Raw genomic sequence first — 262,108 nt, forward strand, 5'->3', positions numbered from 1 at the left:
CTGGACAGTGGGGAGGGAAGCCCCGCCCCCAGAGGATAGGGTTGCCAAGTCCAATTAAAGAAAAATCTGGGGACTTTGGGGGCGGAGCCAGGATACTTTGGGGTGGAGCCAGGAGACATTGGGGGTGGAGCCAGGAACAAGGGTGTGACAAGCATAATTGAACTCCAAGGGAGTTCTGGCCATCACATTTAAAGGGACAGCACACCTTTTTAAATGCCTTTCTTCCATAGGAAATAATGAAGGATAGGGGCACCATCTTTTGGGGCTCATAGAATTGGACCCTCTGGTCCAATTGTTTTGAAACTTGGGGGGTATTTTGGGGAGAGGCACTAGATGCTATACTAAAAATCTGGTGCCTCTATCTCAAAAAATAGGCCCCCAGAGCCCCCAATACCCATAGATCAATTCCCCATTATTCCCTATGGGAATCGTTCTCCATAGGGAATAATAGAGTGCCCAGTAGACATCCCCCCCATGCTTTCTAAAGGGGGGAGGGCCTCCAAACCAGGGAATCCCCTGCCCCCTCCCTCTCTCTCTCACACACAAATCCTTACTAGATCTTCTTCCTGCAGAACTCTACTTGCTGTGAAAACGAAAGCAAAAGAAAGGGAGGGGCCGTTCTCCATGGAAACTATTACTGACCCTTTCCAATGAAGCCCTTCCTGTTTCCTGCACAGCCTTAAAGGCACACATTTTACAAATGGATCAGGAGCTCTACAACTACGTACATGATGCCTACATGCATGTCCCCCCCCCTTCTAGATTTTTGGAGAGCGGGGGAGGAGGCTGCAAGTTTGGGGGTCCCCCGCCTGGGCGGGGTGTGTGGAAGCCTACCAGAGGACTATGTGCCTTTGGAGGCTTCAGTCTCTGATTGAAAGGCTTCCTCTTGGGATGGTGTGTCTGTGTTACTTTGAAGAAGTTGGCTGCAACTCGTGAGTAGAGACACCAGAAACAGGGGGGGGGGCGACATCTGCTGAGCACTTCATTATTCCCTATGTGGAGATCAATTCTCATAGGGTATAATGGGAAATTGATCTGGAGGTTTCGGGGGCTCTGGGGGAGCTGTTTTTTGAGGTAGAGGCACCAAAGTTTCAGTATAGTATCTAGTGCCTCTCCCCAAAGTAGCCTCCCAAGTTTCAAAACGATTGGACCAGGGGGTCCAATTCTAAGAGCCCCAAAAGAAGGTGCCCCTATCCTTCATTATTTCCTATGGAAGGAAGACATTTGAAAAGGTGTGCTGTCCCTTTAAATGTGATGGCCGGAACTCCTTTGGAGTTCAATTATGCTCGTCACACCCTTGTTCCTTTCTCCACCCCAATGTCTCCTAGTTCCACCCCCAAAATCTCCTGGCTCTACCCCCAAAGTCCCCAGATATTTCTTGAATTGGACTTGGCAACCCTACTTACATTCTCCTTTTCCTTCCCCTCCCCACAACAGACACCCTGTGAGATAGGTGGGGCTGAGAGAGCTTGGAGAGAACCGCTGTTGAGAGAACAACTCTGAGAGAATTGTGACTTCCCCAAGGATGCTGGTGTTGCAAGTCCGTGATGCCACTTGCCAATAAACCCCAAAGTGCTTTCATGTTGCTTTAGGGATGGCCAGAAATCTTGCAGTAAAACCATACAATTTTCAACAATTCCTACAGCAATGTGACACCGCTTCTGGGTTTTCTCCAGAAGTGACGTTAGGCTATGTGTTGTGCCAGCAAAACGACGACAACACCGATCTGAGCTGTGGCAGGCAATATCAGTTTCCAGAGGGAGGTCTCTCACCACAGTGAGGCCTGAAAATTTTAGTGCAGTCTTGGGTTGCCAGCTCCAGGCTGGGAAATACCTGGAGATTTTGGAGGTGCAGCCTGAAGAGGGTGGGGTTTGGGGAGGGGCTTCAGTGCCACAGAAGCCACCTTCCAAAGTGGCCATTTTCTCCAGGCACCTGGAGATCAGTTGTCATTCCAGGATGCCACTAGGGCTGCCAATCCCCAGACGGGGGCAGGGGATCCCCCGGTTTGGAGGTCTTCCCCCCCAGTTCAGGGTCATCAGAAAGTGGAGGAGGGGGAGGGAAATGTCTGCTGGCCACTCTATTATTCCCCATGGAGACCAATTCCCATAGGGTTTAATGAAGAATTGATCCCTGGGTATCCGGGGCTCTTGTGAGGGGGCTGTTTTTTTGAGATAGAAGCACCAAATTTGCAGCATAGCATCCAGAGCCTCTCCATAAGATACCCTCCAAGTTTCAGAAGTGTTGGACCAGTGGGTCCAATTCCATGAGCCCCAAAGTAAGGTGCCCCTATCCATTATTTCTAATGGCGGGAAGGCGTTTAAAAGGTGTGCAGTCCCTTTAAATGTGATGGCCAAAACTCTCTTTGAAGTTCAATGATGCTTGTTACACCCTTGCTCCTGGCTCTACCCCACCCCCCAATGTCTCCTGGCTCCACCCCCAAAGTCTCCTGGTTCCACCCCCAAATTCCCCAGATATTTCTTGAATTGGACCAGGCAACCCTAGATACCACCTGGAGGTTGGCAACCCTACCACACCAGGAACTCATCTCTGAATTTTGACCCACCTTTTGGGAAAGTATCCTGTTCCCAAGTGACCACGCAAGTGTCTTTTTCGTTTTCTTTGTGGAATTCATGCCCCGTGAGCTTTCTTTCATTAGTATCACAGTGCGTAAGTGGGTTGCTTTCAGTTTGCTCCAGCTGCCCTACAAAGACGTTACTGCAAAGCTTCCTAAATGTTTTTTTTTTCAGAACTACATCACCCAGAAGACCCTATGTGGACCATTTAATCCCCCTTTCTTAGTTTGCGCTGTTAGCATTTCCTTGATGTGAACTCAGCAGCGGACGTGCTACATGGCTGAGTTTAAATAGGCTGTATTTTATTACGCACTCTATCAAAGGGGCTCTATAAACTATCAAGTACAGTTTGCATGATGGCTTCATCTTTAATGGGATTTCCCTGAACCGAACGAGGAAATGCTGAAGACGTTAAAAAGAATTTTGCCAGACCCTGGAGTGGCCTTTTAACACTAGCGCAACTGTACCTAATTTACACATGTTTTATCCAGTTAGATGTAAAGGTGTTCAAGCATGAAAGTGGAACTGTGGTATTATTAATTTTTTTTTTTTTTGCTGCTGCTGCTGCTGCTGCTGCTGCTGGAAAGGAAGCATCGAGTTACGCCTTATGACTCTGCAGTGCATCCGCAGTGGTTTGCCCTGAACGGTTCTCAAATTGAAATCCTTAGAATCCCTACAATTGTGAAGCCATCTGTGCTTATTCTGAAGAAACACCTCCCCACTTCAGTGGGTCTCGCTCTCACATAAAGGGGTACAGGATTGTATCTCATAAGAACATAGGTTGTTCTTATGAGATACAAGCTTACACCCCTTTATGTGAGAATTCTTTGGAAGTAAATTACTCTGGAAGTAAATTACTTTAGAGGGGCTTTCTTTTTGGCAAGGAGTCTTATACCGTTTTCGCACACAGCTTACCACGCGGTCACGTTCTTGTTCTCTCCGCAGCATCCGTCGGATTTCTCACTATCTGCGCCGGAGTTACAGGAAGTGCCGCGGCTTTTGCGTAGCAAACGTAAACTGGGTTTTAGCGGTTTACGTTTGCTACGCAAAAGCCCGGCATTTCCTGTAACTTCGGCGCAGATAGTGGGAAATCTGACGGATGCTGCGGAGAGAACAGGAATGTGACCATGTGGTAAGCTGTGTGCGAAAACGGTCTTACACTTCCTTCTGCAGTTCTTGAAGGCAGATAAAACCCCTACTTTGAAAGGCTATGCTCATGTTCTTTAAAGGAGGTGGAGTCTCTGGAGCACACGTTTTTCAGTTGCACAGTTTATTACTCTCTTCTTGGACAAGATCCCTGGCCTCACAAGTAAAGTCAGGCTAGGCTACCTCCTATCTGATGTAAACCCTAAAATCACCTATCAAGTTGCCAGGTTTTGTATGTTCATTATGAGGCTGCGGGAGATGTACATTAACCAGGTTTGAATACTGGACTTGAATAACTGGTATATTTCGTATTTCCTCTCTGCTTGTATATAAGAATGCATACTTTTCAACTTTTAATTTTTAACTTTTGTTTGGTATTTTTGTATTTTTTTCCCCTTCTGTACATGGATGGTCTAATGACTATAATAAATATGACTGACTGACTGACATAAGAACATAAGAGAAGCCATGTTGGATCAGGCCAATGGCCCATCCAGTCCAACACCCTGTGTCACACAGTGGCCAAAAACCCAGGTGCCATCAGAAGGTCCATCAGTGGGGCCAGGAGACTAGAAGCCATCCCACTATGCCCCCCCAAGTACAAAGAATACAGAACATCACTGCCCCAGACAGAGAGTTCCATCAATATGCTGTGGCTAATAGCCACTGATGGACCTCCTGTCACAAGTCTGTTCTTGGGGCCAGGAGCTCAGTGTGTGTGGGTGAGACCAAGTGAGCCAGCAAACTGAGGAGAAGGCATCTGGCTCTTTAAATCCCTTCTCCAAGCTGGGGCTGGGGTGCTTGGAGAATGCATTTAAAGTTGCTTTCTTTCCACCATCCCTCTCTTTCTCTGCCCCCCCCAAACTGAAAATCTTGGCTGTGTGCCCCACTAAGTTAAAAATCTTGGCTATGGCCCTGAATCCTGTTAATCTCGGTCAGGCCTTTTTTCTGGGAAAAGAGGTGCCAGCAGGGCTCTCTTTGGAATAGGAATGCACAGGAACGCAGTTCCAGCAGACTTGGGGTCAGGGCATGTGGCCTCATATGCAAATGAGTTCCTGCTGGGCTTATTTCTAAAAAAAAGCGCTGTGTGAAACAATGGTGATGTCGGGTGGTGGTGGCCTAATATGCAAATGAGATCTAACCCAAACTGGTTGTTCTTTCAATTTGTTAATTGTATGATTTTGCTAATGGATTCTAACTTGGTACTATTTTGCATGCTTAGCCGCTCACTGCCCACCAGCTATATGTACGTCTGCTCACTGTACCCCATTTCATCGCCTGATGAAGTGTGCAAGCACACAAAAGCTTACATTCTGAATAAAGCGTAGCTGGTCTTAAAGGTGCCGCTGGACTCCAACTTTGTTCTATCACTTCAGACCAACACGGCTGCCCACCTGGATCTATGAAAATGTAATGTACATGAAAAATGCTAGTGAAGGGATGGAGGGGGAGAAGAACAAGAACATATGAAGCTGCTTTATACTGAATCAGACCCTTCGTCCATCAAAGTCAGTATTATCTACTCAGACTGGCAGCGGCTCTCCAGGGTCTCCAGCTGAGGTTTTTCACACCTACTTGCCTGGACACTTTTTAGTTGGTGATGCCGGGGATTGAACCTGGGACCTTCTGCTTACCAAACAGATGCTCTACCACTGAGCCACCATCACAGAGCATTCCAGGCAAGAGGCAAGCAAAAGTGGTTTGCGTTTGCCATTGCCTTTCTCTACATAGCAACCCTGTTTTGCTTGGGTTAATTGTTCTCTGCTGTATGCTGGGCTCATTTCAGACACACGGCACCGTCTGCATCCATCTCATCCTTTCTTTATTCTAGTTTACGATTTCTGGTCTAGACAGAAAAGACAGTTTTTTAATGGTTGTGAACTGTGCTGCCACCTTTTAATCACAAAAAAGCCCCCTTTGCCTTACTGCATGAAGAACTACCCTTCTGTGGAAAAGAGAACCACAACAAAGGCCTTGTCTCTGCTATAATGATGTTTCCTATGGCATGTGGTGCCAACCTCACAACCGACAGGGCTTTGTTTAATGAATGGCCTGCCGTGAAGAAAGGCCATCTTAACAAATGACATGCCTTTTCTTGTATGACATCTTCCTTCCTCACTCTCCCCCCCAACCTTTTTGGAAAGCAAAGCATTGTGGGCTACGGACATTCCATCCTGTCTTGCTCATCATCACGCTGGCAGTTTGTGACAGGAAAATTCATGACAAAAAAAAAAAATCTCTAGAAAATTACGCCTTCAAAGCACAAGCTTTTCAGAAAAGGTTTCCAAAATAAATCAAGCCCCACGTTTTGATTGAGGGTGGGACGATCTTTTTCTTTGAATTTTGAAGCAAGATCAGGGCTCTTTTTTGGGGGGGGGGGGTAGAAAAAGCCCAGCAGGAACTCATTTGTATATTAGGCCACACCTCAAAGTCACCATCTTTGTTCTTTAGCTTTTGTAACTTTTTTCTGATTTGTGCTGGTCATTGACCATATTAAAATCAAATAAATGAACGAACGAATGAGCACACATGGATTTTTTTTGGTAGAAAAAGCCCAGCAGGACCTCATTTGCACATTAGGCCACACCCCTGACACCAAGCCAGCCGCAACAGTGTTCCTGTGCATTTCTGCTAAAAAAACCTGAGCAACATTAATATGACCACCATTTTCTCACAGTCTTGGAAGAGCAAGACCTTTAAAAAATCCCACAACAACGGTATCTCCTAGTTCAGAACAAAGCAGAACACATTCTTTAAGAACATATCAAGGTGAGTCTTAGGAGAACCTATAGTAAGGATTGATTCCAGCACTTTGCCCCCCTCCCTTTCCACTCTAATGCATAAATTTATACAAATCAATGTTCCTATGCGTCTTTCCAAGCACTGTGCATATGGTTCTTCTGCATAATTGCTAACAGATATGGCAAACGCCAGCACAATCACTTGCTTGTACAACACAACACGTCCACTGGATGCTGGTTGGTTCTGCTGGAATATACAATGGAGACATCTGGTTTTATGGTGCTCGTGACAAATCAATGAGCCAATAACTAGCTTGGCCCAGAGACCAACGGGATGCTATTTGCAGGTCTGCCTTGGGCCCGTCATCTGGTGTCCTTGGCCCCAAAAGGTGGGTTCTGTTCACAGGGAAACATACATCAACCTTTGCAGTTGCCTGAATTAAGAAGTTTACTATCCTAAACAGTGTTATATCCTTGTAAGCCACTGGATTTCACTGTGTGATCTCTTAAGATTGCACTTAAGATCAAAATGGGTAGCTGTGTTAGTCTATCTGTAGAATAGAAAAGAGCAAGAATTTTTTAGGACTTTATAGTTCAGGGGTAGCCAAATCTGGTTTTATGGCTCTTGTGACAAATCAGAGGTGTATGGCCTAATAAGCAAAGGAGTTCCTGCTTCAAAAAAGCCCTGCGAGTCCTTCCCAACAGTGTAGTAAAGCACAATTAGTTTTTTGTGCATGTATGTCCCCCCCCCAATTGAGTTCTACTTCCATCCTCACACTCCTTGTTGTACCGCTGCACTGGTGGGCTATTGTCAGGGGTGGAATTCTAGCAGGAGCTCCTTTGCATATCAGGCCACACCCCCTGATGTAGCAATCCTCCAAGAGCTTACAAGGCTCTTTTTTGTCAGCTCTTGGAGGATTGGCTACATCAGGGGTGTGTGGCCTGATATGCAAAGAAGCTCGATCTACAATTCCACCCCTGGCTATTGTTTAAATCAACTGTGAAATTAGCCACAAATTATAGAAATAACTTGTAAACAGGCCCATCTTTGTAGTCCTTAGCGACATCAATGACTGCCGGTATGTTTGGATAAGCAGCGTTTTTGTACATCACGATCCTGAGAAAAGCCCCAATGCCAACCAGTTTGGAAGCATTTGAGTTGTTCAGTCCTGAATCAGCCAGACTTGGAGATTCACTCCCATCTGAACATCACGGCTGAATGCAGCACGTTCACGGGGTGAAATCTGCCACATTCTTAAGGCATTCTTTCTGCCCGAGTAGTCACCAGGCAGCCCATCTATCCTGACCCTGACTTGGCTCATCTTGAACAAGAAAGGAATCAACTGAACTATGGCAGAAGGACCAGGGATGATTCAAGACTACTCCATAGATCAGGGGTGGCCAACGGTAGCTCTCCAGATGTTTCTTGCCTACATTTCCCATCAGCCCCAGCCATCAGCCATGCTGGCTGAGGCTGATGGGAGTTGTAGGCAAAAAACATCTGGAGAGCTATCGTTGGTCACCCCTGCCAGAGCTTTTTTTTTTAGTGGCAGGGTGTGTGACCTAACACACGGGTTCCCGCAGAACAATGGTGACATCAAGGGGTGTTGCCTAATATGCAAATGAGTTCCTGCTGGGCTTTTTCTACAAAAAAGCCCCGTGGGGTCAGGCCTGGTTCCAGCTTTTGTAAGAGCCCCAGGCAGAGAGCTACCAGGATCCCCTGCCCACTTCTGTCCCCCAAGAGGTCCCACACATACCCTCCTGTTAGGGTTGCCAGGTCCCCCCCCCCAGCCACCAAGTAGGAGAGAAACAAGAAAGGTCCTATCAGGGGTGGAATTCTAGCAGGAGCTCCTTTGCATATTAGGCCACACCCCATGATGTAGCCAATCCTTCAAGAGCTTACAAAAAAGAGCCTTGCTAGCTCTTGGAGGATTGGCTAAATCAGGGGTGTGTGGCCTAATATGCAAAGGAGCTCCTGCTAGAATTCCACTGCTGGGTCCTATATATAAAATGAAACAGGAGGCAAGTAAGAGCAAAAGAGGCTCAACATCTAACCAATGAGAGGGTGGGGCCAACTGCTAAGTGTGCCCAAGAAATAGAGAGTTCTCTTAACCCTTTCCTCCCCAGATCCTCTTGCATGAAGAGTTACAATATCCATCACAGAGTCCCTCCAAAAGGGGGCTGTGGCTCAATGAAAGAGACTCTGCTTGGCACGCAGAAGATCCCAGGTTCAATCCCCATCATCTCCTCTTCAAAAGGATCCAGTTGTACTTGATGTGAAAGACCTCATCCTGAGACCCTGGAGAGCGGCTGCCACTCTCAGTAGACAATTCTGGCTTTGATGGACCGAAGATCTAATTCAGTATAAGGCAGAATCAAATGACATTGTAGGAGTTGTTCTGCTGTTTGAAAAAGGAGAGAACGCATTCGAAAAAGAGTGCCAATTTTGTGTTCTCTCTCTTTTTCTCAAAACAGCTCAAGACCTAACCAGTGTTCCCTCTAAGCTGAGTTAGCGTGAGCTAGCTCACAAATGTTTAGCCTCCAGCTCACACATTTTTGTTTTAGCACAGGAAAAATGGCCCCCAGAGCACAATAATTTATGCAGCAGCTCACAACTTTAATGCCAGTAGCTCACAAAAGAGAATTTTTGCTCACAAGACTGCAGCTTAGAGAAAGCATCTGCAGCTTAGATAGTCACCCGACTGTCCCTAGATCTCTGTGTGTTCTCTTTTTTGATTAGTATCTCTCAGGATCTGGTTTGAAGTCTGTGTTGAGGGGCAGTTATCCATCAAATAGAAACACAAGTCCCCTGAGGTACAAAAAGTGCTCTCTGAGGGGCAGAATCCAGAACCAAAGCAGGGGGGACCCTTTCACCTCTCCAACCAAAATGCCTTCTCTCTCTGAACCCATTTCTTCACCAGTGAAAGACTGAAATACACATCTGCATGGCTGTGCTCAGACAAAGCGGAACATGTAACTAGAGATCTCTCCTTTTTTTGGTCACACTGTTATTTAATTATCGACACTCCATTAACCAAGTATGACGGATAGTTCACCGTTTGGGGAGACGGTGTCCCAGGAAAGGTCAGCTCAAGGGGAATCTGTCTGAATGCTTTTCTTCGTTTTCTGGACGCCTCATGCGGGAGGCTTTCAAAAAGACACAAAACTACAAAATTTTGAACCTGACAAACTGACACTTTTAGAATCCCTGTGTGGGAGAGTGACCTTTCGTTCTCTGCACTGTCTTGCTTGTTAATTAAGGAGAGGGATGAGAAAGCAGGTCCCATGTACTGCTGACGCAGGGAGCTGCATTGTGCAATCCAGTTGGTTTGCATTGCATTGGGCAGGGTTGCCAAGTCCAGTTCAAGAAATATCTGGAGTCAGAAGACATTGGGGGTGGAGCCAGGAGCAAGGTTGTGACAAGCAGAATTGAACTCCAAAGGGAGTTCTGGCTATCACATTTAAAGGGACCGCACACCTTTTAAATGCCTTCCCTCCATTGGAAATAATGAAGGATAGGGGCACCTTCTTTGGGGGCTCATAAATTGGATCCCTTGATCCAATCTTTTTGAAACTTGGGGAGTGTTTTGAGGAGAGGCACCAGATGCCATGCTGACAATTTGGTGCCTCTACCTCCAAAAACAGCCCTCCCCCCGAGCCCCAGATAGGAATATATCAATTCTCCATTATACCCTATGAGAATTGGTCTCCATAGGGAATAATGGAGTGCCCAGCAGATATTCCCCCCCCCCCTTTCTGATGACCCTGAAACAGGGATTGACAACCTGGGAATTGACAACCCTAGCACTGGGGGAAAAGGTAGACCTCCCAGCATCTCCAGAGAACTGAATATTTAACCAATCAACATCAGTGATGGTTCATAGAGATTTGTTTCTCTTCTTAGCAGAAAGGAGGTCCATTGCTGTTGTGTATATGAACTAAGGTTGAGTATAAATAATGGTGTTTGGGGACTCAGGAACAATGGGCAGTAGGATTCAAATCCCTGCTGCCCTGCTCCAATCACGAGCCTCCTGCTGGTTTGAATGATCCAATGGCGTCCTTGCGCAGGAACCTTGATGTGCTAGCCCCATTGGCCCAGTTCTCCAGTCTTTGAGTTCAGCCGTTACCATGCTGTTCTTAATCAAAGAACTTTGATCACAGCAACCTCGTCTCTTCCATGCATTGAACCCACTATATTATAATTGCTAAGAATTCATTAAGGTGGTAGCGGTTTGTCTGCCGACAAGTCACGGTTGACGTAGGGTGACCCCGTACGGTTTTCAAGGGAAGAGATGATTGGAGGTGGTTTGCTGTTTCCTGCCTCCATATAATGACTAAGGTTGCCAGGTCTGTGTTGGAAAATGCCTGGAGAGTTTGGGGGTGGATCCAGGAGAGGGAGGGGTTTGGGGAGGGAAGGGGCCACAGCTATGGAGTCCACCCTTCTAAACAGCCATTTTTCCAGGGGAGCTGATCTTTGCCAGCTGGAAATCAGTTGTAAAAGGAGGAGATCTCCAGGCTCCACCTGGAGACTAGCTAGGCTTCCTAATCCCCAGGTCCCAGCGGGGGATCCCCGGGTTTTACAGGCTTCCCCCACCCCCAGCCAGCTGGTCGGTGGAGGGAAGCCCCGCCCCCACAGCCACCACTTACCTCTAGATCTCGGGCAGGTTTAGAAACCTGCAAACAGGTCCCCTTTCAAAATGCCTGTGTGTGTGCCTTTAAAGTTGAGCAGGAAGTACTTCATGGGGAAGGATCAATAGCAGAAGCTCTTCAAAGCACAGCCCCTCTGTTTGTTTTGCTTTCGTTTTAGAGCAAGTAAATGGTGGGTGTGAGTTTGTGTTTGTGTGAGCAGCGTAGCTAGGGCTGCCAATCCCCAGGCAGGGGCAGGGGATCCCTCAGTTTGGAGGCCCTCCTCCCCCTTCAGAGTCATCAGAAAGTGGGGGGAGGGGAGGGAAATGTCTGCTGGGAATTCTATTATTCCGTATGGAGTATTATTTCCATAGGAAATAATGGAGAATTGATCCGCGGGTATCTGGGGTTCTTGGGGAGGCTGTTTTTTGACATAGAGGCACCAAAATTTCAGTATAGCATTCAGTGCCTCTCCCCAAAATACCTCCCAAGTTTCAAAAAGATTTGACCAGGGGGTCCAATTCTATGAGCCCCAGAAAAGGTGCCCTTATCCTTCATTATTTCCTATAAAAGGAAGGCATTTTAAAAGGTGTGCTGTCCCTTTAAATGTGATTACTAGAACTCCCTTGCTCCTGGCTCCACCACCAATGTCTCCTGGCTCCGCCTCCAAAGTCTCCTGGCTCCACCCCCCAAAGTCCCCAGATATTTCTTGAATTGGACTTGGCAACCCTAAGGCTGGCAATCCTATTTGATTTGATTTAAAAATGCTGCTTTGGCAGTAGCTGCTACCACAGCACAAGGATTGTCACTCTGTGACTGAAAGCAAGCTGTGGCAGCCATTTTGTGGCAGCTCTGCTTCCTCTGGCTAGCAGCCATTGAATGGCAGCCATGTTGTGGCTGTACCCATCATGCTGTGCTACTATTCCAGAGGTGCTAGGGTTGCCAAGCCAATTAAAGAAAAATCTGGGGACTTTGGGGGTGGAGCCAGGAGACATTGGGGGTGGAGCCAAGAACAAGGATGTGACAAGCATAATTGAACTCCAAGGGAGTTCTTGCCATCACATTTAAAGAGACAGCACACCTTTTAAAATGCCTTTCTTCCATAGGAAATAATTAAGGATAGGGGCACCATATTTTGAGGCTCATAGAATTGGACCCTCTGGTCCAATCGTTTTGAAACTCGGGGGGTATTTTGGGGAGAGGCACTAGATGCTATACTAAAAATTTGGTGCCTCTACCTCAAAGAATAGGCCCCCCCAGAGCCCCCAATACCCACGGAGCAATTTCCTATTATTCCCTATGGGAATCGTTCTCCATAGGGAATAATAGAGTGCCTAGTAGACATTTCCCTCCCCCCCACGCTTTCTAAAGGGGGGGAGGGCCTCCAAACTAGGGAATCCCCTGCCCCCTCCCTTTCTCACACACACACACTTACCAGATCTTCCTCCGGACAACTCTACTTCCTGTGAAAACGAAAGCAAAAGAAAGGGAGGGGCCCTCAGAAGCCCTTTCTGCTTCCTGCCCAGCCTTAAAGGGGCAGACATTTTGCAAACGGCTCAGGAGCTCTACAACATGAAGCCTAAAGGTATGTTCTCCCCCCCTCCACCCCCCCACCCCCTCTTCCAGAGTTTTGAAGAGCGGGAGATGAGGCTGCGAACCCAGAAGTCTCCCGCCAGAGCGGGAGGTTTGGGAAGCCTAAGAGGTGCCCACAGGCTCAAAAAGGTTGGGGACCCCTGTTATAGAGATACTTGGATGGTAGACAGAATTGGATGGTAGACAGAATTGGTCTGGTCCAGCATGTTTGCTCCTACTTCCACGGAGAGACTTCTGTGGAATGTTCATACGGAGAGCTACTGGCCCAGCAGGAAGTATGTACTACTGAGTCATGAATATTACAGAGGCTGTAAGGCTCCAAAGATATGAAATATTAAAATAAATATTTTTGAAGTTGACACATGGTTTTGAGAGCCTCCAAGTAAAGGCTTAAGTTATTTATATGTGCATCTCTTGACAAAGATATTTATCGAAACGGGAAATATAACGATCAGAATTCCATTGAGACCCTACTTTATGCACATTTGGAGAATTTATATTCGTATCACTTTTGAGTGCTGAACAAGTCTTTACATATTCCTTGGAAGCCTGGAACTGTAATGGAACTTGGTGGTTTGGTTTATGTTATTCTGGCTATTGTATTTATTGGCAAAAGTGTGTGTGTGTTACAAGAGTTTGATTTTTTCTCATAAGTATTACTAGTGCTCTGTGTATTTTTTATGTGTTGGGGATATTAAGTACATTGTTTTCATTGTACAAGGGAGATATCTGGTGTTTTCTGGTTGTTTAGTCTTTCTCCCCGTCCCTGTTTTTTCGTTCTTTATTATTCCAGCATTTGTATGCTATCATTTGAACTACCTTACCCCTTTTCAGTCACTCAAGACCGCTTACAGTACATTAGTTATGCTTTATCACCTTTTTAATCACCTTGTGACAATTAAGAGCGACTAAAAGGTGATAGGAAAGTAAGTCCCCCCTTTCAATGCCTGCTTTTGGAAGTTGAGGGAGGGGGGAGGGAACACCTCAGCTATGTGAACCATTCTGAGCACTGCATTAGGAAGCTACTCCAAATTAATTTACACAGAGCACAAGGGTGTGATCTTGTATATGGCCTGTAAATGAGAAGCATCATCACCTCAAGGTGGAATGAGGCCCTGCCAGAACAGAGCATTACCTCACCACCACCAAGAAAGACAAGAGTTTCATTCATGGATGGAATTCTAGCAGGAGCTCCTTTGCATATTAGGCCACACACCCCTGATACAGCCAATCCTCCAAGAGCTTACAAAAAAGAGCCTTGTAAGCTCTTTGCTGGGTGAGTGGGCGTCAACGTGGCAGATGCGGTTCAATGTGGCCAAGTGCAAAGTAATGCACATTGGGGCCAAGAATACAAGTTGATGGGGTGTGAACTGGCAGAGACTGACCATGAGAGAGATCTTGGAGTCATGGTAGATAATTCACTGAATTCGTGGTAGATAATTCGTGGTAGATAATTCACTGAAAATGTCAGTGTGCGTTTGTAATAAAAAAGGCCAATGCCATGCTGGGAATTATTAGGAAGGGAATTGAAAACAAATCAGCCAGTATCATAATGCCCCTGTATAAATCGATGGTGCGGTCTCATTTGGAGTACTGTGTGCAGTTCTGGTCGCCGCACCTCAAAAAGGATATTATAGCATTGGAGAAAGTCCAGAAAAGGGCAACTAGAATGATTAAAGGGCTGGAACACTTTCCCTATGAAGAAAGGTTGAAACGCTTAGGGCTCTTTAGCTTGGAGAAACGTCGACTGCAGGGTGACATGATAGAGGTTTACAAAATAATGCATGGGATGGAGAAAGTATAGAAAGAAGTACTTTTCTCCCTTTCTCACAATACAAGAACTCGTGGGCATTCGATGAAATTGCTGAGCAGACAGGTTAAAACGGATAAAAGGAAGTACTTCTTCACCCAAAGGGTGATTAACATGTTGAATTCACTGCCACAGGAGGTGGTGGTGGCCACAAGCATAGCCACCTTCAAGAGGGGGTTAGATAAAAATATGGAGCAGAGGTCCATCAGTGGCTATTAGCCACAGTGTGTGTGTGTGTGTGTGTATATATATATATATATATATATATATATATATATATATATATATATATATATATATATATATATATATATATATATATATTTGGCCGCTGTGTGACACAGAATGTTGGACTGGATGGGCCATTGGCCTGATCTAACATGGCTTCTCTTATGTTCTTATTGGCTGCATTATGGGGGTGTGGCCTAATATGCAAAGGAGCTTCTGCTAGTATTTTACCTCTGGTTGGATTTCTACCTCACCCTTTACTCTGAGTCTCAGTGGCTTACAATCTCCTTCCCTTTCTGTCCCCACAACAGACAACCTGTGAGGTAGGTGGGGATGAGTGAGAGAATTGCTCTTGAGAGAACAGCTTTGCAAGAACTGTGGCGACCCAAGGTCACCCAGCCAACTACATGTGGAGGAGGAGTGGGGAAACAAACCTGGTTCTCCAGATTAGAGTCCACTGCTCTTAACTATAACACCCACTAACAACAGGAAGTTCTGAAGCCAAGGATTCTTCACATGCTGAACACAGCGCATGGTGTGCCTTGAGCCAGAAACGGATGAGACACAGTATGTGCAGCTACAAGCCAAAATCATGGGCCCTGTGTCCCCTCCCCTTGCCTGGGTTAGATCTCACAGATCTGTTCTGCTACTGGCAGCATAGTCCCCTGAGGCAAGAATAGGGTTGTCATGCAAGTCTGCGTTGGAAAATACCTGGAGACTTTGGAGGTGAATCTGGGAGAGGGCAGGGTTTGGAGAGGGGAGGGGCCTCTGCATGTTACAATGCCCAAGAGTCCACCCTTCAAAGCAGCCATTTCTTCCAGGGGAGCTGATCTCTGCCAGCTGGAGATCAGTTGCCAAAACAGGAGATCTCCAGGCTCCACCTGGAGGCTGGCAACCCTAGAAGAAGCTTGTCCATTGAAAATAGGTACCATTTAGGGCTGCCAAGTTCCTGGGAAACTCTATGGTTTTCATGGATGCTCTAGCAATTTGGGAGGGAAAACTCTATGGTACAATAGGTCCCCCATCAGAGGTTGCAGGGGACTTGGCAACACTAGTGCCATTGTTGGTGGGACATATCTATGAGAGCCAACCTGCTGTTTATCCTCATCATAACATCCTTCATGTTGTCTTTCCAAAGCTTTCCAAGCGGATTAAAAAGCTTTGAAGAACCCGAAAGGACCTCACATTAGTTTAATAAGTGTCTGTATTGCTGCTTTTAGTGTTATTTTTAGTAATGATATTTTTAGAAGTGTTTTATGTGATGCTTGTAGAAAGCCTGCCACTTTTAGTGCCTGTATCAGAGGCAGATAGGCAGCCCTTGAATATACCATGGGGAAAAAATATTACCAAGCATACAGTATGTGACATCTTGCATAATGAGATCTCCCTCCACTGAGACAGAGGGCAAAGAAACTAAATAGTCCTTTGAAAGTGCATAGAAATAGGATTTGGGGTGGGGAGAATCTATGGCATACTGCTTCAGGTTAAGGTTTTCTCTCAGCATGATTTCCCTCTGCCCGGCCTTTCATTGTTTCAGTCAAAATCTTTTTACATTTGGTCCATTTTTAAAATAATCCCTTTTGGGTGTCCCACCCTTCAGAGGGGAGGTAAGCATTGATCTAGGACACCGTCTTATCTATAGAGATGGGCAAAAAACAGCTCATGGATTAAAGTTCGTCACAAATTTTGGCCAGTTCATGGTTCATGAAGTGATGTTCATGAACGGAAGATCCACCATGAACTTCCACAAATTTTAAGGCAGTTCATGGCAGTTTGTGAAGAGCAGAAAGCAGGGGTTTAAAAGGCTCTGAGCCATTTAAACCCCTACTTCGTGCTCTTCACAAAAAACACCTGAGTGGCAGGGGATAGAGAACAGGGGTCACGAACCAGTTCAGTTCTAGAACCAACATAGGTTTTTGGTTCAGCCATGAACTGAACTGCAGAAATGTGGTTCATGCCCATCCATACTCGTCTATGATGGTGGCCCAGATGTGGAACACCCTGATTAGAGATACCTGTTTTTAGGGCTTTTTTTGTAGCAGGAACTTCTTTGAATATTAGGCCACACCCCTTGATGTAGCCAATCCTCCAAGAGCTTACAGCAGGCCCCATACTAAGAGCCCCCTAAACTTTTGGATTATTGGCTTCATCTGGGGGGTATAGCCTAATATTCAAAGGCGCTCCTGCTACAAAAAAGCCCTGCCTGTTTTCATTGAATCTTTTTTTGGAAACAAAAAGGCAGGTTATACGTATTTTAAATAAATAAATAAGAATTTTCTAACCTGGAGTTGCAAAAACAGACAAAAGACATCTGGATTGAACAACACAAGGGTGTAACAGCAACACATTATTATGGCAAAAATGTGTTGTATTCAAACTGTCAACATGATTTCTGTAACTGATTCTTCTCACCAGCCTGAGGACAAGAAACACAATATTTGAGATATTTCATTCTGTTTGAGGCAGATTTATATATCCTTTCTCTGTGACCGAATAGAACAAAGAAAGTAGCCTGCAATGGCTATGATATAACTCAATACATTCCTACTGTTAAAGATTGGTATAGTAATTGGTGTCCGATTAAGGTCTTTTGAGACCCGGGTTCAAATCCTACCTCTCACCTGGGAGCTTAGGCCAGTCAGACACTCTCAGCCTCTCTTACCTAGCGGGGTTGTTGTGAGAATAAAAGGCAACAGAGGATAATGCAAGTCACTTTATGGACACCACTGGGGAGAAAGGAAGGTGATAAATAAAGTTTAAAAATGAATACAATTTGTTTGTTTACTTCATTTGTAATCTGAAACGCAAGAAAGACGGCACAATCCAATAGGAACCGTATAGTACAAGTGGGAACTTGCAATGTGTGAGCAGTAGTGTTTGCATTCTCCTGCTGGGGGCAGGGTTTTCCCCATTTTGGAGGGCCCCAACCGGCCACCATGGAACTGGCTGGTGGGGGAAGCCCCACTCTGAAGAGGTTGGTGTGCCCAGAGGTTGGTGTGCCCAGCGCAATGACATCACCTGGAGATGATGTCATTGTACTGGGCACGTCACGCAGGTGATGCTCCAGCATTTTGGGGGGGGGGAAACGCTATGATAAGCATAGAGTCCCCCCAAATGATAGAGCTCCTGCTAGAATTCCACCCCAATTACATATATAGACATACAACAAACAATGAATAAAACTTGATTATAAAACCAGAGAAGTATGAACTCATAATGGTGTAATGCCAAGAAGGATTACAAAAATTAGAAAATAAAAATAGTCTATAAAACATACAATGAGCAACGTTTTGAGCCAGTTTGGTGTAGTGGGTAAGTGCATGGACACTTATCTGGGAGAACCGGGTTTGATTCCTCTGCTTGCAGCTGCTGGAATGGCCTAGGGGCAGCTGTAGCTCTTGCAGAGCTTGTCCTTGAAAAGGCAGCTGCTGTAAGAACTCTCTCAGACCCACTCACCTCACAGAGTGTCTGTTGTGTGTGTGTGTGGGGGGGAGGAAGGTAAAAGAGATTGTAACCACTCTGGGACTCTGAGATTCAGAGTATAGGGCGGGATATAAATCCAGTATCATCATCATCTTCTTCATACTGTAAATGACCTAAACATTTCACAGACATGAGCAGCGATCCTATTCTCTGTCTGAAATCCCCTCCTAAATAATTCTGCTTGACATACTCTTCATTAGAATTATATACCTTTGTGCTATTTGTGTGTGAGTGAGTGAGAGAGAGAGAGAGAGAACTCATATGCACGTAGAATACAGAGAGCGGGCTTTGCTACATGCTGAACATTTTAAGAGCCAGGCATGTGTTTCGCCCACATTTCCTTCACACCATCACATTATTCTGGTGCTTTTAAGGCTCCCCGCTGGTACCTGAAGCTTCATCTTCCTTTTATAGCTCAACTCAGCCCTGAGGCTTTCCTGAAACCTGCTGGCATGACACCGAAAGGTACAAACCGTAAAGAAGCCCTGCCACACAAGAGGATCTTCTATTGACTTAGCACATTTTCATAAAAAGGGATTTGATGCTATTAAAAACTCACCGCTTTGGATTCAGACTCCCAGATCCACTGTGCTAGCCCCAGCATTATGAGGCGGAGTGAACTGTTTCTTGGGGTTTTCTTCTTTTCCTTTTAATAAAATCAAACAAAGCCCCACACAGCAGGTGCTGTGAAAATGGGTTTTTTTTATGATTTTATAGGCTTGAGATCCCAATCCTGCGTCTCTGCTTTGTTCTGCAAACTGGAATTTGGTAGTGATGGTTCCTGTAAGCAGGGCTTCTTTGCAGCAGGAACTCCTTTGAATATTAGGCTATACACCCTCCTGATGTAGCCAGTCCTCCAAGAACTTACAGTAGGCCCTGAAAGCAGGGCTTTTTTTGAAGCAGGAACTCATTTGCATATCAGGCCACATCCCCTGGTGTAGCCAATCCTCCAAGAGCTTACAGTAGGCCCTGTACTAAGACCCCTGGCTACATCAAGGGTGGGTGCCCTACTATGCAAAGGAGTTTTTGCTACAAAAAAAAAGCCCTGCATGTGAGAAAATGCTACTGTCTTATTTTGCCTTACAGAGACATTCCCCGTGACAGAAGACAACCAAAACAGCCTGTCAAAAAATGCCTAATGAAAAGCAACTGTTTCCTTTTTTTTAAAAAAAATATAAATTGAACTTTATTGAGAAGTATGCAGTGATACAAAATACAACTCAATATTATTCAAAACACTCTGTGTCACTCAATAGCAAAAAAACCCCAAAACAGGTGCCATCAGGAGGTCCATCACTGGGGCCAGGACACTAGAGTCCTCCCACTGTGCCCCCCCCAAGCACCAAGAATACAGAGCATCACTGCCCCAGACAGAGAGTTTCAACAATACCCTGCAGCTAACAGCTACTGATGGACCTCTGCTCTATATGCTTATCCAATCTCCTCTTGAAGCTGTCTATGCTTGCAGTCACCATCACCTTCTGTGGCAGTGAATTCCACATGTTAATCACCCTTTGGGTGAAGAAGCACTTCCTTTTATCAGTTCTAACCCGACTGCTCAGTAATTTCATTGAATGCCCACGCATTCTCGTATTGTGAAAAAGGAAGAAAAGTACTTCTTTCTCTACCTTCTTTAACCCATCATGTCATCCCTCAGTTGACGCTTCTCCAAGCAAAAGAGCCTCAAGCACTTTAACCTTTCTTCATAGGGAAAGTGTTCCAACCCTTTAATCATTCTAGTTGCCCTTTTCTGGACTTTTTCCAATGCTATATCTTTTTTGAGTTATGGTGACCAGAATCTGAACTCTGCCCTAAACTAACTTGACAACTCCTCTCTCTTCCTCTTTCCTCTGGGAGTAAGCCCAGCTGACTTCAATGGGACTTCCTTCTGAGTAACTCTTTGTTCAAGGGGTCTGGGAAAACTAGGGACTTTTTCATCGCACAAAAGGAAAGAAGATTGCACACAAACTTCGTGTCTCAACTGGGAAATGAAAAATAGGTACGTTTCTACTGACTTCCTGGAATTTTTGGTAGAATTTTCCAAATAACCCATAGGAGCTGTGTGTTACCTTGCCACACACAAATAAAACTGAAATTGTGCATTCAAAATTTAACTGTTGACTCACCATTGAATCTTCCTTTTCTGGTCAATTTCCTGACTTGGTTTTCTGAATATTACACTGTCATGGTCTTATTTGGCTATGTATCATTTTTCTTTGTTCTGGTTTGTCGATTTTTCTATTTCTGTGGTTGTTTTTATGTTTGCAAAATAGCCTTCAGTTAGATATTAAATATTAATAGATATTATTCAGGTAGATATTAGGCATGCAGAAGGTCCCAAATTCAGGCCCCAGTACCCCAGTTAAAAGTATGAGGTGGCAGGTGATGGGAAAGACTTCTACCTGAGACCCTGGAGAGCTGCTGCCAGTCTGAGCAGACCCTGATGGACCGATGTTCTGATTCAGTATAAGGCAGCTGCATGTGTTGTGTGTCAGTCAAGGAACATGAAGATCAAACTGTGTATTGTGGAACTCCACAAATCAGTTTCCCAAACAGAACAATCTCCCCAAAGAGCGATCTAGAAGGCGAAAAAAGATCATTTTCTTCCACCCTTCCTTACAATACAAAGGCTGTCGTCTAAGCAATGCCACCCCACAGAAATGAGGAGAAATAAAATGGGACTCCTCACAGGAAATACTGTCCACCCACCTGACTGTTTTGCCTTGGACCTGCCTACTTACCAAAGGACTTCTGTACAAAGTGTGTTTGTGTGTGTGTTAGGGTTGCCAATCCCCAGGAGGGGACAGAGATCCCCTGGTATGTAGGTCCTCCCCCCACTTCAGGGTCATCAGAAAGTGGAGGGGGGGGGGAAGGGAAATGTCTGCTGGGCACTCCATTATTCCCTATGGGGACCAATTCCCATAGGATATAATGTGATCTGTGAGTATCTGGGGCTCTGGTGGGCTGCTTTTTGAGACAGAGGCACCAAATTTTCAGCTTAGCATCTGGTGCCTCTCCTCAAAACACCCCCCAAGTTTCAAAAGGAGAGGACCAGGGGGTCCAATTCTATGAACCCTAAAAGAAGGTGCCCCTATCCTTCATTATTTCCAATGGAGGAAGGCATTTAAAAGGTGTGCAGTCCCTTTAAATGCGATGTCCAGAACTCCCTTTGGAGTTCAATTATGCTTATCACAATCTTTCTCCTGGCTCCACCCCACAGTCTCCTGGCTCCACCCCCAAAGTCCCCAGATATTTTTTGAATTGGACTTGACAACCTTCGTCCCATCTATACTCAGATAAGTATTGCATAGACCCAGGACTGTTTTTTCTGGGGGAAAAAGGTGCCAGAATTCTCACGAGGGAAATGAAGGAGAAACACACAGGCTCCCCTCATGAACTTTTAAACATTTTTTGAGAATTCTGTTTCCAGGAAGAGGTTCCGAAACTCTGTTCTGCCATGTTCCCCAAGGGGGAAAAAAGCCCTCCACATATACATTAAAGTCTGAGCAAAATTCAGGATCCTGTCTGTGAGGACAAAAGGCTTGAGGAGACTGCCAAATAAAGCCAGTAAGAAAAGGGCATGATTAAGAAAAGAAAAATGGGCAGGTGAGGGTGAAATCAAAAAGAAAGAGAAAGACCTCCAAAGGGGGCCGAAGGAAGGGAGAGAAGATTAGTAACATATGGCAGGTATCAATTATTTACCATATATGTACAGTTAAAGAAGCTTCCCCACCCCCCACTGGGAACGGAACAGCATCTAACAAGCTGGACAGCGCTTTAAAAGCGTATGGAAATATAGCAAGTGGAAGACGTGCGCATCACTGGTAGACAATGTTCTCATTAGAACAGGCTATGTTAATAAAATAAATCTACCACAGAAATTAGCTGTGTGAAATTGCAGGACGTGCGTCCAAGAAACAATTCCAAAAAGAGGAAGGAAGGAAGAAAGGAAGGAAAGAAGAAAATTTAAAAGCAAAACACAAATGAAATTACTTCAGTAGTAAAATCCCAGTTTTTTGAACATTCATATTAAATATACACGCCTCTCCCCCCCCGGATTAATTGCATCTACCATCTTAATAGTTTTTCATGTATCCATTTTGCTTTCTTTCAGAACAACACAATTACCTCAGATGTTGTTACTCCTCACATACCCCTGTTAAATTGCACCTCTCCACACATTAGGGATTAACACATAGGTTGTGTCTAGATGCCCACTCTTTGCCAGATGAATACAGTTGCACGGTAAATTGTAGGTTCTTCTCAGTTCCTGTTTGTGCAGCACTTGATTGGGATCAGGAGTATGCTACATTGAGACAAGTGACTTTGGATTTCCCCTCATGCCATTTTTCCAGTCTGAAACAGCCCCAGGGGCTGTTATTTGGGGAAACCCACATTTCCCATGGGATACAAATAGGTTCCCTCCACAGGCTCACTAATGCCCCTTGAGTCTGACCCTAACCCTATAACTCACAGGTCATTGTGTTATGTCTGACAGAGGGTAGGAAGGAGAAAAGGGCTGGGACAAGAATGGTTGTATTGTGGCAATGGCACTGGTGCGACACTAGGATTCACTCACTGACCCTGTTCAGACGCACAGTATAATCAGATGTCACCGCTGTTTCCTTCCAGATTTAAAGTGGCTGATCAGACAGCAACATCTGCCTCCCGGTATTAACTCGTGGTAGCCCCCCTCCCACCCCCCAATCCTTCTCGGAACCAGATTATTTTGTTACCTGCTCCTTTGCGGTGTTTTTTGAGTTCTCCAGTTTCACCTCATGGTTTTCTCCGTCTGGATAGTTCTGCTATGATATTAACCAACTTCTGGATGTCTGAAGGCTGTCCCAGAGCAAAAGGAGTCTCAGGCATCCAGTTTACAGTCACCATTTTTTTTACTACTTAGCGATATTTGCATAACTGCATAATGTTTTAACCTATGCGCGTGTGCATAGTATGTGCATAGTGCACGCATGCGCATAATGTGCATAAGAGTGGAGAAAAAAAGAACTGCATGGTGCCGTCGTGTGGACGGCAGAAGATGGTTTCACTGTGGAGTGATTCGAATTGCAGTATGGCAGTCTGGTCAATAATACCCAGAACAAAGATATTCGGAACAGAACTGGGTCAGTTTAACACAGACTCAACACGCTGTGTGAACAGGGCCTATGTGTTTTACCTCAGAGTTTCAGGTGAATCCTAGAGTGAATCCTTCCTTCCTTCCTGCCTTCTTGCCTGCCTGCCTTCCTGTCTTGCAGCTCTCAACATCTGATGCTTATGTTTGTGGCTCTTAAATTAAGCAAGTTTGGCCACCCCGGCTATATATGATCTCTTGAATGCTCCAGTCACAGAGGTGTTTCTCCACGATGGTTTTCGCATGGGATCAACAGCATCAGGCACACAATCCCCATTGTGGGAAGGAGGAAGTTGTTCTTATTGGGTCTTCCAGCCCCTCCATCAAGCAAGCCCTGAAGCAGAGGTCAAAGGTCCCTCCATTATCCCCCCCGGGGATGGCCCCCAGCAAGTAGCAGCCTAAATGGCTTCTATTGATCTCACAGATTGATCGAGGCCCTGCTGTGATTAATTTTGGACCGAAAGCACCTGCGGCAATAGAGGGAGAGGTCAAGGCTCTCTGAGCTGGATCAGCGAGATTGCCGCAGCAGCGTTTTAAAGGGCGCGCGAGGCCTTTAAAAGGCGGGTAAAGGATTGTAGCTTGTTATAGCCACTGATACGAAGCTGCGGAACCGGCTGGACTCAGCTTCATGGCTTGCCCTAATAGCAGCTTAATAGCATGATAATGTGGACCGGCCAGAAGTTATTGGATTGATCGTCTGATTGATGAGGAACTCATGACCACTCTGGCCTCTCCGCTCGCTGTTCACTGGATCGTTTCGGAATTTATCATACATGCTGGCCACAGCACTTAGCTTCATAATTAATGTTTGGGACAAAGGAAGCCATTCATTAATCAGAGCTCATTTCCTCTGCATTTTTATTCCCAGCAGCCCCTTCTTTATCGGCACGTCACTGTAATGGCCTTTTGTCTTTAAAAAAAAAGAAAAGAAATCAAAACATTTATGAGCCGCTTTTGCATATGGCTTGAAGCTGGCTCTGCAAGACAATTGGTAAAACGACTGACGCCAGTCCCTAAAATACTCCCCCAAGTTTGACAGCTTCAGAAAACAGTCCTTGCCTAGCCAAACCCAGAAAGTCAACTGAAAGCTGGTGTGGTATAGGAATTAAGCCGGGGTGGTCAAACTGTAACTCAGGAACCACATGTGGTTCTTTCACACATATTGTGTGGCTCTCCAAGCCACACTGCCCTGTTGGAGAAGGCATTTGTCTCTTTAAATCACTTCTCCAAGCCAAGCCAGCCAATGGCTTGGAGAATGCATTTAAAGTTAAAGTTGCTTTCTTTCCACCTCTCCTTCCCCCCCATCTATTTCCTTCCTTCCTGTCTTGCAGTTCTCAAATATCAGGGATGCCCTAGCCAGGTCTGGGTTGCAAAATAGCCTGGAGACTTTGGGGGTGGATCCAGGATAGGGCAAGGTTTGGGGAGGGGAGGGGCCTGAGCAGGGTACAATACCATAGAGTCCACCCTTCAAAGCAGCCATTTTCTCCAGGGGAGCTGATCTCTGTCAGCTGGAGATCTCCAGGCCCCACCTAGAGGCTGGCAAGCCTAGGATCTTGCATTGATCAAGGGGTTGGATTAGATGGCCTGTATGTCCCCTTCCAACTCATTGATTCTATTCAAATTGTATTGTCCAATGCTTAACACTCTAGAACAGGGGTGGTCAAAGTGTGACTCAGGAGCCATGTGTGGCTTTCACACATATTGTGTGGCTCTCAAAGCCCTCACCACTCCATTGGCCAGCTTGGAAAAGGCATTTGTCTCTTTAAATCACTTCCTCAAGCCAGCTGGTGGCTTAGAAAATGCATTTAAAGTTAAAGTTGCTTTCCACCTCTTCCTCTCTCCCCCCCTCTATTTGCCTTCCTCCCTCCCTCCTTTGTGGCTCTCAAGCATCTGACGTTCATGTCTTGCAGCTCTCAAATATCTGACTTTTATTTTATGTGGCTCTTACATTAAGCAAGTTTGGCCACCCATGCTCTAGAAAGAGGCCTATTCTTCATGCTTCATAGCTTATACAGACCCTCTAACCGTCAAGGTTATTTTTCTCTTGCTGGTCTCTTGGCAGAGAATATTCTGTCTCCTGTTCCCATGGAATTCCAGGAAGTGATGGGGTGTTATTGATGGGGTTTGTTAAAATGAGAAGCGGGAGGGATTGGAGGAGTGTTCTGAAGCCACAACCACCAAAGATGTTTTCTAAATGGTCTTAACAGATTGGAGGTGACCAAAAGCTCCCTCTCCAACAAGCAAACAAGGAAACATGAACTTCCTTTCCTTCAGCTACAAGAGCTCTCTGATTACACTTTAATCGCTTTTGCAGTTGCCCTTTTGAAAGACAGTACCCGAGCTAAGTTCAGATCAATGCGGATGTGGGAAGCCGATGGAGAAAAAAAAGAGGAGGAATGAGTGGGGGAGGGAGTTATGTAACCGAGAAATCGTTACCATGTGAAAGCTGGAAAAATGGCCCTATGCAACGTAGGGTTGCCAGCCTCCAGGTGGGGCCTGGAGATCTCCCACTTTTACAACCCATCTCCAGCTGGCAGAGATCAGCTCCCCTGGAGAAAATGGCTGCTTTGAAGGGTGAGCTCTATGGCATTGTGCCATGCTGAGGCCCCTCCCCTCCCCAAACCCCACCCTCTCCCTGCTCCACCCCCAAAGTCTTCGGGTATTTTCCAGCACAGACCTGGCAACCCTAGCAAAATGGCTACCTTTTGAGCCATTTTAGTAACAAACAACAGTGTTATTGATAAGGCTGATCGCGGATTGATTCCAATCCCCTTTTGTTCTTTATATGGGAAAACATGCAGAAGATTATAAAGGGAAGAATGAAGTTGGAACACGAAACCCACATGGATTTTGGAAGTCTGAGGTCACCTGCCACCCCCCCCCCCCCCAGGAAAAACTCAAATGTCAAAATTTATTTAATATCTCAGATGACAAAAGCTTCCTACAGAAGCTTTCTTCACGTGATATAAAGCAGGTACCTCTTGTTAGATTAGATTCTCTCTGTGGGTATGGTAGTTGCAAAATGTGGGGCGCGATCAAAATGATGAAGGGGAAAGCTGACTTCAAAGGAAGGACAGCCTTGGTAAGGTTGCCAACCCTGGGCTGTGAAATTCTTGGAGATTGCGGGGGTGGAGCTTGGGGCGGGCAGGGTTTGGGGAGAGAAGGGAAGGGACCTCATTGGGGTACAATGCCACAGAGTCCATCCTCCAAAGTAGGGTTGCAAATCCCCAGTTAGGGGTAGGGGATCCCCCAGTTTGGAGGCCCTCCCCCCGCTTCAGGGTCATCAGAAAGTGGGGGGGGGCGAAATGTCTGCTGTGCACTCCATTATTCCCTAAGGTGACCGATTCCCATAGGGTATAATGGAGAATTGATCTGTGGGTATCTGGGGCTCTGGATGAGCTGTTTTTTTAGATAGAGGCACCAAATTTGCCACATAACATCTGATGCCTCACCTCAAAACACCCTCCAAGTTTCAAAAAGATTGGACCAGGGGGTCCAATGCTATGAGCCCTTAAAGAAGGTGCCCCTATCCTTCATTATTTCCTGTGAGGGGAAGGCATTTAAAAGGTGTGTGGTCCCTTTAACTGTGAAGGCCAGAACTCCCTTTGGAGTTCAATTATGCCTCTCCCAACCTTGCTCCTCATTCCACCCTTAATGCCTCCTGGCTCCACCCCCCAAAGTCTCCTGGCTCCACCCTCAAAATCCCCAGATATTTCTTGAATTGGACTTGGCAACCCTACTCCAAAGCAGCCATTTTTTTTCCCCAGGGGAACTGATCTCTGTAGACTGGAGATCAGTTGTAAACCCCAGAAGGCCCCACTTGGACGTTTTGTAACAAAAGTGAGAGTCACGGAGAGAGAGGGAGATAAGGAAGTCACAGCCCCCGTGAAAATCATCCTGTAACTCAACACTTCACACTCAGACTACTCAGAAGACAAACTTACTAATTATTCATTCATGTACAAACAGTATAATGATTAACTAACAACCCCAGAACCACCATAAGGTGGAACAAGTAAAGTGTCAGATGCAGTGGCGACGGCGTCACTAGGGCAGGGCCAAGGGGGCCATCGGCCCTCCCCCAGAGCATTCTCATTGGCCCCAGGCACTGACCCATGACCCCCCCCCCCAACAGGAAGGGGCTGGCCCTGGGACTAGAATGCTGCTGCTGTGTGTGGGCTGGCCGGGATTCTGAAACCGGGGCCGCGCTGCCGCCGGCTCAGCTAAAAGCGTGTGGGTGAGTGGAGGAAACTTAAATGCTGCAAAACTGGTATCTTGGATTACGGGGGCTGGTCATGTGACCAGAGGGTGGATGAGGGAGGGGCCATGAGAAGTTGGCAGGATTGTGTGCGGAGGGGGTGACGCAGCCCTCCAAAAGGGGTGATGCCCAATAGGGGGGGGGGGTGACTTGAATCAGTTACACCCCAGGGTGCAACCCACCCTAGTGATGCCTCTGGTCAGATGTATTATAATACAGTGGGTTCAATGCAAGGAAGAGGAGAGGTGGTAGTGATCACAGCTCTTTACTGCAGTACATCATAGTATAGGGCTGCACTCAAAGACTATGGAACTGGGCCAATGGGACCGACTATATACACATCAGGGTTCCCGCCATTGGATCATTCAAACCAGCAGGGGGCCTGTGATTGGAGCAGGGCAGCAGGGATTTGGATCCTACTGCCCATTATTCCTGAGTCCCCAAGCTCAGTTCTAAAGGCTCCAATGAGCCAGGCAAGAACACCATTACACATACACGTTGCAGTTCACAGACACGACACTGTAAAGTACCAGACTTGGAGACGAGCGTAGGGCAACATAGTTTATTCCATGGTACTATACAAGATGGAGAGAGGGAGCACGCGGGCCGGATCCCGCATATATACAGTTGCCGGACTATTCTCCCTGCTGGCCGGTCCAATGCCGGCCAGCCATATTTCCCACCACGAGCTGTGATTGGCGGATCGTTGCGACCAGCGCGGAGGCACCTGGATGTTTCTCAGTTGCCTCCGCGGCTGGGGTGGACTGATGTCATTCTGCTGTTGTGGCCATTATGAACTGGTTGCGTTCTGCGAACGCCATACACTACACTCCTCCCCCCTTAGTTAGTGACATAGTCCTGGAGGTAGGCGGGAGGTCGGCGCTCCCGTGTTGAACGCCTGGGAGTTGCTTGTGGTGCCGGGGCTACTTCCGCCTCTGGGGTTTCCCCGGGGGTTTGAGCGTTGTTGGGTTGTGGGTCAGGGTCCGAGGGTTGGTCCGCCTCTGCCGGTGTGTGTGGCCGTGGTGTCGGTGCAGGTGTCATTGGGTGCCCCTCGGACCCTGTCCCCTCCCTCGTTTCCGTGGGTACCTCTGGGAGAGTCCGGCGGCGTAACTGGTCGATGTGCCGGTGTAGGATCTGGCCCCCCTCGGTGGATACCTCATAGTGGCGGGAACCCACGACCCGTAGTACCCGCCCGGCTACCCACTCGGGGCCTGAAGCGTAGTTGCGGGCGAACACTGGGTCCCCCGCGAAGAACCCCCTAGCCGCATCTCTGACCTCCGGGGACCCTCGCACGTCGGGGGCTCTGTCGGGGTTTAGCCGATCTAGCCTTGTGGTGAGCTTGCGTCCCATGAGGAGCTCGGCTGGGCTGACCCCGGTGACTGGGTTTGGGATGACCCGGTTGTCGAAGAGGAACGCGGCTAGCCGGTGGTCCCAATCGCCTTGCACTATCCTTCCCAGGGCCTCTTTTGTTGTTCGGACCATCCGCTCGGCCTGGCCGTTGGTGGCCGGGTGGAAGGGGGCTGACCGGATGTGTCTAATGAGGTACCTCTGGAGGAACGCCTGGAAGTCCCCCGAGGTGAACGCTGCCCCGTTGTCCGAGACTAAGGTGTCCGGAATACCGTGGGTGCACAGGACCCTGCGTAATGCTCTAATGGCTGCTGCTGACGAGGTAGACCCTACGGGAACGACCTCTAACCATTTTGTGTATGCATCTACAATGATTAGGAAGATCTGTCCCTGGAACGGCCCGGCAAAATCAATGTGGAGCCGGGACCACGGTTTCCTTGTGGTCTCCCACCGTGTAGCCGGGGCGCTGGGTGGATCCGGCCGCGACTCCTGGCATGTGCTGCATCTCCGGACCCAGTTCTCTATCTCCCCGTCCATCCCCGGCCACCATACGTAGCTCCTGGCCAGGGCCTTCATTCTCACTATGCCTGGGTGTGTTTCGTGGAGTGATTCCAAGACCCGTTTCTGTAGAGGGGGGGGGACCACTACCCTGCTCCCCCACAGTAGGCACCCTTTGTGGGCTGTGAGTTCCTCCCTTCGCATTTTGTAGGGTTTGAACTCTTCCCCCATGTTCCCCTCTGGCCACCCCCTCACCACCCAGTCGAGCACCCGTGCTAGGGTTTTGTTTTTTCCGGTGGCTCTAGCCACCTCCGCCGCGTGGAGGGGCTGCTCCGGAAGCGACTCGATCGACATGACCTGGTGTGCTGGGGCTGGATCGGGGCCTGTGTCAGGGAGCGGCAACCGGCTGAGAGCGTCCGCGTGACCCATTGCCTTGCCCGCCCTGTGTACCAGCGTGTAGGTGTACGAGTTGAGGAATTGATTCCACCTCAACACCCTCTGGGACAGGATTTGGGGAGTTTGTCGGTCTGGGGCCAACAGACCCAAAAGCGGCTTATGGTCCGTCGCTATTGTGAACCGGCGCCCATACAAATAATCGTTGAATTTATGGACCCCCGCTACTATGGCCAGGGCCTCCTTGTCGATTTGTGCATAGTTCCGTTCTGCCGAAGTCAGGGTGCGTGAGTAGTATGCGACCGGAACCTCCCGGCCATCCGGTAACTGGTGCCCCAGGACTGCGCCCACCCCGTACGGCGATGCATCGCAAGCCAAGATGACCGGAAGGCGCTCGTCGAAGTGGTGCAGCACCCCGTTGGAAACCAGAACGTCTTTAACTGCCTGGAAGGCGGCGGCTTGCTTCTTCCCCCACACCCATGGAGCTTTTTTGTTCAGTAATCGGTGTAGGGGTTCGGCGAGAGCCGCCTTGTGGGGTATGAACGTGTGGTAGAAATTGAGGACCCCCAGGAAGCTCTGTAGCTCCGCTTTACACGTGGGGGCTGGGGCTTGAACAATGGCCCTGGTCTTTTCCTCGGTCGGGTGGATTCCCTCCGCGTCCACTGCGAAGCCCAGGAACTCCACCCGTGGCACCCCCAGCATACACTTCTCCCTCTTAACTTTTAGTCCAGCGGCTTGGAAACGGCGGAGCACCTCTCGCAGGCGGTTGCGGAATTCATCAGGGTCCGGGGCGGCGATTAAAACATCGTCGAAAAACGGCTGGACTCCGGGGATCCCTTTAAGGAGAGCATCCATTATACTCTGGAAGATCCCCGGAGCCACGCTGACCCCAAACTGCAACCGGTTAACCCTGAACGCCCCCCTGTGGGTAACTATCGTCTGTGCCTCGGCCGTTTTAGCGTCCACTGGGAGCTGCTGGTAGGCTTGTGCCAGGTCCAGCTTCCCAAAAATCTTTGACCCCGCCAGGGCTGCCAGGACGTGGCTGACTACTGGCACCGGGTATGGGTTGTCTTGGAGCGCTTTGTTAATTGTGCACTTGTAATCGGCACATATCCGCACGTCCCCATTTGGTTTGACCGGGGTCACTATGGGGGTCTCCCACATGGCGTAATCGACTGGCTCCAGGACCCCTTGGGCTACTAGGCGGTCCAACTCTGCCTCGAACTTGGGCTTCAAGGCGAAGGGGACCCTCCTTGCCTTGAGCCGGATCGGTCTGACCATCGGGTCAAGCGGTAGGGAGATGGCCGGGCCCTTGTAACTACCCAGCGACCCATCGAATACGTCGGGGAACTCTCCGCACACCTCCCCGAACCCTCCTGCTGTGGCTGTGCGCGCCACCTCTACTCGGATTCCCAAGGGGCCAAACCATGCAAGACCCAACAGGGTGGTAAGCGGCCGCTTGACCACCAGGATGTCTAGGGGCCCTCTGAAGGACCCCCGCTCCACCAGCACCCGTGCCCACCCCGCTATTTGGACCGGGTTTTGCTGGAAGTCCCGCAATATGAAATTTGCCGGTCGCAGCTGCAGCCCCTGGCCGGGGCGTAGCCTTCTCAGGGTCTCCTCCGCAATTATGGAGATGGAGGAGCCTGAGTCCACTTCCATGGTGCAGGGGGCCCCGTCTATGAGGACCGCCATCGTTATCTTGTTGGGGGTGGTCAGGGGCAAATTCAGTACCTGCAGTGAGGTGGAGGCTGTGGAGTGGGACTCGGCGGCCTCGTGGTGTGCGGTCGGCCGCGGGCGGTTGGGCTTGGCTCGGCAAGCTCGCGCGATGTGGCCGGTCTTCCCGCAGCTCCTGCAGTCCCAGGTCCGGTACTGGCAGTCCCGCCGATCGTGGGGGTCGCCGCAGCTGGCGCATTTAGCCCTTTCGCTGGTGCGCTGACTCGGCCGTTCGTGGGCTCGGGGGCGCTGTGGAGCTCGGGCGGTGGGTCCTGCGGCGCATCGCGTCTGGAAGGCTTCTCCCTCGTCCTGGTGCTCGGGGTCCAGCTCCTCGTGGTGAGCGGTCTCGGTCTTGGCCCGGGGAAACGTCCTGGCGGTCCTCTCCCACGCTACCGCCTCGCTGAAGGCGCCCTGGAGGGTGAGCTCTTCTTTGGCGAAGAGCTTCTGCTGGAGCTTTTCATCGCGGAGGCCCCACGTGAATCGGTCGGCCAGGGTTTCCTCCAGCTGGGGAAAGTTGCAGTTCCCGGCGAGTTTGCGGAGGGCCACCAAGTAGTCCGCTGCTGACTCTCCTGCGGTCTGGTCCCTTCTGTGGAACAGGAATCTGCGAGCCACCCGTGAGGGCTGCGGCAAGAAATGGCCAGTGAGGAGCCGGATGATCTCCTCGTAGGATTTCTCCGCCAGGCGGGCGGGCGCCGAGAGACCCTTCGCGATCTCGAACGTGGCTGGCCCGCAAACGCTCAGGAGAACATCCCTCTTTGCTCCGGCGTCGGTGATCTTGTTGGCCCGGAGGTAGAACTCGACCCGTTCCGAGTAGGACTCCCAGCCCTCTGGATTTGCAGGGTCGAAGGGCTCGAGGTAGCCGGTGATCCCGCCCTGGTTGGCCATGGTGGCGGCGGCGGTCGTGTCCGGTCGTTCGTTGCCCAAGATCTCCGTCGTAGCCGATGAGGCTAGGATCCCACCTTCGTCGCCACTGTAAAGTACCAGACTTGGAGATGAGCGTAGGGCAACATAGTTTATTCCATGGTACTATACAAGATGGAGAGAGGGAGCACGCGGGCCGGATCCCGCATATATACAGTTGCCGGACTATTCTCCCTGCTGGCCGGTCCAATGCCGGCCAGCCGTATTTCCCGCCACGAGCTGTGATTGGCGGATCGTTGCGCCCAGCGCGGAGGCACCTGGATGTTTCTCAGTTGCCTCCGCGGCTGGGGTGGACTGATGTCATTCTGCTGTTGTGGCCATTATGAACTGGTTGCGTTCTGCGAACGCCATACACTACAGACACGTATAACACAAAGTGGTAGTTAGCAAATACATCCATTCATGCTTTTTCCTCTGTTCATGCAAAACAGATCCACTGCAGAAGAGGATTCTGCTCCAGAGAAGATGAATACTTTAGGCAAACAGCCACACAGCGCACAGTGAACAAATATTTCTGGAATATCCCCATCTTCGCAAGAAGCTTTATGCAAGTTGTATTCCTTACAAAGAGATTCCTCATAGATCCTACACCTCTTCACATTTCAAAGTTCCAGACGTGTTCTTAGTTTTAAGAAGTGTTGAGTTACAGGTCGATTTTCACAGGGGCAGTGCTTTCCTTATCTCCCCCTCTAGGACGTTGGCAACCCTAGTCTCTGGTCCCAACTTCCCCCTTAGGAAATTAGGGGAGGGATGGTGGCTTGGTGGTAGAACATCTGCTTGGTATGCAGAAGGTCCCAGGTTCAATCCCCAGCATCTCCAACTAAAACGGGTCCAGGCAAATAGGTGTGAAAAACCTCAGCTTGAGACCCTGGAGAGCCACTGCCAGTCTGAGTAGACAATTTTGACTTTGATGGACCGAGGGTCTGATTCAGGTCTGATTCAGTATAAGGCAGCTTCATATGATCATATGTACTTGTTTCTGGGGAGGGATGGTGGCTCAGTGGTAGAGCATCTGCTTGGAAAGCAGAAGGTCCCAGGTTCAATCTCTGGCACCTCTAACTAAAAAGGGTCCAGGCAAGTAGGTGTGAAAAACCTCAGCTTGAGACCCTGGAAAGCCGCTGCCAGTCTGAGTAGACAATACTGACTTTGATGGACCAAGGGTCTGATTCAGTATTGGAAAGGATAGGAAAGGTCCCTTGTGCAAGCACAAGTCGTTTCCGACTCTGGGGTGACGTTGCTTTCACAACGTTTTCACGGCAGACTTTTTATGTGGTGGTTTGCCGTTGCCTTCCCCAGTCTTTTACACTTCCCTCCCAGCAAGCTGGGTACTCATTTTACCAACTTCAGAAGGATGGAAGGCTGAGTCAACCTTGGGCCGGCTACCTGAACCAGCTTCCACCGGAATCGAACTCAGGTCATGAGCAGAGTTCAGACCACAGTACTGCAGTTCTGCTGCTTTACCACTCTGTGCCACGGGGCAGTATTAGGCAGCCTTATATGTTCACATGTTCCCCTTCCCCTCAGAATCTTGTCATACGAGAAATCCTCTTTCACTAACAATCAGAGTCCTGTCAGCCGGTATATTCAGGGGACGGACAGGAAAGAGGAATGGAAGACTTCTGAGTTCCAGGATCACTTGGGACCTACACACAGCCTTCCCAGGTTGTCTGGTTTGACAATACTTTATGGTTGTGGAAGAGAAGTGAGCTATGATTGTTTCCCTTCAACCAAGCTCTCTCTCTCTCTCACTCTCTCACACTCACACACACACACACACACACACACAGAGCACTGTGATGTTCTCTTGCTATTTTCTGTTGCTAAGGATACTCATGTTCAACTGTCCCTGTTTACCACGGACAGTCCCTGTTCTCTGGTCCCGTCCCTGACTCCATTTTTACCTGGGAAGTCAGGATGCCTGATCAAGATTTCGTTAGTTATAAGAGAGAGAGAAAAGAAACCCATTTCATTCTTTTCAGCCTCTGTCCCCTATCTCTGGCAAAAGTCTCAGAGCAGAAAAGGATGGATCTTGTTCTGCTTTGAGAGGCAGCTAAATTTATGTGCATGAAAACATGTGCTGTTGACTGTCTGCCATTTCACACAGCAGTTACTGAGCTGGATTTTGCACTATGAATATCCTGTTCAGGCCAATTGTATTTTTCTCGTTTATCTTTAACCCAAAAGAATAAGTATCCTTTTCCAAGCTTTTAACTAAGTGGGGGAACGATATACTGTAAATTAAGAAAACAACCTGTGGATGGAAGAGACCGTGTGAGTGTGCCTAAAGTATTTTTGGGCTTCTTGCCTGTATGTAGAAGTGTCTAAAATGTTACAGAAAGAAAGGCTTTGTGTAGATTCCAATGGACTTTCCTTTTGTTTAATGGTTGACTCATTTGACCTAAGGTCTCAAGTCAGGCCACACTAAATTACTTCTATTTTTATCATTCTTTTCATAGTATACATTTTAAATTCTACTTTATTTCTAAATTTGGGATTAACCCTTTAAAGGATGGATCTTGTTCTGCTTTGAGAGGCAGCTAAATTTGTGTGTTTTCTTAATCCCATCATTTTAAAAAGTCATATTTTCCTTCCATGTAAGAGAACCAGCATTTGGTGCAGTGGTTAAGTTCAGCAGATTCTATTCTGGAGACCCGGGTTTGATTCCCTACTCCTCTTTGACATGAAGCCTGCTTGGTGACCTTGGGCCAGTCATGGTTCTCTCAGGACTCTCTCAGCACCACCTGCCTCTTAAAGTGCCTGTTGCGGAGAGAGGAAGGGAAGGAGATTGTAAGCTGCGGCCTCGTGGCGCAGAGTGGTAAAGCTGCAGTACTGCGGTCTGAACTCTCTGCTCACAACCTGAGTTATATTCCGGTGCAAGCTGGATTCAGGTAGCCAGCTCAGGGTTGACTTAGCCTTCCATCCATCCGAGGTCGGTAAAATGAGCACCCAGCTTGCTGGAGGGAAAGTGTAGATGACTGGGGAAGGCAATGGCAAACCACCCCATAAAAAAGTGTGCCGTGAAAACATCATGATGCGACGTCACCCCAGAGTTGAAAACAACTGGTGCTTGCACAGGGGACCTTTCCTTTCCTTGAGACTCTTTAAGGTAAAGTGAGGTATAAAAACCAACTCTTCTTCGTAATCATCACTGAGAGTATAGTTGACTTATGGAACATCACCATGAGATGTGAGGATGGACATCAATTTAGATAGATTTCAAAGGGAGACTGGGCAGATTTACAGAGAGTAGATCTACCACTGGCTACTAGAAGGCCTCAGATTCAGCAGGAGCTCATAGGAGCACAGCTCCTGAACATTTCTGATAGCTCCCCCTCTTCCTCCCCACCCACCTACCTTGTCCATTGAACAGCAGGTGCAGCTGCATAAGAATCCCTGGATTAGGAGAGTGGGCAGCCAGCCAGCCACCAGGGGCTTTGCCACGCCTCCCAGCAGCCCTCACCACCCTTTCTCCACTTCTTATGTGCTTTTTGGGTGGTGGGTGGCTTGCTGGCATTTTTGACTGGGAGGGTGGCCCAGAAAAGCCCCAGGTAAGTGAGGGTTGTTTGGGCTAGCTGGATCCCTAGCCAGCCCAAGCAGGCCTCACTCGCCTGGGGCTCTCCTTTCTTGCATCTGGTTGCTTTTGGCTGGGGGGGATATGCTAATGAGTTGTGCTAATAAGCTCCACCACCCATTTTCCCTCTCCTGTGAGCTCCTGCTGAATCTGAGGCCTGGCTGTTCCCATTTCTGCAGATTATGTTAATCGGCCCTCAGATGCATTATCAATGAGGCAGACGAGCACTCCACTTTCTTTGCCCCAGAATGCCCCTTCCCACACTGAGTCCTATCCCAGAATAATCACCAGCCAGTGACTGAACCCTGCAGAGCAGAGGGGAACAAGCACCTGCCCTCCCTGCCAGCCACGCCGCCTTCCCCAATTACGAATTGTTCCCAGTTGAAAGTCGATGACGTCAGGCCATTCCGGACCCTTTGGAGACCCACGGAGACAAAAATCCTCAAAAGCTTGAGTCAGGGACATGTCCCCGGAGACCCTGATTCATTTCCAGCTTGGATTGCATCATTTGCATGTGCGTTTCCCTAGGCACTGAGGGTGGGAAGGGCTGGAGGCCCAGACGATGACGCAGCCAGTCCCTGGGATAAGAAAGAAATCAAGTGGAAACAACAACAGGCCAGATTCCACGGTAGCCAAGCTCGACTACAGACTGGCTGACGTAATAGAACTCCACACCTGTAATTAACCGGATAGCAAACATGGATCTTGCTGTAGCACATGAATGTAGCACCTGAGAGCAGAAACAATTTTATCCATTGTGAAACTTGATAGCTTCCCCTTCTGCTGCTATGTTGATGGCCCCTCTGTTGAGGTAGGCCCTGGAGCTGAATACAGCTTATGAATAGGGTTGCCAAGTCAAATTCAAGAAATATCTGGGGACTTTGAGGGTGGAGCCAGGAGACTTTGGGGGTGGAGCCAGGAGCAAGGGTGTGACAAGCATAATTGAACTCCCAAGGGAGCACTGGCCATCACGTTTAAAGGAACTCCGTGCCTTCCCTCCATTAGAAATAATGAAGGATAGGGGCACCTTCTTCGGGGGCTCATAGAATTGGACCCCCTGGTTCAATCTTTTTGAAATGTGGGAATTTTTTTTAGGAGAGGCACCAGATGCTATGCTGAAAATTTGGTGCCTCTATCTTAAAAAAACAGCACCCCCCAGAGCCCCATATACCCAAAGATCAATTTTCCTTTATACTCTATGGGAATCAGTCTCCATAGGAAATAATAGAGTGCCCAGCAGACAGTTCCCTCCCCCTCCCACTTTCTGATGACCCTAAAGTGGGGGGAGGGCCTCCAAAGTGGGGGATCCCCTGCCCCCACCTGGGGATTGGCAACCCTACTTATGAAGCAAAACTCTGTTGATTTTGACCTCCCTGGAACCTTTTAAAAGAATCAGCCAGTGGTGTAGGGTTGCCAGGCCTGGCTTGAAAATATCTGGGGACTTTGGGGGTGGAGCCAGGAGAATTTGGGGGGTGGAGCCAGGAGCCAGGTTGTGACAAGCACAATTCAACTCCGAAGTGCAGCTAGGCCACATGCGAGGGGCAAAATAACTGATGTCCTCATAGCGAGGGGGGCACCGAAAGCAGTAACATTGGGCAGCTCTCGCAGGGCCGGATTAACAAATAGGCCAAGTAGGCACCAGCCTATGGGCTAGGGTTCCCAATCCCCCCGCTTTAGCGGGAGACTTCTGGGTTCCCAGCTTAATCTCCCGGTCTTCAAAAATTGAGAAGCGGGGGGCGGGGGGGTGGGGGGGTGGAGAACATACCTATAGAGCTCCTGTTGTAGAGCTCCTGAGCAGTTTGTAAAATCCCTGTCCCTTTAAGGCTGGGCAGGAAGGAGGAAACAGGAAGGGCTTCGGAGAACGGCCCCTCCCTTCTTTGCTTTCGTTTTCTCAGCAGGCACAGTTCTCCGGAAGAAGACCAAGTAAGTATTTGTGTGTGTGTGAGAGAGGGAGGGGGATTCCCTGGCTTGGAGGCCCTCCCCCCTTTAGAAAGCGTGGTGGGGGGAGGGAAATGTCTACTGGGCACTCTATTATTCCCTATGGAGAATGATTCCCATAGGGAATAATAGGGAATTGATCCGTGGGTATTGGGGGCCCTGGGGGGGCTATTTTTTGAGGTAGAGGCACCAGATTTTTAGTATAGCATCTAGTGCCTCTCCCCAAAATACCCCCCAAGTTTCAAAACGATTGGACCAGAGGGTCCAATTCTATGAGCCCCAAAAGATGGTGCCCCTATCCTTAATTATTTCCTATGGAAGAAAGGCATTTGAAAAGGTGTGCTGCCCCTTTAAATGTGATGGCCAGAACTCCCTTGGAGTTCAATTATGCTTGTCACACCCTTGTTCCTGGCTCCACCCCCAGTGTCTCCTGGCTCCACCCCCAAAGTCTCCTGGCTCCGCCCCCAAAGTCCCCAGATTTTTCTTTAATTGGACTTGGCAACCCTAAGAGGGAGGGGGTAGGGGATTCCCTGGTTTGGAGGCCCTCCCCCCCCACTTTGGAAAGCGTGGGGGGGAGAGGGAAATGTCTACTGGGCACACTACTATTCCCTATGGAGAACGATTCCCATAGGGAATAATGGGGAATTGATCCGCGGGCATTGGGGGCTCTGTGGGGGCTATTTTTTGAGGTAGAGGCACCAAATTTTTATTATAGCATCTAGTGCCTCTCCCCAAAATACTCTGAAGTTTCAAAACGATTAGACGAGGGGGTCCAATTATATGTGCCCCAAAAGATGGTGCCCCTATCCTTCATTATTTCCTATGGAAGAAAGGCATTTAAAAAGGTGTGCTGTCCCTTTAAATGTGATGGCCAGAACTCCCTTGGAGTTCAATCATGCTTGTCACACCCTTGTTCCTGGCTCCACCCCCAATGTCTCCTGGCTCCACCCCCAAAGTCCCCAGATATTTCTTGAATTGGACTTGGCAACCCTACTATGGGCCCCCACACCTCTAGGGGTCCGAGGTCAGTTTGCCTCTCTCTGCCTCTCCCCCACAGCTTTGTCAAAGGAGCTTTTGAGAAGGTGCCTGCAGGAATCATAGAATTAGAGAGTTGGAAGGGACCTGTAGGGTCATCTAGTCCAACCCCCTGTACAATGCAGGGAATTCACAAATGCCTCCCCCTAAATTCACAGAATCCTCATTGCTGTCAGATGGCCATCAAGTCCCTGTTTAAAAACCTCCAAGGAAGGAGAGCCCACCACCTCCCGAGGAAGCCTGAGGAACCACTCTAACGGTCAGGAAGTTCTTCCTAATGTTGAGCCGGAAACTCTTTTGATTTAATTTCAACCCATTGGTTCTGGTCCTACCTTTTGGGACACTGAAAACAATTCCACAACATTTTGTGAGAGGGGCCCTGAAATTTTGACTGCCTAGGTGCCTCCACAGGGCCTTGGCTCATCTCATGCCTATCTTCTGCACAAATCACAATTTGCCTGGAAGATACAACTGCAAATGAGAATGTGGTTTGTATTTCTGGTTTTTGGGTAAGCCATTTGTTTGACTGGGCTCAACATAATGGCAAAGAATGATTTGCCAACAACAAGGAAGTAAACACCAAAAAACAGGAGAAAAGGCACAATAATCCAGCCAGAGGCTTCGGCCCCAATGGCCAAAAGTGTGGATGGTCCATTGAGTGGATACTGGTAGGAGTGAGAAAACCCACCATGGAAAAGCCTTCACAGTTTGTGAAGGGTGGGATGTTATGGTGAGAGCCAGTTTGGTGTAGTGGTTAAGTGCGTTGGCTCTTATCTGGGAGTGCTTTATATTGCTTGACTCCCCACTCCTTCACTTGCAGCTACTGGCATGGCCTTGGGTCAGCCATAGCTCTCGTAGGAGTTGTCATTGAAAGGGCAGCTGCTGTAAGAGCTCTCTCAGCCCCACCCACCTCACAAGGTGTCTTTTGGGGGACGAAGGTAAAGGAGATTGTGACCACTCTGAGATTCAGAATTTAGGACACGATATAAATCCAATATCATCATCATTATCTTCTTTTTCTCCTTCTTCGTCTTCTTCATATAGATGGAAATGTTGTCATGACAGGAGCAAATAAAAAGTCTTCATGTCTTCAGGGAGAAATTGAAAAAGAAAGTTGTTGCCATAAGTTGTGCTTTATATTGCTTGAATTCAAAAACGAGGAACTTGTTATTCTCCTCGTTTATAAAATTTCCTGGGTTTAAAAAATAAATAAGTAAATAAATGGGAAATCCCGAAGGCTTCTTTCATTCATAGCTAAGTCCTGTCTTTACTTTCTGAACTGAGTAATTTCTGCTGTCCACAGGGTTTCTACCTTTTGGGATTTTGTTTTGGGAAAAGCCCAGAGAAACACTTTTTAAAAAAACCCCACCATTTTAAAAGCTGTCAGAGAAATTAGGGAAGCAAAACATTATGTAAAACAGGAATGTGTTTTCAGATATTAACCAATCCAATTCCAAACAATATCCCCTTTAAGCTTTTATATCTTCCTCTGCAACTTTTAAAGAAATGACGCTTATTCTGGGAACTTGTTATCTTTTTTTGCACAGTTGCCTGAGATGAAGGAAAAGAAGTGGAAAGAGCAACAAAGGGAGGCCATCTAACTGATAAGGGTGTCTCCTCTAAGCTGCAGCATCTCGTGAGCAAAACTTGAGCTCCTGGCATGAAAGCTGTGAGCTCCTGCACCAATGAGTGTGCTCTGGGGTCCTCCTTCCTGAGCTAAGACAAAAACGTGTGCGCTGGAGGCTAAAAATCTGTGAGCCAGCTCACGCTAACTCAGCTTAGAGGGAAGTGCACCTTTAAGACCAACTAAGTTTTATTCAGAATGTAAGCTTTTGTATGCTCTTAAGTCTGATGAAGTCTGCTTGAGAGCATACGAAAGCTTACATTCTGAATAAAACTTAGTTGGTCTTAAAGGTGCACTTGTCTACTGCTTTGTTCTATTGCTTCAAACCAACACGGCTGCCTACTGGGGATCTCTCAGCTTAGAGGGAACACTACTCCTGACTCAATGTTCCTTGGAAAAGAAAATAGATTTTCCCATGTACGATATTTCCACCCTCTCCCAACCATTAAAATCCTCACTACCTTTAGGTGAGCTTTCTTGATTATATAAGTTACATCATCGTATATACTTTTCATTCTGTTCTCTTTTCTGGAACACTTTCCATATCTCCTGGTAGTGTCAAAAGAGATTCCACCCCCCCCCCCCCGCTCTGGAAACCATAGTGCAGGGGTGGCCAATGGTAGCTCTCCAGATGTTTTTTGCCTACAACTCCCATCAGCCCCAGCCAGCATGGCCAATGGCTGCGGCTGATAGGAATTGTAGGCAAAAAAACATCTAGAGAGCTACCATTGGCCACCCCTGCCATAGTGGGAAGGGGGAAAGGCTCTGAAAGCTAAGGATACAATTAGACACGGTGTGAGAGCTCAGTTTAAGTTTAAAAAACAGCCAGAATGGGAGAGAGGAACAGAATTTTCCTCCCAGAGCTGCTATTTATAGGCTTGCTAACCTCCAGGTGATGACTGGAGACTTCCTAGAATTACAACTGACTTCTAGGCAATAGGATCACTTCACCTGGAGAAAATGGCCACTTTGGAAGGTGGGCATTATTTGTTGTTGTTGTTCAGTCACACAGTTGATTCCGACTCTTTGCGACCCCATGGATCAAGTCACGCCAGGCCCTCCTGTCTTCCACCATCCTCCGAAGTCTGCTCAAATTTGTGTTTGTTACATCAGTAATACTGTCCAGCCATCTCATCTTTTGCCATCCCCTTCTTCTTTTGCCTTCTGTCTTTCCCAGCACCAGGATCTTCTCCAGGGAGTGCTCCCTTCTCATTTGGTGGCCAAAGTATTTGCGCTTCAGCTCCAGCATCTGACCTTCCAGGGAACAGTCTGGGTCAATTTCCCTTAGGACTGACTGATTTGATCTTCTTGCAGTCCAACGGACTCTCAAGAGTCTTCTCCAGGGCTTCTTTTTTTTTTTTTGAGCAGGAATGCACAGAAATGCAGTTCCGGCTGGCTTGGTGTCAGGGGTGTGGTCTAATACGCAAATGAGTTCCTGCTGAAGTTTCTCTACAGAGAGCCCTGTGGAAAACAATGGTGATGTCAGGGGTGTGGGTGTGTGATGTCAGGGGGTGTGGCCTAATATGTAAATAAGTTCCTGCTGGGCTTCTACAAAAAAGCCCTGATTATACCCGATTGAAGTCCCTCTCCTCCCCCAACCCTGCAGTCCTTTGGGTCTACCCCCAAAACCTCCAGATATTTCCCAACCCAGAGCCCAGCAATCCTAGCTATTCACCACAGCAGGGGGGAAAAAACAGGCATCTACCTTGGACCTGTCTTTTTCACCTACTGTGGTTGTAGCATTCTTACAGGGAGGAAGCAATTTCTATTTGAAGAGTGTGGCATGTATGAAGAATGGAACTGCTCTGCTGCTCTTGTTGGGAGAGAGGCCTGTTCCCTGAAAAGCTCCAAAATAAGAAACACTTTATAAGAAAACGATGCATTATGCGTGTCGGAACTTTAAGAGTGATTTCTTGGAATGTTTCCTTGTAATGTGTCGGATTACAGTGGCTTTCCCCAGTTCTTCTGGTGCATCTTTTATCTTTTACAAGCATTTAAGCTAAATATGGAACCGTTTATCGCAATAAGGAGCAGGCAGCAAGACTGTCCTTTGTCAGGTCCCTAGTCTGAATGGGGCAACATTATGCCAGCTTTTTAGAAAATACATCGGGAGATACGGTCTCCCTCATGACTTCCTATGATGGTGAGAAAGTGTGACATTTGTCCGCATAGAAATATTTATTCAAGGTAGGGCTTTTTTTGTAGCAGGAACTCCTTTGCATATTAGGCCACCCCCCCTCGATGTAGACAATCCTCCTGGAGCTTACAGTAGCCCCTGTACTAAGAGCCCTGTAAGCTCTTGGAGGATTGGCTACCTCAGGGGTGTGTGGCCTAATATGCAAAGGAGTTCCTGCTACAAAAAGAGCCCTGAGTCAAGGTTTGCAGCACTACAAAATTCACATGGGAGATTTGGTCTGGTGATCAAGCCTTCAGTGAAACGTTGCTTTACAGAAGCTAGCGAGCCTGTCCTGGACTGTATGGCAGAGCCAACTTCAGCATCTATGCAGATATTGGATTTTATATGATTTGATATATGGACTTCTGTCCCATTACAAACATGAAGATATGGTGAACTATAATGATTGGCTGAGTCAGGGTATTATTCTCTCAGTTATTGTGATGTACTGACCAATGGAACTATGAGTTCCTTCTATTACCAGTTTGGCGTAGTGGTTAAGAGCCAATTTGGTGTAGTGGTTAAGTGCGCAGACTCTTGTTTGGGAGAACCAGGTTTGATTCCCCACTCCTCCACTTGCAGCTGCTGGAATGGCCTTGGGTCAGCCATAGCTCTTGCAGAGCTGTCCTTGAAAGGGCAGCTTCTGGGAGAGCTTTCTCAGCCCCACCCAGCTCACAGGGTGTCAGTTGTGAGGGAGGGAGGTAAAGGAGATTGTAAGCCGCTCAGAGACTCTGATTTGGAGAGTTCCTTCTATTACCAGTTTGGCGTAGGGGTTAAGAGCCAGTTTGGTGTAGTGGTTAAGTGCGTGGACTCTTATTTGGGAGAACCGGGTTTGATTCCCCACTCCTCCACTTGCAGCTGCTGGAATGGCCTTGGGTCAGCCATAGCTCTCGCAGAGGTTGTCCTTGAAAGGTGTCAGTGTCAGTTGTGGGGCAGGAAGGTAAAGGAGATTGTAAGCCGCTCAGAGACTCTGATTCAGAGAGAAGGGTGGGATATAAATCTATGGTCTTCTTCTTCACATGTCCATAAATGCTTATTCTGCGACACCTAGAAAAAGCGTTGGATTCAATGCCCTGAATATCTAAATATCCGTTCGCTCCTGCCCAAAATGCGGCCTGGCTCTAAGGGAGAGCTTTGTTTAAAGACTATTAATGCACTCGAGAGAGACCCCACTGGAGCTGCTGCTTCCGAGGTGACTGCTACATGTCCTTGGGCATTGCTTCCGCACATAATCCGAGGCTGCATGTGCTCGCGGCAGCCTCCTGGCTTTGGCGTGCTGGGGCATCAAATCGGACTAAGGCAAAGGCAGCAGTGGGGGGTGGGGGGACAATGCTTTTTGCTAGTGGCAAACGTCTGCTTTCCCCCTGGAGTCCAGCTGTGCCAACAGCCCGCTCTCCACCATCCTGGCGCCTCTGCACAATTCCCCAGCTGCCAGCCCTTTACCTGCCTGCTTCTGCTGCCACTTCCCAAGCTTGGAGCGACTCCTCTGGGCATTCTCGCTTGGCGTGTCAGTCGGCAGCATCCAAATCACACCAAAGCATCCCTCACTTGCCTGTCTGGTCTGGAAGATTTCTCTTCTCCAGGGCTTTTTTTGTAGCAGGAACTCCTTTGCATATTAGGCCACACACCCCTAGTGTTGCCAATGCTCCTGGAGCTTACAGTAGGCCCTGTACTAGGAGCCCTGTATGGAGGGCTTTTATTTTTTGCAGCAGGAACTCCTTTGCATATTAGGCTGCACCCCCCTGATGTAACCAATCCTCTAAGAGCTTACAGAAGGCCCTGTAAGAAGAGCCCTGTAAGCTCCAGCACAACTCATTTGCATAACATTTGCATATGCCACACACCCCTGACGTCACTGGAAGATGTGCTAAATTATATCAGCTCAGCAATCTGAAAAGGCTTTCCTTAAAAGGCTTCTTGGATTAGAATTGCCATCATAGAACCTTCCTCCCATCATACTTTTTAAATTACTTTCTCCTATGTGGCCACAGTGGTATGTTGAAGATTTCCATCTGTCTGCTTGATACGTTTTGGTTATTTCTCCTTTTTTTGTGGGGGAAAACAATAGAAAGTTTGTCAAATCTTAAGAGTTCAGCAAAATTCTCACAGGGGGCTTGAACGATGGAGCCCAGAAGCAGGGGTTTTGGGGGTAGGGGTGGGTAAGAAAGAAAAAGCACAATAAAATTTAGAGGTTCTGGAGCTCCGATCCTGTGAGCTCCTGCTCGAAATGAGGCCTGCCAACAAGATTTTGGAGTATAAGCTATTGAGAATCAAAGGTCCCTTTGTCAGACATGATCCGGGTGGGTAGTTCGAGCCCAGTGCCACCTTTAAGTCCAACAGAGTTTGATTCTGGGTAAAAGCTTTTGTGTGAGCAGATTTCCTCAAGCCTTACATACAGGTAGAGGGGGAGGGGTTAGTTGCCAGGAAGGGCTAGTTAGAGTCAAGCGCAGGGGTGGAATTCTAGCAGGAGCTCCTTTGCATATTAGGCAACACCCCCTGATGGAGCCAATCCTCTAAGAGCTTACAAGGCTCTTATTTGTAAGCTCTTGGAGGATTGGCTACATCAGGGGTGTGTGGCTTAATATGCAAAGGAGCTCCTGCTAGAATTCTACCCCTGGTCAAGAAGTATAGCTGAGATTCACAGATCTTACCTGCTACTTTAATCCAGTCTCAGCTGTACTTATTACCAGGGTGGAATTCTAACAGGAGTTTCTTTGCATATTAGGCCACACCCCGCTGATGTAGCCAATCCTCCAAGAGCATACAAAAAAAGAGCCTTGTAAGCTCCTGGAGGATTCGCTACATCTGGAGTGTGTGGCCTAAGATGCAAAGGAGCTCCTGCTAGAATTCCACCCCTGCTTATTACCCAGCTACTTGTGTATTTTGACTCTTAACTAGCCCTTCCTGGCAACTAGTTCCCCCATCCTCTTTCTACCTATATGTAAGGCTTGAAGAAATCTGTTTCAATGTATAATAATAATAATACATTTTATTTATATCCCGCCCTCCCCGCCGAGGCAGGCTCAGGGCGGTATCTGAAGAAGTGTGCACACACATAAAAGCTTATACCCCAAATTAAATTTTGTTGGTCTTAAAGGTCCCACTGGACTCAGACTTTGTTCATCAGACATGATAAAGAGTGGAGATTTGAGTCTTTCTGCTGCTGTCAGAAGGTGGGAGGGATATTGTAAAAGAAATGCTTGAAATGGACACAGAGCTGCCATGCATATTGCCATCAGCTTGATTAGAGAGGAAATTCTTCGGGTGAAAAAATTCATATAGAGATAAGAATCCTGTGTCCCTGTTCAGCCCAGGCGGGGGGGGGGGGTCATTGTTCTGAATGTGTGCGTGAACTCAGCTTCAGCAACCTCGTACTGTAATTTCCTCTTGAAGTCTTTTTATTTGAGAACTGCCTCTCTTGGGTCAGCAACAGAATGACCTGGAAGATTATGATGCTCTCTTGCTGTTTTTTTAATCTTGCGGTTTTTAATGTTGGATTTGTGTCCATTTGTTCTTCTGCAAAGGGATTGACCTGTTTGATGGAGAAAGTGGAGGGGTATGGTATAACCCTCGGACAGGGGTGGCCAAACTGTGGCTCGGGAGTCACGTGTGGCTCTTTCACACATATTGTGTGACTCTTGAAGCCCCACTGGCCCATCTCTTTAAATCACTTCTCCAAGCCAAGCCAGCTGGTGACTTGAAGAATGCATTTCCACCTCTCCCTCCCTCCCTCCCTCCCTCCCTCCCTCCCTCCCTTCCTCCCTTCCTTCCTTCCTTCCTTCCTTCCTTCCTTCCTTCCTTCCTTCCTTCCTTCCTTCCTTCCTTCCTTCCTTCCTTCCTTCCTTCCTTCCTTCCTTCCTCTCTCAAACATCTGACATTTATTCTACGTGGCTCTTACATTAAGCAAGTTTGGCCACCCTTGCCCTGAAAGATGAAGAAGAGTATGAACCAGAGATGGCATGCCTGGTGTTCTTAGGTCCAGTTATTGTTGTCAGAGTAGGCCTGAGAACAGAGCTGGCACCTTGAATTGTTGAAGGCCCTGGTCCCATCATCATGTCTCATGACTTGAAACCAGGGGTCATTTTGTAGAAAAATAGGTGGTGGAGCTCATCCAAGGATTGTTATGCAGCTGCACCTACTATTCAATGGTCAAGGAGGTGGAACTCTCAGAAGGAGGAGGGTGGATCTCTCAAAAAAGTTCAGGAGCTGTGCTCCTGTGAGCTTCCACTGAATCCGAGGCCTGCTTGAAACCATTTTTCTCTTTCATTTCTCACCCTGATGCCTTTCATTTTACTGGCCTCCATCATGCTAAGTGAGGGTGTGTTAGCTGATGTTCCAGCCAGTCCTGTCTTGAAGACCTAGGAAAGGGCTTGCAGAAATGACAGTTGGGGGGTGACAAGGTTGACAAAATTATGGATGGGATAGAGAAGGTAGAAAAAGAGGTACTTTTCTCCCTTTCTCACAATACAAGGACTCACGGGCATTCAATGAAATTAATGAGCAATAGACTTGGAACAGATCAAAGAAAATACTTCTTCACCCAAAGAGTAATTAAGACATGGAGTTCATTGCCATAATGGCTACAAGCATAGACAGCTTCAAGAGGGGATCGGATAAACCCAGGGCTTTTTTTGTAGCAAGAACTCATTTACATACTAGGCCACACACCCCTGATGTAGCCAATCTTCCAAGAGCTTACAGGGCTCTTAATAAAGGGTCTAATGTAAGCTCCAGGAGGATTGGCGACATCAGTTTTAAATAGTTTTATTAGGTTTTCAGGTAAAATAGGAATGGGGGGTGGAAGGGAAGGGAAAAGGGTGGGGTACATTAATTAAAATTTTGTAATATTTCTATTTATACATTATTCATTTCATATCCTCATCAGTTATAACATTTTTCTGCAATTGCATCTTATAATTCATTAATTCATTGATCATTAATATCTCTTAAAACTCCTACTAAGACAAGAATATATTTTTACATGGCAATAATTGTAATAAATCACATTATTATCTTATTTTGGAAGTTCATATAATATACCGTAACCAGCTATATAATGGTTCTCATATTTTCTTTGTTTCGCACAAATTAACATCTTTCAACCTGGCTGATAATATATCTATTTCTATGCAGTCTAAAAGCTTAGCTAATAACTCCTCTTTTCTTGGTATTTCACGTGATTTCCAATATTTAGCAAAAAATTGCTCTAGCTACAGTCGCAGTGTGTATTAAAAACATTTTGATCTGTTGGAATAATCTTCTGGTAACATGTTTAATAAGAAAATCTCCGGTTGAAATCTAATTTGTACTTTCAGAATCTTTTGAAGTAGATTGTGTACCATCTACTGAGCCACTTGTTGGGAAGGGCGGGATATAAATCATTAAATAAATAAATAAATAAATAAATCTTCCAATATTGGAGGATTGGCAATGTCAGGGGGTGTGGCCTAATATGCATATAAGTTCCTGCTACAAAAAGACCCCTGGATAAAACTATGGAAGAGAGGTCCACCAGTGGTTATTAGTCATGAAGTATAGATGGGACACTTGGTCTGGGACAGCGATGCTCTGTCTTCTTGGAGCTAGAGGGGCAACAGTGGGAGGGTGCTGGTGGACCTCCTGATGGCACCTGGGTTTTGGCCACTGTGTGACACAGAGTGTTGGACTGGATGGGCCATTGACCTGATCCAACATGGCTTCTCTTATGTCCTTATGTTTGGGACAGTGATGTTTTATATTCTTGATGCTTGGGGGACAACAGCAGGAGGAAGGATCTGGCAACCCTTCTGAGGTTCCTCTCGCTTCCACCAAACCACATTCTCCCCAGGCTCTACTCCGAATTCTCAACCCAGAGTCCCCCTGTGCAAGCACCAGTCATTTCCGACTTTGGGGTGACGTTGCTTTCACAACGTTTTCACAGCCGACTTTTTTTAATGGAGTGGTTTGCCATTGCCTTCCCCAGTCATCTGGGTACTCATTTTACTGACCTCGAAAGGATGGACGGCTGAGTCGACCCAGAGTGGGCGACCCTAATTAGGGTACAGACCATCCGCTCTCGCCCCAGCCCAGCCTCCTCCAGCCAGGTTCCTGTGAAGTGAAAAGGAAATAATCCCCGGAACCAGCAGGAAAAGAGACAGGCGGAGAGGAAAAATCGGAAGATTCTTGAGAGGGAGCAGGGCTGGCAAGGAGGTGGGTTTTGCAGCTAATGCTCAGGGCTTTTTTTGTAGCAGGAACTCCTTTGCATATTAGTCCACACACCCCTGATGCAGCCAATCCCTCAAGAGCTTACAGGGCTCTTATTTAGGGTTGCCAATCCCCAGGTGGAGGTAGAGGATCCCCCAATATGGAGGCCCTCCCCCCACTTCAGGGTCATCAGAAAGTGGGGGGGGGGTGAGTGGGGGGAAATGTCTGCTGGGAACTCTACTATTCCCTATGGAGACATTCCCAAAGGAAATAATGGAGAATGATCCGTAGGTACCTGGGGCTCTGGGGGGGGGGGCGCTGTCTTTTGAGATAGATGCACCACATCTTCAGCATAGCATCCAGTGCCTCTCCCCAAAATACTCCCTAAGTTTCAAAAAAATTGGACCATGGGGTCCAATTCTATGAGCCCCAAAGGAAGGTGCCCCTATCCTTCATTATTTCCTATGGAAGGAAGGCATTTAAAAAGGTGTGTGATCCCTTTAAATGTGATGGCCAGAACTCCTTTTGGAGTTCAATTATGCTTGTCACACCCTGGCTCCACCCCCAAAGCCCCCAGATATTTCTTGAATTGGACTTGGCAACCCTACTTTTCTTACAGGGCCTACTGTAAGCTCTTGGAGGATTGACTATTTCAGGGGGTGTGGCCTAATATGCAAAGGAGTTCCTGCTACAAAAAAAGCCCTGCTGATGCCATTGAACAGGATGGTTTTGTCATCTGGCAAGAAGAACCCTCTGCAGAATGTAATTTGTGCATTACAGGGAAATCAGTGGCTATTAGTAAGATCAAGCGTCTGCCCTCCCCGTTTCTTGCAGCCTCCAAGTATCTCACTGCAAACAGGAAAAGAAAAAAAAATCAGAAAGGGGAAAAAATATCTGAATTCATCACATTTTTAAAAAAAAAATGTGCGCCATCCACATTTTCAGGGCTGTTTTCTTTTCCACTCGGGAAGCTATGCCTGCTCCTTGTCCTCCCATAAAGCTGAAGCCGGCAAATAAATACGATTTGGAAGACGCGAAGCAAAAAGTTTAGAAGTCTATATTTATCCATTTGTTTCTGCTGTGTCACTGTCTTGTTGGATCGATTCTTCCTTGGCTGCCGAAGTGCTGACTCAGACCTCAGCCTGGCAAGCCGCTCTACCTGCAGCACCACAGAATCTCCCTAGGATACCGAGAGACTTCAATTCCACAGCCATGTCTTGCATTTGCACACCACTGAAATGCAAATGCTATATTTTCATAGAAAGGTCAGACGAGTTGTGCTATGGGAGACCTACTGTTTACTAATCAGCTGCTCCTCATGACAGCTTAGAAACTGGGGGAGTCAGAGGGGGGACTAGGGAAGTAACAGGGGATCTTTTCCCTGAGTAATCCCCCCCCCCAAACCCCCTGCAATTAGTTCTTCACCAAGTGGGACAGGGAGATAGCTATGGCAAGCCTAGGCAGTATAATAAAAAGTAGAGACATCACTCTGCCAACAAAAGTCCATATAGTCAAAGCGATGGTATTCCCAGTAGTAATGTATGGCTGTGAGAGCTGGACCGTGAGGAAGGCCGAGCGCAGAAGAATAGATGCTTTTGAGCTTTGGTACTGGAGAAGAAGAGCCCCATGGCGCAGAGTGGTAAAGCTGCAGTACTGCAGTCGGAGCTGTCACGACCTGAGTTCGATCCCAGCGAAAGCTGGTTCAGGTAGACGGCTCGAGGTTGACTCAGCCTTCCACCCTTCCGAGCTTGGTAAAATGAGTACCAGCTTGCTGGGGGGAAAGTGTAGATGACTGGGGAAGGCAATGGCAAACCACCCCGTAAAAAGTCTGCCGTGAAAACGTTGTGAAAGCAATGTCACCCCAGAGTCGAAAACGACTGGTGACAGGGGACTACCTTTTTTACTGGAGAAGAATCTTGAGAGTCCCTTGGACTGCAAGAAGATCAAATCTGTCAGTCCTAAGGGAAATCAACCCAGATTGTTCCCTGGAAGGTCAGATGCTGAAGCTGAAGCTCAGATGCTTTGGCCACCAAATGAGAAGGGAACACTCACTGGAGAAGATCCTGATGCTGGGAAAGACAGAAGGCAAAAGAAGGGGACGGCAAAAGATGAGATGGCTGGACTGTGTTATTGATGTAACTAATTTGAGCAGACTTCAGAGGATGGTGGAAGACAGGAGGGCCTGGCGCGACTTTGTCCATGTGGTTGCAAAGAGTTGGACTCTCCTGTGCAACAGAACAACAACAACAAAGGTGTTAGATGCACAGCTACAATAGCAAACTGAAGAATGGTATAGGGCTATTCTTGAAGTCTGTAGGCTGGCACGATGAGTCTGGCTTTCTGCCCCAGTCTGCACCACTTCCTTCAACTGCCTGCCTTGTTTTTGCATTTGTTAATCTCCTCTGGTGAACTAGAATACTGTCTGAGCGGAATTTGAATCCAGGCTTGCTTTGCCTGGTATTCTCAGAACGACATTCAGCAAAAATTGCTGGATGCGTGATTCCAGTTTATGTGATAGGGTTTGGTGAAGCATGGTCACCAGACCCCCGCCCCCTCCCAGTAGTGGCAGGGGATCCCCAGCCCCCAGCTCTTGGAGGTGGGATACAAACTGGGCTGACAGTGTGAGATCACACCTCTCTACAGGGCTTTTTAAACGCAGGAATGCACAGAAATGCAGTTCCAGCTGGCTTGGCATCATGGGGTGTGGCCTAATATGCAAATTAGCTCCTGCTGGGGTTTTTTTTCCCTACCAAAAAGCCATGCCTCTCTAGAAATCAGTAGGTACTCTATGGTTTTACCATAAAGTTCCCAGCAATTCCTAGAGAGGACTGAAATCACTTCCAGGGTTTTCCCAGAAGTGATGTGACACTGTCACTGATGGCTACCTCCCATGTTGCCCACCAGATCCTATCATCCATCTACACCAGTTCTTTCCTTTAACTCCAAAACCCATTCACTGCCCTGGTCCTGGAGATGGCTATATCTCCTGCATACCTGTCACAATAAGTCCATATGCAGAAAGGACAAAGCTTTCCCGGTGCTGCTACCCGAACCGTGACCTGCGTGCATATTATTCAAGACGAGTCCTCCTTCCCTCCAGCCTCCTGATCCCATGACAGTCCCTGCCCCTGAACGTCGGCCCATCACAGTTCACGAGGCTGACAGCTGGCATTTAAGAGACCCCGACTGAGCGGGCTGCTTTATCAAATTTTGCATTCGCCGCAACAAATGGGACCCATTCTCCCGCCTCTGTGCCTGCCTTGCCCTGCTCCCCCGAGAACAATCCCAGGCAATTTACAAAGCCATTCTTTTCCTGTTGCTGAAATCCTTGTGACAGCAATGGGCATTTTATGCTGGAAGAACGGGTCTTTTAGGATTTGGGGACCGTCTACCCCAAGCCATTGGAAACGTCTCCCGATAGCTCTCGGCATTTGATCCTGTGTGGAATCCCTCCAGAGAAGCTACAGCTGGGCATATTTTATTCAGAATCTGCAGTGGGATTTAAATAGGCTTGCTGGAGGAGAACTTCCCCCTCCGCACACAGACGAACATTTTATATTAACCTTGGGACAAAGGCAGGTGAGAAACAAATGCAGTCTTCATCTCGGCCTCCCTTCTGCAAGAACACGGATTCATAATTTATGGAGACACCAGTTAAAGCGAGTTCAATATTTTTGTCCTCACCAGTGTAATAGATCCCATTCTGTGTCATTGTAGCTGCATATATGTACAGAGGATTTATGTGTGTGGCGGGGGGGGGGGGGGGGCGGGGGTCTATATTTTTATATATATTGGTCTACTACATGTAGTATCGGTTACCTATTATATGTAGTTGAAAGCAAAGATGTTAAGGCACATATTTTAGGTGATCTGTGGAAATGTATTTTTAATACTTTTTAAAATAAAAAAATGCTTTCCTAGACGAAGAAAAAGAAGAAGAGGAGGAGGAGATTGGGTTTATACCATAGCCAGAGTAGTCGTAGAGTGGCTTACAAATCTCCTTTCCCTTCCCCTCCCCACAACAGACACCCTGTGAGATAGGTGGGGCTGAGAGAGCTCTCCCAGAACTGCTCTTGAGCAGAACAGCCCTGAGAGAACTTGTGGCTGACTCAAGGCCACATCAGCAGGTGTATGTGAAGGAGTGGGGAATCAAACTCGGTTCTCTCAGATAAGAGTCCGCACAGTTAACCGCTACACCAAACTGGCTCTCAGAAGAAAATATGGTTTTTATACCATGCTTTTCTCTACCTAAAGGACTGTAAGTTACAATTGCCTTCCCTTTGTCCTCCCACAACAGGCACCTTGTGAAGTATGTCAGGCTGAGAGAGCTCTGAGAGAACAGGGACTGGTCCAAGGTCTCCCAGCAGGCCTCATGTGTCCCAAAGGGCCGACAATAACTTTCCCTTCCTCTCCCCACAAGTGCCTTGTGAGGTAGGTGGGGCTGAGAGAGCTCTGAGAGAACTGTGACTGGCCCAAGGTCACCTAGCAGGCTTCATATAGAGGAGTGGGGAATCAAACCCATTTCTCCAGATTAAAATCCACTGCTCTTAACTACCTATTTAAATACTAAGTGACCATTTCCCCAATAGCCTTATGCTGCTCTCACTCTCCTCTTCTCCACAGGGCTTCCGTCAGATTTCACACTATCTGCCCAGAGGCTGCAACTCACTTCGCCTTTCTCACATCAAACAAGATCCTCTAAAAACCAGTTTCTGTTTGCCGTGCAAAAAAAGGCAAAGCGAGTTGCAGCCCCAGAGCAGATAGTATGAAATCCGATGGAAGCCCCGCGGAGAAGAGGAGCGTGAGAGCGGCATAAGGCTAGTGGGGAATCGGTCAGAGTTAATAACTGAAATATTAATAAAGAGTAGGACTGAGACCCAGTATTCTTAATAGCTTCAAACATCTTCTGAGCCTTCCTCTCTCTCTCCCTCCATCCCTTTGTCCTCTCATACACATGGCCTTCTAGGTGGGGTGTCTCACAGCAGAGGACCAGAAAGGGCCTTCTACAGGCTGCCACCACTCTGGTAAGGAAGGTCTCAGAGCACCTACCGAACCCAACCCCAGTGTTCCTTATTCAGAAAACCCCAAAGTGTTTTTGGAACAGACTTTGAACTAGTGTTGAATATAATGAGAATGTTGATATATATCTTGAGGCATTTTAAGAAATTAATGCACTTTAGAAAATTATAAATAACATTTTTGCCATGTGTAAGATGAATCCAAGAGTGTGAAGATGATTCGTTATTCTTCCACGGTTTGATATTGTTGATACTATCTTTGTTTCTGTGGAACCCTCGGGTTGCTATCCCACCAAGAGGTTGCCATGTCCACAGAATCTGAAGAAAATGATATTGGATTTATATCCCGCTCTGTACTCTGAATCTCAGAGTGGTCACAATCTCCTCTACCTTCCCCGCCCCCCCCAACAGACACCCTGTAAGGTAGGTGGGGCTGAGAGAGCTTCTTACAGCAGCTGCCCTTTCAAGGACAACTCCTGTGAGAGCTATGGCTGACCCAAGGCCATTCCAGCAAATGCAAGTGGAGGAGTGAGGAATCAACCCCAGTTCTCCCAGATAAGAGTCTGTGCACTTAACCACTACACCAAACTGGCTCTCTCACACACACGCTGTCATGTAGCATTTTACAAATCTAAAGTGAAATAAGATTAAAATGTAGTTAGGGAGGGGGAGGGGGGACAATATCTACATTATCTCCACTCATGGATTCCAGAATTACTACTAATAAGCTGCATTTTAAGGAGTTGGTATACTGCAAATTTGCAAGCTGTACTCGTCTGCTATTTGTCTAGTTGATGAAGCCCTTTAAGTCTAGGGCATCTTCTGGGCTACTTGTTTCCTTTCAGCAGAAAGCCAGGCACCTGTGGGAGAGGAATTTGTCTCCTTCGTTCTGCAATAAAGAGTTGAAGGGAAGCAGAGGTCTTGGGATGGGACCGAAGAGCGCAGTCACCCTGAACAATCTTAATGTGGTGATTTTTCGTCAACATATTTTCCGACCAGCCCAGAGTCCTACGAGAATCATTTAGAAATACAGTGGAGGCAAAGGTTCCTAGACTCTTTCCTTAAATGGCTACAATTTAAAGCTACTGTCCTTTCTGAAGGGAAAAATGCAAGCATGTATACCCAGGCATCCATCTATCTATCTATCACCAGGGGTGGAATTCTAGCAGGAGTTCCTTTGCATATTAGGCCACACAACCTTGATGTAGCCAATCCTCCAAGAGCTTACAAGGCTCTTTTTTGTAAGCTCCAGGATTGGCTACATAAGGGGTGTGTGGTTTAATATGCAAAGCAGCTCCTGCTAGAATTCCATCTATCTATCTATCTATCTATCTATCTATCTATCTATCTATCTATCTATCTATCTATCTATCTGTCTGTCTGTCTGTCTGTCTGTCTGTCTGTCTGTCTGTCTGTCTGTCTGTCTGTCTGTCTGTCTGTCTATCTATCTATCTTTTTTGCATTAGCTAGATGTAGGGGCTGCTTCTCACAGGTTTTGTCAGGTAATGTCTTGCAGGCATGACAGAGCGATCCCAGATCTAACACCACACCGAATTTTCCGCTCCTCAGATGTGGTTCTTAAATGTAAAGTTTTCTTTTCTCCTGAGTCAGCACACACATTCAACTATACTTGAGCTCATGGTGAATACATGAAGTTGCCCTCAATTTAGTCAGACCGACCTCCAAACCGGGAGATCCCCTGCTCCCCCCTGGGAATTGGCAATCCTGGCTGGGTAAAATGCCATAGAGTCCACCCTCCAAAGCATCCATTTTCTCCAGGGGAACTGATCTCTGTAGTCTGGAGAGGCACTGTAATGGATTTGGCCTAGCTCTTCCTTATATTAATGCAGGAAGTTCAGTAGCCCAGACTAGCCCAAGACTGACAGAGCTTGGAAGTGAAGCAGAGTCTGCAATGGTACATACTTGGATGGGAGACCACAGCAAAGTCCAGGGTTACAACACAGAGACAAGTGATAGCCAGGCCATTTTTTTTTAGCAGGAACACACAGGAACGCAGTTCTGGTTGGCTTGGCGTCTAATATGCAAATGAGTTCCTGCTGGGCCTTTTCTACAAAAAAACCCTGTGTGAAACAATGGTGACATCAGGAGGTGTGACAATACGCAAATGAGTTCCTGCTGGACTTTTTCTACTAGAAAAGCCCAGGCAATACCAAGCCGCCTCTGTTAACCTCTTGCCTAATAGCCACTGATGGACCATATGTTTATCCTACCCCTTCTTGAAGCCATCTATGCTTGTAGCTGCCACCACTTCCTACAGCAGTGACTTCCACATTTTAATTACTCTTCGGGTGAAGAAGAATTCCCTTGTATCTATTCCAACTACTGCTCATTAATTTCATTGAGTGAGATCCCATTTCTCAGTGAGACCCCAATACGTGTTTCAGGTGAACCTTGTCTTTCCCACAGAGACGGGTTAAACAATCTTTGGGCATCTTTATTTCTGGGCTCTGTCACTTTAAAGAAAGACTATGCGCAATAGAAACATCTTAAAGGAAGCATGAATGGCCATTCTTTTCTGGAAATGGAAGGCAGAGGCCAGATGGTTTGTGTAAATGATGTGCTCCTAACAACAAGTGAAGGGATGGGCAAATTAGATAATTGACTCAATTCCCTGTCAAATCAGGCTTCGGCCCTCTGACTGATAAGGTTGCAATATAAAACATATTGCTCATTGTGGGCAAACGGAGCCGACCCAGCTGCTTCTGTGGTTCTTCTAAAGTGGGCCTACTGGGCCACTACTAGCCATCACAAAATGTGCAGGTTTATTCATTTCTCAGCAACAATATCAAATACAGCAGTGGTGGCCAAATTGTGGCTTGGGAACAGCATGTGGCCCTTTCATACATATTGTGTGGCTCTCGAAGACTCCACTGTCCAGCTTGGAGAAGGCATTTCTCTCTTTAAATCACTTCTCAAAGCCAAGCCACCTGGCAACTTAGAGAATGGATTTAAAGTTAAATGTGCTTTCTTTCAACCTCTCCCTCCCTCATCAATTCGCCTTCCTTTCTTCGGCTCTCAATCATCTGACATTCACGGCTTGCAACTCTCAAACATCTGACTTCATGTCTTGCGGCTCTCAAACATCTGATGTTTACATTAATCACGTTTGGCCACTCCTGAAATATGGTGACTCTCACTAGTCACTATGCTGCTCACCTTGGCTTGGAAGTGAGCAAACACCATCATGAATTTATTGGTCATAGTGGTGGCCCCAAGCATTAACTGGGGATCAGAAGAGAGGTCAGCTGCTGATATTCCCCTGAAGAAGCTGCATGCGAAAGACATAAGGATTGTATAATGATTAAAGATTCTTTTTCCTTTGCATCATTTCATGTTTTTCTTCTCTGACAACCTGGAAGCTGGACATCGTTAGGAATGCAAAGACCAGTAGAGCTGTGGTCAGTGGCAGAAGCCATAGCTTCCCCCTTATATAGGACCAGCCAGGGCAACCAGTAGTTAGAGTGGAGTTTTCTCTTCCCAGGAGGGGAACAAGAGGCTCTCTGTCTCGTATCTGCAGAGGCATACTATAATTATACATCTGTGGTGTCCCATTGGCACAAAGACCTAACTCTTATCTGTGAGCTCTGATTATTGGAGATGGATTTGGATACACACACAGGGCCTTTGTTTAGGCCTTATGCTATCGGTGTGGCATGCCCTGATGGAGCACATGAGAGCCAGTTTGGTGTAGTGGCTAAGTGCGTGAACTCTTATCTAGAAGAACAGGGGTTGATTCCCCACTCCTCCACTTGTACCTGCTGGAATGGCCTTGGGTCAGCCATAGTTCTTGCAGAGCTGTCCTTGAAAGGGCAGAAACGTTGACTGAGGGGTGACACAATAGAGGTTTACAAGATTATGCATGGGATAGAGAAGGTAGAGAAAGAAGTACTTTTCTCCCTTTCTCACAACTTGTGGACATTCAGGTTAGAACTGATAAAAGGAAGCACTTCTTCACCCAAAGGGTGATTAACACATGGAATTCACTGCCGCAGAAGGTGGTGGCAGCTACAAGCATAGACAGCTTCAAGAGGGGATTGGATAAGCATATGGAGCAGAGGTCCATCCGTGGCTATTAGCTACAGCTTATCGTTGGAACTTTCTTTCAGGGCAGTGATGTTCTATATTCATGGTGCTGGGGGGGCACAGTGGGAGGGCTTCTAGTGTCCTGGCCCCACTGGTGAACTGGCACTTGGGATTTTTGGGGCCACAGTGTGACAGAGAGTGTTGGACTCGATGGACCATTGGCCTGATCCAACATGGCTTCTCTTATGTTCTGTGAGCCCCACCCACCTCACAGGGTGTCTGTTGTGGGGGAAGAAGATAAAGGAGATTGTAAGCCGCTCTGAGACTCTAATTTGGAGAGAAGGGTGGGGTCTTCTTCTTCACATGCCCATCAATGCTTATTCTGCAACACCAGAGCTAGTAAAAGTGATGGATTCAATGCCTTGAATATCTAAATCCACCTGGACGACACACAGTGGGTGCTTTCACACAGGAGATTTGCCCCGACCTAGGCTCACCTCCCATTTGAATTAAAAGTGCACGAGCACACAAGCACATCTGCCTTCTGAGCCACACCCATACTCACCCTGTCTCCAGACACCTCCTCTCTTCATTAAAAACCTACCTGGATTTTCCCAGTACCATCCCCCTGAATCGGATGTAGGTCACATAATCAGCTGCTGTCTGAATGTCCTGGGGCGACTCGGAAGAGGTATGTGATCACACCAAACTGTTTCCAGCAAAGTCGGGGTGGGGGGAGGTTCCTCTAACCCCTCTCTGAGGTTCACTTGTGTACTTCTCCGATTGAGCGCGCACACTGGGGCCTTTCTTAAAAAGACAACCCTTTCTGCAGGGGTCCGTGGTTGAGCCGGGCTAGCAGTGTGAATGAACAACTATTGACCGCTGCCGGGATCCTACCACTTCAGCAGCGGCTGTCTGATAGCCTAGAAACGGTTCAAACTGAAGCAGATTTTTCTTCCCAACAGGATAAAGTTCTTTCAATTTCACAGTGTGAAACCAGTCTGGATCTGCCACCAGCTTCCCAGACTGGATCTGCCAGCTTTTCCCTCTCCCTCGCTTTGTCCCTTTTATTTCCTGTCAGCCTAACAGATTTCTCTTCCACCTGAATCCCATTTTATCCAGGGCTTTTTTTGTAGCAGGAACTCCTTTGCATATTAGGCCACACCCCATGATGTAGCCAATCCTCCTGGAGCTTACAGGGCTCTTCTTACAGGGACTACTGTAAGCTCCACGAGGATTGGCTACATCAGGGGTGTGTGGCCTGATATGCAAAGGAATTCCTGCTACAAAAAAAAGCCCTGATTTTATCCATGTGCTTCTTGATACCAGTCCATGACCTGTTAGCAATCAGGCCATGGAACGAGGCAGAGGTGCTGAGCCACCCCTGTTGCTAGCCTGGGTCCCGGGTGGACGAAAGAGGCAGTGCGGCCTCACTTCAAAGCACCGCCACTTTCATCTGCCCGGGTTAGGCTTCCCAATCCCCAGGTACCAGCGGGGGATCCCCCGATTTTACAGGCTTCCCCCCTCCCCCAGCCAGTTGGCCAGCGGGAGAAGCCCCACCCCCACAGCCATTATGCACCTCTACAAACGATTCCCATAGGGAATGATGGGGAATTGATCTGTGGGTATCGGGGGCTCTGGAGGGGCTGTTTTTTGAGGTAGAAGTGCCAAATTTTCAGTATAGCATCTAGTGCCTCACCCCAAAATACCTTCCAAGTCTCAAAAGGATTGGACCAGGGGGTCCAATTCTATGAGCCTCAAAATAGGGTGCCCCTATCCTTCATTATTTTCTATGGAAGGAAGGCATTTTAAAAGGTGTGCTGTCCCTTTAAATGTGATGGCCAGAACTCCCTTGGAGTTCAGTTATCCTTGTCACACCCTTGCTCCTGGCTCCACCCCCAAAGTCTCCTGGCTCCACCCCCAAAGTCCCCAGATATTTCTTGCATTGGACTTGGCAACCCTAGCCCGGGTCCCGTGGGGGAGCTGAGAAGTGGTGGCGGCAGGGGGGCAGCCTGGGGGGGCAAGCCTCCCAACACCCCCTTCCCACCAGTCTGTGGAGAAATTGTCTTCCACAAAACCGGTCTCTGGTGCCAAAAAGGTTGGGAGCCACTGGTGTACACCCATTTTATAAAAAACCCTCCGAAACGGAGGAAGTGGAATGAAGATGGCACGGCCCTCCTGCCTTGTTCTCTTTGAAATGAGGCAGCAAAAGCTCGGGCTGCAGCCCCCTCGGGACTCTTGTCTGGCATGAGTCAGCACCCAGCCAGATTTACTGCCCATTGATTAAATTAACATTTGTTATAAGCCAGGGATGGAGGGGACAGCGGGAGGGAGGGAGGGAAAGAAGCTCTTGAATTATTTACACTCTGGAACGCTGCCTGCCCTGCTCCAGCTGCACTGGTGAGACACAAGGCATCAAGGAGGTTGCCAACTCCAGGTTGGGAAAGTCCTGGAGATTGGGTGTGGAGCCGGGGAGGGTGGGATTTGGAGAAGGGAGGGATCTCTGTGGGGTATAATGTAGGGCAGGGGGGGCCAAACTGTGGCCTGGGAGCCACTTGTGGCTCTATTTCACACATATTGTCTGGCTCTTGAAGCCCCCACCGTCCCATCAGCTGGCTTGGAGAAGGCAGTTAAAGTTAAAGTTGCTTTCTTTCCACTTCTCCATCCCTCCTCCCTACTCCATCCATTTTCCTTCCTTCCTTCTCTTAACGGCTCTCAAACATCTGACATTCATGTCTCACGGCTCTGAAAACATCTGAAGTTAGGGCTGCCAACCACCTGATCCAGGCGTGGAATCTCTCGCCCGGGAGGTTCTCAACCCACCCGCCCACATTGGGCCAGCGGGGGGAACTTCCCCCCCCGCATCACTGGCATGATGATGTCACCCGGGAGTGATGTCATCAAAATGGCGGCGCCCATGTGGGGCCGCTCTAGGCGTTTCCAGGAAAACTCTATGGTTTTCCTGGACACTCTAGCCATTTGGGAGGTAAAACTCTATGGCCATAGAGTTTTCCCAGAAACACCTAGAGCAGCCCTGCATGGGTGCCGTCATTTTGATGACATCACTTCCAGGTGACGTCATTTCGTCACACAGTGCGCGCATGACTGTCCTCTGCTGGAGGATGAAGAGAACTTGGCAACCTTATCTGAAGTTTATTCCATGTGGCTCTTATATTAAGCAAGCTTGGCCACCCCGATGTAGGGTGACCGGATGTCCTCCTTTTAGAAGACATGTTCTCTTTCCCTGATATCCGTCCTCTTTTGGGGTCTTCTGAACAAAACTGATGGAAATGGCCTGTTTTTTGGGGGAGGCTGAGCCTATTTTGCCCTGCAGTCCTCCAGTGGAGAGAGAAGCATCCATTTGGCCACCGGCACTACTTCCTAGCAGGGCTTTTTTTTTAGCAGGAATGCACAGGAATGAAGGTCCAGCTGGCTTGGTGTCAGGGTGTGTGGCCTAATATGCAAATGCACTCATGCTGGGCTTTCCCTACAAAAAAGCCCTGTTTCCCATTATGCTACACATTTTGAATAGGACTTCCTATTTCATTGTTGTATATTGGGATTTTCTTAGGCCTATGGTTGACCTTCCCTCCTCACAGCAATGACAGAGTCCCCACCCATTGCCAGGAAGTGCAAGGGTCCTGGAGTTTCTTGAGCAAAACAGAATCCTCCTCCTCCTCCTTCTTTCTGGTTTCCATGTTGTCTCATGCAATTACCATCAAAATGGCAGAAACAAACAAAGCTAATCGTGAAAACGCAGGAGATGCAACCAGTGTTCCCTCTAAGCTGAGTTAGCATGAGCTTGTTTACAGATTTTTAGCCTCCAGCTCACACATTTTTGTCTTAGCTCGGGAAGGATGACCCCAGAGCACACTAATTTATGCAGTCGCTCACCGCTTTAATGCCAGTAGCTCCCAAAGCAGAATTTTTGCTCACAAGACTCTGCAGTTTAGAGGGAACATTGGATGCAACATACATCTTGGATAAGTATGATGCGCAGGCAATTGTGCTCTTTGCAGAAACCGAAATAAACAAACAACTGAAGAACGTGCCATAGGAACATCTCAAAATTTCTTCTGCCTCCTTCGGGAGATGAATTTTTGTGCTGCGGACTTTAATGCCGTTGGGGCTTAACAACAATTGGGATTTCTCTTGTTATTTGTAATTGTTCTTAAAAAATTCTCAGATTAAGTTGTATTAGGTTTACTTACCATCATATATGAATATAGGAAGGAATCATTGTTAGATGAATGTAAGCTGCAGCTTTAAGAACATTGTTAGTGCATTCAACTGTGGGCTTTAAATTCAGCCTCTCTTAGAATGGGTTAGGAAATTGACCATACCTTGTGAGAGTTGTAAGCAGCAGCATCGAGATGCAATGAATTTGTGGGATGGTATGAATTTTCCCACACTAGAGACTTTCCCACAGTGTATGCTTAATATTTTGTAGAGATAAATATTTTGTATGGTTTAACATTTCGCTTTTGTGTACAGCTTGTAGAAGTAAGTGCGAAACGTGGGACCAAAGTACTACCACGTCGCGTTCCAAAACTTATGTGCCTTGCTGTACAAAAGGATAAGTTCTTTGGAGCATCGTTCTCTATTTGAAATTCTTCAATGCAAAAAAACTTCTTCTGGAAGCATTGTTCTTCGTGAAAGACTTGACCGCTTGAATTTCTGCCTTCATCCATCCTTTGGAATTTCCTGGACATTGATTTGTCTGTAAATGACTTTGGGTGAAGGTTTATGTTCTTTATTTGTCATTTCTATATGGAATGCTTTTGCATGACAATATACATTTCTAGTATTTGTATTTATTTGTTATTAATATTTGGCAATTTGAGGCTGGGTTTTGCGGAGGTTTATTACCTTAATTTCCTGCTCCTTTGGGAGACTGGCTTCCCACACTGACCGTCTCTGCTCTTAGGAGAATTTCAGAATAGAGAGATATTGCAGAAGTAGATCTTATCCCCCCAAGGACCCCTCTTTGCTCCGCCGGGCACTTTGCATCCATTATTTTTACCATGAACCCTGATTTCCCCAATAGCTCTGTGACAGACAGCAATATATGGCCTCTATGTTGTTAATGTTCCTTAGAAGTTCTTTATTAATAGTGACTGGTTGGTCTCTGGGTACCTGCGGGGCTTTGCGGCTTCTCTTTGTGACGTTAAAGACGAATCCCGGTGAGAAAAATAATTTCCCCTTCCTGGGGAGCTTCTGGTTTGCATGAATCAAATCTGTTTCTTTGCTCCTAAATTTCTGCGAATCAAGCAAAAATGATAAGGTTTGGGGGAAGTGGAAATAGCTCTCGTAAAAGCCTCTCTCTTTCTCTCTCTGGGTAAGAAAAGAGAATGAGAACTGTCAGGGGTGAAATTCTAGCAGGAGCTCCTTTGCATATTAGGCCACACACCCCTGATGTAGCCAGTCCTCCAAGAGCTTACAAAGAAGAGCCTTTTAAGCTCTTGGAGGATTGGCTACATCAGGAGGGTGTGGCCTAATATGCAAATGAGTTCCTGCTGGGGGTTTTCTCCCCAAAAGTACTGTGTGAAACAATGGCGACGTGAGGGGGTGTGGCCTCAGGGGTGGAATTCTAGCAGGAGCTTCTTTACATATTAGGCCACATTCCACTGATGTAGCCAATCCTTCAAGAGCTTACAAGGCTCTTTTTCCCCATCACATCAGAGAGAAAACAGAAGAATCATCAAGGTAAAAGCACGACAGAAGTGAAGGAAATGGTGGAGTGGGTGGTCATATTTGGGTAATGATCATATGCAGAACTGAACAAGTGACATATTTTGTAATTGCTCAGGAAGCTGTGTAGTTGCGAAAAAGAGCTTTGCTCAACTTTCTGTGGCATAAGGGAGGATAGCAACAATGTTTTGACATCACCCTGAGTTCTCAAGAGAGACAGAAATGCTTCCTGGTCTTCTACAGATGAATATTCTGACTTAAAAATAACTCCAGGATGTATTTTCTATATCAAGTTAACTAGCTAACAAAAGGTTCAGTCAGATCCTGACAAAGAAATACAGGTGAATTATTAGGGTTGCCAATTCCAGGTTAGAAAATACCTGGAGATTTTGGGGGTGGAACCTGAGGAGGGCAGTTTTGGGGGAAGGGGGGGACTTCAGTGAAGAATAATGCCATAGAGTCCATCTTCTAAAGTGGCCATTTTCTCTGAGTGAACTGATCTCTATTGCTTGTAATCCCAGAGATTTCTAATGATGGGGGGACGAATTTAAAAGGAGGTGCAGAGATTTAATTTCCTGCTGGTGTTGACTTGAAAGGGGGAACTGGAGAGGAGACAAAAAGCAGCATCCCCAATGCTAAAAAAAGAAAAAGGGTTTCAGTGCTTCATGCAAACAAAATGGGAGGGGGGCCGGAATAATCAGAACAAAACTGACCTGAGATGTAAAGAGAGAGTGTAACCAATTCCTCACTAGCAGTTGCTCTGCCCTCAGGCTTCTGCTTTCCCTGGCTCAAGCGATCAATTTCCCACCAGTTGCTGTGCAGGTGCATTTTGATCCACGGCTCCCTCCAGTTTTCCTCACAGCTTCTGGATCTCCAAAAAAACAAGAGCAGGAAGCCGTAGGGGAAACTGGAGGGAGCCACGGATCAAAATGCACCCACACAGCAACTGGTGGGGGAATTGATTGCTTGAGCCAAAGAAAGCAGACACCTGGGAGTGGAGCAACTGCTACTGAGGGATCCGTCAGAGACTGAGATGGGAAGCCTAAATCTTTAAAAATGCCTTTCCCTTTAGCGAACAAAGTTGGGAGGTGGAAAGTTTGGCAGTCCCCAGAAGCCTAACATTAAAATGGCAGCTGAACCACATGGACCTTCTGCAAACCGCTGAAAAGAATTGTTTGTGATAGATAGTTCCATCTGGTGGATAGAGTGCAATCCTCACAGGACAGACTTCAAAAAGCTGCCAAGACCTCAACCGGTGCGCAGGATCAAATTAGAGAGTCCAGTTTGAGAAACCAAATAAATAAAGGAGGAATGCTGGGAAATGTTTTTGGCCTGGCTCTGGCTCTGACTGGATGTTGCAAGTCACCAGTTCTATTAAAGCTAACCTACAATTAGGGTTGCCAATCCCTAGGTGGGGGCTGGAGATCCCCTGGTTTGGAATTCCCCCCCCCCACTTCAAGGTCATCAGAAAGTGGATGGGAGAGGGAAATGTCTGCTAGGCACTCCATTATTCCCTGTGGAGATCGATTCCCATAGGGTGTAATGGAGAATTGATCCATTTGTATCTGGGGCTCGGGGGGCTGTTTTTTGAGGTAGAGTCACCAAAATTTCAACATAGCATCCAGTGCCTCTTCTCAAAACACCCTCCAAGTTTCAAAAAAGATTGGACCAGGGGGTCCAATTCTATGAGCCCCCCAAAAAGGTGCCCCATATCCTTCATTATTCCAAATGGAGGGAAGGCATTTAAAGGTCTGTGATCAATTTAAATGGGTTGGACAAAAGTCCCTTTGGAGTTCAATTATGCTTGTCACAACCTTGCTCCTGGCTCCACCCCAGTGTCTCCTGGCTCCACCTCCAAAGTCTCCTGGCTCCACCCCCAAAGTCCCCAGATATTTCTTGAATGGGACCTGGCAATCCTTTGACTTTAAAATCATAGAGTCTGCCCAAAAAACAGAGTGTTGCTGTGCGACATCTCCAGTGCTATGATGTCACTCGGAAATGATGTCATCACACCAGGGATGTCATGCAATAATGTCACTATTTCAGGGTGGTGTTTCCCCCCAAAGCAGGAGAACCCCACCCAGACGTGGGGTCTGGCATCCCTGCGTAGAGTCTACCCTCCACAGCAGCCATTTTCTCTGGGGAGACTGATCCCTGTATTCTGGAGATCATTGTAATTCTAGTTGATCTCCAGGTCCCAGCCGGAAGTTTAACTAATACATATATTGAAAACAATATATGCCGGCCCCTTCAAGAGAAGCTAAGGACAGATAGAAGTGTGGAGCCGTGCTTGAACCTTGGAGATAAGTAGAGCAGTGCCCAAATTGGAACTGCATCCCTTGGTGAGCTGCCTGAAGGAGGATTTTCTGAAAGTGGACGGAAGCAGCAGTCCAGTTGCAGCCACACCAGTTTGGGAACTGCAATCACACCTGCATTGGTGCATTGGACTTCAGGAAGTCCTACAAACGAAGACAAATGTATATTGTAAAACAGACTGTAAAATAATTCTAAATTAATGTGAAAAATATTGTGGTTAAAATTTTGTTTTCAATATATGTATTAGTTAGAGCTCTCGCGGAGTGTTTTAAGTTATATACCTTGCTCATACTCATGAACTCTCTGGTTTCACCCACCCGGAAGTTGGCAGCCTGACTCCACCCCCGCAGGGACGCAGCTTGGCAATTCCATCCCTTTTTGATAAGATCCTGACAGTCTCTGGAGCTGCTGCCTCAGCACATTGGTCTCTAGGTGAGGCCTGAAGTGAGGCTCTTTTCTTTTCGTTTCGGAAATAACTTTGCACAGCATTATGAAAATGCTCGAGTGTTTGAAAAGGGCCCTCGGCCAAAGTGCTGTTTCAGCAGATGCTTCTGCAGACGGAGCAGCACTCCACAGTCACACATTACAGAGCAAGAAAGGCAGCTGTGTTTCCTTCCTAATTGAATTGCTGATGCAGAGATGGCCGAGAGCGGAGCAATCGCACCAGCAGCTGTATAACTGGGCATGATTTCCGGGCCTGCTCCCAGGGTTAGTGGGAGCCTACTCCAGAAAAGCAATGCTTTTCGGATCAGAAATACCAGTCATCATATTGGCTGTGATCACACACACTAAAACAATGCACTTTCAATGTACTTTCCAACTGGATTTTGCCAGTTCACACTGTAAAATCCACTTGGAAAGTGCATTGGAAATGGATTGAAAGTGCATTATTTAGCATGTGTGATCAGAAGCAGGACTGTTGTTGTAGAAAAAGCCCAGCAGGAACTCATTTGCATATTAAGCCATACCCCCTGACATCACCATTGCTTCACGCAGGGCTTTTTTGAAGGAAAAGCCCAGCAGGGCCTCATTTGCATATTAGACCATGCCTCCTGACACCACAATTGTTTCACACAGGGACTCATTTGCATATTAGGCCACACCCCTTGACCACTAAGCCATCTGGAACTGTATTCCTGTGCATTCCTGGTCAATAAAAGCCCTGATCGCAGCCATTAACAACCTGCAGAGTACTAGGACGCTCAGATGACAATTCGAGGGATGTTGGCCTGGGAAGACTCCCCACTAAATCCAGCAGGAGTTACTTTGCAGTAAATGTGCATGTTGTATTTCCAACGCCAATGGAAAAAGAAGGCACTGTCTGCGGTCACAGCCAAATAAACAGTCGTGCAGACGTGACAATAAGACCATAAAAGAAAACGACCCCTGAGAAAATGTCTTGGTCCCTTGACCAAGTCATAAGACCTACGTATGTCTGAGATTCAAGGAGGTTTATTTTAATTACCTGTTAGGAAGCAGACTAGGGTGGCTTCCAAGATCTGATGAAATCGAGCTGTACCATGCCACCTTCCCTCCCTGGATCCACATGTGTGTGTTAAGTTCTGTCAATTCACTCCCAATTATGGAGATCCTATGAATTAATGACCTCCTCTCATTAACAGTCTTGCTTGGGTCTTGCAAATGACGAGCATGAGAAAGAGGAAGGCAAGTTGTCATAGAGAGATTGGGAACTGAGAGGTGTTGGTGGATCCACTGCAGGGGTTGCTGGCAGCCACACCCTCCAGTTTGGAAGCTATGCTCTGTGGGATAAACACCCCTGGTTCATGGATATGAACCGTTCTTTCCTGGTTGGTGCTAAGGCAGCCAGGCCATTGTCTGGCGCTTCTGGGAATTTGGGAGGCAGGGCAAGGAGCAGAAATGGCATTGCATAGCATGACGAGCTTCCATGAAATTCCGGAGTGTTGCCTGATGCACTGACATCCCTTCCAATGTTCACCTGGAAGCAGGGCTTGTTTTGTAGCAGGAACTCCTCTGCATATTAGGCCACACACCCCAGATGTAGCCAATCCTCCTGGAGCTTACAGGGCTCTTCTTACAGGGCCTACTGTAAGCTCCAGGAGGATTGGCTACATCAGGGGTGTGTGGCCTGATATGCAAAGGTGTTCTTGCTACAAATAAAGCCCTGCTCTTAGCCACTACCGCCACACTGGATTTCTCATCTCTCTCACTCTTAAGCACCACACCACAGCGGCTCTCTCATCTCGTTGTTAGTAACAGTTGTATTGGTGACACAGAATTAGAAATCTCTGTCAAGAAATCCTTGTTTTCTTCAGTGTTACCAGGAGACGCTATTGTAGTGGTTGATTTTTGTTGGACCACTAAGTTGTCAGTACTTGTTAGAGAACACCAGCTCTTTAAAGGCGATCAAAATCTCCTCAGTGCCTCCTTTGGGAGTCTGTAAGAGAGATTTTGAGGAATCACTGCCAATTTTCTTTTTATGTTTAGCTACACAGTGATGTCAGGCAAGACTGTAGTCAGGCAGTGTATATAAAACTCTCCTGACCCCCGCCCCCCCCCCCCCACACACAAGCCAGGGTCATTCCTTTTAATGGTCTTGTCTTTCTGGCTTTTGTGTAGGGTCACTCAAGACATGGTGGTTGAGCGATTTTTTTTTTTAAAAGGTCACATCTGGTCTCAGAATTCATTTGAGGAGAAAAGCAGACAGGGAGCTGATTTGCGAAAGCAGGAGATGAACTGAGGGGTTGTGCTCCCGACACCTCTTTTCGCTTTTAAAATCTGACACTCCCTCATGCTCTCGCTGCTCTCTCTCCATTCTGTGTGACTGAGGTGATTCAGTACGTACACAAAGACTTTCCCTCATGCTGAATAATGTTGTTTCAATCCACTCCAGTGACTGTGAGTGGATTTTGCCATTTCACACAGTAAAATCTAGTTGCACAGTGAATTGAAAGTGGATTGAAAGTGCGCTGTTTAACACGAATGAAAGCACCATAACTATTACCAAATGGCCCTTCAATCCCAGAGCAAAAGCAGGAAGAAGAAGAATATGTTATTGGATTTATACTCTGGATTTATATATTGGATTTATACTTCACTCTGAATCTCAGAGACCAATTCCCCACTAGCTTTTTCCCTCTCTCACTCCCCTCTTCTCTGTGGGGCTTTCTCGGATTTCGCACAAGATGCCCTGGGGCTGCAACTCACTCTGCCTCTTTCACGTAGCAAGCAGAAACTGGTTTTTAGAGGATTTTGTTTGTCACGTGAAAGATGTGGAGTGAGTTGCAGCCCCGGAGCAGCTTATGTGAAATTGGAAGGAAGCTCCTCGGAAAAGAGGAGTGTAAGACCAGGACAAGGCTAGTGGGGAATTGGTGAGAGTCTCAGAGAGGCTTACAATCTCCTTTACCTTTCTCTCCCACGACAAACACCCTGTGAAGGACTGAAAATGAATTAACATGGCCGTGAATGCCCATCTGAATGCAGCCTAGGGTTTCCAAGTCTAACTCAGAAAATACCTGGGGACTTTGGGGGTGGGGCTGGGAGACTTTGGGGGTGGAGCAAGGAGATCTTTCCACTCCCTGAACTAAATAAAAATACAGCAATGCAGTTCCCTTGAATACAGTCTTTATTTCCTCATCTCCCAGCAGCTGACTGCACTTCCACTCCTCCCTCCCTCCCTCTCTCTCTCACACACACACAGAGCAGCCAAAATAACCACAGTTTGGAAGCACACACTTTGTGGTGTCACTGGGACAATTTACTCACCATGGGAATTGTTGAATGCTGTATACTCAACCAAGATCTTCAGACTAACACAGGGAAACCAGAATTCTCTCTGTTTTACTGTGCAAACAACTTCTGATGGAGCTGTAAAACAAATGGAGGGAGGGGGCTGCTTCCCTTCCCTTTCTCACAGCAGCCACATTGTTCTGCAGACTTGCCTCACCCCCATTCAACCTGGCTCTGGAGATTTAAAGGCACACACTCCTTTCAAAAAGCAAGCCCTTCCCAAATGTGTTCGAAGCCTTCCCAGGTGGAAAGGCACATGGTGGCTGTTGGAGCGGGGCTTCCCCCCTGGCCAGCTGACTGGGGGCAGGAAGGAACCTGCAAAACCAGGGGATCTCCCACTGAGGTCTGGGGATTGGCAAGCCTAACGCAGCCACACTGTGTCAGAACTCCAAAGTTATCTGCAAGCTCAACAAGTTTGGGGACCCTTGCTTTAGACCATGAAACATTACACCGCGATACAAATTTTGGATGTTTATCTGTGTTAGGACACAATCACCGTAGTGCCATTGTGGAAGAAACCTTCAAGGAGGAGTCGGGGATAGAGTGGTTGCAGAACCTTATCTGAGCTTACAGCATCCAAGTGGCTGCAGGTTCAGTACCCTCCCTAATCAGAGGAAGGCAGGTGCCAGTCTACCTGCCAGGTGGGACTTATGCAGCTGTACCTAAGCAGGTATAAAAACAGGAAGAGGAAACAGCAGCAGTTGGTCTACCAGAAATTGCTGCTGTAAGAAGCTCCCTCCCCCTTTGCAAATAAAGGATCTTTACATTGCTGTTTGATTTATGTTTTGCAGTTAATGTGTTTCTGTACCACACAGTGCCTGCCCTTGTTGAGCATTCTTTGACCACCCAAATTTGCTAGAAAGAACTCTTGCCTCAGGCAAGGAAACAGCCTCTGGCAGAACGCTCATTTGTCTGTGTTAATGGCACAATAATTTGATAAGAAGAGTTCTGGGTGTATGTAAGTAGATGTGTTGTCCAGTTGTTGTTTTTTAAAGAAACCCTTTCCAGCAATAGTTCAGAGACTGCATCATGGTTAGGGTTGTCAAGTCCAACTCAAGAAATATCTAGGGACTTTGAGGGTAGAGCCAGGAGACTTTGGGTGTGGAGCCAGGAGCAAGGGTGTGACCAGCACAATTGAACTCCAAAGGGAGTTCTGGCCGTCATATTTAAAGGGACCGCACGCCTTTTGAATGGCTTCCCTCCATTTGAAATAATGAAGAATAGGGGCACCTTCTTTGGGGGCTCATAGAATTGGACCCCCTGGTCCAATCTTTTTGAAACTGGGTGGGGGGGAGGTTGAGGAGAGGCACTAGATGCTATGCTGAAAATTTGGTGCCTCTACCTCAAAAAACAGCCCCCCTTCGAGCCCCAGATACCCACAGATCAATTTTCTATTATACTCCATGGGAATTGGTCTGCGTGGGGAATACCGGAGTGCCTAGCAGACATTTTTTCCCCACACACACTTTCTGATGACCCTGAAGGGGGGGAGGGCCTCCAAACCAGGGGATCCCCGCCCCCCACCTGGGGATTGGCAAGTTGGCAGCCCTAACATGGTCACTGTCATGTTCCCAGTATTTCCCCAAATTTTTGTGTTTTCCCCTGAGTCATATGATTTCTACTATGGGGAGAAGCTGAGCTCATTTTAGAACAGGTCTTCAGCTCATGGTGACCAAATTTCTTTGTTGCAGCCAGAGACCAGAATCCCCAGGCCATGTGCCTAGCTGCTACGGAATTCTTTGTTGGCCATTTTCTGCAGAAGTGGGAATCACAAACTGCCCTTCGAAGGAGCAGCCCAGACTCCACTGAGGAAAGATAGTATCTTCAGCAGTCCATTTAAAACTCCATCAAATAGGAAACCCCTTGGATTTCCTGTGGAACTTGAAAGGAGGCTTCTTCCAGGATGGGTCAAAGAACGCAGGTCAAATGCGGTTATCCAGACTTGGACTTGTCAAGGCAAGGAAAAGCAGGGCTTTTTTTGAGCAGGAATGCAGTTCCATCTGGCTTGGCATCAGGGGGTGTGGTGCAAATTAGTTCCTGCTGGGCTTTATCTACCAAAAAAGCCTTGTGTGGAACAATGGTGATGTCAGGAGGTGTGGCCTGACATGCAAATGAGTTCTAGCTGGTCTTTTTTCTACCAAAAAAAACCACTGAGGGAAAGTGTTGTTAGGGCTGGGTAAAAAAAATTCATTTTGGAAACTCTTTGCAGCTCCCTCTCTACGTGTATGCATTTTATCTCTTTCTTGCTTTCCTCAGCCGTTTTGGTTATCTTTGGACGCTCCAAACATCCTGTTTGTGTCCGCTCTCTTCCTTCTCCAAATAAAGGTTTGTTTTCTCCCAAGCTGGGCCAACCTTTGATCGCTGGGTGGATCCGCAGCCGGTTAAGGGAAGGTTCAGTTTTGTGAGTGGGTGTTTCTGTGTGCTTCTGTGTCTGTAGGGACTGACCAAGGGGGCAGCAGTATCTGCCAGGCTCTGCTAGTAAGGCTCCTGAGTGGACAGGGGGTGGCATGATAAACCAGATGTGTGTACTTCTGAGGTTTATGCATGCAGCATTGCCCCTACTTTTAGCAGCTGAGAGCAGGGGATCAAACCTCTGCTATAAACTCACTAAGGGCCAAACTACATGTCATATTTTACACTTATTCACCATGTCAGAGGTTTGGGTTTAAGGGAAGGAAGGAAGGAAGGAAGGAAGGAAGGAAGGAAGGAAGGAAGGAAGGAAGGAAGGAAGGAAGGAAGGAAGGAAGGAAGGAAGATAGATAGATAGATAGATAGATAGATAGATAGATAGATAGATAGATAGATAGATAGATAGATAGATAGATAGATAGACAGACAGACAGACAGACAGACAGACAGACAGACAGATAGATAGATAGGGAGGGAGAAGTGGAAAGAAAGCAACTTCAAATGTATTCTCCAAGCCACCAACTGGCTTGGTTTGGAGAAGTGATTCAAAGAGAGAAATGCCTTCTCCAAGCTGGCCAATGGGATGGTGGAGACTTTGAGAGCCACACAATATGTGAAAGAGCCACACATGGCTCCCGAGCCTCAAGTCTGTCCGCTCCGTAATACAGCAGCAGAGTTGGTTCACCAGGACACCGCTGCAAACTGACTGCATTTATAGAATCAATTTTTTAAAAGAACTTTTGGGTGCACTTCTACTTTACACATATAATCCTGCTAAGTTAATGCTTTATAATGTCCCGAGGACATATGTTTAAGGTTGAATCCACACAGTGAGAATGATCTGTTTCCCTGTCATTGCCACCACAAATGACGAGATGTTGGCAGTGGAACATCTGCATAAGAATTTTGAACATACTTTCCTTTGTCAGCCGCTCTTTTAGCTACATTTCCCCTTGTGTCACGTTCTCAGGGTGCAGGCAGGCAGGAGTCCAAAGCCAGTCCAAGGTCAAAGTCCAAGAAGTCAAGCAGGAGCCAAGTCACCAATGCAGAATCACAAACCGGAATCAGAAGTCAACGTCCAAAAGCCAAAAGGTCAGAGTGCCAAGGAAATCAAGCAGGTCAAGGTCAGGATCAGGGATCAGGAAGGAGCAGGGATGCAAGCCAAAGAATAGACTTGTTGCTTCCACAAGGTTACCAGGTCCTGGGTGGGAGCTATATGGGAGTCTCAGTCAGCCTGCTCCCTGGGTGGCAGTGACTCTGCTAGAACTCAGGGCTGAGAGATCTGAAGCCTCGGCATGCCTCATGTCTTCGCTCTGAAAGTTCTTTCCAGAGCCTGCTTCAAACTCTTGAGATGGGAGGAGGAGAGCTTGGAGGAGATTGATCATCAAGAGCTGACATTGGTGCCTGGAGAGTGAGTGATGGGCCAGCTGCTGTTTGTTCAGCTGAGGAACTGGCTGGCAACTCTTCCAGGTCTGTTAACCCTTCCAGCTCCTCCTTGTCAGGGCTCATGACACCTTGCTGTACCACCTAAGGATTGGGGGTGGGGGGAGTGTAATTGCTGTGGTGTTACACCATTATGACAATCTGTTGCCATGATCTAGTACAGGGGTGGCCAATGGTAGCTCTCCAGATGTTTTTTTGCCTACAACTCCCATCAGCCCCAGCCATGCTGGCTGGGGCTGATGGGAGTTGTAGGCAAAAAACATCTGGAGAGCTACCGTTGGCCATCCCTGATCTAGTAGGTTGTCTGAATCCCCAGGTTTCATTTTTTTAAAAGTAAGTCTCCGGTCTTTTTTATTCCAGAGAGATCAAGGAAAAGATACCTCTCAATGACAAGGATATTTGACACTATACAATAGTTGTTGGCTTCTCAGAAACATCTGGTTAGCCCCTGTAGAAAATGAAATGCTGAACTAGATGATGCCAATGTCACAGCTTTGCCTAAGGGACCCCCCCCCCCAAAAAAAAACCCATCCGAAACCCTTGGGTTGGCTCTGGATGGATCTCCATACCAAGTAAATTCGGACTGGTGGTCGCCATACTGAAAAGGGGAATTGCTATCTGCTGCCACCCTAAACTCTTTGGAGGTAAGGTAGGATAGAAGTGTCCTAAATCTACAGTTGCTTCAAAATGGTTTTTATGATCCATAAATTACAAAATTATTAATTCTACTCAGGGCTTTTTTTGAGCAGGAACACAGTTCTGGCTGGCTTGGTGTCAGGGAGTGTGGCCTGATATGCGCATGAATTCCTGCTGGGCTTTTTCTACAAAAAAACCCCTGTGTGAAACAATGGTGGCATCAGAAGGTATGACCGAATATGCAGATGAGTTCTGGCTGAGCTTTTTCTACAAAAAAAGCCTTGTGTGAAATAATGGTGGCATCGGGGGTGTGGCCTAATATGCAGATGAATTCCTGCTGGGCTTTTTCTACAAAAAAGCCTTGTGTGAAACTATGGTGACATAGGGAGTGTGGCCTAATATGTATAAGGGTTCCTGCTGGGCTTTTTCTACAAAAAAAAAAAGCCCTGTGTGAAACCATGGTGACATCAGGGGGTGTGGCCCCATGTTCCCTCTAAGCTGCAAAGTCTTGTGAGCAAAAATTCTACTTTGTGAGCTGCTGGCATTAAAGTTGTGAGCTACTGCATAAATTATTGTGCTCTGGGACCATTTTTCCTGAGCTAACACAAAAATGTGTGAACTGGACGCTAAAAATCTGTGAGCGAGCTCACGCTAACTCAGCCTAAAGGGAACACTGGTGTGGCCTAATATGTATAGAGTTCCTGGTGGGCTTTTTCTATTAAAAAAAGCTTTGTGTGAAACACTGGTGACATCAGGGGATGTGGCCTAATATGCAAATGAGTTCCTGCTGAGCTTTTTCTTTAAAAAAAAAAAGCCCTGGTTCTGCTTTGCTTTGAGTGGAGCATCCACAATATCTCAAGGACAGAAAGCAAAGTTCTGGTTATCAGAGCTGATGTAGGCAATTCCTTTCTTATTGGAAGTTGTCAATCCAGGTGAAAATCGGACTCGTTTTTGTGAAAGAAAGACTCCTATCATGAAGAATCCCCCACAGCTAAGATGCAAAAAAGGTCCATCCAGTGCTGGCGAACAGACAGACCCAGGGTTGAGCAAGAAACCAAGCAAAGCATTGTTCCAGCACTGCCAAGTGGAAAAGTAGGTCACGGAAAGTAGGTTTGAGAGAAGGCAGAGTTGAACTTGTCACCTCGGATTCCATTGGAGTAGAAATTGAAAATCGCCAGCCTCATCTAGCAAGGGGAACTGGGCTATCAGCAGTATCACCGCAACATCTGAGTTTAGATTGGCTCGGAGAGAGCTCTTGTTTCTGAGGGTTGATGGATCGCTTGCCATTTTAATCCAGCTAAATCTATAAGATAAAATGTGTTTGGAACTAAGTAGGAGTCCAGTAGCACCTTTAAGATCAACAAAGTTTTATTCAGAACATCAGCTTTCGTGTGCATGCGTACTTCATCAGACAATGGAACGGGGTACAGTGAGCAGAGCTACTTACAGCTAGTGGGCAGTGGTTAAGAATGCAAAGTAGTACAAACCAGTATGCCGATGACACCCAACTCTATCTGTTGATGGACGGCAGACCGTCTTCTGCCCCTGAACAGATGTCGGAGGCATTAGGAGCTGTGGCTGGATGGCTACAGCAGAGTCGACTGAAGTTAAATCCAACTAAGATGGAGGTCCTGTACCTCAATCAAGGGGGGGGGGGTTCGTGCTCCCAGCTCCCAGCCTTGGGCGGGACCGCCTTGGTACCAGCCCAGCAGGTGAAGAGTCTGGGAGTGATTCTGGATGCCTCCCTTTCCATGGAGGTCCAGGTCACAACAGCTGCACTGTCTGCCTTCTTCCACCTATGGCAGATCAGGCAGCTAGCACCATACCTATCCTCCCAAGATTTGGCTACAGTGATTCATGCAATGGTCACTTCCAGGCTGGATTACTGTAACTTGCTCTACACTGGCCTGCCCCTGAAACTGATCCGGAAACTGCAGTGGGTGCAGAATGCGGCAGCTCGCCTGCTGACTGCATCACCTATGTGGGTGAGCATACGGCCAGCGCTCCGCAACCTGCACTGGCTGCCTATAGAGTACCGGATCCATTTCAAGGTGTTAGTTTTGACTTTTAAAGCCTTACGCAGCCTGGGACCAACATACCTACGGGACCATCTCCTTCCATATATGCTCTGGAGGTCGCTTCGTTCGGCCTCCCAGGATCTTCTGACAGTCCCCGGTCCAAGGGATGCCCGTCTTGCCTCTACCAGGGCCAGGATTTTCTCGGTCCAGGCCCTGACCTGGTGGAATCAGCTCCCAATGGAGATCTGGGCCCTATCTGGCCTACTGGCCTTTTGTAGGGCCTGTAAAACGGAGCTGTTCCGCCAGGTCTTTGGATGAGGCAGAGGGCATCCATCTATTAGATCGGTTGGCCTCCTCCTACGCCCTTATGGCCCGCTGCATCACTGTATTGTGGAGCTATACCCTCTTGCTTCATATCACCTTGCTGAACTAACTTACTGCACTTACTGAATGTTGAACTTGTTTTTTATTATGATTTTATCGTGATTTTAATTTAAATGGTTGTACTCCACTCTGAGCCCCCGAAAAGGGGGAAGGGGAGGAATAGAAATAAACTAACAACAACAACAATAAGAATAAGAATAATTTGGTCTGGATAGCATTTGCGTGGGAAACCAATAAAACAGTAATATGGGGAAATGAGGCAATAAATGCAGTCTGTTAATTGCTCTGTTGCTTGCAAGTTTGGGTTAAACTAAAGACATGTCTTTCTCAGAGGTGTTCCTGTCCACCTAATTTACTTTTTAACATGTAACATATATTATAAACAGGGCTTTTTTTGTAGCAGGAACTCCTTGCATATTAGGCCAAACCCCCTGATGTAGCCAGTCCTCCAAGAGCTTACAGTAGACCATGTAAGAAGAGCCCTGTGAGCTCTTGGAGGATTGGCTACATCGGGGGGGGGTGTGGCCTAATATGCAAAGGAGTTCCTGTGGATATATAGCTATAGCAAGCCTGCAGCAGACGTGGACTATTGCACCCTTCTTAAAGCCGAGAAGAGAGAAGAAGGTGAGAGTGTATTTAGAACTAACCAAGACGTCTTCAAATGCAGGTAGACTCAATCTAACGGAACACTGCATTGAAAAGCTAATGTTGCTGGCTGATATACGAGGGATAGGATATGAAGACGTATCAAACTGGACACAGCAGTGGCATGCAAGGGTCCCATCTTCCCTGAGCATTATTGGAGGAGAGGGGCCATGTTAATAGGCAGCAAGAAATAGTAGAACTATGGAGTTCCTCAAGTCAGCACAGTGCATTAATGTACCTTTAGGCTGAACCCAGCAGAAAACTTGAGGGATTCAGGAGGACTGTGAAAGAGAAAGGCGGAGTAGAAATAATAATTATGATGATATCATCCTGCCTGGAAAGTAACCCAAACACCATAGGGAGAAAGGCAAGAACAAAAGCTGCTTGGTGTCTTTTATGAAGACCAGGAGAAAGAACTCAAAGCTGTGTTTGTTTTACTTTGGATGGTCTTAAGGGGGGTGGTGGTGGATAAACTGTGATTTATCTGAGATTTATTCTATTATTCTAATGTTAAGCAAGCTTGGCCACCCCTGGAGTAGACAATGCTGACTTTGATGGACCAAGGGTCTGATGCAGTATAAGCAGGGCTTTTTTTTGCAGAACTCCTTTGCATATTAGGCCACACACACCCTGATGTAGCCAATCCTCCTGGAGCTTACAATAGGCCCTGTACTTAGAGCTCTGTAAATTCTTGGAGGATTGGCTACATCAGGGCTATGTGGTCTAATATGCAAAGGAGTTCCTGCTACAAGAAAAGCCCTGCTCATGCCACTTGTTAACCTTACATGACTGGCAGCAGCTCCATCATCTCCCAAAGCCTTTTGCTCTGTTTCTGCCGGAGATGCTTCCAAAGCGCAAGGGCATTTCTTTTTCCGTTGTTGTTGACACGTGGCTATCTTGACTCTCAGGCTGGTAGTTCAGCCCATCTGTCCTGATTCCAGAGGACGTTACTTGGTGGTTCAACATGGTGCTCCTTCTCTGTCCATCACTCGTTCTCCCTTTCTTCTGGTTAATAGCTTTAACGTGTCCTGAATATCTCAGGGCTGCCTTCCTTGATCCACCGGGTCATCATTTATTCAGAGGGCTAAAGTCCCCAAAGCAACCTCCTGTCGGCCGTCACTCCGCGGGGGGCTAATACGGCACGGCTAGACGAGTCACTAGAAAAGATGACATCATTTCCAAGTCCTGAACAAAGAACGCTGCTGGGGCAGGGGGCTCATAAGAGCACGAACATGCTCTCCTGAAAAGTATGTGTGTAAGAGTGGTAAAGCTACAGTACTGCAGTCCAAGCTCTGCTCTGGTACCACAGAGTCCCCCCCCCCAAAAAAAAATTGCTACAGCGTCCCTGTGTGAAACTGTAGAGTTTCCCACAAGTTCCTCGAGTGTCCCTGCAAGAAGCCACATACTGAGCTGTAGCCGATGTGAAATTGCTGCTGGAGACGCTCTGCGTCCCTCTTTTTTGAAAATTGTGTAAAGAATCTATATAATTGAATCAATATTGGTCCCAGGTCTGAGGAAGACTGGAAAGAAACAAGTACTTACGTAATCGATTGGCTTGTCACCACACTACTTTGGAACTTGAATATACATGTTTTGGACATTTGGACTGGTTTCTATATACTTCTTAGTAAATTGGTCACTAACTTGCATTTTTGTTGTGTAATCCCCAGGTGGGGGCAGGGGATCTCCCAGTTTGGAGGCCCTCTCCCCATTTCAGGGTCATCAGAAAGCAGTGTGTGTGGGGGGGAAATATCTGCTGAGCACTCCATTATTCCCTATGGAGACTGATTCCCAGGCTCTGGGGGTGGGCTGTTTTTTGCAGTAGAGGCACCAAAATTGCAGCATAGCATCCGGTGCTTCTCCTCAAAAAACCCTCAAAGTTTCAAAAGGATTGGATGAGGGGGTTCAATTCCGTGAGTCCCCCCAAAAGGTGCCCCTATCCTTCATTATTTACTATGGAAGGAAGGCATTTAAAAGGTGTGCTATCCCTTTCAATGTGCTGGCCAGAACTCCCTTTGGAGTTCAATCATGCTAGTCACATTCTTGCTCCTGGCTCCACCCCCAGCACACGTGTGCTGCACACACACAAGAAAAGTTCCCTGCTGGCAGCCTCAGGGGACTTTGCAACCTTACAATAGCTAAAACTAAATTAAAATATATAAAATCTAAAATCACAGACTAAACACTGGAAGCTAAAAATGACAAATTCAGCCTCACAGGTATGGCCTGTTGTCCCTGGCTAGGCGTTAGACAAAGCGAAGCCTTTTACAGTGAAAAACTACCCAGGATTATTTTACTATTTCTAAGGCCCAGGAATCAATGGGCCACTTTTTCAGCTACAGGCCGCATCTGCTGGTGGGCCAGGTTTTTCTGACTGCGGCTATAAGGCACAGGGAGTTAATTACCATGCACCGCTGTTGTTAACCTCTGCAAACAAGTCTGATTATCACAGATTAATGAAGCGAGCTTTTAGGCAGACCGAAAGAGGTTTCACTGAGGGAGTTTCTTCATCAGCATGTTTCATTATCTTCACAAGCACCATCGCTCCCCACGCATGCTGTTAACATTCATTTGGAAATTGTTTTAGCTGGGCCGATAAAATAAATAACACCGCACCAGTCTGCTGAAGTACGTGGAAAAGGCCCATCTGCTATTCAGGCTCTTGTAAGACTGGCCTTTCTCTCATTTTGTTGTAGTGTTGCAAGTCCCCCGCAGCCTCCAGTGGGGGACTGTTTTTGCGCTCTATTGTACCATAGAGTTTTCCCTCCCAAAATGCTAGAGCACCCAGGAAAATCATAGAGTTTTCCCAGTAATGCCTAGAGTGGCTGGCACGCAACGTCACCAGAACAGTGACGTCACTTGTGGGTGACATCATCGCTCTGGCGACGTCAGGAGAGGTTCCCCCCACTGGCCCAATGTGGGCCAACGAGTTGGGAACCTCCTGGGCGGGAGAACCTGGGGACTTGGCAGCCCTATTTTGTTGTTGTTCAGTCACCAAGTCACTCCAGACCCTCCTGTCTTCCACCATCCTCCAGAGTCTGCTCAAATTCATGTTAGATACATCAGTAATGCTGTCCAGCCATCTCTTCTCTTGCCATCCCCTTCTTCTTTTGCCTTCTGTCTTTCCCAGTATCAGGGTCTTCTCCAGGGAGTGCTCCCTTCTCATTTTGTGGCCAAAGTATTTGAGCTTCATTTTCAGCATCTGACCTTCCAGGGAACAGTCAGGGTTGATTTTCCTTAGGACCGACTGATTGGATCTTCTTGCAGTCCAAGGGACTCTCAAGAGTCTTCTCCAGCACCACAATTCGAAAGCATCTATTCTTCTGTGCTCATAGAAAAATGTAAATAGCAACTTCATTGCAACCCTGTGATGCCATTTAGATTCCGCTACACCTTGATAACAAGTCTCTGTGCTACAATAGCAAAAATAACTAACAATAGCAAAAATGGGCTCCTGTGTTAAAACAGTGCACAGCTATATGAAACACAGGAAAATGCACTCCTCATACAATTCAATATCTTGTATCACAGTGAACTTTATATGCATTTAACAACAGTAAATGTGAAGTTATATACAGTTACTCTATAAATACAAAACATTCAAATCCTATCTCTCCAGCAGTAGCAAAGTACTGGTAAGTTACTCAGTTCGCATCTCATTAAACAAGTCCACTCTACAAAACAACAGTCCTTCAAGTGCTCAAGGAATTATTTAACAAGACAAAAAATTCTGGAAGACAATAAAACTTAGAAAGACGCTGAATGATTTGAACATTTTGTTATTTACAGAGTAACTGTATATGACTTCACATTTACCGTGGTGCAATACATATAAAGTTCACTGTGATATAAGATATTGAATTGTATGAGGAGTGCATTTTCCATATTAGGGCTGCCAGCTCCAGGTTGAGAAATACCTGGAGATTTTGGAGGGGGAGCCTGAGGAAGGCACGGTTGGGGGAGGGGAAGGACTTCTTTGGGGTATAATTCCATAGAGCAGGGGTGGCCAATGGCAGCTCTCCAGATGTTTTTTGCCTACAACTCCCATCAGCCCCAGCCATCAGCCATGCTGGCTGTGACTGGTGGGAGTTGTAGGCAAAAACCATCTGGAGAGCTACCGTTGGTCACTCCTGCCATAGAGTCCAGCTTCTAAAGCATCCATTTTCTCCAGGGGAACTGATCTCTGTTACCTGGAGATCAGTTGTAACAGTGGGAGATCTCCAGCTCCCATAGGGTTGTCAGGTTCAATGACTGTGTAAGAGAGGGAGGGACTTTTTAGGAGTGGGGGCGGAGTACCACAACATGCTGACATCACATGGAAGTGAAATCATTGTACTGGTAATTCTCTGGTTTGGGGGCAAAACTCTATGGTGAAATTGCCCTCAAACCATAGTTTTGCCCCCCAGCAAGTGTCACTGTACAACATGGCCGAAGTGATGCTACTTCTGTGTGACATCAGCATGTTGCAGTTGGGGGAAAGAATTCCCCCCTGCCAACTAGCTGGCCGGCAGCAGGCAGGAGCCTGAAAAACCGGGAAATCCCTTGCTCCTTACTGGGGAAAGGTATTCCTAACCCTGCATATATTTAAGCCAACTTGTTCCTTATCGCTTACTCAAGTCCATGAGTGTGTAAACTGCTGTTAAGTCACAGCTGGCCTATGGCAACCCTGTAGGACAGGGGTGTCAAACATGCAGTTCAGGGGCCGAACCAGGCCCCCCAGAGGGCTCCTATCAGGCCCCCAAGCAACTGGCTGTCATTTGCTTCCTTCTCCCTCTCTCTTGTTTCCTTCTACATAACAGCTTGCTTTGCAAGGCTTGCTCAATTGCAAGCTTTGCAAGGCTTGCTCAATCTACAGAGCAAAACCTTTATTTTCTCCATTGGCTGAGGCTCCTCCCTTGGGGAGGAAGGGGGGAAGGCAGTGCTTGTTTCCCTAAGCTCTTTCAATCACACAGCAGAGCTACTGAGCCAAGGCTCCCTTTCTTTTATTGGCTGATGCTCTTCCCCCTGCTGGTCTCCTGGAGAAGGAAGGAAAGAGCCAGAGCTTCCTTTGCCCAGTTCCCTGGATCCCATGGGAGAAATACAAAGAAAGCAACTTTAAGACCAATGAGTGCTAATGTTTTAAGCATGTTTTAAGGTTTGTTTTTTTTAAAAAAATTTAATTGTATATCTCTGCTACCTAATCTTAAATAGGTATACAGATGGCCTGGCCCAACAAGGTCTCATTTATATCAGATCTGGCCCTCATAACAAATGAGTTCGACACCCCTGCTATTTCAAAGCAAGAGATGAACAGAGGCAGTTTGCCATTGGCAGCCTCTGTGTAGTATAGAGCTGCAAGTCCCTCCTGGCCACTCATAGGGGATGGGGGTTGGGTTGCCCTGGAGAAAATGGAGGCTTTGGAGGGTGGACTCTGTGGCATTTTACCTCCTGAGATCCCTGTCCTCCCCAGGCTCCGTCCCCAAACCTCCAGGAGTTTCCCAACCTGGGTCTGGCAGCCCTAGCCCCGCAGCAGCTGCGGGGAACTGGCAAACTTACTTCAGGGCTACATGTATCTCTGTGTATCCCTACACTCTGGACACACGTGGACACACGTCGTCAAGCTGCCTTAAACTGAATCAGGCTATGGGTCCATCAAGTGTCTACTCCAAGGATGGCCAAACTGCGGCTTGGGAGCCACATGCGGCTCTTTCACATATATTGCACAGCTCTCGAATCCCTCACCGCCCCATTGACTGGCTTGGAGAAGGCATTTCTCTCTCTAAATCACCACCGGCTGACTTGGCTTTCATTTAAAGTCTACCATTATAACATGCATTTAAAGTTAAAGCTGTTTTCTTTCCACCTCTCTCTCCACCATCTTCCTTCCAACCTCCCTCCCTCCCTCCCTCCCTCCCTCCCTTCCTTCCTTCCTTCCTTCCTTCCTTCCTTCCTTCCTTCCTTCCTTCCTTCCTTCCTTCCTTCCTTCCTTCCTTCCTTCCTTCCTTCCTTCCTTCCTCTCTCAATCATCTGACATTCATGGCTTGCAACTCTCAAACATCTGACTTCATGTCTTGTGGCTCTCAGACATCTGATGTTTGTTCTATGTGGCTCTTACATTAAGCAAGTCTGGCCACCTGACTCTACTCCAGGGGTCCTCAAACTATGGCCCGCGGGCCAGATGTGGCCCGCTGAGGATGTTTATGCGGCCCACCGGGTTATGGCAAAATCATACCGGAAGTGACGTTCGACCTAAACTCGTGTTAGCAACGCACACTTCCGGCACTGGGCTGAGGCGGCGGAGACAGAGTGTGAGATGATACCGAGGTGAGGTGAGTTCCTGTGGCCTTTAACTGTTGGATTGTGGTCTTTCACTGGCGTCTACCATAATAACAACTGGATTGGAAGCATAACCCTGCAGAAAATGTAAGGCAGTTACACCATATATTATTATGTGATTAGAAAAACGATGTTTAATCACACTGATAAAGAAATTAAAAGGTGGTCTTTCAACTGCCGTCTAGCCCCTTTAGAGGTACCGTATTTTGGAAGCTTTAATGTGACTTTGATGTCTTCTCTTTTTTAACTTCCTTGCAGGACAAAATCCCCATTGTTGGTTCTTATGGAAAGTACCGTATTTCCCGTCTTTTTAAATCTTATCTAGAAATTCAACAGATATGGAGGAGGCTGAGTGGGGTGTCTTAGCACTCTACAAATGGCACCACCATTTCAGACATGACGAATGTGGGGCTCCCATTACAGCTGCCTCAAAAATGTACGCAAATGTAACATGGAGGGCATAGGAAGAGGACTTGTAAGTAATGTAGCGCTCATTGAAGGGGCTTTACATAAATGATCCCCGGAAGAAAAATGAATTGGGGGAGAGATGATAGGACATGTTCTCTTAAGAAGCATGTTTTATTAATCTCCTCTCTAAAGAATTTTTGCAGGCTTTTAGTTTTGCTTCAAGCACTGGTAGCAAAGCTCATTTTTCTGCCGCTGGGAAGTAGGAGGATTTTGACCATTTCCACCTTTACAAGTGTTGTCAAATTGCAAACAATTTATGGCAACACAGCAAGGTCTTCCAGGGGAAGTGAGAAATGGAGGTTGTTTCCCCAACGCCTTCCTATGCAGTCTTCCAGGGTGGTCTCCCATTCAAGTACCGAACCTGCTAGGCTTCCGAGATCTGATGAAGACTATACCACACCACCTCCCCAACCTTCATGGCAGACCCCCAATCACTAGCTTTGCTGTTCCCAAGAGGCCCGTCCCCCAGAACTAGTGTTGGGGGGAGCTGAGAAGGCTTCAGCAGGGTGGAGAAGACAAGAGAGCTCTATTCCACTGGTGAAGCCACTTTCCACTGGCAGAAAGCAACCTGGGTATCTAACCCAACATATTTTTAATGTGTACGATCCAGCCCAGTGTTTGGAGTCACTTCTAGGGATGGGCATGAACCCACAAATAAACCCCAGTTTGAGCTCAAACCGGGCTCCCAAACCAGGGGTTCAGGAGAATGTGCCTCCCATGACCCCTCCGTGAAGTTTTATGGAGGTTTGTAGGGAGGGTTTGTACACGCTCCCGAAGCCTGATCAGAAAAAAGCTCCAAAAGGCATTTAAATAGGGTTGCCAAGTCCCTCTGCCACTGTGTGTGGGGACTTGCTCCTCGTGCAAGCTTTGTGCATGCGACGCAACATGATGACGTCACCAGGAAGTGATGTCATAGCGCCAGAGACAGCATGGCAGGGATGCTTTAGAACTCGCAATAAAACTCTATGGTACCATAGCGTTTTACTACAATTCCTAGAGAGTCACAGTGGAAATGCTCTAGGATTTGCAGTAAACTCTATGGTACCATAGAGTTTTTAGCATGAGTCCTAGAGCGTCCCTGGTGTGATGACGTCACTTCTGGGTGACATCATCATGCCGGGGGTGGCACGTGCTGATGGGGCTCTTTGGAGGCGGGGATCCCCCCCAGTGGCCTGTTCCCTGCTGGTGGGATGGGGGCCTCCTGGGTAGGGAATTCCCCACACCTGGTGGAAGCTTGCAAGCCCTACATTTAAATGGTGTTGGAGTTTACTTTTGGGTTGGGCCATCCAGCTGGAAGGCATTTAAATGCCTTCAGAGCCTACCTCTGGGTTGGGCAGGCTCAACTGAACTCTGAGAGTGGGCTCTGAAGGTATTTATAGGCCTTCAGAGCCCAAGTATGGGTGGGCGTGGCCTGTCAGTAGGCTCCAAAGGCCTATAAAGCTCTCAGACAGAGCTCACTCTGTCTAGTCAGGCGGCCTGACAAGCCGAACTCCTGAACTATACCGACAAGCCGAACTTCTGAACCAGACGAACCACAAACCTGTTGGTACAATGGAGGAGTTCATTGGAACTTCATGGTTAGCAAAACCCCCAAACCATGAATGTCCAACAAGTCTCCATTTTCCTGGTTCATGCCCATCCCTGGTCACTTCCTGTTACAGCCATCATACCATATCAGTTTTGCAAATGCAGATCCCATGATTCTCAGTGCTGTTTTTGTGTGTTTGTGTGTGTGTATGACTGTGTGTATGACCAAGGAGGATTCTTCCTTCCTTTTCACCAGCAGAAAAGCTGGTTGAACCCAACTGAATGAAGTTGCCTTGGACTGAATGAAACCCTTGGCCCATCAAGGTCAGCATTGCCTACTTAGGTTCTCCAAGGTTTGAGGATGAGGTCTTTTTCATCATTTGCTACCTGATCTTTTAACTGGAGATGCTGAGGATTGAATTTAGACCTTTTGTATGCCAAGCAGCCCTGTGGCACAGAGTGGTGAAGCTGCAGTACTGCAGTCCAAGCTCTCTGCTCACAACCTGAGTTTGATCCTGGGTTCAGGTAGCTGGCTCAAGGTTGACTCAGCCCTCCATCCTTCCGAGGTGGCTAAAATGAGGACCCAGCTTGCTGGGGGGAAAGTGTAGATGACTGAGGAAGGCAATAGCAAACCTCCCCGTAAAAAGTCTGCCATGAAAACATCATGATGCGACATCATCAATGTTCCCTCTAAGCTGCATGGTCTTGTGAGCAAAAATTCTAGTTTGTGAGCTACTGGCCTTAAAGTTGTGAGCTACTGCATAAATTATTGCGCTCTAGGGCCATTTTCCCTGAGCTAAGGCAAAAATGTGTGAGCTGGAGGCTAAGAATCTGTGAGCTAGCTCACACTAACTCAGTTTAGAGGGAATACTGGACGTCACCCCAGAGTCAGAAACGACTGGTGCTTGCACAGGGGACTACCTTTACCTTTATGCCAAGTAGATGATCTACCACTGAGCCCTGGCCCTCTTTTTCTATGTTATAAAACGTTAGCAAAATTGATTATACAACCCCAGCAAAGGAAATGTAGACCTGCTTGCTTTATAAATCCACTATAAAGAAGGTGTCACAGTTATACAGGTGAGCTTCACAGATGTTCCTGCTGCGAAGTGCTCAGAAAGTGGAACCGAACATGAAACACTGTCGTTAATATTTTGGGTTTTTTATGTGAGTTTCTGTTTTACCTTTCGATGTGAAGAACGCTTGAAACTCCGCAGGCGATTTCTGCTAAATGCTGACAAATGGGGAAGGGTGACAGGAAAGGAGTTTGGTAGGTTAAAATAATTAGAGCTGAAGGAATTCTGCACTCAGCAGGTTTCATTCCCTAGTCATCCACCCTAGATCCCCAGTAATCCTTCGCTGCATTTACAGAAATATTCCTTCACCATATACCACATGTCCCAACTGACCTTCAGTACCTCACACTCTTCTCAAACTCCAGATTCAGAAGCTACACTCTGAAAGCAGGAACAAGCATGAACAGTATCTACAAAAAAAAATCTCCAGCTTTTCCATGAAGGATCCCAGGGCAACAAGTGTGAGCACTTCCAAAAGTCTGGATTGAAGGGGCACTTTTTTGTTGTTGTTGCAGGATAGGGCTGCCCTGGAGGTTCCCAACCTGTTGGCCCACATTAGGCTGGTGGGGGGAACTTCCCACAACGTCGCCGATGTGATGTCACTTGCAGGTGACATAATCGCACCGGTGATGTTGTGCACCGGCTGCTATAGGCGTTTCTGGGAAAACTCTATGGTTTTCCCAGACACTCTAGCAAATTAGGAGGAAAAACTCTATGATACAATAGGCACCATAGAGTTTCCCCCTCCAGACGACATAGGGGATCTGGCAACCCTATAATGGGGGGGTGGAGATCAAGGAGGTACATGAGGTGCTTCACAGAGAAAAAGAGGAGTACATAAAAATGTGTGCCAGTGTCCAAACCTGGACCTAAACCTAGATCCAGATTGGCACATGGGGAGTTCTTTCCTAAATCCGAAATACTTTGCCAGGCTGCTTCGGGGTAGGTGGCTGTGTGGAAATGACCAGAAAGAAACAAAGATACTCTCTTGAATATAGTTATAAACAAGGTGGTATTCCTGTGCACATTTACTTAAAGAGATACACTGAGGGGTCCAAATGGCTGCCCAAATGAGTCTTGCCTCAGGCCTCATCCTCCTGAGAGAAGGAGGGAGGAAGAACAGGACATAAGCAAGGGACGCCAGGTTACAGGAGCACCCACTTCACACAAAGTGATGGCCTGCCCCCCAGGCAAGTGAGTCCTGTATCGCTTGGGCCTGTGGTGGCCTCTTCACCTACTGGAACTTTCCCCAATGGCCTTAAAGGCCAATCTGGCCCTGTTTAATTGGAAGTAGGTTTCTGTGGTAAGTAAATATTCATAAAATCTGGCAACATATTGAAAAAAATAGCATATTTTAAGAGCATCTGGTGTTATAGTCATGTTTATACCTCATAGTAACCACAGAGACAGGTACTGAAAAGCAATAATGACATACAATCTGAAATATGGGTGGGTGGGGGAATAGGGACCCCCCCCCACCAGACCCTATCCCCTTTACTGTACCCCTACTTCCCGGCTACACAAACCTAAAACAGATTGACTTTCCCAAGGCTGCTATTACTTTCATCACACCGTACTAACTCAATGTAAAACTACTTACTTTGCAGTCCTAAACACAGTTATACCCTTCTAAACCCACTGAAGTAAATGGGATTCAAAAGGTGAAATTCTGCTTAGGATCACACTGTTGGTATACTTACAGTGTAGCCCTCTGTATCCTACTCAGAAACAAGTCTCATTTTATTTAGCGGTGCTGACTCCCCAGTTGTGTGTCCTCAGGATTACAAGCTTAATAGCTCTATTTAAATTTGCAGTTACAGAACAGTGAATTTTCTTTCTTTAGTGCTGAATCCTTCACTTGACTTCTGTACATACTCTGAGGGTTTTAATTTTAGGGGGCTGCTATCCATGGCTTTTTTTTGTAGCAGGAACTCCTTTGCATATTAGGCCACACCTCCCTAATGTTGCCAATCCTCCTGGAGCTTACAGTAGGCCCTGTACTAAGAGCCCTGTAAGCTCTTGGAGGACTGGCTACATGAGGGGTGTGGCCTAATATGCAAAGATGTTCGTGCTGCAAAAAAAGCCCTATCGTAGAAGCCCTAGATGCTATAAGACCATACACAGGTTTGTTTGTATATTGCCCATCATTTCAGTTCCCCAAACAAATCTCTTCCCATGATCTCCAATTCTTCCCAAACAAAACTTCACCTTCATGTTGGTGTTTGTGTTCGTGTGTGAGTGAGTGGTGTGTGTGTGTATTTTCCACCTCCAGAGAGTATTCAAATAATATTCCAAGATTATACTATCATGATTCCAATATTGCCTTCCTTTATTTATATAGGGAAATTGGGTTTTTTTTCCCTGCTATACAATCCATGCTTTGGAAATCTCGTATCTGGGATGGAAACTGGTCTCTTGTATTCTGGTGTGCAAATATCTGGTGGGGGGGGGTATTTTTAAAGGGCAGAACCTACATTATCCCTTCAAATCAGTACCTGACAGCTGCTATGAGGATGGCTGTTGCCAAGGGTTACCACAAGGCACATGGCAACAATGGCCTTTAACGTCACATCCTCTACAGAGAGAGTCTCTCAGGAGAGATGACCTTTTCTCTCCCCCTCCCCATCAGTTTGTATACACATATAGATTCACAGCATTGTGGGGTTGCCCCACTACACTTGAAATTCACAAGCAGAGATGGATTTTGACACCAGCCACAAGTGATGCCTTCATCTTGCTTGTCAGGGGGCACGGTGCTCATATTTACTTTTAACTTAGCAGAACATTTTAATTTGGAAGTTATTACAAGCAGTGGCTTATTCTCTTCCCCAACCCCGGTACTGATTTCCAGGGCTTTTTTTGTAGCTGGAACTCCTTTGCATACTAGGCCGCACCCCCCCGATGTAGCCAATCCTCCAAGAGTTTACAGGGTTCTTACAGGGCCTACTGTAAGCCCTTGGAGGACTGGCTACATCAGGGGTGTGTGGCCTAATATGCAGTGGAGTTCCTGCTACAAAAAGTCCTACCCATAACTAAGGCAAGTTAGCCTGAGAGGTCTAAGATTCCTCACAGAGCCAATCTCAACCATCAAGTCTCCTCAGAATGCTACTCAAGTCTGTTCAATAGGTCTGACTCCCAGGAAAGTGTTCTTGGGATTACACTGTCAGCAAGGTTGGTGGATGAGCAGACATTTCACAGGGGTGAAAATAAATTTCATACCAGTACTATCTTTTGGGAGGCTAAAAATGAGGGTTGCCATTTCCCAGGTCTCGGCAGGGGATTTCCTGGTTTGGGGGGCTTCTGTCTTCTGCAGAGGGTGGAAACCCTGCCCCAAACAGCAACATCACCATGTGATGTACCCAACACAATGATGATATTACACAGAAGTGACATCATCACATTGGTGACATTATGCAGCGATGCTCTGGTTTTGGAGCAAAATTCTATGGTTCGATGCTAATTTTACCATAGAGTTTTGCCCCAGGGCATCACCTCCTGATGTGATGATGTCACTCCCAGAATACCCTCCAGAGCCCCACCCCGCAGTGCAACAAGGTGACCTGGTAACCCTACTAGAAGTACAAGACGGGAAGTACCACCTGGGCCATTTTCTTGCTGGTGTTCTGTATGGACCTGCACTGGCTTCCATTTACCAATGGATTTAAATCAACATCCCAAATCAGAATGTCATCTAGTATACAACTTTAGCTGCTTTAATCTCTCAATCTGGATCTCCAAATTTTGTCAGCTGAGGTGGGAACCAAATAGACCAGGGATCCCTGAAGTGGTGCCCCGTGGGAGCCATGGTGCCTGTCAGCACCTTTCCTGATGCCCACCAAGAGATTTTAGAAAGTGGACTTGGCCATGTGGGGCTTTTGCTTAGCAGGGCTTCTGATTGGCCACTGGAGATTTGATTGGCTGAGTATTTTTTTAAAATGTTGCTTTGGCACAGCGTGAGGATCTTCACTCAGTGCCTGAAGCTGGGGCAACCATTTTGTGGCTGGCTCTGCCTCCTTCAGCAGCCATTATCTGGAAGCCATTTTGTGCCTATACCCATCACACTGTTGGGCTGAAAAAGGTAAGGGAACCTTGACGTAGATACACGTCCTGAAAGAAAGCTGCCAGCTATTTCTAGATAGTACAGGAATGACAACCATTTGGTGGGTGGGTTGGGGGAATCTCCTATCTGGATACTACTGGTGGGGTTTCCTTCCTGTAGAAAAAAATGAGACAATAAGAGGCAGAAAGTTAATGTAAGGGAGGCTAACAATGCAATCCAAAGCAGAGTTACACCCTTCTAAGTCCACAGAAGTTAATGAAGGGTATAACTCTATTTTGGGGTTCTACTGGTAGAGTCTCACCAATTCCCATTAAACCCTCCAGTAATATTTATTTATTTTTCATATTTATATCCCGCCCTCCCCACCGAAGCAGGCTCAGGGCGGCTAACAACATTGTCATATCAACAATAAAACAATAAAATCAATTACAATAATAAATCAATTAAGAAGTTAAAACAGTTTACAGTTTGAAATTATTAATACAATTTTAAAACAACAGTTTTGGTGCTAAAATTCATGCCACACAATCAGTGGTGTTGGGCATCTATGTACTTTGGTTGAAGGCCATTTGAAATAATGTTGTTTTGCAGGCCTTGCAGAACTGGGCAAGGTCCTGCAAGGCTCTAACATCGTCTGGGAGTGCAATATTACACTGGCAGCTTGTTTTCACCAAGGGCCCTGTTAAACTTCCTCCAGTTAAATTTCCTCTGCCACCTCCATGCCTTTATTGTACTGACACAATCAATAATTCAGAGAAATCCTATTTTAAATACCTTAGAGCAGAATTTTGCCCTGAGGTTTCCCTGAAAGAAGCCTCATTGCTGATGAGACCTTCTGGTGAAAACCACAAGTCCTCATGTGCAGAAATAAACCATCTAGTTGGTGTTCCGCTTAGGGGGAACAAAAGCATTGCTGAGCGGTTAGAATCATAGTCAGTTTTAAGATCAGGGACGTCAATGAACAGAATCTCTATGAGAGAACATGAACATGACAGGGAGGGCAGGGAGGGTTGCATCAGTGCTGAGTTCTCATGACCCTTTCTTGCACACCCAGAGAAAAGCTAATTGTCAGGATGCAATTTTTCTCCAGGTCAGTTTGGCCAGGGATCCTGGAAGCTTTTTGTCATCTTCTCAGCATGGAGCAGGGGTCACTGGAGGCGTCTGTAGGGGAGAGGTATTTGTGAATTTCCTGCATTGTGCAGGAGGTTGGCCTTGATGACCCTGGAGGTCCCTTCCAACTCTATGATTCTGTGACCAGCTCTTGAGAACCAGGATGGTGTAGTGGGTAAAGCATCAGATCAGGATCTGGAATGTGTCTGGCTTCAAATTCCCACATGCAGGGCTTTTATAGTAGCAGGAACTCCTTTGCATATTAGGCTACACACCCCTGATGTAGCCAAGAGCTTGTAGGGCTCTTCGTACAGGGCCTACTGTAAGCTCCAAGAGGATTGGCTACGTCAGGAGTGTGTGGCCTTATATGCAAAGGATTTCCTGCTACAAAAAAAAGACCCTGCCCACTTGTGCCATAGAAGCTGACCGGGTGACCTTGGGCCAATCACACACTCTCAGCCTAACCTACATCACTAGGTTGTTGTGGGGATATTACGGAAGAGGAGAATGATGGAAGCTGTTTTGGGGCCCCCATTGGGGAGAAAAATGAGATATAAACAAAGTGAATAAATAAAGAAATTGGTGTGATTTTTATAACCGTTTCTCCCTTGTGCTTCGTACAGTTCTCGCCGTCTCCTAGGGTGCCCGTCTGCATTAATCTTGACCAATTCATTCAGGCTCTCAGCCACCGTGTCACGAACGGTTTGTTTGCACATCGTTGAGAGCAAAATGGAAAGCGGCTGAGATAATTAAGATATATATGTATATGGAGGGCCATTGAAAGAACATTGACGACAGATGAACAAGCGGACCGTGCAGTCTAGCACCAACACATCTACGACCTTTGTCCTCCAGATTACAGCAAAAGCCAAACTAGCTGCTGTTCAAACCAATGGTTCAGTGCCTTATGAGATTTCTCATCCGTCATCACCTGACAGTGCAATCCTATCCAGAGTTACTCCAGTCTAAATCCACTGAAACTGAAGAAGAGGAGAAGGAGGAAGAGGAGGAGATTGGATTTATACTCTGCCCTTTGCTATCCAAAGGAGTCTCAGGGCAGTTTACAATCTCCTTTCCCTTCCCCTCCAGACAACAGAAACCCTATGAGGTAGGTGGAGCTGAGACAGCTCTGATAGAAACTGCTCTTGAGCGGAACAGCTCTGTGAGAACTTGTGATTGATTCAAGGTCACATCAGCAGCTGCAAGTGGAGGAGTGGGGAAGAAGAAGAAGAATTGCAGATTTATACCCCGCCCTTATCTTTGAATCGAGAGACTCAGAGCGGCTTACATTCTCCTACTCCCCCCACAACAGACGCCCGGTGAGGTGGGTGGGGCTGAGAGGGCTCTCACAGCAGCTGCCCTTTCAAGGACAACCTCTGCCAGAGCTATGGCTAACCCAAGGCCATTCCAGCAGCTGCAAGTGGAGGAGTGGGGAATCAAACCTGGTTCTCCCAGATAAGAGTCCGCACACTTAACCACTACACCAAACTGGCTCTAGTGTAGTCCTCTACCCTCAACCCACCATAGGGTTGTAAGCTCTGGGCTGGGAAATTCCTAGAGATTTTCTCCACAGGAACTGAGCTTTGTAAGCAGGAAACCAGTTATAATTGCAAGTGATCTCCAGCCATGACCGCCCCCTCCCCCAGAGACTGGCAACCTGACTCCATCACAGGGATGCAGCGCCTTTTTAGACACTTTTGTTAAAAAAAAAAATCTTTGCAAAGATCTCATCCTGCCCATAACTGTAGCATGGGTGTAGGTGGGAGGAAGATCTCCTGTCTCCCACCCCTGCACCATTTCAAAAGCTGTGGCTTAGTGGTAGCAACTCTGTTTGGCATGCAGAAGGTCCCAGGTTCAATCCCCGGCATCTCCGGTTAAAGGATTCAGCACCAAGTGATGTGAAAGACCTCTGCCTGAGACCCTGGAGTGCCGCTGCCAGTCTGAGTAGACCAGCAGTTCCCAACCTTTTTTGGCACCAGGGACCAGTTTCCTAGAAGACAATTTTTCCAGGGTTTTTGCCGCCCCAGGCCACCCCTGTCCCTGCCCCCTCATGGGGGTCTGTAAATGGTGGAGGATCCTGGGGCTGCTTCTGCCACCTCTCTGCTAGGCAGCAAGGGGCAGAAGCAGCTGATCTGCCTCCCTCTCCCATTTAAAGACCCCAACGGATCACCTGATTGGTAGGGGAGGTCTTTAAATGAGGGGTAGGAGAAGGTCATTGCCACGCTGCCCCTTCCGCCAGCATAAGAACATAAGAACATAAGAGAAGCCATGTTGGATCAGGCCAACGGCCCATCAAGTCCAACACTCTGTGTCACACAGTGGCAAAAAATGTTATATACACACATACACTGTGGCTAATAGCCACTGATGGACCTCTGCTCCATATTTTTATCTAAACCCCTCTTGAAGGTGGCTATACTTGTGGCCGCCACCACCTCCTGTGGCAGTGAATTCCACATGTTAATCACCCTTTGGGTGAAGAAGTACTTCCTTTTATCCGTTTTAACCTGTCTGCTCAGCAATTTCATCGATTGCCCACGAGTTCTTGTATTGTGAGAAAGGGAGAAAAGTACTTCTTTCTCTACTTTCTCCATTCCATGCATTATCTTGTAAACCTCTATCATGTCACCCCGCAGTCGACGTTTCTCCAAGCTAAAGAGTCCCAAGCGTTTCAACCTTTCTTCATAGGGAAAGTGCTCCAGCCCTTTAATCATTCTAGTTGCCCTTCTCTGCACCTTCTCTAAAGCTATAATATCCTTTTTGAGGTGCGGCGACCAGAACTGCACACAGTACTCCAAATGAGACCGCACCATCGATTTATACAGGGGCATTATGATACTGGCTGATTTGTTTTCAATTCCCTTCCTAATAATTCCCAGCATGGCATTGGCCTTTTTTATTGCAAATGCACACTGTCTTGACACTTTCAGTGAGTTATCTATCATGACCCCAAGATCTCTCTCTTGATCAGTCTCTGCCAGTTCACACCCCATCAACTTGTATTTGTAGCTGGGATTCTTAGCCCCAATGTGCATTACTTTGCACTTGGCCACATTGAACCGCATCTGCCACGTTGACGCCCACTCACCCAGCCTCAACAGATCCCTTTGGAGTTCCTCACAATCCTCTCTGGTTCTCACCACCCTGAACAATTTAGTGTCATCCACAAACTTGGCCACTTCACTGCTCACTCCCAACTCTAAATCATTTATGAACAAGTTAAAGAGCATGGGACCCAGTACCGAGCCCTGTGGCACCCCACTGCTTACCGTCCTCCACTGCGAAGACTGCCCATTTATACTCACTCTCTGCTTCCTATTACTCAGCCAGTTTTTGATCCACAAGAGGACCTGTCCTTTTACTCCATGATTCTCAAGCTTTCTAAGGAGCCTTTGATGAGGAACTTTATCAAAAGCTTTCTGGAAGTCAAGGTAAACAACATCTATCGGGTCTCCTTTGTCCACATGTTTGTTCACCCCCTCAAAGAAATGCAACAGGTTAGTGAGGCAAGATCTTCCCTTGCAGAACCCATGCTGAGTCTTCCTCAATAACCCGTGTTCATCAATGTGCCTACTCATTCTGTCCTTGATAATGGTTTCTACCAACTTTCCCGGTATTGAAGTCAGACTGACTGGCCTGTAATTTTCCGGATCTCCTCTGGAACCTTTTTTAAAGATGGGGGTGACATTTGCTACCTTCCAGTCCTCAGGAATGGAGGCAGATTTCAATGAAAGATTACAGATTTTTGTTAGAAGATCCACAAGTTCAACTTTGAGTTCCTTCATGGGACCGGGCGGCCAAAGAGGCAGTGTGACCTTGCTCTGAGGCTGCCTTCCCTGCAAGGGAAGGCAGCTTCAGAGTGAGGCCGCACCATCTCTTTCATCCATCTGGGTCCCGGACCGGCAAAAAGGGCGGTGTAGTCTGGTTGCTAATAGGCCACGGGCTGGTACTGGTCCATGGCCTGGTGGTTGGGGACCTCTGGAGTAGACAATATTGACCTTGATGGACCCAGGATCTGATACAGTATCAGGCAGCTTCGAGTAAACCCTGAAAATTTATTTATTTATTCAGAGGTGGAATTCTAGCAGGAACTCCTTTGCATATTAGGCCACACACCCCTGATGTAGCCAATCCTCCAAGAGCTTACAAAAAAGAGCCTTGTAAGCTCTTGGAGGATTGGCTACATCAAGGGTGTGTAGCCTATTATGCAAAGGAGCTCCTGCTAGAATTCCAGCCTTGTATTTATTAATGGTGCAAGGGTGGAGTGGGCGAGAGCCATTCATTCCCCTGCATTAAAAAGTCAGGTTGCACAATTCGACCAGTACATGCATAATAAATTGGAGTCACCAATGTCTTGATTCTCCAAGCTGAACTTAAAACACACACACACACACATACCCTCTGTTAACAAGCACATTAACCCAAATCAGCCATATTCAGACTTAATCAATGAAAAGAACAAAAGGCCTCATTTGCAGGTCTTTTTAATAGGAGGTGTGCAACATAGCACATTAAGAGCCCTGATTTCTGCATCTCAGCATGCCGTGCCAGACAGTTTGCCCAAAGAATACACACGAGCAACATTTACTGATTGTATCGGCAGTGCGAAAAATCAAAGCCATCTATGCAAGCAAAACCAAGGCTTAGGGGACCGATCTGTTTTCCTGACGTGGGCTTCTCTCCTGACTAGTGTCTCGGGGGGCCACAACTCAGGGGCAGAACTCATGCTTTGCATGCAAAAGACCCCAAGGTCAGTCACCACACACCAGCATCTCCAATTAAAAAGGATCTCAGGTTGCAGGCATTGAGGGAAAGCCCCTGGCCCCAAATGTGAGAGAGCCACTCAGAGTAAATAATATGTGCCTAGATGGGACAACATATAAGGAAGCTTCCTACAAGTTATGTTCATATATAGACACTCGGCTGGATCCAGACAACCTGTCAGCAGAAGGCACTGACAGATGCCTATCTTACTCCCAAGCAGTCCCATTCAATTTGGATTGCCAGATCTGAATGATGTGCTGGCAGGGGTGGGAGAGAACTTTCCAGGAGGGGGGAGGAGCACTGTGACATGTCTAGGTCACCCAGAAGTGATGTAGGCAGTTTGGGGGTGTTGGGCAGCGATGCTCTGGTTTTTCGGCAATACTCTATGGTAGAAATAGCTACAAATCATAGAGTTTTGCCCCCAAACCAGAGCCATCTCATGGGTCTACTTCACTTCCGGGTTGCATAGGCACATTGCGATTATTTTCAGAGCCTCAGAGGTAAGAGGGGTAACTGGGGGCGGGGGAGGAGCACACAAAAGTGGGAGACCCTCACTTGGATCCAGGGATCTGACAACCCAACTTCCAGTCCTGGAAAGATGATTCCAGGAGTTGTGGGGGTAGGGTTGCTAGCCTACAGGTCAGGCCTAGAGTTCTCCATTCTGCTGGAGAAAGTGGCTGCTTTGAAGGGCAGGCTAGATACACAGCTGAGGCTCCTCCCCTTCCCAAAATCTGCCCTTCCCACACTGTACCCCAAATCTCCACAAATTTTCCAACCTGGAGCTGGCAACCACATGTGGGCTAATTAGCACGTGGATCATTTGCACCAAGGATGAAGGGGTGAAACTGCCTTCTCTTCTCACTGATGCTAGAGGCAGAAGGGACAATCCCACTTATCCATGCAGCTCCCTGATCCATATGAGCACCAGTTCACCTGGGCCCATATCTATTTTCCCAGGGTGAGGAATGAGAACCAGAAGGGGATGAGGATGAGAAGAAATGTCTTTGCCTACATCGTGACATCATTGCTGATGACTGCTTCCCCCTCCCTTGAGTACCTGATAAATCTTGGGTGTGGCCAGAGGCGCAAGTCAAAGGATAAGACCTAAACGGTGCATGACTCTTTGATTCTTAGCCATATAACTCTCAGCCAGCCAATAAACACAGGACTGCCCTGAGATGTACTTGCTTTGTTTTTGTCATGTTTGTGTGATGTGTACTTGCTAGGGTTGCCAATTCCCAGCTGGGGGCAGGGGATCCCCTGGTTTGGAGGTCCTCTCTCTGCTTCAGGATTAACAGAAAGTGTGTGTGTGTGTGGGGGGGGGGGGGGTTTGACTCTCTGCTGGGCACTCCATTATACTCTAGGGAGACCAGTCCCCATAGAGTATAATGGAGAATCGATCTTTGGGTACCGGGGACTCTGGAGGAGATCTGTTTTGAGGTAGAGGCACCAAATTTTCAGCATAGCATCTAGTGCCTCTCCTCAAAACACCTCCTAAGTTTCAAAAAGGTTGGACCAGGGGGTCCAGTTCTGTGATGCCTCAAAAGAAAGTGCCCCATCTTCCATTATTTCCAGTGGAAGGAAGGCATTTCAAAGGTGTGAGGTCCCTTTAAATGTGATGCCCAGAACTCCCTTCAGAGTTCAATCGTGCTTGTCACAGCCTTGCTCCTGGCTCCGCCCCCAAAGTCCCCAGATATGTCCAGAGTTGGACCCGGCAACCCTAGTGCTGGCTTATTTATGTATTTTTCTTGTAAGCCACTTTGGTTCATTTTAAAAATAAAATTAGGATTTAAATCCTTAAGAAAAACAAACAGACCAGGGAAAGATCCACCCATAGATTGCAGGAGCCCACTCAATCCTATTTAGCATTTGGACAACCTTCACTTCAGAGGAGCACTTTAAACACCTGTTTAGGTCTCCTCTTAAAAATCACTAGGATTTTAGAGCACTTTGGATCGTGTCCTCTGTTTCAGCATTCTTTCTCTTATTTATTACCTTTTTAATCTTACTCTTCTTCTAAGGGCAGCGTACAGAGTTTTAGCCTCACAACAGCCCTGAGAGTTAGGTTAGGGTGAGAGAACAACTGGCCCGAAGTTTCCCAGTGGTGCATGCAAACAGGGATTTGAACCCAGCATCCTCACCATGACACAACTTGGCTCAAGTTCTGCATAGGGTTTCCAGGCTTGGAAATACCAGTTAGGGTTGCCAGCCCCCAAACGCCGGTGGGGTTTCCCCTTCTTTTGGGGGCCTTGATCCACTGCTGGTCAGGTCGCCAGTGGGGGAAAAACCACCCCCAAACAGGTTCATTGCACTGGGGACATTGCACAGCGACACTCTTGTTTTTGGGCAGACTCTATGGTTTTGAAGGTAAAAAAACCGTTGAGTTTTGCCTCAGAACCAGAGCGGCATGTGCAATGGTCCCAACACGATGACATAACTTTCCGGGTGATGCCATTGTGTCAGGGACATTTCATGTGATTCCTGCCCACCCCCAAAACACTCCCCAAAGGCCCTGCCACAATAGCAAGGGGACCTAAAACATCTGGAGATTTGAGGGTGGAGCCTGGGAGAGTGAGGTTTAGGGAGGAGAAAGACACTGGTCCACTATACCATGCAGTTCACCTTCCAAAGCATTCGTTTTTTCTCCAAGACATAATTTTTTGAAAACCCATGAGTGATCTACGCAGTCTGGAGATCAGTAATTCAAGGAGACCTCCAGCCACCGCCTGGAGATTGGCAATGCTAGTTTTGCAGTTTGTCCCTCTCTTCTGTATTGTTAATTTAATATTGAGGGCTGGGGGCTGCAGAAGGAACCGTCAGGATGAAGTTCTCCTAATGAAACAAGCCAGAAATAGAGGATGAACGTCTCAAACGGCGCTGAAAGAGCAAGTCTGTTGACACAGATATTGCTGGAACCAACATTTCACCGATATATTACTCAGTGTACAGGTTTACCATCCGGGGTTTTATTGAGGCAATGGGCCCATCATTCCAGACGCTCTTAAAAAAGCTAAGCGTTCGGATGTCCCCATTCGGCTACAACGGAATAAAATGTAAAGCCCTGGCATCGTACCATTTTATAGCAATTCGGGGGATGCTGCCATAAATGTCTACTCGAATGCTGGCCTCTCCGCTTGGTTTTTGTCTGTCCCATTAAAGGAGAGATCGCTGTACAGTTTTCCAAACCGTTCTGCTGCAAATCAAGTGGCTTTATGTTGTCTACTCCTGCCTTGAATAATCTACACCACCAGCCAGTTTAAAGTGAACATTTTGTATGCAGTGATTAATGCCGCCATATTGTATTTCAATTACTATAAGATAGGCCTCGGTAATAAACAGAGGCAATAATATCCACATTAAGCCAATAAAAAGCATTTGCAACATGTAATGTATAAGAGCTGTTATCACAGCATAAGTTGATAACATAAAGCAGTGAGTGATCAGTATGGTTACAGGAGAATTCCGGCACTGAGTAGTATATTTTGGAGCACTTTAAATGGGTCGCCTTTATGGGGTAGGGTTGCCAAGTCTCCAGGAGGGGGATTTGTGCATGCAGTGTGATGATGTCACCTGGAAGCGACGTTATCACACCAGGCACATTGCGTGTGTGACGCTCTTAGCAATTGGGTAAAAATTCTATGGCACCATAGAGTTTTTTTACCTGATGGCTAGAGTGTTACATGTGTGATGTGCCCAGCATGATAATGTCACTTCCGGGTGATATCATTGTGCCAGGCATGCTGTGGTGTACCAGAACACTTTAGGGGCAAGGCTTCCCCTTCTGGCCTGTTATGGGGCAGTGGGTTGGAGGCCTCAAAATCGGGGAACCCTCTGCCTCTGTCAGGAACTTGGAAAGCCTACTTCCAAGTGACATCATCATGCTGGACACGTTGGTCGCCGATGGAGTTCTTTGGGGACGGGGATCCCCCCACTGGCCATCTCCATGCCAGCAGGTTGGGCCCCCCAAAACCAGGGGAACCCTGCCCCAATGCGAGGCTGGGAACCCTATTTCCAGAGAACCTTTGGGAGTTGTGCATAAAGTAATAGTACCAATATACCACATTTCTCCCCTTCGATTTCTATTTCTTTAGTAATACGTACGGTTGTTAGATCCCTTCTGGCTCTTTGGCAGGGAATAGGGTTGGGAAATACCTGGAGATTTTGGGGGTGGAGCCTGAGGAGGCCGGGTTTTGGGGAAGGGAGGGGCTTCCATGGGGTATAATGCCACAGAATCCCCCACCCCCACCCCGCGAAAGTAGCCATTTTCTCCAGGTGAACTGACTTTTGTTACCTGGAGCTCAGTTGTAATAGCAGAAATTCTCCAGCCACCACTTGGAAATTCCAAATCAAAAATACACTTCTCCAGGCACAACAACACAACAATGAGAGTAATCTAGTGAGAGCCAGTCATATATAACAAAACACTAATTCCAAATATACATTCCAAATATATGGATATACAAATTCCGGAAATGAATTCCAAATATATAGACAATGGTGGGTCGATCCAAAGTGCACCGTTTCTAATCTTCATCAGGCCAAAAAATGAATGGAAAAATATATAGTCTTGGTATCACTTTGAAATGGGACCTTTACCCTGGACTCCAAAGCGCTGACAATCTTAATAATTGTTATCAGTTTTGGAGTGGGGCTATCACAGGCTCCAAAGAACTTGCTATCTTATATACAAGAACTTGTGTTTGTATGGGAATCACCACAAACATTCACCTGTAGCTGAAGCCTACACTAATTACACAGGAAAAGATTCTCACTGGAAATTGGCAACCCAATTTCCCAAGCTCCTGATGCTTTCAAACCACACATCTGTGTTGATTCTGGCCCTGATGGCAACAAACTGTGGTGATTGCATGATGAAGAAGAGTAAGCTTTTATACTCAGCATTCCTCTCCCCTAAGGAGTCTCAAAGTGGCTTACCGTCACCTTGCCTTGCCTTCCCTAAAACAGGCAACTTGTGAAGCAGGAGGGACTGAGAGAAGCCTGAGAGAACAGTGACTGACCCAAGGTCACCCAGCAGGCCTCATGTGTCTCAAAGTGGCTCACAATCGCCTTCCCTTCCTCCCCCCACAACAGGCACTTTGTGAGGCAAGTGGGGCTGAGAGAGACCTGAGTGACCCGTGTTTGGCCCAGCAGGCTTCATGGGGAGGGGTGGGAGAAATCGAACCTGGTTCTCCAAATTAAAGTGCTCCACTCTTCACCACTCCACCACACTGGCTCTCAGGTGATGTGGGTGACACCATCTATACAGGGGAGCATTGTGCAAAACTAATATCATAGCGATGGGTAATGTTCCCTATAGTTGTGTTTTTGTGATAAGGTGGAAAAGCTCCCACATGGACAGTTCCGAAAATGACCTAATCTGAGTTCTACGCCTTCCATGACTCAAGAGGGAGTTGAGTTTATGAGGGGTAGATGAAACAAGAAATGTTGCTGTTGTACAGCTCTTCCCACCGGAGTTTTATAAACCCATAGACTGTGTTGTAGATTCATATTGATTTTTGACGCCGGAGTGAAAACTGGGGGAAAACAAAAATGTAGCTCTACAGATAACAAGGATCACAAGAGGAACGTGTCACCTCCGATGTTTTCCGAAGAAGCTGACCTTGAGGGTTTTATCTCTGGCACCGTCCTGAGCTGTAGACAAATATTGTGGTATTGGTGAACACAGTCATGTGGAAAGTCTCGGGTTGCCTGAGGGCAAGAGAAACTTGCAAAAAAATTTTTTTTAAAGCATACCTCTGGTCATGAGAGGAATTGGATTCGTTTATGAGAGATTTTTTTTTTGTCTGCTTGTATCTGCTCAAAGTAAAATCCTAATAAGCAAACAAACGGGGTTCTGGGGGTGATCAATAGCAAGATAAGGAAACCCCCAGTAAATAATATGTTAAAGTCTTCACAATGTAATAGTACATAGTCCAATATAAGACATCTCACATACGATATTAAGATTCACAGTAAGCAATGAAATATATTCAATAGTACAAGTAGAAATTATACACAAGGTATGAATCTTGTGTGCAGGGCTTTTTTTGTAGTAGTAGGAACTTCTTTGCATATTAGGTCACACACCCCGATGTAGCCAATCCTCCAAGAGCTTACAGGGCTTTTCTTACAGGGCCTACTGTAAGCTCCAAGAGGATTGGCTACATCAGGGGTGTGTGGCCTAATATGCAAAGGAGTTCCTGTGACCAAAAAAGCCCTGCTTGTGCGTAATTTCTACTTGTACTATTGAATGTATTTCATTGCTTACTATGGATTTTAATGTCGTATGTGAGATGTCTGTTTGATATTGGACTATTACATTGCGAAGAATTTGTGAAGATTTTAATGTATTATTTGAAAGAAAGAATGAACGAACCTGATAAAAAAGCCTTTGCATAAAATCTCACCTTCTTTGGCTCACCCCTATTTTAGCAATAGCATTTACAGTTGAAACATGAATTGGTTACAACTCTTACACAGTATACATTCTACACATATATCACTCCCAGTCAACAGGTATGGAGTCTATGGGTATACAGTTTGTATTGATATGGGTAGTATGCTCATGCGCTGGAAAACTGCGGAGATGGAATCAGCACCCAAGTTTTTCCTACTCTCTGTCCAGACATGCTGGCCCTGTACACAGATACATTATGTGTAGAGGACCAGGACTTTTTTTGCAGCAGGCACTCCTTTGCATATTAGGCCACACACCCCTGATGTAGCCAATCCTCCTGGAGCTTACAGTAGGCCCTGTAAGAAGCGCCCTAAAAACTCTTGGAGGATTGGCTGCATCAGGGGTGTGTGGCCTAATATGCAAAGGATTTCCTGCTACAAAAAAAAAAAAGCCCTGTACAGGACTATATTCAGGTATGTGTGAGAAAGACAAATAACATTTCCCAATAAACACTTCATTACCTAACTTCAAACTGTTTCAAAGCATGGTGGCTTTCATGACTTTGGGATCAAATATTGATATAAACTCTTCCTCTTGGTCCTACACTAACGAAATTGTTTGATTTGTTGTTAAATGTTACTGGAAAAATGCTTTTACTGGCCCATCCTAATCAGAGTTGCACCCTTCGAATTCCATGGAAGTCCATGGAATTAGAAGGGTGTAACTCTACTTCAGATGGATGGAATTCTAGCGGGAGCTCCTTTGCATATTAGGCCACACACCTCTGATGTAGCCGATCCTCCAAGAGTTCACAAGGCCTTTTTTCAGGGGGTGTGGCCTAATATGCAAATGAGCTCTTGCTAGAATTCCACCCCTCGATGGCACCATTAGCCAGTTAATTCCATAAGCCATTTTTAGTTCATTCTGAAACATGAATATTGTGGATCAATGTTCTAACTGGACTCTTCTTTGTGGACCCCCCCAAAATTCTGATTTTACAGACGTCCCATGGGATGCTGCTTGAAAACGTATGTCAACACATGCTCAACCAAGATACAAATCCATATAAAAATAATGTTGTCATCCTTGAGTTACAAGGCACAGCTCGGCACAAATGCCCATTTCCTGTCCTTAAGGTAGTGGCCTGAATGAAATCACTGTCCTTTCCCAAGGTACCCTGACAAATTTCCTTTGGAACTCAAGTGTGAGCAGGGCTCTTTTTCTAGCAGGAGCTCCTCTGCATATTAGGCCACACCCCTGATGTAGCCAGTCCTCCTGGAGCTTACAGTAGGCCCTGTACTAAGAGCCCTCTAGGGCTACATCAGGGGGCGTGGCCTAAAATGCAGAGGAGCTCCTGCTAGAAAAAGAACCCTGAGTGAGAGTACTCAATAGAACCATTGCCTAGAGTCTTTTTTTGAAAAGTGCCTTCCAGGAAGAAGCCATAACCAATCTGACCTGTTCCGTAGCCTGAAATGCAGAATGCAGAAGGACAGGAAAAACAGAATCTCTTCTTGCCACCGTTTTGGAGTTAGCTGGGCCACTGGAAAAAGTCTAGAGGTTGGTGACAAAAAAACAGCACAAGTGTAGGAAGCATAATTCCATTCTAAACTCATGGAAAGCAATGGACTGAGTGGAACAATTACAGCACACTATAAAGTATGTTCATTGGGTTGCAACTGTTTTAAATTACTGGTTTTATTGATTTTATGTGTACTTTTTGTTGTACATATCCTAGAGCCTGGCATTGGCTGGGATGAGGCGATTCATAAATTTAAAAAATAATTAAAAAAATAAAGTCGACAACTGCAGATTTATACCCTGCCCTTCTCTCTGAATCAGAGACTCAGAGCGGCTTACAATCTCCTATATCTATTCCCCCAACAACAGACACCCTGTGAGGTGGGTGGGGCTGAGAGGGCTCTCCCAGAAGCTGCCCTTTCAAGGACAACCTCTACCAGAGCTATGGCTGACCCAAGGCCATTCCAGCAGGTGCAAGTTTAGGAGTGGGGAATCAAACCCGATTCTCCCAGATAATAATAATAAGAAGAAGAAGAATGAAGAAACAGCGCACCCAGTTGGGATGCCAGCCTCCAGGTATGGCTTGGGGATCTTCTGGAACTGCAGCTCACCTCCAGGCTACAGAGATCAGTTCCCCTGGAGAAAAATGGATGTTTCGAAGGGTGGACTCTGTGGCATTGCACCCCACTGAGGTCCCTGTCCTCCCCAGGTTCCACCCCCAAATCTCCAGGGATTTCTCAACCTGGAGCTGGCAACCCCTTCCTCCTCACTGCTGGCCAGGGGGGGGGGGGCTGGCAACCCCACCGTAAGAACCAGAAGGTCTTGTTCTCTCAGTGTCAGGGTTGTACTGTATTGCATCAGACCTGGGGGGGAGGGGTCTCGCACAACTGATTGCCCTTTTGTAGTAAAAAAATCCTTCCACGTAGAGGACAAGCTGCTGGGAAATTGCTTCATAGATTAAAAGGAGGATGTGTTTGTTGTTGGCAGGGTAATGAACACAGCAACAGTGCACAACCTGATTCAATAGTAGATAAAGGTTTATTTAGGAACTAACATACTTGATAGGAAAGAGGAGAGACAGAGAGATAGGTGGGGGAGGAAATTAGAGGGAGTCAGGTCTTTTTTTGTAGCAGGAACTCCTTTGCATATTAGGCCACCCCCCAAGGTAGCCAATCCTCCAAGAGCTTACAGTAGGCTTTGCAAGAAGAGCCCTGTAAGCTCCAGGAGGATTGGCTACATCAGGCGTGTGTGGCCTAATATGCAAAGGAGTTCCTGCTACAAAAAAAAAGCCCTGGAGGGAACATGGACTGTTAGCTACTTTGAGACTCCTTAAGGTAGAGAAAAGCTGGGTATAAACACCTACTCTTCTACTTCTGCAGCGGCTCACTCCCAAATTCCAAATCTCAACCCAAATTACAAATCTCAACCTGGTTTGCATGCATGTGCCTTGTGTAGAAGCACCACAGACACGGTTATCTGCCTGAGCAAAAACATCCTCCCAGAACACAGGGGAATTTGGGCAGCACTTTCAGAGGCAGAATTTGCAACCCGCTGCATTTCTTTCCAAATTACTTTCTGTTGATAGGTACAAGGGCAGGAAGGTTAGACGGTCGTGAAAAAAAAAAACACATTTGACAAGAAATACCCCAGAGAAATACTTTCAATTAAAAAGCAGCAGGTTAAAGACAGGAGCCTGCAAGGACTCCCTTGCCCTAGAAAAAGGAGGTTTCACGCTGGGCTCCTTTTCCCCTCCTCCATTTTCACAAACCGAGTAATGAGAAGCTTGAAAGAATACAAATGCTGTTGTAATAGTCCTTAATGCTGCTTTCTTCCCCTTTTTTGGCTGGTTAAACTGCCCAGTGTCTTCGCTTCGCATCAGAAAGCCTGGCACAAAACAGAGTGTCTCACACGTCACTAAAATACCACAGCGTGTGAGTTGGGGGTGGAGAGGGAAAGGACAGTGCCTCAGAAGAGAGTTCCATTCAAAGAAGGGGAAAAAAAGAATATATAGTTTGACAAGAAGGTGAGAGGTGAGGGAGGAAGTTATCAAGGCCCAGAGGAAATTAGGGGACTTCAAGGGCCTGAAGAAAGACCTTGATTCCGAGAAAGGAAATTGCGCCTTTTATTGCAATGTACTGTTTATTAGGATTTTAACTGTGTTCAGATCAGAAGATCAGACTCAAAGACAAAGAGCGTTCTCGCTTGGGGGTTATACAGGCACAGTCCAAGAAGACAAAACATGGGTCGAGTCCAATTCTCACTTCACTTTCAAGAAAGATCCACAGCTCATGGGTATAGACAGTGCAGCTGTCTGACGGAATGCCACCGGTCTTATCAAAATACTCAGAATTTCTCAACTGCTTTGCCTATGGAGGAAGCCTCCCCACAACACATTTGAAAAAGGCTTCTTCAGGGAAAAGCGGTCAAAAGAAATGTGGCTTGAATGGATTTTCACTACTCTTGTGGGAATTAATTCAGTATTACCATAAAGATAATTTACGTCAGGGGAAATCTTTCAGATTGACCAGAATATATGAAGAAGGAAAATATTTTTAGGAAACAAGGGGAAGAAGAAGAGTGCTAACTGGAATCAAATGAGAAAATAAGAAGACTCTGCAGGGCCAAGTCAGACTATGAGCCTCTCTGGTCCCAATCTCTTTTTCCAATACTTGCTTACGGCAAGTGGGGCCTCAAGAAGTTGGCCGTTCTGCCGGTTGCCCTTAGCTGCTGGTATTAGGCCTTGACCTGGGTGCCCCAAGCTAGCTCTATCTTATCAGATCTCAGAAGCTTAGCAGGGCTGGCCTCCGCCAGTATTTGGATGGGAGACCATCAAGGAATACCGGGGTCACGACGAAGAGGCTGACAATGACAAACCGCCTCTTAACATCTCTTGCCTTGAAAACCCTACAGGGTCATTATAAGTCAGCTGTGACTTGACACCACTTTCCACCAGCTGGTAGTCAGTTATACTGCCTCTGGAACATGGAGGCCCTGGACAGTTTCAGGAGGGGATTGGATAAACATATGGAGCAGAGGTCCATCAGTGGCTATTAGCCACAGCATATTGATGGAACTCTGTCTGGGGCAGTGATGCTCTGTATTCTTGGTGTTGGGGGGGGGTACAGTGGAGGGCTTCTAGTGACCTGGCCCCACTGATGGACCTTCTGATGGCGCCTGGTTTTTTGGCCATTGTGTGACACAGAGTGTTGGACTGGATGGGCCATTGGCCTGATCCAACATGGCTTCTCATGTTATGTTCTTAAATTAGCTGTTGAATATATACCTATGTATGTCTCTAATCCTTTAAAAAGGTTTTCTAGGACAAAACACTTAGTCACTATTAAAGACTCCCCCACTTACCAGAGCAGCTAGTTTGGTTTTGTTTTTTTTAAAAGAGAAGACCGTATGGATGGGGAGAGAATCTATTTAATCCTTTCTTCCTGTCATTTTCTCCAATGAAAATCAACCTTCTTGGGGCACTTTGGACCCAGCTAGGAAAAAAAGCATACGGATCTTCATATTTCCTTTCTTTCCCCCCATCATCTTCCCCTTGGAAAAAGATGTTCTAGTGGCTGCATTTGGAAAGAGCAAGGGTGGTTTATTGGTTAAAGTACTAGATTAGGATCTGAGAAATACAGGTTCAAACCCCCACGCTGCCGTGGAAGCTTGCTGGGTGACCTTGGGTCAGTCATGTACTCTCAGCTGAACCCACCTCACAAGATTGTTGTGAGGACAAAAGGGAGGAGAGGAGAATGATGTTAGCTGCTTTGGGACCCCACTGGAAGGAAAGGTTGGATATAAATAAATTAAATAAAGGTGAGGAGGCGTCTTTTAAAATAGTCCCAGAGCTATACCTGCAGTTCTATCCTAAGGAGGCAACTGTGGCCACTACCACATCTTGTCACAGAGAATTCCCAACATTTAACACACAGGGCTTTTTTTGAGCAGGAACACACAAGAACGCAGTTCCGGCTGGCTTGGAGTCAGGGATGTGTGGCCCAGGGGTGGAATTCTAGCAGGTGTCAAGCTAGAATTCTGGATTCTATAGTATAAAATGAGTATACAATGCTTGACAGCAGGAGCTCATTTGCATATTAGGCCACACACCCCTAATGTAGCCAATCCTTCGAACATTGGCAACATCAGGGGTATGTGGCCTAATATGCAAAGGAGCTCCTGCTAGAATTCCACACCTGGTGTGGCCTAATATGCAAATGTTCCCGCTGAGCCTTTTCCACAAAAAAAGCCCTGCTAAGGCAAAAGAGGGGTAATGTGCACCACATAGCTTTGTGAGGCTGGCTGAACTAACACTTCTTTTGTCTCTGGAAATGTGGGAACTCGGGGCAGGGGGGAAAGCCAGACACAGCACTGCACACCAGCCAATGCAGCAAGCTTGGATCTGGAGTAAGAAGGTTTGGAAGGAGGAATTAATCTGTGTGTGTGTCAATGCTGGAGGCTCAGGCTTTGATTTGTGCCAGTCTGTAGCTTTGAGGCAGTCTCATATCTGTCTTAACCAGTATTGTGTTTCTGACAGTGGCCAGCCAGATGATGTTATCAGGCTCCCAAGGCAAGAATTAGAGCATCACCATCCTCAGGCCTTATTTAATTGTTTCTGTGATGCGCCATGGAGAATCCTGTTCCATTTAACCTATGAAACACCAAGGGCACTTTTACGCTCAAGTGGCCATCCTCTGGTACTCAGGGCCAGTGTGTGGGAGTAGGCAAAATAGGCAGTCACCTAGGGCGCCACCTGGCCTAGGGGGCCCCACTGGGTGCCCCCTCCCTGACGCATGACTCTGGCTCCTGACCACTGTCACCTTGTCCTTTCCCATCACCAAGCTGCCCTCAACAAAGCCAAGCCACCCCCCTCTCCCCGATGTGGGATTTGGCCTCCCACCTCATCCTATCCTGCCACCCTCCTTCCTAACACGGCCGGCAAGCACTTATTCTCACAATTTTTTTTATAACATCACATTTTTTTTTGAAAAATTAAAAATCACTAAATTAAAAATGAGAAAAGTTTCAAGTTTGGCGCTCTTCAATTTCCCTATATTTTTTAATAATGGGAGGAGGGGACGCTAGTGGGTGATTCGCCCAGGGCGCCAGAAAGCATAGCACCAATATATCATCATTTCTTTGCCATACATATATTCCTGTTTTCTTTTTGTCAGATGAGATTCTATGGGCAAATTAGGCATTTGCCGTTTTCACCCATTGTGTCCACACAGTTTTGCTTAGCAGCCCTGCCCAGTTCGCCTTCCAGAACCTAAGAAACAACAGGTCAAGTCTGGGGACAGTAACCACCACTGACACAGCAACTCCACTGAATTTTGGCAGGGACAGGTCACGAGCAGTGTTCCCTCTAAGCTGAATTAGTGTGAGCTAGCTCACAGTTTTTTAGCCTCTGGCTCATGTTTTTGTCTTAGCACAAGAAAAATGGCTCCAGACCAAACTAATTTATGCAGTAACTCACAACTTTAATGCCAGCAGCTCACGAAGCAGAATCTTTGCCCATAAGGCTCCACAGCTTAGAGGGAGTATTGGTCATGAAGAGCATGTAACCAATTATATGCAGATATCCTTTCCCCTTTTATCCAGGGGGATCTGCCGTTCAGGAATATTCGAGGGGGTTGATTTTGTTTTTTCAAAGGAATATTTGCTTTTTTTAAAGGGATATTTGGGATTTAGGAACATTTGGGGCTTTTACCATTAAATCACAGCTGGTTTATGGTGACCAGATTGATTTTTCAAGGCAAAATATGTTCAGAGGTTGTTTGCCATTGCCTGCCTCTGCGTCGCAACCTTTGACTTCCTCGGTGGTCTCCCATCCAAGTATTAACTGGGGCCAACTCTGCTTAGCTTCCAAAGATCTGACAAGCCTGGATATCCAAGTCAGGGCATTTAGGAATATACACATGTATAAAAGAACAGATACTACTGTTATCCAGGTCTTGAATTCAGTATGAGCTCACAGGAGCACAGCTCCTGAACCTGAGGGTTCCCCTCCTCCTCCCCACCTAGCTTGTCCATTGAATTGTAGGTGCAGCTGCATAACAATCCCTGGATTAGGAGAGTGGGGAACCAGCCAACCACCAGGGACTTTGCAGCACCCCCAGCAGCCCTCATTAACCCCTGGAGAAGCCCACACCACCCTTTCTCCACTTCTTATGTGATTTCGAGTGGCAGGTGGCTTGCTGGCCTTTTGACTGTGGGGGGGGGGGGGTGGCCAAGAAGAGCCCCCAGTGAGCGAGGCCTGCTTGGACTGGCTGGATCTCTAGCCAGCCCAAGCAGGCCTTGCTTGCCCAGGGCTCTCCTTTCTTCCATCGGGTTGCTTTTGGCTGGTGCGGGGGGTGGCATATGCTAATGAGCTCCACCACCTATTTTGCTACAAAACGACTCCTGCATGCACATATGCACTCATGAGCTCATGACCCCTGCTGTTGTCAGACCTGCTAGCTTGACAGTTTGGAACAGCTACAATAAGCAAGAGTTCCTAATTAAAAGGGGGAGGGGGCAAGGAGTTCCCCTTTTTCTGCTGCTATTTCCTGACTGGACAGTTCAGAAAAGGACCCGGTCTTTGTAAAACAGACCTTGAAGGAGAAGATTGTTGTTAGCTGTTTGGCTGATTTTTTATTTGTGCATATTGCTGCAGCCAAGCAGTCTTATTGTAGGCAGCAAACTCTTCTTTGCAGTTCTTCCAAACGCAATTGGTTCCCTCCCCTTCCCAGATGTGCGAGGTGGCCCAAGCTAACCATTTAAGGCAAAACGTCTGGCCCCAGCCTGTCCACATGTTTTTGCTTAAAACCTTTGTGCTTCGTCCAGTAGCTCTCTGGGTATGCCAGCGCAGAGGGGTTCATTCTTTGCACTTGGGCGGCAAGTGGGCTCTGTGCTCTTTTACATTACACATTTCCATCCCCTCCCCCCGCCTTGCCCCCCCAGATGTGAACCTCTTGCTTTCCTCCACTCCGCAGCCACACGCTTCTCACCTACAAGAGACAAAAGTGCGCCCAGATCGAGACCACGAGCAGCCCAATGTTCCCCCTAAGCTGCAGTCTTGTGAGCCAAAATTCTACTTTGTGAGCTCCTGGCATTAATGCTGTGAGCTCCTACATCAATGAGTGTGCTCTGGAGTTGTCCTTCCTGAGCCAAGACAAAAATGTGTGAGCTGGAAGCTTAAAACCTGTGAGCTAGCTCACACTAACTCAACTTAGAGCAGGGGTAGCCAAACTGTGGCTTGGAAGCCACGTGTGGCTCTTTCACACATAGTTTGTGGCTCTTAAAGCCCCCTTGACTGGCATGGGGAAGGCATTTGTCTCTTTAAACCACTTCTCCAAGCCAAGCCAGCTGGTGGCTTGGAGATTGCATTTAAAGTTAAAAGTTGCTTTCTTTCTGCCTCTCCCTCCTTCCACCATCTATTTGCCTTCCCTCCTTCCTGATCTCAAACAACTGACATTCATGACTTGCAGCTCTCAACCATCTGACATTTATTCTATGTGCTTCTTACATTAAGCAACTTTGGCCACCCCGGCTTAGAGGGGATACTGGCAGCAGCCCGTCCTAAAGCGGGCGTTCCTTCAAGGTCAAGCAAGCCTGTTCGTATTGGCGGATCCTGTGCACGTTTTCCTCGGCAGCTCGCCCCGTTGACTTCTATGCGGGGTTGGCGGCTCCCACGGAAGCGCGTGCAGAATTGCAAGTTGAATCCCGAGGTTTGCAAGGATCTCTTTTTGCAGCCGAGCCCGATAAGCTCGCTCGGGAAAGCGGGCGGGCGGGCGGCGACGCCGGCGGGGTTCCACTTCCACCGCCCCTCACCCCCTTCTCGACACGCCTCCTCCCGGGGAGTTCCCACTTCGCCCGACGTTATGTGCAACTTGGAGCCACTCTGTTCTGCAACTGAGCCAGCGGTAGGACGGAACAGGGGCTTTCCTTCCCGGACCGTGCGTGCATACATGCATGCACATTTTTTTTTTAATGACTTTTATTTTAAAGCCTCTCTGTTTCGGGGAAGGGGGGCTCCCTACCACCGGGCCGTGCAACGACCCTTGCAGACGTGCATGCACGCACGGAAACAACGCGCCGCTGTGCTGCGCTCCCCCGCAAACTCTGCACCTCTCTATCACCGCAAAAAAAAAAAAAGGAAGCGGGCGAAAAAAAGCCGCTCGTCCCCTCTTATATAGGCCTCTAAAAATAGCTCCCCTTACACTGCCTTATAAGGCGGCTGCCGGGTCGAGGCCTGGCCCAATCCCGGCGGCTCTTCCGTGTCGAGCCCCGCCCCGCTGGCGCCGCTGGGGGCGCGGATTGGGCCTCGGTGACTTCACGAGCGGCCCCGCCCCCCGTTCGCCTTACATGGTCACGCGCGGTCTTAATGGACATTTGCCTTGCCGGTGCTCGCGGCTGCGCGGTAGAGGGGGACTGTCAAGGGAAGGGAGGGGGAGTTGGATGCTCTTGGAACGTCGGCGGGAGGGAGGGGGGAAGAGAGAGAGAGCGCGCTCGCTGGCTCGCGCTGGAGCGAGCCAGGAAAATTGCAACCTCCTTCCCCCCCCTTCCAAAAAAAAAAAAAATAAAGAGCAAAGATTTGCATTCGGCAGCGAGCAGCAATGCAGAAATAGATGGCAGGCTGGTGTCAGTGAGTGTGCATCTCTCCCCCCCCCAACCCACCCACCCCCCTCTCCCCGGGCCCGAGCGCTGGAGTCAGCAACACTAGTGGAGAAGTCCCCCCCCCCTTCGCTCCCGTGCCCCGTAGCCCCCCATCAGGGGTGTCTTCAGCCCTACTCGCCAGCCAGCCGATGGGGTTGCCCTCCTCCACCACGCTGCTCTTCCTCGCCTGGGTTTTTTGGGGGGGCCGACTGTGACAACCGATCTGCACGACCCCCACCTTCCGGTAACAATTACCCCCCCTCTCCAAAACAAAGCAGAAAACAGCGGCTTCCCAAGGACCTCTGGATGGATGGCTTTTTGAGGCTCGCGTCCCTTTTCCCATGAGCGGACCTCCGCCGGCGCCACCCCCCCATCAGGACGCTGCAAACGCAAGCCGGACGAGGAACAGGCTTTGGGGGGGTTGGTTGGGGGCTGGGGGGGCGATCGGGGGCTGGCATCGCTTTCCCCCCTTTTTCATTTTTGTGTCCTGCTCAGCAGCAGCAGCAGCAACGACACCATGGATGTGTTGGCTAGTTACAGTATCTTCCAGGAACTCCAGTTGGTCCACGACACGGGATATTTCTCCGCGATGCCCTCCTTGGAAGAGAACTGGCAGCAGGTGAACCATTTACGTTTTCCTCCCTGGGTTTGCTCCACGCGCTTTTCCAGTGCGGACCTGGGATCGAATCCTGAGCGGCGTCTCTGCTCTTATTTCTCCTTTGCTGTAATCTCCTGCTCTGTTTGTTGGGAAATGCGTTTTTGAATGCGGAGGTGTGGGGATGGCAATAATTGGAGACGAGGCTTAAGCTTATCAAAAGAAATAAAGTTTACTCTATATAAATAGATATTTTTAAAAGTCATAAAATGTCATCTTTATGAAAGCGAGTTCTTTGCAGAGCTGCCTGTCCAAAACCATTACAGTGTTTATAAAAATGAGAGCATCTGAAGCCCCGGTAGAAGTTCTGGTTTTTTGGAGTTTTTAAGTTTTCATTTACGGTCCTGTGTGTATATATATATATGATGTGTGTTTAAATTTAGAAAGTCAAAGTGGCTCTCCTCGGCTGGTGTGTCCTTTTTGAACTGGCGCTGTTCACGAGCAGACAGCTGGTGGGAATGTGGAAGAGCGTTTTTGAAATGTGTTTTCCGAGGTAATTTTTACGATGCCGGCATCAGCCAGCTGTTATATTGGCAAGGCGGTGGAATCAGAAAACTCAGAGCCTGTTCGGAAAGAGAAGCGACCCCCATCATTTTTTTCTCCATCCTTTGGAAAATCCCGAAATATTTAAAATTGCCTTAGAACAATGCCACTTCAATCTCGTCTCTGCACGCCCTGGGGAGAATCACAGCATCATAGAGAGAGGGTTCAGACACCGGAGGGGTTTAAGAAAGACTTCTCGAGATGGGGAGAAACTGGGTAATGAGGTTAAACGAGAGGGATAGACAACAGCACTGGGAAAGAGGAGAGTCCAGAGAGAAATCTGGGACTGGTGTGTGAAATTTGCGTTTAGGCTCAAAACAAAAAAATGGGGAGAGGAAAATGAGGAACTGACAGATTGGAGAGGATGCTGATTTGAAGCTGGAGGGGAAAGATCTGCCACGCGGAGGTCTCTTTAGAGCAGGAAAATAGCTCTGAAGGTGTCTTGCGTTCTAGTCTTGCACAGTTTGCTGGTCTTTTGCGAGCTACAGTGTGCAATAGCTGAAGGGGGAGAAACCTGGCTTGCTGCGTTAACGAGACAGATGTGGCTGCAGAAAGCATGTGGCTGCAAATGTAACTTGCATAGTCCCCCCCCCCCCCGCTCCCCTCTGCCTTGACAGTCTCAGGGAGAGCGAGCGAATGATTTACTGGGTTTTATCTTTCAGTAATCAGAATGATAGTTTGCTGACGTAAGGCAACAGCATGTCTTTTTTTTTTAAGGGGGGGTGACTGTGTTTTTGGGGGTGCCCACAAGGAAAAGCAGGGACTGAAGATGCTAGGCAGATCTTTACAGCTCCCCTTCAAGGTCTTGGTGCTTGCAGGGTCTTGTCCTGATAAGATCAGAATCTGGACCCCTTGATTCATGTTCTGTGCAGCTGAGCTACTGTCTGATAAGGAGAGATTTGCCCTGGAATTGTTGGCCCCTTGGCATTATAGCAGAATCTTTAAGGCTAGAAAGTCAAGGCTCCATCCCCCTGGTATCCTGACTTTTCTTTGTTGCAAAAGGTGCTTTTTTGCCACATCCGTAGGGTTCGTATACATATATAGTTTTCCAGGTTGAAACCCACTTTTCTTCCGAAAGCTAGAAGAACTCTCGCTTGTTCGTTTGTTCAGACCTGCCCAGCAGTGGTTGAATGACCTCTGCATTTCTTTCTCCGAGCAGCTGCTTAACCGATCTTCCCGTTCGCTTCTGCACATTCTGCTCGTGTGCCGAATCGGTTACACATTAATAACAGTCTAGACGGTTCGATGCGAGATAATCGGTGGACATCTCCAGCATGCCTGAGGCAGGCGCTGGATAGTACAGTTTGGTGTGTCTGCTCGTGTGGAGTTTGCCCAGCAAAGCGCAAGGGAAGGAATTGGGATAGGTTTTTTTCTGCACTGTACAAGCCCTCCTTAAAGAGGACAAGGAGGGAGCTTCTTGTTTTAAAAAAGAGGCACCCTTTCAGGTGCTTGACCTAAATTCTTTTGTCGGTGCACACTTGATAACGCACATGCCCCTTTAACAGAACTGCCATGGGGACGCATAGCAGGAGGGATACTGAGGCTGTGGGCCTTGGGGCACTTACTTGTGCGAGTAAGGCCCAGTAAACTTAGCAGGGGCTACTTCTGAGTAAGCAGCACCCAAGACAGGGCCTTTAGCAAAGACACCGTGGTTTGTGGGCGCTCAAAGGGCTTCAGGTACTTAGTAATCCTTCACAGGAACTCAGTAAGGTCCCCAGTGTTGTTATATTGGATGGGGTGAGAATAACAGCTTTTCTCAGCCTTCCAAGTGAGTTCATGGCTGAGGAGAGATGTCATTCACAGCTGTTAAATCAACAAGGCGGGGGAAGTGTGTGAATGGGCGATATTATAGGAAAAGTGTGGGGGTTTTTTCCTTACATCGAGAATATCAAATATACCGAGTTATTTGTAGGCATGAGTTAGTTTTCTCACTTTTCTTGGCCCTTTGGATTTTTAGGAGTGTTATCAACAGACATTTGGGCTAACACATTTCAGAGGCGGCTATAGATCTTTTGGGGTGACGGTCACGAAGCCCATAAATGCTTTCAGAAATGGGTTTGTACTGATTTTAGAAGTGGGCTTATACTTAGGGAGGCGGCAGAATTGCCCCAAGAATCCGAGACAAAGCTTTTAAAAAATCATAGCTTTCCAGACAGCTGAAATGTCCCATAGCAAAAGACTAATAAAATATCTGGGCAGCAAGTGATGGGGAGAGGGTCAAGGAAAGTACTTGGATGTGCTGACTTCCCCTTGTCCTTCTCAAGACACAGCGGAGACCAAGGAATCTCTTTCAGGGCTTTATAAGTTAGTTCTAGGCTTAGAGCCTCACAATGGAAACTTCCCCAGTTTCTCCAGCATTGCTCATCTTTGCCCATTTCCTCCCCCCTTTGAAATTCCTAAGACCCGCAGGCCTGCGCACACTTAACCAGGAAGTCAGCCCCAATGAACGTGGGATGGAAATGCGCCGAGGACAAGTTAAGGTTCTTGTTACTGAAGGGCAACGCTGCGGTTGGTTAGCGTGGCGAATTCTTCCATTGAAACCTCCAGTTCTAGGCAAACGAACTGGCGTGCTGTAGGATCTGAAAAAGTGAACTGGGGAGCATTTAGAGGAAGATGGGTAACCTTGGGAATCTGGCTGTAGCAGCAGAAAAGAGCAAAGGAGCACCTTAAAGACTAACAACATTTGTGGCAGGGTGTGAGTTTTCGTGAGTCACTGCTCCTTTCTTCTATCTGCAGAAGTGTGCAGTGACCAGTACTCCCTCTAAACTGTGGAGTCTTGTGAGCAAAAATTCTGCTTTGTGAGCTATTGGCATTCAAGTTGCGAGCTATTGCATAAATCAGCTTGGTCTGGGGCCATTTTTCCTGAGCTAATACAAAAATTTGTGAGTCGGAGGCTAAAAACCTGTCAGCTAGCTCACACTCACTCAGCTTAGAGGGAACACTGGTGGTGAAACAGGAAAGCTCAGTCTCTGCCACAAATTTTGTTAATTTCTAAGGTTTTATTGGTCTCTTGTTCTTTTCTACTGGGAAGTGTTTGTTTCAGATGTGAAGGGGTGCAAACTGGAACACTGAAACAGCTCTACACTGCAGCAAGCTAAGTCAAATGCCCCCATGCGGGGTTTTGCTAGGCATGAATCTGGGCCGCAGTAATGGGTCTGAGTCCACCAGCAGCCTTATGTTCGTTGCCATTGTTGCCACAGCTTGGGCCGAAGCTGAGAGTGCCTTGCGAGATTGGCAGTGCCACAGCTATTTGGTTCCGCTTGCTCTTGGTTGCCAGTGGCTCTCCCGGAGAGCGTCCCAACGAGAACTTTCTTGGGCACTTTTGGGCCAGTCTGCCCATGAAGCCAGGAACCTTTGGAATGGCTAGGAACAGGGGTGGAATTCTAGCAGGAGCTCCTTTGCATATTAGGCCACACCCCTCTGATGTAGCCAATCCTCCAAGGGTTTACAGAAAAGAGCCTTCTAAGCTCTTGGAGAACTGGCTACATCAGGGGTGTGTGGCCTAATACGCAAAGGAGCTCCTGCTAGAATTCCACCCTGGCTAGGGACAAGGCCCCTGTGGATGAATTATGCCATGACCTGGATAGCCCAGGCTATCTTGATCTTGCCAGATGTTAGAAGCTAAGTAGGATCGGCTTCGGCTAGTGTTTGGATGGGAGACCATCAAGGAGTATCAAGGTTGTGAAACAGAGGTAGGCAATGGCAAGCCACCTCTGAACATCTCTTGAAACCTTGCTATATGTCAGATGTGACCTGACAGCAAAGAAAGAAAGGATCGCAGAGACAATGTATGTGAAGTGCTTTTGCCACCCAGGAAAATGCACTTTTGGAACCCGAAATAATAGATAGAAAGCTAGGTCTCTTGATCTCAGCAAAACATGCATATACATAGTTGTGCGCCATCTATTAGGGGTCAAAGGTTTATAGTTTTAATGTGTGATGATTGTTTTGAGCCTATGCTACAAAGCAGTAGACAAGTAGCACCTTTATGACCAACTAAGTTTTATTCAGAATGTAAGCTTTCGTGTAGAAAGAGCCCTGTGGTGCAGTGGTAAAGCTACAGTACTGCAGTCGGAATCCTCTGCTCACGACCTGAGTTTGATCCCAGTGGAAGCTGGTTCAGGTAGCCGGCTCCAGGTTGACTCAGCCTTCCATCCTTCCGAGGTCGGCAAAATGAGTACCTAGCTTGCTGTGGGGAAAGCGTAGAAGACTGGGGAAGGCAATGGCAAACCACCCCGTAAAAAAAGTCTGCTGTGAAAACATTGTGAAAGCAGTGTCACCCCAGAGTCGAAAATGACTGGTGCTAGCACAGGGGACTACCTTTACCTTTTAAAGCTTTCGTATGCTCTTAAGCAGACTTCATAAGCCTATGCTGTAACCCACCCTGAGCCCATTTGTGGGAATGATGGGATAGAAATGCAACCAAACAAATAAATAAAAAACCTACAAGACAAAGTGCTTTGGATTGTAGCACTTAATGCCTCTGTAGATACTTGAACCTAAATTCTGATGTGAAGACCTGCACAGTAATTCTGTACTGCTTTGCTTATTTACTTCATTTATACCTTGCTTTTCTCCCAATGGAGAAAATTCTCCCAGTTCCACACTTGACTTTTAATCCTGGTTCAACCCTGTCGCCAAACTGACATTCTACACTTGAATCATGGAATCGCAGAAACCAACTCTATGAGTTTATGATTCTATAATTCTAGTGTAAAAAGTCAGTTTGGGGTCAAGGCTGAACCAGGATTAAAAGTCTAGCGAGGAACTGGCCAAAGTGGTTTACATTCTCCTTTTCCTCCATTTTATCCTCACATCAACCCTATAAGGATTAGGCTGTAAGTCTGTGACTGACCCAAGGTTCCCCCAGCGAGTTTCCTTGGCCGAAGTGAGGAGTCGAACCTGGAGTCTCCCGTAGCCTATCCTGATAATCTAACCACTACACCAAACTGGTTTAGTATCCTTCATTTCTCCCTCTCTCTCCACCCCCCAAGAGCCCCATGGTGCAGAGTGTTAAAGCCGAAGTACTGCAGTCCTAAGCTTTGCTCACACGACCTGAGTTCGATCGCTGGCAGAAGCTGAGTTTTCAGGTAGCCGGCTCGAGGTTGACTCAGCCTTCCATCCTTCTGAGGTCGGTAAAATGAGTACCCAGCTTGCTAGGGGGAAAGTGTAAAAGACTGGGGAAGGCAATGGCAAACCACCCTGTAAAAAAGTCTGCCGTGAAAACGTTGCGAGAACAACGTCACCCCAGAGTTGAAAACGACTGGTGCTTGCACAGGGGACCTTTCCTTTCCTCCGCCCGCCCCCCCCCCCTATTGCAGCTGCTTCATAAATACAGAACTGGGAAAGTTGCGTGTGGTCAGCCAGTGTCGTAACCAGAAAAGCTACAGAAGAGCTGGTTGCTAAATAATTGTTCAGTGTCACCCATCCTCCCTTTTGATCCCCCCCTCCCCCCTTGTAGCTGGAGGAAACAGGAAGTTCTTCTGCTTCCGATAAATAGTTGTATGGAAAGTTACAGTGGGAACGTTTCTGCACCCGCTAGCCTGCTCAATACCAAGTTGGCAGATGCTATGATGGAAGAGAATTAAAGCAAAGCATGCAACAACCGTTTCAAGAGAGAATAAATGGCTGATGTTTCCCTGTCATGTGTCTTCAAAAGGGACAATGGAAGGTGATGGTTTCATTTCGATGAGATCCAGTTGGTATATAAATCAGCAGGGCTTTTTTTGTAGCAGGAACTCCTTTGCATATTAGGCCACACATCCCAATGTAGCTAATCCTCCAAAAGCTCACAGTAGGGCCTGTAATAAGAACCCTATAAGCTGCAGAATGATTTGCTACAACAGGGGTGTGTGGCCTAATATGCAAAGGAGTTCCTGCTACAAAAAACCCCCTGGAAATCAGTACATTATGCACAGCTTGATGACAATTTGTTGTGGGATGAAATAGCAATGTAGGTAATTTCCAGCATAGCAGAGAGGTAGTTTGCTATTTGAGGTGGATTAGCAATTGAGAACTACCAGAGGCCAAGAGAATCATGAATGTGACTTTGGCTGAGGTGTTGTGGGGGCAATTTCAAGTCTTCTCAGCCGTGGAGATGGCTAAGGTGGGAAGTCATGTTGGTCTGTCGTAGAAGAGCAAAATTGGAGTCCACTAGCACCTTACAAAGGGAGTAACTCGTACTCTGAAATCATGTTGGTCTCAAAGGTGTTATTGAATTTGGAAATTGCTAGGCCGTTGAGCATCAGAGGGAAAGCCTCAGGCAGAGCTCTAGACTACTTGAAGTGAGCCAAGATTTGAATCTACCTTCAACCTGGTTTTTGAAATTTCAGGTGTCCTTTTACAACAGGGACATGAGAAGGGCAGAGGGGAAATCTGCTGCATTCTTTTCCGGCTCAGTTTGCTTTGTAAGTCAATTCAAGAGCTTAAAAGCCAAGTTCTTCTTAATAACGCTGGGCTATCTAGTGCATTGTATTAGGTTCACCTCACACTACTTAAAATTTTTGTATTCTCTGCGGTTTCACCTGGCATCTGAAATTGTTGTCTGTTAATCTGGCTGGGGTGGAGGGAGACGAAACTGATCCTAATCAATAGTCAACTAGAGTTGTTATCAGCTTTGCCCCCCCCCCCATTTACGATTTCTTCCTTGCTCTAATTCTTGAGTTCAGGGCAGATTGTAGTCAACAACCCTATGAGGAAAGTTATGATCACCCAAGTTTTATTTTTGCCTGCACATATCTGGAACTGACTGACATTGCTTATGTGCGGTACGAGAGCACAGCTTATTTAATTCATCTGCCCTTATTTTCTTTCTCTCTCACCAACGTGCCTCTCTGAGTGGCATGTCACTCCTCTGTAATTTCAACTGCACACGTCTCTTCCGCCCTGTAGTCGCTCAGCATTTAGAAACCCGATTTGAATGGGAACATTTGTGAAATTCCTTCCTTTCTCTTGCTGTCAATTACACTGTGTACTTGGGGCACATTCAAGAGGGTGTGGAAAGAGAGTTTCCTCAATAACAGCAGAACAAAAGAACAAGCAGTGGCTTTAGTCCACAATCTGCTTTGCTACGCTTGGTAGATAAAGCTGCCGAATCCCCAGTGGCACATGAAGGCTGTGGTATCCAATACATCAAGTTTAAGGCATGTTTGAGAACATTGTGTTAATGGTACACTTTGGAACTGGTGTATCGAGCAGCAAGGCACGGGAGGCCGGATGTAGCTTTGGAGCTGCTGGTTGACGATTGCTGTGGTGTTATATTAAATAACGGTATTCTGGAATCCGGGGAAGTCTCTGGAAGGATGCGTTGCAATGTCACTTGCTTCTGGTCTTCTGAACCTTTGAGGGAGTCCAGATAACCGCCTTACCATTATGGGAAATATAAGGAAGGCTACATACTTGTGGTAAAATGCTGTAATGACCATGGCTGATCTGACGAATTTTGCGTGGTTGTGGTCTAACTTTAGTTACTGAAGTAATTTTTCTGTGGGATGAAACTGTCTGACTTAGCTCTTATCTGTCAGCGGTGACTAGCCATGGTGTCTGAGGGGAGCCTCCATGTACAAAGGCAGTCAGCCTCTGTATCCCAGTGCCTCAGCCTCTGTGACCTGTTGTTGGCCCTCCGGAGGAACTAGTTGACCTGTGTGTTGAGACAAGATGGTGGACTAGATGGACCACTGGCCCAATCCAACAAGTTCTTCTTGTATTCTCCATGCACTGCTATACCATGCTGTCTCCACCTCCTGGTTCTTTATTGAAAGATATAAGTGGCAGCTTGGGTGGATTAATTGCTTATTAATTAATGATATTTATACCCCACCTTACTCACTGGTGTACAGTGGTGCAAAGCAGCTCACAATAGCCAGCTAAGCAGGAACAGAGACTTTAAAACATCAAAACTATCAAAGTATAAACACCATGAATACCTATGTATTTGTTCACTTAAAACATTTGTTAGCTACTTTTAATCCTATGCAGAACACAACGCAGCTCACAATATTAATAAAATACTAGAAAAACACAATAAAAACAAAAGTTATACAGCCTATAAAAGTCACAGTTTAAAACTTCCAATTAGGACTGTCAATAATAACACCAGGCCTCAGATTCAGTGGGAGCTCACAGGAGCGCAGCTCCTGAACGTTTCTGAGAGTTCCACCTCCTCCTTCTGAGAGTTCTACCTCCTCCTGAGAGTTCCACCTCCTTCTTCTGAGAGTTCCACTGCCTCCTTCTGAGAGTTCCACCTCCTTGTCCATTGAATAGTACGTGCAGCTACTTAACAATCCCTGGATGAGCTCCACCACCTATTTTTCTTAAAAATGACCCCTGAATAACACTAAATCCATCAAAATGCAGTCCTAATTAAAACTGTCTTCAACTGCCTCCTGAAGACTGACACTGAGGGGTTCAGGCACAACTTCCTGGGGAGGTTGTTCCATAATCGTGGCGCTACCACTGAAAAGGCCTTCTCTTGTGGACCCAGTAAACGAGCTTCTTTGATTGATGGGACACTCAGGAGAACATTTCCCCATGATCTTAGCAAATCTTAATGCAGAAATGTCTCGAAGACCATCCTTCAGCCTCCAAACTGGGGAATCCCCTATCCCCAATGGAGCATTGGCAACCCTGTGGGTCTATCTGATTACCTCAGGGAGACCAAACCAGAGGAACAGCACAGCATCCCTGCTGGGAAAGCATGAGCCCAAGCAATGGTTGGCCAGGAAACATCATATGAGGGCGTGATAGGAAGGAGACTCTGAGAATAATTTAAATAGTTTAAATAATTTAAAGGATTTGTGTGCAGTTTCTGAACATGTCCTAGCCAAGTGTGTATTACTTTATTTTCTTCTATTAACTGCAGAATAGCTGCTCTGCAAAAGAAACATTTTCCAAAATAAATACTTCAGACTTAAAAATCCCAAAATTAAGTATGGAGGCTAATTTCCCTTCACTCCTATCACACAGCATTATGAACATATGTAACTTCAGAGGTGGCAAAGCACTTTTTTTCTTTGGGGGGGGGGGGAGAAGTGCCTCCCCCAGAAAAAAAACCCCTTGATACATGAATGAAGATTTGTAAAATGTCCTCACAAAAACTGATGTTTAATAATGTATAATAAAAATATGAGAAAACGGGTAAAACAAACTGTTCCTTATTGTAAATCTTGGTCCATGAAATTTTCCTGATAGAGCTAGCTCTCTCCGCCTGAAACGTAACAGCCACAGTTTACGGACATAGGTGACCAACTGTGTGGGAAGAATACCCATTTGGTAAAGACCCAAATCTCTGCCTCACATGAGAAGGCCTCACAGAAAAGAAACCCCTCAGTCCACTTTTGTGCTAATACAGAGGACCAAGGAACCATTTCATGGAAAATCCCAACACATAGTAAGATGGTGGTCATTGGCTCTCCTGACATAAATGTTGTCTGGTGTCTTCCAAATGCTGGCAATTGAAGTCCTCCTCATCCACAGCTGGAAAGAATTCATCGTTCTTTTGGTGGCATTGCAGCTGGAGAGCCAGTTTGGTGTAATGGTTAAGTGTGCGGACTCTTATCTGGGAGAACCGGGTTTGATTCCCCACTCCTCCACTTGCACCTGCTAGCATGGCCTTGGGTCCGCCATAGCTCTGGCAGAGGTTGTCCTTGAAAGGGCAGCTGCTGTGAGAGCCCTCTCCAGCCCCACCCACCTCACAGGGTGTCTGTTGTGGGGGAGGAAGGTAAAGGAGATTGTGAGCCGCTCTGAGACACTTCGGAGTGGAGGGCGGGATAGAAATCCAATATCTTCTTCTATCTTCTTCTGGTACCTCTTCTTCCAGGTCACAAAACCTCTGTGCGGCTCAAACTATGATTTGATTAGTGAAGTGTTTTAAATTTTATGAGAATGAGGCTGAACAGGAGGAGGTGGCAGCAGTGCCTGTAACAGACTCCTCTTGGCTGTAACAAACGCAGTGGGAGTCAGGGGAATTTGACTTGGCAGTTGCTGACACTATAGACATTGGGAGTGAGTTTTCCACAGATCTGCAATTTTATCTCACAGCCAGGTGTGGGTATTTGGAACTGGGCATCAAACTCGGTATCTTGACAAACCCAGTTTTCAATAAAAACACAATTTTATATTCTATAGACCAGAGGTGGCCAAACATGCTTAATGTAACAGCCACATAGAATAGATGTTTGAGAGCTGCAGGACATGAACATGTTTGAGGGGAGGGAGGGAGGAACATATGAACATATGAAACTGCCTTATACTGAATCAGACCCTTGGTCCATCAAGGAAGGAGAGGGAGGGAGAGGTAGAACGAAAACAGCTTTAACTTTAAGTGCATTCTTTGTGCCAGCTGATAGGGCAGTGGGGGCTTCAAGAGCCACACAATATGTGTGAAAGAGCCACATGTGACTCCTGAGCCACAGTTTGGCCACCTCTTCTATAGACTGCAAGAAACAGCAGATATGCACGAGAGGCAGCGTGGTGTATTTATTTATTTATTTTATTTGATGTGTAGTGGTTAAGAGCATCAGATTCATATCTGGAAGACCCAGGTTCAGATCCCCACCCTGCCATAGAAGCTCTCTGGGTGACCTTGGGCCAGTGACATTCTCTCATCATAACCTGCCTCACAGGATTGTTGTAAGGATAACCTGAAGGAGAGGAGAATGATATAAGCCATCTTGGGGAGAAAGATGGGGTATAAATAAGTAAATAGACTGAATGGCCAAACTGCCCTGTGAGCTGGCATACTGCTGGAATGGCCTTGGGTCAGCCATAGTTCTCACAGATGTTGCCCTTGAAAAGGCAGCTTGTGGGAGAGGTCTCTTAGCCCCACCCACCTCACAGGGTGTCTGTTGTAAGGGAAGAACATAAAGGAGATTGTAAGCCTCTATGAGACTCTTATTCAGAGAGAAGGGCAGGGTATAAATCTACAGTGTTCTTCCAGTTGTGGCTCATGGGGTCCCACTTATTGACCTTAGTGTGCATGAGAGAGTGGTTGCTGAGCCAACCCAAGCAGAGTCACATCTTTCTAGCATCATGGAAGCACTGCTGATTCTGTGAACTTAGGCAGACCATGAGAAGGAGGGCAGGAAAGGCTGCATCAGTGCTTAGTTCTCGTGGCCCCTTCTTGCACACCCTGAGAAACACTGATTGCCACTTTGGGGTCAGGAAGTAAATTTTCACCAGGCCAGTTTGATCAGGAATCCTGGAGGGGTTTTTTGCCAGTGGGTGTGAAGCAGGGGTCACTGGGGGTGAAGTGGGTATTTGTGAATTTCCTGTATTGTGCAGGAGGTTGGGCACCATGACCCTGGATGTCCCTTCCAGTTCTATGATCCTGTGATTCTAAGTTAGTTTAGAATCGCACTGTAACTTGCTTGACCTCTGGGTCTTACTGCTGCTTTTTGGGGGGGGGGGGGGGCGGGGCTGGAACCAGGGTGTGGTCTGCGAGGAGCTCTCTCAGGTGCTGAAGTGAGGCTGCTGCTCTGTGGAGTTTGGGATTAGTTCTTCTGCAATGTGAGCTTGGCACCAGCCATGCCCTTTTCTGCTGTAGGTAGAAAATAGGCAAGTTGTAATATGAGATCAGAACTTGGTGGTCCAGTACCTTACAACAAAGAGTGTGACTGGTTTTGCTAAGATTTGGTGCGCTAGGCCAGTTTGGTGTAGTGGTTAAGTGCGCGAACTCTTATCTGTGAGAACCAGGTTTAATTCCCCACTCCTCCACTTGCAGCTGCTGGAATGGCCTTGGGTCAGCCATAGCTCTTGCAGAGCTGTCCTTGAAAGGGCAGCTTCTGGGAGAGCTCTCTCAGCCGCACCTACCTCACAGGATGTCTGTTGTGGGGGGGGGGGAGAAGGTAAAGGAGAGTGTGAGCTGCTCTGAGACTGAGATTCAGAGTATAGGGCAGGATATAAATTCAATTATTTCTTCTCCTCCTCTTTCTTCTTCTCCTTCTTCTCCTCCTTCTTTCTTCTTTTTCCTCCAGGCCCTGAGATCTTTGAAAAATAGATCATGTCATAGATCCATTCTTAAAAATTGAATGAGTATATATTGACCTTTCTTCTCTGGAAAAAGGTGCCAGAACTCTCCAGAGAAATGGAGGAGAAACACTTGGGAGTCCCCTCATGAACTTTTAAACATTTTTTGAGAATTTTGTTTCTACAAAGATGTTCTGGAACTCTGTTCTACCATGCTCCTCCAAAAAAAAAAAAAGCTGTTTGTGTATGTGTAAGTATAACTTGAGTATATATAGCAGGGGTGGCCAAACTTTCTTAACATAAGAGCCACATAGAATAAATGTCAGATGTTTGAGAACCACAAGACATGAATGTCAGATGTTTGAGAACCACGAGGGAGGGAGGGAGGGAGGGAGGGAGGGAAGGAAGGAAGGAAGGAAGGAAGGAAGGAAGGAAGGAAGGAAGGAAGGAAGGAAGGAAGGAAGGAGAGAGAGAGCTGGAAAGAAAGCAACTTTAACTTCAAATGCATTCTCCAAGCTGCTGGCTGGCTTGGAGAAGTGACTTAAAGAGACAAATATGTTCTTCAAGCTAGCTGGCAGGGCAGTGAGGGCTTCAAGAGCCACACAATAGGTGTGAAAGAGCCACATGTGGCTCCCAAGCCGCAGTTTGGCCACCCCTGATATATAGCTTGCACATGACAAGAAGAAAAGGAACTAACTTGAATTCTTGCAAGGTGATTTTTAAAAAAATAAATAGAATAAATAAATAGAATAAATTATAAATAAATTCTTGCAGGGTGATTTTTTAAAATAAATAGAACAGAATAACTTGCATTTTATGGGGAACATGGGGGTGCATGCCACTTACAAGGGCATACATGATAACTTTTGTAACTAACACTTGAAATTGCTTTTGTACATGAAATGTAACACATGAAATTCAGCCTTTGCAGAAAAGTCTATAGAGCTGGCAAGTCAGTCTTTGGATGTCTCAGTCTTTTAGGCAAGCTGTGGAATCCAGTGACTGTTTAAATTAGCAACTCCTGGCCCAGAACAGACTCAGGCAGCGGATCTGTCATGCTAAGGGAGTGTGAGGTTCTTGCTGTTTCTAGAGCAGAAGTTAAATTCCTTTTCTGTTCTATTCAGAGATCTAGAGTGCTAGATTTTAGCTCCCTCCCCTCTCAATTCTTAAAGTTGAAAGTCTTTGGACAGCATGCCTTCTTAGCGACAGCAGAGGGGGAATTTAAAATTAAAATGTGAATAATGTTTCTGCCAGGGCTTTCTTTTGTAGCAGGAACTCCTTTGCATATTAGGCAAAACACCCCTGATGTAGCCAGTCCTCCAAGAGCTTACAGGGCTCCTACGGTAAGCTCTTGGAGGACTGGAGTGTGTGGCCTAATATGCAGAGGAGTTCTTGATACAAAAAAAGCTCTGGTTTCTACTATAAAGTCTTCCTCTCCTCCTGTTTTTCATCATATCTCAGCATGATTCACCAAGTTTTGTTTCCTCTTATGCTTGACAGGAGAAGGGAAGAGGCTGTGGCAGAGGCCTGGCTTGCATCTGAGGCCTTTTGGTCTTGGGTGTCCTTAAGCCAGATGACTTTTAAAGACGTTAAGCTGGTAATGTTCTGTATAAAAATGGGGGAATCCCTCCAGCCTGTCCAGTTAGGAGAATCCAGTGGTTCAGCTGGTGTGGCTTGTTTTTCTTCTTAGAACTAGGTGAGGGGCAGTCAACAACAAGTGAGGGGAATGAGGCCTTGTGAGGATTCTAGAAAGGAAAACAAAATGGCCACACAGTCTCTTTCAAAAGGAGTCTGTCCTCTTGAGCAGAGCCAATGGTGTTTAGGAAATGGTCTGCTTGGCCTTGTGTGGTGTTATCGGTGTTGGAAAGGGCCATCAGGTCGCAGCCAATTAATGGCACCCCCTCACAGGTTTCTCAAGACAAGAGATGAACAGAACAGAGTTGGTTGCTCTGGACAGCAATCTTGAGTTTCCTGGGTGGTCTATCCATCCAAGTACTAATGATGTTTGAGAGCTGCAAGACAGGAAGACATGCAGACAAAAAGATTGAGGGAAGGAGAGAGAGGTGGAAAGAAAGCAACTTTAAATGCATTCTCCAAGTTTGATTTAAAGAGACAAACGCCTTCTCCAAGCTGGCTGATGGGGTGGTAGGATCTTCGAGAGCCACATAATATGTGTGAAAGAGCCACATGTGACTCCAAACCACAGCTTGGCCACCCCTGTACTAATCTAGCCAAGTACAAATCAGGGCTGATACTGCTTAGCTTCTGAGATCTGACATGATTGGGCTAGCTTAGGCCACCCAAATCATGGCAGCAGTATGCTAACCAAACCCCAAAGGGCAAATGATTTAGTCCACACAACCATGGTGAGATTTAAAACATACACTCATTACGGCAGAACATTCAAGGAAGAGCCACTGTATCTAAGATGCCCTCTTCATTCACTCAGACCCTACCAGCCTCCACAGCATCTATTACACAGGTACACAGGTGTGCCTCTCTCACACACAAGTAGGCCAGGCAGGCCCAGTTCACCACCTGTCTCATCTTTTTTTTAAATTTTATAAATTTATTTATTTATTTAGGAAGATTTCTATTCCACCCTTTCCATAATGGGCTCAGGATAGATTACAGACATAATAAAAACAGTTAAAATCCAACAATAAAATAATAATATACAATCAAAAACAAGCACAGCTAAATAAAGTATAACATTGTATAAATCTTTCTTATGTCTCTCCTTAGTCAACTGTTTTCTAAACTGAAAAGACTTCAGTTTTTCCTCATAATGTGCTCCAAACCCCAATCATCTTGTTTGCTGTCCTCTGTACTTTTTCCAGCTCTGCAAAGTCCTTTTTGAGATACAGTGACCAGAACTGTATACAATATTCCAAATGAGGCCACGCCATAAATCTGTAAAGGGGCATTACAGTATTGGCTGTTTTATTCTTAATCCCTTTTTTATTATCCCTAACATAGAGTTTGTGTTTTTCACTGCTGCAGCACACAGGGCTGACACTTTAGTTGAGGTACCCATTGTGACCCCAAGATCCTCATCTTTATTTACTAGATATAGACCCCTGACCCTTTTACACACACAAGGTCCCCTCTCTCCCAGAGACTTCACCGGGCAAAGCAGTCCTTTCCCCAGTGTCGGTCATCTGTTACCAAACACTTCATGGAGCTTTTGGGTAGGGAACAAAACACTGTTTTTCTTTTTACGCTGCCACCCCTTTATTCAAAGTTAAGATATATGTCTGGCGACTGATGCTTTGCAGGTGTTGAGAGTGTGTAAATGCATTTCTTTCCCTGAGACAATACACATGCAGTCGGCAGGGTTAATGCAAATGAAAGGCGTTAACTTTTATTGGAGGTTTAACACAACAGGGGAGGAGTGTTTCATAAATATATATATAATGTTTTTCAGTCCTTAAATTTTGTAAAATTCCAGTTGGTGTTTCTGAGACTCTTTAGTGGTGAGCCAGTCTGATGTAACAGTTAAATGTGCAGACTCTTATCTGGTAGAACTGGGTTTGATTCCCCACTCCTCTACTTGCACCTGCTGGAATGGCCTTGGGTCAGCCATAGCTCTTGTGGGAGTTGTCCTTGAAAGGGCAGCTGCTGTAAGAGCTCTCTCAGCCCCACCTACCTCACAGGGTGTCTGTTGTGGGGGAGGGTAAGGTAAAGGAGACTGTGAGCCACTCTGAGATTCGGAGTGGAGGGCGGGATATAAATCCAATATCATCATCTTCCTCTTCTTCTTTGATATACAAGGCAACTGTCCCAGGGACAGGCTACTCTTCCGACTCTCCCTAACTTAGAACTGTCAGCTCTTACTCAGCTGTTCTCCAGCTCCCCCAATTAACTCTTATGTGGTTTTGTCTCTCCTCTCAACAGTTCGTCAGCTCCCATTGGCTACTGTTAGGAAGAGGCAGAACTGGAGCTGTCCGTCACAGCTTCTGGAAATCGTGACCTTAAATTCCCAAGGAGCTCTTAGTCTTGTTTCCCGTCAATTGGCAGTTGAGCTCCTCAGCGCCCTCCCCTTCTCCTGAGTGTTGTTATTAAATGATGATAAGGCCTACAAAGTGGTCTGAGATCTTGGCCCCGCACAACATTACCGTGATGCAACTGATCTGGCCGGCCTCCGTTAGCCGTTCGGCTGACTTATATTTGGCAGATGGGGCCACTCTGCTGGCTGCTTGAAAAGTTTCCACTGCTACTGGAAAGGAATAAATCACCCTGTGGAACATTCCTTTCCTCTTGCCATCTTCCCCGTTGTTCTAGAAAATAATGGCATACTTGGCCACGCATCCACGGAACTCATCTCCTCTAATGCTGCTATTTCATCTGGGTTCCCGTTGCGGCAGAACACATCTTCTAAGTGCTTATTGTACAGTAGGCCCCAGGAGAATTGCTTGCAGTTAAGAGTTGACTTCCAAGAACAGCTGCCTGTGCGGTACAGAGTGTTGGAACTGGTTGCTAAATAAGCTGTATACAATTTCCTGTCACACAAAGGGTGATGCATAGGGCAGTGGGGGGGGGGGGGGAAGTGTTACCGGTACCTTTTTTGAAGACTCTTAGCTACAGACTCTTTTCATGTCAGTAACGGTTTTCCTACATTATGTGTTGCTGCAAAGACACAAAGCGAGTGATGGGCTACACAAATAGATCTGTGAGCTGAAATAGAATAGTGGTTCTTGTAGTGGGTTCTTGTTGCATTTGGGGGGGGGGGGTTGGCCACTGTGTGACACAGAGTGTTGGACTGGATGGGCCATTGGCCTGATCCAACGTGGCTTCTCTATGTTCTTATGTAGTGGGGCAGTTGTAGATGGAAGTGTAGGTATTGCCAAGAAGTCTTTGAGTCCTCAGAAGAGAGCTTTCATTATGGTGAGGCCAGTGTGGTAGAACGGTCTCCCCCCAGGGAAGCCAGCCCACTGATTTCACGTTGAAGTCCTTTGCTGCTGCTGCTATACCATGCTGCCTTCCCTCCAGATTGATGTACTTGTGTTTGTCTATAAAGTGCCATAAAGCCACAGCCGAGTTATGGTGACCCCCAGCGAGGGGTTTCAAGGCAAGTCAGAAGCAGAGGTGGTTTGTGTTGCTCTCCTCTACAGAGCCTTCCTGGGGGGTGGCCTTCCATTCTTATCCTCCCTACAGCTTCCAGGATATGACTTGATCATGCTATACCGGGGTGGCCAAACAAGTTTGATATAAGAGCCACATAGAATGAATGTCAAATGTGTGAGAGCTGCAAGACATGAACATCAGATGTTTGAAGGGAGGGAGGGAAGGAAGGAAGGAATATGGGGGGAGGGGAGAGGGAGGGAGAGGTGGAAAGAAAACCGCTTAAATGCATTCTGCAAGCCACTGGATAAATGCCTTCTCCAAGCTGGCCCAGTGGGGTGGTGGAGGCTTTAAGAGCCCACACAATATGTGTGAAAGTGCCTCATGTGTCCACCCCTGTGCTATTACCATACCACCTGCCCTCCCCCCTACTGATAGCACCTGATATTCTTAAAGGCTTGCACCAAACACACATGCACTATGTCCCATGTTGCTTCTTAATTCTGAGTCATAATGCTGACGTAGTATAATTGAAGAAAGGCAAAAGTTAGATTTGTATGAAATATCTGCAATAGAATGCGCAAGCATTGCGGGGCCTGCACCATGGCTGTTTCTGCCCCCTCCTCGCTGTGCCTGCTGAAATTGCGGGACAGCTCCCACCGAAGCAACTGCAGGCTCCGCTGAAAGCTTTTACCTGGAGCTGCTCTGTGATGTCAGAACCATGGAGGGAGGGGGCCCTTCCTGTCTCTTTCCCTCTCCCTCTCGCAAATTGCACATGATTGCTTGGTTTGTGTTTGCCGAGAGTGCAAACAAGTAGGTGGAATTAATTTCACCTCCATGGCTAAATGCTGCAGAAAAGGGGACCGGTGGAGGGCAAGGCGGTTAAAATCATTTGGCAGGCAGTAAAGTAAGCCATAATAGTGCGGGTGGCTTCAGGCGAGCAAGACGCTTTTACCCCGGTGGAGGCGGGGTAGGCACAGTTGTATCGCACCAAATGTATCTCAGCGGTGTAAGTGATTTTAGGAGAGAGAGTTAGACTGTGGCACCTGCCCACACCTTTTCTGAGAACACGTAACGGAATATATATCAAAGAATCGCTACTGTGTTTAAACATTCATATATACATTAATAAAGTACTATGAATATACAGATAATGATGAATACGGTTTCTTAATTACTGAACTTCAGCATAACAGCAACATCACACACAAGAATGCCTCCCGTTATATAGGAACAAATCCCCAAAGTGAAAGTCCCAGCATATCACTGTGTAGAGAACTTGTATAATGGAGGGTCTGTTTCAACAAGAGAAGATTATGGATTTGTGGATGTAACACAGCTTCCAGAATTCTCCAACGTTTCAGGGTAAAGCCCTTCTTCAGGAGTAAATTTGTTACAAAAGTAATGTCACATCCATTGAGGTCCCTTTACAGTTCTAACTGGCATAGCTCTCAGCATTTCACAATCCGGGTAATACCTTATTACCCGGATTGTGAAATGCTGAGAGCTTTCACTTTGTGGCTTTGTTCCTTTATAACTGGAGGCGTTCTTTTGTGTCTGTGATGTTGCTACCATGTTGAAGTTTGGCAATTAAGAAACTGTACTCATAATTATTTGTATATTCATAGTACTCTATATATATCTATTAATACACACACATACATATGTACATATAATATGGGCACGCAATGTGCCCTACTACAGAGTCAGTAGGGAAATTTCAGGCTTGGCTTTTCATCTTGGCAAACCTCTTTCTTTGTGGTTCTCCTTCTAGATCAGGGGGTGACCAAACTTGCTTAACATAAGAGAATAAACGTCAGATGTTTGACATCTGCGGGAGGGAGGGAGGGAGGAAGGAAGGAAAATAGATGGGGAGGGAGAGGGTGGAAAGAAAGCAACTTTAAATGCATTCTCCAAGCTGCTGGCTGGCTTGGAGAAGTGATTTAAAGAGACAAATGCCTTCTCCAGGCTTTCCGAAGGGGCTGTGGGATCTTCGAGAGCCACACAATATGTGTGAAAGAGCTCATGTGGCTCCAGGTTGCAGTTTGGCCACCCCTGTTCTAGATGGTCCCTCAGACTGTTCTGTTGGGCATGAGCAAAAAGAAGCATACAGTATCAGTGAAGTTCTGCTGTACGTAATTGAATGAAAACACGTTAGAGTGGAAACGAGGGTTTTGTTTCTAAAATAAGAGTGAACTAATAGGGATTGTTTTGAATTTCTCATCCGTATTTTGGCCCCAAAATAAAACCTGCTTGGTTTTTTGTGTCGTTTTGTGTGTCCTCACAGTATGATGCGCAGACTTTTCAATATTATTTGTACATTATTGTAAATTCAGTACTATTTTACATAGAGTATATGCATCAGTGACATATGTTATATGCATAAATTGAGTCCTAATGCCACAAACAGCATGTAAAATGCAAATGGAAAAAACAACAGCAAAACGGTGAAAACAACCGCAACAACACGTTTTTAAAAAGGAATGGAATGTGGAACATTTGCTCACAGCTATGGCAAACCTAGGCAGTATAATAAAAAGTAGAGTCATCACCCTGCCAACAAAAGTCCGTATGGTCAAAGCTACGGTATTCCCAGTAGTAATGTATGACTGTGAGAGTTGGACCATAAGGAAGGCCGAGCGCAGAAGAATAGATGCTTTCAAATTGTGATGCTGGAGAAGAATCTTGAGAGTCCCTTGGACTGCAAGAAGATCAAATCAGTCAGTCCTAAGGAAAATCAACCCAGACTGTTCCCTGGAAGGTCAGATACTGAAGCTGAAGCTCAAATACTTTGGCCACCAAATGAGAAGGGAGCATTCCCTGGAGAAAACCCTGATACTGGGAAGACAGAAAGCAAAAGAAAGGAACGGTAAAAGATGCGATGGCTGGACAGCGTTACTGATGTAACTAACATGAATTTGAATGGATTTCGGAGGATGGTGGAAGACAGGAGGGCCTCGCATGACTTGGTCCATGGAGTCGGAAAGAGTCGGACTTGACTCTGCAACTGAACAACAAGTGTGGAGTCATAAGCCTGGAACCGTTGCCGTCTTGCCTAGAATCTGTCCCATAATCCCAGAATTTTGAGGACTAGCCTTGGAGGCAACCTCAATGGTAGAAATGGCCCCTTTTATGTTCCTCTAGTTTGGAAGTCCCCCCTCCCCAACCCCCCCCCCCAATTCTCAGCCAATTGTGAATTGGCAACTTGTAGGGTTTTCAAGGCAACAGACATTCAGAGGTGGTTAGCCATTGCCTGCCTTAAAGCCAGTTTGAAATCATGGTTAAGAGCAGCAGATTCTAATCTGGAGAACCGGGTTTGACTCCCCACTCCTCTGCATGCAGCTGCTGGGTGACCTTGAGTCAGTCACAGTTCTCTCAGATCTGTTGTCTCAGAGCTCTCTCAGCTCCACCTACCTCACAGGGTGTCTCTTGCGGGGAGGGGAAGAGAAAGGAGATTGCAAGCTGCTCTGAGACTCCAAGTGAAGGGCGGGGTATAAATCCAATCTCCTCCTCCTCCTCCTTCTTACTCCATTCAAGTAAATGCTAACATCTTCTGGCCAGTGTTCCCTCTAAGCTGAGTTAGCATGAGCTAGCTCACAATTTTTTAACCTCCAGCTCACACATTGTTGTCTCAGCTCAGGAAAAATGGCCCTAGAGCAAATTAATTTATGCAGTGGCTCACAACTTTAATGCCAGTAGCTCACTACTTTAATGCTAGTACCTCACAAAGTAGAATTTTTGCTCCCAAGACTCCACAGCTTAGAGGGGACATAGCTTCTGACCCTGCTTAGCTTTTGAAATCTGACAAGATTGGAATAGCTTGGACTATTTTTGAATTTCATGTATTTCTGCTTGGAAAAACAGCACTGACGGTTTCACATAATGTTGTATTGTTTTTTTTAAAAAAAATCATTTTTATAATACAAAAAGGTCTATGAGGACTGTTTGGGGTGGGGTGGGGTGGGGGTTGTCTGAAGGTGGGAGCATGAAATTTGTTTCTTGTTTGCATCTTAGATTCGAGGGCTACTCCTTTGCACTGAAGAGAGGTGTTCAGACTGAGGTCTTTTGCCCTGACCAAACCACGTGAAGACCAGGCCTCATTTGAGACAGGAGCTTACAGGAGCAGAGCTCTGGAACCTCTAAATTTTGTTGTGCTTTCTTTCTTAACCCCTCCCCCCCTCAAAAAAAAATACTTGCTTCTGGGCTCCATTGTTCAAACCCCCTGTGAGAATTTTGCTGAACTCTAAGATTTGACAAACTTTCTCATATACCGTATTTCCCCACAAAAAATGGGGAAATAACCAAACCATATAAAGTACACCGATGGAAATCTTCATCATGCCACTGTGGCCACATAGGAGAAAGTATGATGGGAGCAGTGTTCCCTCTAAGCTGTGGAGTCTTGTGAGCAAAAATTCTACTTTGTGAGCTACTGGAATAAAATTGTGAGCTCCTGCATAAATTACTTTGCTCAGGGGCCATTTTTCCTGAGCTAAGACAAAAATGTATGAGCCAGAGGCTAAAGAACTGAGCTAGCTCACACCAACTCAGCTTAGAGAGAACACTGGATGGAAGTAAGGTTTTATGATGACAATTATAATTCAAGAAGCATTCTAAGGTAGATGCTGAGCTGATATAATTTAGTACACCTTCTGGTGATGTCAGGGGTGTGTGGCATATGCAAATTAGTTGTGCTAATGACCCCTGGTTAAGACTGTTATAACCGGCATACAAATTCTATATATCTTAAGCAGATGTAATACATAAAATTATAACAAAATGTAGCTTTTTGGGATAGTATCAGAATGGGTACTCTGCCTAGGATGTTTCCCAGGCCTCAGATTCGGCAGGAGCTCGCAGAAGCACAGCTCCTGAACCTTTCTGATGGTTCCCCCTCCCCCCCCACCTACCTACCTACCTTGTCCATTGAATGGTAGGTGCAGCTGCATAACAATCTCTGGATTAGGAGAGCAGGCGGGCAGCCGGGCACCAGGGGCTTTGCCACACCCTCAGCAGCCCTCATTAACCTGGAGAAGCCCACGCCACCCCTTCTCCACTTCTTATGTGATTTTGGGTGGTTTGCTGGCCTTTTGACCCACACATGGATCTCTAGCCAGCCCAAGCAGGCCTGGTGGGGTGGGATATAAATCCAATCGCCTCCTCCTCCGTCATCGTTGTCATCATTGTCATCATGAAGGACTTCTGCTTGAGACCCTGGAGAGCTGTAGTCAGGCAGGGTGGACTGTATTAACATTGGCAGACCTCTGACTCTTCCCTCCCTCATAAAAGCCTTTGGGGAGCGTGTATTTCCTCTTGGGCAGTTTTGCACCTTGAACACCCAAGGCAAAAGTGCAAACTCGTGCGATTTTGACTTTTGCCCGCCTGCTGTTCTGATGTGATTTCCCCATTGTAGTTGCCTAACCGTTGTTCACACCGGACTCACTTAATTCAACCCAGAAAGGATATCTTTCAGTCTGACTGTGGGCTGCCATGGAGTCTCACAATTGCTTTGGGCAATGTACATTGTTCTGAGAAACATCATCAGTTCAGGATTTGCCAAATGAAGTCTTGGAACATGGGGAAGTAGGAGAGTCAGGGGAGGTGGCATGAGCAGGAGTGGAATTCTAGCAGGAGCTCCTTTGCATATTAGGCCATGCCCCCTTGATGTAGCCAATCCTCCAAGAGCTTACAAAAAAGAGCCTTGTAAGCTCTTGGAGGATTGGCTACATCAGGGTGTGTGGCCTAATATGCGAAGGAGCTCCTGCTAGAATTCCGTCCCTAGGCATGAGCATTTGATTGAGGGACAGGAGAGAATCACAGAGGATTGTTTTTCCTTTTGACATATTGCAAGTAGAAAGATAGCGCTAACTGTCTAATGGAAATCTGGAGGAATGCCGCATAGGACAAATTTTGTACATTACTGAGCAGATTGGACTGGTAGTGAAAATCTGGCGCAAGGTTATTTTTGAGTTGTTTTTATTTTATTTTTTTAAAAGAATGCTGCATTCAGTAATTAAATCATTATGATCCAGCCATCTGAATCATTCCACTTTGTTTCAGGCGTATAAAAGCTAGGCCTGCCTGCTCCGTGGAAATGTCCTTGCAAGGGTTTTGAAAGATAGCCGTTCTTGCTAGATAGAGCCAAACGTGTGCTCGCAAGCCTTTCCCAACCTCCGAGTGGGGCTTGGAGCTCTCCTGGAATTACAACTCATCTCCAGGCTACAGAGATCAGTTTCCCTTGGAGGGAATGGCTGGTTTGAAGGGAAAGCTCTATGTTGGGTTTCCAGCTCTGGATTAGGAAATACTGGAAGATTTTGGGGGTGGATCCTGGGAGTATAGGCTTTGGAGAAGGGGAGGAATCTCACCAGGGTATAATGCTCCAAAGCAGCCATTTTCTCCAGAATAACTGATCTTCGTAATAAATATCAGGTGATCAGGCTAACCTGGGCTATCCAGGGCAGGGCCTACAACACATACCAACCCCTTTTTCAAAAACTTGCATGCACATAGTGTAAAATGGAACCAGCGAAGGGAGGGGGGCAAGGGGAAAACTGGCTTTTCTAAAAAAGCTTTTTTCTGCCGGTTTGATTGGTCACGGTTCTTTTTTATTTCATTACCATGCTTGCCATTGGTGTCGTGGTTAAGTGCGTGGACTGTTATCTGGGAGGACCGGGTTTGATTCCCCACTCCTCCACTTGCAGCTGCTGGAAGTTGTCCTTGAAAGGGCAGCTGCTGTGAGAACTCTCTCAGCCCCACTTACCTCACAGGGTGTCCGTTGTGGGGGAGGAAGGTAAAGGAGATTGTGACCGCTCTGAGACTCTGAGATGCAGAGTATAGGGAAGGATATAAATCCAATATCTTCTTCTTCTTGAAACAGACCTTCTGTTATACAAGTTCTCTACACACTTGGTGAATTTTAAGAGTCTTTAGAACACAGTGGTGATTCTTTGATATATATTCTGCTCTGTGTTCTCCGACTGTTGTCAGAAAAGGTGTTGGCAGGCGCGCCAGTCTAACTCTCTCTCCCCAAACCACTTACACCACATTGATTACATGAGATGCATTTAGTGAGATTCTTCTTCTCCTCCTCCAAAGTTAAGCGGGTGTACAGTTTGGGCTGTTAGTCTCTGGAGTACGGTATGCTGACTCGAACCAAAGGCAAAGTATGAATGTTTTACTAAATAAATAAACAAGTTGCTGCAGGAATTCCTCTCCTTCTTTGGAGGTTTTCAAGGGGAGGCTAGATGGCCATCTGGCAACAGTGCTGATTCCGTGAATTTAGGCAGAGTTGTGAGAGGAAGAGATGAGCCAGCACTCGGCTCTCATGGCCCTTCCTTAGACACCCAGGGAAATGCTGAATTCCATTTTGAAGTCAGGAAGGAATTTTCTTCCAGGAAAGATTGGCCCTGGGTATCCTGAGGTTCTTTTGTCTTTCTCTGGGCATAGAGCAGGAGTCACTGGGGGAGTGGGGGAAGGGAAGGTAACTGTGAATATCCTGCATTGTGAAGAAGATTGCAGATTTATTCCCCACCCTTCTTTCTGAATCAGAGCAGCTTACAATTTCCTATATCTCCTCCCCCCGTGACAGACACCCTGTGAGGCGGATGGGGCTGAGAGGGCTCTTACAGCAGCTGCCCTTTCAACTCCTATGAGAGCGATGGCTGACCCAAGGCCATTCCAGCAGCTGCAAGTGGAGGAGTGGGGGAATCAAACCCGGTTCTCCCAGATAAGAGTCCGCACACTTAACCACTACACCAGACTGGCTCTCTTGTGCACGGTGTTGGACCAGGTGACCCTTTGAGGTCCCTTCCAGGTCAATGTTTCTCTGTGTGTGTCTCTTTCTCACAGCCAGGTGTATGCAGGTACAGGCATGGGATGCAGGTACAGGCAGGTTTTCTGTCTAACCTGGTCCCGGAAACTCCCAGCTCCCTACGTTCTGATTTCTGTTTCCGAAAAGACTGTATTTCTTTCTGTAGAGAGCCAGCCCTAATTTTCCACTTACTCCAGACAGCTTCCTGTCTCCTGTTTTGATTGATCCTCTGTGATGGCAGAAGACGTTTGGAGCTTGCCTGCTAAAATATTTGTTGTTGTTCGATGTGCCTATTTGCAGTCAGCCATGATGTTCTAGGATTTATTTTATTACTTGGCATCAGCCACAGTTGTCAGAGCACACGCAAAATAAGACGCCGCGTATGCTCTTGCACAAAGGCTTCAGAATAGGAGAGCAATATTTCAGTGGGTAAAGTCTGACCAGCATAAAGGGAGGGGGGGGGGGGAGTAGGAATCTGATTTTAAAATATATATGTTTATTTGCAGAGGAAGAATGTAATTGAGGTTGACGACATTTGTCCTTAATTTTTTTTTAAAATGTGCTTTCTCTATCTGGAGCTCAAGCCGTATGTTACCTAGTCAGATTCAGGTGGGTAATTGTGTCAGTTGAAGCAGCAGAACAAATTTTAGTCCAGTGGCACTTTAAGACCAACAAATTTTATTCTGGACATAAGCTTTCACATGCACTAAATATAAAGGTAGTCCCCTGCGAAAGCACCAGTCGTTTCCGACTCTGGGGTGACATTGCTTTCACAACGTTTTCATGGCAGACTTTTTACGGGGTGGTTTGCCATTGCCTTCCCCAGTCATCTACACTTTCCCCCCAGCAAGCTGGGTACTCATTTTACCGACCTCACAAGGATGGAAGACTGTGTCAACCTTGAGTTGGCTATCTGAACTCAGCTTCTGCTGGAATCGAACTCAGGTCATGAGCAGATAGCTTGAACTGCAGTATTGCAGCTTTACCACTCTGTGCCACAGGGCTCCTTCACATGCAAAAAAAAAAAATCAGTATTTCTCAGGATCAAGTATATTGAATCCAACTCCCCCCCCCCCCACACACACACACAGTATTTCCTGATATTCCTGAATCCCAGTAACGGTATGGCATTGGAATTTGGGAATTTTCCAGAACACCCAAAAAAATTCAGCTCCATTATGGAGAATTGATCTGGGGCTCTGGGGGAGGGGCTGTTTCTTGGCATAGAGGCCCCAGATTTCAACATAGCTGCTAGTGCCTCTTCTCAACCCCTCCCCCAGTTTTGTAAAAGATTGGGCCAGGAAGTCCAATTCTATATGCCCCCAAAGAAGGTGCCTCATTCTCCATTGCTTTCAGTGGCATTGAAAGAGATCATGGTGTCTTCTCCAAGCCTGGCTTCTGAAAGTAAACTCAGAAGGCATCTGCCAAGTCATGCTGCAGCAGCAGGTCTTGGAAGAGAAGAGACTGTGGTCTCTTTAAATGCCTGTTGCCCTCTCCAAGTGTGGCAGCAACAAGATTCACCAAGTTGCACTGCACTGTGGCAGGGCTTGGAGGAGAAGGCTTCTCGACATAGCTGAGTGCACCCAAATAAAACCCGAAAACAATCAGCTTTTTTTCGGGGTCAACTATATCAGTAGCTGAATACAGATCTCTGATCTGCATTTGGCTTAAAAAATACCTGGAAATACCAATATGGTATGTCCCCCCCCCTCCCAGTTTGTATAAACTGAATGCTCACCTTTAGTGTTCACTCCCAATTCTTCAGTTATCTGAAGAAGTGTGTGTGCGCCCTGAAAGTTTATACCCATAATAAAACTTTGTTGGTCTTAAATGCTTTCTCTCTCTGCAAATTAAGGGGATCCACCAGGATAAAATTTGCAAGTTTATACTCTTAAACGAAATTGCTTCTAATCTGTTATGTTCCTCTTAGTGTCTTTGAAATGTGCCTTGAGCTGCTGAACCAATAAACAAAGTGCTGAGAATTGGTGACCCCTGCCTATAGAGTTCACACACAGGATGGGCAGCCTCAGAGGCAGAAATTATCTTTATATAACTTCAAGGTGACACCGTAGAAGTGTTTTTTCCACTGACCTCATCCTTGATTTGCAAGATCGTTTACTCAGAACTTTGCCGGCTAATCTGTATTCTCCCCGGAACACATCAGGACTGTAAATCTGTCTCGTTACACAGGCTAGGCTGCTTTGGTTTTATTTATTTTATTTTTTTGGAGAAGGTTGTACCATTGTCTGGAGGCATGAACCACACTGTCATTCCCCAATTGTGAAAGGCCAGGCGTTCTTAACGATTACCAATTTATGTACTCATCTTCTCACTTAAAATCTTCTAAGTATTGGTGTTCTACTTTTATCAAAGACAGGCTGAATCACCACAGCAGTCCCCCATTCTTCTGGCTACATGTTCAGAACAGCAAAGTTCAATATATCTGAGCTGATGAACATAGGTGTACCCAGGGGTGGAATTCTAGCAGGAGCTCCTTTGCATATTAGGCCACACATCCCTGATGTAGCCAATCCTCCAGTTTACAGGGCTCTTTTTTGTAAGCTCTTGGAGTATTGGCTACATCAGGGGTTGAAGAAGAAGATATTGGATTTACCGTATTTTTCGGACCATAAGACGCACTTTCCCTCCAAAAAAAGTGTGGGGGGGAAGTGTGTGCGTTTTATGGTCCGAAGGTACGTACCTTCGGGGGGGGGGGGATCTGCTGCCTCTTCCTCCGATCTGGCGTTTCCCCCGCGCCTGCCTGCCTGGCTCCATCTTCTTCAGGCAAGCGCTGGGATCGCTCTACGTGGCCCCACCGCAAACCCAGCGCTTCGCAAGCGCCGGCTGCGGAGGGGGCAGCGTGCTTCCTCCTTGCCTGTGTGCCTGGCTTCAGCTGTGATGTTTAAAGCAAGCGCTGGGATTGGAGGGGGGAGGGAGCGATCCCAGCGCTTGCTTTAAACATCACAGCTGAAGCCAGGCACACAGGCAAGGAGGAAGCACCCGCCCCCTCCGCAAACCCAGCGCTTTGCGAGCGCCGGCTGTGGAGAGGGCAGCGTGCTTTCTCCTTGCCTGTGTGCCTGGTTTCAGCTGTGATGTTTAAAGCAAGTGCTGGGATCGCTCCCTCCCCCCTCCGATCCCAGCGCTTGCTTTAAACATCACCGCTGAAGCCAGGCACACAGGCAAGGAGGAAGCACGCTGCCCCCTCCGCAGCCGGCGCTTGCGAAGCGCTGGGTTTGTGGTGGGGCCACGTGGAGCGATCCCAGTGCTTGCCTGAAGAAGATGGAGCCAGGCAGGCAGGTGCGGGGGAAGCGCCGGGTTGGAGGAAGAGGCAGCGGATCGCCCCCCAGGAGAAAGGTGCGTCCTATCCTCCGGAGCGCCTTATGGTGCGAAAAATACGGTATATCCCGCCCTCCACTCCAAAGAGTCTCAGAGCGGCTCACAATCTCCTTTACCTTCCTCCCCCACAACAGACACCCTGTGAGGTGGGTGGGGCTGGAGAGGGCTCTCACAGCAGCTGCCCTTTCAAGGACAACCTCTGCCAGAGCTATGGCTGACTCAAGGCCATGCTAGCAGGTGCAAGTGGAGGAGTGGGGAATCAAACCCGGTTCTCCCAGATAAGAGTCCGCACACTTAACCACTATACCAGACTGGCTCTCCAGTGTGTGCCCTAATATGCAAAGGAGCTCCTGCTAGAATTCCACCCCTGGGTGTACCTGACATCTTGAAGTACAGATTGCCATCTTGAAGCATACATTAACATATGACATACATATGAAACTGCCTTATACTGAATCAGACCTTTGGTCCATCAAAGTCAGTATTGTCTTCTCAGACTGGCAGCGGCTCTCCAGGGTCTCAAGCTGAGGTTTTTCATGCCTACATTGTATCACTCAAGTTGGAAGCACTTAACTGTGGCTGTTTGGAATATGATTGAAGATGTGTGCAAATGATTGAAGATGGGCACAAAGGGTACCTCTTGATGCTTTTGCAGATATTACTAATGCGAAGAGGGAGCCATGGCTTCTAGATGGAGAGTTGGCCAGTGTGGATTATGATGTATGACGGGAGACCTCTCTTGACAGAAAAGCACATCTGGTATAATATGTGCATACATACACCCAAAGTGCCTTATAATGAGTCATACCATTGGTCCATCAAGGTTAGTAATGTCTTCTCAGACTGGCAGTAGCTGTCCAGGGTTCAAAGTTATCAGGGCCGGCCCGCCCACTAGGCAAACTAGGCATTTGCCTAGGGTGCTGGCAGGGCGGGGCACCGAATTCGGCCTCGCCCCAGTCCCTAGGCAAATCCCTATTTGCCTCCCGCTCCCTCCCTTCCTCACAATTCTAATGCTCAGGAACAGGCAGTGAAGCACCACACTCCTCAGGCTCTTTAAAGGCCGTCCCCCACCGATCAGCTGATCAGCAGGTAAAACCGCACCAGAGGTCAGCAGCTCCTATGCTGGCCCTCAGGCGCTCTCGCAATCAGCACAGAGCAGCGGCGGCAGGAAGAACGAGCGAGCCGCTTTCTCCTCCCTACTTCCTTCCTGGATCACGTGGCTGCCTGGGGTGCCATGTGCCCTAGGGCCGGCCCTGAAAGTGATGATGGTCTTTTGCATCCCCTCCTACGAATCTGTTTAAAGGGAGGTGCTGGAGTTCAAACTCGATGCCTTTTGCAAGCAAATCAGAGGCTCTGCCTTTGAGCCATGGCCCCTATCTAAACCTGCCCTGGTAATATCTGTCGCTGTTATTGCATGGTGATCATTGCTTTGTTCTCCATGAAACAAACAGGAATAGTCTATGGAATCTGGGCAAGCGGCAGTATACCACCAGCTTAGCAGCTTGCTCCCACTTGTTTGTTTATTTAAAACATACAGCATCTCACTCCAGATCAATGGGATTTGAAGCTTGTAATTCTACACCTGTGGTCTTCGGAGACATTCCACTGTGGTTTAAGCAAATGCTGGCTAAGTTCCTGTCTTTAAGAGCACCTGTACAGACCAGGGTAGTCTTACTTCTCATATCTGTTATGAAAGGTAACATCAGGCACCACCTGATGTCACCTTTAATTTTTAACTAATTTACTTTTTTTATTATAAACTGTATATGTTCTGTCGTTAACAGCCCTGAGCTCTGTGAATTCAGGGAAGGCGGTATATAAATAAAGCCCCCCATATGAACCCCCCGCCCCCTCCAGGCTCTGAGGTCTGCTGCTCAACATCTTCTCATAGTCCCTAGTCCTAAGGACGCCCAGCTGGCTTCAACGAGGGCCAGGGTCTTTTCGGTCTGGGCCCCTACCTGGTGGAATGAACTCTCGCTGGAGATCCGGGCCCTGTGGGAATTATCAAGGTTTCAAAGGGCCTGTAAGATGGAGCTCTTCCACCAGGCTTTTAATTGATCCAGTGGGCGTCTTTTGAAAGTAATCACTTCCCCCAGCATTTCACCATTATGGTGTTATGTTATGCTGTTAGCCATCAGCCACATGCTGTTTGCCGCCTATGTCTGTAAGATTGTTTACTGTGCTGCTCCTGTTTTGTAATGTATGTTTTATGATATTACGTTGTTGTTTTATTGTTGTAAGCCGCCCTGAGCCAGCTTGTGGGATAGGGCGGGATATACATCTTAAAATTAAATTAAATTAATTGAAATTATAAATAAACGAATCTTGGAAGCTAAGCGGGATTAGCCATGGTTAGTACTTGGATAAGAGACCACCAAGGAAAACCAGGGTTGCTACTGAGAGGCAGACAACGGCAAACCACCTCTGTTCATCTCTTGCCTTGGAAACCCCCAGGGGTTACCATAAGTTGGTAACATCATGATGGCTCCCTCTTTCTTTTCTTCCCCTTTATGCATTACTAAGGTGTAAGAAAAGCTTTAACAAAGGGTTCCTTGCCTCCAGAAGTTCCAGGTGCAAAAAAAAGGCTTTGAAATCTAGGTCTGCAGTGAGGTTTCAGGTTTTGAAAGTCAGTTAAAAGTGCTGATTCAGTTGAAGGAAACCTACTAGTTTTAAAGGCCAGTTAGTCTAAAATGGACAAAGCCCAGGCTACAAAGGTCTTACTGTCTGTAGGCATAAGACAGCACTATGTATTGTCATCCATCCATTCATAACTTTTTTGGTCTCTGTTCCCAATTGAAGGAACGCACAATGAGATGAGAGGTTGAGAGATGCAGCCATTAAAGAAATGGCACGTATCCTTCCTTTTCTCCCTTCTTGTCTGCTGTTCAGGACTTTTTCTGTAGCAGGAACTCCTTTGCATATTAGGCTTCACCTTCGTGATGCAGCCAATCCTCCAAGAGTTTTCAGGGCACTTCTTACAGGGCCTACTGTAAGCTCCAGGAGGATTGGCTACATCAGGGGTGTGTGGCCTAATATGCAGAGGAGTTCCTGCTACAAAAAAAAATAGCCCTACTGTGATGTTCCATTGCACATGGTGTGCAGAAGACAGTGTGTGTTGCAGAGAACTGAAGATGCACTCGCTGCTGTTCATTCAAAGTTACTTTTTAAAAAAATATTCAAAGTAGGCATTTGGTACATGGGATTTTTTGGGGGGAGAGGCCATATAATGTGTTTGTGTATTTAACATCTTTTATGGTACCTTCCTGCCACTGGTGAGTTATGTTTTTGGAATTGTTGTTAGCACTGCAGTGCTGGAGGAAAACTTCAGGTAGTAGGAAATTGATACGTTTCTCTGGATATTCCCTCTGGCATCTGACAGATGTCTGTGGTTGGACGTTTAAGCATGAATACACGACACTTTTGTGTTTTTTTCTATAAATAGATTTCCACCACCCCCCCTCCAACCTCAGCAATTTCTATTGATCTTTTCTGGATGGCTGCCAGTTTATGAAGATCTTTTCTCCGCAATGAGGTTGCACGCTCTTGAGTATTGTACTGCAAGGAAGGACATAAGCAAAGGACCTTATTCTGGTGTGGCCTTGGCCTCTACTCTTCATTTTTCCTATATTTCTTCTGATTTTTTTTTAAAAAACTTGTTTGGAGGGGAGCAGTTAGGTAGGGCATCAAAAAGCCTTCCACTGGCCCTGCTTCTAGGGCACATGGCATGGGGCAGTGGCTTGGTTTCCCCACAGCTCTGGCCCAGTGCAGTGTTGCCAGGTTGCCAAATGGGGTAGGGGGAGATCTTCCCCACCTGCTTATCACCATAGTTTTGTTTTTATTTATGTATTTGTATCCAGCTTTTCTCTACAATGGGGACCCGGAGCAGTTCCTCATGTCATCCCTCCACACGCCTATTTATTTATTTATATTTATTTTAGGTCATTTATAGCCCGTCGTATCCCAAGGAGGGCTCAGGGCAGAAAACGATATTATTCAACAACAATAACCTTCATTGGCATAACAGTACAATCCGCAAGGGAGAAAACATATATTAACTCAACATTTGAAACATTCCTCTCCTCTTAGAAGCACAGCACGGATATTTTGCCACAGTCTCAATAGATTCAGGGTTATGAGCGGACAAAAGGAAAAGAGTCTTACCACCATCAGATTGTCCCTCATGATTTCGAAGAAGAGGATCTAAGTAAATGGCACGAATATCACAGTCAAATGTACAATGCATGTTCAGTACCTTCTATATCCCTTGAACCTTCTATATCCCTTGATCCCTTGAACCACAACCCAAACCTGTTGGAATATGGGATTTTCTTAAACCTCCCATACAGCACAGCAGAAGGGAGGACACCAAAGCAAGCTAACATGAGGGCTCTACAAAGGTTAGGGGAAGTCAAACAAGAATGATACGTTGCCAAGGTTCCACGAGGCTCTGCGGGCATATGGATCACTAAGGGAGAAAGGGTACATGGCTATCCCCCCTACAGGAGGAATCCCTAATCTCAGAGGAGAACATCTACTAAAGGCACAGCTATGCAGTTCTTGCAACTCAGTCTTGCAACACCATTATAAAAACAATATGAATAAAAAACATATGAATAAAATAAAAAGCAATACAATTATAGACAGTTTTCTATAGCGGCTCATTTGTCACATGTTGTATAGCCTGGGACTCATTTGGCACATGTTGTATGGACTACAAATCAGTCCTACATTATAAGAATCCAATACAGTATAGATGGTACTACAGCATAGGGCCGGCAAATGGAGCAGAATGCCCGATAGTGTAGGACGCCCGCTGCCTCAACTAAAGGCCTGGCGGAATAGCTCCGTGTTGCAGACCCTACGAAAAGGTAACAGTTCCATAAGGGCCCGGATCTTGAGAGGGAGCTGATTCCACCAGGCTGGAGCCAAGGCCGAAAAAGCCCTGGCCCTAGTTGAGGTGAGATGGATGTCCTTCGGACCAGGGATGGTCAGCAGATGTTGTGTGCCAGACCGTAATGGTCTGCAGGGCATATATGGGGAGATGCGATCCCGTCAATATGTCAGTCCCAGGCCATGTAAGGCTTTAAAAGTCAATACTAAGACCTTGAAATGGATCCGATACTCAATTGGCAACCAGTGCAGTTGTTGCAGCGCTGGCCGGATGTGTGCCCGGCTAGACACTACTTTAGAGCCAACATGGTGTAGTGATTAGGTGCAGTGGCCTCTAATTTGGAGAACTGGGGTTGATTCCTCACTCCTCCACATGCAGCATGCCAGGTGACCTTGGGTCAGTCACCATTCTCTCAGAGCTCTCTCAGCTCCACCTGCCTCACAAAGTGCCTGTTGTGGGCAGAGGAAGGGAAGGAGGCTGAAAGCCACTTTGAGGCACATGAGGCCTGCTGGGTGACCTTGGGACAGTCACAATTCTCTTAGAACTCTCCTATTAATCTTTGCCTCAGTTCCGTTCCTTAGCTTTCCGGTTAGTTCTACAACCCAAATCCTATTTCATTGTTTATTGAACAAGGCTGAAACGCTTGGGACTCTTTAGCTTGGAGAAACGTCGACTGCGGGGTGACATGATAGAGGTTTACAAGATAATGCATGGGATGGAGAAAGTAGAGAAAGAAGTACTTTTCTCCCTTTCTCACAATACAAGAACTCGTGGGCATTCGATGAAATTGCTGAGCAGACAGGTTAAAACGGATAAAAGGAAGTACTTCTTCACCCAAAGGGTGATTAACATGTGGAATTCACTGCCACAGGAGGTGGTGGCGGCCACAAGTATAGCCACCTTCAAGAGGGGTTTAGATAAAAATATGGAGCACAGGTCCATCAGTGGCTATTAGCCACAGTGTGTGTGTATATATAAATTTTTTTGCCACTGTGACACTGTGTGAGTGTTGGACTGGATGGGCCGTTGGCCTGATCCAACATGGCTTCTCTTATCTTCTTATGTTCTTATCTCGTCCTGTTAATAGCATTGATTCGCTCTGCACAGTCCGCCTTGAGGCCCAGACTACAAATAACATAAATAAATGAATTGATTAAATAGTGCAGAAACGTACTTACTGCAACAGGCAGCAGTACAGTAACATAGGCAACCTTTGCCAGTGCAACTTTCTGAACCATATAATTACGCTCAGGGCTTTTTTTTTTGTAGCAGGAACTCCTTTGCATATTAGGCCGCATACCCCTGATGTAGCCAATCCTCCTGGAGCTTACAGTAGGTCCTGTAAGAAGAGCCGTGTAAGCTCTTGGAGGATTGGCTACATCAGGAGTGTATGGCCTAATATGCAAAGGAGTTTCTGCTGCAAAAAGGCCCTGATTAGGCTACACTCCTATTACCTGTGCAATGCAATGTGTAACTAGCAGATTTCTGAGTATCCGCACTTCAAGCTGGGGTGGGGTGGGGGCTCAGAAAGGAATTTAAAAAAAAAAAAAAAAAACCAACCTTCTGGTCTCAGCGATTCTCTGTGTTCTTGCTTTTCTCCTTTTTAAAAAATTTTAAACAATTTTATATGAATATGATTTACAAAATTGTCATCTATTAAACATTTCCAGAAACATCAACCAATATCTCACTATCGTGTATGATCGTCAAAGTAAAACAAAAAAGGGGGGGGGGACCAAGTCAGCAATACCTTCTTTAAAGTTATCAAATATAATATTCAATAAAGATACCATGTGTTGATAATATCTGGAACTTCACTTTGAGAGACTAAATAATCAAGTATCGGAAACCGGATAGCTTCAAAATTTGTACTTTGAGTTACATTTGTTAAAAGTTTCAAATTCACAGCAATTTTCCTCATTACTTTTCAATTCCAAAGCTTTTTGTGCCAAATGTCAATAGTAGGTTTTCGTGTATCTTTCCATAATAGAGCTGTTGTAGCTTTAGCCGCATAGATCACTTGCTTTTCTCCGTGATGGATCAGGTGAGCTCCTAGCCACCATGGATAGCCCTGCCAAATGCCAGCCCCTCATTCCCATTTAAATGCTGAACAAGCAAACCTTCAGGATGGATAACCCAAGAAAGTGCTGAAAACACAGGAGTGGGCTGGGCTTACCCACATGACTTAGTGACAGCCATTCCTCGCGCCACATTGATTTCCATTTAATAACCGGGGCTGGAGGAAGAGAGAGCTCGAGGGGGTTGTAAATACCCATAAAACCAGCCAGCCGCTAACGACCAGAGGAAAATATCCGGGCTGGATCTGAAAACTCAGCAAGAATCGTTGTGGTTACAAGTTGAACTCCAAGATAAACTCGGTTGAATTTGCAAGAGTTTAACACGCAAGGGCAGGAGTGGGAGGCGACAATGGCCATCTTTTTTGGGGGAAAGGCTGATTTAGAATGTGCTAGGTTGGGGGACAGGATATAAACTTTCAGTGTGAGAACTGGAAGGCTGATGCTCATTAAGAGGACAGCTACATGATTAGTAGAACTGGTTTAAAGAAAGGAGAGAGAGCGTTGTATCTGAATATGGTGGGTAAGATGCACAATGCTGGTCTTCAGGAGGTACAGAGAGATTAGAACTGGCTGAAGGCATCTTGATGCAGGAGGCTGAAAAATCTTGCCCTAATCATATATAAATATATAATAAAAAGCTAAATAATTGAAAATGGTGTTTATGTTTCTTTAACTGGTTGTTTATTGTCCTTCATATATCTACTTCTCACCATGACCTCATCTGTGAATATTTAAATCCAGAGAGCAGGGCCATGGAGACAAGGCAGATCTTTCTACAAACCCGAGAAAAACCCAACAATTCATAAAGAAGAGGGAGTTAAAATGCCCCAAAGGATAAAAAGCAGCACCTGCAGCTTTAAGAAAAGGATGCCCTTGATGGCCGTTGCTAGGCAGCCACAACCATTATCACCAGCTTTTGTAAATCAGTCAATAATCCCTCAGTCAATAATGCTGTGTTGTTGTTAATGCTGCTTGATATTCATCTAAATAGTCCTCTGTGATGTTAATGGTGGCAAGTCTGTTTTAGGGGAGAGACGGTGGCTAAGTGGTCGAGCATCTGCTTGGTAAGCAGAAGGTCCCAGGTTCAATCCCCAACATCTCCAACTAAATAAGGTCCAGGCAAATAGGTGTGAAAAACCTCAGCTTGAGACCCTGGAGAGCCGCTGCCAGTCTGAGTAGACAGTACTGACTTTGATGGACCCAGGGTCTGATTCAGTATAAGGCAGCTTCATATGTTCATATGATCATCAGCAATTTGGCACAAGCTCAGTTTCAACAAACCTGATGTGAACTTGTTTGGTGATCCAATATCATCATCGTCTTAATCAGGTCTTGCAGACTGAGGGCTGTGGCTTCCTCGATTGGGTCAATCCATCTCTGGTTGGTTCTCCCTTTTTCCCTCCTGCCTTCAGCTTTTCCTAGCACTATTTTCTTTTCCAGCGATTCTTGGCTTGGGAGGGGCTGTGGCACAGTGGCAGAGCATCTGCTTGGAATGCAGGAAGTTCCAGGGTGAATCCCTGGTATAGCCAGTTAAAAGGACCAGGCAGTAGGTGACATGAAGAGAGTCTGGTAGAGAGTTTGGAGGGTCTGAGTAGACAATACCGTCTTTGATGGACCAGTTCAGTAGAAGGCAGTTTCACGTGTCTTCTCATAATTTGACCAAAGTACAATAACCTCAGTTTCATCATTTTAGCTTCTAGGGAGAGCTCAGGCTTGATTTGATCTAGAACTTACTTATTTGTCGTTTTGGTGGTCCGTGGTATCCATAAAACTTTCCTCTATGAATAACTTTATATTATTCACACTTCGTAGCTCATTTATTCTTCAGGAGGTTTGAGAACTGTTTTCTAGTGTGATTTCAGCCTCTACTTCAGGATTTCTAGTATACAATAAACCCAAATTTGGAGCTTGTGTTTGTATCAGTTTTGTTCACAGGAACAAGGAGTTGGATTTCTGAACTCCCAAATGTTCTTGAAGCCACCAGAAATGCTTGATTTAACCAGGGATGTCAGGCTCATTTGTTATGAGGGCCGAATCTCGCATAAATCAGACCTTGTTGGGCCAGGCCATGTGTGTTATATCTCTCCCATGTGATCCAGGGAACTGGGCAAAGGAAGCTCTGACTCTTTCCTTCCTTCCCCAGGGGACCAGGATGAGCCTCAGCCAATAGAAGGAAGAGATGCTCGGGTTAGAAGCTCTGCTGTGCGACTGAGAGAGCCTGGCAAAGCAAGCTCTCCCTAACCCCCCCTTCCTCCTCAAGGGAGGAGCATCAGCCAATGGAGAAAATAGAGGCTTTGCCCTGTAACTCCTGTACGATTGAGCAAGCCTGGCAAAGCAAATTGTGATGCAGAAGGAAGCAAGAGAGAGGGAGAAGAAAGCAGATAACAGCCAGTTGCTTGGGGGCCTGATAGGAGCCCTCCGGGGGCCTAATTGGGCCCCAGGCCACATGTTTGGCACCCCCGTCTTAGACTCTGTGATGATGTCTGGTCCAGATGTTTCTGTCAATATCAACTAGACCTATTGTCATTGGAAATAATACATTTATTATTTTTAGAAATAATACATAGTGTGTTGTAGTAGCAAACAATCCCATTAGTTCCTCAGGTTTTTTTTAAAATGGGTGTTGCTTTCTTTTTCAGCTGTCATTTTCAGCATTTCCCATAATTTTTCCCATAATTTTAAATCTTGGTTGCATAATAGTGAACAAGACAAGCATGTACATTCATCAGTCTTACTCTGCTACTTATTTCGGTATTAATGATGCTGCTCAATCACTGGGGCATTTTTTTTTTTTTACTAATTGAGATCATTCAGGAATGCATGTTAGGGAAGGGAATTGAAATGTGTGTTTTGAACACAAAGCTTGTGAACGTTTCAGTTTGAATTATACCAGCTCAGATCCTTAAAAATATTACTGCCTCGCCATTAAAAGCCGAATGAAGGTAGATGGTCTTTTATCTGCTCTCCGAGCGTGAGGATGCTCATTCATTAGAGCCGTGGTTCCCACAAGTCCCAGATTTACTCGGTATGATGACCCACTTAAGAAAAACAAAAACTCCAGAGCATGGATACATCATTAACAGGCCTGGTGTGTGGGGTACTGCTGCCTGAGGCAGAACCCCAACATGTGCCCCCCCCCAGGAAAAAAGATATCATGCATGGCGTGATGACGTCACCCACAGGTGACGTCATCACACTGGGCACTCAGTGCTTCCCCTCCCCAGCGCTCTCCAAGTTTTGACTGAGGATGGGAAGCGCCGTTCTTTCTGGGTGCTGAGGGGCCGGGGGAGCTCCTCCAACCCCTCAGCACCCAGAAAGAACACACGGCACTTCCCCTCCCCAACACTTTCTGAATTTGGAGGGTGCCGAGGACCGGAAGTGCCGTTCTTCCTGGGTGCTGAGGGCCGGAGCTTCTCCGACCCCTCAGAGCCCAATAGGAGGCTCAGGACCGGTGTGAGTGGGGAGGCGGTGGCCACCTGTCGCCCCTGCTGGGAGCTGGCACCCTAGGCAATTGCCTAGGTCACTGACTCCCACGTGCCAGCCCTGATCATTAACACTGTAAGAGCCTAGGGCCCACTTTCACAGGCTTCATGATCCAGTTTTGGGCTGGGAGCTGCAGGATGAGAAAACACCACATTTGTCTCATTAGCACCTCTCTTTTCCTTTTTCTGAAAGGGAAGGAAACATCCAGGGCTGTACAAGCAACTGCAAGCTAAATGTGGTCTTGGGATGCATCAATAGGGGCATAACATCCATATCACAAGATGTCATAGACCAAGGTGGGCAGCCATGTTGGTCTGGAGCGATAGAACCAAGTTGGAGTCCAGTAGCCCCTTTAAGACCACCAAAGTTTTATTGAGAATGTAAGCTTTCGTGTGCTACAAGCACACTTTATCAGACAATGAAATAGAATCATAGAGTTGGAAGGGACCTCCAGGGTCATCTAGTCCAACCCCCTGCACAATGCAGGAAACTCACAAATACCACCCTCTAAATTCACAGGATCTTCATTGCTGTCAGATGGCCATCTAGCCTCTATTTAAAAACCTCCAAGGAAGGAGAGCCCACCACCTCTCGAGGAAGCCTGTTCCACTGAGGAACCGCTCTAACGGTCAGGAAGGACTTCCTAATGTTGAGCCGGAAACTCTTTTAATTTAATTTCAACCCGTAGGTTCTGGTCCTACCTTCCGGGGCCACAGAAAACAATTCCACACCATCCTCTATATGACAGCCCTTCAAGTACTTGAAGATGGTGATCAGATCACCTCTCAGCCACCTCCTCTCCAGGCTAAACATCCCCAGCTCCTTCAACCTTTGTTCACAGGACTTGGTCTCCAGACCCCTCACAATCTTCGTTGCCCTGGGGTACAGTTAGCAGTGCTACATACAGCTTGTGGGTAGTGGTTAAGCATGCAAAGTAGTATAAAGTTAGAATCCAATGGCAAGATAGTGAAATTAACAACTTGAAAGAATAACAGTTTGGTCTGCATAGCATAAGTTGTTTGGGAAAACAGCAAAAGGTAATAAACTTGTTGGAATTGGAAAATGACAGTGAGAATGGCAATAAATGTTAATTACTCTGTTTCCCCTCAAATATGGGTTAAACTGAGAACATATTTTTCTCAGAGGTGCTTCTTGTCCACCCATAGTGTTGTAAATATCATTCCAGTTTGCCAATACAAAAAAAGAATACATTAGAATACAGTGGAAGAAGGGTTTAGCCAGGGGTGGAATTCTAGCAGGAGCTGCTTTGCTTATTAGGCCACACACCCCTGATGTAGCCAATCCTTCAAGAGTTTACAAAAAAGAGCCTTGTAAGCTCTTGGAGGATTGGCTACATCAGGGGTGTGTGGCCTAATATGCAAAGCAGCTCCTGCTAGAATTCCACCCCTTGGGTTTAGCGTATGTCCTGCATTGGTCAGGCTGCACTTGGAATACTGTGGGCAGTTTTAGAAGCCTCAATTCAAGAAGGATGTGAACAGAATGGAGTAGGTGAAGATGATCAGGGTTGTGGAGACCAAGTCCTACAAGGAAAGGCTGAGGGACCTGGGAATGTTCAAGTTGGAGAAGAGGAGGTTGAGGGGGGGGGCATGATTGCCCTCTTGAAGTATTTGAAGGGCGATCACTTAGAGGAGGGCAGGGAGCTGTTCCCGTTGGCTGTAGAGGAGAGGACTCATAATAATAGATTTAAATTACAGGCAGAAAGGCACTGACGGGATATCTGGATTTATTTTTTATTTTTTTTTTACAGTAAGAGTAGATGAGCAATGAAATTAGCTGTCTTGGGAGGTGTGAGCTCCCCCTCACTGGCAGTCTTAAAGCAGCGGCTGGACAAACACTTGTCAGGGACGCTCTGGGCTGATCCTGCATTGAGCAGGGAGTTGGACTAGATGGCCTGTATAATTCTAAACCAGGGGTGGCCAAACTGTGGCCCAGGAGCCACATGTGGCTCTTTCACACATATTGTGTGGCTCTCAAAGCCCCCACCACTCCATTGATTAGCTTAGAGTGGCATTTAAAATTAAAATTGCTTTCTTTCCACCTCCCTCCCTCCCTCATCTGTCTGTCTGTCTATCATCTATCTCTCTATCTCTCATCTCATCATCTTCCTTCCTTCCTTCCTTCCTTCCTTGCGGCTCTCAAACATCTGACACTCATGTCTTGAGGCTCTCAAACATCTGATGTTTATTCTCTGTGGCTTTTACGTTAAGCAAGTTTGGCCCCTCCTGTTCTAAACTATTCAGAAGTTTCTGGTAGCATGCACTTGATGGACAGTATACTGTTGACAGTATGAAACTATGTAGTTATGCACCACGGTGACACTGTGGGACACTGTTGCCCTTTCTCCCCTGTGACTGTGCAGATTCTTGCTCATTTCCTGGAATCAAATCGCCCTGGTTTGGCAAGAAGGCTTTTCTCTGGGGAACGTTTTTCACCTTGGGGGATTGCATTCCTAAAGCTGCATTTGTTGGCATTTGCAAGCTATGCACGTTCACATTGACCTGTTAAGAGGTGTACTCCTCATCATTCGGGAAACATTTAAAGGCGGGGTGTTGAAAAGCAGCCTTGCATTAAGAGTGGCCTTCTAGTCTCTGATACCATAAATACGAATGCCAACCCAGAGTGAGGTCGTGTCCATCTGGAAATAACTGTCTTCTATCATTCAGTAAGATCCAGTCTCTCACCCAGGACAGCATGCAAGCTCTGTAGTATAACTGCCAATACAGAAGCCCAAAACCTGCTCTTTCTTTGTTGTTGTTCAGTCACACGGTCAAGTCTGACTCTTTATGACCCCATGGACAAAGTCTCGCCAGGCCCCCCTGTCTTCCACCATCCTCCGAAGTCTGCTCAAATTTGTGTTTGTTACATCAGTAACACTGTCCAGCCATCTCATCTTTTGCCGTCCCCTTCTTCTTTTGCCTTCTGTCTTTCCCAGCATCAGGGTCTTCTCCAGTGAGTGCTCCCTTCTCATTTGGTGGCCAGAGTATTTGAGCTCTTTCTTTAGAGTCCTGTAGAGCTTTTAGCTTAATTTTTGTTTTTTTCTTTTGCCAGATATATGCAGAGCCACCTTATTTAATTCTTGTTGTTTTAAACAATTTATTGGTAGCATATGGTTACAAAGCTTATCTATTTCTTAATTTTTTCTTTTTTTTCACATTAACCCATATGACATTTCCATCCCCCCTCCCTCCAATGTTGACTTCCCCGAGGTTATAAGTTCAAATCCATACTAAAGGCACTTCTGATTGCTCAAAGTTCCGTATATATATTCTTACAACTAAAAAAATGTCCAATATTTCTTTACTTTCCAAGTTTTCTCCATATATCCTTTAAATTTTCTCCACTCCCTTTTGAATATCTCTAAATCATAGTCTCTTAGTGTTCTGGTTAATTTGTCCATTTCACACCACGATAAAACTTTCATGGTCCATTCCCATTTCTCTGGTATTTTTTCTTGCTTCCAAAGCTGCGCGTACAAAGTCCTAGCAGCTGATAACAGGTACCAAATTAAAGTCCTGTCTTCTTTTGGGTATTTTTCTAATTGTAATCCAAGTAAAAACGTCTCTGCAATTTTCTTAAAATCATAGCCCAAAATTTTGGTGATTTCTTGTTGTATCATCTTCCAGAATTCTTTCGCTCTTTCACATGTCCACCACATATGGAAGAAAGAACCTTCATGTTTTTTACATTTCCAACATCTATCCGACATTTTCTTACTTATCTTAGCCAATTTTTTCGGAGTCATATACCACCTATACATCATTTTAAAACAGTTCTCCTTAATGCTTTGACAAGTTGATATCTTCATTGAGTTCTTCCAGAGGTGCTCCCATGTTTCCATTTGTATTTCTCTATTCACATTAATTGCCCATTTGACCATTTGAGACTTTACTACTTCTTCTTCTGTAGACCATTTCAATAATAACTTATATACTTTTGATATCAATTTTTCATTGTCACCTAACAGGACTCTTTCCAGTTCTGTTTGTTCTCGTCTAATCCCCTCTGATTTTATGTCATTTTCCATCAAACTTTTAATTTGTTGCATTTGAAACCAATCATAATTGTTATTTAGCTCTTCTGAGGTTTTTAATTCAATTTTGTCTCCTTGAATCTTAAGCAGTTGGTTATATGACATTTCTCTTTTTTCTTCAGAATCAGCTGTTATTTTTATTACTTCTGCTGGCACTATCCATAATGGTTTTCTCTCGTCCCCGTATTTCTTGTATTTTATCCAAGTATTTAGTAATGTATTTCTGACATAGTGGTGAGAGAAAAAACCATCCATTTTATTCTTCCCATAGTACATGTATGCATGCCAGCCGAATCTAGTTCCGTGAGCTTCCAACCACAAAGGTTTTTTATCTAACAGCATTATCCAATCTTTTATCCATGTCAAACAAACTGCATCGTGGTATAGTCTTAGATCGGGAAGTTGAAAACCTCCTCTCTCTTTGGCATCCGTTAAGATCTTCATCTTTATCCTTGGTTTCTTTCCGGCCCAAATGAAATCAGAGATTTTCCTTTGCCATTTGTTGAATTGTTTTGCTTCTTTTACAATCGGGATGGTTTGAAACAAATACATTATCCTTGGCAAAATATTCATTTTGATTGCAGCTATCCTGCCCAGTAAGGACAAGTTGAGTTTATTCCATTTCATCAAATCTTTGTCCATCTTACACCACAGTTTTTCATAATTGTTTTTGTATAAATCAATGTTCTTCATTGTTATCTCTATTCCAAGGTACCTAACTTTGGTTGTGACTTCACAACCTGTCACCTTTTGTAGTTCGTTTGTTTTATTTGGTTGCATGTTTTTACAGAGGAATTTCGATTTCTCCTTATTTATGTATAATCCTGCTAGTTCTCCGTATTCTTTTATCTTAGCTAACAGCAGTGGTGACACTTGAACCGGATTCTCCATTATGAACACTATATCATCTGCAAAAGCTTTATATTTATAAGAGAATCTTCTAATTTTTAGACCTTCTATTTTTTCATCTTTTTGAATTTGTTGTAACAAAATTTCAAGAGTCATTATAAACAACAATGGTGATAGCGGGCATCCTTGCCTTGTTCCTTTACTCACTTTCAATTCTTTGGTAAGGTCTGCATTTATACACAATTTTGCATGCTGATCTGTATATATTGCTCTTGTCATTTTTATAAATTGTTCCCCTAAATTAATTTTTTCCATTACCGCAAACATAAAGTCCCAATTTAAGTTGTCGAAGGCTTTCTCTGCGTCAACAAAAAATAAGGCCACTTCTTTTTCCGGATGCTTTTCATAGTATTCCACAACATTAATAACAGCTCTTACATTGTCCCTTATTTGTCTTTTAGGAAGAAATCCCGCTTGGTCTTTGTTTATAAAGTTGGTCAGGTATTGTTTCAGTCGCTCTGCTAAAATTCTTGTATAGATCTTATAGTCATTATTCAACAATGAGATTGGTCTATAATTTTTTACGTTTGTGCTATCTTTATCTTCCTTAGGAATCAGAGAGATTACAGCTTCCCTCCAGGTCTTTGGGATTTTCCCTTCTTCTCTTATCGTGTTTAACAACTTCAACAGTTTGGGTGTTAATTCATCCTTGAGAGATTTGTAAAATTTTGACGTGAATCCATCTGGCCCTGGAGCTTTACCCTCTTGCATTGCTTTTATTGCTGCTTCTATTTCAATTTTCTCTATTGGGTCATTTAATATCTTTTTCATATGTTCCGTCAAAGGTGCCACCTGAATGTTTCGTAGATACTCTTCCACTTTTTCTTTACTTACATTCACACCCTTGAATAAATTTGCATAGTATTTAAAGAATTCTCTTTTAATTCCTTCTTGATCCACTACTGTTTTCCCATTTGCCATGATTTTATTTATAGTCTTATTTTCTTTCCTTTTTTTTAATTGCCAGGCCAGGTATTTACCAGGTTTGTTTGCACTTTCAAACGATTTCTGTTTCAAATTTTTTAAATTCCATTCTAATTCTTTATTCAGCAAATGTTTAACTTGGGATTGTAATATCGTAATTTCTTTTATTAATTTTTTCTTCCCTGGTCTTTTTTTTAAGTCCTTTTCTTTTTTATCTATTTCATTTTGCAGTGCTGACAGCCTTTCTTCTCTTGCTCTTTTGTCTTTATTATTCAATGTAATTAATATACCCCTCATTACTGCTTTATAAGTGTCCCATACTGTTGGATATTCCATATCATCCGTTTCATTTATTTGGAAGAATGCTGCAGTCTCCTTTTCTAAGAATGATACAGTGTCTTTATTTTGTAGTAAATCCTCATTAATTCTCCATCTTCTTGATTTTCTTTGCAATTTTGTTGACCATCATATTGGATTATGGTCCGCCCAAACCTTTGGAAGAATCTCAATTTTTTTTGTTATGAGGCCCAAGCCTTGGGAACCCCACAACATGTCAATTCTGGAAAAAGAATTATGCCTTGCTGAGAAAAATGTATAGTCTCTTACCTCAGGGTTGAACTTTCTCCAAATGTCTTCTAGATTTTCCTGTTTAATCAACTCAAAGAAAGAATTGGGCAGCTTCCCTTCTTTATCATTCTTCTTTGGACTTGATCTGTCAAGGTTATTTTGTATTGTCCCATTAAAATCACCCATCATCAATACCTGGTCATAAGTCTCTTCGTCCATTTGTCTATTTATGTCTTTAAAGAATTTGTCTTTCGCTCCATTGGGTGCATAGAGTCCTAGTAGTAACGTTTTTTTCGCCTCTATCATCACCTCAACAGCAATGTATCTTCCTTCTTTGTCTTTAAAGATTAATTTTGGGTCAAGTTGTTCTTTAATGTAAAAAACCACCCCTCTTTTCTTTTGCTCTGCTAGTGAAAAAAATTCCAACCCCAAATTTCTATTCCACAAAAATTTACTGTCCTTGCGTTGTATATGAACTTCCTGTAAACAAATTATATTACATTTTTGCTTTTTAATCCAATGAAATGTTCTCCTTCTTTTCTGTGGTGAATTTAGTCCATTTATATTCCAAGATAGTAATTTGTACTCCATTATGATGTTGGTTCTTTATTTTCTTCAAAAAAGCTATGCATCTCTTGTTCGCTTCTTATTGTAATCCTTTTGCCATTTTGTTCAAATCCAAGACCCTCTGGTATTATCCATCTATATCTTGTGCCCTCTGCACGCAACTGATCGGTTAGCTTCTTGTACTTTTTCCTATCGCTGATCACTTCTCTTGGTAGCTCTTTCATTATTTTAACTCTGCTCCCTTCTATTGCCCAGGCTTTTTGGTACCCTTTCCTCAAAATTTTCTCTGCCACTTCTTTTGATCTTAATCTTATGACGATGTCTCTTGGCAGACCTTTATTTTTCGCATAAACTGAGTTGACTCTGTAGGCACCCTCCAACATACTCTTAAATCTGTCAGGGTCTTCTTCTATGTACTCAGTGATGATATCCACCATATAGCCTTTTAAGTCTGTGTCTTCTTTTTCAGGTACCCCTCTTAGACGCACTTGTGACTCCAGCAACTTACAGTCGTGTATTATGACCTTTTCTTGAATTTTTAGCAAGGCAGAGGCCTGTGTATCCACTTTCATCTCTACCTCTTTCACTTTATTTTGAGTCTCTTCCTTAAAATTCTCTATCTCCTTCTTAAGGTCTCCAACTTCTTTTTTAATATCTTTTTTTATTGCCAAATGCAATTTGTCCATAGCTTTTAACATTTTTGCCTCCAGAGCGTCAAATTGAGCCTGCATCTTGTCAAATGATTGGGCTCTTGCACGTGTTGTTCTTTCTACTGACATATAAAAAATCACCAAACCTTAAAAAAATCCCCACATAAAATTTAGCATCCAATCCAATAGCTTAGAGCCAGTTCTTTCAGATGAGACTAGTTTCGTTTTTCTCCCTTCTTCCTGAGCAAAGATATTGAATTTTAACAATTTTGACAGTTTTTCTCCCTTTTAAAATGGCAATCGTTATTTCTCTATGGTACAGTTCCAGCCTAGAGAGGTCTCTCTTCGTCTTTCTTGATCTGAGTCTTGGACTCAATTCCTTCCTAGTTCAAAGGTCGGATGTCACAGCTCTTGTTGTCCTTATAGGCTCTGATTTATTGTCCAGCCCCTTTTAGTTTCACTTCCTGTCACAGCTTAGACTGATCTCGTGTCTAATCTCGCAGTTTTTTGAGCTGCATGAAGAAACCGCAACCACAAAAATTCACAACAATATGTCCTTTCTCCAAAATATCTTTGAAGGCAATTGTTTTTACGGCGTTCAGTTTTCCCAAGCTGAATTCTTTTCCTGCTGTGCCCCCACTCAGCTCAGTTCATTCTAGGTTCTGCAGTTTATGGGCATATATACACGGCAACTCTCTTTTCTTTCTTCTGCGTCACCAGCCTCCCATTGCCAACTTTCACTCTTATCTTGAAAGATTTTTTTTTTTTGCTGTTGTTCACATCCAAAGCCACAGAGCTCAGCTTAACAAGGTAAAAGTTTTTTTTTCCATTCAATTATGCTTTGCCTTCGTCTGTTATTAATCCACTCAGTGTTTAAACTATATTCAAAGTCTCTCAGAGTGAAGATAAGAATGATGAGTCTACCTTTTAGATGTTCTCAACTCCCCCGGCTGCTATTTTCTTGCAATTAAAATCAGTCCTTCTAGCGTGCTTGGATTCCGACAGCCTTAAGTGACCGAAGTCACTTTAGAGTCACTGCAGACGATGGTTGACATTCCATTGCCGGACATCAAGAAATGAAGGAGTCAGCTCCCTGACTGCTCCAGTTCGATATCAACAGCATTAAAGGAAGATAAGTCGTCTTGGGTTAACCCTTGCCTAGGGTTAATGAGCATAGACCTTATCAGGGGTCTTTAATACCCTGAACAGTGACAATAAAATCCCCCTCTGTTAGGGAGCTGCAGACTGTCTTCCAGCCAAACAGGAAGTCCTCCCACCTTATTTAATTCTTGAAAGAAAGTATTAGATAATAACACTGGAATAGTTTGAAACAGAAATAGCAATTAGCAGAATATTCATTTTTATTGAGGCAGTTCTTCCATTAAAGATACATTTAAATCTTTCCAACTTTCCAGATCTTTTTTTGATCTCTTTAAGTAATTTGTCATAATTATCTGTCTTTAAATTGCTGCGTTTGTTTGAAATATAGATTCCCAAATATTTCACTTTCGTTTCAATAAGAAAATCTTTACTTTTTTTTTTGAAAGAGATGGATTTGTTCTGTTGTCATGTTTTTTTGTCCGAAATTTCATTTCCCCATCGTTTCTTTTCAATCCTGCCCATAATCCAAACTGGTTAATCTTGTTCATCAAGTAATCAATAGAGTCCAATGGTTGTTCTAGTATGAAAACCAAATAGTCTGCAAAAGCTCTCTGTTTGTGCCGTTCTCCTTTAATCTCCTTTGGGGATTGCACTCCTAAAGCTGTGTTGGCATTCTCAAGCTAGGCACATTCCCATTGACCTGTTAACAGGTGTAGCCCTCATCCTTCGGGTAGCATTTAAAGGCGGGGTGTTGGAAAACAGCCTTGCTTTATGGCCTTGCACTAATAGTGTCTGGCAGAGCTTCTAATCAGAAATCCCAGGCCCTGTGGTGAGCAGCGCCCTTTGATTCAGTCGCTGAATCCGTGGATATTTGCCTGCTTGGTTTTATGGGCCCAGATGCTCAAAATGGCATAAATTGCCACTGCTTCTCCGGCTTCTGTGGCCCTGTTCTCGTAAATCTGAGCGGTTGCTGGTTGTTTGCTTCTGACTCCACATTCTGGAAGCACCTGCTGTGAAAACAGTGTTAGGTGCAAGCAGCCGTTGGAAGCCGTTGAAGAGGAAGGCACTTGACGATTGCGTGTCGTGAAATGACTTTTCCAGGAGGCGTGATGGGCGGAAATATCTGTGCAAATTAAAGGGTCAGGGCTTGTGTGTGTTATGGGTTACATTCAGGTGAGAATGTGTTTTTTGTTGTCCAGTCGCACAGTCAAGTCTGACTCTCTGCAACCCCATGGATCAAGTCACGCCAGGCCCTCCTGTCTTCCACCATCCTCCGAAGTCTGCTCAAATTCATGTTCGTTACATCAGTAACGCTGTCCAGCCATCTCATCTTTTGCCATCCCCGTCTTCTTTTGCCTTCTGTCTTTCCCAGCATCAGGATCTTCTCCAGTGAATGCTCCCTTCTCATTTGGTGGCCAAAGTATTTGAGCTTCAGCTTCAGCATCTGACTTTCCAGGGAACAGTCTGGACTGATTGCCCTTAGGACTGACTGATTTGATCTTCTTGCAGTCCAAGGGACTCTCAGAATTCTTCTCCAGCACCACAGCTAGCTTGCTTCAAGCTCTGATTCCCCAAATGAAGAGGAGGAAGGAGGAACGTGCTGTCAAGTTGCAGGTGGCCGATCGCAGGCCTCATTTTGAGCAGGAGCTCACAGGAGCGGAGCTCTGGAACCTCTAAATTTTATTGTGCTTTTTCTTTCTTACCCCCCTCTCCAAAATTACTTGCTTCTGGGCTCCATTGTTCAACAACCCCCTGTGAGAATTTCACTGAACTCTCAGATTTAACAAACTTTCTAATATTTTTCCTCACAAAAAATGGGGGGGGGGGACCAAAACATCTAAAAGCAGACAGATGGAAATCTTCCTCATGCCACTGTGGCCACGTAGGAGAAAGTAATTTGAAAAGGATATTGGGAGTAAGGTTTTATGATGACAATTCTAGTTCAAGAAGCATTTTAAGGGAGATGTTGAGCTGATATAATTTAGTCCACCTTCTGGTGATGTCAGGGGTGTTTGGCATATGCAAATTGAGTTATGCAAATGAGATGTGCTAATGAGCTCTGGCATGTCTTTTTCTACAAAATGATCCCTGCTCATGGGGATCCCAACAATGGGTGTTCAGGATGAGACAGGAGCAGAGGTTATGTTGTGTATTGTATCTCACTGGGTTCTTGTTGTCTGAGGCACTGCTTGCAAACCAGAGCGAAATAAAGTGAGTTCAGCCAGCTCTGAATCAACCAAGAACATCTTATTGCAAGCAACCCAGGCAACTCACTCAATATGTACACTGTGGCAGAGTTAAACACACCCCCTTTAGTCGGCTGCAGTTACTCCTGTTGGCTCAATCCAGAATCCTTCATTTGCATCTCTTTGCTACATGTTGTTACATGCCTAGCATCCTGATTGGCCAGTTCTTCTAGGCTTCAGGATTCTGGTTTGCAAGGAATGCTTGTCTCAAGTTCAGACAAAAAGAACCCAGTGAAATGCAATACATAACAGGTTTGGCATTCCCTTCCTCTGTATAGCAACCCCAGTCTTCCTTGGTTGTCTCCCATCCAAGTGCCAACCCTGCTTCATTTCCATGCTCTGAAAAGCACAGTCTAAGCTGCGCTATACAGGCACCCCAGCTCAACCAACCAATAAATCACGGTGAAGAAGAAGATATTGGATTTATATCCCACCCTCCACTCAGGCTCACAATCTCCATTATCTTCCTCCCCCACAACAGACACCCTGTGAGGTGGGAGGGGCTGAGTGGACTCTCACAGCAGCTGCCCTTTCAAGGACAACCTCTGCCAGAGCTATGGCTGACCCAAGGCCATTCCGGCAGCTGTAAATGGAGGCGTGGGGAATCAGACCCGGCTCTCCCAGATAAGAGTTTGCACACTTAACCACTACACTAAACTGGCCATAAGGTGGAAGCTAAAAATTCATAGAGCTGGAAGGGACCTCCAAGGTCACCTAGTCCAACCCCCTGCACAATGCAGGAAATTCACAAATACCTCCCCCTTCGCACTCAATGATCGCTACTCCATGCCCAGAAGATGGCCAAAAAAAAATTGGGGGGGGGGGGGGAATGAGCCCTGTAATTATCGGAGGAGGCTCGTGATCCGTCTCTATTTCCCCTGAGGGATAAAAGCGGCATGTCAGCAATCACATGGTCATTGTCTTGTGTAAACAGGAGAGGGCGGCTGCCTTACTTGGTAGGACGTCTGTTGATGAAAACAGAGATTGTTGACACAGAACAGAAATTCTGAATGAACTACCTTGAAATAACCTTGGGTATCTCTGGGGTAGAAACAAATGGTCTCGGTGTCTTCTGCTTTTTAAAGGCTAAACAGGATACCGATCTTTATTGTTTAAATTCTGTTTTCCAGGGGATGTGTTTTCTTGGAAGGGTGTGGGAGTCACCTATTTTTCTTTGCATCTTTCTGTCGGTCTGTAGTCAGTCTTTGGAAGTTTAAGGCAGGGGTGTCAAACTCATTTGCTATGAGGGCCAGATCTGACATAAATGACCTTGTTGGGCCGGGCCGTGGAAGGAAAGGCCGGGTTCTGCTGCTCAATTGAGAGAGCCTGGCAAAGCAAACTATTCCTCCCCTCTTTCTCCCCCAAGGGAGGAACCTCACTCAATGGAGAAAATAGAGGCTTTGCTCTGTAGCTCCTGTGTGATTGAGCAAGCCTTGCAAAGCAAGCTGTGCTGCAGAAGGAAACAAGAAAGTGGGAGAAGGAAGCAGATGACAAGTCAGTTGCTTGGGGGCCTGATAGGAGCCCTCCAAGAACCTGATTCAGTCCTTGGGCCACATGTTTGACACCGCTGGTTTAAGGGATCCATTTTGCTTGTTGTGTAATGGTGGGGAGGACCATCCTAAGCTCCGGGCTGGTCAGGTTTCAGTGGACAACAGACAAACCAGGACCATAGGAGACAGGGCACCCTTCACTGTAGGGAGAACTGTAGCATGCCCCATGGAAGCCTGTAACTAGCACAACTGAGGGATGCTAAAACAAGAGAGGCCTGACCTGAAAAGCACAGGTCAGTCTGATTTCATCACATCTTAGAAGCTACGCAGGGTTGACCTTGGTTAATACTTAGATAAGACCCTGGAGGTCCCTTCCAACTCTATGATTCTAAGAAAGTAAGAGAAGCCATGTTGGATCAGGCCAATGGCCCATCCACTCCAACACTCTGTGTCACACAGTGGCCAAAAAACCCAGATGCCATCAGGAGGTCCACTAGTGTGGCCAGGACACTAGAAGCCCTCCCACTGTTGCCCTCCCAGCACCAAGAATACAGAGCATCACTGCCCCAGACAGAGAGTTCCATCTATACCTTGTGCCCAATAGCCACTGATGGACCTCTACTCCCGATGTTTATCCAATCCCCTCTTGAAGCTGTCTATGCTTGCATGTTCCCTCTAAGCTGCAGAGTCTTGTGAGCAAAAATTCTACTTTGTGAGTTACTGGTATTAAAATTGTGAGCTACTGGCATTAAAATTGTGAGCTACTGCATAAATTAGTGTACTTTGGGGTCATTCTTCCTTAGCTAAAACAAAAAAATGTGTGAACAGAAGGCTAAAAATCTGTGAGCTAGCTCATGCGTACTCAGCTTAGAGGGAACACTGGCTGCCACCACCTTCTGCGGCAGTGAATTCCATGTGTTAGTGAACTTGGAGACCACCAAGGAGGCAGGCAATGGCAAACCACCTCTATTTATCTCTTGTCGTGGAAACCCTATGGGGTCACCATAATTTGGCTATAAATTGATGTCAAAAGGGATGCTAAAGCAAGAGACTCCTGACCTGGATAGCACAGGTAAGTCAGCTCGAGAGCAAGACCCCCACTGCTGGATGTACCATGGGCATTGCAGATCTTGGTTGTGTTGTTGGCTCAGGAGCCAGTTGGTGCTGCCCGTGAACTGGGTCCCTCCTGGTCTCTGCCACTGTTGAAGGGCTGCCCGCAAAAGCGAAGAGGAATAAGTAATGTTCCCTAGTAGTAGCCAACCGCAAATGGACTCAAGCAGTCTGCATGTAGTGTGAGCTGTAGATCTGAGAGTAGCACCATGCAAGGGCTCTTCCGGTTCCTATTGTTCATCCCTCTCTCCTTTACTTTGGGATTTACCAGTTGGGGGATTTAGCCTACTTACCAAGGCAATTATTTTCAGCAGTGGCACCCACCTTTGGAATGTTTACCCACCTGAGGATCACCTGTTGCTTACCTTTGCCATTCTTCAGGTGCTGAAGCAAAACATTTCTTTTTGCCCAGGATTTTAACTTGTAAAATCATTTTTACAGTCCAAGGACTGTGTTATGAATACCATTTTTAGGGTGCTGCATGTTTCATGCTGTTTCTATGGGACTGGGTTTTTAACAGTTTGTGAATTGTAATGGTTGTTAGGCTGGTTCTTGGACTCTGTTGTGTTTGAGTTTGTGAGCCGCCCAAAGCAGGTCTTTGGAGAGGGAACACAGACATTTTTTAAAAGAAATCATACCCATTGAGTGTAAGGAACATGCAGTAATGGCAAGGCTTGGAATTGAGTGACTTGTAGTCCCCCGGAAATGTGGTTGTACGCCCACCCCACACCCATTGCATGTGGACTGATGTTCTGATGTTATTCTGGTATTCCACTAACAAATTTTTCATCCTCTCTGCATAGTGTTATTGTGTAGGATATATCAAGAACAACTGTTAAGGGAAGGAAGGGCTGTTGACATACATCGTAGATGTATGTTGCTGAGGTGGGGAGAAATCGCCAGAGACTTTGAGGCAGGGAACTTCCACTTTCTTTCTTGCATCTCCAACTGGAGGGCCCCCAGAATTCAGTTCTGTCTCCGTGGCATGAAGTGTCAAGCACTTGTAAGCTTCTAGGCAGAGCAATGGATGGCCCCCTTTCAGACCACTGCATGAACCGTAGTAGGTAGCTTGTCTGAACTGAGCCAAAGTTTGTTCTCACGTTTCTCTCTTTGTACAAAATACTCCGTTTTGGTGCTCTTTCTCCAAGTCCCCCTTGTCCCAGAGAACCAGTTTGGTGTAGTGGTTAAGAGCAGTGGACTGTAATCTGGAGCACCGGGTTTGATTTCCCACTCCTCCGCATGCAGCTGCTGGGTGACCTGGGGTCAGCCACCGTTCTCGCAGAGCATTTCTCTCAAGAGCATTTCTCTCAGAGCTCTCTCAGCCCCACCTACCTCACTAGGTGTCTGTTGTGGGGAGGGGAAGCGAAAGGAGATCGTAAGCTGCTCTGAGCCTCCGGATGAGGGCAGGGTATAAAACCAATCTCTACCACCACCACCACCACTACTACTGCTACTACTTCTTCCTCCTCCTCCCCTCCAAGCCACACTGTGGCAGTTTAGGCTTAATTGGCAGCAGTGGTTAAGGATGGCTTTTTGTACAATCCCTTGTGATCCAGCAGCAGTGTTTATACATAATGCCACCTAGAGCTTTTTTTTTTTTTGTAGCAGGAACTCCTTTGCATATTAGGCCACACACCCCTAATTGGCAACCCTAGTGCAATTCCAGCACAGCACTACACAGGAATATGTCCAAATTATGCTGGCGTTGGACTCAGTTGCAGACATGCCTCAGGACTGGGCTCTCTGTTGCCAGAAACATACTCAGTCTTAACTCATGATGACCTTGTTGCTTGTACAGCCTTGATTTCTCTTTCATATTAACTCCTAGCATTTTGCAAAACACCTCTGATACAATTATCTGTACAGAAAGTACTTTTCATGCCTCTCCTCAGGCTGATCTTTAGTAAAACATATAAAGTGGGCCTCCCTTTCTTCTTTATACTGTATTGATTTAGCTGGGCTTTCTGTCACGAGGCATTTGTGTGTGTTTTTCCGTTCAAAGAGTGTACGGTTCTCAGATGTGTTTTCCATCTGCCTTTTGTTCTTTTCTTTAAAAAAGCGAGTTGTGATAAATTTGCAGTGCTGTTATAAGAATTCTGGTGTCTTGGTTTCGCTTTCCCTGTGTGTGGTCTGTCTCTCGCTCTGGGGCCACTCTTGTTTTTAAATTTATTAAGTGAATTCAGATATTCAGAGGTGGTACAATTCCACCAGCTGTTGTAAAGGCTATACCCATAGCCTCTTCTGTATGTTTCAGCTGGCATTTAGTCAAGCGTCGAGTCTAATTCTCAATTATAACAAGAGCTGATGCTATGCCCTTGAGTAACTCTTTGAGGAGGCAGCTAGTGAGTGCTTCTCGCTGCTGGAATGTGGATAAACATGCCCTTCCGGGAACCGGAGAGGTTTCTGATGAAGGTGAGCAAAACAACAGGAGCGCAACAGCATGTGAGAGAATGTTTAAGGCAGTTTAAAAATATGTTTTGAAGTTCTTGATAGGGTTGCCAGGCCTGATTCAGGAAATATCTGGGGACTTTGGGGGTGGAGCCAGGAGACTTTGGGGGTGGAGCCAGGAACAAGGTTGTGACCAGCATGGTTGAACTCCAAAGGGAGTTCTGGTCATCATGTTTAAAAGGACTGCACTCCTTTAAAATGCCTTCCTTTCATTGGAAATAATGGAGGATGGGGGCACATTCTTTCTGGGAATCATAGAACTGGACCCCCTGGTCCAATTTTTGAAACTTGGGGGGTGGGTTGAGGAGAGATGCCAGATACTATGCTGAAAACTTCGGAGGCGGGGGCGGGAGGGAGATGGCTGTGGGGGGTGGCAGGGCAAGTTTCGGGGGCAGGCGACGGCAGGGCGAGCTTCGAGGGAGGGAGCTGGCTGCGGTAGGGCAGGGCAAGCTTCAGGGATGGCAGGGCGGCCACAGGTGAGCTTCTGGGGGGGGCGGGAGCGCGGCAGCAGGAGGGAGCTGGCAGCAGGGGGGGAAGGCAAATTAGGCGGTTGTCTTGAGTACTGGGGGGGAAGCCTGATTCGGCGCCCCCTCACTCCTAGGCAACCGCTTAGTTTGCTTAGTGAGTGAGCCAGCCCTGCATGGTGTGTTAATTGTACAGAAGGGAAGTAGAAACAAAAGTGGGGGGATATGAGTGTTTAGGGGTTATTTGCTTATTTAAAATATTTCTACCCTGCCTTATGGCCACAGACTCAAAATGGCTGACAAACATTAGGTTCAAGATGGCCGACAAACCATAGAAGCTCCAAGGACCAGTAACAAGTTAAAAGCTGTCCACTCTTAAAGCACAAATTAAAGACAATGTATTCAGTTCTAAAGGCAATACACACTGTTAAAAACGGAACAAAATTTGCCAGATCAGTTCACCTTTCACCAAATACCCTCTGGGATAAAACAGATTTACATGCTTTCCTCAGTACAGCAAGAAAACGGGCCCTCTACAACCATTTTGAAAGGCCTACCACCAGGGGTGGAATTCTAGCAGGAGCTGCTTTACGTATTAGGCCACACACCCCTAATGTAGCCAGTCCTCCAAGAGCTTACAAGGCTCTTTTATGTAAGCTCTTGGAGGATTGGCTGCATCAGGGGTGTGTGGCCTAATACGCAAAGGAGCTCCTGCTAGAATTCCATCCTGGCCTACCACAGAGAATGCCTGCCTTGACCAAACTGTTGTCAAACAGACGATCATACTGAGGGTGCCCTCAGGAGAAGGTTGGCTGAGCAGTATAACTAGTATATATTTGTATACTGGGAGATGTGATTTGAGAGGTATGAGGACTCCAGGCCACTAGAATAGTCAAGCTGGCCCTTATTTCTTGCTGGCCTCAGGGAGCACAACCAACAATCAAAATATTTCACCTGGTCTCCAAAAAATGAGACCATGCAAGTAGCCTGCCCACAATTAACCCACAGTTGCCATGGGGGGGGGGGGCTTGCAGGCTCTTTATTTTTCACAGGCAACCAAATTAAGAAGTTATTTACAAGTCCAGTTGAAGATGTTTTTAAGCTACAGGAAGCAATTTCCAATTAACTCATTTTCAGAATGTCCTAATTATCCGAGATGGCTTCAGGCTGAGTAGGGTCTGTCTGCCGACTCCTTTCATATTTCATGGGCAGTTTTGCCCACACCGTTGTGGAGGACGGTCTCTGAGACGTTGCAAATGGAGGCTCCATGCACTCTGTCTGCATAATTAATAAAGCTGTGGCATTTCTCATAAGAGCGAAATGGTAGTGCTATTATTCATCAGCCAAAGTCTTTCCCTTAGATGAACTGTTCTTGGGTCCGGATATGAAAAACTGGGGGCAGGTGGGAGGTTGGTTGTTTTGTGCGTTCTGTTGTGTATCCCCCTTGGGAGCAGGGAAGTCACATTATCACTTTCTGAATAGCTTATGGTGGTGTTTACTTGAACCATAAGTTCCAAGTGGTCCATGCCAAATAGTTCTTGCTTTAATTCAGCAGGAAGGTATCTCTGATCGCTCTGCAGCAATACCAGCAGGACTCGTTGCAGAAGCCAGTAGTAGATACGGTTGCCAAGTCCAATTCAAGAAATATCTGGGGACTTTGGGGGTGGAGCCAAGAGACTTTGGGGGTAGAGCTAGGAGACATTGGGGTGGAGCCAGGAGCAAGGTTGTGACAAGCATAACTAAACTCCAAGGGGAGTTCATCACATATAAAGGGACCACACACCTTAAAAATGCTTTCCCTCCATTGGAAATAATGAGGGATAGGGGCACCTTCTTTTGGGGCTCATAGATTTGGACCCCCAAGTCCAATCATTTTGAAACCTGGAAGGTATTTTGGGGACAGGCAGTGGATGCTATGCTGCAAATTTGGTGCCTCTATCTCAAAAAACACACACACCCCGAGCCCCAAATACCTGCGGATCAATTCTCTATTTTACCCTATGAGAATCAGTGTCCATAGGGAATAATGGAGTGCCCAGTAGAAATTTCCCTCCTCCACCCCACTTTTTGATGACCCTGAAGCGAGGGGAGGGACTCCAAACAAAGGGATCCCCTGCCCCCACCTGGGGATTGGCAACCCTAGTAGTAGAGGAAGCAATAGACTAGGAAAGAGACGAACTTTGATTGGGTCCTGCTGTAGCTTTTGTGGGATCTAATTTGGACTAGGATTGCTTCCAGTTATTTTATTGCTTGATAGATTCAGGGCTTCTTCTTTTTTTGCAGAAAAAGTCCAACAGGAACTCATTTGCATATTAGGCCACACACCCCTGATATCACCATTGTTTCACACAGGGCTTTTTGTAGAAAAAGCCCAGCAGGAGCTCATTTGCATATTAAGCCACGCCCCTGACACAAAGCCTGCCGAAACTGCGCTCCTGTGCGTTCCTGCTCAAAAAAAGCCCTGGATAGATTGATTTATATTTGTCTGCCTTTATCACTGGGACTCAGTGTGGATTACGGGTATGATAGAACAATGTAATTAATCAGTAATCCAGTTTTGAAAATCTGATAACTTTTAATTTGGGGGGGGGGTGTATTTGTGTGTGTGCACGCACCTGGAAGTCATGGCAACCTGAGGTGACTGAATATCCTGGAGGATATTCAGAGAGGTGGCTAAATAAAGCCTATCCCTGCTTCCCAGCTCTGGTGATTCCAGGAGGGCTCCATTCCAAGTACTTGCCAGAGTTGTCTCTGCTTAGCTTCCGAGATCTGACGAGATTGGGCTTGCCTGGGCTACCCAGATCAGAGCTTAAATCTGATTTATTTATTTATTTGATTTATATCCCGCCCTACCCCACCGAAGCGGGCTCAGTGCAGCTTACAACACAGAGGTTCTAACAATAAAATTCGAATTTTAAATACAACAACAATTTACATAATTAAGACATTAAAAAACATTAATTTACCTTTGAATGAGGTGCTGTTGGAATCTAACAGCAAAAAAACCCTAGCAGAATGATATCGTTCTGAGCGTGGGGCTGAAGAACTGGAAGAAAAAATAAATAACATCCTGAAGTACGGCTGCCAAACCTCTGGGCTGGGTGGGAGTTCTCCCGCCCGGGAGGTTCCCAACCCACTGGCCCACATACAATAGGTACCATAGAGCTTTTACCTCCCTAGATGCCAGAGCATCCAAGAAAACCATAGAGTTTTTCTGGAAATGCCTAGAGCAGCTGGCACGGGACTCATGGGTGACATCATCGCACTGTCCCCCGCCGGAGGCCACGGGGAACTTGGCAACCCTATCCCGAAAAGAGGTCATATCCCAAGCGGATCTGTTACACCTGACCACAGCACTACTGCCTCTACCAAAATCCCCTCTTGCTGTTTCCACATTATAGAATGCCCTTACCATAGGCCCTGTACGAAGAGCCCTCTAAGCTCTTGGGGGATTGGCTACATCAGGGGGTGTGGCTTAATGCACAAAGGAGCTCCTGCTAAAAAAAAAGCCTTGGTTGAATGTAGAAGGGAGCTGGATGGAGAGAACTGGGGCCACTTCTGAGTCTGAAGATGCTTGTAAAGGAATCGACAGCTGCTCTTTCCTTCCTTCCCTGGCCAGCCCTGGCTGAAGGCGCAGCATATGGTCATTTCCCCAAAGCTGCAGAAACATGCGCTTTGTGCAAACATGCAGCTGTCCGGGGTGCTCACTGGGGGGATGCTGAGCCTGCATAAGCAGAAACTCGCATGGTCTCTCTCACACACCCATCTTTATATATCCTGCAGATACATGCTATGCTGTGTTGTTTCCTGAACTCTGAATGGTATAAAGGAGAAACACCTGCAGCAGGGTGAATGGGCCATTTGCAGGGCTTTTTTTGTAGAAAAAGCCCAGCGGGAACTCATTTACATATTAGGCTACACCCCCTGATGTCACCATTGTTTCACAAAGGGTTTTTTTGTAGAAAAAGTGTAGCAGGAACTGGTTTGCAAATTAGGCCACACACCCCTGATGGCACCATTGTTTCACACAGGACTTTTTTCGTAGAAAAAGTCCAGCACCAACTCATTTGCATGTTAGGCCACACTCCCTGATTGCACCATTGTTTCACACATGGTTTTTTTGTAGAAAAAGCCCAGCAGGAACTCATTTGCATGTTAGGCCACACCCCCTGATGCCAAGCCAGCTGGAATTGTGTTCCTACTGAAAAAGAGCCCTGGCCATTTGCATTATTTAACAAAGAAAAGGTTCTGGTGAAGTTTTTATAACTTAAAAAGCATCAATCTGACAGCTGTAATCCATTTTTTACCATTACTGTGACTGATGTTGCCAGATATTGGCCTATACGTTGTTGTGTAGACATGCCTTCTTGCGCCTGTTGGCTGATACGTTGCACTGCCTTCAGATTTTATATTGTATGCTTTTATGGGTAGTTTTAGTTTAATTTGTAAGTCATCATCATCAGCCTTTATTGTTATAAAAGAAATCAGTTATACAGAGTATTATAAAAGAAATCAGTTATACAGAGTAAGAAGATTACCAAATTGTACAGAATAAAAATTTTCCATAAAATACAAAAGATACAGTTAAAATTTAGAAACATCGTTCCCAATCAAAGCTATGGTTACAAAATCCTTTGGCGTATCATAGTGGCCAGAAAAACGAACTTGGCCATTATTTCGGTGACTTTCGGGGAGAAACCACTCAGGAGCCTAAGTATGTTAAATTTTACTGGAAGCCGCCCTGAACCCTCTTGCAGGAAAGGGCGAGATATAAATCTAAAAATTAAATCAAATGTTTGCCTTTCCCATAGTAGCAGTGGCTGGCAGGCTGCTAGCTAGTATTTAGGCTTCAGACATTTCGACAGAATGAGGGTATCCTCTTGCATGCCTCTCTTGGCATCAGAGATTTTTGCCTTCTGTTCTCTGTAGGTTCCCTGGTCGTTCTGGAGGACTGGGTCTTGGGTGTTTTTGTTTTCCGATTTGTTCTTGGGCAGTATTTACTGGCTAAGTCGCTTCCCAACTATGTCTCATTCTTAAGAACAGTGCAGGCATATCAGTGTCCAGGGAACTATTACTGAGCGAATATTACTGCAAGTGGATTGTTTGCACAAAGGGCCTTGTGACTATTCAGGCGCAGAGTGTTCAGAGCCCTGTGGTGCAGAGTGTTAAGGCTGCAGTACTGCAGTCCTGAGCTCTGCTCATGACCTGAGTTCGATCCCTGGCGGAAGCTGAGTTTTCAGGTAGCCAGCTCCAGGTTGACTCAGCCTTCCATCCTTCCGAGGTCGGTCAAATGAGTACCCAGCTTGCTAGGGGGAAAGCGTAGATGACTGGGGAAGGCAATGGCAAACCACCCCGTAAAAAGGCTGCCATGAAAATGTTGTGAAAGCAACGTCACCCCAGAGTCGGAAACAACTGGTGCTTGCACAGAGGACCTTTCCTTTCCGACTATTCAGGGCTTTTTTTTTTGTAGCAGGAACTCCTTTGCTTATGAGGCCACAGACCCCTGATGTAGCCAATCCTCCAAGAGCGTACAGGGCTCTTAGTAGGGAGCCTACTGTAAGCTCCAGGATGATCAGCTACATCAGGGGTGTGTGGCCTAATATGCAAAGGAGTACCTGCTACAAAATAATAATAATAATAATAATAATAATAATAATAATAATAATAATAATAATAATAATAATAATAATAATAATAATAATTTTTTATTTATACCCCGCCCTCCCCACCGAAGCAGGCTCAGGGCGGCTCTGCAACTATTTATTATGTAGTCTGCATTTCTGACTGAGACTCAAGACAGATTATGAAGCGCAAGTTGATGCACTTGATAGGATGAGGTATCTAGTAAGCAATATTAATCGGATTAGGGTTGCAGAAATCTGAAACAAAGCATAAGATATTGGAAATGATAAGTTAAATGATGCTGAAAATGGTGTTATGTAAGTAGAACACTGTGTAGGGAGAGGAGAATAATACCTACGGCAGACAGATAATACATATGGTATGTTGGGGTATCATCCAGAGCCCCGTTTCCTTTATAAAAGCATCTTCCTGAGCCATTCTGTTATAAAGCCCCCCTGTTACCTTTATAGAAATCCCCTCCTGAACACTTCAGTTGCACGTAGTTTGTGGAATGACAGAAGTAGAGGAGCCTTCCTGACGACCTCACAAGATGGGAGCCACAACCGAAAAAGCACATGGTTGGGCAGCTATCAATCTTACTCATCATTTTAACTGTTGTTAGCCGCCCTGAGCCCACTAGGAGAGGGTGGGATATAAATATAGTAAAATAAATAAAATCTTCATTTTCTTTTTTTCGCCATTTTCCCAGCTCAAAATTAGCAATAGGTGCTGGGTCTTTGGTGCCCCATGGATGTCCTCCCTCCCTCCCTTCCCTCTCTTCCCTCTCTTCCTCTCTCCCTCCTGGGAAAAGAGATGCTGGAACTTTCAAGAGGGAAATGAAGGAGAAACATACGGATGCCCCTCATTAACTTCTAAACATTTTGTGAGAATTTTGTTTCCACAAAGAGGTTCCGGAACTCCATTTTGCCACATCCCCCCCCCCCCCCAAAAAAATACACCCTAAGGATTTGAGGTAGGTTAGGCTGAGAGTGTGTGAATGGCCTACCTTCCATGGTAGAAATGGAGTTCCAGAACCTCTTCATAGAAACAAAATTCTCAAAAAAATGTTTAAAAGTTCATGAGGGGCACCCGTGTGTTTCTCCTTCATTTCCCTCGAGAGTTCCGTCACCTCTTTTCCGAGGATTGTCTTCCTTTCTAGAATTCCTTTGTAACATGTAGTTGAATGTGCTCTAGGGTGCATATTTAGCTCACGTGAGGTAAACTAAGATGCAGAGTTCGTCCTTTTGCTGAATTGCGTATGTGCCATAGAAGATGCCTCAGAATTCTGCTGACCTCTGGGGATCTGTGGCAATCTTTAGCAATCAAGACATGGAAGGAAGGAAAGTAGATGGGGAGGGAGAGGTGGAAAGAAAGCAACTTTAACTTTAAATTCATTCTCCCAGCCGCCAGCTGGCTTGGCTTGGAGAAGTGATTTAAAGAGACAAATTCCTTCTCCAAGCTGGCTGATGGGGTGGTGGGGGCTTTGAGAGCCACACAAGATGTGTGAAAGAGCCACATGTAGCTCCCGAGCCTTAGTTTGGCCACCCCCTGTTCTAGAAGCTCTCCCAGTCTCTATGGTATTTACCACACAGATAGAGGGGATTCCTATAATGCTGCTTGATGTGTGATGTCACTTCCACATCAAGTGAACACTTCCCATCTGCTTTCCCTGCCACACAAGCTCCCATCTCAACTTCACCCTACCTCAACCCTAACCGGCTTTCCCAACAACAGGTTGCTGTATCATTCTGGAAGATGATACAACAAGAAATCTCCAAAATTTTGGGCTACGATTTTAAGAAAATTGCAGAGACGTTTTTACTTGGATTACAATTAGAAAAATTTCCAAAAGAAGATAGGACTCTAATTTGGTACCTGTTATCAGCTGCTAGGACTTTATACGCGCAGCTTTGGAAGCAAGAAAAAATACCAGAGAAATGGGATTGGACCATGAAAGTCTTATCGTGGTGTGAAATGGACAAATTAACCAGAACATTAAGAGACTATGATTTAGAGATATTCAAAAGGGAGTGGAGAAAATTTAAAGGATATATGGAGAAAACTTGGAAAGTAAAGAAACATTGGACAATTTTTTAGTTGTAAGAATATATATATTGAACTTTGAGCAGTTAGAAGTGCCTTTAGTATTGGTTTGAATTTATAACCTCGGGGAAGTCAACATTGGAGGGAGGGGGGATGGAAATGTCATATGGGTTAATGTGAAAAAAAAAATTAAGAAATAGTTAAGTTTTGTAACCATATGCTACCAATAAATTGTTTAAACACGAACAGGTTGCTGTATTATATAATCATTTGATATAACTGTCTCAGAACACTTCCATAATTTACATGGCACAAATGTTCACTGCATGAACATGCTACATTATTGTTCCTTACAGCAAAACATATTTAGATGTATGCGGGGGTGGAATTCTAGCAGCTCCTTTGCATATTAGGCTACACACCCCTGATGTAGCCAATCCTCCAAGAACTTACAAAAAAGAGCCTTGTAAGCTCTTGGAGGATTGGCTACATCAAGGGTGTGTGGCCTAATATGCAAAGGAGCTCCTGTTAGAATTCCACCCCTGGATGCATGAACATTTTACACACCCAATCTATGATCCCTGCCCCAGATGAGGGTCCCCGTATGTTTAGCAGGGTGAGCCCTGGCTTGTATTTGGATGGGAGACCCTCCGGGAATACCAGTGTCATGATGAAGGAACAGGCAATGGCAAGCCATCTCTGACCATCTCTTGTCTTGAAAACCCTTCAGGGCCGCCATAACTCAGCTGTGACTTAATGCACTTTCCACCACTTCATACATATCGTGTATTGCATGGGAAACATATTTGCCCCGTAAACTGTGAGGCTACCATAAAAGTGGAATTAAAAAAGAACAGCTCCCTTCTGTATAGGACCGTTGTGCATTCATAGGCTAAGCAGAGGAAGAAGAAGAATTGCAGATTTATACCCCGCCCTTCTCTCTGAATCAGAGACTCAGAACAGCTCACAATTTCCTTTATCCTCTTCCCCCACAGCAGACACCCTGTGAGGTGGGTGGGGCTGAGAGGGACAGCTGCTGCTCTTTCAGGGACAACTTCTACAAGAGCTAAGGCTGACCCAAGGCCATTCGAGCAGGTGTAAGTGGAGGAGTGGGGAATCAAACCCAATTCTCCCTGATAAGAGTCCGCACACTTAACCACTGCACCAAACTGGAAGGAAGTTAAGCCATCATGCAGCTATACAGACTGGCAATCCTTCAGAAACTTTATCTTTGTAGTGTGCTGCTTGCTAGCATCCTCAGGGCTTTTTTTGTAGCAGGAACTCCCTTGCACATTAAGCCACACACCCCTGATGTAGCCAGTCCTCCTGGAGCTTACAGTAGGCCCTGTAAGAAGAGCCCTGTAAGTTCTTGGAGGATTGGCTACATCAGGGGTGTGTGGCCTAATATGCAAAGGAATTCCTGCTACAAAAAAAAGCCCTGAGCATCCTCCCAGTTTTATTGCCACTGATGCATCCTGTGGTCCCATCCTGGAATGCAAAGAGATTTCTCGCTTTCTTCGGTCAGAAGGTTTGCTGGGCTTCAGGCTTTGGCCACAGATAACGCATCTTCCTTCCCCCTTATTTCCACCCCCCCCCCCAATTCTGCTGAGATAGGTGCGGCTAAGACAATGATACAGTTAATTCTTTCAGCATGCTTCCCCATAAATCATAGTTTGCCTTCACTGAGCCTTTTATGGGCATTTCGAAAGACCAGCTTGGAGACTTCTTTGTTTACCTTCCGATGATCGGCGTTCCAGCCAATCTCCGCATGGGGTCATAATGGCAGGAGACGTATTATATGATGAAGGGGGAAATTGAATTAGTGTTGACTGATCATTCAGATTGTCTGATCTTTGACCCTTTTCCGAATCATGCCGGTTCCACCAGCCACCTTTAAGGGCATCATTGTTCTGGGTGTAGGGTTGCCCATCCCCAGGTTTGGAAGCCCTCCCCCCTGCTTTAAGGTCATCAAAAAGTGGGGGGGGGGGAGGGGAAGGGGAGAAAAATGTCTGCTGGGAAATCTGTTATTCTCTAAGGAGACTTATTCCTATAGAAAATAATGGAGAATTGATCCACAGGTATCTGGGGCTCCGGGGGGGGGGCTGTTTTTTGAGATAGAGCACCCAATTTTCAGTATAGCATCCAGTGCCTCTCCCCAAAATACCCCCCGAGTTTCCAGGGGGTCCAATTCTGTGAGCTCCGAAAGAAGGTGCCCCTATCCTTCGTTATTTACTATGGAAGGAAGGCAGTTAAAAGGTGTGCGGTCCCTTTAAATGTGATGGCCAGAACTCCCTTTGGGGTTCAATTATGCTTATCGCAACCTTGCTCCTGGCTCCACCTCCAATGTCTCCTGGCTCCACCCCCAAAGTCCCCAGATATTTCTTGAATTGGACTTGGCAACCCTATTTGAGTGGGAGGTATTTGTCCATGGAATTTGAGGTAGATGCGGAAGAATGGCTCTCTCTCCAAGTCACTAGTCATTGGCGGGGAGGGGGGTTTAACACACACGCACATGCACACACTCAATTTCTCAGTTTGATCTTTCCGTATTCTTAAACAACTGCGGCTTCAAGAGCTGAGTTTAAAGCTTGTGCTGCGTGTGGGGAGGTGGGCGGGTGGGTAGGGGTGTAATGTGTAATTCTAAAGGAATTTCATGCTCTTTTTAATTGCCTCTTTACTATCAAGCCTTTGGGAGCGGCGTTTTTCAAGATATTCTCTTGTAACCTCAAGAGCTAGAATGTAACTTTTTTAAAAAATGAAAGCTGAGATTCATTTCTAATTGCCTGACTTGTGCCTGGGGCATTAATAAAAGCATCAGATATGGCAATAGAAACGATAATATTGCAGCACTCATGTCTAGGACTTTTTTTATTTTTTGTGCTCCCAAGTGTACCCTGGGCCTTGCCTTACAGATGTTGATGGTAGTTTTCCATTGGTTTCTCAAAAGCTTTCAAGGATAGCCCCTGAGTTTGCTGCACGAAACACATGGCTTGGTGGATCTTCCCTTGGCCTGTGTCTATCACAGGGGTGGCTGCACTGTAGCTCGGGAGCCGCATGTGGCTCTTTCACACATATTGTGTGGCTCTCGAAATCTCCATCAGCCAGTTTGGAGAAGACATTTTGTCTCTTTAAATCACTTCTCCAAGCCAAGACAGCCAGTGGCTTGGAGAATGCATTTAAAGTTAAAGTTACTTTCTTTCCACCTCTTCCTCCCTCCACCATCTATTTGCCTGCCTGCCTGCCTTCCCTCGCTCCCTCCAACACTGCATTCATGTCTTGCGACTCTCAAACATCTGACATTTATTCTATATGGCTCTTACATTAAGCAAGTGTGGCAACCCGTGGTCTATCAGTTGGACAGTCCACCATTGTCTGCTGCAAACGTAAGATTAAATGTGTATGCGGTGTATTATAACCTGTCCAATATTTCTTTTTATCTACTGCCTGCTTTGCACAATATTTGGATTTGGGGGGTTTTTTTGTGTATACTCAAGATGAGTCATGGGTACTCCAAGTGCCTGGCACATGAATGTGACCAGCAGCTGGTTGCAAACATGTATTGTCATGTTGGTCAGGGAGCCAGGATTGATTGTGGTTCTTTTGACCATGTCCTTCATGGTGTGGCTTGTGGTTGCCAAGCTGATAAAACAGCTCTTCTGTGCATCTGCTCATCTGCTTGGATTTGATTCTTACTGCTTGGATTCATCAAGAGAGATCTCGCTGAAGTGTGGTTCTCACAAACAGAAAACATCTCGTTGAGGCCTCCTTTGGAAATGGGCCACAGACAAAGTTCTGCTTCACAATAAACAACGGTTGTACTGCTTTACACAGTGAGTGGCCCGTTTGTGGAACCCATTACTGCCAAGATATGCAGATGGCCAATGGCATAAATGGATTTAAAAGGGGGTGGGACAAATTAATGAATGATAGGTCTAATGTTGGCCTTGATAATTGAAGGTGACTTCTGGGTTCAGTAGCACAGTGCTTCCAGTTACAGGATGCAACAGAACAGTCTGTAGGTGTGTGCTGTTGTCTATAGGCACACACCTAAGAACATAGGTGAAGCCATGTTGGATCAGGCCAATAGCCCATCTAGTCCAACACCGTGTCACACAGTGGCCAAAAAACCAGGTGCCATCAGGAGGTCCACCAGGGCACTAGAAGCCCTTTCACTGTTGCCCCCTCAAACACCAAGAATACAAAGCATCACTGCTCCAGACAGAGTTCCATCCATACCCTGTGTCTAATAGCCATGGATGGACCTCTGCTTATCCAATCCCTTCTTGAAGCTGCCTATGTTTGCAGCCCCCACCACCTCCTGTGGCAGTGGATTCCATGTGTTAATCACTCTTTGGGTGAAGAAGTACTTCCTTCTATGCGTTCTGACCCGATTGCTCAGCAGTTTCATTAAATATCCTCGAGTTCTCGTATTGTGAGAAAGGGAGAAAAGTACTTCTTTCTCTCCCTTCTCTATCCCATGGATAATCTTGTAAACTTCTGTCCAAGTATCTGGCACATGAATGCCTTGATATGGCATATTCAGCCTTGATGACAGGAGAAATGCCACTTTTTCAAATCCCCTCCCTGTTAAGCCTTCTATGCATTGTGAAGTAACAACTTACAAGTGACTTGAGATGTAATATTTCTGGGAATGTTAGGGAGAAACTGAACTGTGTGCCCTATTGGCTAAACCTAAACTTATTTTATTGGTTTAGCAGCATGAAATGCATCATTTATAACATTGCTTAGAAAATCTTACTGGTAGGCATATTTATGGAAAGTTAAAATTGAATTGTTTTCTGCAAGCAAAATTGCAAACACATCCAATACTACACAGCAAGAGCCGCAGTCTGCTGTACCCTATGCTGCCTTACCAAATGTATCTTAGATTTTGCCATCTGAGAGGTAGAAAAAAAACAGTTGAAAATAGAAAGCACAGCTTTTGTAGTAAAGACTAGAAAGTGTAACATTTTGACAGAAGCAGTCTCATGAAGTTGTAATATGTTTGTAGCATATTTCAATACCATGTTAAAGTTGGTGATATTGGAAACACTGAACTTTTTTTTCTTTTTTTATTTTCTGTGCGCGTGTGTGTGTATGTCTGTCTGCACCTGTCATGGCAACCTCTAGTAACTGACCCCTACTGAGGGCCTGGAGGATATTCAGAGAGGTGGCTGACTAAGCCTGCCCCTGCCTCTCAGTTGGGTATTTCAACGACAGTAGTCTCTCATCCAAGTACTAACCACAGCTGACCCTTCTTAGCTTCCAAGTTCTGATGAGATTGGGCTTGCCTGGGATATTCAGGTCAGGCGAAACAGTGAACTTTTTAATAGTTTTATTAACTGCCATCCACATTATAGCATATTAACTGTGGGCAAAAATAGTGGCATTTATGCAATAAATAGTAAATGAAAATGCTGTGTATTTCTATAGTGTACATAAGAATACTATCCTTTAATGCCATCAGTCAGTAAAAAATCTTCACATGTACACATTCTGAGTAAACAAAACCATGTCATAAAAAGAGTTTCTCTTGATCCCCAAGCATTCTACTTGTTTGGGAAAAAAAATCAGAATGGAAAAATCCATGGGGAAAACTGCTTCCAGAGAGTATAACAGAAAGCAGAGTTAAGCCATGCTGGAATGTGATGTCTTGGAGGACATTGTAGGGAGAATAAGGAGCAACCCACCGACTCAGTACTGTAGACCTTGGGGGGGGTGGGGAGAGATGGAGATGGATTATTCAAAGCTGCCAAGCTTGCATGGCAGGGAGAATAAAGTAATGGGCAGAGTTGCCATGTCTCAGGTAGGGGTGTGCACAGAAAAAAAAGTTCAGCTAAATTCGAATTCAGGAGTTTTTTGAGGGAAAAGTATTCAGGGGGAATGAATATCCCCAAATATCAGGTGCAGTGTCTGAATCGGATTCAGGAGATGTTCATCTATCCCAAATATATGTCTTTGGGAGGCTCTAGAATTGTACCCTCTGGTCCAATCTTTTTGGAATTTGGGGTTCTCTGGGGGAAAAGTTCCTGCAGCAACACTGCAAATTTGGTGCCTCTCTCTCAAACCCCTTCCCCCAGCCCCCGTAATTATACCCTGTTTTGCCATTAACTTTAATGGCCCATAGGATATAATGGAGCCAAATAGCTGCCGAATATATTCAGCGGTATTTAAGAACATAAGAGAAGCCATGTTGGATCAGGCCAACGGCCCATCAAGTCCAACACTCTGTGTCACAAAGTGGCAAAAAATTTTATATACACACATACACTGTGGCTAATAACCACTGATGGACCTGTGCTCCATATTTTTATCTAAACCCCTCTTGAAGGTGGCTATACTTGTGGCCGCCACCACCTCCTGTGGCAGTGAATTCCACATGTTAATCACCCTTTGGGTGAAGAAGTATTTCCTTTTATCTGTTTTAACCTTTCTGCTCAGCAATTTCATTGAATGCCCACGAGTTCTTGTATTGTGAGAAAGGGAGAAAAGTACTTCTTTCTCTACTTTCTCCATCCCATGCACTATCTTGTAAACCTCTATCATGTCACCCCGCAGTCGACGTTTCTCCAAGCTAAAGAACCCCAAGCTTGGAGCTCCAAGCTAAAGAGCTCCAAGCTAAAGAGCCCCAAGCTAAAGAGCCCCAACCTTTCTTCATAGGAAAAGTGCTTCAGCCCTTTAATCATTCTAGTTGCCCTTCTCTGGACTTTCTCCAATGCTATAATATCCTTTTTGAGGTGCGGCGACCAGAACTGCACACAGTACTCCAAATGAGACCGCACCATCGATTTATACAGGGGCATTATGATACTGGTTGATTTATTTTCAATTCCCTTCCTAATAATTCATTTGGGACTGCTGTATCCATTAGTCAAATCAGATCAGAGAATCTGATTCAGCTGTATATGGCACCAAATACAGCCAAATCAAGTAACCATGGCCCTAGGATTGCCAGGTCTGGCAGTGGACAGGAGTCTTGGAAACCTGGAAAATCCAATTTCTGTTGTCCGAAGGAGCTGGAGGACATCCATCTAAAGCCCAGAGTTCCATCTCCTGGGCAGAGCGTGAACTGACTGGGTATTGTAAGCCATTGCAGGGAGAGAGAGCCTTCAGAGAGCAGAATATCTTCTTCCTTGCTGGGACATTCACACTTAGACACTGAGGACTGTAATACCCATTTTTCTTCAAGAGACCCTATTCTTCAAGCCTTGTCCATCACTTCAAGCCATGACTCCGGCAATCAATAACATCTATCCATTTCTCTTGTAACAGCTGTACTTTTTCATTTAACTGTAAGTGTCTTTTGTTCCGTAGCCCTTTTCACAGTACCAATCCATCTCTTCCATAGTTTCTGTTAAGCTGTTCCCTCGTCTAAAACCATGTTTTCCTTCCCCTGTGTGCATTGAGTTTGAAGAGACCAGCGGCATTCATCAGTAAAGAACCAACGGTCAGGTTTGGATTTCGGATATTTCCATTAAAAGGTCTTCATCCTGAAACACTAAGGTGCAAAGATGCTATCCCTCGCTGTAAAACCAGTTCTCAAAAAGACAGATCATTTAAACCAGGGCAGCTGCCACCAAATTCAAGTAGGGATCAGAGTATAGATTTGCAAGAGCTGAGATCAAAGGTACCTGCAAGGGAAATAAATTGAGAACTGGATTCAGGAATAGGTCAGTCCCTTGGACTGCAAGAAGATCAAATCAGTCAGTCCTAAGGGAAATCAACCCTGATTGTTCCCTGGAAGGTCAGATGCTGAAACTGAAGCTCAGATACTTTGGCCACCAAATGAGAAGGGAGCACTCTCTGGAAAAGACCCTGATGCTGGGAAAGACAGAAGGCAAAAGAAGAAGGGGATGGCAAATGATGAGATGGCTGGACAGCGTTACTGGCAGGGGTTTTTTTGTTTTGTTTTGTTTTTTAGCAGGAATGCACATGAATGCAGTTCCAGCTGCCTTGGTGTCAGGGGATGTAGCCTAATATGTAAATGAGTTCCTGCTGGGCTAAACAGGTGACAACAAGGGATGTGGCCTAATATGCATATGAGTTCCTGCTGGTTTTTTTCTACAAAAAAAGCCCTGGTTACTAATGTAACTAACATGAATTTAAGTGGACTTTGGAGGATGGTGGAAGACAGAAGGGCCTGGCTTGTGACTTGGTCAATGGGGTCACAAAGAATCAGACTTGACTGTGTGACTGAACAACAGCAACAACAAAAAATAGGTCAGAACATAGTCTGAGTCCAGTGGCATCTTTAAAACCGACAAAGTTTTATTCAAGGTATAAGCTTTGTTGTGCACACACACTTCTTGTCAGGATCCACAGCATTCCTGAAAATTGTATCTGAAGATGTGTACATGCACAACAAAGCTTTAAACATCAGAAGAGCCCTGCTGGATCAGACCAGTGGTCCATCTAGTCCAGCATCCTCTCTCACACAGTGGCGTACCAGTTCCTCTGGACAGCCAACAACAGGGCAGAGACTGAGGCCTTCCCCTGGTGTTGCCTCCTGGTGCTGAATCTCAGAGGTTTACTGCCTCTGTGCGGATGTTTCCCTCAGTCTCTGTGGCTAGTAGCCACTGATAGACCTTTCCTGCATGAATTGGTCTGATCCCTTTTTAGAGCTGTTTGTGCCTGCAGCCATTGCTACATCCTCTGGCATCAAACTCCACATTTGAATTGCACTCTGTGTAAGGAAGCATTTCTTTTTGTCTGCCCTGAATCTTCTGCCCCTCCGCTTCATTCTGCAAAAACTGGAATCTCCCCAAAGACGCAGGGAAACCAATTCAACACAGAGAGCTAACGTTGGAAGATGATTATCAATTTCAAGTTTATTCACAGCAGAAGCCAGCAAAAACAATATAGATAAAACCAAATCCAGTTACAGTAACCTATATAAATTGTGCCGTGAGGACTGAGGTAAAATTGCTACAATCAATTATAAAACGTACATACCGTTTATATCCCATTAGGGGAGGGCAGGATATAAATTTGATAAAATAAATATAAATAAAATAAATAATGGGATTAAACATCTTAAAAACTACCAACTAAGAGAGAGAGAGAGAGAGAAAGAAAATGCCTAGCTACTGGAGAACCAGTTTGGTGTAGTGGTTAAGTGCGTGGACTCTTATCTGGGAGAACCGGGTTTGTTTCCCCACTCCTCCACTTGCACCTGCTCGAATGGCCTTGGGTTAGCCATAGCTCTGGCAGAGGATGTCCTTGAAAGGGCAGCTGCTGTGAGAGCCCTCTCAGCCCCACCCACCCCACAGGGTGTCTGTTGTGGGGGGAGAAGATCTAGGGGATTGTAAGCCGTTCTGAGTCTCTGATTCAGAGAGAAGGGCGGAGTATAAATCTGCAATTCTTCTTCTTCTATTACCCTTCAGAGCTACGAGTGACTTTCTAGTTCTGGTGGCAAGCCAGCCAAATTTAGCTAATTTGCGTACAACCATCGGGTTCCTATCATTCAGAAGAGCCTTCAGTTGTTGCATGTTTTGATGAAGAGTGGTAGGCAAGAATGCAGGAAAAGGAAGGATTTCATGGTGAATGTTGTACACCTTGTAGTCATACAAGACAGGCACTAAAGATTCTGTCCCTTCATTACAGCAGGGGCATATACGATCTTCAAAAGGTATTCTGTTATATCTGCCCTCTCAAGACTGCAGAAGAGAGGGTATCCCATCTCATGAGGGTAAAAATTCTCCTATACTCATAATTTTCCAACTGGTATAAGTATGGCATGAGGTGCTATTCTATTAACCGGTTTTACAAGGGCACACGCCATTTTGTGAAGATTATTATCAACCAGAAAGGAAGAGGCATTGGCCTTCTGAAATTAAGGTAACTTACAAATCACATTTTAGGATTGCGTTAGATCTATTGAGCTTTCTCCGTGACATTCTAAGTCAAAATTCTTTCCCTTAAATGGGGGGAAACTGGATCCAGCCCCACGAAAATGAGAGGCACACAATCTTGGAGATGGGAGAGGGGGAAATCGTAAGAATTGAGATGAGAAATATTCTCCCTGTTCTTTCTAATTGGCATTCCTACCATCAAATTCTAAAACATGATCTTACCACAGGGACTAGGAGTACACATGATCTTTTTTAAAAAAAATGAAAACCAAGATGCTGTGGATCCTGACAATCGCCCACGGGCTAGTGGGGTTGCGGGGAGGGAATGCTCTTTGAAGCCCGCATGTGGTAGAGACCCTCTCTGTCACTCATGCCTGCTGCTATAGAGGGAAATCTTGGCTGAGCTGGGGGGGGCGGGGCGGGGGGGGGGAAGAGTCTTCCAAAAGCTGTCTCTGTCATCTTTTTCCCCATTTTGCCTCTTCTGGGTTTGTGTTCATTCCTTTTTAAGGGGCAGTGGGGCTGGACGGGGAGCTGGTTTTGAATTTCAGAGGCAGAAGGCAAGACTTGTCCAGCTGGTATCTCGAACCGACACAGGTGCAAAGACGGCAGGGGGTGGGATCCAAGAATAATTACAGGTTTCCGAAGCATCAGACTCTGCCTGAAAAAAAGGGAGGGCTCATGGAGAGAAGACTGTTCTTTATGGAAAATTAATGACAAAAGGCTCAAAGCCTGTCAGGATCACGGCAGTGGTTGTGTGAGGAGCCATGCCTTACAGGGACAGCTCGCTCCCATCCTCTCTACAGGATGTGAGGAGATCAAACGTGGGGTTCTGACGTCCAAACAATGGGAGATTTGGTATTCTTGGTGCTCCATTTGGTTGCCTCGTTTCCCTCCTTTTCTGCCTATGGGTTACACGCTCTTGGACCAGTGAACCCTGTTCTTCTCTTCTGGGAAACAGAGGGTGACTGGAAATGGAAAAAGTCGCAGTAGGGGGACTTGGGGCACCAAATATTCCAGCTGCCTGGCCCTATGGCTGTGGATTTCCACCACATCTCCATCTCCTAGCCTTTGTTTTATCTCAAGCTGTGCAGTTGAAACAGACAAGGCCATTACTGGGCCTTCTGCTGTGGGATGAGAGCCAGTTTGGTGTAGTGGTTAAGTGCACAGACTCTAATCTGGGAGAATCGGGTTTGATTCCCCACTCCTCCACTTGCAGCTGCTGGAATGGCCTTGGGTCAGCCATAGCTTTCGCAGAGCTGTCCTTGAAAGGGCAGCTTCTGGGAGAGCTCTCTCAGCTGCACCTACCTCACAGGGTGTCTGTTGTGGGGGAGGAAGGTAAAGGCAATTGTGAGCCACTCTGAGACGCTGAGATTTGGAGTGGAGGGCGGGGTATAAATCCAATTTCTTCTCCACCATCATCTACCATTCCGGCCCTACCTGTAGGCTGGCAACCCTATAAATGAGCAGAGGATTGGAATAGATGGCCCCTTCCAACACCACTGATGGACCTCCTGATGGCACCCATTTTTTTGGCTACAATGGCTGCTAACAGATAGCCGGCTCAGGGCAGCATCAAGCTGACCTGGAAGTGAGTCGGCCATAAAAGGAGCACCCAGGAGCATCCTGACGGGTCACAGGTGCCCTAGGGAGTGTCTAGTGATCTTGTGCCCCATCCGCGGCTCTCGTGTGCTTTCCAGCCACTTCCCAGCCATCCCAGACAGCCATGGAGGTGCCTCGGAGGCACTCCAGTGAAAAGGCACCACTTTGGAAGTGGTGCCTTTTCAAGTCGGCTCCAGTAAGTTGGGAACAGCTCGGGATGGGATGGGGACAGCAGGCTGTGTGCATGTAGACACGCTTTTGGGGGGCGCTCGCCTGCTGTCCCCAGGGCAGCTTAAACTGCCCATCTGTAGCCAGCCTGTGTGACGCAGAGTGTTGGACTGGGTGGGCCATTGGCCTGATCCAACATGGCTTCTCTTATGTCCTTATGATTCTATGAGATCTCCAGGTGATACCTGGAGGTTGTCAACCCTGACTCAGTCCCTAGGAACCCAAGACTTTCCTTGCTTGGTAAAGTGGGATATGTATATATTTTGTTTCAGTTTAGTTTATTATTATTGCAGCCAATGGCCAGCACAGATCAAAACAAACCAATTCACACAAAACACAAAAAGTGCACGGCCAACAAGAGCATCACAGCACAACATACGAGGACTCAAAAAGGAGACATTCAAGGGGAGAGGGGATCCCACAGTACTCCGGGTAATATATATTTTGTTTTTAACATGATGATAAAGTCCCAGGCCAGCGATGGCTCCTTTATCATCATCATCATCAATATTGTGGTGGTGTTGGTGGTGGTGGTTGTTAAAGCAAACTCCTGAAATACAGAAAGATGCTGTCCAGATTCCTTTCACTGTTCTGTTGATGCTTCTGTCTTACTGCTTGCTCTAAATTCAGGAAGAGGACAGCACACTATTGAACCTGGGGGATGCAGGTTGCATCTGGGGGATTGGGGGGAAAAGGCTTTGCAAAATGCGGTGGAACCATCCCTGCTGTTCATATGTGTACCTCCATATGGATGTAGCTAAAGGGTTGTACCGTCTTGACTCAGGGATCTGGATTTTTAGCCGGCAGTTGGATGCTGTTAAAAAGCTTTCTGTTTCATTCCTCTGAGCCAATGTGCTTAATGGTTATAGCTGTTCTGGCGTTCTTGCTGTATTTTCCCGCCTCATTGTTCAAAAAGCAGTTGGAGAGAGGTGGACAATTGGGGGGGTGGGGGGGAGGGAAAGGATAAAGCCTCATTTCTTGTCCCCCATTCGTCGACAAACTGACAAACTCTTGGCTTCCCAGCTGCTTTGGGGGTTTGGTTATCTTTTTTTGAAAAATTTGAGGGGAGGTTAATGTGTGTCATGGTCTTTGTTCCTGCCTGACTGGGTCTTTGTTCCAGCCTGACCACAGACTTCTTTCGGTAGTGATCTAAGAATATAGTTTCCCAGTTACCACAGTTCTGACTAATTTTCTATTTGGATGTTGTTTTGATCTAGAGAAAGGGGAGGAAATATCCCTTCCGACTGTGTTTCTAAAGCAGACATTGACTCAGGGTTTAGGGACTGAGAGTATCTGTCTGAGGTTGCTAGGCAACCGCTAAGTGCTTCTCTTTCTCCTGGACCTTCTACCACATTCCCTGGTTCCATTTGAGTATATTACAACTACAGAATGTAGTACTTGTAATTTTATCAGGGAAAAATCATGCCAAGGAGCAGGGCGCATTTTTTTTTGAGCAGGAATGCAGTTCCAGCTGGCTTGGCACCAGGGGTGTGGCCTAATATGCAAAAGCTTTAGCTATACTAAACGATGGTGATGTCAGGAGGTGTAGCCTAATATGAAAATGAGTTCCTGCTGGGCTTTTTCTTCAAAAAAGGCCCTGTCAAGAAGTAAACCCAATCTGTGCCATAGATTACTCCTGCTTCCATTCTTTATGAATAATTGTTAACCTGACTGTGCATTCTCCCCAGATAGGTTGAGGAAAGGGCAGTGACCATGCTTCACTTGGAATGGCAGTTACCTTCAGGTTTGATTGTCTAATGGTGGTTTCTTTCTCCTTCTGTCTCCACAGACGTGTCTTGAGCTGGAGCGCTACCTTCAGACAGAGCCCAGGAAGATCTCAGAGAGCTTTGGAGAAGATTTTGAGTGCTTTCTGCATACCTCTTCTGCCCAAAGCACAGAAGACAATATCCAACGGCTGGATCCCCTCTTGTTACCGATAGATATGAGCACGTGTGACAAAAATGCCAACATGGACGTTATCCTCTCACGGGACAAGCTGCTCTCTGAGACTTGCCTCAGTTTACAGCCCACCAGCTCCTCTACAGAGGGCTGTACTGCCGTTAATCAGGCCCAACTCAACGCAGTGACCTCACTAACGCCTCCGTCCTCACCTGAGCTCAGCCGCCATCTTGTAAAGACCTCTCAGACTGTCTGTCCCATAGACGGCACGGTCACGCTGAAACTAGTGGCGAAGAAATCCACTCTTAGCTCTGTCAAGGTTGGTGTGGTGGCACCAGCTAGCACAACGAAGTGCGCACTCAGCGACAGTGAGCAAGGAGGGGCGGGGGCTGACGCGTCCCCCGAAAACAAGAAGAGGGTTCATCGCTGTCAGTTTAATGGGTGCCGGAAGGTCTATACAAAGAGTTCACACTTAAAAGCCCACCAAAGGACTCACACAGGTACTTACGTTGGATGATTTGGGTCATGTTTGTCAAATGTTCTCCTTTCATCTGCTGTTTATTTTAAGGGCTTGTTGTTGTGTTCCGAGCTGAAGTCTTTGGGTGACTGCTATGGGTCTTGGTGGCTGGTTACAGAGGGGAAACTGACCAGAAAAGCGCGTCCATACCACACATTCTGTACTCACCTCATCCTCCTGTGTCCTCAGAATGGCTCAAAAAGCTACCACTTTCAAAGTGGTAGCAAATTTCTGAGCTGCACACCAGTTGCCTCTTTGGCATCTGGATGCGTAAGCACATAAGCAAGTCCAGGGGTGGAATTCTAGCAGGAGCTCCTTTGCATATTAGGCCACACCCCCTGATGAAGCCAATCCTCCTGGAGCTTACAAAAAAGAGCCTTATAAGCTCTTGGAGGATTGGCTATATCGGGGGTGTGTCGCCTAATATGCAAAGGAACTCCTGCTAGAATTCCACCCCTGAGCAAGGCGGATTGGTGATGGGAACCTGCCAATTCGCTCTAGGTGCTCACCGGTATTTTTTTTTTTTTAACTGCCTTGTGCTCATGAGCCCGCGGGCAGAAGCAGCGGCCCACCTCCCTCCCAGTTAAAGGGCCTGATGATCAGCTGTTTCGTGGGCCCTTTAACTAGCAGGGGGGCTAGGGCTGCTTCTGCCTCCACCCCACACTATTTTAATGGCAGAGAAAGAAGTGAGGGTGTTGGCAGGGGCAGACAAGGAAGAGCTTCCCTTCCCTCCTCTCTTGCTGCTTTCCCCACCACCACCCTCCCTTCCTTCGCAGCCACTTGCCCCTTCCCCTCCCACCTAGCCCCCATCACAGCAACTTCTCCTCGCCCCTTCTCCTCTCTCCAGCCCCGAGATCACCACTGCTTCTCCCCACCTCCTTTCCCGCCCTCCCAGCTCTGATCACTGCTCCTTCTCCTCACTTCTTCCCCTGCCTCCCATCCCTGATCGCAGCTACTTCTCCTGCCCTTTCCCCTCCTTCCCAGCCCCGATCGCAGCCACTTCTCCTGCCCCTTCCCCTCCCTCCCAGCCCCGATCGCAGCCACTTCTCCTGCCCTTTTCCCTCCCTCCCAGCCCTGATCACAGCCACTTCTCACCCATTCCCCTCCCTCCCAGCCCCGATCCCCACTGCTTCTCCTCACCCCTTCCCCTCCCACCCAGCCCCATCGCAGCGGCTTCTCCTGCCCCTTCCCCTCCCTCTCAGCCCCAATCCCCACTGCTTCTCCTCACCCCTTCCCCTCCCACGCAGCCCCATCGCAGCGGCTTCTCCTCGCCTCTTCCCCTCCCACCCAGCCCCATCGCAGCGGCTTCTCCTGCCTGTTCCTCTCCCTCCCAGTCCCATCACAGCGGCTTCTTCTGCCCCTTCCCCTCCCTCTCAGCCCCAATCCCCACTGCTTCTCCTCACCCCTTCCCCTCCCTCCCAGTCCAATCCGGCGGCTTCTCCTACCCCTTCCCCTCCCTCCCAGCCCCGATCCCCACTGCTTCTCCTCACCCCTCACCCTCTCACCCAGCACTGATCACAGCCACTTGCTTGCCCCTCCCCCTCCCTCCCAGCCCCGATCACAGTGGCTTCTCCTCGCCCCTTCCCCTCCCTCCCAGCCCTGATCGCCTCTGCTTCTCCTCGCCTCTGCTGCCTGCCTCTCCCCCCCGCCTGTTCCCCTGAGTAGCCCCATGCCTGTCACCTACTCGGAGGGCTACTCATGAGTAGTCAGCAGATCCAGTGACTGGGGCAGGGCGGAGCTGTGCTAGCCAGAAGGGCTAGGGCCAGCCTTGCCTGTCAATAGAGGGAAGGTCGTGTGGGGCGCTGGGGGGCATCAGTGCCCCCTGAAAAATGTAAATGCCCCCCGACCTTCCAAATCCTGGCTACGGCCCTGGCCTGGTCTTTGTCTCACTCCTATGAGTCTATCACTTCTTCAGTGAAACCAACCAAGAACTGAATTCTTTTCAATTTTTGTAAATCTTTCCCATAGCAGCTCTTCAGTGGGTTTTTTTTTTGTAATGTAGCTTTTGAAATAATCCTATGGCCAAAAGAAGCGTAGTCTTCCCAATTGCTTCAGTGCACCCTCATTCCCATTTTTTAGAAAATTGCGTTCAGATCATCTTTTTGTATTACAGCAAGATCTGAGACCTCCAGTAGCCCCTTAAAGACGAACAACCATTTCCCGAATGTAATCTTTCAAGAGTTAAAGCCAGGGGTGAAATTCTAGCAGGAGCTCCTTTGCGTATTAGGCCACACGCTCCTGATGTAGCCAATCCTCTTGGAGCTTACAAAAAAGAGCCTTGTAAGCTCTTAGAAGATTGGCTACATCGGGGTGGGGGTGGTGGTTTGGCCTAATATGCAAAGGATCTCCTGCTAGAATACACCCCTGGTTAAAGCTAACAAAGGGAGCTTTGACCCATTGACTCCTAAAAGCTTCTACCCCGGGAATCTTGATAAATGCTGCTGGAGGAATTTGTTTTGTTTGTTTGGTATTTTCTGTATTTGTGTGTGTTTGTGTGCACATGCATGTCTGGAAGTCATGGTGACGTCTGGCAACTCCTACTTGGCGCACAGAGGATGTTCAAAGAAGTGGCTGGATACAGCCTGCCTGTGCCCTCCCGCTCCTGGTATTCCAAGGAGATCTCTCATCCAAGTAATTTGCCATGGTCGGCCCTGCTTAGCTTCCAAGATCTGATGAGATCAGACTTCCCTGGGCTATCCAGGTCAGGGCGAGAACATGCATCTTGCTCTTCTACTCCAGACCAATATGGCTACCCACCCAAAACTCATTTCATAGTAGTGATATTTTAAAAAGTCATTGTGGCATAACAGAAGCAAGAAAAGGATTAGTTGGCTCCACGGCACCACCAGTCTTTCATGAGTTCCACAAGACTGTTTATAATCCTGCAGTATCCATAGAGTTTCTAGTGAGTTGTCATATGTACAGAATACCTGTGGATTGTGCAATACAAACGTTACAACCGGGGAGCACTAGAGTGAATATAATGCATTCTCTATGTTTGTACATAAAGGTGGCACCAGCTGTGCATTCTAAAATGTGGGGGGATGTTGATGAAAGATACTCTTTGCAGCTTGCTTTCCAAGACGTTTGTATGTGGAGATACTTCTTGTACTGTTGGAGGCTGGGGAGACCCCCTGACTCTACCTTAGAACCAGACCAGGGAAAGGGAAAGGTTGGTGGACTACTAAAGAGGGCCAGTTTGGTGTGGTGGTTAAGTACATGGACTCTTATCTGAGAGAACCGAGTTTAATTCTCCACTCCTTCACATGCATCCTCTGGAGTGACCTCAGGTCAGTCATAATTCTCTCAGAGCTGTTCTCTAAAGAGCAGTTTCTGTCAGAGCTCTCTCAACCCCACCTCCTTCACAGGGTGTCCGTTGTGTGGAGGGGAAAGGAAAGGAGGTTGTAAGCTGCTCTGAGACTCCTTTGGGTAGTCAAGGACAGGGTAGAAATCCGGTTTCTCCTCTTTCTCCTTCTCCCTCCCCCCCCCCCATGCTTTAAGGAGTTGTCACTCAGCAGCGGCGTTTCCATAGGAATAGGACCCAGAGTTTCTGACAGCAAGTGCAACTCCTGTCCTCTCATGAGTCTTTCTGTCTTGCAAGAAGAGGCAGAGACTGGGCAGGAGGCATGCAGCAGTGGTACAACAGTCTTCGAAAGGACAGAAGGAGGCCAGAAATTACTTTCCCAACTGCCCCTTCAGAACCCTGGTGGTGGGCCAGCACTCAAATCACTTCCCTTCTCCCACTATGTTGTTGAATAGTGTCGATTTTGCATGGTCCTTTTGTTAATTCTCATTTTTTTTAGACCTTTCCAGGGGTGGAATTCTAGCAGGAGCTCCTTTGCGTATTAGGCCACACCCTTCTGATGTAGCCAATCCTCCAAGTGCTTACAAGGCTCTTTTTGGTAAGTTCTTGGAGGATTGGCTGCATCAGAGGGGTGTGGCCTAATATACAAAGGAGCTCCTGCTAGAATTCCACCCCTGGACCTTTCCATCTTGACTGTGCTGAACTGAATGGAACCCTGAAGGCAAGCCACTGTTTGCTTCATTTATAGCTTGCCTTTCTTACCCCAAACAGATTGTTCCCCTCTCTTCCATTTTAACGCTCATGAAAATCCAGTGAGGTAGGTTAAGCTGAGAGCGTGCGGCTGGCCAAAGCTCACCCAGTGACCTTCTGGGGCAGAGAGGGGATTTGGATGTGGGTCTCCCAGCTTTCAATATACCACACTTTTTCTCAGTTGACTCAGACTTTTCCTCAAAAGACCTTTTTTTTGTTTGTTTTTTTGCTGATGGCTAGTTTCCATTCCTCTCAGCTTCCCATCTAAGGAGGATAAAATTCCATGAATGCTGTGCTATTTTTTTTTTTTATTTCCAAGGGCCTGCTGAGTCAGTTTCCTCCATTTTATTGCAGAACACAACTGATGATAGGACCACATTGAAGCCATTATGATACATTTATAGAAGAGAGTTCCTAGAGATAGGGGCGCACTAAAATAGACAACGGATGAACTAGCCTTGAACGGATGAACTAGCCCAGGCAGTGAACAAATAAACCCAGAACATTATAAACCTGTCATTGAACTGCTTTAAAACCAAGAGTAGAACAGATATGGAAAACACAGGCTCAGCAATTAAAACATAGGGCAGAAAGGAGGGATCATTGAGGGAACGCCGGACAATACAAGAAAGTCTTCACCCTCGGGCAAAAAGCAGTGAACAGAAAGGACAGAGGAATATCCCTGGGAAGGGAATTCCACAATTTTTGTGTCATGACTAAGAAGGCCCTCTCTCAGACTGCCACCCATCTAACCTCAGAAGCTGGGAGCACCCAAAGCGGGAGTCAGAACATGGCCATTTCCCCCATTATCAGCGTTGTTACTTTCATCTCCATAATGCCATGGCCTCTGGAAACACAGCGAAAGCCACAGTGGTCATCAATCATGCCAAACCAGACATGGTATCAAACATGGACCCAGGGCTTTTTTTTTTTGAGCAGGAACGCATAGGAACGCAGCTCTGGTTGGCTTGGCAGCAGGGGGTGTGGCTTAATATACAAATGAGTTCCTGCTGAGCTTTTTCTACCAAAAAAGCCCTGTGTGAAACAATGCTGATGTCAGGGGGTGTGGCTTAATATGTGAATGAGTTCCTGCTGGACTTTTTCTATAAAGAAAGGCCTGCATGGACCAATTCCTCAATCACGGTTGCTCTGCCCCTGGGCTTCTGCTTTTCCTGGTTCAACCAATCAATTCCCTGCCAGTTGATGCATGGGCACATTTTGATCCGCGGCTCTCTCCAATTTCCCCCACAGCTTCCTGCTCTTGTTTTTTAAGAGTTCTGGAAGTCGTGAGGGAAATTGGAAGGCGCTGTGGATCAAAATGCCCCCATGCAGCAACTGGTAGGGAATTGATTGCTTGAGCTGAGGAAAGCAGAAGCTCAAGGGGGGCGGGCAGAGCAACTGCTAGTGAGGAATCAGTCATGGTTTGCAAACCCATTTCCACCTACAATGGCTGGTTCTGGTTTGCAAGCCAATTATAAAACTTGTTTTATCTATTGAAACACCACGCCAAACTGCACTTAAATCTTCTTAACTGTGATTTATATCGTGTATGAACTGGCCCACAGTGTTATGCCCCAAGCCCACTGAAGGGAATGCACTTTGAAAGGTGTGACTCTCCTTAGGATGGCACACTCTCATTTAAACTTCAGAAGAGCCCTGCTGGATCAGACCAGTAGTCCATCTAGTCCAGCATCCTGCCTCACACAGTGGCCAACCAGATCCTCTGAAGGGCCAACAATAGGGCATGGAAGCTGAGGCCGTTCCCTGATGTTGCTACCTGTCTCTGGGATTCACAGGTTTAATGCCTGTGAATGTGGAGGTTCCCCTCAGTCACCATGGCTAGTAGCCATTGATAGACTTCTTGAGTCTGTTTTTCCCCTTTTAAAGATATTTGCTCCTGTGGCCATCACTACATCCTCTGGCAGTGAATTCCACATTTTAATCACTCTCTAAGTAAAAAGTATTTTGTTTTGTCTATCTTTAATCTGTTGCCCATCAGCTTCATTGGATGCCCTGGAGTTCTAGTATTTTGGAAGAGGGAGAAAAATTTCTCGTCGTCAAGCCCATGTCTCCAGCCCATGCACAATTTTATGAACCTCCGTTGTGTCCTCCCTCAATCAGGTCTTTTCTAAACTGAAAAGTCTCAAACTTTTCAACCTGACCTAGTAGAGAAGGTGGTCCAACCCTCTAATCATCTTGGTTGCCATCCTCTGTGCATTTTCCAGCTCTGCAATGTCTTTGGTTGAGATACAGTGACCAGAACTGTGCACAGTATTCCAAATGAAGCCGCACTATAGATCTATATAAAGGTAAAGGTAGTCCCCTGTGCAGGCACAGAGTCATTACCGACCCACGGCGTGACGTCACATCATGATGTTTTCTTGGCAGACTTTTTACGGGGTGGTTTGCCATTGCCTTCCCCAGTCATCTACACTTTCCCTCCAGCAAGCTGGGTTCTCATTTTACTGAACTCGGAAGGATGGAAGGCTGAGTCAACCTTGGACTGGCTACCTGAACTCAACTTCTGCCAGGATTGAACTTTGGTCATGAGCAAAGCTTGGACTGCAGTACTGTAGCTTACCGCTCTGCACCATGGGTTTTTTACAGATCTATATAGAGGAATTGTAATATTGGTTGTTTTATTTTTAATCTCTTTCCTAATGATCCCTAACATAGAGTAGCTACGGGGAGGGGGTCTGTGGGGGCCCTGCCCCCTGACTTCCTGTTGGGTGCCCCAACTTAGGTGACCTAATCTTCCCTCCCCTATCACCCCTCTATCCCCCCATGATTTAAATTGCATGGCAGGGGTACCCAGGAGCTGCTGCCCCTCCCACGCCTTTTAAAGGGCCCTCAAGTGGTGGTGGTGGTGGGAGAGAAGGTCAGGCACCCCGAGTCGAGCACCCTGAATTGCGGTAGCCAGAGGAGGGGAGCCATTAAGTGCCCCTGACTTTTTTACATACCTCCCAACTTTTAAAATCCTGGCTACAGCCCTGCTGGATTGATACTTCGATTGAGCTATCCGGTATGACCCCCCAGATCTTTTTTCTGCTCAGAGAAAAAGCTAGTTTGAGAGCCAGTTTGGTGTAGTGGTTAAGTGCGCGGACTCTTATCTGGGAGAACTGGGTTTGATTCCCCACTCTTCCACTTACAGCTGCTGGAATGGCCTTGGTTTAGCCATAGCTCCTTCAAGAGTTGTCCTTAAAAGGGCAGCTGCTGCAGGAGCTCTCTCAGCCTCACCCACCTCACGGTATGTGTGTTGTGAGGGGGGGGGAGATAAACAAGATTGGGGGGGGAGATAAAGAAGATTGTGACCGCTCTGAGATTCAGAGTATACGGTGGAATATAAATCCAATATCATTTTCTTCTTCTTCTTCTGCAAATTCGCGCCCGGCACAATGGTTTAGGACAATTCAGAATTGTCGCAAGGCAGGCCAAATGCTAAGGAATCAGAGATACGCTGTGAGGCTTTTGCGAAATTTTTTGCAGATAAGATCTCGTCGCTCCTCCACGACCTCCCCGCCACATTGGATACAGTATGTGAACTCGAGGCCCTGTGCCTGTCTTCTGGTCCAGTTCTGGATCGCTTCAACACACTCAGCTTGGAGGGAGTTGACAGAATCCTCTCTACTGTACGCCCAACAACTTGTAATCTGGACCCGTGCCCCTCCTGGCTAATTAAAGCTTGCCAGAGGGAGCTTAGGTGTCCTATACGGGACATTGTAAATAGATCCTTCTCAGAGGGGCTTTTTCCAACGCCTCTTAAAGATGCTGTGGTCCACCTTCTCTTGAAAAAGGCTACATCAGATCCGGCCAAATTGGCACATTACCGACCGGTCTCAAATTTGCCCTTTTTGGGCAAAATTATTGATAGGGCGGTAGTGTTACAGTTGCAGAGTTTTCTGGATGACGCTTCCGTCCTAGATTCTCACCAGTCCGGCTTTTGTCCAGGTCGTGGGACGGAGACAGTGCTGGTTGCCCTGGTGGATGACCTCCAGCAGCATCTGGATTGAGGCAGCTCAGCAGTGCTGATGTTGTTTGGTGTAGTGGTTAAGTGTGCGGACTCTTATCTGGGAGAACTGGGTTTGATTCCCCACTCCTCCACTTGCACCTGCTGGAATGGCCTTGGGTCAGCCATAGCTCTGGCAGAGGTTGTACTTGAAAGGGCAGCTGCTGTGAGAGCCCTCTCCAGCCCCACCCACCTCACAGGGTGTCTGTTGTGGGGGAGGAAGGTAAAGGAGATTGTGAGCCGCTCTGAGACTCTTCGGAGTGAAGGGCAGGATATAAATCCAATATCTTCTTCTTCTTGTTAGAACTATTGGCTGCGTTCAATATGGTCAACCATCAATTGCTGACCAGCCGCCTCGCTGACACAGGGATCCAGGGGTTGGCCTTGCAATGGCTTTCTTCTTTCCTTGATGGTTGGGGACAAAGGGTGGTGATTGGGGGAGAACTGTCCCAGAGGCATCCACTTAATTGTGGGGTGCCACAGGGTGCGGTGCTCTCCCTGATGTTGTTTAACATCTACAGGCGCCCCCGTGCCAAGATTGCCCGGAGGTATGGGCTGGGTTGTCACCAATATGCTGATGACACCCAGCTCTGTCTACTGATGGACGGCGGCCTGGCTGCGTCCTAGAAAATCTGGACCTGGCGTTGCAAGCCATGGCAGGATGGCTCAGGCTGAGTAGGTTGAAGTTGAACCCAGCGAAGACAGTGGTCCTTTGCCTGAGCCGTGGCGACCTGGGAAGGGAAATCCCCCTACCAGCTTTTGACGGTACGCCATTGGAAACGGCGCGCAAGGTCAAGAGCTTGGGTCTGCTGCTGAAACCTTCCTTGTCAATAGAGGCCCAGATAGCAGCCACTGCTAAATCTGCCTTTTTTCATTTTATGCGGGCGAGGCAGTTGGCCCCCTTCCTGGAGCACAATGACCTGGCAGCAGTGATCCATGCAATGGTCACCTCGAGGCTGGACTACTATAATGCCCTCTGCATGGGGCTGCCCCTGTGCCAAACCTGGAAACTGCAGCTAGTGCAGAATGCGGCAGCTAGGCTGTTGTTGGGGCTCCCTAAATGGGAGCACATACAGCCAAGGCTGCGAGAACTGCACTGGCTGCCAATTGTGTACCGGATTCGTTATAAGGTGCTGGTTATTACCTTTAAAGCCCTATATGGCCAAGGACCCTAGCTTAGCGACCGTCTCTCCCCATATGTTCCCCAGAGGGTACTGAGATCTGGTTCGCAAAATCTGGGCCCACAATCCTTGGGCCGAAGGAGGCCAGACTGAAAGCTACAAGAGAAAGGGCCTTTTCGATCACAGATCCCCCCTGGTGGAACCAATTACCAGAGGAGGTGCGGGCTCCGCGGAGCCTTGCCCAGTTCCGCAGGGCCTGCAAGACTACCCTCTTTCAGCTGGCTTTTTCTTAATTTCTTCTTAACTTTTTGTGACGACTGTACAATAGATTCCACATCTATTGTACCGTCGTCACGGAAAATTGTAAGATGAGTAACATCAAGATTGTAGCACCAAATTAATTTGGAATTGAATTTGGTGGTTTTAATTAGATGGTTTTAATGTATGATAATAGTATATATAAGTGAATTGTAATATGTTGTGTAACCAGTGTGCTTTTATTATTGTAATGTTTGTATTTTATGGTATGGTATGCTATGTGAGCTGCCCTGAGCCTGCTTCGGCGGGGAGGGCGGGATACAAATTAAATATTCTTCTTCTTCTCCTCCTCCTCCTCCTTCTCCTTCTTCTGTCTCAGTAAGTGCAGGTGCAGGCCCCATTCACCTATCTATATTTGAGAGCTGGGGGGGGGGTAGTTTTGTCCCATTGTGCATCACCTTACACTTACATAACTGGGTTAGAAGTTTTAACTGCACAGGTCATCACTGGAGACCAGATATTGAGCCGGATGGGTGCAGAGCCGGACTCCAGAACAGCTGTGCTTGTGTTTACATGGGTTGCCTCTCTCCGTTAGCGCTCTCTGATCCCTCCAAACAATGACACTCCCATTACTTATGCAAGGAAAGAGCTGAATTGCCTCCAGAACCGAAATAGGAAGTATTAAAGGGGTGTGGTTTGGAAATGTCGGGGTGTCTTAATAAGGGTCCCAAACTCACAGGCCCAAGATTATAGACCCCAAGCAGTCATTTTGCTCGCTCCTATTGTCTCTGCTCGCAGCCGTAGTTTCTTGGAACCGTCACCAACGTAACGCACTGTCAATTGTGAGCCAGCTTGGCCGTGCCAATGGCTGCCAGCCACTTGGCTCGGCAGAGAGCCGAACTGAAGGCTTGGAAAGGTTGCGAGAGATTCTTTTTCCCTTTGGCTGCCGGGAACTCTCTCGTGTGCAGAAGAGGAGGCTCTCTGTGGCTTAATTGCACTGTGCCTGTACGATAAATGGAAAAGACAAAGAGTTCTCTCTCTGTGCTTGTGTTTTTGTGCCCCTGCCCTTGAACACTGGGTAGATGTGTTTGCCCATCATGCAGTTGGCCCTCAATAGGAAGCATGAGAGGGATGTGTTGAATATTCCATCATGTGTCGAATGTTCCATCATGTAATGAGCACCGGTGAGCTTTGGCACAGATTTGTTAAGAACACATGAATGCATGAGGCTGCCTTATACTCAGGCATAATACTCCTTTGCATATTAGGCCACACGCCCCTGATGTAGCCAATCCTCCAAGAGCTTACAAGGCTCTTAGTACAGGGCCTATTGTAAGCTCCAGGAGGATTGGCTACATCAGGGGGCGTCTGGCCTAATATGCAGAGGAGTTCCTTCTACAAAAAAAAGCCCTGCTTATACTGAATCAGATCCTTGGTCCATCAAAGTCAGCATTGTTTACTCCAGGGATGGCCAAACTTGCTTAACATAAGAGCCATATAGAATAAATGTCAGATATTTGAGAGCCACGAGACATGAATGTCAGATGTTCGAGAGCTGAAGGGGAAGGGAAGGGAAGGGAAGGAGAGGAAAGGAAAGGAAAGGAAAGGAAAGGAAAGGAAAGGAAAGGAAAGGAAAGGAAAGGAAAGGAAAGGAAAGGAAAACTAATAGATGAGGAGGTAGATGGAGGGATAGGTGGAAAGAAAGCAACTTTATCTTTAAATGCATTCTCCAAGCCACTGGCTGGCTTGGCAAAGTAATTTAAAGAAACAAATGCCTCCTTCAAGCCAGCCATTGGGGCGGTGGGGTCCAGTGACACCTTTAAGACCAACAAAGTTTTATTCATGATATGAGCGTTCGTGTGCCAACATGGCTACCCACCTGGATCTATCCTCAGTTTTATATTATGAGTTTGAAGCTGCAGGGCTCTTAGGCCAAACAACTCAGTCCAGAAAGAGAATTATAATTCTACTGAGGACAATAGGAAACAATCTTCTATTTTTGTCCCTAAACTGAAGGATATTTTTTTGTTATTCGTGGCAGTGCTAATTTATGATGTGCCAAGGAGCTGTTGATAAAGACCAAAAAGAAAAAGTGAAACCAGAGTTTGGCCTACAGTGAAATAGAGAAGTCATTTGTCACCCAGGAGAATATGTGTGAAATGGAACTTTAGGTGGTGGGGAAAAGTGAGGCCTGCAGTCGAAAGAACGAGCGCCTAGGTTGTGGATTGTGTGAGGAAGAACTGAAATAGAATCCAGAATTGTCCGGGTGCATAAAGCCCACATTTAAGACACTGCCCCAACCCCTTTAACTGCATAGCCGCTACTTCTCCAAGCTAAGACAGTTTCACTTCGGAAGAGGAAGAAAGAAGAATTTTCGGGTTTTGTCTTAGCGAGGTGATGGCACAAAAGCCAGGGCAGAGGGAGAGAATAATGTACAAATGTATCATTGTCTAATACAGGGTTGGCTGGCTTGGAGAATGCATTTAAAGTTGAAGTTGCTTTCTTTCCACCTCTCCCTCCCCTCTCCCTCCCTCCCTCCCTTCCTTCCATCCTGTCTTGTGGCTCTCAAACATCTGTTGTTCATGTCTTGTGGCTCTCAAACATCTGATATTCATTCTATGTGGCTCTTATGTTAAGCAACTTTGGCTACCCCTGGTCTAATAGAACAACTTCTTTCTGGAAAGAATGACTTGAAAATTAAAAGCCAAGAGTTGACACTGAAAGGGTTACTTCAGTGCTAGTCCCCCGGTGCAAACAGGAAGATGCCCATAGCAGTCACTTGTAGGGAATGTCCCCCCCCCCCCCTCTTTTTTTTTTGCAAAAGCAGATGGAAGGGACTTTGCCTTCCCAAAGGCAGATTGAGGCACAGGCTCCCGCTACTCCAAAACAGCTGGATTTGTTCGAAAGAAAGACCAAGTGGAGTGATGCAATAGGCAGGCAACAGCGGGTGAGGGAAGAGAGAGTGGCAGTCGGGCGTGGGGGAGGGAGGGCTGTCGCCGCACAGGAGCTCAGCACACGGGAAGGGGTGTTTGTACATCTGTCGAGAGGGACGCTTGGTAGAGGACAGCTGTCTAAAGCAGCTGTACTGGAAGCAGGGAGGGAGGAAATGTGGATTTGGGAAGGAGGCCTTACTTGAGGCTCAGTGGTGCCCGTTTCCAGGATCCTGGTACAGGAAAGGTTTCTGTTCTCTTGCAATACACTCGATCCTATGTGCCATTTATTAAATTAATTGAAAACATACATTAATCCCCTTTCTTCCTCACAAGGTGGCTTACCACATGGATTCAACACACAAGATAAAATATGTGAAAAACGATAAAAACCCAAATTAAAATCACAAGTCTGGACTGCTTGTAAGTGTAAGCAAACACAGTCCTAAAGAAAACCATCTTGAGCCTCCTCAAGGCTGAAAGCGAGGGGGCCAGAAATTAAGCAGTGGCTTGTTTTCCAGTTTAACTTCCTTGCAAGCACATGTGCCTGAGATCACACACATACAGATGGGTTGTCTCAAAGAAACAGCATTAAGAAGGAAGAAGTAACCTGACCGTAGGATTATATATACCTAAGGCTTTTTTTGTAGCAGGAACTCCTTTTCATATTAGGCCAAACCCCCTTGATGTAGCCAGTCCTCCAAGAGCGCACAGGGCTCTTCGTACAGGGCCTACCCTAAGTTCCAGGAGGATTGGCTACATCAGAGGGGTGAGGCCTAATATGCAAAGGAGTTCCTGCTACAAAAAAAGCCCTGTATATACCCACCTCTACCTGGGAAATGGGAACCCTAGGTCAAGAGGAGAATGAATGACTGACCTAGGGCAGCTGGGTATTCTTAAAATCTCTCAGTTATGGCAGGAAACTACTATAAAGGTATCTTGAGTTCTGGGGGTGCTTATATTAAGTCTCAAATGTACATGGCCAGTGGATCAAATGAAACAGGAAGCTTAACCAACTTTAGGTCTCCTTTTTCACTGACAGAGGTGAATAGAATTATGGGTGTTTGTTAAACTGAAGTGATTGGTCGTATCAAGAAGAAGAGTTGGTCTCTGTACCGTGCTTTTCCCTTCCTTAAGGGGTCTCAAAGCAGCTTACAATCTCCTTTCCTTCATCTTCCTGCAACAGGCCCTTTGAGGGGGTAGGTTGTGCTGAGAGAATTCTGAGAGAACGGTAACCGGCCCAAGGTCACCCAGCAGGCTTCTTGTGGGAGAGTGGAGAATCAAACCCGGTTCTCCAGATCAGAGTTCGCTGCTCTTAATCACTACACCACACTGGTTCGACAAGCCTTCAGGCCCAGGCAGTGGCTGAGATCCAGGTTCCGAAAGTGAAAAGGGGTTAATTTCTCTTTGGAGGGGAAGGGACTGTCTTGGAGTGCTTACCACAACATGGAGTGATAAAGTGAAGTACAAAGGCTCTGGATTTTGAAATTATTCCAGTGAGAAAAAGGCAGGGGTGGAATTCTAGCAGGAGCTCCTTTGCATATTAGGGAACACATCCCTGATGTAACCAATCCTCCAAGAGCTTACAAAAAAGAGCCTTGCAAGCTGTTGGAGGATTGGCTACATCAGGGGTGTGTGGCCTAATATGCAAAGGAGCGCCTGCTAGAATTCCACCCCTGGAAAAAGGTATGCTAATAGGATGGCTTAATTATTGTGTGGGCTGGAAGTTGCACAGAATATTAAGTGAAACACATCTATGCTTGGATACTAGTGGAAGCACATCCTTGAAAGCTCAGAGAGGAGTTAATGAACGGTTGCACCAGCCCAATGTCACAGATCATGACTTCAGGTGTTAGGCACATAAAACTAGAGCTAACATTTCAGATGCGGGGGGGGGGGGGGGTCTTTTCTTAGGGCAATTACAGCTGTTGGCAATTGACCACCAAGATCATGTGGCAGTCCCTTGGAGAGTTTTTCATCCCATACAATTTATCTGATAAACAATACGTAGATAATAGATGTAATATATAGAAGAAGAAGAAGAAGACAGCAGATTTGTACCCCGCCTTTCTCTCTGAATCAGAGTCTCAGAGCGGTTTACAATCTCTTTATCTTTTTCCCCCACAACAAACACCCTGTGAGGTAGGTGGGGCTGATAGAGCTCTTACAGCAGCTGCCCTTTCAAGGACAGCTCTGCGATAGCTATGGCTAACCCAAGGCCATTCCAGCAGCTGCAAGTGGAGGAGTGGGGAATCAAACCTGGTTCTCCCAGATAAGAGTCCGTGCACTTAAGCACTACACCAAACTGGCTCTCTTGACTGTTTTTAGATAGTTACGTCCCCATGTGAAATCCCTGTAACACTAGCATTTCTGCTGCAGTTCTCTGGATGGAGGCAAGTGAGTATTGGTTGCAGCTGGGGATTTATTTTTCCTGCATTATTAAAAAAATTAATTTAAAAACAGTCAGTTTAACTTGGTAATAATGAGGTTTTCACATGCTGTTCAGCAGTGTCTTTGTCTTCGAGAGTGAATACGACAATATTTGTCTGTTTTCAACTCTGTATTGCATATTTGTGGTCAGAGTTATAAATAGTTTTCTGTGGGATGCATAAATGGGAGGGGGGAGGCTGTATATCATAAGGAAATATTTTTTGCAGTAAGCTGAAACCTTGATTTTCTCCTTCCCTGCTCCTTATCTCTCTAATTTTGTAGTTGTTGCCTTGTCATACATCCTGAGCTCTTAGTACGGAAATGAATTAGAAACTAAAAGCTCTTATTACAGATTTTTTTTGTTTAAAGTCCTGCTAGCCTCTCTAGAGACCAAAAAAAGGCAATTTGAAGCAGCCAAGTGTTGTCAATGGGGAGGGGGGAAGGTAATGGTTTAAGTACGGAGGGGGGAAGAATGTGTAGCAGAAGGACTTGTGCATCCTGTTGCTAGGAAACCACATCAGCTTTAAATACAGCGTGCTAATTGGCTGGCTTGTCGGAGCCTGGGTACCAGCCTGAGCCTGCTGCACAGCTGTTTCTGCTGTCTGGTTGCTAGGCAACTGCATCCCTTTCCCCCCCATCTCTCTCCCTCCCTCTTCTTCTGGCACCTAATTGTCTACTTTTGCTGCTGGTGTTGCTGCTGGGTACCAGTCTGGGCCTGTCTCTCTGCTGTTCTCCCGAGGGGTCGGAGATGGGGGTGGGGGGAAAGGATATGTCAGCAATTAATGGAGCAGAAGTACACATTCTACAGAAGGTCTGGCACCTGTGTCCCCCTCATTCTCCCCCCCCCACCCCACCCCCTAGTGCAATCCTTCTGTTCTGAAACACACATCAGGTGCCTCCAGCTACTTTCTCTCCACTAAGCCTGACAAGAACAGGGTTTAAAAGAATCAGGGAAGCTTTCCGCCTCTAAAAAGGGACTTCCAAGAATGGCAGAAGGATAAAATGGACCATTTCTTGGAGCGCATTGTGACACCAACTGTATGCGGTAAATGATTACGTCCCTGCATGGGAGCTTGGGAAAAAGAATTATCTCTGGATGTGTGAAACCTTTTGGTTTTTTGGTTTTTTTAAAAAATAAATCTTTACTCACAGCTTGAGAACACATTCTTTATTGTACTGTACCTTCCGCATTTTTAACTACTGTATGCACAGGTTGTCAGGCGAAAGAGAGAGAGAGAGAACTTCAGGGCCTGATTGTGAACAATGCAGGTAAATTGAGGCAGTGTTGGGCTGCTAAAAGCATTCTTTTTAGAAGAAGAAAATATTGGATTTATATCCTGCCCTATACTCTGAATCTCAAAATCTCAGAGCGGTCACAATCTCCTTTTTACCTTCCCCCACCCCACAACAGACACCCTGTGAGGTGGGTGGGACTGAGAGAGCTCTTACAGCAGCTGCCCTTTCAAGGACAACTCCTATGAGAGCTATGGCTGACCCAAGGCCATTCCAGCAGTTGGGTAAGAGGACTTGAGACAGGGTAAGAGGACTGAGCCCTGACCTGGGTAGCTCAGGCTAGTCCGATCTCACCAGATCTTGGAAGCTAAGCAGGGTCAGCCCTGGCTAGTATTAGGATGGGCAACCTCCAAGGAATACCAGGGTCACTAAGCAAAGGCGGGCAATGGCAGGCCACCTCTGAACATCTCTTGCCTTAAAACCCCCACTAGGGGTCACCATGGGTGCTAACAGACTGGCACTTTGGGCTGACTCAGACACTTCAGAAATCGATCCCAAAATTCCTTCCACACGCAAACATCTGCCGCCCGTCCTTACCCTGTCCCGCTGCGTCCTGAGAACAGCTCAAAAAGCTACCACTTCCAAAGTATTTGGGCAAACTCTATGGGGGTTTTTTAGGCCTCAAAACCACAGAGTATGGCCAAATGCCAGAGCATCCCCCTCCGCAATGACATCACATCCGGTTGGCATCATTGTATTGGGGACATCATGTGGCAACATCCCTGTTTGGGGGTGGGACCTCCCCATAAGCCAGTAGACTAGTGTTTTACCCTGCACTGCCAGGGGAATGGTAACCCTAGTTACATGATATGAGAGAAGATACGGAAGAGGAGAGGCAGCCTTGTGGTTAGAGATTCAGAATAGGATCTAGGAGAGCCCGGTGCAAACACATGTTCTGCCCTGGAAGCTTGCTGGGTGACCTTGGGCCAGTCACACACTCTCGGCCTCACTTACCTCACAGGATTGTTGTGAGGGTAAGACAGAGGAGAACGACGTCAGCTGCTTTGGGTCCCCATTGGGAGAAAGGTGGGGTACGAACAGGGCGCTTTTTTTTTTCTTAGCACGAACACACAGGAACACAGTTCTGGCTGGCTTGACATCAAGGGGTGTGGCTTAATATGCAAATGAGTCCCTGCTGGGCTTTTTTTTACCAAAAAAAGTCATGAGTATGAATGAAGTAGGTAAGTAAACACTGAGAGGGACCAATAATGCTGTTCAGTACTGATGCCTTAGTCCTCTCAGAAGAGCCCTGCCCTCTGCGTTGGCGAAATTGCTTGCTTCTTTTTCAAGGCTACGCAAAGAAACATGCTTAGAAGGAAGAGGAAAGGACATTGTGAAAGCAAAACTTCCTGGGCACCCTGCTTTAACCCTTTCTTCCCCGACAGCGCGTCGCCAGCTGTTCAAATGACTACAGCTCTGAACTGTAGTAACTCCTTCTGTGGTGCTGTGGTCATTCGCTTCCTTTTCCAGCTTTCTTCTCCCAGTCCTTCTTGTTTGATTTTTTTAAAAAACGTTGGGCGACTGCCTTGAATCTCAGCAAGAAAGGCAGGTTATACATAGTTTTGATTAATTACTTTCAGGCAGAAGTTCAGCATGGCGTATGTGGACCCCGTGTCTGCACACATTGGGTAATTTTAGGGTTGCCAATCCCCAGGTGGGGGGAAGGGAGGGATCCCCTGATTTGGAGGCCCTCCCCCAGCTTCAGGATCATACGAAAGCAGGGAGGGAATTGTCTGCTGGGCACTCCGTTATTTCCTATGGAGACCAATTCCCATAGGGTATAATGGAGAATTCATCCACAGGTATCTGGGGCTCCAGGGGGGTTGTTTTTTGAAGTAGAGGCAACACATTTGCAGCATAGCATCCGATGCCTCTCCTTAAAACACTGCCCCAGAAGCAGGTGCCCCTAATCCTTCATTCTTTCCAGTGGAGGGAAGGTATTTAAAAGGTGTGCGGTTCTTTTAAATGTGATGGCCAGAACTCTCTTTGGAGTTCAATAATGCTTGTCATAACTTTGATCCTGGCTCCACCCCCAAAGTCTCCTGACTCCGCCCCCAAAGTCCCCAGATATTTCTTGAGTTGGACCTGGCAACTCTAAGTAATTCTTTTGGTTGAGGTACCATGGATCGGCCTGCTAGAGTCACAGAACCATCTGTTGGGGTTGAACTCTAAAGGCTTAGACTCAAGTAATTCTGATGGTGGAATCAGCTGCCGGAAGAGGTGAGGGCCCTGCGGGACCTGGTTCAGTTCCGCAGGGCCTGTAAGATGACCCTCTTCCGGCTAGCTTACACCTAGCTGGGATGAAAACTTGATGTAACTGGCCAGCCATCTGTTTATATGAAATGAAATGTTACTGGTTTTTAAGGTTTAATTGTTTTTATGAAATTGAAATGTTACTGGTTTTTAAGGTTTTAAATGTTTAAGTATCTAATTGTTTTATATTTAAAATTGTTTAAATTTTATGCTTGATCAATTGTTGGAAGCCGCCCTAAGCCACTTGTGGGAAGGGCGGGATATAAATCCCGAATAAATAAATAAATAGGATTTTGTCTTACTATCTTGAGGCCTTGGAATACCCAGAACTGGGTGGGTGGGTGTACTTAGGGTTGGATCCCGCTAGGTTTTATTTTGTTTAAATTCTCATTCAGTTCCGCTCATTATTAACAGGTCCTTTTGTCAATGCAAGTCCCGTGATCCCCAACTCTGGCCGTTTTCCCACTAGCGTTTGCTCCGGCGTAGCGCCCCATTTACCTCCGGATCTTCTCTTGGATTTCGCACATGTTGCTCCGGCGCTGCGCTTTGCTCCGGCGCTTCAGGGATTTTACGCCGGAGTATGTTTTTCAGCAAGTTGCCGGAGTTTCCGAAAACCTCCGGATCCACTCCGGATCCACTCAGCGGAGTTTCCTGTGCGAAATCCATCCACGCCGGATCGACTGCTTTGGGGGCGTCACCCTCTCCCTTTCCGTCCTCCCACCCCATCCACCCGCTTGGCCAATCATCAGCATTTCGCGGCGCTTCCCCAAAGTGCCGGCACGGCCATTTTTTTTTTTTAAACTTCACAGTTTTGCGTAATAGCGATATTTCGAAATTAACAAATAGAAAAAAAAAAAACCCTCCTGGAATAGCCTCAATTGGCACTTCAATTGGTTTCGTTAGAATTTTTTTTTATTATTGACTTTAGTTGCGTTATTCCGCTGTTGCGTTATCTCGATAATGCGAAAACGACCATTGCTGGGGGGGGGGGGAATGTAGTGCCGGTGCGGGCCACAGCGTCCATGTGTGTGTGTTTTAAGAAGGGAATGCCTCCCTCAGCTGTGCCACCAGGATTTCTGGACCTGCACAAAATCGCCATGTATAAAATGGGAAGTTGGAGTCCTGCATTCTTCTCCCTGGCTACATTCCGCTCGGTTAGAAAGTAGACGCGACCGAGCTCCTCACACGCGCCACAGAAGGGGAAGGAGAGAATGGAGCGGGGGGGGGGGAGCTCTGGCAGCAGGAATCAGTCAGGTCCCCGTTGCAAGCGCCAGCCGGGGAGGGGAAAGAGAGCGGAGGAAATTTGGGGGGGGGGGATCTAGTGCTTCAGAATTTGGGGGGGGGAATCTAGTGCTAGGATTCTCCACTGTGAATGCTTCCGTTAATACATAAAGGGCTGTGGAGGATTCTACAGCTGCAGCCAATCCATAAGCAGCAGCAGCACACGTGATGCGGTTTGTCCAAGAAATGAAGGGGAGGCAGCAGCTCGATGTTACGTTAGTACGTTAGTACGTCATTACGCGACCAGACTTGCGCTTAAAAAAAAAATGATTGACAGGGCATCGGACTCAAGCCGATGCCAGTGGGAAAACGATTTGAGCCGGGGCTTCAGGGAAGGCGACGCCGCAAAGAGTCACTAGTGGGAAAACGAGAAAAATGCTCTGGACATAATTGCGCCGCGGAAAAAGGGGAGCAAACGCTAAGTGCGAAAACGGCCATAGCCTTTTTGGTAGTCAGAGGGGATTTCCGCCAGTAGAAAAGTTGGTTGAGTCCTAGCCCATTGAGAGAAAACATTCTCACAGTGTTCTCCACAGATGTATGCTTCTTTGTTTTCAACTTAATGTGCATCTCTGAATCCCGCAGTTCCTTGCCAAATCCTGGTGGCGTTTGCCCAAAAAAAATGTGCCTTGAAATGGCACTTTCTCTCTCTCCCTCTTTTTTTTTTTTGTTTTCGTGTCAAAAAAAGAGAAAGGGGACAATAAAAAATATGATCCAGTATCCTGCAGTCGTAGTCAGAAAGAGCTGCTTTTTCTTTCTCGCGGAAATCAATTATAGGCGCATTTAGGAACGACAGGACCTGAAAAGAAACTGAAATAGATTTTTCGATTAGTTTCACTGTGACCGGTTCAAGAATCGCACTCAATGTTTCAAGCTGAGGTTTGACCTCCAAGGCTTGTGTTGGTTTAAGAGCTGTGTCTGTCATTTCACCGTATTTAGGAGCTTTGAGGTTTTCCATCTAGGAATCCTATCTGTGCGTAATGCATTTGGGACTGAGTGAAAATCAGTGTGTGTCATATCAAGGCATTAGATAGAGACTATAACCCAGTACAGTCTTCCAGCACCTTACACTTTTTCTATATACATTTCCATTCACATCTATCTGTAGGGTTAAAGACAGGCTACAATTCTTTTAGTAAAAGGGCACATGCCTCTTGGAACCCTTCCACTTTCAGTAAATTGGTTTCGAGACAAAAGGCATTGGCTAGATAAAGTCAGTACGTTTTTCATAACAGAAACAGCACAAAAATCAAAGATTGCACACCCTCGCAGGTATGGGTATGCCAAAACCAGATGTACATTAACATGCCAAAATAGGCTATTCTAGAGTCCATTTGTTACATTTTAGGAGTCTGTTTAATAATGAGAAGATTCCCTGCATCTTTCAATTGCTATACTATTGCTATTTTCAACATATGTATAAAAATATTACAGTGCAGAATACTCAAACAAATTAATTAAATGACATTACAGTCCATGAATGGTGAAAAACCTTTTCAGTCCAAAAACAGGTGTTCTACAAATATAGTCCCATAAAGAGTGCTGCTTACCTCTTTTCTTCCAGTAGCCAATGGAACTTGATAAACAGTTTCATTTGTCTTTTAGAATTGAGAAAGGAGGGAGCTCTTGAGGAAGACACGAAACTGCTTGTATTCGAATAGCAAGTCAGGGATCCTTCTCTCCTATTTGGAAACTTGTCTCTTGTTCAAGAGAAGTCCCGTTGGCTAAGTGGAAGAAAGGAGGAGAAAAAGCAATCTCTGTGGGACTGCATTTGGGGACCTGTTTTTGGACTGAAAAGGTTTTTTACCATTCATGGACTGTAACTTCATTTAATTAATTTGTTTGATTATTCTACACTGTAATATATTTATACATATGTTTATTGAAACTTGCATGGTCTTTTCGTTGTGTTTGTCTAGCTTGGAGACCGTGGTGCCTTGCGTTTTGTTATACTATTGTTGAAGCATAATACAGCGTTCCTGGTGGCTTTAAGTTGCTCTTTCTGCATTTTGTCAGATCCGGTCTTCTTTTTGTCTTTTTAAAAGTTTGTTACTTAAATTTTACTGATTTTTTTAAAATAGAAATGTTTAGCACAAAAAAACAGGGCGCAGGTGGATGCATGATCACCCACCTGGAGTTTAAAGAAAAAGTACATTGACGGGTTCTTGGGGCAAGAGATGGTATCAGAGTCATGTGCAATGTTCCCCCTAAGCTGCAGAGTCTTGTGAACAGAAATTCCACTTTGTGAGCTAATGGATTAAAGTTGTGAACTCCTGGCATTAAAGTTGTGAGCTGCTGTATGAATTAGTGTGCTCTGGCATCATCCTTCCTGAGCTAAGACAAAAATGTGTGAGCTGGAGGCTAAAAATCTGTGAGCTAGCTCACACTAACTCAGCTTAGTGTCACACATGGGGTGCGTTCACACTACACTAAATAATGCATTTTGCAACTGGATTTTTACTGTGTAAGAATAGCAAAAATCCAGGTTACAATTCTTTTAGTAAAAGGGCACGTGCCTCTTGGAACCCTTCCGCTTTCGGTAAATTGGTTTGGAGACAAAAGGCATTGACTAGATAAAGATGATACGTTTCACATAACAGAAACAGCATAAAAATCAAAGACTGCACACACTCGCAGCTATGGGTATGCCAAAACCAGGTGCACGTTAACATGCCCAAATAGGCTATTCTAGAGTCCACTAGTGTAGTTATTCTAGAACCCAATAGTGTAGTGTGAACACACCCATGGAGTTGCCAACCACCAGGTGGAGACTGGAGATCTCCTGGAATTAAAACTGATTGCCAGACAATTGGCTCCAGTCAGGGGTCGAGGGGGATTCAGGTTGCTGCCTCCAAATCCCGCTGTAACAACTGCACCATGCCGGCTCCCCCACTTGATGGGAATCTCACTTTGACTGTGTGGTATGTACAAGGTCTCCTTTGTTAGGAGAAGTTAAACTGAGGATTTCTTCTAATGATCACTTGCACCCAGGACAAGACAGCCATGGGTTGTTTTCCTTTAACTCAGGGGTGTTGAATTCATTTGTTATGAGGGCCGGATCTGACATCAATGAGACTTTGTTGGACTGGGCCATGTTGGGCTGGGCCATGTCAGGCCAGGAAATGTGTGTACCTATTTAAGATTAGGTAGCTGAGATATAAACTTTATGAAGGACATAGACAAACACAATTACATATTTTTTTTCTTCGAAAAAACCTTAAAACATGCTTAAAACGTTAGCACTGGTTGGTCTTAAAGGTGCTTTCTTTGTATTTCTTCCATGGGATCCAGGGAACTGGACAAGGGAAGCTGTGGCTGCAGCCTTCCTTCCCCAAAGGACAGGGGAGGGAGGAGCCTCAGCCAATAGAAGGGAGAGAGGCTTGGCTCAGTAGCTCCACTGTGCGATTGAGAGAGCCTGGGAAAAAAAGCTCTACCTCCCCCCATTCCTCCTCAGGGAGGAGCCTCAGCCAATGGAGAAAATAGAGGTTGTGCTCTGTCGCTCCTGTGTGATTGAGCAAGCCTGGCAAAGTAAGCTGTTTCGCAGAAGGAAACAAAAGACAGGGAGAAGGAAGCAAATGACAGCCAGTTGCTCAGGGTCCTGATAGGAGCTCTCTGGGGGCCTCATCCAGCCCCCAGGCCGCATGTTTGACAGCCCTGCTTTAACTGTTAATCAGAGAAAAGAAAGTAATAATTAAATAATAATAAAGGGGGGTTGTTTCCAGGTTATGACATCGTCTTTAACGTTTGATTTTCGCAAATTTGCTGTTGAAGGCACTCGGCAAGAGTCTAATCTCAGGCGAGGTCAGGGGTCAAGGATTCCTTTAGACCCTGTTTTTAAAGGTCACATTTTGCTTTTGTCTTTATGTTTGGCCTCCACCCTGCCCTACTGCAAGCATGCAGCGCCTGGGAACACAAAGAGACACTGTCTGACATTTGGCAGGGAGCAGCTCATTGTGCAAAAGGAAGGAAAATCTAAAAGGAAAGTCAGCCTCCGTGCTTGGTAGAGCCAGTCCTGCAGTCCCCCCGGAGCTCAACTATCACAGATGTTAGGGGTGTATCAGAGGCGAAGAAAAAATGCGCCTCTAGAAGCTTTTAATGGGTGCCAGTGTTTGGCCTCTCACACCACACTTTATATTCTGAAAACTGTCGATCTCGGGGTGTATTTTTTCCTGTTAATATAGCTGAAGGCCACCCAATTAGTGCCTGAGAGAGATTTTGTTCATTAGTCTCTACATCATGAACATTCAATTAGGCCTCATGGGAGTTTCTCACTTCCGTTAAAAATATATATATCAGTGCTGCTGATTTTGAAGTATTGAAGATCTTGATAGAAAATAGATTCGTTTCCCCATCGAAAAACAGGGAAGCTGGATAATGTGGTGTCTAGGCAAAATGGTGTCTGATGAGCATTGCCTAGTCAAGAACCTGTGTGTTGTATTGAGTGTGGGTTTAGGCCTGCTCTGGGGTGGAATTCTTGCAGGAGCTCCTTTGCATATTAGGCCACACCCCCTGATGTAGCCAATCCTCCAAGTAGGGTTGCCAAGTCCAATTCAAGAAATATCTGGGGACTTTGGGGGTGGAGCCAGGAGACATCAGGGCGGAGCCAGAAACAAGGGTGTGACAAGCATAATTGAACTCCAAGGGAGTTCTGGCCATCACATTTAAAGGAACCGCACACCTTTTTAAATGTCTTCCTTCCATAGGAAATAATGAAGGATAGGGGCACCTTCTTTTGAAGCTCATAGAATGGGACCCCCTGGTCCAAATCGTTTTGAAACTTGGGAGATACCTTGGGGAGAGTCACTAGATACTATACTGAAAATTTGGTGCCTCTACCTCAAAAAACTTTAAATGCGTTCTCCAAGCCGCTGGCTGGCTTGGAGGAGTGATTTAAAGAGAGAAATGCCTTCTCCAAGCCAGCTGATGGGGCAGTGGGGGCTTCAAGAGCTGCACGATATGTGTGAAAGAGCCACATATGGCTCCCAAGCCACAGTTTGGACACCCCTATACTAGAGTGACACCACTATATATTTATTGCATTTTAAATGCAAGCCACCCACAAGTCCTCTGTGGAGAGAGGTGCAGGGTATTAATAAAATAAATACGACACCATTATCTTTGCATCAGTCACGGAGATCCCCTAAATTAGACAGTAGACTGAGGATTTGATTTGTGTCAGGGCGCTAGAACAAATGGAGAGATGCGGGGGGACATGAGTAACATTTCCTCTGCACGTCGTTCTCGTCCATTCCGACTTCAGAGCCTTGGGTTAGGAGGACACTATGTAAATTAAGTCATGCATTGAGTGAGGAGAAGGTAGCAGGTGGTGACAGAGATGAGATGGAGCGTTGATTAAAATTGCCTATGTGTGACAAGGAGTAGGAGGGAGGTGTTTAAAACGAGTGTCACACTGGTTGGGAAATTTCTGACCTCTGCCCAGTCCAGTGACTTTTCTCAGCTTGCTTCTCCCTGAGTGCTCTAAACCAGGGGTGGCCAAGGATAGCTCTCCAGATGTTTTTTTGCCTACAACTCCCATCAGCCCCAGCCATTGGCCATGCTGGCTGGGGCTGGTGGGAGTTGTAGGCAAAAAACATCTGGAGAACTACCGTTGGCCACCCCTGCTCTAAACTGCCGCATCCTAAAGCTTTCTGTATCTTCTCCCTAAATATACAACAGCCCCTGACATGTCTCAATAATTCTTCAATTCCTTGTTTGTAATGCAGTGGAAACCCATTATGCATCATGGATGGGTCTTATGGCGGCCCAAACTTTGAATGAGAATTGTAACTAAAAGAAGAAGACCATCAATTTATACCCCGCCCTTCTCTCTGAATCAGAGTCTCAGAGCGGTTTAAAATTTCCTTTATCTTCTTCCCCCACAACAGACACCCTGTGAGGTGGGTGTGGCTGAGAGAGCTCTCCCAGAAGCTGCCCTTTCAAGGACAACTCTTGTGAGAACTATGGCTGACTCAAGGCGATTCCAGCAGGTGCAGGTGGAAGAGTGGGGAATCAGACGCGGTTCTCCCAGATAAGAGTCTGCACACTTAATCGCTACACTATAGTTGTATATTTAATAGTAAAATTATATCTTATTATATATCAGTGCTCGGCCAGTCCTCCTGGAGCTTATAGGGAGGATTAGCTACATCAGGGGTGTGTGCCTTAATATGCAAAGGAGTTCCTGCTACAAAAAAAAGCCCTTGGTCAGATCCAAGAGGGAGAAGAAAGAGAACCCCTGCGGTTGTCACTTACAACTGTCAGCTTTACCACATCATTAAAGACCTACAGCACATCCTGGAAAATGATCCTTCCCTCACAAGGCTCTTTTTTTAGAAGAACTGTTCTTGATTCAAGACAGCGTCCCAACCTGAAAAAGCTGCTCAATAGCATAAAATACTAATGGAAGAACAGACTCCTAAAATAATTCATGGGACAACTTTCATCCCCTTATCTATCCACTAAAATTCAGGTGCTTCTCTTGCCATTAGGGCTGCCATTTGCCCACTTTATACAGGAAAACCCCTACTGAAGCACTCCTGTTCTCTTCTGGGGCACAGCTCTCATGCTGAAATCAAGTACAATCAGGGGTGGAATTCTATCAGGAGCTCCTTTGCGTATTAGGCCACACACCCCTGACGTAGCCAATCCTCCAAGAGTTTACAAAAAAAGAGCCTTGTAAGTTCTTGGAGGATTGGCTACATCAGGGAGGTGTGGACTAATATGCAGAGTTGCTCCTGATAGAATTTCACCCCTGAGTACAGTAGTCTCTGAATTCAACAACAAATCAAAACTATGGAGGCCCGGCAGAAGCCAGACACCCAGGACAGAGAGAGAGAGAGAGGTAACACAAAGATGTTTTTTCTCTGTTCCTTAATGGGAACTGGTGTTGCAGGGAAGGACAGAAATAGCTTCAGAATGATACCATAAACTCCTCAAAGATGCCCTTCAGCGATGACCCACGGGCAATAGCCTGTTCACATTACAGTGAATGCATGCACATAAATGTGCATACCTATTTGAAAGAAAGACCCAGGGCTTTTTCTGTAGCAGGAACTCCTTTGCATATTGGGCCACACCCCTCTGATGTAGCCAATCCTCCTGGAGCTTACTGGGTTCTTAGTACAGGGCCTACTGTAAGCTCCAGGAGGATTGACTACATTAGGGATGTGTGGCCTAATGTGCAAAGGAGTTCCTCTACAAAAAAAAAGCCCTGGAAAGACCCAACATGCATTCACTTTGCAGTTGAAAGCAGGCACCAGTACCTGGATAAATGTGGGGCTTGGATCATGTGTTCAGCCATACATGTATTTATTGTAATGTGGGAATGATTCAATGCATACATTTTTAAAAACTGAGAGTACATTGTACATGGGCTGTACTTGCGGTCACTGCAGTTTGTGAACAGGGCTCTCGCCTTGATGCGATAAGCACACACATGGTTACTAGTTGGTCTTGAATCTGAAGTACAGGCCTTTGCAGTAATCATTTGAAACAAAAGTAAGGGAAGGGCAGAGAAATTGGATTGCTTTATATAATTATAGATCTGCGGAGTGGGAGAGCCAGTTTGGAGTAGTGGTTAAGTGCGTGGACTCTTATCTGGGAAAACCGGGTTTGATTCCCCACTCCTCCACTTGCATCTGCTGGCATGGCCTTGGGTCAGCCATAGCTCTGGCAGAGGTTGTCCTTGAAAGGGCAGCTGCTGTGAGAGCCCTCTCAGCCCCACCAACCTCACAGGGTTCTGTTGTGGGGAGAGAAGATATAGGAGATTGTAAGCCACTTTGAGTCTCTGATTCAGAGAGAAGGATGGGATATAAATCTGCAGTCTTCTTCTTCTTCCATGTCCGAGAGTCAGGCGCAGGGTCTTTTTCGTAACAGGAACTCCTTTGCATATTAGGCCACACCCCTCTGATGTAGCCAATCCTCTCAAGAGCTTACAGGACTGTTAGTACAGGGCCTGCTGGAAGCTCCAGTAGGATTGGCTGCATCAGGGGTGTTTGACCTAATATGCAAAGGAGTTCCTGCTAAAAAGAAAAAAAAGCCCTGGACAGTTGAGAAGATGAAGTTGGGAGGGAGGGATGGATGGATGGTAGATAGATAGATAGAATAGTGTTTAATTTCTCTGAGATTTATCTACACATCATTTAAAGAAAAAAGGCAGAATTGTAAAGAATACATAAGATCACATCTGCTATAACACAGAAAAGTTCTGCTCCACATTAATCTCCATATTAATCTCCATTGTAGATCCATCAGTGATCATGGAACCAGTGTTCCCTCTAAGCTGAGTTAGTAGGGGCTAGCTCACAGTTTTTAGCCTTCGGCTCACACATTTTTGTCTTAGCTCTGGAAAAATGGCCCAAGAGCAAACTAATTATTTATGCAGCAGCTCACAACTTCAATGCCAGTAGCTCACAAAGTAGAATTTTTGCTTACAAGACTCCACAGCTTGTAGGAACTATGATAAATTCAGGCAGGTCGATATCATCTGGGCCCAAAGAGTGCAAAAAAAAAAGGAGGGTTCTGTATGGTAGTCATTTGCTAAGCCTTATTGATTGTGAGTTGGGCTCTGCTCCCCTGAAGATAAACTGGAAATCTGGCAGGAGCAGAAGAAGAGAACAAGCAGAGATACCCCCCATCGTTCAGCAACTGGAGCCTTTTATCCTCGGCTCAGAGGGGTTTCGACATGAAGGGAAGGAGGAGAAAAACCACAGCTAAGCTAAAAATCAGAGCAACGCAGAGCCGGAAACCCTAGACGAAACTGCAGCAGGAACGGTGAAGCCAAGCAACGATCGATCGATCTGTCAGCCCTCCAGTAAAGTGATCGCAGCGGACGGGACTCAAAGGATAACGAGAGAAGAAAATTGGGGAGGTGGTGGGAGTAGAAAGTGTTGGATGTAAAAAAAAAAAAATGAAAGTGAGTGAAGATCTTGCTTGGACTCTTGCTCTGGAGGCGGCTTGACTGGGAATCATATGAAACCCTGCAAAACTAGGCTTAAAAAAACAAAAGCTTTAATGACCAGGGCTTTTTTTGTAGCAGGAACTTCTTTGCATATTAGGCCACACACCACTGCTGTGGCTGATCCTCCTGGAGCTTACAGTAGGCCCTGTACTAAGAGCCCCTGTAAGCTCCAAGAGGATTGGCTACATCAGAGGTGTGTGGCCTAATATGCAAAGAAGTTCCTGCTACAAAAAAAAGGCCCTGATAATGACTGTTCAGGTACTTTGCGGAGGATATGCTTTCACACATCTTAATCACTTCGTCTAATTTCACACACATTGGATCATGCACTTTTTGATGTGCTTTAACAATCCTTTGCAGCTGGATTTTCCTGCGCGAACCAGGAAAATCTACTTGCAAAGGATTGCTAAGGTGCGTCATACAACATGTGTGAAAGTTAGGGCTGCCAATCCCCAGGTGGGGGCAGGGGATCCTCCGGTTTGGAGGCCCTCCCCCCCCCTTCAGCATCATCAGAAAGCTGGGGGGGGGGGAAATGTCTGCTGGGAACTCTATTATTCCATATGGAGTATTATTCCCATAGGAAATAATGGAGAATTGATCTGTGGGTATCTGGGGCTCTGGGGGGGGCTGTTTTTTGAGGTAGACGCACCACATTTTCAGTATAGCATCCAGTGCCTTTCCCCAAAATACCCCTCAAGTTTCAAAAAGATTTGACCAGGGGGTCCAATTCTATGAGCCCCAAAAGAAGGTGCCGCTATCCTTCATTATTTCCTATGGAAGCAAGGCATTTTAAAAGGTGTGCTGTCCCTTTAAATGCGATGGCCAGAACTCCCTTGGAGTTCAATTATGCTTGTCACTGCCTTGCTCCTGGCTCCACCCCCAAAGTCCCCAAATATTCCTTGAATTGGACTTGACAACCCTAAAGTAGCTGAGGTCTCACAATGGCGGCTGACCCCTGGAATTATCTGGCTGGAGAAAGCACTGGACAGCACTATTTGTGCTCTTTTCTAGACACACCCCTGTCCTCAAAATCTGATGCTCATTTGCTTGTCTTTTCATAACCTCCCTTAATTGACAACATCAGTGATTCTGAAAGAGCAGGGGGAGAAACGGGGTGGGGGATTAAATCCAGGAGCCGGGAAGTTCACAACATAGGCTTTAAAAGCAATTCCAGTACGTGGCACGAAGGAGAAGAAGTGTGTAACAAAGCAGGCCACGTAAGACTCTCCTTGAACCTTACAGAACCAGTTTGGTGCAGTGGTTAAGTGTGCAGGCTCTTGTCTGGGAGAACCAGGTTTGATTCCCCACTCCTCCACTTTCACCTGCTGGAATGGCCTTGGGTCAGCCATAGCTCTCGCAGAGCTGTTCTTGAAAGGGAAACTTCTGGGACAGCTCTCTCAGCCCCACCTACCTCACAGGCATTGTTCCCTCTAAGTTAGTTAGTGTGAGCTAGCTCACATTTTTTTTAGCCTCTGGCTCACATATTTTTGTCTTGGCTCAGGAAAAATGGCCCCAGAGCAAACTAATTTATGCAGTAGCTCACAACTTTAATGCTAGTAGCTCACAAGTAGATTTTTTGCTCACAAGGCTGCACAGCTTAGGGAGCATTGCTCACAGGGTGTTTGTTGTGGGGGAGACTGTGAGCCACTCTAGGATTCAGAGTGAAGGGTGGGGTATAAATCCAATATCGTCATCATCATTTTGCATCATTTCCAGTGCATGCCTTTTCCCCCACTTCAAGCTTTTAGTTCATACTTTTTTTTTCACTCAATGCACTTATACGCCACCTTTCCTCAAGGAGGCAATCAGATCAGGGTTTAAAATATACAAGAAATCATAATTTTAAAAATCAACAGAATAGAACTCCATTGAACAGATTGGTCATAAGATGCTGGAGAAAGAAAACGCTACTTCCCATTCATTTAAGCTAATTTCAGGGTGAGGACGTTTCCATTTGCTCTGGGAGCCTTGTAAGGACAGCATCAGTCTCATTTTCGAGGGGAGGGAATGTTGGGGGCGGCAGCTGAAAAAACTTGCCCGCGGGTCCTGGCTTGTTTGAACTCAGAAAAGTTCAGTTCCCTTGAGAAGGTATCACCCTCTGACTTCACAATTCCAGGCAGATTGATATCTTTAGGTTTGCCATTTCTGGCTTGGGACATTCCTTTAGATTAGGGGGAGGGGGGGGTTGCCTCTAGTGGGCTCAGTCTGAGAAGGGGAGAGAGCTCAGAGAAGAAGACTGCAGATTTATACCCCACCCTTCTCTCTGAATCAGAGTCTCAGAGTGGCTTCCAATCTCCTTTATCTCCTTCCCCCACAACAGACACCTTGTGAGGTGGGTGGGGCTGAGAGAGCTCTCTCAGAAGCTGCCCTTTCAAGGACAACTCCTGTGAGAGCTATGGCTAACTTAAGGCCAGAGGGGATATGATCCCCTAGAGGAGGGGGCTCCCCAACTTTTTTGAGACTGTATGCACCTTTGGAATTTTGATCAAGAGTGGTGAGCAGCACCGCCACAAAATGGCTGTCAGAAATGACTGACACAGGAAGTGGAGCCAGTCACAAAATGGCTGCCACAGCTCACCTTCAGTGACATAGTGAAGATCCTTGTATTGTGGTGTCAGCTGTCTCACCACAAGCAACATTTTAAAACATCCGTGCAGCCAATCCAATCTGCAGTGCCTCACCAGAAGTCTTGCTGGTCAAAAGCCACACTTGGTCCTTCCTACTTCCTAAAATAGGGTTGCCAGACCCCTGCCCCCACTTTTGTGGGGTGCTTCCCTGCTGCCAGCCAGCTGGCCAACGAGGGAAATCCCGCCCCCAACTGGCCCGAAAATGATATCATCACATCGCTGACATCGCGCTATGATGCTCTAGTTTTGGGGCAAAACTCTATCACAAACCATAAAGTTTTACCCAAAAACTAGAATGTCACCACCAACATCAGTGATGTTATGATGTCACTACCAAGGATTCCCCCAGTGGCTGCCCAGTAGGACCTGGCAACCCTATTCTCAAAACACTTGGAGGTAGGGTTGCCAAGTCCAATTCAAGAAATATCTGGAGACTTTGGGGGTGGAGCTAGGAGGCATTGGGGGCGGAGCCAGGAACAAGGATGTTGCAAGCATAATTGAATTCCAAGGGAGTTCTGGCCATCACATTTAAAGGGACAGCACACCTTTTTAAATGTCTTCCTTCCATAGGAAATAATGAAGGATAGGGGCACCTTCTTTTGGGGCTCATAGAATTGGACCCCCTGGTCCAATTGTTTTGAAATTTGGGGGGGGGGTACTTTGGGGAGAGGCAGTAGACACTATACTGAAAATTTGGTGCCTCTACCTCAAAAAAAAGCTCCCCCAGGGAGAGGGGGGAAGAGCCATAACCCTGGCCCCATATTTCCATCCACTTTGGGTACTGATCAATGTTCCCTCTAAGCTGCCGAGTCTTGTGAGCAAAAAAAACTACTTTGTGAGCTACTGGCATTAAAATTGTGAGCTACTGCATAAATTATTGTGCTCTAGGGTCATCCTTCCTGAGCTAAGACAAAAAATGTGTGAGCTGGAGGCTAAAAATCTGTGGGCTAGCTCACACTACCGCAGCTTAGATGGCACACTGGTACTGATGCCAGCCTCCACCTTTCGTCTCCACACACGAAGCCTAGACGAGCCCGAAGAGGCCGCCGAGAAAATGATCCCTTCCTTCCACTCCAGCCTTAAGATAAACAAACTGCACCTTCGAGAAGGAAAGGGAAGAGTCCCCACAAGAGACCCGGAGAGGAGGCAGCGGAGGAGAGGGAGAAGGGAAGGGCCAGGGCTGGTCGTACCTGCGGCGAAATGGAGGGGGCTGGATTTCCTGCCGGCCGTGTCTCTGCCGTTCACATTCTCCGGCCGCATCAGGCGCTTCACGCGCTCCACATCGCCGGCCCTCCTTCTTTCGCTCCCCCCTTCCTTCCTTCTTCACAGCCCCCCCCCCCCCACTTTCCTCACAACCCGGGATGGGGCATGGGGGTTGAAAAAGAGGCGTCTGCGGGGAGGGCGAGAAGATGAAACAGGAAGGGGAGAGGAGAAGCTGCTGGGATCGGGGCTGGGTGGGAAGGGCCGCCATCCCCCCCCCCCGCTTTCCAGATTTTTGGCGAGCGGGGGGAGGAGGCTCCAAATCTGGGGTCCCCCGCCCAGGTGGGGGATTTGGGAAGCCTACTTGGAGGGCAAGAGAAAAGGTTATCAGTGGGTACCATGGCAGCCATATTGGAAACACCTGCCATAATGTGTACCCTCCAAAGCTGCCATTTCTCCCAGGGCAACTGATCTGGGTAGCCTGGAGAGCAGTTGTCATTCCAGGAGATCTCCAGGCCCCACCTGGAGGTTGGCAATTCTAGACAGAAGAAAGGGAACACTTTCCCAGTTAACAATAATGTTCATCAATCAACATAGTAGATGGATTGCAGTACTAGTCAAGGGACAAGCTTAGACATGACAGTTTAATGAAACTTGATAGAAATAACAGTGTAGGATTGATGAAAACCACCGCTGAAGTGCACATTATGTGGGAGAGGTACAGTTTGCTCTCATGGAGTGCGTGCTTGTGTTTTATCAAACTGCAGATACGTTTGCTGGAGAGGAAGCTGTTAGGTTTGTTCAGAAGAGTTTGTTTAATCCTTTCTCCCCAGGCTGCTTTGACTAATCAGAGGGACAAAAGCACTAGAACTAAACACTGAGGACCGTCGTGTAGTGGTTAAGAACAGCGGTTTGATTTCCCACTCCTCCACATGAAGCCAACAGAATGAACTTGGGCCAATTCTCTCAGAACTCTCTCAGCCCTCCCCCTTTCCACTTCACAAAGTGCCTTTTGTGGGGAGAGGAAGGGGAGGCGATTGTAAGCCACTGTGAGACACGTGGCCTCCTGGGTGACCTTGAGCCAGTCCCAGTTCTCTCAGAACTCTCTCAGCCCCACCTGCCTCAGAAGGTGCCTGTTGTGGGGAGAGGAAGGGAAAGCGATTGTAAGCCACTTTGAGGCCCATGAGGCCTGCTGGGCGACTTTGGGCCAGTCCCCATCCTCTCAGGACTTTTTCAGCCCCACCTGCCACACAAACTGCCTGTTGTGGGGGGAGGAAGGGAAGGCAATTAAAATTTTAAAAACCCACTCTAGATAAATGATACCTTAATACCATTTGGGCTTGACTGAACACGTAATTATATACTTCTTACATCCCTACAGTGATCACAGTTAGACATGTAAGGGAACATTGGATGCCCTCCGCTTTATATGTGCAGTAAACCAACGTGTGTTTGTGTGTGTGTGAAATCAGTGCACAAATCTGAAATGGAAACTCTCTAGTGCAAGATATTCCTGCTTGAATTATTCTGGCACAGAATTTTGATTTGGGGTGTGAGGGTTGGCACACTCATATGCTTTAAAGCAGAGGAGTCGAACTCATTGTTATGAGGGCCGGATCTTGACCTTTTCAGGCCCAGCTATGTGTGCCATAAAATGTAATGCCACGTAGGGGAGATATAAACTTTTTAAAGGACACAGACAAACACACACACTCAGCCTAATCCACCTCACTGGTTTGTTGAGCCTCAGCCAACAGAAGGAAAAGAGGCTTGGCTTAGTAGCTCTGCTGTGCAATTGAGAGAGCCTGGTAAAGCTAGCTCTCCTTACCCCATTTCCTCCCCAAGGGAGGAGCTTTGTTCTGTAGCTCCTGTGTGATTGAGCAAGCCTGGCGAAGCAAGTTGTGTGCAGAAGGAAGCAGATGACTGTCAGTTGCTCAGGGGCCTGATAAGAACCTTCTGGGGGCCTGATTCATCCCCCGGGCCGCATGTTTGACACCCCGGGTTTAAAGCATATCTTTAAACAAGTAGCATTGGAACAAAGCTTCTCTATAAGAAAACTAAATTTTCATGCTTCATAAAATGGGATATGTGTTTTCATTTAAAATTATGTGCCAAAAGAACACCGGGTCTGTAGGCTGGTGTTAACCTTCAAGGCCCTAAACAGTATGGGACCAGCATACCTTTGGAACCGCCTCTCCTGGAATAACCCCCCCTCCTCCAAAGAGCGTTACGCTCAGCTGAGAAAAATCTACTGGTGATCTCTGGCCCCAAAATGTCCCGACTGTCCTCAACCGGAGCCAGGGCTTTTTTGGCCCTGGTTCTGACCTGGTGGAATTCTCTGCCAAATAACATCCATGCCCTTTGGGACTTAACACAGTTCCACAAGGCTTGTAAGGCAGAGATGTTCTGCCAGGCTTATGTTTGAGAATAGCAACACTTTTTAATCAGCTTGGCTCCTTTCCTTTCCCACTAGGATGAGGATTAAATTTGACCTATTCAGGGCTTTTTTTTTTGTAGTAGGAACTCCTTTGCATATTGGGCCACACACCCGTGCTGTAGCCAATCCTCCAAGAGCTTACAGGGCTCTTAATACAGAGACTAGGGTGCGGCCTAATATGCAAAGGAGTTTCTGCTACAAAAAATGCTCTAGATCTTTTCCAGGTGCCATCTGCAATGAATTTTGAGCTTTTTTTTGTTTTTTTTACTGTCCATTATATTTAAATTTGGTCTGAATGTATTTTATAAAATGTTGTACACTACCTTGAGCCCCAGTACTTACTTTCTAGAAATAGAAATAATAAAGAAATCCATTTAAGAGAATGTGGATACATTTGCATAATAGCGCATTGATGTTGGGAGAGAGTGCAGAAGACCTTAATTTGTTCAGCTGTTTGTTAAAGACAGGAGTTTTATTTGAATATTATCCACATACAACTTAGGGGTTCCTGGCCAAGCCCAGCAAACCAGCCAGAGGATTAAGGACAGAGATACGGGGGAGTGCACAATGTCAGCTGCATCCCTTGGAACAACCTGGAAGTGATGCAAGGCCACTCTAAGAATTGTGGGAAACTCTATAGTAAAGCCATAGAGTTTCTGTCAATTCCTAGAGCTGCCATCTCTCACCTCTGGGCTTCCCCCAGGAGTGATGTAACAACAACACAGCCAAAATTGCTGTTTTGAAAAACTTTCCCCTACCTCCACTTGGAGTAGTGGCAGGCAATGAATGGATCCTGGGAGTGGGATACTTCCTGCTGTAACCAGGGAAATGGCAACCCTAATATTGTGATTCTCTGCATTCCTAAAGATGAGGAAGGGGGAAATGAGAACTGAGAATCTTGTGATGCATTTGCAAACAGGAACATGGAATATGTTCATTTCTGGGGTCACTTTGCTTTGAGATTGCCTGCCTTAGAGTTTTGCAGTGGGAGAGCAGTTTGTCTTGGACTTTCCCCTTGATGAGTGGCATCAGTTCTAGGCCGAGGTTTATGTGGGGAGGATGACAGTTCAAACCTTTTCTAAGTTCAGGGTGCCTGAATGCTCTGGCATGGTTGTGGTGTCATGTAATGCGGTGCCATGTAATTACTTATGTAATGATGGCAGGAATGGGGAGTGGGCACTTGATCCCAGTTCTTTGTTTGGCACTGTTGACTCCGTTACTCTCTCCTACAGGTGAGAAGCCTTACAAGTGTTCGTGGGAAGGGTGCGAGTGGCGTTTTGCACGGAGCGATGAACTCACGCGGCACTACAGGAAACACACAGGGGCAAAGCCCTTCAAGTGCAACCATTGTGACAGGTAAGGAGGGCTGGTTTTCATCTCCGCCCTCAGAAAGAGACAGGCTATTCCGTAAAGTGGGATAATTCATCTGAATGGTCAGTTGCCAATTTTACCTGCATAGCTGGCACAACATAGACATGAGCCAATGTAGTTATTTTCTAAAGATATGGGAAACCACGGCAATCTAAGGATGCAGTTTTATGCGCCCCTATCTGGGAGTAAACTAGACTTACCACTCTGTCAGCTATGCCCAAGCAGTCCCAGCCCATGTCACTGCTCAATGTGATAGTGGGAGCAAAACTTGATGTGTTCTCCACTTGATGTATTGACATAGTTTTTGGGTGACGACCCGGAAGTGCCTTCATCGTACTAGGAAACTCTCTAGGAATTCACCCAATCTCTGTTGTACTTACCATTGAGATTAAGTGAATTCCTAGAACATCACCTGACATGATATCACTTTCAACTGAAAGTGGTGCTGCTGTGTTGAGAGATGTTTCCCCTCCTCATACCCCATTCCCAAACCTCCTGGTGATTGCCTGCTAACCCTAAAATAAGCCCCAAAGATTGAAATGAAACTTCTTAGTAAAACAGCATAGGGCTTGTATTACTTTATGGCTGCCAAGTTGCCTCCGAAGCATACTGGGGCAAGGAAGCAATGGATACTCTCCTCTTTCTAATATAAAAACCAGCTGTTATCAAAATCCATCTCTTCCATGTAAGGTTGCCAAGTCCAATTCAAGAAATATCTGGGGACTTTGGGGGTGGAGCCAGGAGACATTGGGGGTGGAGCCAGGAGCAAGGTTGCGATAAGCATAATTGAACTTCAAAGGGAGTTCTGGCCATCACATTTCAAGGGACTGCACACCTTTTAAATGCCTTCCCTCCATTTGGAAATAATGAAGGATGGGGCACCTTCTTTGGGGGCTCATAGAATTGGACCCCCTGGTCCAATCCTTTTGAAACGTGGAGGGTATTTTGGAGAGAGGCACTGGATTATATGTTACAAATATGGTGTCTTTACCTCACAAGACAGCCCCCCAGAGCCCCAGATACCTTGGAATACCAGCTCCAGATACCTGTGGATCAATTCTCCATTATACCCTATGGGAATCAGTCTCCATAGGGAATAATGGAATGCCCAGCAAACATTTCCCCCCCCCCCATTTTCTGATGACCCTGAAGCAGGGGGAGGACCTCGAAACCGGGGGATACCCTGCCCTCACCTGGGGATTGGCAACCCTACTTCCATGTAAGCAGAGGTCATCTTTGTAGAAAAATAGGTGGCAGAGCTCATTAGCATATGCTGCCCCCCCCAGCCAAAAGCAATCTGATACAAGAAAGGCAAGCCCTGGGCAAGCGAAGCCTGCTTGGGCTGACTAGAGATCCAGCCAGCCCAAGCAGGCCTTGCTCACCTGGGCCTCTCCTGGGCTGCCTCTCCCCCCAGTCAAAAGGCCAGCAAGCCACCCGCCACCCAAAATCACATAAGAAGTGGAGAAAGGGTGCTGTGGGCTTCTCCAGGGGTTAATGAGGGCTGCTGGGGGTGTTGCAAAGCCCCTGGTGGCTGGCTGGTTGCCTGCTCTCCTAATCCAGGGATTGTTATGCAGCTGCACCTACTATTCAATGGACAAGGTAGGTAGGTGGGGAGGAGGAGGAGGAACTCTCAAAAAGGTTTGGGAGCTGCTGTCCTGTGAGCTCCTACTGAATCCGAAGCCTGCATGTGAGAGGCTCGATTATCTTTGAACTCTGGTTGTTAGGTTTAGTAATATAAGCGAGGACTACTTGACTCTGCGTGCTTTTGAATATCCGGCAATAGCCCATCAAGAAGACAAACAAAATAAAATCTCAGATAAGTAGGAAGCACAAGACTTCCCAGTAATCAAACCTGATAGCAGGGTCATTTTCCAAGCAGTCCATCCCCTAATTGGAGATACTGGCCGCGTCGAGCCTAAAGCCGAGATCCGACTGGAGCAGTAATCGAGTCAGATGCTTCCATCTGACCGTGCCATCTTTTCAACTCCAACTGATACGTGGGACTTGGAGGGCAGCTTTTAGGAAATTATCCATCTTTTTTTTTTTTTTTGAAGTAGCCTGAAGACCCTTCACTTTAATAAGAAAATGCCTCTAATACAATCAAGGATCTATTTAGCCCCAGAGCGCATTAGACCGTCAAGGCTCACGCAAGAAGAGGATGTGATGGACGTAAACAGAGGCCTGTTCTTTAATGGGAAGGAAATCAGATCATTTTTCACATCCTGCCTTTCGGAGGCCTTCATTCGTCCCTCCTCTGCTAACTTCATTCTCCCTCCCCTCTATCTCCCAGTATAGTCTCTCTTTTTTCAATCTATGGACCGCGAGACGATGCTAACGAGGAATAGCAAGAAACAGAGGGAGAATCTCTCGGTCTTCCGATTTTCTTCCATGTTCTCTGCATCTCCACATACTGAAAGAACATATGAAGCTGCCTTCTACTGAATCAGACCCTCGGTCCATCAAAGTCAGTATGGTCTACTCAGACTGGCAACAGCTCTCCAGGGTCTCAAACTGAGGGTTTTCACGCCTATTTGCCTGGACCCTTTTTAGTTGGGAGATGCCGGGGATTGAACCTGGGACCTTCTGCTTACCAAGCAGATGCTCTACCACTGAACCACCGTCCCTCCCCAAAATAAGATTTTACTCTGTTGGGGCGGGAAGGACTTGAACTGTTGCACCACTAATGTTGGTGAAGTTATACTGGTTTCAAGTGGTCAGGCATGAATGCTGTTTCCTTTTTCTGTTTTGTCCTCTAAGGAGAAAGCACACAAGTCACTGACTCAGGGCTTCAGCAACTAGATTTCTCCTCTGTGCTGAGTTCAGTGCTACAATTCATCCCCACCCCTGCCCTGGTAACTTATTGTCATATTATTTCCACTTGTTGAATTTACTGGTTTCCAGGGCTTTTTTTGTAGCAGGAACTTTGCATATTAGGCCACACACCCCTTGATGTAGCCAATCCTCCTGGAGCTTACAGTAGGCCCTGTACTAAGAGCCCTGTAAGCTCTTGGAGGATTGGCTACATCAGGGCTGTGTGGCCTAATATGCAGAGGAGTTCCTGCTATCAAAAAAAGCCCTGCTGGTTTCTATATTTTATAATGCCTGAGATCCACAGAACCTCATGGCCAGTTTGGCATTCTCAAGGCGACCTCGGGTGGGCTAGTGCTTCTTGAACGGCAATATGGCAAACTGCATTAGTTGCCGAGGGGATATCTAGAAATAGTTTGGCCTCGCAACCGGTGGGAGACTGGGTACGACAGGGGCATGGGAAACAGCCTTTGTAGGAATTGCTGGAAACTTTGTGGTAAAACTGAGGTTTCCCCCGGAAGTGAAATCAGTTCACTCTACGAATCAATTAAAACTGTGTGGCCAGTGGTGGGGTTTTTGGTTTTGTGTGTGTTTGGAGTGCTGAGCAGGCAAGGTCTGATGCGGGTGGAGATCTGGAATGTTCACATTTTTTGTAGCAGGAACTCCTTTGCATATTAGGCCATGCCCCCTGATGTAGCCAATCCTCCTGGAGCTTACAGTAGGCCCTGTACAAAGAGCCCTGTAAGCCATTGGAAGATTGGCTACATCAGGGGTGTATGGCCTAATATGCAAAGGAGTTCCTGCTACCAAAAAAGCCCTGGTCGCATGGCAACTCTACCTATGTAGGAGGCTGAGCCTAGAGGGCCTCTTAAGAGTGTAGGATCTCCCCTGACCTGCACAGCTCAGGCAAACCCAGTCTCATCATATCTTGTAAGCTGAGCAGGGCCTTGGATGGGAGACCTTGGAATACCAGAAGCTGGGAGGCAGGGGCAGGCTTTATTCAGCCACCTCTCTGAATATCCTCCATGCCCGCAGTAGGAGTCAGTCACCAGAGGTCGCCATGACTTCCAGGTGTGCACACACACACACACACACACACACACATACAATAAATACAAAAATATTTTTTTTAAAGAGTGTAGGATCTTTGTTGTGCTGTTTTATTCTGTAGTTTATTATATTTGTATAGAATGTTTTAAGACTCCTTGAACCTTTGCTAGGTAAAGGCAGCTTAAAATATCCCAAATAAACAAATAAAAGCAACAGGCTAGACACTTGAATCCAGCTGACCACATGGTTGCAAGCAGTGTTCCTCTAAGCTGCAGAGTCTTGTGAGCAAAAATTCTACTTTGTGAGCTACTGGCATTAAAGTTGTGAGCTGCTGCATAAATTATTGTGCTCTGGGGTCATCCTTCCTGAGCTAAGTAAAAAAATACGTGAGCTGGAGGCTAAAAATCTGTGAGCTAGCTCACACTAACTCAGCTTAGATAAGTCAGACTCAGTCTTGGAGACAGCTGATGCTCTGCAAATGCAGGGAGTCCACAGAGCAACCCTAAATACATGGGTTCTCCCCCCCCCCCCTTCTCATTTTCCTCACTGGCTTGTTCCTGTTGCTTTGAGGGAGTTTCCTGTTCTGCACATGTTTTACTCCCTCTAGTGGTTGCATCGATATTACATCACTGTGTGTCCATCATAAAAACCTGCAGTTTAAATGAGCTGGGAAATATGCCAGACATAAAGCGGTGTAATAGCCAATTGACCTCTCAAGGGAGCAAAACATTTACAGAACAGGGAAAAGCCAGAACCAACAGCAGTGCTGTGAAGCCCACAGCTTACACAATTTTGAGTCGGAGGACTTTGAAGTGGGCAACACTATTTAGGATTGCATTGTAAACCTTGGGGTTTTTTACTGTGTAACAGTAATCACGAAAAGGTGTTCTTTTTTGAGCAAGTGGCTGGAACCAACCTTCTAATGTCCTATCAAATACATTCCGTCATATAGTCTTTCCCCTCCTGTAAGACTACCAGGAAGAATGAGAGTCTTACTGCATATTCAGAAACTTATTTTATCCCAGTTGGTGGAACAACGGCTCTTTTTTACTTAATTGTGCCAGCTCTGATTGTAGCATTTGCTTCTTTCATTCTTCCTCCCCTATTCTCCAGAGCGTACCACCTAATCTCTCTTAAGCTCTCGTTTGTGAAGAAAAATAAGCCTGTGATTAAATGACTAAAGATGCTTTCTGACCAGCTGAGCTAATCAAAGCCGTTGGCGTCCTGGCAAGATGACTTGCCATATAGGTCTTGCGTTAACCTCTTCCTCTCCACCCGTTACGGAGCCACAGAAGTTTAATTGTCACGAACAAGCAGAGATGGAAATGACAGGACAGGGAACATTCATAGATGCTCATCTTTAGGCCTCCTACACACTGGAGGCCTGTGAGAAACTGCAGAATGGGGGAGATTTCTTCCCTGCACTGACCTTATCACATCCGGGAAGCTAAACAGGGTCAGCCTGTTAGTACTTGGATGGGAGACCACCAAGGACGTCCAGGGTTGCTACACAGAGGCAGGCCATGGCAAATCACCTCTGAACATCTCTTACCTTGAAAACCCTTTGGGTGCATTGTGTATGTGTGACTCTGTGTTTCATGGGGATTGTTAGTTCCTGCCTGACTCATTGGAGCTTTTAGGACTGAGCTTGGGACTGGGGAACAATGGGAAGCAGGATCCAAATCTCTGCTTCCCTAGACCAATCCTAGCGCGGAAACTTTGGAGTGTTGGCCCCGTTGAGCAGTCTTCATCTGCCTATTACCATGCTGTAATCACTAATAAAGAGCTGTGATCAACTGCAACTAAGCCTCCTCGTGTATCGAACCCAGTATTCAACAGAGGGTCACTGTCAGTGTGCTATAACTTGATGGCACATTCCACCACCACAAACCAATATGTCCCCCTCCAGGATTCCAGAAAATCTCAAGAGACTTGTGCTGGCCAATTTTCCTCCATCTCTCTTGCATCCTTCATCCCTTTTAACTGATAGTCAGCCACTCTTACTCCTCTATGCTTTCTGGTTCACAATCAGTCCTTTGCGGGGGTGTTGTTGTTTGTTTGTTTTCCTTTTTTTGGTTATTTGAAAAGTCACAGTTTCCTACATACCTGGGAAAGTCATTCAGTAGGTAGAAATCCCAGTCTTGTCTGTGGGAGAGTCCTGATTTTTGATGTTTTCATGAGTTAGCACCAACCATGGACTTAAACATTAAGATTAGTCATTTAAACCATCGTTCTTAAATAGAGGTTACCGCCTTGTTCATTTCAAACTGTAACCAACTTCTCTTGTTCTATACAGTGGGGCCACTCCTCCAACTCAAAAACCGTTGGCTACGAAAGCCAACAAAATCAGGGGTTTAAGATTTAAACCCCTCAGTTGGTCAGGTTCAGACCACTCCTCTGTAATATGGCGATCCTGGGCCAGTTGTACTAATTGCCCTAGCTAACCTTACAGGGTTGTTGATCAGGTATTGTGGGCTGAAATACAAGCAGTTTGTTGATTAAGTATGCAGACTGATCACATGGTAAACCAGTGTGGCTTGGCCATTTGGTCTGGATAGCCATAAAAGGTAATAAAGTCCTCTGCCAGTTGGTGTTTCTGTAAATCTAGGTGAATCACAAAAGGACGAGTATTTCCTAGTTGTAGTCCACCTAATTTACTTATCAACATCAATCTATACATTATAAACATCATTCTAGTCTAGACTTAGAATGATGTTTATAATGAATAGATTGATGTTGATCATGTGATCAGTCTGCATACTTAATCAACAAACTGCTTGTATTTCAGCCCACGATACCTGATCCCCTCGTCTGTTGAAGTGTGCTTAGAGAGCACACGAAAGCTTACGTTCTGAATAAAACTTGTTTGGTCTTAAAGGTGAAACTTGACTACTGCTTTGTTCAGCTACTTCAGACCAACACGGCTGCCCACTTGGATCTATTTACAGGGTTGTTGTGAGGGTAAAACACTGATCTGAATTCCTTGGAGGAACAGAAGAACACAGATGTAAAAACTGCTGTTCTTATTAGAGATATAAAACCTCTGGAAATTTTGAAGCCCTGAGGGGGGGGGGACCCAGTTCTCCCCCTCCTCCCCCCCTCCAAGAAAAACAAAATAGAAATTGGGAGAAAATAAAAATGTATAGACTACTTACTTTCAAGCCTAAACATTTTGTATTGTTTCATAATTTATAGCATATTACTGTATTATTTGGTGTATTTATGAAATATAGAGGTATAAATATCTTCATATTAGTATAAGCAGGGGTGGAATTCTAGCAGGAGCTCCTTTGCATATTAGGCCACACACCCCTGATGTAGCCAGTCCTCCAAGAGCTTACAAGGCTCTTTTTTTGTAAGCTCTTGGAGGATTGGCTACATCAGGGGTGTGTGGCCTAATATGCAAAGGAGCTCCTGCTAGAATTCCACCCCTGAGTATAAGTATAAATATACTGAATACTTGAACTCTGGTTTACAAAAATCTGGGACATTTTAATAATGGAGAAAATCACAGCACAACTTTCCTTGTCTGGCATTTACCCCAAGGTCACATCTTTTGAAGAAAAATGGCTTCCGTTTCTGGAATATACTGAATCTAAAAATATTTTACCTATTAACACAACCTACCTTCAATTTCTCTCACTATAATTCTTTCTAACTTATGCTATCCCTTCTTTCTCTTTGTATTTAAATATTCCCTTTTGTTTAGCTTGGGATGGAGCAAGGCAGTATTCTTGGCTTAAGAGTCAAAATTCTAGCGCAATTACCAGTTAATTTATCCTTAAAAGATATTTATTTATTGATTTATCTATAGATAGATTGATTGATTGGCGAACTGGATGTTATCTTAAATGCTAAATAAGATGTTCTACAATGTTATATATACCATAGTACTTTATGCATAGTAAAATTTTGTTATATATGGAATTAATATACTTGATACTACTTCACCCAACAAAGTTCTGTATAACTTGGAATTTCTAATAAACTTATCATATGTTTAAAAAAAATACTTGAGAAAGAGTTGGCACTTATACTACTGTGCCTTATACTATCATAGCCCAAGTTTCTTTAATTTTTGTCATCTGGGAGCTACAAAAAAAAAAGTTGAAGACAGAACACAAATTCTGGAGTAAACAAAAGAAATTATATTTTTTTGGAAGAAACTGTTTTGTAGCATTCCAATAGGCGAGCCTGCCCGCACATTTGGATGTTCAGTTAAACTTTATAACATTGAAATACTGAATGTAAATAACTCTTTAACACATTATAACCTATAATTAATTATTGGTCAACAAAAAACCTTGTATTGTATATGTCTGCAGTATAATAGTCATTTTCTTTTTTAAAAAAGAACTCATTCCATTGGAAAACTTAAGACAGTTCTCCAATTTTTTATACTATACTTTTGGAATGAGTGAAATGCTTTGTAAGAGAAATATCTCATTGGGCTTTTTTTCAGTATTCCCCAAGTATCTCAGTTTTTCCACTGGAAAAAAATCAAAAACGTCCACAGACTTCTTCATGTTATACATTCTGAAGCTGATTCCGCACTAACCTTGCTCCACGCCAGGCTTCCATTCCCCTCTGGAGCAAGCTAGCAATTTCGCACCAGTTGCTCCACGCCGCCATTTTGTGTGGGGAAAAACAGGTTTACGCTGCCAAGCGGCAAATTGCAGATTTTTCCCCATACAAAATGGCGGCGCAGAGCAATTGGTGCGAAATCGCTAGCTTGCTCTGGAGGGGAACAGAAGCCTGGCGCAGAGCAAGGTTAGTGTGGAATCAGCCTGAGTGTGAAACACTTTGCCTTAATAAGCATTTTTCTCACTCAAAACAAAGAAAATATTTCATAGGAGTCTCCCCCCTCCCCCAATTTAAAATGTCCTGGGGGGGGGGGGGGACAGTAAAAAAAAAAAACAGACTCCTTCCTCATTTTTCTGTGTTTTTCCTCCTGAGCCTTCTCATCTGTAGTCCAAATTTGCATAGCCTGACAGAGAAGCACATGAAGATGATACGCATTACGCATTACGAGAGCATAGATGGTAGGTCCTTTGATGCTATGAAACCACATCAAGACGTAGAGCTTCCTTAAGCGGTAAAACAGGGTATTTTTTTCCCCCCAAGCAAACAATTATTTCAGCTGTGTCTCACATCTCCAGTGCGGCACACAGTGATAAGCTGGCAAAGTGGCCGGCTGCCTTTCAGCTTCTGCTGATGGCGTGTGTTTTGGAAGCAATGAGGGAGAGATCCAAGGTGGCCTCAGAGGGGGTTGAAAGAGAGTCTCCGGAGTATCTCCGGTACCACTTAAATCAATTTGGTTATTTGCTTTTGTGTGGCATTTCTCTCAAAACGCTTCATGCACCAAGGGGAGCTCTTGCATACCCTGTGATTCCCCCCCCCCCTGGTATTCCTTGGTGGTCTGATCTCCCATCCAAATACTGACCAGGATCCGATCCTGCTTAGCTTCTGAGATCTGACAAGATCAGGGGCCCATCATGATATTGTTTTGGGAAAGCAGCTCTTGTGGCCAGTGTTCCCTCTAAGCTGAGTTAGCGTGAGCTAGCTCATGGATTTTTAACCTCCAGCTCACAGATTTTTGTCTTGGCTCAGGAAGGATGACCCCAGAGCACAATCATTGATGCAGGAGCTCGCAACTTTAATGCCAGGAGCTCACAAAGTAGAATTTTTGCTCACAAGACTCTGCAGCTTAGAGGGAACATTGCTCATGGCCCTAGGAGTATTGGGATGCTCCAGTGAGTCAGTTTTGGTTTACAGGAACACACTAATCTGCCTTCAGCTGAGCCAGAACATAGGTCTGTCAATGTCATTGTTCTCTGTTCTGAGTGGCAATAGGTCAAGGTCTCAAGTGGAGGTCTTTCACATTGTCTACTACCTGATTGCTTTTAACTGGAAATGCCCAAGATCAAACCTGGGATGTTATCCATGCAAAGCAAGTGCTCTGCCTCTGAGCCACGGTTCCTCATTGCCTCCCTTATCTTCTTACTAATAATTTCTCCATATCTTCGGAAGTTACTCTTGATGGCCAAGGTGTAAAACTTCCAGGTGAATTAATCTTTTATTATGTCTAATACATTCATAAGAACATAAAAGAAGCCATGTTGGATCAGGCCAATGGCCTATCCAATCCAACACTCTGTGTCACACAGTGGTCCAAAAAACCCAGGTGCCATTAGGAGGTCCACCAGTGGTGCTAGAAGCCCTTCCACTGTGCCCCCTCCAAGCACCAAGAATACAGAGCATCACTGCCCCAGACAAAGAATTCCAACAATAGGCTGTGGCTAATAGCCACTGATGGACCTTTGTTCCATATGCTTATCCAATCCCCTCTTGAAGCTGGCTATGCTTGTAGCCAACACCACCTCCTGTGGCAGTGAATTCCCTTTGGGTGAAGAAGTACTTCCTTTTATTTGTTTTATCCGTTTAACCCGAATGCTCCGCAATTTCATTGAGTGTCCACGAGTTCTTGTATTGTGAGAAAGGGAGAAAAGGACTTCTTTCTCTAACTTCTCTATTCCATGCATAATCTTGTAAACCTCTATCATATCACCCCTCAGTCAACGTTTCTCCAAGCTGAAGAGCCCAAAGCGTTTTAACCTTTCTTCATAGGGAAAGTGTTCTAGCCCTTTAATCATTGTAGTTGCCATTTTCTGCACTTTTTCCAATGCTATAATATCTTTTTTGAGGTGTGGTGACCAGAATTGTACACAGTACTCCAAATGAGGCTGCACTATCAATTTATACAAGGGCATTATGATACTGACTGATTTGTTTTCAGTTCCCTTCCTAATAATTCCCAGCATAGCGTTTGCCATTTTTATTGCAGTTGCACACTGTGTTGACATTTTCAGTGAGTTATCTACCACGACCCCAAGGTCTCTGCCAGTTCTCAGCCCATCAACTTGTATTTATAGTTAGGATTTGTGGCCCCAATGTGCATTACTTTGCACTTGGCTACATTGAACCATTTGCCACGTTGGCGCCCACTCGCCCAGCCTCAACAGATCCCTTTGGAGTGCCTCACAGTCCTTTCTGGTTCTCACCACCCTAAACAATTTAGTGTCATCCACAATCTTAGCCACTTCACTGCTTACTCCCAACTCCAAATCATTAATGAACAACTCCACCCAACTCGTCTTAGATGCTAATTTCGCTATTCAAGGTAAAATCATAAGCAGAGAAATTTTTCAGCTTGTCAACAACATTCTTGCATGCAATGAGGAATGCGATATGAAAGATCTTGTGTGTCCAACCCTAATTTAACTTCTGCGTTTACTTTTCCAGGTGTTTTTCAAGGTCCGATCACCTCGCCCTCCATATGAAGAGACACATCTGAGCACCTGAGACTGCTCAACGTGGCCCAGATACAGTCAAGACCTAAGTATCCCAGGGGAAAGGGGTAGAATGGAGCTCTGTCTTTCAGGAGAGAAGAACTTGATCACATGTAAACCTCTGTACACAAACCGTGCACTAAATGCTGTCAACTATACTCAATGATGAACATCCATTCCTTGCGCCTTGCCCTTCTGGAAGGCAGAAGACATGTTGAGAGAAAACGGACTGCGGGAGAAGTCATTAAGACAACAACGGCTTACGGCACTTCGGCAGTCTGGAATTTGTATTCCCTGTTTATTGCCAATGGAAATAAAAGGATATGGGAGCCAATTTCCTGCAAGTGGACAGGAGTAGAAGGAGCTTACGTCACTTGCTTCTCAGTGAAGCTTGATTGAAGGAAAACTAATTTTAGAGTTGCATATTTGTAGCACTAACTTTTCTTTTTAAATAGATTTTGGAGGGAAAAACTAATGACCTAGAAAAACCAAATCCTAGTTTGGTAGCCAAAACTTCAATGTCTTGGTTCCTTTCTGGCTTTTATTTGTTTTGAGATTCCCTTATGGACCACGACATGAGACCCTTCACAAACACTTTGATCCGCTCCAGTTTTGGGTTCTTCTTCATAGAACTGAGCTGTCAAGATACTTTTATGCCAATACCCTATGGCCTTAATTGGCAAGTAGACTATGGAGTGACACATAAGGTGCACCTACCACCTTTCTTTCTTGAACTGGTGCAGACTTTGTCAACAGTTGGTTTCCTTTTCTTCAGTCCCTTCCGTCTTGATCTTTTGATATTACCAAGCATCATGTGCATTAGGGAACTTCAGAAACTGCTAATGTGGTATCACAGTGGTTGGCCAGCAAAATGTCTCCTGAGCGACACCACAGTGTATCTTTGGGGGCATCACCAGATTTGTGATAGTTCAGACTTCCTCATTAATTGCCTATGGAAAACTTGGAGGTGGGGGGGGGAGGGAAAACTCGTTTGGAAGCTCGAACCTTTTTTCTCCGTGTTCAGCAGAACTTGTTTCCTCACCTGGATATCAGTCTCGGATTCTATCACTCAGGCGTGACTTCAGGTTTCTGCACCACAATGGGGGGAGCATGCTTGTTGAAACCTTCATCAATCGGCTAGCAGCTCCGGTCGCTTGTTCTCGCTAGCCCCTTCTTTAACCCTAGACAAATGTCTGGTAAATCATTTGTGTGTCTGGCACCTGCAAAAGATAGATTTTTGGGGTTGGGCAGATCTGTAGAAATATGTAATCATCTTGAGTGGGGGGAAAATGAGAATCTGTTTGGATTAAAATGACAGGACCTATGCTAGGTTCTCCTTTCCCGTTTCATCAAGATGATAACTTTCCCATTCTCGTAACATTGTACGGTTGACTGAAAGGGATTGGCTTTCTTTTGGGTGAGCGCTGACTTCCTTTGAAACGATAAGTGCAAGTGAGCGTTATCGATTGATAATGTCTGGTTCCCGTTAGACCAGCGGTTGTACTATTGTAGGGGTTGATGGAAGCCTCAGGCTCACCTGTTGAATCTTGTAGATAATTTGATGGTTGTGTCTCCAAGTGGATTAATTTCCCTTTACTTTACACACACACACACACAAACACACCGAAAAATATTCTATATATACATGATGTCTGTTTCTGTCTAGTTGGAGCTGGCACTAAATCCAAAGACTCCCTTTTCAAGCTGTCTCTCATGCAGGTGGAGTTAGTCATTTGGGAACGATTGTGTACAGTGAACCCTGAGGGACCATGGCTCTGAGATGCACTGAATGAAACAAAAACACGACTCTTCCTGGGCCGTTGCTCTTCCGCCCCCTCGACCTAGCTCACTGCCCTTCTTTTGACTGTTTTTTGACTCGCTGACTGTTCAATAATTTCCTAATTTCTGTTTAGGATGCAAAAACTTTACACAAATTCTTTTTTTATCTATATACAGGATATTTGAAACTGTATAGCGTATGTGCAGACACAGGGATTCTTAGCACTTGGGCCTGTTTTGGGCTCTTGCTCCTCTCCCATCTTTGAGTTCATCAAAATACTGTGACCGATTTCGCACTCACCCTTACACCGCTCTCACGTCCGTCTTCTCAGCGCAGTGTCCTCCCGATTTCCCACTATTTGCGCTGGGCCTGCAGCAAACATCACGGGTTTTGCGCAGCAAACAGAAACAGCTAAAAAGCAGTTTCTGTTTGCTGTGCGAAAACCGCAATGTTTGCTGCAGTGGGAAATTGGGAGGACGCCGCACAGAGAAGACAGACATGAGGGCGGAGTATGGTGAGTGCAAAATCGACCTGAGTTTTCAAAATACTGCTCTTTTGGAGGGGTCACAGTTCCGGCACGCGCTGTGACTTTCAGCGGTTGTTTGGCCTTTAAAACAGCAAGACCTGGCCCTCGACGATGAGATGAGAAACGGACCAAAATCTATCCATCTCTTCTGGGAGGGTGATTTGATGTTAATGTTGGAAGATGAGGGAGAGAGCTAAGTTTTTATTCCAAAGATTTATGGTTAACTATGATTTTTTAAAAAAAAAAAAAAATTACTGGAGCTGTGCTTGCTGACAATCTTATAGTTCTTAATATCTGTGTGTGCATATTTTTTATTCCACCCAGGGGCTCAGTGGGGCTTTTGACAGCTCTATAGATTGGCATTTGAATATGGCATGGCAATTTCAGGATAGCAACAGTGCCACCCTAAGCAGAGTTACACCCTTCTACATCCACTGAAGTCAATGGGCTTAGTAGAATTACTAGCCAGTGCCTGGCACCAGGCAAGAGACTGAGGGATAGGGATGTGGGGGGCACTGTCTTAGAGATTCCAGCGATTCCTTGAGTGGTGCAACGTCACTTCTGGATTTTCCCAGGAAGTGATGTAACTCCATTACACTGCTGTTGATTTCCCCCCCTTCATTTTTCCATTGCTGGCCTACTGAGTGGCAGTGGGGAGGGGCGGGGGAGGTCAGGGGTTAAAAACAGGAAATTGGCTCCTGGAAGCAGTAGCATGGGAACCCTAGAATGGGGGTCACTCTGATTAGGACTGCACTTCAGCTGAGGGAGATGACGGGCCATCCAGACAGGGCATTAGCTAAGAAAAAAAATCTGTACTGTCCAAGAGATTGGTTTTGTAACATCCTGGATTATGTGTGAACATATCTGTCATGACAGTAGTTACTTGGATATCAATATCCACGGGGTGCCAACACCTGAGCTGTTGTTAAATGCTTTTGCCTCTAAAATTCGTAGTGAATCATGTACAAGAGTCAGTGGTGATTTAATATGAGCCTGTATTTTTAAAAAATTGAAAGAGGCAGGAAAGGGGAGGGGGGAGCAAGTGAAATGAAAAGAACACTATTGACTTAGCTCTTGTTGACATTGTTGGTCTTGCTAACATCACTCCTAAGTGCAGACAAATGAGAAATCTTCAGTACTCTGCCATTTTCTTGCTTATCCTAGTCTATTCGTATTGAACATTTTCACATTGCTTGTGAAAATTGTTGCTCCAAGCAGGCCCGAACCAAAGGATTTGTCTTCAAAGCCCCACAATGGCAGACTGGATTCTGGATCATCACTTTAGTCTGTAATGTGATTTGGCCCTCTCGGTAATAGCTTCCCAGTGTTTAGTAAAGGTAACTGTGCCCTTTTCTGACTTGCTTCTAAGTACAACCAACCAGAATCTAGCTAGTATGGTGGTGTGTCAAACGAGGGGGCCATAACTGAACAGTTGCAAAAAATGGCAGGACCCATCTCCCCTACAGAGGAATCTTCCTGTTGAAGGCTGCTAGGTCAGACCTGGACCAAAGTGTAGCCTTTGATGCCCCATTGTAGCCCATGGCAACAGCAACTAGTGTTTGGTATTGCTGGCGAGCTGGCTGTCATGTACCTGCACAGTGCTGACCTAAGCTCTCCTTTGCCTTTGCTTCTGCCTCATTCAATCTGCCTGCATCAGACACTTCTTCCCACTTGGTTGGCAGTTCCTTTTAGCAGTTTCTGACTTCCCACTGACCACCTCTCTGGCCGCCGCTGAAGCTGCAAACCTGCCATTTGAATCTTTCTTGCTAAGAAATGAGGCTATTGAAGTTGGTGGGACGTCTGACTTCCAAATAACCATGCTTAGGGTTGCTTTAGTCAGTGTCCTAAAAAACAGTCGTTGTGTGTTAGGAATTTGATTTGCCCTTCAGCGGGTGAAACAGAACAAGATGCCTGGTGTTGAGCTACACTAACAATGAATCCTGCTCTCTGAGGGGCTTCTTTTGTCTTATCATGATGAAGATGGAAGAAAGTGATTATAGGGTTGCCAGCTCTTGGGTGGAAGATTCCTGGAGATTTTGAGGTGGAGCTTGAAAAGGCAAGGCTTGGAGAAGGGAGGGATCTCAGGGGGGTACAACGCCATGAAGTCCGCCCTCCAAAACAGCCATTTTCTCCAGGGGATCGGATCGCTATTGGCTGGAGATCAGTTGTAATTTTGGCAGATCTTCAGGCCGCACCTGGAATCTGGGAGCCCTATAAGTGAAAGAGAAATTTTGTAAATATTTGATGAATTTCCCCTACTTGTTTTATTTCCTCTCACTTTCATTATCCCATGCAAACGGGGTTTTTTTTAGAAAAAGGACTTTCAGGGCAGGAACAGTCAACTTCTTCAGAGAAGGTGATGGGCTTCTGTGAAGTCATTACAGGCATTTATTAAAAATTCCAGAAACAATTGGATGGGTGAAGGATTATATATTAAAAAAATCTTATTTATTTCAAGAATTTATTACCCACTTGAATGTGATCAGAAGCTGGTGTTAAATGTTAATACTTTATCTGCAATGAATGCTTTTGGATTCGGAAATCAAGGCTAGGCTACTTGAAAAAAAAAAACTAACAAAAGCATTTTTAATTAGATTTTTTTCAGTTGAGTGTATTGCTGGAGTTTAGGTTCTGTACTTTCTTCCTGTGCAAGTGCAAGCAAATGCTTGCGCACACGCACTCATCTAAATCAGTGAAGCGAAATTATATCCCCTCACAAATGAAACTTAACTCCAACTATTTCCAGTGTCTCAACCAACAGTGCCTCTTTCTGCCTGGCTTGGTGAGGGTACTAATAACTCCCAGTGGATTTAAAAAATAGTGTCAGCTTATATAGGAAAGATTTCTCAATTTGTTTTGTTTTGGCCTGTGCCGGAATATATTTTTGCTGTGTACTATGGGTGAGTAGCTTGGAAAGTATGGAGAGAAAGTGGGTCACAGAAGTACCCTGACAGTGAAATCACACATGAGGGATGTCGTCTTCTTTTTTTTAATCCTTTATCTTTTGAGCTGCAGTTGGCAAATTGAGCAATGAACATACATAGTTCATTGGAACATCAAATTTTGATTCCTCTGTGATGGATTGTTACCTGGATAAATGGCGTTAAGTGATTTGTGAGGTCCATCAAGAAGGTCATTCCTGAGAACTCCCCCCCCCCCCACTTCTTGTGCTTTCGCTTAAAACGTTGTTGTTATCTGTTCTCAGAAAGGCCTCTCGGCCGGATTGGTTGACGTTCAGTTTATAAAGATAAACATGCTTTTCCACTGTATTAATCCCGCGTGTCTTTTCTCTGTTTCTCATGCATTTTAGAGCTTGGCATCTGCTGATTTCTGAACGCCAAATTCCTAAGATTGGTTCCAAACAATGCTTTATTACTGGGGCTTTCCTCTATGATAGGAGTTGCATGAATGGGTTTTTGGTTCCCCCTCTCCAAATTCTACAGCCTTCAGCAAAACTCACGCAAAGCTGCTCTCTTCTAACAAAAGACCCCTTAGAGCACCTAGATTCAAGTCCGGTAGCATCTTAGAGACCAACAAGTTTTTCAGGGTGTCTGATGAAGGGAGTTCTGAAAGTGCATCCCCCACTCCCGAAACTTTTTGGTCTCTAAAGATCATTCCCCCCCCCCACAATCTTTTTGGTCTCTAAGGTGCTACTGGGCTCAAATCTAGATGCTCTACTACAGATCAAGATGGCTGCCCTCTGAAACCATCCATAGAGGCTTCCAGTGTGCACCATTAGACTCTGGCTAGAGACATGTTTTCTTCAGAGAACTGAAGGACAATTAGCACTGTTGCCGATGGGATTTGCATTCATTTCTTTTCTCACTGGTAAATTGGGGTTTTCAGGTTTGGAGAGCCCTCCAAACCTTGACAAAATGTGTTTGGCCTGAGACGATTGTGAGCAAGGCAAAAAGGTCATGCACAGAATAGAGGTCTGGTGTAGTGGTAAAGGGCAGCAGACTCTAATCTGGAGAACCGGGTTTGATTTCCCCACTCCTCCACTTGCAGCCAGCTGGGTGACCTCGGGCCAATCATAGTTCTCTCAGAGCTGTTCTCTCAAGAGCAGTACTCTCACTCAGCCCAACCTCCCTCACAGGGTGTCTGTTGTGGTGAGAGGAAGGGAAGGAGATTGTAAGCTGCTCTGAGTGGAGGACGGAGTATAAATCCAGCTCTTCTTCTTCTTCTCTGAAAAAAAACCAAAACTTTTCCCTCTTGGATCCTACAAAATGGCAGAAACAGGGTCTTCCTCATAACATGCTTGTGCCTGCTTATACCTTCAAGCATTCACAAGCACTTCCCTGAAGACAGTTTCAGAGGAATAGCTGTGCTGGTCTGCCGTAGAAGAGCAATATTTGGATGGCAGTTCAAGGGACCACAGGGCTGCTCCTAGGTGCTCTAAACTATAGCCTAGGAGCGGTCTAATGGATGGGTCCCCCCTATCCAGGAACACCACCTCCATTCTCCATGTGAAGAAGAAGATGTTGGATTTATATCCCGCCCTGTACTCTGAATCTCGGAGTCTCAGAGCAGTCACAATCTCCTTTACCTTCCCCTCCCCCCCACAACAGACACCCTGTGAGGTGGGTGGGGCTGAGAGAGCTCTCACAGAAGCTGCCCTTTCAAGGACAACTCCTATGAAAGCTATGGCTGACCCAAGGCCGTTCCAGCAGCTGCAAGTGGAGGAGTGGGGAATCAAACCTGATTCTCCCAGATAAGAGTCCGCGCACTTAACCACTGCACCAAACTGGCTCTTTGGTTATTTGCTTCAGTTATGTGATTATTTGTTCAGTTATGTGGTTATTTGCTTCAGCCCCAAGAGCTGTGAGGGTGCTTTGAAATCTCCCCCTCAACCTTGCCACTTTCCTTTTTACATAGATGGTAGGCAGTTGAAAGAAAGAAAGTCCCTGCATTGAGCGCTCCTTCTCCCTGTCCACAAGGAAGGAACTCGGATGTGTAGGCACGGATGCCCAGCTTGCTGCTGCATGTATTAGATGTCAGGAATGGGGCCAGAAAGGAACCTAGAGCTAGGCTATTAGATGCAAAGTCTGCTGCGTCTTCCCTTGAAGCGTCTTGTAGTTGCAGTGCGCATGACTCATGCGCACATAATCATTTGCTGGAACAGAGCAACCATTTTCCAATATTGATTTGCCTTGCCTTGCCTCCTTTGAAACAGGAGTGAATGTAGGGGAACAGGTAGTTGCAGGAGCTGCGTAGGCAAAAAGGCTCCCCCTGGAAAGACTTCCTGCCTCTTTGCTGTCGAAAAGAAGTCATGACAAGAGGGGTGGGGAGCGCCATATCAGGATCAGAAATAGTTTCTCCATCCGTCATTTCTCAAGAAAGCAAAAATTTGGCTTATCGTGAGTCCTGTAACAACCCGAGTTTTTTTTTTTATTCTGAAGGCATGTGTAGGTACAGTGCTGGCAAGTTGTAGTCAACTCATACAGACCCCAGCAGGGCACTTTGAAGGCAAGTGAAAAGCAAAGGTGGTTTGCCAATGTCTTCCTCTGCAGAGTCCGTCTTGAGACCATTTCCACTGTAGTGAAATTCCCCACACCAATGTTTTTAAAACTGCATGTCAGGGTTTTTGGGGGTTTTTTAGCAGGAACACACAGGAATGCAGTTCCAGCTGGCTTGGCACCAGGGGGTGGGGCCTAATATGCAAATGAGTTCCAGCTGGGCTTTTTCTACAAAAAGCCCTGTGTGGAAAGTGGTGACATCAAGGGTGTAGCCTAATATGCAAATGAGTTCCTGTTGGGATTTTTCTACAAAAAAAGCCCTGCCGAACATTACATGAAATTTTCTGCCGTAGATTTTTCCTCACCAGGCACAAACCCGAATTTTTCATCTTCTTACCCTGAATTTTTGGAATCGCTAAAACGGGGGGTTCTGAAAATGCAGGGTAAGGGGGAGAAAAGTTTGGGTTTGTCCTGGCTAAAAAAAAAATCTCCTGTGGAAAATTTTGCATAATGTATAGTTTTTTAAATGTCAGCGCAGGGAATTTCACTATTGCGGAAACACTGCTGTGATGTTGGTGGTCTCCCTTCCAAGCACGAACCCTGCTTAGCTTCTAAGATCTGACGAAACCAGGCTATATACCATGCTGCCTTCCACCCTTCTAATGGCATAAACAATATTTTTTTTCCAGCGTTCATTCCTTTTATTTTAAAGAAAAACAAACCACCCTTACAAACAACAAACAGCGCTTAAAGGAGTTTGATTTTTTGCACTACAACTTTCCTCTCTTTTTTTGAAAGACGAATCTGCCAAGTGCGTTTGGAGAAATCTTCGGTCCCATTCTCTCAGGCCTCCTCTGGTATTTCTAATATAACAGAAGTACCCAATCTTGTAGCCCTCAGTTCTGCCTTTCTTTGGTTGACATTTTATTTTTTTTAAGCTTTTTTATATATAAATATATATGAATATATTACTTTGTCAATTTTTTTGGCTGTACAAAAGTCTTAAGATTTAAAAAAAATATTATTTGTATTATATGATGGTGGTATGTTAATGTTACAAGATTATTAATGAAGAAGAAGATTTATTTTTGTTACTGGTCTGTTTCATAATTCTTTTTTAAATTGGTATATTGTAAGATATCTATGCAAAAAAAGTTATGTGATGCATTTTTATTTAAGAATGTAATATGTGTAATAAAAAGTAGAATGTGTTTGGCCTGAAAGTGGTTCAAGGTGTCTTGAATATTGTTTTTGTCAGGAGGGGAGGTGGACAAAAAGAAAATTGCTGTGAGCATCAAGGCGAAGTTAACATTTATTTATTTGCAAGACTTTTTTGTAGCAGAAACTCCTTTGCATATTAGGCCACACACCCCTCATGTAGTCAATCCTCCAAGAGCTTACAGGGCTCTTAGTTCAGGGCTTACTGTAAGCTCCAGGAGGATTAGTTACATGGGGGTGGAGATGACCTACTATGCAAAGGAGTTCCTGCTACAAAAAAACCCCTGTTTATTTGTATTTATTCATCGATTAATGCCTTGCTTTCCTCCACAAAACAGCTCACAACATCATTATCCATTCCTCCTTCTTATCCTCACAACCAGTGGGGGTGGGAGTAGTGTAGCCAGATCCAGGTTGGGAAATTCCTGGAGCTTGGGGAGGACAGGGACCTCAGTGGGGTACAATGCGATTACACCCTCCACAGCAGCCATTTCCTCCAGGGGAATCAATCCGGAGATGAGCTGTAATTCCAGGGAATCTCCAACTCCCACCTGCAAGCTGGCATCCCTAAACTCCTGTGATGCTACAAGCTTAATGTATTGGTTTAATTGTTTTAACTATTTTGATGTTTTATTGTTGGTTTTAATGTTTTAGCTTGTTAGAATCCGCCCTGAGCCCTTCATGGGAAAGGGTGGGCTATAAATGTACAAAATGAATGAATGAACGAATGAATGAATGAATGAATGAATGAATGAATGAATGAATGAATGAATGAAGTAAGCATGTGACTGGCCGAAGGTCACCCAGCAAGTGTCCATGGTAGAATGGGGATTCGAACCTGAGTCTCCCACTGACACTATAACCACCGCCACATCAAGCTGTCTGTCCGAAAGCAGCTCCCAGACTGAATGCTTCCCTGATATAATTCAAAGCCAGTTTGGTGTAGCGGTTAAGTATGCGGACTCTTACCTGGGAGAACCGGGTTTGATTCCCCACTACTCCACTTGCACCTGCTGGAATGGCCTTGGGTCAGCCATAGCTCTGGCAGAGGTTGTCCTTGAAAGGGCAGCTGCTGTGAGAGTCCTTTCAGCCCCACCCACCTCACAGGGTGTCTGTTGTTGGGGAGGAAGATAAAAGGAGATTGTGAGCCACTCTGAGATTTGGAGTGGAGGGCAAGATATAAATCCAATATCTTCTTCTTCTTTCATTGGTGTTCCAGGGCTTTTTTTGTAGCAGGACCTCCTTTGCATATTAGGGCACACACCCCTGATGTAGCCAATCCTCCTAGAGCTTGCAGTAGGCCCTGTAATAAGAGTCCTATAAGCTCCAGGAGGATTGGCTACATCAGGGGTGTGTGGCCTAATATGTAAAGGAGTTCCTGCTACAAAAAAAGCCCTGGAACACCAATGGAAGAAGAAGAAGGTATTGGATTTATATCTCGCCCTCCACTCCGAATCTCAGAGTGGCTACCAAAAAAGCCCTGGGTGTTTCTCATGCAGTTTTTCCTGCTGGAATTCAGTGATGGTTGGTTCCCTACCCAACTGCCATCCTTATATATGCAGTTATAAAGGAACATTTCTATGCCACCAAGCTACCAAATTTTGCAGCTGACTATTCTGTAGCAATCAAAACATGAATAATAGCACAACCATTAAGAACAATATGGCTGGCAGCACTGAAAGGGTTAAAAAACAATCGGAAAGCATTCAAAGAAAATAACTGGAATTCAAGGCTACTATCAGTTGGCATAGGGATTTTTATTTTTTAATCAGCACGATGGCTGAAAAACAGGAATCCTATCCTGAAAGCATAAAAGGCTCAATGCCAGATGAATGGATTTGGGGAAGGTGTTCCATCATAAAAATGCCACAACAGATGACGGCATATCATCCAGGGGTGTCGAACTCTTTTGTTATGATGGCCGGATCTGACATAAATGAGACCTTGTAGGGCCAGGCCATGCGTATCACGAAATGACAGGGCTTTTTTTGTAGCAGGAACATGAAGGTTCTTTCTACCATATGTGGTGGACTTGTGAAAGAGCAAAAAAGTATTGGCAGATGATTCAACAAGAAATTTCTAGGATCTTGGGATATGAATTTAAGAAAGTTGCAGAGACTTTTCTGTTGGGATTACAAATGGAAAAATTTCCAAAAGAAGATAGAACTATAATTTGGTACTTGCTTTCAGCTGCTAGGACATTATATGCACAGTTGTGGAAGCAAGAAAAAATACCAGAGAAATGCGATTGGATTGTAAAAGTTATGACATGGAGTGAAATGGACAAATTAACAAGAATTTTAAGAGACTATGATTTAGAAGTTTTTAAGATGGAGTGGAAAAAGTTCAGAAGATATGTAGAAAAAGAGTGGAAAATAAAAGGACATTGGACAATCTTTGATAATGATTAAGTCTTAGAAAAAAGAAGAATATTAACTTTTGTTTTTATTCAGGGTACCTTTAAACATTACTACTTTAAGTAAATAACACTGGTGGGGGTCAAGTAACGGAGGGAGGGGTAGGTAAAAAGTAATATATGGGATAGATAAAAGAAGTTATTAATGATGCAAGAAATATAATTTGCTACCATATGTTACCAAATAAAATTGTTTTAACCCTAGAACAATTTGGTGCTGGTTTCAGTACAGATTAAAATGGCGTTCAGTGATCTTAAGCATCCACTAGATCTTGCCTCTTGGCAATGGAGGTCAGGTTAATGAGAGCTTCATGAGCTGAGTGAAGCTTGAACTCTCTCTAGAAGCTAAAATGACGAAACAGAGGCTATTCTACTTTGGCCACAGCATGAAAAGACCAGAGCCCCGGGAAAAGGCAATCCTGCTAGTCAAAGCTGAAGGCAGCAGGAAAAGAGGAAACGCAGCATGAGATAGATTGACTCATTCAAGGAAGCCCCGACCCTCCGTTGGCAAGACCGGAGCAAGGCTGTTCAAGATAGGATGTTTTTGGAGGTCATTCATTCATAGAGGCGCCATAAATTAGAAAAAACTTGACAGCACTTAACAAGCAAACAATGGGATGGTATTTGCCAGGTAAGGTTGTTTGTCTCCATGCCACGGAAAGATTCACCTGCCCGTTTCCATACATTAAGCCTGGATTTTTTTTCTGCAGGTTGTTGGTAGCCCTAACCAGGGCCTTTTTGGTAGAAAAAGCCCAGCAGAAACTCATTTGCATATTAGGCAGGACCGGATCTACATTTTTTTGGAAGGGGGGCAAAATTAAAAAAAAGATGCCCACTTATATGACCATTCTATCATATGGGCCCATAGATAGAATGGACTCCATACCCAATTTGGCACCCCCCTCTGGTGGCACCCAGGGCAAGCACCCCCTCTGCCCCCTGCCCAGATCCAGCCCTGATATTAGGCCACACATCCTGACATCACCATTGTTTCACACAGGGCTTTTGAGTAGAAAACCCCCAGAAGGAACTCATTTGCATATTAGGCCACACCCTCTGACACCAACCCAGCCAGAACGGCATTCCTGTGCATTCCTGCTCAAAAAAAGCCCTGGCCCTAGCAACACAGTATGTCTGTGTGTGGAAACCGCTTAGCCAAGGATACTGCATCAAAAGATTTAAGGCCGTATTAAATTATTCCGTGGGGGTGAGCTGTTGCTTTGGATCCCTTGAACTTGTTGGCCAATCTCTTGAGCAACTGGAATCCAAAGACCAGAGGTCCATCAGTGGCTATTAGCCACAACGGGGCGGGCAGGGATGGGGTGGCCAAACTTGCTTAACATAAGAGCCACAAAGAATAAACATGAGATGTTTGAGAGCTGCAAGACATGAGTATCAGATGTTTGAGAGCCACAGGGAAGGAAGAAAGAAAGGAAGATGGGGAGGGAGAGATGGAAAGGAAGCAACTTTTAAATGCATTCTCCAAGCCGGCAGCAGCTTGACATGGAGAAGTGATTTAAAGAGAGAAATGCCTTCTCCAAGCTGGCTGACAAGGTGGTGGGGGCTTCAAGAGCCACACAAGATGTGTAAAAGAGCCACATGTGGCTCCCGAGCCTAGTTTGCTTTATATTCTTTGTGCTTGGCGGGGGCCAACAGTGGGAGAACTTCTGGAGTTCTGTTCCATCAGTGGGCTTCCTGATGGCACCTGAGTTTTGGCTAGGGTTGCCAATCTCCACATGGGGGCAGGAGATCCCCCGGTTTGAAGGCCCTCCCCCCACTTCAGGGTCATCAGAAAACGGGGGGAGGGGAGGGAAATGTCTGCTGGGAACTCTATTATTCCCTATGGAGACTTATTTTCATAGGAAATAATGGATAATTGATCTGCGGGTATCTGGGACTCTGAGGAGGCTGGTTTCTTTGAGTTAGAGGCACTAAATTTGCAGTATAGCTTCCAGTGCCTCTCCCCAAAATACCCCCCAAGTTTCAAAAGGATTGGACCAGGAGGTCCAATTCTATGAGCCCCAAAAGAAGATGCCCCTATCCCTCATTATTTCCTATGGAAGGAAGGCATTTAAAAGGTGGGCTGTCCCTTTAAATGTGATGGCTGGCACTCCTTTTGCTTGTCACAACCTTGCTCCTGGCTCCACCCCAATGTCTCCTGGCTCTGTCCCCAAAGTCCTCAGATATTTCTTGAATTGGACTTGGCAACCCTAGTTTTGGCCACTGTTGGCCAAATGTTGGGCTGGATGGATCATTGGCCTAATCCAACATGGCTTCTCTTATGTTCTTATAAACTAAATGGCCAATTACTAGGGTGTTTAAAGAACTTCCTTTCTCCCTGTGCGCCTACCATCTGAGGTCATTCTGGGAAGTCCTGCTCCATGGACCCCTTACTACCTGAAGGAAGGCTCTCTTATCTGTGCCCTACCACTAGAGTTGCCAACATCAGTGGGGCCCGGATATCTGGAATTGTAACTGATCTCCAAGCTTTAGACACGTATTTATGTTATTTATAGTCTGTCTTTCTCACTTGGACTGGAAGCCAATTACACAGGGTGAGCCAATACAATCAGTGAATGGGACATTCAATAAACAATACAACAGGGTTAAGGTTGTAGAACCAACCAGAAGTCTAAAACCAGAACTGAAGCAAAGCATAAGGACACATTAAACAATGCAAAATTCCATAGTAGGATCCTAGTTTCAGCAAGCTATTCACGGTAATACAGACCACATAGGGCTTTTTTTTTTGTAGCAGGAACTCCTTTGAATATTAGGCCACACCCCCTGATGTAGCCAATCTTCCAAGAGCTTAAAGTCAGCCCTGTAAGAAGAGCCCTGTAAGCTCTTGAAGGACTGGCTATATAAGAGGGGTGTGACCTAATATGCAAAAGAGTTCCTGCTCCAAAAAAAGCCCTGATTCCCTAATAATTTTCCGAAGTAACTTTGTGAATCAAGCTCGGGGTTCATGTGTCCATTTGCTTGGAAAACATGGGTGCTTTGGAAAGTAGACTTAATGGTATTATACTCTGCTGAGCTCCCTTCCCTCCCCAAACTCCATTCTCCCGAGGCTCCATACTCCAAATCTCCCAAATTCCCCGGTTGGGAGATGGCAACCCAACCTCTCATCCTGCACCATTCCTTCATTTTGAAGAGCAGGGCTTTTTTTGAGCAGGAACGCACAGGAATGCAGTTCCGGCTGGCTTGGTGTCGGGGGTGTGTGGCCTGATATACAAATAGGCTTTTTCTGCAGAAAGCCCTGTGCAAAACAATGGTGATGTCAGGGGGGGTGGCCTAATGTGCAAATGAGTTCCTGCTGGGCTTTTTTCTACACCCAAAGCCCTGGTGAAGAGCATACAGAATTCATGTTCCTAAACGAACCAGGTATAAGCGGAATTTTCAGAGGGGAAAGCAGAAATTTCTGCTGCGAGAACTGTAAACAAAATAATTCTCAATTGTCATTTTCTCAGCAAACCTAAGCTCTGCCTTTCCAGGGTGGAGATGTTTACTCTTCTACACTAAGTGTTGTAGGTCCCCCCCTTCTTTCCACAGTAGATGCCTAATTTCCTGCAATTCTTGGAGAGTATAATCAGGAAAAGAGGTCAGGAAGCCCACCACCAAGTCAGGCAGTGATTAAGAGTGCACTCATTTCCTTCCTTTCCTGCCACTCCAGTTGGAAAGACTTTCCCCCCACAAATGTGCCCATATTTGGAATGGCTAAACCTCTCTCACACATACCATGCAGAGTTAATGATGTAATCTTTTTGCCACCCACCCACGCTAGGGGAATGGTGATTTTTTTCTGCCATTAATAAGTTTAGTGTTGTGATCCCTAATGCGTGAGGGCACCCGCCAGCAGACTGTGTTGCCCATTGGTTTCTTCTTCAAAGTAAAGAGCCAGTCCTGAATTTTCTCCACCTCACTGGAGCAGAACGAAGGCATCACTTTTGTGTTTGCAGAGAAAACTCATTCAGTTGCAGGTGTCTCCAGTTTTGCGACTGGCCCCAGAACTTTTAATATACATATAAAATAAATATATTCTCCAAACAAATAAGTACATTATGGGTAAGCTGCCACCCCCTTCCCGCCCTTCCCGCCCAGTGAGGCCGCAGGCGGCGGGCCCGCCGGCGCCCAGCAGCAGCAGGAGGCGGCGGCGGAGGAGCTGTCGGCCGAGGGCCTCGCTGGCTGGCGGCGTTGGCAGCACAGCCCCGCCAGCACAGCCCCGCCAGCACCAGCGCGGCAGCGCCGGAGGCAGCTCCTCGGCCTCCGGCATTGGCAGCACAGCCCCGCCAGCACCAGCGCCAGCACCAGCACCAGCCGAGCCCCCGGCCCCGCTCTCCATGCCCGCGCCACCGCCCTCCTTCACCCAGGAGGAGTAGGAAGGGACAGCTTCCTTCTCAGGCGGCGGCTGCGGCGCTTGTCACAGCCTTGATCTTGGCTCCACCCCTAACATCTCCTGGCTCCACCCCCAAAGTCTCCTGGCTCCACCCCCAAAGTTCCCAGGTATTTCTTCAATTGGACTTGGCAACCCTATCGCAGCATGATGATGTCACCAAAAATGACATCATCATACAGGGCGGCAGGGACGAGAGAGCAATGGGCGGCGCACAACAGTGCTGCTGCACTACCGCTTTCCTCCTGCACTAGGCTCAGTGTACTGTTTTAGTGGCGCCAGTCACTTTCAGGTTGAAAGCGGCCAAGCAGCGCCTTCCAAAGGCAGGGTCAGAGGAGTCCTCTGAATGGGTAAAAGGCAGGGTAGGACCCCAAGCCACCGCCTACCCCACCAACTCCCACGTGCCAGCCCTGACAACAAAAGATCTTCAGATATTATTGAACCATAAAGAAATTTGACTAATTCAAGGAAGCCCCAACCCTCCGTTTGCAAGACCAGAGCAAGGCTGTTAGGAGTGTAAGATGGAATTTACAGCTGATCAGTGGCAACAAATTTGGACCGCCTTAAAACCAAATGCCTAAATACAGGGGTGGAATTCTAGCAGGAGCTCCTTTGCATATCAGGCCATACACCCCTGACGTAGCCAATCCTCCGAGAGCTTACAAAAAAGAGCCTTGTGAGCTCTTGGAGGATTGGCTACATCAGGAGGGTGTGGGCTGAAATTCAGAGGAGCTCCTGCTAGAATTCCACCCCTGCATAAATATCAAAATGCAATCTTTTAAAATTCTTACCAGATGTTATCTATCTCCACTGCAACTACATTGTATTAAGCAGACTCTTAGTCCAAAACGTTGGAAGTTTTGTGGTTCTCAAGCATCATTTTTTAATTGCTGGTGAGCTTGTGATAAAATAGCAACTTTTGGGGATTTCATCATGGAACAAATTTATTTCATAACTAAAAAAAAACAAATACCTCAGTGACCTGAATTAGTCTAACTTTATTTATTTGATTTTTTTTTGGCCATTTCCAATCTGTTCTCAAATCCCACAAAGTGCCCATGGGCTTAACAAGATTGAGGGACAGCTGGTTTAGTGTCATGTATTTTCTACAAATGAGAGCTCTGGGTACAAAAAGACTAGTGTGGTTGCTTATATGCTTGTAAAAATTTTAACCAAGATCATCAGGAATTTCAGACTGGCTTATAGCATTGCCAGCATGAAGCTGGCACCTGGCAGGAGACTGACTTGTAGAAACGACTTCACCAACAATGTAATGACCAGGGCTGGCACATGGAAGTCAGCGAGGTAGGCGGCAGCCTGGGGTACTACCCCACCTGGGGGTGCCATGAGGTGCCCTCTTACTTCCCCTTGCCTACACAGAGCACTCCTCCGAGCCTGCCTTGAAGACAGACTCAGAGGAGTGCTGCACAGTGCACTACGATCTTCGGAGGCTTCATTCAGATCCCCTGCCCCCACTTGGGGATTGGCAACCCTAGTTCTGGAGGTTACTAATTCATACTGTCACCATAAGTCAGAAGCAACTTGGTAGAACTTACACAGCTCACAGAACTTACACAGTTCACATTATGAACATAAGAGAATCCACGTTGGATCAGGCCACTGGCCCATCCAGTCCAACATTCTGTGTCTCACAGTGGCCAAAACCCAGGTGCCATCAGGAGGTCTACCAGCAGGGCTAGAACTCCAGAAGCCCTCCCATTATTGCCCCACAAGCACCAACCATACAGAGCATCAATGCCCCAGACACAAGAATGTAAGAGAAGCCATGTTGGATTAGGCCAATGGCCCATCTAGTCCAACACTCTGTGTCGCACAATGGCCAAAACCCAGGGGCCATCAGGAGGTCCATCAGCAGGGCCAGAACTCCAGAAGCCCTCCGACTGTCGTCCCCCAAGTGTGCAAAAACCACTTAACATTTCTACAAAAATAGGCTATTGGCTGGCAAATCAGAGAAAGATCTTTCCATTGCTCAAGATCTTGATGAATTGCTACTTGGTGAGAGGCTGACTTTGGAATAAGATAGCTTTTTATGTTATCTTGATCAATTTTTGATGTTTTTTGACCAACATTGCTATTTTTTGTCTTTGTACCCTGAGCACCCCATGACCACCTTATTCAGTGGACAATTCTTCAATACAAGACTCCTGTGGGCACATCCTTGGGCAGCCATTGCTCCCACAACCTTGTGACCATCCCACGTTGGCTGTTTCTCATTTCAGCCAAGCTGAGAGGGGCTTTATTTCGGACACTTTCCCTCACCAACCAGAACTCCCTGAAGAGTTAGAGAGAGCTTTAACAGCTGAAGTAAAACTCAACAGGAAATTCACTCCATGTGTTGGGTCAGGCCTTTCACAGGGTATGAAAATGAGGTGATTCCCTTTCTAATGTGCTCCTTCAGTAACCTCAGTACCACCCCCTCAATTGTTTCTTGGACTCTCTTAGCTGCACAGCTTTTTTGCTGAGTCCTGATTTCCTTTTTCTCAGAAGATTGGTTACTAAACAATTATTTAAAAGGCTCCCAAATATTCTTCTCAGCTGGAATTGTTATTAACTCTTTTGTTACTGTTTTCTCACAGAGGCAAGACAGACCCTTTGTTTTGTGAGGTTGGGGGCCGCTTCACAGATGACATTTTATCTATAAATGGATGCAACTAGATATAGAAAAATGCACATTTGTTTCCACTATCGCTTGTAGACAGGAATCATTTCATAGAAAAAGAGGTGCAGGAGCTCATTAGCACAACTCATTTACATATGTCACACTCCCCTGACATCCCATCATGTCACCCCTCAGTCGAGTTACCAGCAGTGTTCCCTCTAAGCTGAGTTAGTGTGAGCTAGCTCACAGATTTTTGGCCTCCAGCTCACACATTTTTGTCTTAGCTCAGGAAAAATAGTCCCAGAGCAAACTTATTTATGCGGTAGCTCACAACTTTAATGCCAGTAACTCAGGAAGTAGAATTTTTGCTCACAAGATTCCATGGCTTAGAGGGAACATTGGTTACCAGATGTCTTCTTTTAAGAGGACATGCCCTTTTTTCGTTGTCTCCGCCCTCTTTTAGGCTCTTTAAAAAAAACCTGATGAAAATGTCCTCTTTGGGGGTTGGAAGGTCAGGAATATTTGTAGTCAGCAGCAATCATCACAGCTTAAATCACAGGGGTATTTAAAATGAGATTTGTCATCACGATCACTTGTTAGAAGCAATCTGTCAGGAAATATGTCCTCTTTTCTGCTTTCCAAAAAATGGTAACCCTGGTTACTGTATTTTCTTGGGGGGAGGGGTGTATGGGGGGGAATAGCTAATCAGAAGCTGAGTTCTGTGAGGGAGCAGGTGTTATCTGAATGACCTTTGAAAGGCTCCGGGTAGCAAGTGACCCTTAGATGCTCCTGCTACTCCCAGCGCAATGCTGCCCAGTGGGACCTTTGTGAGATAATTGCGCCTTGCCTCAGCAGCCCACTGGATCTGCAGTCAACTTGTCCTTCTTCTTCAACCTCATCCTGTGCATTTGCTAAATTATTAGTGCTGGGCTTATTAAAGCCTGAGAAGAGAAGAAGAGATTTCGCTTCCAAGAAGAAATTTCTGGAAATGATGGGACCATGACAACTGCCAAGTGAACAAAGTATCTGGAATCATACAATTATTTTGCAGGATCAAACCCGAGGAGCAGCTGGTGTTAGGTAAGTGAGGAAACTGCTCTCCCTTTTGATTCTGTGAGGAACAACATCAGGGGTGAACCAGAGATCCCTGGCACCAAGACTGTGAAATCTCAAGACTTGGTTTGAATATAGATATTTTGTTGTTGTTCAGTCGCACAGTCGAGTCCGACTCTTTGCGACCCCATGGACAAAGTCATACCAGGCCCTCCTGTCTTCCACCATCCTCCAAAGTCTGCTCAAATTCATGTTTGTTACATCAGTAACACTGTCCAGCCATCTCATCTTTTGCTGTCCCCTTCTTCTTTTGCCTTCTGTCTTTCCTAGCATCAGGATCTTCTCCAGGGAGTGCTCCCTTCTCATTTGGTGGCCAAAGTGTTTGAGCTATATCTCTGCTTTATTTATCTCTGACTTTAGTTATCTAGGCATTTATTTATCTAGACATTTATCTCTGCTTTATTTCCGGGTGGGGATTGGGGTTGCCAATCTCCAGTTGGGGGCAGGGGATCCCCTGGTCTGGAGGCCCTTCCCCTGCTTCAGGGTTATCAGAAAGGGGGGGCGGGGTTGAATGTTTGCTGGGCACTCCATTATACCCTACAGAGATTGGTCCCCATAGGGGTGGAGGGGGTGTTTTTTCTCATCAAAAAACCTCATGTGTCAAAAAGATTGGACCAGGGGCAAGCCCAACACTAATACACTTGCCCCAAACGGACAGTGGCAAGGTGAACTTCTCACAGAGGAACTAAACCTGAGTCTGAGCTGTCCCTGTTTTCACTGGGAGCTCTTGTATAGCCATCCAAACAATAAAATTATCAGTAATAATATTATTTACTTCATTTCTAGCCTGTCTTCCTCATAGACTCATGGCAAAAATTAAAGACCAACACCACACAGTAAAACAATACATAACAATGCATACAGTTTGAAAAACCTAGAAAGTTCCCTCAGATATTGAAACTAATGAATATATTAACTTTATTTTTAAAATCCCCCTAAATAGTTCTGTTTTGGACATTCCATGAATTGAGGGTAGCGTGGGAGAGCTTTCCTGACCTCATGGGGGTAACAACAGAGCGAAAGGTCTCCTGAGGGGATTTGAGGCGGGATGGGCAAACATTCAGTACACCCCAGAGAGGTTTACCTCCCCAGTGAGAATTAGTGTATAGTTCACAGCTAAAGCAGCACATACTATTTTTTTTTTTTGGGGGGGGGGGGTATTTTTACCGCCAAGTCACAGCTGAATTATGGCAACCTTGCAGGGTTTTCAAGGCAAGAGATGTTCAGAGGTGGTTTGCCATCACCTGCATAGTGACCCTGGTATTCCTTGGTGGTCTCCCCTCCAAATGCTGACCAGGACCAATCTGCTTAGCTTTTGAGATCTGATGAGATCAGGCTAGTCTGAGCTATCCAGGTCAGAGCTGTATTGCGTGAAAACATGAAAATGAGATACAATCTGCATAAATTGGGGAAATTGTGCATATTCAGCTTCTACGACTCATAGGGTGGAAAAAGGCTATGAGGGCATGTGGGCGTTCCTTCTTGACCACTTGCCCATCTGGCTTATTGGATTTCATCAGCCATCTAGGGCTGCTAAGCTCCTGCCAGAGGCGGAGAATCCCCTGCCCTGGAGGGCCCCAACCTGCCAGCAGGGAGCAGGCCACCAAGGGAATCCCAACCCCCAAAGAGTCCCATAAGCACATGTCCCCAATATGATGACATCATCCTGAAGTGATGTCATCATGCCAGAGATGCTCTAGGACTCATGCTAAAACTATAGTACCATAGAGTTTGACCACAAATCCTAGAGCATTTCCGGTGTGACACTCTAGAAATCACGGTAAAACTCTATGGTAGCTAGAGTTTTATCACGAGTCCTAGAGCATCCCAGCCATCTTTTGCAGCTGTGAAGATTAGGAAAGTAAAAGCTGGACTCCTCACCAAAGTCCACATTCTGTTTGTGACCAATGAAGCCATGAAACACATAAAGTCCTGTTCATAAGGCCCTGAAGTTAATGACAGAGCAGCAGAGGTTGTGAAGGATGGCATTATCACTGTGATCAGAACACACTGGTCAGGTTCTCCAAGAGCACAACCCTTTCTTGTGATCGATGGAAGCGGGGTCCCAGGATAAAATGAAAGAAAATGGAAATTTGAACTTCTTCAACTGATCTCCTGACAGAGATGGATGAGACTGATTCAATTCTTCTCAGTAATGGAGTTACTCCTAAGACACAGGAGAATGGGTGCAGCTGTGAACTAAGGAGTTGTGCTCCTGACAGGAGATGCCAGAGTTAATGTTTATTGATAGCACAGCAAATGAGGTCCGTGAGAAAGATTTAGTGGATTGACTATGAAATGTGAGAAAATGGTAGATCTCAGAACACTTCTAAACAGGCCGGTACCATCAGGCAAGGACTTGTATTTGAGGTAGTGTTAGCTGAGGTAATGTAGGTTAGTTTCTTGAGATCTAATATAGTTTGTTGGCGTGGCACAAACATTGAGGGCCGATTCACATGTTATAAGGCCACAGTCTGCCAGGGGAACTTTCACCAGATGTGTTTTAGGCGTTCCCTTCTGGGTAGGGTGACCATAATGTCTGAAGGCCAGCCAGGGACACCTTGGGGGGGGGAAGGTAGGGGTGTGCGCGCGCGAAGCGCGTGCGCCGCCGGAAACAGGAAGTGACGTCACTTCCGGTGACGTCACTTCCGGTGACGTCATGCCACCGCTGGAAACAGGAAGTGACATCACTTCCTGTGACATCATTTCCCCGCGTCACCTGCCGGAAATGGGAAGTGACATCACTTCCTGTGACATCACTTCCCCCAAATGACATCATTTCCCCCAAGTGCCACTGCCGGAAACAGGAAGTGACTTCACAGCACTTCCTGTGACGTCCCCAAAAATCCCCCAAATATCACCGCCGGAAACAATTTTGTTCTCAAATCCTGTATATACTTCATCAGTATATGGGATAAGGCACTTTCTCAACTGTGCTGCATAATGCAGCCTATTTATTTTGTCCTGTTTATTCTGTTGGCTCTATCTGCGCCACCTTCATCACTTTCGGGGTGTGGATCCCCCAGTGGGGTGGTCTCGCGACTCCCTCCGCCGGCTGTTTCTGATAGCCCTGCGCCCCCTCTTTCATTTGATATGTGTCCCGTGCGGATGCCACCCTCCCGCCGGGAGATGCCGCAAAATGAGCCCCCTTGAGGCTTATGGCGGCAGGGCTCGGGGGAAGCGAGCTAGACTGCTGTTCTTTTGAGGGGTTATAGAGTGTTTCGAGCCCGTCCCTGTGGCATCGGTCCCATCGTTGTGGAGCCCAGGGGGCTGGCGCAGCGGCACGCTGAAGCAGCCTGTCGGTCACTTCCAGGTTCCTGTCCTGCATCTCGACCTGTGTTATTAGTGACAGGCTGCTTCGGCGTGCCGCTGCGCCGGCCCCCTGGGCCCCACAACGATGGGACCGATGCCACAGGGACGGGCTCGAAACACTTTATAACACCTCAAAAGAACAGCAGTCTAGCTCGCTTCCCCCGAGCCCTGCCGCCATAAGCCTCAAGGGGGCTCATTTTGCGGCATCTCCCGGCGGGAGGGTGGCATCCGCACGGGACACATATCAAATGAAAGAGGGGGCGCAGGGCTATCAGAAACAGCCGGCGGAGGGAGTCGCGAGACCACCCCACTGGGGGATCCACACCCCGAAAGTGATGAAGGTGGCGCAGATAGAGCCAACAGAGCAAACAGGACAAAATAAATAGGCTGCATTATGCAGCACAGTTGAGAAAGTGCCTTATCCCATATACTGATGAAGTAAATACAGGATCTGAGAACAAAATTGCACCAGAAGACACAAACACAAAGCTCCCTTACACTGAATCAG

General features: G+C 46.2%; 1 protein-coding gene across 1 annotated transcript; it reads left to right on the forward strand.

Moving 5' to 3' along the window:
• Positions 1 to 113,716: 113,716 nt before the first annotated feature.
• On the forward strand, positions 113,717 to 239,756 carry KLF7 (KLF transcription factor 7). The gene is made up of 4 exons (XM_060257314.1): positions 113,717 to 113,851; positions 190,716 to 191,325; positions 227,421 to 227,544; positions 238,720 to 239,756. The coding sequence occupies exons 1-4, from the start codon at positions 113,750 to 113,752 to the stop codon at positions 238,769 to 238,771; spliced, it is 888 nt and encodes a 295-aa protein (XP_060113297.1). The 5' UTR covers positions 113,717 to 113,749; the 3' UTR covers positions 238,772 to 239,756.
• The last annotated feature ends 22,352 nt before the right edge of the window (positions 239,757 to 262,108 follow it).

The sequence above is a fragment of the Heteronotia binoei genome, chromosome 16 (assembly GCF_032191835.1).
Source record: "Heteronotia binoei isolate CCM8104 ecotype False Entrance Well chromosome 16, APGP_CSIRO_Hbin_v1, whole genome shotgun sequence".
Taxonomy (NCBI): Eukaryota; Metazoa; Chordata; class Lepidosauria; order Squamata; family Gekkonidae; genus Heteronotia; species Heteronotia binoei.

Bases quoted from the DNA above. Each gene is read 5' to 3' on its own strand.
- KLF7 (XM_060257314.1), top strand. From the start codon at position 113,750: ATGGATGTGTTGGCTAGTTACAGTATCTTCCAGGAACTCCAGTTGGTC. The intron at 113,852-190,715 runs GTGAACCATTTA...CTGTCTCCACAG, and splicing joins TGGAAGAGAACTGGCAGCAG to ACGTGTCTTGAGCTGGAGCG. The intron at 227,545-238,719 runs GTAAGGAGGGCT...TTACTTTTCCAG, and splicing joins AAGTGCAACCATTGTGACAG to GTGTTTTTCAAGGTCCGATC.